At 43.5% G+C, this 288,358-nt stretch overlaps 7 protein-coding genes, 3 long non-coding RNA genes, 1 other non-coding gene and 1 pseudogene across 36 annotated transcripts in view; 6 read left to right on the forward strand and 6 right to left on the reverse strand.

Annotated features, from left to right (window-relative positions):
• IL1F10 (interleukin 1 family member 10) overlaps window positions 1-1,925 on the reverse strand; it is a 13,692-nt gene extending 11,767 nt beyond the window's left edge. The window contains exon 1 of one of the 2 annotated variants that reach the window (XM_019827568.3): window positions 1,796-1,925. Coding sequence is in view for 1 of the 2 variants with exons in the window: in XM_045054552.1 (XP_044910487.1) it covers window positions 687-1,111 (425 nt within the window). In the remaining variant the exon portion in view is untranslated. Of the gene's footprint in view, window positions 1-686; window positions 1,112-1,795 lie in introns of those variants that run through there. The other variant, XM_045054552.1, reaches the window with a different exon arrangement.
• LOC101097230 (interleukin-36 receptor antagonist protein) lies at window positions 617-4,992 on the reverse strand. 2 transcript variants are annotated; one of them, XM_006930293.4, is made up of 5 exons: window positions 4,822-4,992; window positions 4,390-4,445; window positions 2,960-3,045; window positions 1,796-1,923; window positions 617-1,593 (listed from the first exon to the last, which is right to left on the reverse strand). In XM_006930293.4, exons 2-5 carry the CDS (start codon window positions 4,416-4,418, stop codon window positions 1,369-1,371), a joined length of 468 nt encoding a protein of 155 aa, XP_006930355.1. In that variant the 5' UTR covers window positions 4,419-4,445; window positions 4,822-4,992; the 3' UTR covers window positions 617-1,368. The 2 variants fall into 2 exon arrangements, with proteins under 2 accessions (XP_006930355.1, XP_019683126.1); XM_019827567.3 differs by lacking the exon at window positions 4,822-4,992 and adding an exon at window positions 4,641-4,701.
• A 10,673-nt stretch (window positions 4,993-15,665) lies between these two features.
• On the reverse strand, window positions 15,666-201,141 carry IL36G (interleukin 36 gamma). 15 transcript variants are annotated; one of them, XR_006595733.1, is made up of 12 exons: window positions 201,020-201,100; window positions 126,349-126,502; window positions 79,504-79,647; window positions 77,568-77,677; window positions 76,057-76,119; window positions 44,952-45,056; window positions 44,203-44,342; window positions 30,546-30,633; window positions 29,882-29,989; window positions 27,129-27,268; window positions 26,047-26,335; window positions 15,674-16,313 (listed from the first exon to the last, which is right to left on the reverse strand). XR_006595733.1 is itself a non-coding variant. In XM_045054562.1 (11 exons), the coding sequence occupies exons 4-11, from the start codon at window positions 77,644-77,646 to the stop codon at window positions 16,203-16,205; spliced, it is 834 nt and encodes a 277-aa protein (XP_044910497.1). In that variant the 5' UTR covers window positions 77,647-77,677; window positions 79,504-79,647; window positions 126,349-126,502; window positions 201,020-201,100; the 3' UTR covers window positions 15,666-16,202. The 15 variants fall into 15 exon arrangements, 12 of the variants coding, with proteins under 12 accessions (XP_044910497.1, XP_019683132.2, XP_044910491.1 ...); XR_006595734.1 differs by lacking the exon at window positions 15,674-16,313 and adding an exon at window positions 22,115-22,165; XR_006595735.1 differs by lacking the exon at window positions 15,674-16,313 and adding an exon at window positions 22,221-22,432.
• On the forward strand, window positions 89,458-89,647 carry LOC123384689. The gene has a single exon (XR_006596150.1). It is a non-coding gene; the product is annotated as a U2 spliceosomal RNA (small nuclear RNA).
• On the forward strand, window positions 137,037-143,261 carry IL1B (interleukin 1 beta). The gene is given in 7 exon segments (NM_001077414.1): window positions 137,037-137,065; window positions 137,485-137,546; window positions 138,084-138,132; window positions 139,764-139,968; window positions 140,511-140,672; window positions 141,919-142,049; window positions 143,019-143,261. Coding segments are annotated over 6 exon segments (804 nt in total). The 5' UTR covers window positions 137,037-137,065; window positions 137,485-137,499; the 3' UTR covers window positions 143,229-143,261.
• Window positions 150,504-156,018, forward strand: LOC109498254. Of its 2 annotated transcripts, none has more exons than XR_006595737.1 (3): window positions 150,504-151,088; window positions 151,370-151,557; window positions 155,697-156,018. It is a non-coding gene; the product is annotated as an uncharacterized LOC109498254 (long non-coding RNA). The 2 variants fall into 2 exon arrangements; XR_002741205.2 differs by having other exon boundaries at window positions 150,546-150,603.
• On the forward strand, window positions 197,762-207,304 carry IL1A (interleukin 1 alpha). Of its 5 annotated transcripts, XM_006930270.5 has the most exons (8): window positions 197,776-198,439; window positions 198,572-198,648; window positions 199,063-199,117; window positions 200,083-200,131; window positions 200,919-201,141; window positions 202,927-203,100; window positions 204,463-204,584; window positions 206,798-207,304. In XM_006930270.5, exons 3-8 carry the CDS (start codon window positions 199,071-199,073, stop codon window positions 206,993-206,995), a joined length of 813 nt encoding a protein of 270 aa, XP_006930332.3. In that variant the 5' UTR covers window positions 197,776-198,439; window positions 198,572-198,648; window positions 199,063-199,070; the 3' UTR covers window positions 206,996-207,304.
• A 4,231-nt stretch (window positions 207,305-211,535) lies between these two features.
• On the forward strand, window positions 211,536-213,550 carry LOC101081626 (annotated as a pseudogene).
• A 10,595-nt stretch (window positions 213,551-224,145) lies between these two features.
• On the forward strand, window positions 224,146-254,404 carry CKAP2L (cytoskeleton associated protein 2 like). 4 transcript variants are annotated; one of them, XM_003984244.5, is made up of 9 exons: window positions 224,146-224,326; window positions 226,740-226,806; window positions 228,443-228,494; window positions 236,287-237,542; window positions 241,571-241,778; window positions 246,472-246,627; window positions 251,396-251,459; window positions 252,584-252,773; window positions 254,167-254,404. In XM_003984244.5, the coding sequence occupies exons 1-9, from the start codon at window positions 224,296-224,298 to the stop codon at window positions 254,390-254,392; spliced, it is 2,250 nt and encodes a 749-aa protein (XP_003984293.2). In that variant the 5' UTR covers window positions 224,146-224,295; the 3' UTR covers window positions 254,393-254,404. The 4 variants fall into 4 exon arrangements, with proteins under 4 accessions (XP_003984293.2, XP_044910489.1, XP_019683131.2 ...); XM_019827572.3 differs by lacking the exon at window positions 224,146-224,326 and adding an exon at window positions 224,381-224,397; XM_019827571.3 differs by lacking the exon at window positions 224,146-224,326 and adding an exon at window positions 224,423-224,501.
• On the reverse strand, window positions 252,452-256,774 carry LOC111559845. Of its 2 annotated transcripts, XR_006595736.1 has the most exons (4): window positions 255,684-256,774; window positions 254,150-254,302; window positions 253,100-253,201; window positions 252,452-252,675 (listed from the first exon to the last, which is right to left on the reverse strand). It is a non-coding gene; the product is annotated as an uncharacterized LOC111559845 (long non-coding RNA). The 2 variants fall into 2 exon arrangements; XR_002741204.2 differs by lacking the exon at window positions 253,100-253,201 and having other exon boundaries at window positions 255,684-256,768.
• A 1,014-nt stretch (window positions 256,775-257,788) lies between these two features.
• On the reverse strand, window positions 257,789-263,777 carry LOC111559847. Its single transcript, XR_006595738.1, has 5 exons — window positions 262,806-263,777; window positions 262,442-262,711; window positions 261,362-261,594; window positions 260,160-260,237; window positions 257,789-258,520 (listed from the first exon to the last, which is right to left on the reverse strand). It is a non-coding gene; the product is annotated as an uncharacterized LOC111559847 (long non-coding RNA).
• A 218-nt stretch (window positions 263,778-263,995) lies between these two features.
• Window positions 263,996-269,470, reverse strand: NT5DC4 (5'-nucleotidase domain containing 4; the record flags this gene model as incomplete). The annotated part of the gene is given in 12 exon segments (XM_045054565.1): window positions 263,996-264,381; window positions 264,508-264,574; window positions 264,800-264,925; window positions 265,658-265,690; window positions 266,296-266,333; window positions 266,336-266,378; window positions 266,617-266,670; window positions 266,958-267,051; window positions 267,387-267,444; window positions 267,554-267,660; window positions 267,882-268,337; window positions 268,863-269,470. Coding segments are annotated over 12 exon segments (1,563 nt in total), but the record flags the coding sequence as incomplete, so codon positions are not given.
• Between the last annotated feature and the right edge of the window lie 18,888 nt (window positions 269,471-288,358).

Genomic DNA, 288,358 nt, shown 5'->3' on the forward strand with positions numbered 1-288,358 from the left:
TCCTTTCTTCTTCTTGCAAGGATACCAGCCGTGTTGGATTTAGAGCCTGCCGCCCCCCTCCCCCAATACAACATGACCTCTTGACTAATTGCATCTGCAAAGAACCCATCTCCAAATAAGGTCATGGTCTAAGGTTCCCAGAAGGACACGAATCCGGGGGGGAACACTATTCAACCAGCACAGGTCCCTTTGGAGGCTGAAACCCACACCCTGAAATCTCAGGGAGTTGTGACCACTCCAGGTCCAGGATGGTTCTTTCTGTAAATTCCTTCTCCAGGAGATTCCAACCACACTAACTAACCCATCATATTCTTTTTCTTGGCAGCTCTGTTGAGGTCTGTTTTCTCATTCTCACTACTGCTGCTCAGAACAGCAGATCTTAATTCAACATGAATTTTACTCAAGGAAGTGGATGCGGAGGACCATCAGAAATACTGTCTGCTCTGTTTTCCTCAAGGCTAACTTACTTATTACACAAGGAATCCATCTTCATTGTAGAACAATTAGAAAATGCAAATAAATAAAAGAACAAAAAGAAAAACCACCTGTGATACCGCCACTCCGATGTTGCTAAAATCGAAGGAAACTCTTACAGACTTTTTTCCACGCAGAAATATATAGATAGGCATTTTTTTTAATTAAAATGAAATTATAGGATATGCGACTTTGTAATTTGCTCTCCTTACTTAATACGTCGTGAGAATCTTTCCGTGTGAGTGGACACCAGCATCTTGGATTTTAATGGTATCTCGGGTCTCGGGATGTATGACATGCCTGCCTGGCCATTCTTCAGTCTTCTGAGCTGGAGCCACTTCCTCACACACCACCACCCTCTCCTGCCACGGCTAGAGCACAAGGATGGGATGGAAAAAATAGCATACAATGGCAGCTGAGTTAAAGGGGAGAGGGAAGGGGCTGGGCCTTGTGCCCCTAACTCTATGACCTCCCTCTCCTGCACGGTGGTGCACGAAAGGACCTCATGTGGGCAGCTAGTGGCCCTAATAGGCTCAACTGGGATGGGCTGCCCTGTGGGCTCAGGGGTACTGGCTGAGTTACCATGAAGCATGAAGGATTTCTCCCTGCACCCTGCACCCGTAAGGAACCTTTTCATGTGACTCCCAGTTCATCTCATATGGTTTTTGCAAGGTGCTACGAGAGCAGCAGCACCCAACAGGGAAAGAAACTGTGGCCTAAGCCCCGAATCGCAAAAGAATTTACCCAAACTGAGAACCCAAAGGGAGAGTGGCCAAATGCGCAGCCAGAGGTGGGGTCCCTGAGAGCAGAGGGGGTGGCTGCCATCAGTGTCCTCTTCCACCTTCACCCCTGCCTGAGCTGGCTCTGCCCAGGGAGTTCTGGGGACACATTGCCCTAGTCACACTGCTGGAAGTAGAAGTCCGTGATGGGGCTGTCCCAGCTGGCATCCTCCGAGAGTTGGGTGAGTCTGAGAGGCTGGTCTGCTTCCGGCACAGTGCAGAGGAACCAGCCTGGGTAGGCAGCTGACTCAAAGCTGGAGGTGAGCCCTGTGTCTCGCCGGTAGAAAGTGAAGCTCTTGGATTCCTTGGCACCGAGGTAGAGCTCCATGATATTTACTGGCTGTGAGCAGAAGGGCATGGCAGGTGAGGGGAAAGGAGTGGGGGAGGCAGGAGAGCTGGGCCGGGAGCACGGAGAGGCCGGGCTGCAATCAACAGAACCCCACAAGGGAGAGGAGCTTGGGCCCCAGGACACCCAGCTCAGTGGCTTCAGCATCTGCTGGCTTTGTGAGATCAGATAGCAAGGATGTCCCAACAGGACTCACCTCTAGTTTCAGAGTCGGTTCCTGCCCCGTCCCACATGACAGGCACTGGCTCCCTCCCTGGACACCCAGGATGACTGGAGAGAGCTTGGCATCCAGAGACCGATTGGGGACAACACTGATCTCCTCGCCTAGAGAAAGGAAGTCAGATGCAGAGGACTTGACTGCCCTTCCCTCCCTCTCCCTGCATCATGGACTTTGGAGAGCAGGACCTGTGTGAGACCTCCTGTCCCCAGACTGAGAAGAAGGGAAGCCTGTTAGCAGCTGTCACCTAGGGAAGGGTGGTCTCCCGTCAGTTGGCCCAGTGACATCAAGGGACATAAGCACATTGTACCACCTCCCACCCCATGCCCACCCCCTGGTCCAGGCTCAAATTTTCAAGTCTTCTCTAGTCCCCAGGAAGATTTGACCACTTCCTTTAATGCCGCTTGACCCTCTGGCCTCTTTTTGGAAACTCGATTGGATAAGCCTCTCATCAGGGTTATTTGGACATGTTCTACCACCTGTGAGATTCCTGAGACCAGAAGAGGGTCTCCTTCTTCTCTGTACCATCCCCCACCACTCATACAAACACATGCACACATGCACTCACATATACATACATGCAAGCATGCACACGTGCACACACACGCACACAGCCTATACAAGTGTCCCAAGTGGCCAGGTATGTACTGTTCTAGAGAGAAGACCTGCCATAGTGTACGGGGCAGAAGGAGTAAGCCCACCAGCCACCTGGGTCCCACCACTCTGAGTGACCAGGAATCCCCAGAGAGCAGAGGGGACCCAGGGTAAAGGGGCAGAAAACCACTCCCACATGGGAATAAAGGCCTAGAGAGCCTGTTTTAGATCTCTCCTCAGCACTGGATCCCAGGAAAAGAAATGTTTGGTCTAAGTCCACCTCTGAGGGAAGGACAAAGCATTCATCTTGGAAATATTCCCCATCTCTGCATAGAGGCCTCAGGTGGCGTTGGGGCATGTGTCCTCACTTTGCTGGAAGATACTGTAGTTTATTTGTCCTTGTTCAGGGTCTGCTTTTATGATGCCCCATCCACTGTGTCAGGCCTGGGTTCTGTAGGTCTGTGCCAGTTTGCATGGCTGTTCCAAGCCCTCTTCAGGCCCCGTCCCCTCAGAGTGTCTAGGGAAGTGGTGTCGTGTTTTGCCACCAACCTTGGATGATGTTCCCTGCATGCAGCCTTCCAGCTAGAAGCTGGTTATCATGCAGATAAAGCACCTTCAATTCTGCATCCTTCATCCTGAAACATCAGGACAGGATGACACTTAGTTAGGGGAGGAGTGGGAGCTCCGGCTTGCTGGGCTCTACAGAGTCCCACTGTCTCCCTCTCCTCTGCCAGGAGCAACAGCCCAACCTTCTTCCCAGTCCTGCTGGGCTCATACCCTACCAATGGGACAACAACGGGACTCCAACAACAATGGGACTGCACCTGAGTCTTGGATTTGCTCCTCCACCCCATTCAGTCTTTGCTACACCAACCAATCTCCTCCATGGGTGATGTTGGAAAAGAAACTGGACTGTGAGTCAGAGTCCTGAGTGCTTGTCTGGCTCGCCACCATTATTTCCAGATCACAACAGACAAGTCACTTGACCACTCTGGGCCTGAGGCTCCCCACTGCTAAGTTAAGACAATGGGTTAGATAACGCCCAGGCCTTTCCCAGATGAAAATCTGATTCTTCAGTCATTATTGAAGACATCAAGGCACATTTACTTCCACTTATTAATTGTGGGGTATCTTTAAATTTGAAATGAAAGAGTTTCATTTTTGAAATGAAAGAATTTATTTTTCATCTCTGATCTCAGTTGATTTTCCAACATCCTATGAGGTGACAAGATACATCCCAAAGTGGGTTGCTTCAGATATTATATGGAAACAAGCACGCTGCGTGCAAACTGGTTCAGTGGTAGCTAAACATAAACAAATCTGTACTTCAGAGTTGCTAACATGCGGAATTACGCCATGGTTCTCTTATGCGGAGACGTAGAAAGCAATATTTCCCACATTTCTTGATCACGGGGCACCACTGTATCAAGCAGCTCATAGGACTGGGGTTCCACTGAACACACCTTGCAAAAAGCTATAGTAGACTCTCGATTCAGAGAGAGCAGGGACCATTTTTGCTCATTAGTGCAAAGTCCAGAACGCGGCAGACTGCCTGGCTCAGTACATGCCAGGAGACAGACAGACTGACTAGTTTTGCCCCAAAGGGCAGCAAGGATGTAGCAGAGCAGAGCCGCTGGATGGACATTAATATTCACCCCAGTGGGTGGTAACAGCTCCAAGCTGGGTCTCCCAACTTCCAACCTCATTATGGATACATGAAGCTGCAGCTCGACACAGAGTGATTCACTTGCTCCCCTTCTCATCAGGGAACCCCCATGAGGTGGCCAGCCTCAGCCTGACGAAGGCTGGAAAAACTTTCCTTAGGACAGTGAGGGGCTGTTCATAACTGCCCAGCTGCCCACCCACCTGCGCTCTGAGCAGCCACAGCCCCTCCCTACGCAGAAAGGATGGACAACAGGTCTACCTGGAGCTTAACTTCTCCCCAGAGGACACAGCCGATCAGAGGCTCAGATACTCACCGAAAGCACAGCGCCCCACTCAGGACCATCTTGAGTTTCACAGTGTGTAGACTCTCCTGTTTTGAAATAACACAAAATCTTAGGTGGAAATAGAGGTTGAGCTGGCAGGGGCCTGGGTAGCAAGCAGCGTTCTGACCCCACCCCCTCAGCATGGGAACATCCCCCCCCCAGAGCAGGGGATTCCAGGTCTGGGGTCAGGAGAGAGCCTCGGCCCTGCTGGGGAGAATGAAGCCCAGCTCCCCAAAGGACACCTCAGAATGCTCCTTTCTCCTGGCAGAGGCCGCGGTATCTGCCTACTCCTCCGGGGTGCCACAGCCCTTTTAATAATGCACTAGGGAGGAGCCCCTGAAACTGCCACAAGCTGAGGAGGAGCGGGGTTTCCCAGGTATTTCACACCACCCGAAGCCTCCAGAAACACATGCTGTTCCTTACCTCTCCCAGGGAAGGAAGGTTCTGGAGATAATCTTCTTTTAGCAATTCTGAGGAACTTTCCTGAAGCTTTCCAGCGCTTCCCAGCACTCAGCTCCTGGACTTCAAGTGCTTCCAGACCCAAAGACTGCAGTGCAGAGAGCCCCCCCAGGCAAGCAGACTTTAGAACAAACCTTTCCTTCCTTCCTTCCTTCCTTCCTTCCTTCCTTCCTTCCTTCCTTCCTTCCTTCCTTCCCTCCTCCCTTCCTGACTTGGCCAAGCCTATGGAAAATGCTGGAGGTGGGGTTTTCCTGTGTAGGCAATGTTTAGTCTACATGTTCACTGTAGAAAAACCTGAAAATCCAGATCAGGGGAAAAAAAAAAAGTGAATACTTGTGTTCTGTGAGTGTGCCACCGGAAAGCCAATGAAAACAGTTTTCCTCTGCATACATACACACGTAACTGTCAACAGTGTTTCACAGAAACCTACACTAGATTTGCAATTTGCTTTTTTCATATAGCAAATAGCAGAATATCTTTCCATACCAAATATGAATGATGCAACGTTGAATGGCTGAATACATTTCATTATATAGATGCAGCATCATTTATTTATAGCAATGAATTATTATTAGTTTATTATTATTTGCTTGAAAATCATGTTGTGACAATTTTTTTGCATCAACATCTTTGCTCATGCGTTTGATTATTTCCTCAGAAAGTAAAATCTAGCTCATGCCATCTGTGATTGACCTTTCTCCAGTACCTGACTGGCAAAATAAAATGTGATTGGATAACAATTCATGCAGTTTCAACACCTCCATACATTCTCTGTGATGGATCTGAATTAAAGGTAGAGGGCAGTGCATAATAACAATTTAATTATATCTTGAGTGCCATTGATAGCAATTTATTGTTCAGGTATCAATGTTAAAGAAATTGCATTCCAGCTGATAGACTAAAAAACCCTTACAGCATTCAGGAATAAATAAAATATCAAGTTATTCTAATGTGAAAAACACCTGCCAAAACATTTTAAAATCATTAAATGGATCAAATGGAAATGACACTGAAATCATTGCAAAAAAGAACAAAACCAAAAGGAAACTCCAGAAGGTGTTGTCCTATCAGCAAAATGGGTTTAAGCAGACAGGCTTTCATTTGTAAAGCGATTATAGAGAAGTACATACTGTTTCACCCAAAAAAGGAAAACACCAACCTCCCTGGGCTCTGATCCTCTAACCCCAGTGAATTGCACCCATGTGCCCACAGGACACGTGTGTGGGGCTTCAAAAGCTCTGTCCTCATTCTGACTAACATGAAATGATGCCAATGCATGGCTGTCCCCCTCCAGATGGGGCGACTTGCTGAGGGTGCAGGGGGATGTTTCTGCCAGCTGTGTTTGCTCCGCAATGTGTTTCACGGTGATGGGTACAGGACAAATGGATGGAGAGGTGAATGAATGAGCTAAGATGGTGAAAATATAAATAAATAAATAAATAAATAAATAAATAAATAAATAAATAAATAAATAAAATAAAATAAAATAAAATAAAATAAAATAAAATAAAATAAAAAACAAAACGAGCCCTCATTAAGGAAGTTAAGTTCTTGGGGCACCTGAATGGCTCAGTCGGTTAAATGTCTGACTTCGGCTCAGGTCATGATCTCTTGATTCGTGAGTTCCAGCTCCGTGGCAGGCTCTGTGCTGACAGCTCAGAGTCTGGAGCCTGCTTCAAATTCTGTGTCTCCCTCTGTCTCTGTTCATACTCTGTCTCTCTCTATCTCTCAAAAATGAGTAAACGCTAAAAAAAATTAGAAAAAAAAAGTTAAGTTCTTCAATCTTGAAAAAAGACAAAATGGTGACCACATGTGCTTTCAATGTTGCATTGGGACATCATAGAACAGGCTCCACCAGTGGTTACTCAATTCTCTAGGAAACGGATGCCTTGGCTTGACTTATGATGGTGGAGTAGATACCAGATTCTGCGAAGTTAGATGTGAACTAAGAAGAGAGAGATAAATTGCAAATCATTTCTGCCTGATAAAAAATATAGCATCCAAAGGGTGCAGTTTTATTGCCTTGCAATTGATTAAGCAGGGTTTTGTTTTTGTTTTTCTTAATCTAAGTCAGCCAACCCATTCCACCATTTCTTTCCTGACTGATCATACCTTTTGAATCAGTTTCATCGTCCTGCTGGTTCCTTCATTTATTAACAATGGTAAATCTTTGGCACATGCCCACTTTGTGTTTGTATGAGAGTTGTATTTTGGACTTGTTGAAAACTAAACTGTTAATACTTAAGACAATGTTATTTCGCCCCAAGTCACACATCACGTGTGGTGGTTTTAAAATCTGTCCACAAATTCTTTAATACTCTACCATTTAAGAGGTGGAGCTTAATTTTCCTTCAAGTGTGGGCTGGACTTAGTCCCTTGCTTCCAAAGAATCTACTACCTGGTAGAAGTGACTTGTCACATCTGAGGCTAGATCACAAAAGGTATTGTAGCTTCTTCCTGATCTTTCTTGGCTCTCACCCCTGGGGGGAGCCAGCTGCCAGGTGAGGAGGACACTCCAGCAGCCTGTGGAGAGGCCCACGTGGTGGAGAACTGAGGCCTCCTGACAACAGCTATGTGTGAGCAATCTTAGAAACAGGCCCCACATCTTCATTCCAGCCTTCGGATGAGGCAGCCCTGATGACATCTTGACTGCAGCTTCATGAGGAGCCCTGAGCCAGACCCAGATAATGCCACTCTTCTGATTCCGGATTCTGAGAACCTCTGTGGAATAATGCTTGCGTTTGAAGCCGCGGCTAAGGCTTGGAATACTTTGTTACACGGCAATAGGTAACGAATACACTTTGCCATCACTATGGGGCATTTCTGCTCCTGTTCTCTTTTCATTCTCCTCAGTCTTCAGTGGGTGTCTTCCCTTCTTAGGAAACATCTCAAGTCTTCATGGACTTTATATGGCCATGGAGGTTGTCCCAGAAGCTGTCCCAGTCTGCAGAGGGGTAATGCTTCCCCATGGTGATTCTCACCACCTTTGTAAGATTGGCAGTGCCCCGGAGTGGGGTATGGTTCCCGCTCTTGCTGTAGAGATGAGGAATCAAACAGCACAAGGGACACACCTGTATCAGTGTGTAAGCACACATTCACAAGCAGTTTAGTAAAACAGTAATTTTTTATTAGGAAGATACATTTCACAATAATTTAAAATGACCAGTATCCATTTGGTGTTCACTATGTCCCTAGAATTATGTGTAGTGGGTTTTTTTTTCTATTTCATGAGAACTTTCCCATTTTATGCTCATAACTGCCCTGTGTTGTAAATGCTATTATTATCTCTGTTTCATGGATGTGGAAACCAAGTACAGAAAGGTTAATTATGTTGCCTGATACGAAACCAATAATTAGTATTGGTCAGAACCAAATCCAGGAAAGCTAAATCTAAAGCTGTTGACCACAGGCTACAACACGGCAGTCAGAGGGAGACTTCCTCAGTCGGCCTCAGATCATGTAACTCTTCTGGTCCCTGAGTCTCTGAGAGTAAGAGGCAAGTCTCTGCCATGCTCCCAGGCCCCACAAAACCAGGCTGTCATTACCTCTTGACCACGTTCTTTGATCACACCATGCAGTAACTCAAGCCCATGGACCTCATGCTCTTTCTTGAACAAGCCAGGCACATTCCTGCCTCAGGGCCTTTCCACTGGCTATTGTCTCTTCCTGGGAACTTCAAGATATGAGCGTGGCTCACTCCCTTACATCCTTAAAGCCTTTGCTAAAATATCACCTTCTCCGTGAGACCAATACTCATCATCCTATTCTTTCCTTTCCTGCTATCACACTCCCCTTACCATGCTCTATTTCTTCCCAGCGCTCATCATCTGTTAATACATTGTATAATTCAGCTGTGTGTTATGGGTATTATTCATCAGTTCCCCCACCGAACCCTGCTGGAAGATAAGCTCATACAAGGGAGCTGTTTCCTGTCTATTCTGTTCATTAGTGTATTCCAAGCACTTTATGGGCCTGGTATACAGTATGCCTTAAAAAAAAATTTTTTTTTTTAACATTTACTCATTTTTGAGAGACAGAGGGAGACAGAGCATGAACAGGGGAGAGGCAGACAGAGAGGGAGACACAGAATCCGAAGCAGGCTCCAGGCTCTGAGCTGTCAGCACAGAGCCTGACACAGGGCTTGAACCCACGAACTGTGAGATCGTGACCTGAGCTGAAGTCAGACGCTTAACCAACTGAGTCACCCAGGTGCCCCACACAGTATGCCTTTAATAAATAATATTGCACTAACACTGAACAAGTTGTATGCTGTTTCACATTGAAAAGGCCAGACAATTGTCTCACGTTTTGCTCGCAATAATGATCTTTTTATTTCTCAGAGAACTTTGATGCTTCTGGGTCCTCATTCTCTTAACACAGCAGTTAAGACCATGGTAGACATACTTGGGCCAGTGGGCTAACATGGGCCCTCTGTTTGTTTTCTAAACAAAGCTTTATTGGAACACAGCCACGCTCATTTGTTTACAGTCTGTGGATCCTTCTACACCACAATGGCAGAGTTGAGTATCTGTGACAGAAACTGCATAGGGTGCAAAACGTAAGATGTTTACTGTGTGGCCCTTGATAGGAAAATGTTTGCCAAACTCTGGTCAAGACCATCTTGATTCCAGTCCTAAATCTGTCACTTATTAGCATATGTCTTTGGCCAAGTTGTTTAATCTTTCTGGGGTTTGGAGTTCTCATCTGCAAAATGGGGATAAAAAACAGTACTGGCTCAGGGGTGGTTGTTAAGATTAAAGGAGTTAATGTTTGTGCAGTGTTTAGAGCAGTGCCCGGCACAGGCAGGTGCTTAAATGTCAGCTGTATCATCCTCCTCCTCATCAGCCACGTGGCCTGGGGGAATTTGCCTCATCTCTCTGATTCCATGATTCATCTCACCTCATTTGCATTTTTTTGTAAAGAAAAGAGGAACAAACCACCTCACCGGGTTGTCATGAGGATGGATGAAACAGAGGCTGCGAAGAGCAAGGTCAGCACTTAGCACAAACCCACAGGCGCTTCCTTCCTACCCACCCACCCACCCCTGTTTCCCACCTCTCCGGCACCCCTCCCCAGGTATGTAAAGAAAACCCTGAGAACGTGGCAGAGGCCATGTTTACATTGACCTAAATGTGAGGCTAGTTCAAGACTAAACACTTCCTTGCCCGTGCGCAAATGCATCTTACTTGACCCAGAGAGGGAGAAGGCCCCACCTGAGCACATGCAAACCCCTTACAGGAAAGGTTAACATTTGCTGCACATTCACTGGGTCAAGCATTATCTCGAAAGCAATATAGGCATTGTGCCATCAGGCCTGTGAAGTGAGTGCAATTTTTATTCCCATTGAACTGTTAAGACAAAGTCAGGCATGGAGAGATTAAGTAACTAAAGCCAAGGTCACAAACTAGTAAGAGATGGACCTGGTGTTAGTACTCTGGCAATTCAATTTCATACTAACTCATCCCCATTCCCCACTGTGAACGAATAAACCATGTAATGCTTATAGATTCAAGCAATCAAGGAATGGAGGGCAGAGCTGGAGGCCAGAGGGGCTCCCTTCCAGGAGTCTTTTGCAGAAAGGACCAAGGGGCTTCTTGAGAAGAACAGAGGCTTCAAAAAAGTCAGAAGAAACCAATAGAGTTGGTCCAGAGACAAAGGGCTCCCACCAAGACAGAGTGTGGTACACATCAGGACAGAGGGAATTCTTCATTCCCTAGAGTGACTTTTCGTGGCTTAGAACAACCATGAAGGCCCTACCTGGCATAGGGGAGATGATGGTGATACATAGACACACAGCCTCCAGGGAGCTGTGAACAGAAGGTTACCTCCTACCACAGCCCAAGACCCCTACCCCAACTACAGCCACATCCTGTGGTCGCTGTGGGGAGCAACAGAAGGGAAGGTGCTACTTGGCTCACAGCATATTTGAGTTAACACTGGAAACCCTGTGAAATCACAGGGAAGTTTGTGGGTCATGTCACTGCAGCCAGAACGTGCTGAGCCAGAACGTGTTGCTTTGTTGTTTTTGCTTAGTCCCCTGGCATCTTCCAGGGTGGAGGGTCTAGGGAAGGGCCAGTTCTACAAGCTGGAACCGGGGAGTGTGTAGACAACGATGGGGTGAGACTCGTGTGTGTCACACCTACGGGCAGTTTCTCCTGACTGAGTCACCAAGGACAGAAGAGCCATTGGCAACCTCCTCACCTCAGATCATGGTGAGACCCTCCAAAGCAGGTCCAGGTGCTTTGCTCATCTGTACTTCTGAAGCCTCCAAGAGTCTGAGGACTCACCTCCCACAGATTGTGTGGCTTGGCCATTGCTGGACCTCTGTCCACAGAACAGCTAGGAGGTGAACCAGATTCTGTAGCTGAAAATTGGAAATAAGCCAATTGGGGAAAGGAAAAGCCAACAGGTCAGGAAGAGTACTGGTCTGGCCCCATCTTTGCTTTCTGGGCCATAGCCTCCTCTTGCCCAGCCAAAGCACAGGCTCTGGGTGCAAGGCTATGACCCCACAGAGAGGCCACTCTTGGCCAGGCTGGATTGGACAGTCTTTCCTCCGCGGGGTTTGTTTTTTTGTTTTTTGTCTCCTTCCACAGAGGACCTAGACCAGTGAGCATCCATAGCAGAATTAGACAAGGCCAGGCCAACTGCCTTGGGGCTCCCCCAGAGGAGGCCTCAAGCCTTCCTTGGCTCTGACTGTGACACTTAGCACCGATGGAGTAGAATCATCTCCTTTCACAAACGCCTCAAGAACCAGGGACTACTTCTTTTTTTAATATCTATATGCTGCTGTGGCCGAGGTCAAAGAGGTTGTTGCCTGTTTTCTCCTCTAGGATTTTGATGGTCTCCTGTCTCACATTATACACAGTATGTTAGCTAACTTGACGATAAATTATTTTTTAAAAAAGCAGAACTCTGGGGTGCCTGGGTGGCTCCGTTGGTTAAGCGGCTGACTTCGGCTCAGGTCGTGATCTCGCGGTCCGTGAGTTCGAGCCCCGCGTCGTCGGGCTCTGGGCTGACAGCTCGGAGCCTGGAGCCTGTTTCAGATTCTGTGTCTCCCTCTCTCTCTGTCCCTCCCCTGTTCATGCTCTGTCTCTCTCTGCCTTTCAAAAATGAATAAATGTTAAAAAAATTTTTAAAAAAAAGCAGAACTCTGTGTAGCTACATATGTAAATAAAAACAAAACGATAGGCAGAAAAAATATATAACAGTTATTATATAAGTGTTTACATATTTGTCTTTTCTAATTTATTATTATTATCGTTATATCTAACTGCGGTAAAATACACTTAACAAATTTATCATCTTGACCATTTTTAAGTTTACAGCCACGTATGGATCTTTTACATCTTTTGTTAAATCTCTCCTAAGTATTTTATTATAAATGGAATTGCTTTTTTATTTCATTTTCTAACAGCTTGCTGTCAACATATAAAAAAATACAGTTAGCTCAAGGATAATAAAAATAAACGTAGTAATATTTTGCAATCATCATAGTAATGACTGATTCAGGCAAAAAACATCAGCAAGAGTTAAAACCTTTAAGCAAATGTTTGATAAGCACAAGATGTACATTGCCTTAAAGAATCTCCTCACAGACTACCTATCAATTACAAAAGGAAAATTGGTGGGGCGCCTGGGTGGCTCAGTCGATTGAACGTCTGACTTCGGCTCAGGTCATGATCCCGCGGTTTGTGAGTTCGAGCCCCAGGTCGGGCTATGTGCTGATAGCTCAGAGCCTGGAGCCTGCTTCAGACTCTGTGTCTCCCTCTCTCTCTGTCCCTCCTCAGCTCACACTCTGTGTGTGTGTCTCTCTCTCAAAAAATAAATATTTTAGGGGTGCCTGGGTGGCTCAGTTGGTTAAGTATCCGACTTCAGCTCAGGTCACGATCTCACGGTCCGTGAGTTCGAGCCGCGCGTCAGGCTCTGTGCTGACTGCTCAGAGCCTGGAGCCTGTTTCAGATTCTGTGTCTCCCTCTCTCTCTGACCTTCCCCCGTTCATGCTCTGTCTCTCTCTGTCTCAAAAATAAATAAACGTTAAAAAAAAATTAAAAAAATATTTTAAAAAATGAATAAATAATTTTAAAAAATCTTTAAACAAAAGAAAAATTGGGAATTTTGCAGTGGAGAAACCTAGCCAACCTCACCTTAACCAAGTGGCCAAAATTTCATTTACCAGTAAGGGCACAAGCCAACACAAGGCATCTCCTTACAGATGATACACTGAGGAGGACACGTGATCTCTTCTGGAATGTTCCTGCCAACCGTGCATAAGCTGAATCTAATCATGAGGAAACGCCAGACGATCCCAACTTGAGGGACAGTCACAAACTAACAGCCCCTTATTCTTCAACGGTGAATGAACAATGACAACAGGGATGGAGAAAGAGTAGGTTGACTCAGAAAACATCTCAGAAGTACATCCTCTGAAGGGTCCTCTTCTATATGTAGCATGTGCTACCATGTATGTGGGAAAAGTACACATTCAGAGGCCTGTTTGTGTCCTAAATTTCTCTCCAAAGATAGTCTGCAAACTGGAAAAAGTCGATTAAATTATCTCCAGGCAAAAAAGAAAATGAGAAAATGGGTTGGGAGGCAGAACTGATTTTCACTCTGTTCTCTTCACCCTACCTGAAATTTTAAAAAAAATCATTCAAGTGTGTTATTTATTTAAAGTTTGCTTTTTTGCTTAACTTCAAAGGTGGTCCTCAAACATAATATTGCGAAAGAAACCAAGCACAAAAAGAAGGCATGCTGTATTGTTTCCTTTACATAATTCAAAACTGAGGCAAACCAATCCATGGTGTTGGACATCAGGCTAGGGGTCAGCCACACCCTGAGGTAGAAATAGTGGCTGCAAGGAGCAAGGGCTGCTTCTGGCTGCTTATGTGTGTAATCGGAAAATTCCGCAAACTATATCCTGATGAGCTGTGCAGTGTCCTCTGTGTATGTTATACTCCAATTTTTTAAAGAAAGTTTGTTATTTGTTTAAGAAATACCGTTAGGGGCTCCTGGGTGGCTCAGTGGATTACTCATCTGGCTCTTGGTTTCTGCTCAGGTCATTATTTCAGTGTTCGTGAGATTGAACCCCGCGTTGGGCTCTGCGCTGACAGCACGGAGCCTGCTTGGAATGTTTTCTCCCCCTCTCTCTCTCTGTCCCTTCCCCCCACTCAAAGTAAATAAATAAACATTTAAAAATGCAATTAGCTTTCCTATATTAACACTGTATCCTGCCACCTTACACTTATTAGTTCTGGTAGTTGTTCTGTAGATTTCTCAGGATTTTCCACACAATCATATCATCTGCAAATAGGGACAGCTTTCCTTATTTTCGGGTGTTCATTCCTTGGATATTTTAATTTAATTTATTTTTAATTTAAATGGCTAGGATCTCTGGTAAAATGTTGAATACAACCATCCTTGACTGATTACCGATCTCAGGAAAAAACATCCAGTCTCTCACCATTAAGTGTGAGCTGTAGATTTGTGTGTGTGTGTGTGTGTGTGTGTGTGTGTGTGTGTAGATGCCCTTTTAGATACTGAAAAAGTTTTTTCTGTTCCTGGTGGACTGAGAGGGTATATCATGAGTAGGGGTTAACTTTAACCTAATGTTTTCTCTGCAGCCATTGAAATAATCATATGGCATTTCTCCTTTATTCTGTTAAGATGGTTCTGTTTTACAATTCTTGCCCACTAATTCTGACATCTAGATCATTTCAGGGTTGGTCGTCATTGCCATAATTCTTGACACGGGAGCACACATTCTTTGTTCCTCGTAGGTTTGAATTGTTCCCTGGGCATTATAAACGTTATATTGCAGAGGCTCTATATCTGTTACACTCCTTTGAAGAAATTTATATTTCTGCTCTACCATGCAGTAACTTCATTAGACTCAAAATACAAACCCTGTCCCTCAAGTGGCAGGAAATATGTCAGATCAGTTCCTTTACCTTTAGCTGGGCTTCTAGGCATAGCTCGAGGGTCAGCCAGATATTTGGGCACTTTTCACACTGAATTTTGAGCTCTCCCTCACTGCCTCTCTCCTTTTTTTTTTTTTAAGTGTTTATTTATGTTTGAGAGAGAGAGATAGCACAAGCAGAGAAGGGGGCAGAGGAGGGGCAGAGAGAAAGAGGGGGACGCAATCTGAAGCAGGCTCCAGATTCTGAGCTGTCAGCACAGAGCCCAATGCAGGACTCAAACCCACAAGACATGAGATCATGACCTGAGCCGAAGTCGGATGCTTAACCTACTGAGCCACCCAGATGCCCCTGCCTCTCTCCTTCTAAGATTACCCCCTTACTTTCCAGTGCTGTGGTTGTCCCAAATCTGTCCCCTGGTTCTTCAAGGAGGACTTTAGGGTTTAGCTTTAGTTGTCTTATGCTGTGCGGCTTAAGCCTGCCATCAGAATGAAAATTGGACATATTTTTCCAAGTAGCTACTCCCCTGCAGAATGTGCTTGCATGTGTTTGCTTATGCTTGGTCACCAATGCATTCTGGGTCCCTCCCCATTTCCCACCAGGTCTTGTAGTTGGTTTTGTGAAAGTCTTGGTCCAATCAGAGCCTACTCAGTGACACTGAAAGAAACTCATGCCTTTTAGTTCTAAGGATGTCTCCTGTAATTAGCACATTGCAGTATTTCTTTTTCTAGTCTGTTAACCTTCTTTTAACTGGAAAGTTAATTTAAATTGACTAATTACTGAAATATGTCAATTTATTTCTACCATCCTTTTGTTTTCTTTCTTTCTCTTTCTTTCTTTCTTTCTTTCTTTCTTTCTTTCTTTCTTTCTTTCTCTCTCTCTCTCTTTCTCTTGTTTCTTTTTCTCCTTCATTTAGTGCCTTCATCTGGATGAGTGAGGTTTTGTTTGTTTCTCCTTTGTTCATCCTTCCCTCAACTTTGGAAGTTATATACTCTATGTTAATTTGATAGTTACTCCAGTTATTTTAAAAATCTTTCCTGACCCAACTAAATACAAAGCTACTCAGTGTTTTTAGCTGGAGAAACGTGCCATAGCGAGGATGCCCACAGGGTGAGGATGGTGACCACGTTTGGGGTTATCTGATTTTTCCTTCTTTCGTGTTCACTGAGTTTTGTAATGAGTGCACAGTGGGACTCTGTCATTCAGCTTGTCATGGTTAAGGGTCAAGAAAGAGCAGAACTCAAAGTTGGTGCCTGCCTCATCCTACAAAGCACACACTGACTACCTCCTTGGACACCAAGATGCCTGGAGTGAGTTTGGCATCCAAAGTCCAATCATCACTAGTTGATATCCAACTCAGAAACAAGAGGCCAGATGCAGAAATCTGAGACCACCCTTCCCTTTCTCTGTCCTCAGCCTTTAGACCCATGATTACTTGCCTTCAGTCTGGTGATAAAGGAAGTAGATCCCACGAGGACGTGCTTTGTCTGGTCTGCAATGCGAAGTTTCGCACTGAGTCAGTCTCCTTGCTGAGTTCGTCACCTGAAACACAGGCATAGGTGGAGATTGAGCAGTTGAGAGGAAGGCATGGGCTCTCCCAGCCTGTCTCTGAATCCATCTGAAGCTCAGTCTCTTGTCCTCATTTCTGTCTCTCTGCCTCCCTCTCCTACCACTGATCCTTGAAGTCATGAAGCTTATCTCTTCTCCCTGCATTCTGGGGTCATGACTTCCTAAAATAACCAATCCCATGGTCTCTCATCTGAGACTTAGTCTTCACTATCCTGTATCTTTCCCAACAATAGTCAGCCTCCTCAGCTTGTAGCCAGACTGGACTGAGACTCAGGGATGTCACCCACTACCATATATCTCACTCTGTATGAACTATCATAGTGATGCAACCAGAGGTCACAGCTGGGTTAAATATTTCCCATCAGGAAACTACCTTTCCTTTCTATAGGAATTGGACCTTCTAGAGAAGAAACATGGAGCAGAGATTTCCTGAAAACAAATGGGCACATTCAGAACCATTTGACTTCCCAGTAAGAAAGCTCCTCTATTTGCAAAGAAATAGAAGTACCACAGGACAGGATCTGGTACACAATGACCATGTTTTGGTTTTGGTTTTGGGTTTTTTGCAAGTGTCCATATTTACTTTATGCACACAACATATCATCACCTCTTGAGTCTCTGTTCAAGCAAGAGTCTGGCCAGGCCACCCCTATCAGGTCTCAAGACCATCCAACTGAGGACATTCCCTCAGGGGACACTCAGGTCTTGGCGGAGCTGGGCTTTTTGTTTTAATAATAAATAAAAACTCAACTCTAACAATATATATATCTTAACTGGGGAGAGATTAAATTTTCTAACAATGGAACTCAAAATTCCCAAATGGAAAATGTTCAGAGTGATCCAGCTACATCCCACCCCTGGGTCTGGCCTCAAAGAAGGCCATTCCTGGGCAGCTAGCCTTCTGGTCCCCTAGCTCTGAGCCCCTTCCCTCTCAACTGTTGCTGGCCCCAGATGGGAAAAGGGCAGAGTTTGGTTTTTGGTCAGAGGCCAAGAGTGACTGAAGTAAAGAAAATGAAGGACTGATATTAACTTGTTCTGCACAGAGGACCAGCAAAGGTGGCTCAGACGTAAATAGCATTTGGATTAAAACTACATCATTAGCTGAATAGATAAAAAAGATGTCACACACACACACACGCGCGCGCATACACACTCTGGAGTATTACTCGGCAATCAAAAAGAATGAAATCTTGCCATTTGCAACAATGTGGATGGAACTAGAGTGTATTATGCTAAGCGTAATAAGTCAGTCATAGAAAGATAAATATCACATGATTTCACTCATATGTGGAGTTTAAGAAACAAAACAGATGAACATAGGGGAAAGGAAGGAAAACAAGATAAAAAAGAGAGGGAGGCAAACTATAAGAGACTCTTAAATACAGAGAACAAACTGAGGGTTGTTGGAAGGGAGGGGAGCGGGGATGGGCTAAATGGGCGATGGGCATTAGGAGGGCACTGTAGGGATGAACACTGGATGTTAAATGTAAGTGATGAATCATTGGGTTCTACTCGTGAAACTATTATTACACTACATGTTAACTAACTTGGATTTAAATAAAATTTAAAAAAATACTATGCCATTAGCCAATTTAGTTCTCACATCTTTCACTCTCTTGGGCAGATCCCTGAGCCCAGCCAGCAATGAGAAGCCTTCTGGAGCTGGAATTGTGGATCTGGTCTGGATACTTTGTTCTCTAAAGCCTCCTCTCCACCATCTTATAGCAAGAAGGGGAAAAAAAAAAAGCATCTTTCCTGTTTGGAAGTGCAAAGCTCAGATCGCAAGCTGTTTCCTGGCCCAAGTTATCAATACAATCTGTCCTCTGGGGATATCTCAGCCCCACTTAGGGCTTTGTAGTGGAGGGGAAGAAGGTGCCCATCAAGCTATCATTTAACCTCAGAAGGAACAATACCACTGAACTTCAAATGTCAGCTTCAAAGGCTCACTGAAACTCCTGTTATTCATTCCTTCAAGGAGGGAAATGCCCAAGGAAATTCTCTCATTGCAGACCTACCCTAATTATGATGCATACACTAAATTAGACTAAGAAACACAAAATTATCCATGCAAATTTAGTAGTACCAAACATGCACTCCTTTAATTGAGCTGAGTCAATTGAAGAGTCAAATCAGCACATAAAATTTAGTATTCGATTTTGATGAGAATTTGCCTCTAAATCATATCTGGCAGTTACTAAGCCCAATTGCCTAAAGGGCACTTGAGTGTGTTTAAAACTAGACAAAATAAAAAGACAACAAAAAGGTTGCAGAAGAATCCCATTATTCATATAATGATTCGAAGAATGTACGAAAACAGAAATTATGGACCAGCTGGGTCTTCTATAGGAGCCAAGCCTTCCAAAAGAGCATATGGTTGCACTCTCTGGTCCTATTGAGAGAACCCACAAACAAGTCTCAAAGGAATTCAGAAACAGCAAAGCATTCTTGATGCTGGAACATCCGTGGCAGTTCATGGCAGAAAGAACCGGGACACGGTGATACACAGCTTCTATCTGCGGTCACAAATGCATGCAGACACCCGTGCGCACCATGGAGAGGGACAGAGAGGGATGCCACTTGTTTCTCAAGCACTGACAAACATACCTAAGGGTCAGAAGAAGGAATCTAGAGCCAGGGCTCCTCCCACTCTATAGATTCAGGTTTAGTTTAGCAATTATTTTGCCACAGTTACCGTGATTCGATTACACTCTCCAGACTGGAGACACTCAGGGAAGGGCAAATTGCCTACAGGTAGAATGCAGGCAGGGCAGTGCAGCCCTAGATTTCGTCTTGCCCAGACAGGGCCTCCTCTGACCGGCTGAATCACCAAGGCCGGTCTCCCATAGTATCCACCTTACTCTAAACCAGGAGAGGGACATCTCTGGGTTCCTTTCTTTGAGAAAGCAGGATGAGGCATTCTGGACAGGATCAAGTACTTACTCATTCATTGGCTCAAGGGCCTCTGAAGGCCCGAGAATGACCTGTCCAGGTGCCCTGAGCTATTTGGGCACCCACAGAAGGGTCAGGGGATGGAAGTTCTAGTTCATCATTGACTTGGTCACCAAGAAAGACAAGGATTGAGGCAGAAACTCCAACATCCAGGTGAAAATGAATGTGAAAAATGAGCTTGATGTGCTCAAGTGTATTCATCAGAGGTTTGGTTTTCCTCTCTGGAGAAAAGAGGAAAGATGCCATTTTTGTGATTTAGATAAACCCTCCTGGATTTCCTATATTTATCTCCTTAAAAGGGAATCAGTTCCCATTCCCAGTGAAAAAAGAAAGACATTTCCAGATGAGTAAAACAAGGGCACAGCATCATACAATTTTAATTCATTTTAATTTTTATCATTGTAATATACACATTATTTTTAAAAGGCAGATAGAGGGGTGCCTGGTGGCTCAGTCAGTTAAACATGCGACTCTTGATTTTGGCTCAGGTCATGATGCACAGTCACGGGATTGAGCCCCACTTTGGGAGCAGAACCGGCTTAGGATTCTCTGTCTCCCTCGCTCTCTGCCCCTCTGTGCCCCTCAAAATAAGTAAATAAACATTTCAAAAAGGCTAGATAGATTTTTCTAAATGCATAACTATAAACAACAGAATCTTGCCCCACACCGTCTTCCTTCTCTTAGCCCAATCTTCAGATCTTTTCAGGAAAGGTATTCTCTATGCCTTCGCAGGAATCCCCATGCCCCTCTCCAGGGCTAAGCCCCCATCCTATGACTCCTGGGTCTTTCTTCTCCTTGGTCTGTTTGCTTTTCAACCCATTTATAAGTGGCCATCTAATCATCTAGGTATAAATGTCAAAATATTTCATTTTTTTATTTTCCTTTAGAGCAGTCACTTCTTTAGATTTTGCAGTATTCACTCCACTTTCCCACCTGATTATCAGGCCCCCTAACAATACCCAGTCAAGGTGTCCTAACTTTCTCGTCATTTTTCTCAGAATGGTAGGGGAAGAGGGGATGATGTTTTGGTTTTGGAACCCTTTTACCAGGCTTAGGGCCAAAATGCTGCAAGCAAAGAGCAAAAATAGGAAAGGCACAGCCCCCTCTGTGGGGCACTGGCTTCGGATCTGCAGGGAAGGTGTTCCCACACTCTTGGGTGTAGTCTGGTTTCATCAGATTTCAGTAGGTGGGGTGTGTGTGGCTGTCGGGGAGGATATGACTATTGGTGTCACCCTGCCTCTACCCACTGTTAAGCACTGTCCGAAGGACTTAAGTAAGTAACTTCCAGGCTCAAACTCTTTTTGGGATTGAGCATCTCATCACTTGACCCACTGCTCCCTTAGAGAAAAATCTCACGGTTCCAAGCCTTCTGCCAACCCCATCTTCTTTACATGAGTCTTGAGGACGTCTGGGATTATCTTCCACCCTCCTATATATCCCAAAGTTCTGAGCTGGGGTGGGAGTTTACACCAACTGCTTCTGAAGAATATCACCCCACAGTCCCTTCAAGCTCTGCTGGCATAGGGAATGCTAGAAGAGTCTTCTGTCTTCACAGATGTCTAGAAAAGCCCACACTTTCCAGGCACTGGGGACTGAAAAGAGATTACTGGGAAAAGCTATAAGCTAGAGTCCCAGTCTTGGAGAAAGTGCCTCTGTCTTCTGGATTCCTAACAGAGGGATTTTCGATCTGTTTTTAAGGACCAGGATGCTCACAGGGGTGACCTTCCCTGGACTCTGAGAAGCTGGGGACCTGTCAGGTGGAGGGGCTCCTCACCAGAATTCCTTCATTCAGCCTGAGGAAGTATTCTCCCTGACACCAGGGAGCTTCCATGTTCAGATAGAACAGCGTCCAGGCACCTGGCGCAGGACAGTTCCACAAAATGTTTCTGTCATTTCACCTCTATAAGGATGCTTTCTTCAATTCAGTTGGTTCCCAGTGGAAAGTAGGCAAATAGCAACTGAGCCACACTATCCCTTTTTCTAATAAGTAGGGTGACCACATAATTTATCATAAAATATGGCACTTTTGAAAGGGAAAGGCAGTGGTACTGGCAATTACACCAGGACAGTAGGTGTGCACTAGGACGTATGGTCTTGCCTCCACTTGGGTAGAGAGAGGGAGGGAGGGAGGGAGAGCAGAGAACAGGTGTGTGATGGCAGGAGACATCAGGAGTGAGGAAGAACTGTTCTCCCTCTTTGGTGGATTATGTCAGAGGAGAAAGAGAGGTTAAAGAAGGCAACAGAAGTAGTATTCACAAAGCTGAAGGACTCTGGACACGGGAGCTCCTTTTTCCATGACGTTCCATGACGTAGGAACAGGAAGGTAGGTTTTATTCTAAATGAGGCCAATCTCACGAAGGAGGGCAGGCTGCCTGGGAAGGAAGGCAGGTCTTCAATCATTCATTCACTAATTAATTTATTAGCAATGTATTTATTCAACATATATTTATTAAACACAAACACTGTGCTAGGGACTGGGGATATAGTGGTAAACTAGACAAACGTTACTTCCCTGCAATCAAGGACTGCAATGTACATAAGGAGGAAGTAGAGATAAAGAAAGATAAAGAAATTGTGTGAAGGATAAACAGTCAAAAACGAGAGATAGAAAATTCAGGAGGTAGAAGAAGGGGCTTACTTCAGACATGGTGGTCAAGGAAGGCTTCTCTGAGAAGGTGACATATAAAGAAGTGACTTGGGGCGCCTGGGTGGTGCAGTCGGTTAAGCGTCCGACTTCAGCCCGGGTCACGATCTCGCGGTCCGTGAGTTCGAGCCCCGCGTCGGGCTCTGGGCTGATGGCTCGGAGCCTGGAGCCTGTTTCCGATTCTGTGTCTCCCTCTCTCTCTGCCCCTCCCCCGTTCATGCTCTGTCTCTCTCTGTCCCAAAAATAAATAAACGTTGAAAAAAAAATTAAAAAAAAAAATAATAAAGAAGTGACTTGAAGGAGCCAGAAAGGCAGAGAATCAGAGTAAAACGATACAGGTATAGGGATGTGCATGAGCACATCATATGCAAAGGTCCTGAGGCTGTAAAGAATTTGGCAGGTTCAAGGAACTGAAAGATTGGCATGACTGAGAATAGAGATGGAAAGAGAATTACCTGGAAGAGGGGTTGGACACGGGGGTCAGGCCATCCAGGCAACCCTGAAAATACGATAGGGAATTTGCATTTCCTTATAAGTGCAAATGGAAGCATTGAAGGGGTAAACATTGAAACTACATAGCTTAGATTTCCATTTATGGAGATAACCCTGTCCAGCTTGTGGAGACCAGACTGAATGGGCAGAGGGAGGAGCAGGCGGAACTCACGAGTCAGGAGTCTGATTTATAGCACCAGTGAGCTATCGCTGCTACTTGGTATGGAGTGGTGAGTGGCAGAGAAGTTGAAGAGAGATGGGTGTACTGGAGATGTCTTTTGAAGGTAGCCATCTTTGGAGACAGACTTCATGAATTAGAGGTAGGGTTCCAAGGAAGGGAGGAATCAAGGATGGCTCCTAGGTTTCTGTCTTGAGTAACTGAGAAGGAGAAGATGGGTGTGGGAATAGGCATGTCTGAGTCCTTCAAAATTCCTGTGGTGTAATCCTAATGCCCAGTGTGATCAGATTAAGAGGTGGGGCCTTTGGGAGGTGATTAGATCATGAGGGCAGCGCCCTCATGAATGAGACCAATAGCCATTTAAGAGAGGCCTAGGAGACCTTCCTCTCCCTTTCGACCATGTGCGGACACAATGAGAAGTCTGCAACCTGCCAAGGGCCCTCACCTGACTGTGCTGGCACCCTCATATCAGACTTCCAGCCTCCAGAGCTGCGAGACATCATGCTTGTTAAGCCTCCTAGTCTATGGAATTTTGTTACAGTAGCCCAAATAGACTAAAACCTCCCTGGAACTAAGAGAGCCAGTAAAATATCTGAGAACACCTCTTGGCTCCTTCTATGGTTCCTCCTCCTCCTCCCCTTCCTCTTCCTCTCCTCCCCCTCCTCTTCCTCCTCCTCCTCCTCCTCCCCCTCCTCCTCCTCCTCCTCCCCCTCCTCCTCCTTCTTCTTCTCCCCCTCCCCCTCCTCCTCCTTCACCACCACCACTTCCTCACCTCCTCTTTCAGAGAGAAGAGTGTAGGTGGGCTGGCCATCTACCCCCTGCTCATGTCCAGTGCTCTTGGGATTTCTGAGAAGCTAATATTTACAAGCACAGCCTAGGGTTACATTGTTTTTGGTTCATCACTATCTACTATTCTTTCTACACATTCAGCTACCTACAGAACTCACATTCCTCGCATTACCCTTCTCAGAAAACTTGCTTACTATATGTCCATTTCATTGCTGCCACAAGTCTCTCATAGTCATCCCTGGGGTCATCTGGTGCTGCGTCCTGACCTTGTCAGAGAAAAAAACCAAAACACTGGATTCCCCTGGTGTCCTTTTCCTGTGCCCCCAAATGGTTTATGAGTGCATGAATGTACGTTGGTGAGGGTTTGGACAGAATCCAAGAAGAAGATGCCAATGGGCATTGGCTGGAGGCTCTCTGGGAAGCTCTGGGCTGTGCTTTGTTTCTATATCCACCCTCTCCTGAGAGGATATCCTGACATCATTACAGTCCCCCAAGGTCAGACTGGCACAGGAGGAGGAAAAGTTGAGACAGGGAGGCTCCTAGTCAGCCTTTCTGTGCTGTCCTTCCCCACCTTCTCTGAGGAGCCCTGATGCTCCTCGTGCCCTTATTGCAGTTAGGGCTGTCTCTGCCTTGATCGGGCAAACTCCACTCTGACACACTTGAGTATCAATGGAAGACGTTAGTACATGCAGTGAGAATTCATTTGTTTCAACAACTGCCATGTAGGAGGCAAGATCTGGCACCCAAGGAGTATAGGGTTCTCAAAGATACAATCTCTGCCTTCTAATGTACCTAGAATTTGGTTGAAAAGAGAGAAAAGAGGCCAAGACAAGGAAAAAAACTCCAGCATGAGTCTAACGAAAGAAATGTCCCAGGATAAGGTAAAGTGCTATAGACCTCAGAGAAGAGAAGATGTTGTATTTCGTTGGGAGGATGAGGAGTGGCTTCTGAACACTTTAGACAGACGTAGGATGTTAGGAAGACATGAGGGGCGGATAAGATACACAGAGATGACAGTGTTTGAGATGTTTGCAAAAGCACGCGCAGAGGCACGGAGGGAAGAAATCCAATGCGTTGGGAGTAGCTGGTAGACGAATGAAGCTCGCCTTGACCGAATCTGCCTTACCCTGGGTTTACACCAGAAAGCAGCACCTGAGACAAGGGCTTGCATTCCGATAATGAGAAGTGACCCCAGGGAACAGGACTGGGGCCTGAAGAAACTGAAGCAGGGAAGTGAGGCAAGCCAATGCAAGGCTATGTTCTTGAGCTCAGCACTGCCGTGGGTGACAATGACTCAATCCCACTGGGACCCCCCGAGGTACTGTGCAGGTAGAATGCATCTCAGAATTGTACACTTGAATGGTCACAGCGAGTAGCATGTTCCCATCTACTCCCACCCCCTCCCCACGACGGTCAAGGGTTCCTCGTGGGGCTGCTCCCTCTTACTTCCGAGCGTGTACATGTGTGAGTGCCAAGTGGGCTCCTACAAGTCTTTCCCCATGGTGCCCTAGGAGCCTCCGAGCAGAGAGAGACAGATGCTTGGTGTAGCTGAGATAACATGCTGTCAGGTTATTTATACCTTCTCCGAGCTGGTTGCACAGCATTGACTGGAGTAAGAGGCATGTCACCCGGATGTAAGAGGGGATTCAAGGATTAGCTCAGAACCGTGGGCAGTTTGGTTTTTGGTTTTTGTTTGTTTGTTTGTCTTTGAGAGAAAGACGGAGAGCAAGCAGGGGAGACGCAGAGAGAGAGGGAGACAGCATCCCAAGCAGGCTCTGCACTGCTAGAGCATAGCCCGACACGGGGCTCGAACTCGTGAACTGCAAGATCATGACCCAAACCAAGAGTCAGACACTTAACCGAGCCACCCAGGCACCCTTGTTAAGTGATTCTTTGAAATACTGGTTGATTTAAATTCACTACGGCAAATAATTAATCTTAATCAAAGTATGTATTACATGTCAAATTATTAACTAATGATATTATGAATCTGTTATGATGATCAAGACATTTAAATTTTTTATTTCACCTTTATCTGTTTTCTTTTTAAAAGCGAACTTTTAATGGAAGCATACATACGTACACACAGAAAAGTGACTACATCATAAATGTACAGCTCACAGCTTCCCATTCATTTGTATTTCACATTTATCCTTAGATTCCTCTTTGGTGGGGGGCCTGGCTGGCTCAGTTTGAAGAGTACGAGACTCTTGATCTCAGGGTCATGAGTTCGAGTCCCACATGGGGAGTAAAGATTACTTAAATAGAAACTTTAGATTCATCTTTGGGAATACATATCAAAATACATGCAGAGAATTAACAAATAATACTCTTTTATTGATAGGGTTGTATGAACAAAAATGTTTCGAACTCACATCTCTAGGCCATAGGTTGTCAGAAGGAATAGGTATAGAGAGGGGTGTGCGTAAGAAGCATTTGGGATGTTGACTTAACTGGACTTGGCAACTAAGTGGATAGTGGGACAAGATCAGGAAAGAATAAAAAGTGATTCAGGTTTCATACTGGGGTGATGTTCATATGAGGAAACATGGTGCACAAATGGCCGTCTAGAGGAAAAGGTAGTTTTGGGTGACGAGAATGAGGTGGGGCTACGGATGGGCATCAGTGCATGTTAGTCTATGAAGATGACCTACCATGTCTCCGAATGGAAGATTCTCTGATTGCTTGATCCTCTTTCCTGGAATCAGTTACCCACAGCCCAGGCTGAATTTAGTCCTGAGGCTCTAGATAGAAGTTAGTGATGTAATCTTTGCCCCTCTCCTTGGTGAGAATGACAGGCTGTCCTGCTGTTTTGGAAGTCGCTATGAACCAGTCAGGGTAGGAGACGGACTGAAAAGTGGAGGTGGAGCCCTCCTTATTATGGAAAAAGAGAAAAGGCTTCTGTGCTTTCTTCTTGTTGTGTACATCCATGATATTTTTCTCCTAGGATTAGGAAAAAGGTTTATTAGAGAGGATTACTGAGAGAAGGGGTCTAAACTAACATAGCCCTTGAGAGTGACCGCTTTCCCCAAAGGGAGGGCCAGGGGCCAGGGACACAACCAGATGAAAGGACACAAGGTGTCAGAAGAGGCAACCCACTGGCTCCTAATAGCTTGGCTCTACCCCAGGATCCCCTGATACAAGGTGCTTCTGATTCTCTGAGACAGCACTGTCTTCCCTGAGAACAGAGAGAGGTTTAAATCTCTTTTGTGGGTGCTCTTGGTGGGCACCCACCCACAGGTGTGGGCGTCTCACAAGATTCCCAGCCTCTGAGTGTGTTTAGATCTTAAAGCTTTCATCATAACCAAAAAGATTTGCTTCATAACTATAAATGCTACCTTCAGGACAGGAACCATAGGCATATAATCCACAAAATCCAGACTAACAATCTCCCCCTTGTCTCCTCTGTCATACAGTGGCCTTTGTTTAAGTGCGAGCAGCCCAGCATCGTGGGGAATTTCTGGGAGGTAGTTAAAGAAAACTGAGAATGGAGAAACCACCATTCTTTGGCCTTTCTGAAGCATTCTCGTGGGCATATTCTCTGGTTTTTGGAGAATGTTTTCACATTAAAATGAGTGTTAACACCCACACCAAAAGCAGCATTTATTGACTTGGGGGACAGCCAAGAATTGAACAATCCAGGATTGAAAAAATGTTATTTTTGTTCAGTGATACGTTAAATGAAATAAAAAGTACATCTCACAGGGCTTCTCTCATTAGCTGTACAACCACTCACCTTAAGCTGTAAAGTTGGCTGGCCCTGAATTTCTCCACAGAAAAGACAAAGATGGTTGTTCTTGATTCCCAAGTAAACTGGATTGCCTTTTCCTGCATCATGGAATTCTTTGTCCATACATGTCATTAAGTCAAGACTGACTGGAAACACAAGGAAAAATGGAAACAGGTATCAGGCTCCAGGGAGCAGAAAGGACAGTCCTTCTGACCTGACATTACTCCTCCCAGTGAGGGGGACACTGAGCAGCCAGGACTCCCCCAGAAGCCTCTTCCTATTCCTTACGTAGCTGAGACCCTACATCATTATCTGAAGCCCATTTCTTTCACTTACTTAATATCAGAACCCCAGATGTTACCAGGGCACACTGCATCCCCAAAATAAAAATAAAATTCCCCACCACATTTGCAGCTAAATTTTCTCATATGCTGAACTTGTAGTCCACTAGATAAACATGGAAGTGTTGTGTGGGGCTTCTAAGAATGTTCTTTAAAAGGAGTTGACTCATCTGGGAGAAGCTCCTTTCTTACACGTTGTGTCTTCTTACTGCCTGCCTCAAATATGTGGATGATGGTTGAGGAGAACTTGAGCTTGGTAAAGCAGAAAGCTAGAATACTTGGACCATGGGAGCATCACGGTGCCACCATACCAACCTCAGCCTGCCTGCTCGGGCTTCTTTTTCATGAGAAAGAAATAAACTTTTTTTTTTTTAAAGTAAACTTCTTAGTTAAGTCCCAGTTATGTGGGTTTCCTGTCACTATCAGCTAAATTTAATTCCCAACTAATTTAGCCCAGGAGCCTGGGTGTTCTGCTTCTATCCTTCTGGGCAGCGGGCTGAGAATTCTCCAGTCAACACTCTTTATTGAATGCTGACTCGGGACAAGGATGCATGTGAGCACACAGAGATTTAGATGAGGATAAGAGAGACATTGTCATTCCCCCTATGGAAGATGAGACCAAAAGATGTAAGCAGAGAAATGACAGAACCACAATAAATTGCAAGATCTGCTTTGAGGGAAGAACCAAAGCCTGAGACAGTAGGAGACCAAATTTACATAGAAGAGTCAAGAAAGACCTCTCTGTAGAGGTAAAATGCAAACCAAGATCTGAAAGTTATGAGGAAACTAGTATATGAAGACATGGGAATAGGATGATGGAGGGGGTCTGGAGGGAGAGTGTTATGGAGAAAGGATGGGTAAAGGCCCCTGTGTAGCTCTGAAAGAAGACTGGTGTCCCTGAGGTGTCCCCACTAGCCCCCACTTCCCACCCCTAAAACACAAACACATAGGAAAGACACTGTTCAATTAACATAGTCCAAATGGTCACTCTTAATGCTTTGTAGAGAGTGGATGAGAGGCTACACAAATGAGGTGGGAAGGAGGGCAGTGAGGAGACAATGGCAGTGGTCCAGGTGAGACATGATATTATCTTAGAAATAAGTCATATTTTGCACACAGACTCATCAGTCTTTGCTGTTGGACTGGACAGAGATTGAATCACGGATGTCTCTTGCATTTCTCGCTGGAGGAAACAGGTAGTGGTAGTGCCACTAATGGAGATAGGGAAGACTGGGCTGATCAGCAGTTTTGAGAGGTCAGGTCCATAGTTCTGCTTGGGATAGATGAAGTTAGAGATGTTTGAGAGGATATCAAGAGGACATGGGTAAATTTTTCAGAGGGTCTTCTGGTTGGAAGCATAAATGCCAGAGTGATAGAGCCATTGGATCCATAAATCCAAGAGACCAGCTCCCAATCCCTTCAGTGGGGTTGCATAATGATTGCAGACTGAGATCTGAGGACCTCCAGTATTTGTAGATTGTACAGAAAAAGTCAAGTCAGAAAGGAGAATGCCAAAGAGAAGCCAGTGAACCACAAGGGAATGTTCCTACAGAAGGAGAAGATGGAGGGTGGTCAAGAAAGAAAGAATTACCAATTACGCTGACTGCAGCTGAGGAACCAAATAATGTGAGGACAGAGAGTGTATCTGGTGACCTTGGGAAGAGGAACTTGAGAGAACAGTTCGGAAGTCATGTTGTTTGATGCAAACATGAGCAGAAGGTGAAGTAGAGACAAGTTATGTAGCCAGCTCTTCCATGAAGTTTGGCTATGACTGTTACATAGAATTGTATTGAGACTAGCATATGGGAAAAAAAGAGTGGAAGTAGGAATGGAATGTGGGGATCAAGAGAAGGTGGAATTTCTATTAAACTTAGCAATATTATATTAGAGCACATATACCAGTGATGGAAAGGATCCAGTAGATAGACAAAGGTGGAATATACAGGGAAGAGAAGAATTAAATCAAACATTGAAGTCCTAGAAGAGGGAAAGAAGCTGAGATAGATTGACTTTTGATGGGAGGAAGGAATATCCCCAATATTAGAAGAGAGGACACCGAATTAGGAAAGTGTATAGTGGAAAGATGATCAAGTTTGATTCTGAGGACATAGGTAGCAATGGTTGAAATTTAAAGGAGAAAAACTCCAAAAGGTCAAATACTGTTTGAGTGGACAATCCCTCCTTATCTGAAGACATTTTCTCTTGGTAAGAAGGGCTGCCAACCCCTCATCCCCTCATTTCTAGGTGCAGGGTTTCCTCTGTGGAAGGGAACCATCTTGTCCTTGCTTGCCCTTCCTGTGGACATTGGTCCCAGAAGCAGGACAGGCCGAAGGCATGTAAGCTCATGCAAGCTCAGCCCCATCTCCAGTGGAACTGGTGCCCCTTTAAGAAGAAAAAGTGGCTTTGATTGTCACTCACCAGGACTGACATTGTTGTTAAAAGGAGTTGTTATTAAAGAATTTCCATTCAGGACCCACACCATCTGTAGAGAATCATGAACACCAAAGATTCTGGAATAGTCTACCGCTGCCAGAAGACAGAAAAGCACAAAACACATATAAGGTTATTATAAACTTCAGGACTCTAGCTGCATCCTGGTCATAATGACTTCTGAATCCTTAGGGGTAGGCTCACTGCTCGGAGAAAGAGTGGCTATAAGGAGAAAGGGAGGGGAAATAAGCCAGGAGCTGGTTTGTGGATCAAAGAATCTGTAAGACTCTACCTGCATTTATACTCCCCAAGAGATTTTCAAGGTTTGTCTTTTTTTCTAGGGATATCAGTGACTTGTCTGTTTCTAATTTATACTCTCTGGGTAGTAACAAAGCCAGAAATATTTAAATTTGTCATCAGTTTCTTGTTTTTTTTCTTTATGCTCTTTAACAAAGTAAATAAATGCCAAATATACATAATAAGAAAAGATCTAAATGCTCTGAGATTTTCAAATGCACGTTTTATGATCTGAGTATATTAGCAAGAGCAAGTGCATCTGTAGCTAAGTAAATGATAGGGGCCCTTGTACTGTATTATCTTTGGTGAGGCAGGATGGAGATATTTCCAAGCTGGTTTGTGATTCACCACTCACCTTGGGGGGTGGCCATGCTGGCTTCAGAGCTTCCTGTGAAGAAGACAAGGTAAATCAGACGATGGAGAGGAGGTTGCCAGCAGCAGGTCTTGTGGAAAAGGGAAGAAGAAAACATGTCATCCAGTTCTCTCCCCTTCCCAACCCCAGAATTTTGTGTAAAAAATCTTCTAAGAAAGCTGCCTCCAAGCTCCTGTCCCAGATGCACATCTGAGACTAAGGAGGGGGTTTTCCAAGGCCAGAAAACCCCAAATGGAAACTCCCATCTCTATCATGACTGGTAGTCCTGGTTCTTCAGACTACAGTGGCCTTGGGATGCCCTCCATCCATCACATCTGTGATTGTTAGGAGGTTCCAGAGCACCACCTCAGGCACTGTTCAGTGCACCAAGTCTCTGGATTTAAAGGAAGGGAGAGGAGAGTGTGCATCTATCTCCATTCTAGCCTCCCACATATCTAGTGAGTCACCACTTACCCTGTCTTCAAGTCACTTATCCTGGCTACTAAATAACTGTCAGAAAATCAGCCTCTCTGACCCCCATCTTCCCCCATTCTTCATCCAAAGAGGCATCCCTAAGGATCTTGCACACGGACATCCACAAGTTCCATTAGGCATTTTGATTGGCAGGAGTCATCTGTCCCTGGGCTTCTGGTTAGGGCACCAGGACAGTTCCCTAAGAAGGCCACAAGCTCCCCCACAGTGAGAGCCAGTTGTTCATATCCCTCCCTGCCTCAGGATCCTCAGTGCCCGATTCAATAGTTATCCATGGACAGGAAGTAAGCAAATCATCACCTGTACTCTTGGAAGTAGCCCTAGCTCCTCCAGTATCCTGTGCCTTCCACCAAGGTCCCCCAAGGCTCCCCAAGGACAGCAGTGAAAGAAGTCCATCATGGACTCTAGATCACTGCCCTAGATTAGTGGGGAGGGGAATCTACCTACCAGATGCTCCAGTACTCTGAGCTAGTAGATGCACATTAGGTCTTCCCCAAAGGAAAGCTTAGACACATGGCTTCTGAGCTCAAATTACCTTTGTCCAAGAGATGCTTTTTCCCCTGGATCCAAAGTAAAGGTTCTAGCTGCATCCAAGGGCTCTGGAAAGCTGTCTAGGACTCCCCAGAAGCAAGAGGAAGATCAAAGATCAGCAGGTTTCATGGCTTCAGACTACACCTGTAATCTGTTATTATGGACTATGGCTTCTTCCAGACTTAGGTGCTCTGACTGAATCCAACAGGTTCCAAGCTTTTTATACACACAGGGAAGGAAGGAGGTTCTACCTCACTTGGGTTGGGACTGCCTGACGATGAATATTTTCTGGTTCCTGGTGCAGAGATTCAGTGAGTCTTTATGTAAATGTCAACCAAGTATGACTGTGACTTGCCCATTCACCCTGAAAAAGTAGGGCATGCTAAGTAAGCTCTTAAGAGCAACAACCAGGAAATATAGTCATCAACACTGAGTTTGAGGGAAGAAACATTATGGGACTGCCCCAGGGCTGATGACTGGATTCTTTTGCCACAAAATGACACACTGGAATGTTATTCCTAGGAGTGGAAGCCCCCAGTAGGTTCAAGGTAGGAAGTAGACTAAGGAAGGAATAGGTCCCCTAAGACCTGTGTAGCTTGCAACTACTCCTGGTTCACAATCACCATATTCTCTACCAATCTCAGACCAGGTAAAAACACCCCAGTGTATGCTTCTCTAGCTTTTCAGAGCCTGTATGCATGCTGCTTCTCCACTCAAGGGAGCCTCCCCTGGGCAAGGCCAGCTCCTGGGCACCCTGCCCATCATGGACTACAGGTCACTGACCTAGATTAGTGGGGCAGGGAGTATGCCTCCCAGATGCTCCAGTGCTCTAATCTAGAAAACACACATTAGGAACACACGTTAGGTTTTCCCTGAAGGAAAGCTTAGACAATGCTGTAGATACCCTGCCCCAATCCCTTCAGCCCAACTGAGTTCACCATCACTGTGGCAGTTTCTAGCACCTGTCTGCTTCACACCTCAAGGGTATTCATTTCAATAGCAACCTCAACCAATGGGGGAAGGGACTGGTGGGTTAATATCTTAGCCTCCCTAGCTTCTGAAACAATGCTAGGGTTTCTCAGGGAGAAACCAGACTAAGACAGTAGTTTAGTATTCAAGAGCCAGAGACTCGTATTCAAAAGATGTATGTTCACAATTAGGCTTTGCAACTTTTGGACTTGTGTCCTTGGCACAATCCTTTCACATCTCTGATCCCAAGATGACTGTTATATGAATGCATTGTACCTTGCTGGATTATTGTGTTGGTTAAAGAAGAGTATGCAAAGTCCCCAGTACATGACACCTTCCTGTAGCAACTGGCCTATTGAGTCTCCTATGTCTGTCACTAGACCCCAGATCAGCCTATTTGTCTCTAGCAGCCTTTTTGCTTTGACTACCAGTAGATCATCCTAGCTCTTGACATTTGTGCTACCTTATCAGCCTACCTAACACATAAAGACACTCTCAAGTTCACACTATATAGTCTTCCAAGGGATTCTCACTGCACAGTGGGATATAAAGGTCGTTATGATCTTGTCCTGAGTAGCTCCATAGCCATTCCCTCAAGAGTGTGGAATCATGAAGCACTCATACTCAAATGTGCAGTAGGTATGTCTGAGTCAAAACTAGGATTCAAAATCGATCTGTGGCTATGAAGAGGAGTTTCCCCAGGTATCCATTAGCATGAGTTGATTTCCATGCTCGAAGAAGAAAGTCCAGAGCCTATGACATCACCCCCATGCTCCTTATATAGGACTGGACCCACTTGGAAATCTTGAGGAGAGGATCTCAATGTCCTGCCATAAGGTACAAAGAAGCAAACATTCGGGACACATTGATATGGATGCTGCATATACTAATGCAAATTCATTCAGGACCACAGCTAATAAGATGTGGAGCCTTTCAGATTCATTATTTCATCCTATAAATACATGGAGCTCCGTGTAGCCTAGGCACTTAGTCCACAGTGCCATTAGTTGAGGTGATGGGGGCTTTGGTGACACCAGATAACACAAGACCTCAACTTATGTCTCCCTAGAATGGAGGTGCATCCTTTACCACCGAGGTGGTGGGTGATCCTGAGAAGGGCCCCTGGGTCAAAATATGTGAAGGAAACCTCTTTCTCTGTAAAAAAAAAAAAAAGAACTCCATATGAATAAAATCTAGAGATATAGCCTTTCTTCTCTCTTCAAGTAGCCCGAACTGGATCTGAATTAGGATTTCATTCCCTTGTCCATCCATATCTATCCTTCACTAGTCAGGTCATGGTCTAACATAGTCCCCTCGGTTCTATAAATCTCTCCCAATTTATATAGCACAATTCCTATCACTCAGTTTGACTATTGTTCACATATTGCCAAGTTATTAAATGAAAGAGTCCTTGATCTATACATCCTTGATGTTCAAAGTATGATCTGTGGACCAGCAGCACTGGCATCATCTGGCAGCTTGTCAGAAATGCAGAATCTCAGGCTTTATCCCAGACATATAGAATCAGGATCTGAAATAAAGGAGCCTTAAAGACACGATATGTTCTGTGCTGCTATAGCATGCACCCATGCCATACTCTAGTCACACCAGCATGAGAGAGAGAGAGAGAGAGAGAGAGAGATCAGGACTCAGGGGCTGCCTAGGACTAGGCAAGCAAACCAGATCTAGATTCACCCAATCTCTGGAACCCATGAAGTAGATGGTCTTGGCACTGAACAAAGTAGGTGAAGGAAAGATATAAAGAAAAGAAGTAATTCCTGGAAGGCTGTGGCCATGAACATGCCCTCCTGAGGATTTTCACTTTGAGTGCTCACAGTTTGATTGAGCCAGGAACTCTCAAACTGCATTTGGTTTAATGTAGGCCAAATGCTTTCCACCAGAAACAAAAAGAGAAAACCCATCTAGAGGAGGGCAGAGCCACTTAAATAATTTTACAAAGGCAACAAGCCACAAAGAGTTGAAGATCACCAGGCATATAAGTAAACAAGATCACAAGAACAAGAACCAAAAAAATAGACAAAGCAAGATAGTAGAAACATACACAGACATCTGGTTTTATAATTATTATACACAGAGCTTAAAACAACTATCCTAACCATATTTAAGAAGCAAATGACAAACATGGATGTTTTCCTAGAGTAGCAAACTATGAAAAGTGTCAGATTTGGAAGCATTAAACAGCATCTCTAGAACAATATAATACAACAAATAAAATTAAAATAAACCAAAATTTGTATTTGGCAACAGACAACACATAGCAGAGGAGAGAATTAGAGAGTAAAGCAAGCTGATGGTATAGGAATTTCTAGCACTCTTTGCCTCTCAGAAACATCAATTTGAACAATTATCCATACACAAAAATACCTTCACAAGAGTTAAGAATTTCAGGTGAGGGATGACAGCATCTGGGTGGAGCACAGAAATAAGAAAAGATACATTGAAAAAAGGGTAGGAAATATAATTTCATATTACTGCCATCACCCATCCCCCAAGCCAGAGTATCCCAGCATGGAGAGAGACATCCAGTTCACAGGAGAAGAGTGAAGTAAGGAACTGACTTCACAGCAGACTCCACCACCAGCCCACACCAGCACCAGACTGACTTCTGTGGCCTGAGGCTCTTGGCCTACTCTGGTACCAGGCCAAGTTACCATGCCCCAGATTTCTGGTGGGCTCCAACAAACCCAGGCTACCTGTCCACTCCAGCACTGGAAAGACCCCCCACAAACCCAGGCTCCAGGCAACTTCCTGCAAATCCAGACTCCTGGCCCTCCCTAGTATCAGGCTCACTCTCATGGACCCAGGCTACCAGCCTGCCTCAGCACCCAGGCCAGCCTTCACAGACCTAGACCCCAAATAAGTTCCCATGGAAGGAGGGTCCTGGCCTGCCCCTGTGCCACGCTGCTACCATTGGCCAAGGTCCAGGCAGTCTCCTGTGGATCCAGGCCACCTGTTCACCCTAGCACCAGGCCAGCCCCATTGCCTCAGGCTTTAGACAGGCTCCCCCCCATAAACCTACGCTCCACATGGGCTCCCATGGATGCAAGATCCCAGCCCACTCCAGCACCAGGTTGGTCCCTAGAGCTCCAGTCTCCAGACATTTCCCTGGGCCCTAGCCTCCAAGCCAGCCCCCATGGGTTCGAGTGGTCCTTCATGGCCCCTGCAGCTACAGGCTACAGGCTGATTCCCATGGCTCAAGGCTCAGGCTTGCCCAACTGCTAGGGTGGCCTCCATGTCTCAGCTTCCAGGCCAGCTCCTATGGACCCAGACACCAGGCCCATCCACACAGACCCGGGTCCCAGGCCCACCACCACAGACAGGCACTGGGCCTGTCCCAGTGAACCCAGACACCAGACCGGCCCCTATGGACCCAAGCACCAGGTCTGCCCACCTGCTGATCCAGGCACCAGACCTGCCTGTCTGAGGACTTCAGAACAAGCCCACGCAGAATCTTTGGACAAGCTGCCTGGTATAGGGCTTTCCCTTCCAAAGCCAGCCTGCCAAGACCGAAAGAAGTGCCTACTTCCTTAAATGCACAGACACCAATAAAGGCCACAAGGATCACAAATAGTCAAGGAAACATGATATCGCCAAGGAAAGTTAATATAGTTCCAATGACTGACCCTAAAGAAATGGAGAAAAATGGTCTGACAAAGAACTCTGAATAACCCTCTTAAAGAAATTCAGTGAACTGCAAGAACACACAAGTAGACGACAAAACAAAATACAAAATGTCCCCAAACAACGAAACAAAAAAACAATGTCCCAAAAGGACAATACACATAGATTCTTGGGCTGTGGTCAATGCCTGCTCACTGATCAGAAGACTAAAAGATAAAGAGATATGGAGTAAAGACATGTGGATGGACATATGGGAATGCACACAAAATGCGAAGATGTTTGTATTTTTTTGTTAATGTCCACCAGAAGGCATCAACCACAGAAGAGTCACTGGCTACCCAAGCAAATAAAATCACTCTGCTAGTTGACCTTAGCCAGGCTTTGTCTTCAGCTGCCCTGTGGGCATGTGAACAGTGGGAGTGCATTCTATTCCCTAAGGTCATTAGTAAAATATTGATTCTTCAGCCCTGCTCTAAACCTACTAAGTAGGAATTATGCAGGGAATAGGTTTTAATTTACTGGGTCCAGAGTGAGCCCAAACACCTGAGCTTGTAGTTCAGACCCCAGATGATTCTGATATTACTTCAAGTTTGAGAAATATAGATACACAATATATTTCAGCACTTACACCATTACATAACAATGTTTAGGTGGCCAGGAATGTTCCACCCTGGGTGGGTCATCTGCTGACACCCTGCTAGACAGCCCCAATGATGGGAACAAGGGGGATCATACTTTATTCTGCTGTCTTGCTTTGGGTAATTGTTGCTAATTTCTCAAAGAGTGCTTCATAACACCCCAACACCAGGAGATGGAAATTGAAATCAAGAGTATCACATTTCCAAACCTACTACGAATGGCCACTGCAAGTCACTTCCACTCCATGTATCTCCCCCGGCATTCCTTACCCCTAAAAAGAAAAGGCTGAAGGAAAATGATATCATTCAGAGAAGTTATCCAAATTCTGAAAAAGGCGAAAGGATTATTGTGTGCCTTTCCAATGTCATACCAGAGCACTGTCTAACAGGACCACCCAAAGTTTATCTAACTCTCTATAAATATATTTTGTTTGACTTACTACTTCTATTAACTTTAGCAAATAGATAAAGAGCACATGATTTTTGTATAGTAGGGATGCAAATGCCACCTGCCTGGTAAAAAAGATAATGTCTCAGGCACCTGGGTGGCTCAGTCAGTTGAGCATCCGTTTTTGGCTCAGGTTATGATCTCTCAGTTCGTGGGTTCAAACCCTGCGTCAGGCTCTGTGCTGAGAGCTCAGAGCCTGGAGCCTGCTTCAGATTCTGTGTCTCCCTCTCTCTCTCTGCTCTTCTCCCACTTGTGCTCACTCTCTCTCTCTCATAATTAAATAAAATCTTTTTTTAAAAAAAGAAAAGATAATGTCTAAAGTTGGTAATTCAAGAAATAGGAGTAAAACATATACCTAGACACATGGAGGAAAAAGAGCTGAAAAAGACTTAGCAGTTGCCTCATGGAAATATGATCGGGGCAGGATATTGCTTTCAATCATAGACATGTATTGCTTTGGTAAGAATCTTCTTTTAAACAACTCTTTAAAGGCTGAGAAATAAAAAGTAATGTTTTATTGACATGAGGATTATTAATTACAGCCACTGTTCTCAGTGTCCCGGGGACAGCATCTTTAGTCCCTGTGCCCAATCATTTGTGAGTTCAGGGACAGTATCTTCAAGTCCAGCTTCAGGAAGTGGTCTTTGCCCTTCAGCCATCCTGGTGCCGGAAGATACAAGCCCCAAAGCAGCTCAGCAGAAAAACATCCCACTCAACTGTTTTCACTGCGATTGTGATTTTGGTGGCAAGGTTCTAAATTCCTTCCTGGAATCCAAAATCCCCTCTCTCAGTGTAATCTCTTAGATTACACCTTCTCAGGAGCTTCCCAGTGTAATCTGAAACCAGTCCTCATATGGGTAGGTCAGGATTGAGACCAAAGAAAGAAATAATTCACCCCAGATCTGTAGGTGGCAAGTTTAATAAGCAAGGGAATTTATATATGATGCTTGTTTGGGGGCAGCTGTAAGATCAATACATTTCCATACCCACCCACTAGAATATTAAAAATTTATATAGAAGCTTTAACTGGGTTCAGCCACAGGTACCGTCCAGATGTCTCAACATCACATCACTACACTGCCTCAAGGCTATGTCCTTGGGGCAGCTTCTGGGAGCTAGGAAGGCACCCAGAGCACACATTGCAAGGACAGGAGAGGGGGTGAGGAGCCTCCAGCTGTCAGGGTCCAGCTCATGGATCAGCTGGTGGTCACATCCTCTCAATGACCTCCCCCAACACAGGGCATCAAGCCCTTCATACCAAAGATGCAAAAGAACCAAATCCTTCAGTGAGTGTTGGCCTGGAGCTCACGGAACCCAGATGCAAGAGCATTGGATATTCAGATGTGTGAAAAACAGGTGTTCACCTGAAAATGAGGACGTTGCTACTCATAGGGTCCTTTCTATGATTTCATATGCTGTGGTCTTTCACAAACGTGATGGCTAAGCGGGGTGGGGGGGGGGGGGTCTCTGGAGGTCTGCTCTCCAGGCTCCACAAGCTAGAGATTACTATGTTTTCATTTTGATTACACTCTAAATATGTTATCAGAACCTCTTTTGGACCATCAGGATAACCAGTTACATGACACCAGGACTCATATTTGAGCTTTTGTTTGAGCTCAAATCTGTGCTAAGTGACAATCCAAAGTGTCACAGCACCTGCATGCAGTTTTCGTGGTAAAGAGATGGGACAATGGAATCACCACACAGCCTGTAGGAGGATGGAGGTGCTGTCACACTCAGACCATAATCACGTCACAAGCAAATGTGTTATTGGATCCCAACTGGCAGATGTAACAACTGACAGTGTAACAATGTAAATGGTCAGATATAAGAAGCTATCACCATTTATGAGCAGTGAGTATAGTAGTAAATATTCAATAACCAATTCTCCTATTTAATATCCCAGAACTAATTACCTCAGTGTCCATTTTAATGCTGTTTTTTAATAAAACTGCAATGCTAAAACTGTATTTAATTGAGGAAGAAAACTTCGAAGAATCAAGAGACGTTGCATTAAATCGGGGCTTACTGATTGTTTACTGGCCTGCTTAGTAGAGTATGTGGTCTGATTGTCCAAAAGTAGGAAGAAAAAAAAAAAAAAAGTAAGTGACTGGGGCTATTTTGGAAATTGTATAGAACTTCCTGTGTCTGTAGTATCAGAGTCAAAATAAGAAATCTGTTATATACAGAACCAGATGTAGCTACATCTTTCTACAATTATACCCACAGTGATTTAATTTCATCAGAATACATCATCTGAAGCATGACCGGTGGGAAAGCTAGGCTCTCTGTTCCAAGAAAAGGCACCTTTGATGAAGTTTTGGGGTGATGGTGGGGTTCGTGGGGTTCGTAGCTGACGGCCAAGAAAGAATTCTTGAAGACGTCTTTGGTGCAAAAAGGTGATATTAAAGCAGGCGGACAGGACCTGTGGGCAGGAAGAGCTGCACTGTGGTTGTGAACAGTTACTGGTTATACACAATGGCACTGGGGGAGGTAAAGACAAAAGGAAGGCCTCCAGAGGGACTTTGATATGCTAAAGAGGACTCCTAAGATACCTGAGGCCTTGCTATTATCAAGCTAAGGTTGGTTTTCCTCTAGTAAGGCATTAACATTAGGACGGTAGGGGGTTCCTGGAGAACCTTGGTACACTGTATTTGCCTCAAGCATTTGTCAATGGGCCGCAGGTTATACGGGCACTTAATTTTACCTGCCATTTCCTTCTTGCCTTTGTTCCCTATATCACTATGGAAGGGTGACGTTGGGGCTCCAGCAAACTGATTCTACAGGTTTCTGGAGATTAGGCTATTTGATAAGATTGACTTTTTCTTGAAATTTACTAAGATATTTGCGAACTGAGGGAGACTCTGGTCCTGCATGACTGTGATCTCTATCAGTTAGCTACTTGTTTATTTCCTCTCCTTTGTCCCTGGGCAGCCAGCAGTGCCTGAGGAATGTCCCACATAGGCCACCTGGGGGAGTGGGGGCAGTGTGCTAGCTTGTAGTTTGCCCTGCCTGAGGCTCTGTCATCACCTTTACTGTTATTTTTAAAGAGATCTTGTGGATGCCTAAAAGGAAAAGTCTAGAAGAGGCAAAGAAATCAAGGCTGTGAGACTGTACAGAAAATAGTCATATAGTAGTGTTCTTTTACATGCATTATCTCCACCCTGGACTGTCACCACTGATAGGGGTCCTTCTTTCCCCAGTGAAACCCCAGTGAGCTATCCTCATTCAATTACTCTCTCTAATTTCAGTTTACTACGTTTTCTACTTCATTTTACAGCTTAGTTTTAGCTTTTCTGTTGTGTAAACACATGAAGTTTATATTTGGCTTTATGTTTACATATTAGAATTAGGAAAAAAATAGTTTAACTATTGTTAAGAATTATTTACCTTTAAACATTCCTTAACCCTTAAAAGGATACATTATGCAACGTGAAATATACTGGCAACATACAAAGCATATGGAAAATGTAATCTAAATAGGAAAGAAAACAAAGCGAATCAGTTCCACACTAGTCACCAGATCATGAGCTCTGACGCTTCTCTGTATCCACCCACAGAGAAGGCACTAATGGCTTGGGGTCCAGACACCCTCGTACAGATGGCTGTGGGATGGACACCTTCAGCTTGAGAGGAGAACTTTACATGACCCCTTCCCCCGTGTCTGAGCTCACATTCTATGCCTCGGCTGCCCTGAAGTCATTCACAAAGCGTGATGATAACAAGGTCCTGCCCACCTCTCAGCACTGACGTGAAATGACACGGAGAGAATATAAATGAAAGCATGCTGGGAACTAGGAAATTTAACAAAGACCTCTGACCAAGCTGCCCCCTCCAGGCTGAGGTCAAGCATTGATACTCAAATTGAAGTTAACATTGTTCTTTCCCCCCAGGTCTGAAGTGAGGAAGAGGGGATGGCGGATCTCAGAGGAGGCGATGAACCAGCCAGGGAACGCCACGGACTCGAAGGTGGAGGTCCTGCCATCTTTCGAGTGGTAGAAGAGGAAGGGCTCCACGGGCGCGACTTCGTTGTACAGATCCAGTATCTCCTCCTCCTGAAACGTGACAGAGAACGCCCAGCAGGAGAAGCAGAGGCTGTTAGCGGTTCAGAGTTACTTGTGCACAATCAATAAATGTTCCGAAGTTAGAGAAAGCCTTATCCCTCTGTTAAAACACATTTCAAAGGAGCAGCAGAGTGAGCATGGAATCTCACCTTCTCGGTCCCTTTCCTCAAATCCAGAGATGGAGTAGGAATGGCACAAAGAAAGGTTAATGAACAAGTGGGCACACTCCAACGATGCATTGGAACTCATCTCACACAAGAGGCTGATGGGGGGAAAAGAAGGAGCTGCAGATCTGCAGCAATAAACCAAGGACCTCCCCTACCAAAGCCGCAACAGTTGAGGGCCGCCACCTTGCAAAACCAGTCTTCTAACAAAAGTTCCAGTATCAGCCTCTGACCAGCTGCCAACACTCGAGGAACGGCAGTGCCACAAAAAAGACACAAGAGGGTCTAACAAACCAAAGGATTTGCATTTAAATAAACAAACCAAGTAAATAGAGCAATCAGAAAATGCTTTCTATATCATATGTAGAAGTACATTTTGTGTATTTATATACTGTGCATTGAAGTATTTTTAACAAAATTATGCACACACAAGATCTCCAGAGAGACACTACACAGGGATGGTCCATAATTTGTCCACATTTGGACCTCCTCCCTATCTCATTACCATCTGAACTTAGAATATCCATCAATCATATAATTATTGCTAGACTTGTTCATCACTGTACATCCCAACACACAGAAATTCAATAGAGATGTGTTGGCTGTTTAATAAATAAAAAGGCACTTGCTCATTTCAAACTCTGACACCACCTCCTCCATCCTCCTTTTCAACCTCCCGCCTGGGAAGGACTGGGCGGCAAGTCCCCAGCTGCCCTCCCCAGCTTACTGCTGTTCCTCTTCCGGCCATTCATGTTTGCGTTCTCTCCCTCATTTCCATTAGCATATTCGCTGCCATTCTACCATCTCAAACAATGATCTCGCTTGCCCACCACCTTTCCCAACTCCCCCTTTGCAGAAAACTCTCTGTAACAGTTGTCTATATAGGCTGTCTCTAGGTTCTCTCCTCCTGTCCCACTCTTAAACCCCTCGGTCTGGGCGTTCACCTCCAGCACTGCAGCAACACTGCTGGCACCAGGGTCCCTAAGGACCCACATGTGGCAGAATGAAACGGTCAATTCTCAATCCATCGAAAACCACAGTAGACAAAATCGCAATAGAAGGGTGGCTTAGCAGACAGGACATAGGTGAAAATGTAATTCTCAGTCCTCTTTCATCACACCCAGCATTCACTGTCAGCAAGTCCTCTTGCCTCAATTTAAATAAAATATTTTCAGAGTCTGACTGGCTTCTGCCTACCTCCACTGCTACCCACTTGTCCACGTCCATCAAATCTCCCCTAGATCACCTCGAAGTCCCCCCACAGGACTTCGCCCCCCCCCCACAGTCTGCTTTCAACTGGCAGCCAAAATAATTCTTTTCAAACCTATGTTCATGCATGGGACTCTTCTACTCAAAACATTCTAATAATGCCCCATCTTACTCAGATGGAAAGGCAAAGTCCTTACAAATGTCGGCAAGGCCCTTTGTGTCCTGCCTTTTTATCTCTCTGAACTCCTCCCCACTTAGTTCACTCCTGTCACACTGTTCTCTCCGCTAATTCTTGAACTTGCTCCCACTCACACCTGTTGGCTAACTCTCTTCTTGCCTTCTACTGTCTGCTAAGATCTGATGATGCCGACTGCACTATTTTCTACGGCAGCCCAACTCCACCTGGGCTGGCACTGCCAGTCTCTTTAGCCTGTTCTAACTGTGCTTTCCCACAGGACATAACACCCTTAAAGACACCACAGACTTACCCATTACACTTACTGTCTACCACTTCTCTCCTCCTGCTAGAATCCACGCCCTCTGAGGGCAGGGCTCTGTGCCATTCTGGGCACCAATATATCTCAAATGGCCACAATGGTGCTGTGCCACTAAAAACCTACACATTTACTGAGCTAACTGGACTGGATGAAATGAAATTGAGTCGAACTAAACTGAAGTTTAAGGAACAAGAGGAAAGATTGAAATCTCAGAAAACTGAATAGGAGAATGAGGAAGCAGACAGGACAAACTTAAAATGTAATCATGACCTGGAAGATTAAACCAAGATATTCTCCCAGGGTGCAACAAGAAAAAAACAAAACAGTGAAAGGATAGAAAGTATGGAAAATAAGATGAGATACTGAAGAGAGATCTAGATGTTCCAATGACTAAGGAATAGGCATTCCAAGAGGAAGGAAAGAGAAGCCAGAATGAAGGAGAGAATATACTTGAAACAATGGTAGACAATATCTTAAAATACAAGAAAGACAAAGATCCTCAACTAGTGATGTTCAGGATAACGCAACTGCATGCAGATGACTCAAAAATATCTAGGAATAAATATGTTTAAGAACAGAGAATATTTCTTTTTTTACTTCTAAAACTAGATTATCTACCAAATAAATATCTCATAAAAGAAACTGGCCTTTTGGGGCACCTGGGTGGCTCAGTTGGTTGAACATCCGGTCTGACTCTTGATTTTGGCTTAGGTCATGATCTCATGGCTCATGAGGTGGAGAGCCCCAAGTCAGGCTCCTCACTGCAGCACGGAGCATGCTTGGGATTCTCTCTCCCTCTCTCTCTGCCCTTCCCTGCTCTCTCTGAAAGAAAGAAAGAAAGAAAGAAAGAAAGAAAGAAAGAAAAGAAAGAAAGAAAGAAAGAAAGAAAGAAAGAAGGAAAAAGGAAGGAAGGAAGGAAGGAAGGAAGGAAGGAAGGAAGGAAGGAAGGAAGGAAGGAAGGAAGAAACTGGTATATTTTTTTAATAACATTATTTTTCTTACTCACCTTCAGTTGCAATGTGGGCTGCCCTCCTATGTCCTCACAAGACAGACACATTTCTGGATTCTCTATTCCCATATAAATGGGAATCCCTCTGCCTTGCTCAAGATACTCTGGATACTTGCATGGGACAACAGTGACAGTGACTAAGAAGGACAAAAGGGAAGATAGTGTCAGTTTCCTCTTGAAATCAGGACGAGGCCAGCATCACCCGGGTGGGGCAGGAAGAAACCTTGAGTGCAATCCCTGCTACCCCAGGCCCACCAAAACGCCAGCCACCACATTTGTTCGTTCATTCATTCACTCACACCATGCACCAGTCACTGCCCTAGGAAATGGAGCAAACACGAAGAGCTAAACAGATGGCAGCCCCTGCTGGACCACCTGGAGGTGGGAAACTCCAACCGCAAGCAGCCCCTCTGCTCCTTGAAGACTTCTGTCCACTAGCAAGTTTGGCCTCATGTGATGTCGAAACCTGCCTTCCCATGGTTACCCACCCATTGAGTCCTCTTAGGATACCCAGAAGTCAGGCAGAATAAGATACTTCTCTTCCATGTAACAGGCCATCAGGTCACTGAAAGCAGCTCTCCGGCTTCCCAGGACACCCCTTCCCAGGCAGGTGGGGGAGTCACCCCCCTCCACGTGGACCCTTTTGTAAAGCTGCCTTTGAACACAAGGCCAGTGCCAGCATCCCATGTGTGCTAACATGACGCCTCCCTTGCCTCCGAGGCAGCAGCCACAGGATGACCACTCACCTGGAGTCACACTGTCAGTCCGTGGAACTGTCACAATGGTCTGATCCTGCAGGATCCACACCTGCTGATTCAAGTCAGAGACCTCCCCGGTCTGAGGTTTATTCACTACGGTTCAAATAGAAAAGAATAATGAGGAAACATTCTAATTAGGCCGCTTTACTAGACGCTAGGCCCTTCGGGAAGGAAGGCTCAGGGTTTACACACCAAAACTGGCAGCGATCTCGTGACCCTCAGCCCAGCCCTTCTTTCCAGGAAAGCTACAGGTGGTGGTGAGGAGGGCCAGGGCTGAAGCTGGTCTAAGAGGATAACCTGTCCCACAGTACAGTCAAGGCCCACGTACTCCTTCTGATGCCTACTCTGTGCTTGGCTCGGTGCTGGGTCTGGAGCTAGAGCAGAGAATAAGCACCACTCCCCACCCCGTGGAAGCCCACCATCCAGTGGAAGATGGACAGCACCGGGTGGGAAGGGCCATGCACAAAGAGGGGCAGAGAATGCTGGGGCATCCAGAAGAGACAGGTGTGGGCACAGGCGTGGGTACAGAGCCCCATCTTGACATCACCTGCTGTATAGGGTTCTCCACAGAAAGGGACTCCTCGAATGCATGTCATAATGGGATTGTCTCCACACCTGCGGGGACAGCAATAGGAGACAGAAGGGTCAGGAGACATTCCTAAGACCTTTCCAGGACACTAGTTACTGAGGTCCCCATTCTGGATAGGGAGCTGGCCTGGAAGCCTGGCCTGACACAAAGCCCTAGTCAGAAAATCTGAGCCACCTCCTGAGACAAAACTTCAAGGTGGTGTCAGGGAGGGGGACGTGGCGCAGAGTTTACTCCACCCAAAGATCCAGCCAGTGACAGAATCTCTCCCTAGAAGTCCTGAGCCAGGCGTGACTTTTGACCTTAAAAAGCCACCGCCACCGGATGCCCGCATCCCTCCTCCTTCCTCCCATCGGCAACTGCTTCTGCCTGGGAGCAGGTGGGGGGGGGGGTGGCCCCAGGCCAGGGCATCTCTGCCAAGATCCTAGTAACTCCCGGAAACCACTGACCCCGCGCTGGACTGAGCCCGGCATGGCCGCATCTCTTCCCTGAGCCCTAAAGCACAAAGAAGAGCTGGAGGACTTGCCAGCTATCAGCGGGCAAGGAAGGACCTTTATCGAAAGTGCAGGGGACTGAATCACAGCTCCAATAGCTCCCAAGAGCAGTGACCGAGACTGTCATTTATTTGGGAAGTACGGGGAGGTCCCACCTGGCTGGGTGGGGTGTGGCAATCATGCCAGAAGATCCTGTGAGACTCAGATGAAGAAATCACAGCATCAGCATGAGTGTGACCAGCCTGAGCTCCTTGAGAAGGAGGCACCGAGCCACACCTACGGGGAAATAGAGTTGATGACAGACCCCAGGCTGCTCAGCAAGGGGAGACTGCGGGACTTCCCCGGAGCTCAATTCTCCTGCCTTGTCACTTGGGCTCCACCTGGAATGCCAGGCCCTCCACAAGGCAAGTCCACCTGCTGGGGCAATCAAGCTTGCCCTTTACAGTTCCACTAAGGGAGTCTTGTGATTGCAAAATTAGCTGTGTGCTTTAGGCAGGGTTCCCACATGGCATTCCCACTCATCCAACCATGCCTGAACCACCTCAGGCCACCCCTGAAAGAAAGGTTAAGCTGAAAGCCTTCTATACTCTTTCAGCCCCTCAGAGATGCACCTCATCCCCTTGGGAAGCCACAGGTACTGAGTGGTGCACCCATAACTGATGCAAACCTGGTCTCTGGTGCCCCCAAAATGCAGTGGACCCAGAACTGCCTAAGGACTAAAATGGTTGGCACTGATTTCTCTAACAACAGAGCCCCAGAACCCAACTTCTCTCCCACCCTCTCTGTTCTAGTAATGCAGGACATTTGTAGGTTCTCAACTAATGGTAACAGTTACTATTATTATTTTTTTTTTGTATCATGTTTTTTTATGCCTCCACTCCCACCTCCACACCCCATCTGCTGAGATCAAGCATGAAAACCTTCTGAGGCACAAGGTAACTTGACTGAGGTGAATTTCAAAAGACAGACTGGAATCAACTTCATATTTAACTGCCTAGCTACAGGGAGGTTGGGGGAAGGGCTAAAATAGAACCTTCTAGGCAAGCACTTCCATGAGCCCCTTTTCCCAACCCTGAAAGGAATCTTCTTGCTCAACCTCTCATACTTTTCACCCCCATCTCCCTGTTAGCCTTGGATGAACATGGTCCTTTCCTGTGAAGACATCAATCCCATCATTCTTGGCTTCCAGTTTATCTGTCACCCCAGGAGACAGTGTGAAAATGAATTCAGGCACACTGGTGTTCAAAGCCAGGCTCAGCCAGGGTCACCTCTCTTGGGTCCCCTCTGTCCAATTGAAGAGCCTCTCCATTACGCATCAGTCAACATACCTTTCTTGGGAGGCTCACCATAAAATGGCATCTAAATAGTCCTATCATCTGGCCCCCAAATTCTTTAGGCTTCTGTTTCAATCAGGATCTAGTGTGGAAAGCAGAACCCACACCAGGAATTTCAAACAAAGGGAATTGTTTAGAAAATGTGTCAGAAGGCTAAAGAGTAACAAGGAGGTACTAAGGGATCCCAGATAGTTAATTGCAGGAAAGAAACCAGAGAGAACAAAAAAGCCTAGGAGCTCAAAGGAAGGAACTTGTAGGACGGATGCCCAGACCTCAGGAGGAGACCTTCTGCCAAACTGATGCTCAGACCTCTGAAAAGAGAGTATAATCGGTTGGGTGCATGAACCACAAATGTGGAGAGGAGGCATGAGCCCAAGAGATGCTCAGAGGTCCCAAGCGACACCACCCAGAAAGCTGTATTTTCAGTGATTCAAAAGCCATTGGATCTAGCTTGAATTTTCCATGCCCAGAAGGAGGGTGTAAAAATCTATGTTTTATGATGGCATGTGTCCTCTTTATTCCACTTGATCCTGACCTTTCCCTCACTTCCCAATATTCAGAGAATCCAGTACTTTCCAGAGTTCCCAGCAATCAGTATCCATTCTGAAGTTCCCCGTTTAAACTTTAGTGTGAATGAGTATAAGAGAAATTAGAATAGGAGTGATGGTGATAATAGGGAAGAACTGAACCACTGGGGTACATAATTGAGGAGCAGACAGCCCATCTACTGAAGAAATGGACCAGAACTTTTGTCTTAGGGGGATGGATAATAAAATTACATGTTATCCTAGCTGTATTTGAGAGGACTATCAATATTTATGCTGGTTATAAAAAGTAAAGAATGTGATTCTGCTATGTAAACAAAACCCAGCTTGCCAGGTTCTTTCTATTAATGTTTTGTTGTCACTTACAACAATGAAATATGCACACCATTAAGCGTGGCTTGAATTGAATTCAAGTAAGTACTCGTAAAGCCAAAGATCCTAGACATGGAAATAATTTTATGAGCTCACTAAGTCCAGATTCCAATTTTTAAGCTCTAAGATATTATCATCCACGCTTGTTTGCTAACAAGCCCCACTAGTTTGCTCACTTAACATGCCCATGATCTTTTTTGTATCTTAAATTTCACATATGGTAAAGTTATATGATATTTGTCTTTCTCTAATTTTGCTTAGCACAATATACTCTAGTTCTATCCACGTTGTTGCAAATGGCAATATTTCATTCTTTTTGATTGCTGAGTAATATCCCAGTGTGTGTGTGTGTGTGTGTGTGTGTGTGTGTGTGTGTGTGTATGTCTGTGTATATATATATACACACATACCACATCTTTGTTGTTAACTTTATTTTTTATTTTTTAAAATTTATATCCAAATTAGCATATAGTGAAGCAATGATTTCAGTAGATTCCTTAGTGCCCCTTACCTATTTAGCCCATCCCCCCTCCCACAACCCCTCCAGCAACCCTCTGTTTGTTCTCCATATTTATGAGTCTCTTCTGATTTGTCCCCCGCCCTGTTTTTATATTATTTTTATTTCCCTTCCCTTATGTTCATCTGTTTTAAAGTCCTCATATGAGTGAAGTCATATGACATGTCTTTCTCTGACTAATTTCACTTAGCATAATACCCTCTAGTTCCATCCACGTAGTTGCAAATGGCAAGATTTCATTCTTTTTGATTGCTGAGTAAGACTCCATTGTATATATGTATACTACATCTTCTTTATCCATTCATCCATCGAGAGACATTTGGGCTCTTTCCATACTTTAGCTATTGTTGATAGTGCTGCTATAAACATGGAGGTGCATGTGTCCCTTCGAAACAGCACACCTGTATTCCGTGGATAAATGCCTAGTAGTGCCATTGCTGGGTCGTAGGGTAGTTCTATTTTTAGTTTTTTGAGGACCCTCCATACTGTTTTCCAAAGTGGCTGCACCAGCTTGCATTGCCACCAACAATGCAGAGAGATCCTCTTTCTCCGCATCTTTGCCAACATCTATTGTTGCCTGAGTTGTTAATGTTAGCCATTCTGACAGGTGTAAAGTGGTATCTCATTGTGGTTTTGATTTGTATTTCCCTGATGATGAATGATGTTGAGGATTTTTTCATGTGTCGGTTGGCCATCTGGATGTCTACTTTGGAGAAGTGTCTATTCATATCTTTTGCCCATTTCTTCATTGGATTATTTGGTTTTGGGGTGTTGAGTTTGATAAGTTCTTTGTAGATTTTGGATACTAACCCTTTATCTGATATGTCATTTGCAAATATCTTCTCCCATTCTGTCCGTTTCCTTTTAGCTTTGCTGATTATTTCCTTCACTGTGCAGAAGCTTTTTATTTTGATGAGGTCCCAGTGCTTCATTTTTGTTTTTATTTCCCTTGCCTCCAGAGACATGTTGAGTAAGAAGTTGCTGTGGGCAAGATCAGAGAGGTTTTTGCCTGCTTTCTCCTTGAGGATTTTGATGGCTTCCTGTCTTACATTGAGGTCTTTCATCCATTTTGAGTTTATTTTTGTGTATGGTGTAAGAAAGTGGTCCAGGTTCATTCTTCTGCATGTCGCTGTCCAGTTTTCCCAGCATCACTTGCTGAAGAGACTGCCTTTATTCCATTGGATATTCTTTCCTGCTTTGTCAAAGATTAGTTGGCCATACGTTTGTGGGTCCATTTCTGGGTTCTCTATTCTATTCCACTGATCTGAGTGTCTGTTCTTGTGCCAGTACCATACTGTCTTGATGATTACAGCTTTGTAGTATAGCTTGAAGTCTGGGATTGTGATGCCTCCTGCTTTGGTTTTCTTTTTCAAGATTGCTTTGGCTATTCGGTGTCTTTTCTGGTTCCATACAAATTTTAGGATTATTTGTTCTAGCTCTGTGAAGAATGCTGGTGTTACTTGATAGGGATTGCATTGAATATGTAGATTGCTTTGGGTAGTATCAACATTTTAACAATATTTGTTCTTCCTATCCAGGAGCATGGAATCTTTTTCCATTTCTTTGTGTCTTCTTTAATTTCTTTCATAAGCTTTCTATAGTTTTCAGTGTATAGATTTTTCACCTCTTTGGTTAGATTTATTCCTAGGTATTTTATGGTTTTTGGTGCAACTGTAAATGGGATTGAGTCCTTGATTTCTCTTTCTGTCACTTCATTGTTGGTGTATAGCAATGCAACTGATTTCTGTGCATTGATTTTATATCCTGCAACTTTGCTGAATTCATGAATCAGTTCTAGCAGTTTTTTGGTGGAATCGTTTGGGTTTCCCATATAGAGTATCATGTCATCTGTGAAGAGTGAAAGTTTGACCTCCTCCCACATCTTCTTTATCCATTCATCCATCAATGGGCATTTGGGCTCTTTCCATACTTTGGCTATTGTCAATAGCACTGCTATTGGGTGCATGTGCCCCTTTGAAACAGCACACCTGTATCCTTTGGACAAGTACCTAGGAGTGCAATTGCTGGGTTCTAGGATAGTTATATTTTTAATTTTTTGAGGAACCTCCATACTGTTTTCCAGAGTGGCTGCACCAGCTTGCATTCCCACCAGCAGTGCAAAAGTGTTACTCTTTCTCCACATCCTCGCCAACATCTGTTGTTGCCTGAGTTATTAATGTTAACCATTCTGACAGGTATGAGGTGGTATCTCATTGTGGTTTTGATTTGTATTTCCCTGATGCTGTGTGATGTTCAGCATCTTTTCATGTGTCTGTTAGGCATCTGGATGTCTTCTTTGTAAAAGTGTGTATTCATGTCTTTTACCCATTTCTTTACAGGATTATTTGTTTTTGGTGTGTTGAGTTTGATAAGTTCTTTATAGATTTTGGATACTAACCCTTTATCTGATATGTCATTTGCAAATATCTTCTCCCATTCCAATGGTTTCCTCTTAGTTTTGCTGATTGTCTCCTTCACTGTGCAGAAGCTTTTTATCTTGATGAGGTCCCAATAGTTCATTGCTGCTTTTGTTTCCCTTGCCTCCGGAGACGTGTTGAGTAAGAAGTTGCTGCAGCCAAGGTCAAAGAGATTTCTGCATGCTTTCTCCTCTAGGATTTTGATGTCTCACATTTTGAATTTATTTTTGTATATGGTATAAGAAAGTGGTCCAGTTCTGCATGTTGCTGTCCAGTTATCCCAACACCATTTGCTGAAGAGACTGTCTTTATTCCATTGGCTATTCCTTCCTCCTTTGTCAAAGATTAGTTGGCCATATGTTTGTGGGTTCATTTCTGGGTTCCCTATTCTTTTTTTTTTTTTTTCAAAAACATTTATTTATTTTTGGGACAGAGAGAGACAGTGCATGAACGGGGGAGGGGCAGAGAGAGAGGGAGACACAGAATCGGAAACAGGCTCCAGGCTCTGAGCCATCAGCCCAGAGCCCGACGCGGGGCTCGAACTCCTGGACCGCGAGATCGTGACCTGGTTGAAGTCGGACGCTTAACCGACTGCGCCACCCAGGCGCCTCCTGGGTTCCCTATTCTGTTCCATTGATCTGAGTGTCTGTTTTTGTGCTAGTACCATACTGTCTTGATGATTATAGCTTCGTAATACATCTTGTAATACATCTTGTGATGCCTCCAGTCTTGGTTCTCTTTTTCAGGATTGCTTTGGCTATTCAGGGTCTTTTATGGTTCCATGCAAATTTTAGGATTGTTTGTTCTAGCTCTGTGAAGAATGTTGGTGTTATTTTGATAGGATTGCATTTAATATGTAGATTGCTTTGGGTAGTATAGATATTTTAACAATATTTGTTCTTCCAATCTATGAGCATGAAATCTTTTTCCATTTTTTTGTGTGTCTTCTTCAACTTCTTTCATAAGCTTTCTATAGTTTTCAGTATACAGATTTTTCACCTCTTTGGTTAGGTTTATTCCTAGGTATTTTATGGTTTTTGGTGCAATTGTAAATGGGATCAATTCCTTGATTTCTCTTTCTGCTGCTTCCTTATTGGTGTATAGAAATGCAACCGATTTTTGTGCACTGATTTTATATCCTGCGGCTTTGCTGATCAGTTCTAGCAGTTTTTTGGTGGAATTTAAGATACAAAACAGATGAACAATGGGAAGGGAAGCAAAAATAATATAAAAACAGGGAGGGGAACAAAACATAAGAGACTCTTAAATACAGAAAAAAAACTGAGGGTTGTTGGAGGGGTTTTGGGTGGGGAGGTAGGCTAAATGGGCAAGGGACATTAAGGAGGACACTTGTTGGGATCAGCACCGGGTGTTATATGTAGGGGATGAATCACTGGAATCTACTCCTGAAATCATTATTGCATTATATGCTAAATAACTTGGATGTAAATTTATAAACAAACAAACAAACATGCCCATGATCTTGATAAGTGGAGGGAACATCAATGGACACCATGTAGGGTGAGAGAGCTTGGTCATTCAACGTCACTAGAATCTCTATAATCTGTTCATAGATGCACAATCTCCATAAAAACTTATTCACGTAGCCAAGCTAACATTCACAATGAATAAAGCAGAAGGAACCAAGAAGTGGTAGAAAGTAGAGGTTACCTGGCCCCCACAGTTGACAAATACACAGAATCAAATTAGTAGTAGAACTGGGCTTGGAATCTATAACTCCCAACTCCTCAATGCAGGGCTTCCTGCTGCCATGCTCATCAGTTCCCTTGAGACTCCTGAAAAGACTAGGGCCACTGTAGCTTACATCCCATCAAGGGCTACTAACAAGCAAGCTTGGCAGTCTGGTTTGGGCCCTGCTACTGGAAAAGAACTGGCACTAACCTTGGTCAAACTAATGGGGCAACATGATGTGTACCATGCACCACAGAGAACAGCACAGGCCATTTGTACTTGAGTAGATTTAGGAAAATGGGAAAATGCCAAGGAAATTCCCAGGGCGACCTCTGCAGTACAGCTTTTACCAAACGTGGGTGGGATGATATAGTTGAATTTGCCCAAACCTCTGCTCCTCTAAGCAGCCCAAGCCCATTGTCTAAGACTTACTTCCCTGTGGGCTAATCCATCATCACACCTTCCTGAAGCTGGGTCCTCTGTGAAAACCCAGACTTTATAGGTTGTGGGTCAACAGTTTCCTCTCCTTCGTGTGAAAATGAAAGACAAATTAGCAAAAATTACCTCCACACGCCTCACCAAATAATAAATAGAAATAAATAGAAATATTAAAGGCATCAAGACAAAAGAGCCCAACTCTAAAGGACCAACATCAAGGTATATTTCTCTGAATTTAAAACATCTATTGATCAAATTGTACATTCATGTGCAACCACAAAATAAGAAACAAACACCTAAAGCCTCATCAGGCAGCTTGCGGTAAAACATTGAAGGAAAAGTTTAGGTTAAATGCCTAAAGTTTGAAATTCCTGGACAAAGAGCCAAGTGACAGAGAACTTTTAGCCCAATGATCCACATCACACAAAATGCAACAGTCTTGAAACAAAAGATGGTAAATTGAACATCACCAAAATTTTAGAATTTTGGACAAACCTGACAAAACACATAGGTGAAAGTTAAAAGAAAAAGTATGTGGGAGAAAATATGTGCAATGCATCCAATAAGCTAATACCTTATATTCAAAGTTTTTAAATAGTTCCTACTAACCAATTTTAAAATGCAAGTAATTTTATAGGAAAATAAACTACAGATGTAAAAAGCATTTCACTGAGAAGAAAATATAAATATCCAACAAATAAACGTAATTATAGTTAACCATACTAGTAATTAGCAAAATGAGAATCAAAGCAACAATGAGATTCCATTTCCACCCAACAGGAAGGCACAAATTAAAAAGGTGGTAGGTGGGGCACGAGGGTGGCTCAGAGTTAAGCGTCTGATTGTTGATTTTGGCTCAGGTAATGATCTCATGGTTGGTGGGATCGAGCCTCGCATCAGGCTCTGGACTGACGGCACAGAGCCTGCTTGGAATTCTCTCTCTGTCTCTATCTCTGACTCTTTCCTACTCACACATGTGCACTCTGTCTCTCCTCTCTCTCTCTCTCTCTCTCTCTCTCTCTCTCTCTTTCTCTCTCTTTCAGGAGAAATAAACTTTTTTTTTTTTTTTTTAAAGATGGCAATGGCGGTGAAGAAACAGATTCACTCACTGTATGGATGAATGTGAGAATTAACAGCCTTTTTGGAAGGCAATTTTGCAGGAGCTATGAAAAAAATTAATGTGTGTACCCCTTGACTCCTCAATTCTACTCACAAGAACCAATCAGTTAAATTTACTTTCAGCTTTGGGGCGCCTGGGTGGCGCAGTCGGTTAAGCGTCCGACTTCAGCCAGGTCACGATCTCGCGGTCCAGGAGTTCGAGCCCCGCGTCGGGCTCTGGGCTGATGGCTCAGAGCCTGGAGCCTGTTTCCGATTCTGTGTCTCCCTCTCTCTCTGCCCCTCCCCTGTTCATGCTCTGTCTCTCTCTGTCCCAAAAATAAATAAACGTTGAAAAAAAAAATAAATTTACTTTCAGCTTCAAAAGCTGGAAAAATCCAATTCAAAGTGATCAAAATATTTACTCAATCCCGTCATTGGCAGTCTAGAAGTAGTACAGGATCAGAATGGCTGATACGATAATTCCACAATGTCAGCAAGGATCAGCATGTATTTAGTTCTCTCTGAACTGACGTTCATTACTAAGGCCAGGTTCCCTCATGTCTGTAAGGTAATTTTCTGTGAGAATCAGAACTGTATGCTCAGTCATTTACATCTTTTCAAGAGAGAGAACGTCTCTCCCACATCAAAGTCTTTCAAGTCCGCTTGGGCGAACTTGGGAGGCATGCTGTGCCAATCAGGTCCTAACAAGAAACATATGACACATTCAGAATTTGGCAATTTGAGTTAAATGTAATAAAGGAGCTATTTGTAAAGATATGGGCAGAGTATAGGGAAATCCCAAGGCATAGCACCCAACCCCAGGGCTAGTAACGATAGGATACACCCCTTCCTACCCATTGGCCTGAATGGACAAGAGGAGGAAAAGGTTACCAGAACCCACAGAGAGAGCTTTGTGGAAATGACAACGTAATAGGAGCCATGACCCTCCTCAAGAAAAATAGACTGGGGTGACCCCAGAGAGAAGGAATCAGGAATACCCTGACCTCACTCTCTTCCCACCCTCCAATTTCTTTCCAGTGGATCTTGAAGGGTCACTGGAAGTCATCCAGCATAGTCTAAGCCTTTTGCCCCTCAGGTCCATGCTCTTCCTCCATGGGTGAGAACTCTCTGTTCCCTATCCCAAGAAAAATATAAAAAAATATTAGCTTCTGAATGATCACAAGTTAGGTCAATGTGGTCATAATCCCAACTGAAACTTTTTACTCACGTGCGGTGGTTGGAGGAAAAGGCAGGAGTGAGGAGGAAACAATTAAGCAGTTAATTGAGAGACTACTTGATTCTATAGCTCCTCACAAGGTCTCTAGTTTGATAACCATGGCTGCCTTCTTCCACTAACTATCACATGTTCCCCTTGTCTCTACGGGTACCTCAGCCTGATGCTCTTCTTCTTCACCTGGAGTGGGAATCACATCTTTGCTTCTGTGGACTCTGAGTCCTTGGTGCTTTTCTTTATTGGGTGCTACAGTTTTCAATTGTCCGAAACTACTGGGCAGAGAAGTAATAAGACCTGCTCTAGGGAATCCCTTGGGTTCCAGACACAGTCCTATTTACCTCCACTGAGTAGCAACAACCTAGTTTTCCCTGAATAGGCAGCATCAATCACCCCGAGCAGTAAGATCCCTCCTTTCTACCTGTTTATTCACTGACATGAGGGGCCAGATGGCTATCAGGCATCCCAACCTCCAATTCCTCAGATCCTGACTATATTCCCTAAGGGAAGCATTTCTTTCATTCCTGGGCATTAGAACCTCCTTTCCATGGAGGCTTAGGTCCCAGAAGAAGAAGAAAAAGCTCCTACAGTATGTCATTTGGTTTAACAGTAAGAGGAGCTCTCTCCCCCATTACACCCTTTGGTTCTTGAACCTCTGCATTTCCGTCATGAGGAAGATAGCAACATTTACAAACCAGTGGCTTAAGGAATACACTGCTTGCAGCAAGACAGAACTCTCAGAGTGTTGTATTTTAGCCGGCACCACATTTGACTCTTCAAAAGACCATCCCACTATTCTATCAAGAGAGCTGCACATGGCAAAGCTAATGAATTATTATTACCTGAGTGTGAGTTGTTGCCATAATTTCTTTACTGAAAAATGTAACTCCTAGTCAGAAGTGATGCTGTATGGGACATAGATAAAGTCATTCAGTAAGTCTACAAATGGCGTTCCTGGCAAAAGTACTATGAGTTGAGAAGACAAACCAGTACACAAAATGTATAGGTATCCAAGAAGAAAGCTTTGACTTCATAATGGAAGAGTCCAGTATAAACAATCTGCCAATAGGGAACTGGGTGGTTTCACCAGGAAATGGCACCATACCAGGGGTTTTCTGTTGATCTATGCTGATGGTGGTTTGGGCACTGTGCAGTGGCAATAACCAAATCAAACTTGTTGAAAGGAAATCAACCTGCTGAGTCCAGGCATAACCTCCATATCTGCCACCATGGTCACTTTGTACATGGACCCACTGAGTAGGCAAGTGCCTGGGGGAAGATTGACATCCACAGGGTGGGACATCTTGACCTCTGATTTATTGACAGCATCCTCTCCAGTAGATTCCTTTTGGTAGGCCCTTATTTGGAACACAAATATCTTCACATTCCATGTCCATTCTGAGAAGTTCATCTGCATGGCACTCTCCAAACCTCCTTGCAGTCAGTTTTCTAATCGTTTTCTTTCCAAGTCCCTGCCCAGCTAGCCAACTCATTAGCCCACAGATTGATGTAGATCTGTATCATAGATCTCCTCCGACATGAAATGAATAACCAAATATGCCATCTCAATTTCTGCCCAGTGGGAGGATTTCCCTTCATCATTATTTTTCAGGGCAACTTGAAGGGGCTATCGTGAAATGACAATAGCCCCCTATTTCTGGCTGGGGCCAGCATACTATGCAGACCCATACATACATCCAATCAGGCCTACACTTTTTCTCCTTGATGTTTAGATCTCACCCACAAGATTCTGCTGTGAACTAAGAAATAGTTGGAAAAGCTGTAGGAGCAAATACTGTGGGAGTCTGAGCTACCAGTTTATGAAGTTTACTTCTGCCTTTCAGATATGCTTGGGCCTGGTCTCCTATGTACTATTGTTCTTTAAATAGAATATCCCTGTGCCTGTCCAATTTTATGGTTTGGCCGATCAGGTCATTCCAAGCTCATGGTGGGCAGTTAAGTTGGATAGTCATTTCATGTCTCAGTTAGGAATTCAGACTCTGTAATGAACAAACAGCAATTCAGGAGCTGATTTTCAGCAAAGCAGAAGAGGACTTGGCCTTACTCTAAAACCCCAGGGATGTTCCCTGTAATCCTTGAGCCTGGGGCTTGTAAGAGCTCCATGCAGCACCTGTATCTGCCACAAACACTTCTAAAACCAGTGGGTCTGTTCTTTTTTAGGCTTATTTTACTTATTTGGGGGGGGGGGGGTGGAGAAAGAACGCACAGGAGGGACAGAGGGAAAGGGATAGAGAGAGGACAATACCAAGCAGGTTCCACACTGTCAGTGCAGAGCCCAATGGGGGGCTCAAACCGTGAACCATGAGATCATGACCTGAGCCAAAATCAAGAGTTGGATGTGTATCCAACTGAGCCACCCAGGCGCCCCTGGGCTTTTTTAATTCTTAAGGCCCAAGGGGCAAATAAACTTGCATCCAAGCCTAGACGTTCGGCATAATCTTTTCTGGCTCTAGGACCCATTAAAACTAGCAGCTTTATGAGTTACTTGGTATGTGGACTGAAACAACATGCCCAGACAAGGAATGTGTTAACCCTAAAATCCAAAGAGGCCCATTAAGCATTTGGGGTTTTGTCTGTTCGTTTGTTTTCACGCTGGGAAATACAAGGTCCAACAACTTGTCTATAACTTTCTAGGGGACATTCTGAGATGTCTTAGACTACTGGACCCCTGGAAATTTCATCAGTATAGCAGACCTCTGACTGCATTTCACTAGCATGCATTTACCTTTCTAAGGCATCTAGTGTGTTTGCTATTTCTAGCTTACCAGATACACTTAATGTCATCAATATAATGGACCAGCACCAGGTCCCCAGGTCTTACTATGATAAGGAATTAGAGAGTTGGTACAGACGTGAGGCAATACAGTCTTGCATGTAAAGGCAAACTGCTTCTGGTCATTGTTGCTCTTAGCTATGGGGTTTAAAAAACATTTTCCAGGTCACTAGCTGTATACTAGATCTCAGGGGCTGTGTTTATTTGCTCCAGTAAGGACATTACGTGCCGATCTGCAGCTTCAATTGGCTTTACAAGCCGGTTAAGTTTATGATGATCTACTGGCATTCTCTGCAACCTGTGCAGTATTTGTATCAGCCAAAAAGGCAAGTTAAATGGGGATGCGAAATTAATACCCTTGCAACTTTCAAGTCTTTGATGATGGCACTGATTCTAGTAATTCCACCAGGTATGTAGTATTGCTTTGGGGTTTTTAGTTTATTATCTTGGCAGGGGTGAGAAAGAATCCTCAGGCTTCCCCTTTGCATTTTCTTCATAGTAACCTTCACTCTATGAGAAGGAACCCAAAATGGGCCTGCTGCCAATCACTACATTTATTGATTTAAATTAGATAAATTCTAAGCCTGAGAAAATAATCTAAGGCTGGGTCTTCAGACAGACATAGATCCAAAGTCCATCTGTCTCCTGGCCTTTATAATCTTCTATGTGGCTTGACGGACCACAGCAGCGTTTTGCATCTCTGGGGATCAGCATCCGTATGGAGCCAATATTTGAAACCCCTGGAAAGTCCTTCTGTGTTCCCAGCGCACAGTCCTCTGATAAATGGCCACAAGTGTCTCTGGGGAAGGCTTAGGGGAAGGAAGAGTCCTACTTGTTTACCTGTCACCTTGTATCAGTCTGCTTGGGCTGCCGTAACAAAATACCACACAGTAGGCGGCTCAAAAACAAAAATTTGTTTCTCACAGTTCCGGAGGCTGGAAGTCCAAGATCAAGGTTGGGGCAGCTTTGGTTTCTCCTGGGGCTTCTTTCCTTCTGGCTTGTGACCCCTCATGGCCTTGCCTCTGTGCATTCGCATCCCTGGTGCCTCTTCCTTTTCTTACAAGGACAGCAGTCATACTTAGATTAGGGCCCCACTAGTAATGACTTCATTTAACCTTAATCACTCCTTTAAAAGCCCTATCTCCAAAAATAGTCACTTTGAGAGTTAGAGATTCAACATATGAATGGGGGTGGGATGGGAACTACTCGGTCTACAACACACCCTGCAAAATTCTTCTTCAAAGGGACCTGGCCTTTGCCTCAAAGGGCTTCAGGTGTGTGATCTTCCTTAAATCTGGAAAGTGGGTAAGAATGAATCCTCACTATAAGCAATTCAGGTTAGGTTTTCCGCCTGCCACACCTAGATATTTTTTCTCGTATATGTGAAGCAGCACCTCAGAAGGATCTCCAACTATTTCATTTCTAGAAACCCTAAGGTGAATTAGTCATTGCCCCAGTGTGCTGATGTTCTACATACATATGAAGCTCAGGTGGAGCCGCTGCTGTACCAGAGGCTCAGGGACATGCTGGGGATGTTGGAACACATCTATTGTGTTTAACCTAGCTAGCTGCCCATTAATCACCCCCGCCCCCAAGGATGACCTGAGGGACCAATAGCCAATGTGTTGGCGAGGGGCTTCTAGTCTCTTGAAGAACTCACGGGTAGCTACCCTGGCTAGGCTGACAATGATGGTTATTTAAATTGCTGCCATTAGAGGAAGCTAGATGAATGGAATGTGTAAATTCCCTGCACATTTTTTCAACTTTTTCTATTATTATTTCTAATAAAAAGTTAAAGAGAAGAGTACAATGCATGTATTATGGTAAACTCGTAGGGTAGTTGATTCTTTGATAATTTTTCCATGCAAATAAGGTGTTTAGACTAATGAAAAGGAAAATTACCAGGTTGGGCAAATCCAAACTGAGGTGTTCTCTAGCATACAGCCTAATCGGTGATTTAAACATAGTTTCTTGTTTGCTTTTCCCCAAACAAAACAAACATTTGTCTTGTCAATATGAGACTTTTCAGTTTTAATTAAAATTATCTATTATGCTGTCCAGAAAACAAATCTCTGTAAAGTATTACTCTATTTATATATAAATACATAAAGGCCTTCTGGCTCCAGAGAATTAATTTTTCAAACTTTAGGTTACCTTTATGTTTAGGGATGTTTCAAAACAAATAATGTGAAATACTTAATAAATTAAAATTTTGGTAACGGGGTGCCTGGGTGGCTCAGTCGGTTAAGCATTCCACTCTTGATTTCAGCTCAGGGCATGATCTCTCGGTTCATGAGATCCAGCATAGAGCTTGCTTGGGATTCTCTCTCTCTCCCTCTCTCTCTCTCTCTCTGCCCCTCTCCCCCTCAAAATAAATAAATAAACTTAAAAAAATGGTAACAAATTTATTTTCTTAAACAATTGAATTTCTAAAATGTTCACAAGGTATAAATACAACATCTTGGATGATATTGGTGGGAGGGGGTGGGGGGGGTGGGAGGGATATGATATTCTGAAACCCTAAAAACTACTATAAACATTCATGTGTAAATTTTGTGTAGAATGCAATTGCTGGATCATATGGTCAGACTCTGCATTTAGCTTTGTAGAAAAAGAAAACAAGACAGAACAAAGAGCAAACTGCCAGACTGTCTTCCAAAGAGGCTGTACCATTGTGTACTCCCACCAGCAATGATTCCTGCTGTTCCACATCCCCACCAGCATTTGGTGTTGTCAGTGTTCCAGATCCTGGCCATTTCCATAGGTGCGGAATAATCTCTGTTGTTTTAATATGCAATCCCCTAATGACATATGATGGTGGAATATCTTTTCATATACCTATTTGCCACCCGTATGTCTTCTTTGTGAGGTGTCTGTTCAGATTTTTGGCCTGTTTTTAATTGGGTTGTTTCCGCTCACATTATTGAATGTTAGGAGATCTTTGCATATTTTGAGTTTCACCTATGTCTTTTTACTTTTGTTAACATGGCTGCTAGAAAATTTTTAATTCCATGTGTGGCCATATTTGTGGCTCACCATTCAGTATGTTCTGGTTGGACACTAGTCTAAAGATGCAGCTTGGGTGCCAGAAAGACTGAGGTACCACATCAGTGGAGGGGCGGCCACTTGGTCCAGCCTGCGTGGAAGGGGCAGGGGCTGAGAGCCAAGGCAAAGCACAACATCTTATTGTAACACTTTTGACATACTCATTTTTTCAACCCTAAAAACCCCAACCTTAAATGTACAGGTTTTTGAAGTTAATTACCAAATAATATGTGCAACTGGCATAATCATCTAATGCCTCAGCTTCCCTCTCCTGTTCCCTGACCCAACCACGTCGGGCTCGGGGGCTCGGTTTACTTGCGTCAAACCTCGCCGATTGGGCGGTCCTGCTCACTTCAGATTCTCCCCAGTACACCTCTGCTCTTGCTACTGTCCTCTCTAAAACCTTCAATGACTCCCCACTGCCTGAACAATAAAGTTCAAACTCTCTGGCATGGCTCAGGACCTGGCAAGGGATAGAAGTACACTCAGAAGTTGTACACTGGGGAGAACATAAGCAAGGGAGTATTTACAAGAGTGCAGGCAGGTTTAGAGAAAGCAACAGGAGATGGTGAATCACAGGAGGGGGGAGCTGCCAACAGCTGGAATCCCCTATCCCCATGCCCCCAGGAGGAGAAGGGGCAGGGGGACCTGCCAGTGACTGGTACACCCAGAGCTGAAGCTGTGGCTTCTCTATCAGAATGGAAAGCAGGGAGGGAAAGCAAATGTCAGGGAGGGGTGTACTCTAACTAAACTCTCCTCCTCCGTCTGATTTCCCATTGCCTCAGCCTAAGCAGGAGACAGAGGACAAGAGACCACTGAAGCAGCCCACGAGATCAGTCTCACAGACAGAACAGTCTCCTGTGAAGACACAGGACACACCCCCCTGGGTTCCTGGCTCAGCCCATAACTGCCCACCTACTTCCAGGCACTCCCACTCCAGGCTGTCCACCTCACTTTGGTCAAGAAATCTCTCGGGGGGGCCTGGGGGGCTCAGTTGGTGAAGCGCCTGACTTCGACTCAGGTCATGATCTATCTCATGGTTCCTGGGTTCAAGCCCCACATGGGGCTCTCTGGTGTCAGCATGGAGCCTTCTTTGGAATCTCTGTCTCCCTCTCTCTCTCTCTCTCTCTCTCTCTCTCTCAAAAATAAATAAACATTAAAAAATGCATAAATAAAATGTTAAAAAAAAAAAAAAGAAATCTCTCTAAAACTCAGACCCGATCACACAGCTCCCCCTAGGAAAACCTTCTTCAATATCCACCCAGCAAGTCCAAGCTTCGTAGTGAGACCCTACGACCTGTTATGAGCTGACTCAGTTCACCACCTCGCTCACCATAACTTTATGAATGCAAGTGTTTGGTTCATCACAAACCCCTTCAAGTGACATCCTCTGTCCCTGGATGCTGCCACAGAGAGGGCCTGGCTGCCAAGGAATCCACCGTTTTCAGCTTTCAAAGACTTGGAGCTAGGCTCTGGTTGAGTGGTCAGCTGTGCCTCCTGGGACCAGCAGAGGGCACCCTGACATTGAATGCCATCGAATGGCCAAGCCTCTGGAGACCACATCCCGGGAGGCGGGCTGCTGGAGCTCTGAATTCAGCGTGGCGCCTGAAGGCAAGAACTTTGCAGAAAGCTTAGAATCCTGCTTTCAAACTTCTTTTTTACTGCAGGCCGTTTGGAAATCCATTTTACCTTGCAACCCAGTTCACACATACATGTAAATTTATTGTCCACTTGCATTGCTAATTTACCAAATTCTGACTGATGGAATTTCATAATGAAATGAATTTTCAAAAAATAAAAAATAATTTAACAACATTAAATTTAGTTAATCAAAGTGGACCTTTGTTGTTTATACCTTCCAGCAAATTAGTGTTTTAAATAGTTTGCTTTTATATAACTGAAGCCTTTTTTGGCAAAATATTCAGATCTTTAGTTACCGAATACATGACACTCTTTAAAATGTAGGTAACAGAGGCACCTGGGTGGCTCAGTTGGTCAAGCTTACGACTCGTGATTTCGGCTCAGGTAATGATCTCACAGTTCATGGGTTCAAGCCCTGCACTGGGCTCTGCACTGACAGTGTGGAGCCTGCTTGGGATTCTCTCTCTCTGCCCCTCCCCTGCTTGTGTTCTCTCTCTCTCTCTCTCTCTCTCCCTCTCCACCCCCCCACCCCGGCCAAATCAATAAATACACTTTTTTAAGATGTAGGGTAACAAAATATTATGACAATTTGACTGTGTAAGGTCATAAAGGCCTACAGCCTCCTTAAAATGAAACACCTGATTTTCATGAGTTACTTATTTTCTCAGGGAAAGGGTGTGTGAAATTTTAATGAAAACTAGAAGGGTATCTGATTCACAAGTCACTCAGATCAAAATGACTGTAGGGATTTGTAGGGATAAAACTGCCATCAAATCTACAACATGTTAAAAGATAAACTGAGAATTTATTTGAGCAGAAATTACTTCAAATCAAACAGCATCCAATCCCGCAGATAGAAAGGGGCTCTGAGGAGCTGTGCAAAATGAAAGACTTTCATGGGCAGAAGGGAGTGGAAACAGGGAAATCAAAGTTGGCAGAAAATCAGGTTGGTTATTGATTGCTGCAAGGTTACTTTCCCAGAGGGGACCGTGGGGGTCTCAGGCGGATTAGCTAGCCACTGCTGATCAGGTGACTCCCGACTGACTGGGTTTTTTTCACCCCTGGTTTCAGATTCCATTTCAGGGAGAGTTGAGACTGTAATTGAGCCTCAGTTTGGTGACCTGGGGCTTAGAATGAACAACTCCGGTTTGGGCCCGGTACCTTGTTTTATAGGAGACACAGTAACAATGATCTCATATTTGGATTCATGCTCCAAATAATTATCTTCCTTAGTGTGCATGAAAGAGATACCACCAAGAGCAGGAAACAAACTATGGGGACGCCTTGCAAGTGAATGGAGATTCCCAAAGTGTCTACAAATGCAAAATAAGAAACAATGATTTTGTGAGCTTGGCAACAACTGGAGCTAGTCACAAAATGATGCAGTTAACAGTTAAAGGCAAATCCCTCACACAGCCTGTGTGAAAACTGTTACTGTTTGAGACCAATGGAGCCAAATGAAAAGCTTCCATTCTCAAATAATAACTACCAATAGAATATTAACTTCAATTTATCATTTCAGACTGGGGTGCCTAGGTAGCTCAGTCGGTTAAGCATCCGACTTCAGCTCAGGTCATGACCTCGTGGTTCGGGAGTTCGAGCCCCAAGTCGGGCTCTGTGCTGACAGCTCCAGAGCCTGGAGCCTGCTTTGGATTCTGTGTCTCCCTCTCTCTCTGCCCCTCCCCCACTCGCACTCTGTCTCTCTCTGTCGTTCAAAAACAGGTCTAGATACAGACATGACTTACTGGGAGGTTTCTCCCAATCTGAAGACCTGTGAACTAAAGAGACAAGTTATCTGTCCACACTGACCCAACATGCAATGGTGAATAGGCATAGAGTGGCCACATGAGATCTTCCTGTTAAAAGGAGACCGTCTAGACATATATAGCATTCCCTGGTTCATAGCAGTTCGGAAGTCCAGCTGGGAACATATCACCAATTCCTTGACTAGGGACCCGCCCTGTGCCCCAGGAGCAGGTTCTAGCCCTAGACTATCAGTTCTACCCTCTGAGTCATCTTTCCTTTTCCGTATGGAACAGCCCATGTTTGCAGCAGAGCAGTTTTCTCAGCCTGCTTCCTTCCTGTCCATTGACAGCTGGAGGTCTGTGTTAGTTTCCTATCACTGCTGTAAAAGAAGCACCACAAACTTCACAACTTAAACAACTCAAACATGATCTTACAGTTCTGGAGGTCAGAGGTGGAAAACAGGTCCCACTGGGCCAAAATCAAGATGTTGGCATGCTCTCTCTGGAGGCTCTAGGGGAGAATCGTTGCCTTGCCTTTTCCAGCTTCTAGGAGTCACCTGTGTTCCATGTCTCCCTTCCACCTTCAAAGACAGCAACAGCTAGTTGAGTCTTTTTATTTTTTTAAGTGTATTTATTTTGAGAGAGAAAGCAAGTTGGGGAAGGGCAGAGAGAGGGAGAGACAGAATCCCAAACAGGCTCCGCACTGTCAGTGCAGAGCCCGACACAGGGCTTGAACTCACAAACTGTAAGATCATGACCTGAGCCAAGAGTCAGACGTTTAACCCACTGAGCCACCCTTAACCTAATCACACCTGCAGACCCTTTTTGCCACGTAAAGTAACATATTCACAAATTCTGGGATTAGGATGTAATCTTTGGGGCCATTATTTTTATTGTATTTATATATATTATTATATTATATATAATTTATATATTATTTATTATATTTATATATTATATTATATATTTAGTATATAGATATATAGATATAACATTTATATAACATTTTATATGTTAAGGCCCCTCTTTATTTTTTACTTCTCTGTCCCTTTCAGTCCAATCTACTTTAATTCTTTTAAAAATGTTTTGCATTCTCAATTTAGAATCAATTCCATTAGGGGAAAAACACACCTACATTTCTTTTCAAGACAGTTTTCTCTACCTTGTGTTACCTGTGAGGCTTCTGGTTCTTAAAGGACGTTTCAGGCATGCCCGAAATCTCTCTGAGGTCTTACAATTTCCCACTGGTGTGCAAGAATACATATTTTAGGAAACATGACGTAAAAGCTACCAGTCCTCTTTTATCAAAAAGACGGGAGATAACAAGTTAGTGTGAATGTGGAGAAAAGGGAACACTTTTACACTATTGTTGGGAATGTAAAATGGCACAGCCATTATGGAAAACAGTATGGTGGTTCCTTAAAAAAAGTAAAAACCAAATCCCACTCCTGGGTATGTATCTGAAGGAACTGAAATCAGGATCTTGAAGAGACACACCCATGTTCATTGCAGCATTATTCACAATGGCTAAGATATGGAAGTAACCTGAATGCCTGTAAATGGATGAGTGAATTAAGAAGATGTGGTATACATATACAATGGAATAGTATTCAACCATGAGAAAGATGGAAAACTTGCCATTTGCAACAACATGGATGGACACTGAGGGCATTATGCTAAGTGAGATAAGTCAGACAGAACAAATACTATATGATATCTCTTGCATGTAGAATCTGAAAAACCAAAAACCTGAACTTGCAAAAACAAAGAGTAGAATGGTTACCAGTGGGGAAACTGGGGAGATGTTATTTAAGGGGACAAATTTGCAACTCATAGATAATCAAGTTCTAGAAACTTGTACAACATAGTGATTATAATCAACAATACTATATTATAAACTTGAAAGTTGCTAACAGACCAGATCCTAACTGCTCCCAATATAAAAAAAAGAAATTATGATTATGTGATATGATAAAGGAGTGTTAGCTAAATACTGCAGTAATTATACTATAAAATATAAATGTATCAAACACATTGTACATTTACACGGTATTATGTATCAATTATATCTCAATTAAAAAAAAAAGTTGCCCATCCTTAAGACCTGGGAGTGGCCAGGAATGGCAAAATTCTACTTCATTCTAGTAAATATTGGTTAAGCAATCACAGAGCCCACCCAGAGTCAAGGGGAGGAAACACTGACCATCCCTCTCATGGAGAAGAACGTCAAATAATTTGCAATATATTTAATCTGCTCTACCAAGGAGCTATGGACTAATTGTTACTTTCATTATTTCACATCAATCCACTCCCATTTTATTGCTCTTGATGAGGCAATAGTAAGAATGGCAGCGGGGTTCCAAGATCTAGATCAAGTATCCTGACCTCCAGAAGAGTGGAAGAACTGTGGAAGTTGCTGGTCTTTGAAGGCCTGGACTCAGAAACTGGCAGTCCTTCATTTCTGTCATATTCTATTGATCAATCACAGAACCTGCACTGACTCAAGAAGAGTGCACATAAATGCCATCTTTCAGTGAGGGAAATGTCAAGGAATTTGCATTTATTTTTAATCTGTCATAGTCTGCCTTATTTCTCTTCCTCACTTATGCAAAATACACATATACCCACCCAAGGGCTCCCAAAGTCTCATCCAGTTAAGGCATCAGCTTGATGTCCAGGACCCCATCATCTAAATCAGGGAAACTATGGCCTGCCCACGCATTTACACATTGTGTATGGCTGCATTTGTGCTACAGAGGCACAGCTGAGTAGTCACGGCAGGGGCCATATGGCCTGTGAAACAGGAAAGATTTACTGTCTGGCCCTTTACAGAACAAGTTACGCATCCCTGGTCTAAATCATCTCCCAGTGGGATTTCCAAAGGACTCTGGAGTCAGAATAGTCAAAGAAAAAAACAAGGTCAGGAAAGTAGTTCTCCTGCTGATACAAACTTGTAAACATGACTCATCTTGTATCAGAAAATCTAGGAGGGGAGCTTAACTGCTATCAGAATCTGTATTGCCTGATGGTGCAAACTGTTTCCAATTAGGAGCCCAACCCTATAGCACAATGACTCTTCATCCTGGCCATACGTTAAAATCACTTGGGAGCTTTCAAAAAATACCAATGCCTGGGCACCCGCCAAACCAATTGAGGCAGTCACTGGGGATGGGACCCAGATCCGTAATTTTAAGGCTCCTCAGGTGACCTAAAGTCAGTAGGTGACACGAAGAGTGTACAAACCATAGATCCATGCTAAAGGTGTCATGTTTATGGAGTCAGAAACAAGGCTATGTTTGTTTATGTTTATATATAATTATATAGTATAAGTGCTAATCCACAAGATAATCCTACCACATCAATCACATTTTATATGTGTTGCTCGAAGTAGACTCAATCATCAGTCCTATATGTGGGCTCATACCCTCTCCCGTGCAAAACCTGAATTCAACCACTGATGTTTGGTCATCTTCCCTATCAGAGGTGGCACAGGGACAAGTCCCTTGTCTAGAACTGTCCCTCACCCCCATTTCCCATAGGCTGGCTGGCCAACTGAATCCCTAAACCCCCTATAGTCAGGCAGATCCTTGGTCACTGCTGCAGTTCGCCCTTCTCACTCAGACAGGCTCCACAGAGGTGGGCACAACCCCTTTGAATTTTCCTCAAGACTCCTGCCATCTCCATACCCTTCCTGACACAAAGCTGCTGCTCCTGGGTGCTTCCTGCCTCACCCCATCATCAGCACCCTTTCACTGTCCTCACCATTGGCCCAGCTGGTGCCCAACACAGCAGAGATCCATGCCACCTGGGCATTGCTGATGTCATGGGCCCACCAGTGAAAGGGTGCAGAAGAGATGGTTATCAATACTAATACTACTACTACTACTAATGAACTTTCATTGAATCCCTTCTTATTCCTCATATCAATCCTATGTAAGATAACTTTTATGATCCCCATTTTACTGGTGGGCAAAATGAAATTGGAGAAGTTTAGTAACTTGTTCAGATTGCAAACAACTGAACAGAAATTTGGCCCCAATGGAGTCTGACCCCAGAGTGGTGTGGTTAGTTATCAATGTTCCCTTACGAATGGGTCAATGAGTTGGAGTGAAAAACTAATGAGAGAAATACATATTGCTTGAGCCCAATGGGCAAAGTGGGGATTCAAGGCTGGTGAACTGAGGTATGTTCACTACTCACAATCTCTGGTACTGTTTTTCAGGAATAAAAATCAAATCCATAACCTTAGATATGCATACTATTCGAGACCCGAACCAGTAAATTCTGGTTCTAGAAGGCAGGGTGCTCAAAGCAGTTCCAGACAAAAGCACCACAATCCCAGGTGACTCTCCACCTTGCTTTATTCAGCAGAAATGGTTCTTGTTCTCTCTCACTTCCCACCTGGCCTGTATAAAGCCCCTCTCCCCATGTAGCCCTCAGCCACTCTCTTCTCTGGGGTGGGCAAAGGACTGCCGCCTGGGGAACAGCCTCGAAGACCAGCTAGTGGTGGGCAACAGTGGATGGCCCCAAAGGGGTTCTGGATCTAAAAGAAGCTTACGTGGAAGGGTTGGAAGGAAGAAGGAGCCAGAGGAAGAAGGAAATTCCAAGAATCGGAATGTTCTTGGCTTCTGGGCCAACTCAGGTGTAAGAATTTGATGACGGTGCTAAAGGAAAGAGGGTGTTGTACCAGAAATGTCAAGAGAAACAAAAAGATCATTTTTCTACGACTATGGCTGACCCAGTTTTCTGACTTTTTCCACAGACCTTTTATATATCAACTTCACACTCAGAAAAGCTCATACCAAGAAAGATCACTGTTTTTTTCATTGTCTCTAAAGGAGAGCCCTGTCCTTCCTGTGATAGAGTCAAAGAGCCAAAGCATCTCTCATTGCAAAGGAAGGTAAGAGATGTGGGAAAGAAATGTCCCCTGTCCTCCCAATTCAGAGAAGTGGGAAGCCTGACCGCTAAGGCTGAAAACCCAAACTTTAGCAAAGATTGCCTCATCTTTCCTTTTTTCCTTCACAAAGTAGCCTGGCTACCAAATAAATTCTCCTTTGTATTTCAGAAAAAGAACATCAAAGAACTGAACTCACTGAACAATGAGGATCCCTTCACCTTCCTTAAGGAACAGTTTGGTTCCTGTTTCACTTTGGAGTCAGCTGTGCATCCCAGATACTTTGTCTATACTTCCAACATACACACCGACAACCTGTGGGAGTGAGGAAAGATCTAGGGAAAGAAAAAAAACACTCAATTCAAATTTGAAAACACCGATGTGAATCTCAATACAGGAGGAGACTGAATACGCAAACATCTGAGACAACAGAACTCAAACCCTCAGCTTCTATAGCAATGGGCCCAGAGTCAGAAGTGTTCAATGGCTGCCAGCTTTTCTATTTTTGTCCTCACTTCCAACTCAGGACCAACCAGAGAAAGCCGACTATGCTCTTCAAACCAAGCACCTAGGATGCCCCAGCTCCAGCGTCCCAGACCAACAACTCCAGTCAATAGGCACCTTTTTCACCATAAAGCTTACCCACTCCTCTGTCTGCCTTTGAATCACTGCCAAATGCAAGTGATGGAGGCTTGACTCCTTTGCTACAGCAAACTCTGAATAAATAGCTGCTGTGTGTTCTTTGAGTAGTCTTCATGATGAGACCTTCTCTAAAGTCCTGATATAGAAGGGAAGCCATTTTAGATTTCTAAGTCAGCATGACTGTACATAAACTTTGTTCCAACCAAAAGCCTGATTTATGGCCCATCAAATACACATTGTACACCTGCCTTGTAAATGCACAGCCTAAGGGAAACCACCTTGCCCTTAAGATCTCTATCTCCCTGCATTCCTTGACATTAAAACCTGTGATTCCTGCCTATATGTTAACCTGTTATCTTTTGGGCTTTTGCAAGCTGTAAAAAAGAATATAGCCCTGTAAAAACGGTTCATTCTCCAGAGCACGTTTTTCCCTGCGAAGAGGGTGTTTCCCAGGCAACTGTCCTAACTTAGGCTCAAATAAAACTCTCTTTCTTTAGAGATTCTAAAAGGTTTGTTCATTTTGTGTCAACATTTATCTCTATAGACAATAGCAAATAATAACATAGCTTCCCCCCCATAACATGCTGTCTTCACCCAGCAAGCATGTGGGCTTTGCTTTCAGTGTCATTTGTCCCTTTATTTTTTTTAATGTATTTATTTAAAATCAAGTGAGTTATCATACAGCGTAGCATTGATTTCAGGAATAAAACCCAGTGATTCATGACTTACATATGACACCCAGTGCTCATCCCAACAAGTGCCCTCCTCAATGCCCATCACCCATTAGGTCCATCCCCCCTCCCAACGCCCCTCCAGCAACCCTCAGTTTGTTCTCTGTATTTAAGAGTCACTGGTGGTTTGCCTCCCTCTCTGTTTTTATCTTATTTTTTCCTTTCCTTCCCTTATGTTCATCTATTTTGTTTCTTAAATTCCACAGATGAGTGAAAGCACATGGTATTTGTCTTTCTCTGACTTATTTCACTTAGCATAATACACTCTAGTTCCATACATATTGTTGCCAATGGCAAGATTTCATTCTTTTTGGTCATTGAGTGATATTCCATTATATATATATTATATATATTATATATAATATATATATATATAGTAAAATACATATACCATACCATACTATACATACCATACCATACATACACCATATCTTCTTTATCCATTCATCAGTTGATGGGCATTTGGGCTCTTTCCATACTTTGGTTATCGTTGATAGTGCTGCTATAAATTTTGGGGTGCACACAACCCTTTGAATCAGCATTTTTGTAAAGTGTATGTCATTTGGGCTATAAAAAGTAGAGTGTGGTTAATTACAAAGTTCTAGGTGAAATAAATTTCTGGGAAGTGATGATCTCAGTGCCTGTGGGTTTGCTGCCTTCCTAAACATGCCCAACCTCACCCAGGTGCTTCTGTTTTTTGAGATATAGCCAGGCTCTACTGGTTATCTCCTCCAGGAGGCCAGCCTGGACAATGCAAGCTCTGTAATAAGTGATCGTGTAGATGCTGGATGAATTCTAGGAAAGTTGGTCCAGCTGCAGGTGCATTGAGAGAGGTCCAGTGGGGCCCAGGGTCCAAGGGGTATGGCAAGGTACTGTCTTTGAGTCCCCCGTGGGGGAGGATGGGGCAGTGGGTGTGAACAGGTGGGAGGAACCAATAACAAAGAACCTGGAGAAGCTGCTTCTGGGAAACCTGAAGGCAGGCACAGGTCCCTCGTGACTCATCAGGGTTTAGGTTCAAAGCAAGGCAAAGTCCAGATGCTAAAGTGGGGTTAGGCTGCCAGGCAGGCAATCAGGATAGGAACTCAGGAGGCAGGTACAAATTTGGGGGCAGGGGAGGTTGGAGGCTTATATGGGTTTGGTTTTTCCCTAGGCTGCATGTAACAGATCTAATGGTTAAAGTCTGGGTGATCCCTACCTGCTCAAAAATTGTGATCTGCACTGGGAAAACCTAGTGAAAATGTGGAGTCTGGAGGTTGGTGCCTCCTTTTGTTCTGTTGTTGATCTTTCCTCTTGTATACTTTTTTTTTTTTTAATTTTTATTAAAAAAATTTTTTTAACATTTATTTATTTTTGAGAGACAGAGAAAGAGCATGAGCAAAGGAGGGGCAGAGAGAGAAGGAGACACAGAACTTGAAGCAGGCTCCAAGCTATCAGCACAGAGACATGGGGCTCGAACTCATAAACCACGAGATCATGACCTGAGCCGAAGTCGGATGCTTAACCGACTGAGCCACCCAGGTGCCCCTCCACTCGTATCCTTTGGAAAGGCAAACCTTATTTGTATCATCTTAAGACCAAAGCCACCAGGTTACTGAAACACTATGCCTTTCCTTTAGAATTCAGTGAGCTATGCTATTACTTTCTAACTGAAAATCTTGATACACAATTAGCTTACTCATTTGATTTATCTGCTGATACAGAGTCCAAAACAACATGACTAATATCTAAAAATCAAAGTGACTTGATGAATAGCCAGATTTAACAATTCAATTGCCTTTTTCTTTGACTACAACCCGAAGAGAATGTATAATCAACATTACTTTGTAGTTACAATATTTTCAAGAATTCTCCACTTTGTATGGTAGCATAAGTACTTAACTAATATTTAATGTGTTTTGTTTGTGTTTATTTTCATTTTGGGAGTTCTAGCGACTGACACCTCTTGTTTGACAGTGGCATCGAGCCACCGATGTGTGTTGTGAGAGGTCCTTCAATTTCATTATGCACCCTTGAGATAATTCGGAATGGGCTCAGATGAGGTCATAAATATCCTTAGTCTGATATTGGCTGGAAGATGGAGCAGACCTAACTCTGAAGGGACCATGCCTGATACACTGGAATAAATATACTTATATATTTATTCTTGAAGGACCATGCTTCATAAAGATGTGGGGCCCCACATCTTATCTACTATGAAAGCAGCCACTTTGTAGCTTCTATGGCCCATGCATTAATAGTTGGCTTTCTCAGCCCTGCGGAGCTCCAATAAATAAATAAATAAATAAATAAATAAATAAATAAATAAAATTTTAAAAAAGAAAGAAAAAAAGGAGGGGGCGTGATTTGCAGTGAACTTAGATTGCAGGCGGCAGACCAGCCCCCTTCCTTAGCAAAGCAGTGTTTTCCCTCCATCTTGTTTGCTATCTGGTGAGTGCTGGTCTAAGTCCGTCTTTCTCTTAAAGGATTTTGCTGACTGAGACAGGAAGTAATTAGCACATTCTAACATTATGAAATTCGCCTTGCTTTTCCTCTCCTTGGCAGTCTTTGGTAATATGTAGGCTACGGCTACAGTTCCAGAAAGCAGATCAGGGGCCAGGATCTGCTTTGGGGCTGTGTAAAGAATACAGCAGTTTCTCTTCCCAGATTTCCAAGGAAGAGCTCCCTCCCACTCCCACCCATCCCCAGAGAACTGGTTGTCAAACATTTGCCAGCGCATCGCTAGGTGTGTGTCTGCTGGGATGGGGGTGGGGCGTGGCAGTTGGGCGAGCCAGACAATCCACTGGAATGTGGGAAGAAACCACTAAATGTCAGTTCCTATTTTGTTTAGTCTTTGTGAACTTTCTACTTTTGTGTAAGTTTCATAATGGACTAATGCCCATATTTCAAAACGGAGTGCCCTCAGTTTTGTTTCATTGATTGGGGTAACTAGGATCCAAAATGCTTGGAGGGCACCACTCCTAAGGCTATTATCTCTGTGCAATTAACTCATTGCCAAGCAGAGTACAGGATGGACAAGGGTCTTCTCCTTCTATTCCCAAGACACCTTCCTCTTGCCCTCACCTGCCTCACCTTACCCCAGGATCTTGGATGGGGCCAGGAGGAGTGACCAGCTATGAAAGGAACCTCTGATTAGGGTGCTTCTGTTCTTGCTACAGATTAAATTCCCTGAGATTGCCCTTTTACAGGCAATCCTTTCTAGCCCACATGCAAGGGTCTCAGCCCTAGCCCTCTACCTTCCTATGGCCTCAAACATCACAGCCCACTCAAAATTTCTCCCACTCCAAGTCTTTCTGCCTTATAAGCAATTTAGCATGTAAACACTACGGGTTTAAACCCGATGTAAACACATGGGTTATCCATTTTCACAGATAGGTTCAATCCAAATTCCGATCACTTAACTACTTTAGGACCCAGGAAAAGTAACTGTATCTCTCTAAACTTCCTCATCTGTGAGAAGGGGGTAATAATATCACCTCCCTGGAGGGGGTATTGGGAAGATTAAAATGTTCATTCAAGCGAGTAGCACTTAGCCAGGTATCTGAGCCATATAAAAGACTCAGAACATGTTGATCTTTATTCTTCTTAACCCTCTTTCCTGCAGCCTGTCACTGGGGCCATCATGCTGTCAGCAAAGCCTTGTCTAAGGACAGATCCTTAGAGGGCCAGGGGAAGAGTGGGGTGGGCGAGAAACTAGGTAGGAAGTACCTAGGAGCCTACACAGGAAATCATCTGATGGGTGACATTTTAGGACCATGGACGCCTGGTCCCCGCTGCCCTGAGATTCCGGTTGGTCTGGGGAGACACCCACACATGCTCTGTACGTTGCATGTCCAGCACTAGCTTTGGGCTGTCTTCCTCTTAAATATTTCCAAAACCTGTCCTTCTTTTACTTCTCTTTCCCTCCCATCGCACCCTGAGTCGCGCCCCCCATCATCTCACACTGAGGCTTGTGCCGGATCCTCGTTAACTGGTGTTCTCGCACATCATTCCTGGCCTGACCTGCGTTCTTCAGACTCCCTTCTCAAGGCCACATCAGAGGTGTCCGTGTTTTACTGTGCTAGTAATGATCTCCTCTGGGGAGTCCGTTCTCAAACAACAGCGGGAGCAACAGCAGCAGCGGGAGCGGCAATAGTGCCTGACACAACGCAACCTCCCTCGCAGAGTCGCGGGGGGGCTGGCCGTGCGCCTGTGTGCGCTCACCTCCGGTTTACCAGCGAGGAGGGTCACCCGCACTAGACCTGGGACTCAGGCTGGGGCCTCCCGACTCTGCCTGTGCAGAGGATGGTGACGGGGAGCCTTAAACCTGACTTGGGCAGACAGCGGTCACAGTACCTTTAAATTCCAGCATCTGTCACCAATACTTCCTGTGTCACCTGGGCAGGCAGCCTCCCTCACGCCTTTGGTTTCTGCCCTTGAATTTTCTTAAGGTTATTGTGAGGTTCACGCAGTAGCCTGTGATCTAGATCTGTGAGGGCAGCCAAGGCACACTCCGCGGTGAGGGTTTCGCGTGCGCCCTCTGCTGGTCAAGTTTCTGTTTTTCGTAAATTCTTTGAGGAGGTCCGGCTTGCCAGCCTCATGGCAAAGGTCAGAAGAAGGACATGAAGAGTCCTAGGCTCAAAACCTTTCTTCTCCTGGGCCACTCAGTGATATGTGCTCCGTGCACCTCTCTGGAAAGCCCGAGGCCCATCCAGGGTTCATCTTTCTTACTGACCCTCCTGAGATTTGTTTCCACAAAGGAAAAGCCTCTGGCCTCACCCCAGCACCCTTAGGTACCCCCAGCCTCTGATCCTCCGACGCCCCTACGAGAACATCGTGGCACCAGCCTCGTGCCCACCCTCATCTGTCGCCACCCTCATTGGTTCATCCAGGGGCCTTACTTGAATAGGGAGAGCTTTGTGAGGTGAGGCTCATGTCTGGCTCCAGGGGGCTTCTGTCCAAGTCTGGAATCAGAGACAGTGAGGTTAGCACATGACAATTGGGATTTTCCAGGGATTCAAGAATATCAGGGGCCATTTAATGCTTTACTTATTGTTGTATGTTTTGAGAAACGCTAAAGCAAAGAGACAGTAATGACAAAAAATAGCCTTCCTGGTCAAAAATGGTAGAAATGGAGATGAAATAAAACGAACTCAGTTTCTGGATGCAGAACTCTGTAGAAGCCGTAGTTATTAAAAACACATGTGTTGCATTAATTCAGGGGGTATAGGATACATTGCCCACAGTACTCGGAGAGTAATCTGGAAGCTTCTAGCTGATAAAACATTAAGTTTGAGAAATGCCTGAATGAAATCCCTGGTCACAATCCAAACAACCTTTGCACATGGAGAGCACATAGCACCTAGGGAAGAAGAAAACCCAAATGCTGTGTTCTGGTATGAAGACAGTCTTGGCCGTGCCCATTGCTTGGCTGTAGTGACTTGCCTTATAGTGTACGTGACTGCCTCTCACCGCTCTGAGCCTTCCCTTCCTTGTCTGTCCCTCCAGCTCTGACAGTCGATGCTTCTAAGAAGCAGGAAGACTGCACCTTGGTGAGGAAAGATGGCAGAAGGTGGAGCTGCCCCAGACTCAGTTCAGACAGAGACTCTCAAGGATTGTGTTGGAAGTCAGAGGAAGCCTTTACTGCTTCCACACATGCCACAAACAACGGCAGAGTTAGGAGTCGATACCACCATTTGGAGTTCCCCAAGGTTGCATAATTATAGTATCTGGTGCTTGGACCTTCCTGGTGTCCACTCCTGCTGCCTAAGGGACAGGAGGTGCACGGTGGCCACCACATGGCCTGTGTTCCAAGAGCAGGAGCAGTGCTTTCCAAACCTCTCTGTGGGCAGATCCATATTTGTCGGACAAATGTCTTACTTTTAGTTTGGGAATTCTGATTTCCACGCGTGAGTTGAAGGCCCCTGTTACGTGCCCCCCCTTCACACTTCATGCACTTGACAGTCATTTGGGTCAAAAGCCTCCTCTTTTCACATGCCTTGAGCCAACACCAACACCAGAGTGCCTTCTTCCATGGGATGATCGAAAGTCCTGAGCCAGGGTACTTTTCCCACCCGAGACCCAGACAACTCCTTCTACTGCAGGGCCTTCTCCTCTGCCTGGGCAGGCTGGGGGAGGATTCAGAACCATCCAGCTGGTTCACTTCAAAGCCCCAGATCTCCGGGTGAAGGTGATCTGTTTATCTATCACCTTATGCACCTAGGCACCCATGACAGAGCTTCATTTTCCCTTCAAGGACTTCTCTGGTCTAATGCATTTGCCAGAGAAGTTCTCAAAGGTCACTTACCATGCAAGGTCAACAGGGAGGAACCGGTCTGTGCACAGACCTACAAGGTCCTGCTTTAGGAGTTATGTTTTGGTCCTTGTATGGATGCTTTTGCAAGAATCTTACCTTCTGAGCAGCACTGGGGCTCGTCTCCTTCCTGGTCTTCAGACTCCATTTTCACACTTGAGTCCTCCAAAAATGACATTTTTAACACAATGAAATGACTCAACAGGAACCTGGGATTAAAGGCAGGAAGGAGGTCAGTTATGACACTTCCGAACCCAGGAAACCTTGCTGGGCACCACAAGTGCTTAGTAGGCCATCAGCCTTGCTCTCTGCTCAGAAATGTTTGCTGTGTCCAGGAAGGCCTTGTAAGAATGGACCGTGCTTCTCCTATCATTCCTTCTTTGATTTTTGGACAGCAATGCTTTCTAAACAGTGGGTCACAATATCATTTTCATGGATCCTGACAACACTCGATAAAAATGAAACAGAAAGCTCAAAGTGTATTGCTCTAGTCCTGGGATTACCAAACTAACTACAGACCACAGGACAAATCTGTCCCACCGCCTTTTTTTTTTTTTAAGTAAAGTTTTATTGAACACAGCCATGTCCTTTTTTACATGTTGTCTACGGCTGCTTTCTGGCTTCAGCAGCAGAGGTGAGTATTTGAAAGACAGATCATCTGGTCAGCAAAGCCTAAAATGCTGCTGTCCCAACATTTACAGAAGAAGTTTGCCAACCCTCTGCTGTAGTCTGATCTTTGCAAAGAAAGGCAGGTTTTATTTGTTTGTTTGTTTGTTTGTTTGTTTGTTTTTGTAGCCTCTTGTCATAGAAACTGAGCCTCCAAAAGGTCCCAGGAGGCTCAGCTCCTAATGTCTTGGGGAAGGGATGACACAGGAGCTCTTCACTGGGAGGACTGGGAGGAGAGAGATTTCTAAACACCCCTCAATTCTGCAAGTCACATTTCACTCACTTCATAAAGAACTTTCCCCAACATTAGTTCAGAGAAGGAAGTGAGGCAATAATTGTTATCTCCATTATATAGATGAAAAACCCAAAGGTAGTAAATTCTCAAGGGTCACACCACTTTTAGTTTGCAGAGATGGGCAGTTTGTGTGGAAACCCAATCCCTTGAGAAGGGCTTAGGAGCGGGACAAAGGGGGCTACATAGTTTTGCAAAAATAAAAAATGGCAAGGAAAGGCTCCGGGGCTTGGCAGCAAGGACAGTGAATGATAGGATGGCCACAGTGAAGGATGGCCACTGGGTGGCTCTAGGGGGTGGGGACACCCGACAGATCTTTAAGGGCATGGGGAGTCACCACTTGAGTTTAAGTTATTTGCTATTTGGCTGCATTCCCCACATCTACAAAGTACAAATCTCTTTGCAGTTTGGGGCTAGATCAAGGAACACAGGGAATTGGTGGCACTGGAGAAGTCAGAGAAATTGGCAGTCACATGACATTAGACAAAGAAATGTCTGGCAGAAACGTAGGTACTAAAATACACGAAGACAGTGGTGGTCCTGGTGGGGGACAGAATGATGCCCACAGGCTGAAGTACTTGGGAGATCCCTGTGAGCCACTTCTGGAATTTCCCACCTGTATCAAAATAAATGCAGGTGGTTTCCCCAGAGCTCCCTAGAGAAGCAGGGCATTCAGCCATCTGAGATCCATGTCTTTTCACCTACGAACACTCAAAATATTTAGGGTCCCCAAATCTCTTTTCTGAAGACCAGTACTTTCTAGATTCTTCTTCTCTAGCCGCTGAAAGCAGAGAAAGCTAGCATTAGCAGGGCTGGCAAGTTTCCTAAGCTCAGCGTCTGCCTGGCCCTCCAGCAATGCCCCACTTATCGGCAGAAGCCCCCCTGGAAGACACTCAGGCTGCTCATGGGGCTGAGAGCAAGGTGGTCTGGGCAGGTGTCAGAGATATCACTTAGAAAGTCAAGAAAGCCACAGAAGGGCATGCTTCTAATGGGAAAAAAAGCAAGGCAGGTCCAGATGCTGTTCTGCTTCCCCATCTATGTCAACTGGTCTCTTGAACCCGCATCAGTACCACCTACCTGCGGCAAGGGTCCCCACGCTCTGTGGCTCCTGGAGCTCTGCGTGTCTTCTCCCTTCAGGATCTCTGATGTGGAGGGGCCAGGTCTGGTCCTCGTTTTGAAGAATCGGTTTGGGAGTGTGTATGCAAATGTAGCAGCACATTCCTTTATCCAATAATAAGCAGCATCTTAGGTATCAGTCATTACTCATTGCCTGCCATTTTCCACCCCAAAGGAATAAACAAATTCCTGTGGAGTAGTGTCACTCTGCCAAGGACTGTGCCACATCCACTCAACACGTTTCAAGGCACTTGAGACAGGCTGTGTGGCTGCCGGTCCAGTGCAACAGCAAAGATGTAGGAAAGAGACACGAACGAAAGGAAAGGGGAGATGCAGTGTCCAGGCCGGACACTGAGCCTGGGAGGTGTGAGCAAGTCCTTGTCCTCATGGTGGTTCTTTACCCCAGTCCCAGAGTTCAGCCAGGTGGGGCCCCACGTCCCAGAGAAAAACACTGTCTTTTCACCTCTCCTTAAAGAGCACTCCAGGACATCACTGACACCCCCATCCACATCTCCTGTGTTCACTTTTCTTCAATGGGGACATGCAACACATCCCCAGCGGACCTTCCTTGATCAAGCCCACCAAGAACTGGCTTCTTCCTACAGCCTGTTGGCTATTTACTTACCTTGGTTTTGTTTTTTTTGTTTTTTTTTTGGTTTTTTTTTTGGCATTGCATTGCATTGCATTGCATTTGCTCTTGTCAGTTAATAAGTATGGTTGTGTTTTACAATGCTAAAAACAGCTGGTGCACTCAGAGGAAAATCCACGTGACCAAGCAAGGTCATAGCCACTGGGTCACCAGCAACAGCACAATAGCACAGGGGCAACAGTAACAGCCACCGCGGTCCTCTGTGTGTTCTCAGTAATCCAGGGCATTCTTTATGTCCCCTGCATTCCTTATGTCCCCAAGTCCTGTGCTGATCCTGGGGCTGGGGCTGTCCTCCCAGCTTCCACTGTAAAAGCCAGAGCAGTCTACCGAGGTTAAGCAATTTCCCTGAGATCACGAACCGAGTTCCAGGCAGCCTAGGCTTTTCTGAGAACGTCGCAGCTCTGTCTTTTAAATGTGGGCACAGACTAGGGTCTTATCTTCAAACCTTCTTCCATGCTCACATCTACATAACACGCAATGACAGGAATGTGTCTTGACAAATTATTTTCCTTCCCTATTTACAATGCATCCTGCCTTTCCTAGTCAAGATGATATCTCAAATAGTATTTCATCTCATCAGTACTTTTCTACATTATTTTTAATTGTCACAGGGTATTTCATTATTGGTCTAAAGATCTGAAAAATGTGATTCCCTTGATAGCTGGAATAGAAATCTCTAATTTGTCTATTAAATGCCTAATATAGAGAGATCTTCGGAGAATTTCTTGATAAGCCTTTGGGATAGGGATGAGACTGTGAAGGAAAATATGAAGTTAAAAAATGGGAAACCCAACTGAGTATAAATTCTGTCATCCAACAGTCAAAGAATTAGAATGTTACTGAAATCGGTTTGATTCCTGCATCCTGCATCACCATAGGATGCCGGCACTTCTCATGATTTGTCCAGGCACGAACAGCAGGAGAGGCAGCAAGGTGAATTCCCTGCCGTAGACCTAGCCAGGCCTGAGGAACTGGACAGTGCTTGAGGAACAGAGACAGATGCAGACGCCCACAGGAGACATGCAGCCTGCAGTCCAGAACATAGTGGCCAAGGAAGCGTGGGAATGCTCTGTGAGCATTTAGTGGGGGAAGGTGGGAAGTGGCTCCCACACAGGTAGCACCAGGTCCCAACGGACGGGAGGGCTCAGCAATAAGGAATCCGGGTCAGGTGGTAGCCACATATCCAGCAGACCATCCAACCAGCATCTGAGAGGCCCAGAAGCAAGGCCTCATCATTGGCATGAGGTTCAGGAGACTGGCAACTTTCAAGAGTCCATAGTGTTAAGTAGTGAGTAGGAGCGAATCCAGAAGAGAAAACAGAGTAAGAAAGCAGAGAAAATTATGTAAGTTCATGTTTGCCATAGGAAAGCTTTTGGAAGTCAGTAAAGGGATGGCTGCAATCCCCATTATTAGTGTTGCTATTAGCTAAAATCTCCTGACTGCCAGGCTGCTCCCTTTCTTTAAAAAAAAAAAAAATATTTATTTTGAGAGAGTGAGAGAGAGATAGGGAGGGGTAGAGAGAGAATCCCAAGCAGGCTTCCCACTGTCAGTGCAGGGCCCGATGAGGGACTCAATCCCACAAACCTCGAGATCATGACCTGAGCCAAAATCAGGAGTCGGACGCTTAACAACTCAGCCACCCACCCGCCCCCAGTCTGCTCCTTTCAACCTTACATTTTTTCCACCAACGTCTGCATGTAAATGTTTGACATGTATTCTGTAGTTGTTATGTACGGTATTTTATACATGACCATGAAGTCAGATGTATTAATTCTATTGAGCAGATCCTCTCTATCCTCACTGTTATCTTTTATTCTATCAATTATGTAAGGGGGATATTAAGATCTCCTACTATGCTGTAGATTTATAGATTTATTTTGATCTTGATTTCGGCATTTTGAAGCCATGTTAATTAGGTGCATATAAATTTATAATTTTTATATCTCTCTGGTGATCTGAGACTTTTATCTCTAAGGAGAAATCCTCTTTATCTCTACGAATGCTTATTGTCTTAAAGTCTACTTTGTCAGATACAGAAGACTTTTCATTAGTATTTGTGTGGTATATCTTTTCTCATCCTTTTCCTTTCAATGTCCTCCACCCTTATGCTTTAGATGTATCTAAAGCAAACAGCATATAATTCAGTTCTTTTTGCTTTGCGTAATCAACATTATCATAGAAACCACTTACAACAACTCTAAAACATCATGGATTATAAGATACACCAAAGTTGTATAGATCAATAAGAAAGAGAAATGCCACCAATTAAACCATGACATAAGATCTCAACAACAGCCCTATCAAATGCACAGATCAATCATACCAGCTTCTCCATGCGGCAAATTTTCTTTCATCAATTCCAAGGAATTTGGCAATTTCTCTTGTTTTACATTGCACATATCTCAGAAACAAAGTATAAAGAGCTTCATCTACTTGTGGGTAGTCTCTTTTTTGGGTCTCTGAAAGTTGTTGGTATTTGGCAAAAAAAAAAAAAAGCTTCATTAAAATTACCTGTTTACCCCACTACTCAGTTTCCATGCCAAGTCAGAGGGCATGTTTTTGAAACATTTTCAGCAGAAATTAAACTCAACACATGTAATAACAATAATCCACAAAACTCAACTGAGGACCAAGAAAAAAAATCTCTGACACGTTAGCACACCCTGACAGGATTCATATGATGCCATAGCCTGTCATGTGTTTCCCAATTTCAGAAATATAAAGATACAAGTAAATGTGTCTTTTTTTTTAATGTTTATTTATTTATTTACGAAAAAAATTTTTAATATTTATTTTTGAGAGAGACAGACAAAGCATGAGCAGAAGAGGGCAGAGAGAGAGGGAGACACAGAATTCGAAGCAGGCTCCAGGCTCTGAGATGTCAGCACAGAGCCCGATGTAGGGCTCAAACTCACCAGGTCACGAGATAATGACCTGAGCAAAAGCCGGACACTTAACCGACTGAGCCACCCAGGCCCCCCTAATGCTTATTTATTTTTGAGGGAGAGAGAGAGACAGAGCACAAGCGGGGGAGGGACAGAAAGAGAGGGAGACACAGAATCTGAAGCAGGCTCCAGGCTCTGAGCTGTCAGCACAGAGCCTGACGTGGGGCTTGAACTTGTGAATCGCAAGATTTGAGAACTCGTGAGCCGAAGTAGATGCTCAAGTGACTGAGCTGCCCAGGCACTCCTTGTGTGTCTTAAAATCAATGAAATAGAGCATTTGGGTTTAAAAACCTACCGCTGTTATGGTATTTTTTTTCATTACTCCTATTCTGTTTCTCCTCCCCCTTCTTGCTTTCTTTTGGTTTGAATATTTTTTATCATTCCATTTCTCTCCCTACTAGTCTGAAATGTATATACCTCTATATTTATTTTCAACTCTTTTGGTGCTTATCCTAGAAGTACCCCATGTATCCTTAAGATTCATGCTAATGAAGAACTTTATTCTCCTCTCAGACAATTCAAGGATGACAGAACACCTTCATCTACCTCAACTTTGCCCAATTAAAAAATTTTTAAGTTTATTTATTTATATTGAGAGAGACAGAGACAGCACATGAGTAGGGGAAGGGCAGAGAGAGACAGGGGGAGAGAGAGAGAATCCCAAGCAGGCTCCATGCTGTCAGCACAGAGCCTGACATAGGGCTCGAACTCATGAACTGTGAGACAATGACCTGAGCAGAAGTCAAGAGTCGGATGCTAAACCAACTGAAACACCCAGGTGCCCCAACTTTGTCCAATTTCTATGCTTCTACTGTCACATGTTTTAATTCCATATACTTTCAAAACTATGTATTTTATCATCATCATCATCATCATCATCATCATTATTTCATAGCATGAGAGTTAATTTCCTTTTGCCCACATATTTAGTAATCTTCTTGGTTCTTCATTTCTTCTTATATCTATATCTTCCATCTGGGATCATTTTCTTTATACCTGAATTACATACTTTAGAATCGCATTGTCTAACATGGTAGCCACTAGCCACATGTGGCTATTTAAATGTAAAGTAAGTAAAACTGAATAAAATTTAAAATTCAGTTCCTTGGCCTCATTAGAGGCACATTTCAAGTGCTCAGTAGCCACAAGTGGCTAATGGCTACTGCACAACAAACATAGAGAACATTTTCGTCATGTCTGAAAGTTGTACTGATAGCGCTTAGCTCCAGCTTCCTTTCTGGAAGGCCTTACAGCAGTGAACACCCTCTGTTTTCGTTTAGCAGAATATACCCTTAATTCTCCTTCATTCCCGAATTGCCAAGTTCATCATTACCACTGGGAAGCTCCTGTGGGTTCTCCGCCCGTATCAAGATACTTCTGCAGGTCCCGCTGTCCTACCATTTGCCTCAAGGAACATCCAGTCCCTGTCAAAAGGCAATCTTAAAAAACTCACGTGGAATCTGGATTTTTTTTCCCCCAGGGAAGACGTCTTCTCCATGGGGTTGGAGATTAGTAAAATGTCACTATTGCAGCTGGGAATAAATAAAAAAGGAACTGAGTGGGATTTTGTGGATGAGACTGGGAAGCCAATCATCACTTACTACATTTTTTTTTTCCTATCAGAAAATGCATCTTACATTCCAAACTCACTCACATATGAGCTTTTGGAAACTTCAGGGAGCCTGTGGCCCTTGTCTCCCAAGAGGGGCCCACACACACAGCAGGTAGATGGTGAGAAACTGTTAGAATTTCTAATTATACAACAGTATGAAAATACCAAATATATACAACTTTTTAAAAAAGCAAGCATTGGGGCGCCTGGGTGGCGCAGTCGGTTAAGCATCCGACTTCAGCCAGGTCACGATCTCGCGGTCCGTGAGTTCGAGACCCACGTCAGGCTCTGGGCCGATGGCTCGGAGCCTGGAGCCTGTTTCGGATTCTGTGTCTCCCTCTCTCTCTGCCCCTCCCCCGTTCACGCTCTGTCTCTCTCTGTCCCAAAAATAAATAAACGTTGAAAAAAAAATTTTTTTAAAAAGCAAGCATTAAAAAAATGTGTGCTTGAAAATTTCACTGTTTGAGTGACGATTTCAAAACTGTAGGTCTTTTTATATTTGGGGGCGTGGGTTAAAATATAAAATTAAATAAACATAAAATTAAATTTATCAAATATAAAATTTAAGTACAAAAGTATTTAAATTAATTGAATTTATTTTATTTACTTCCCTTTATTTTTTAAATCCCAGGCTGGAATGCACACTGTAGCAAAAAGAATCTAAGTGTATTAGGAAGGTATGAAATAACATCACTGAAGGGAGTGGTTGAGAAAGGTGCTGACCCAAAGCAACTCTGGAAATGAGCGACATGTGTGAGACGAAAGGCAAAGACACTGTACATAAGCCCTGCACACAGATGGTAAAATTGTAGCCCATGGAGTATGGAGCACAAGTGGACAGCTTTGAAACCAGTATACATGGGTTCTGGAATCGGACAGTTAAGCAAGTGAATGGTGGATGGTAGCAGACAGGTTTCTCACTATTACAGTGAGAACTTACAGACAAGCATGGGGAAAAGGCTAATGTGATCCATGTGGTGATGGCTTAGAGTTAGGGACATCAGTATGAACTCAGGGTTAGCTTAATATAGTATAGATGGCTACAAATAGAAATATTTATAAATATGTATATAGGCCTAAGTTGGTAGACACATGTATGCTTCCTTGCTCGGTCAGCTGAGAGAGCCTAGAAGCAATGATTCCCCAGGACAGTAAGCATAGCTAGTGCCCCGTTGATAGTTTTTAATACAATTCTCTAACAAAAAGAATTAAGGCTCCTTGGGAAAATGTCTGAAATTCTAGGGCTGGATCGGGAAATGTGCAAGATGAGCCTAGAGTGCCACTGGGAGTTCCAGAAAGGAAAGGGGGCAGGGGGAGAGGCAATAATTGGGTATGTCAAAGGGACACCGGAGCCAGCTGAAGGGTTTCCAGTGGCCAAAGCTGGAACAATTTGAGCAATAAAATAAGTAACATAGCATTGGATTAGAACTGAAAGTATAAAATAAATATCCGTGAGTCCATACTGATGTAAATAAATAATTGAATAAATAAATAAATGGGGAAAGCAGACAAATCTCTCTGCAGAGGAAACCCAAATAATTTATGTATATACTTTCTCCCTTAAAGAGGTGGAACATTAGGGGCACCTGGGTGGCTCAGTCGGTTAAGCGTCTGACTTCAGCTCAGGTCATGATGTCATGTCTCATGGGTTCGTCCCCCGCTCATTCTCTGTCTCTCTGTCTCTCAAAAAAATAAACCTTAAAAAAAAAAAGAAGAGGTGGAACATAACTCCCCACATCTCGGGTGTGCACTGACCTATATTGACTCCCTTCCAAGGAATACAGTGTTAAGGGGGTGGGGGGTCGTAATATAACAGCGGAGGAATTGGAGAGACTCTTCCTCAGTCAGCTGATCAAGGCTAAGGTCAACACTGATAAGTCATGTTGATAACATGTAGTTTTGATATGATGTCATAAGACTGGTACTTTACCTCTATGGTCTTCCTCTCAAAAGCCGGTAACTCCAGTTTAATCATAAGAAAAATATGAGGCAAACCCCAACTGAAGGAAAATCTACAAAATACCTCAAACTGTCAAAGTCATTAAAACACAAAGGTCTGAGAAACTGTTACAGTCAAGAGGGACCTAAGAAGATAGGATGACTAATTATAATGTGGATGGGATCCTAGAATGGTAAAAGGACTTTAGATAAAAACTAATAAAATCTGAATAAAGTATGTATTTTAGTTAATAAAAATGTATCAATATTATTTGTTCATTCATCATGACAAATTGCCCCTAATAATGTAAAATGTTAACAATAGAGGAAATTGAGTGTGGGATAAATGAGTATTCTCTGTACTATCTTCAAAACTTTTCTATAAACCTAAAACTATGCTAAAATAAAATGTATATTAATTTTTTTAAACATTTAATCTTTTGCTAAAATCCATATGACTTTTTATACTTTGGGGTTTGGAATCATGTGGCACGTATCCACTTTTTTAAAGATAATAACAATAAATGCAAATTCTCACCTCCTTACACCCTGAGCTTCTGATATAGCAGGCCCAGGGGTAAGCCCAGAAATAGACTTTCTTACAAAGCTCCCAAAGTGATCCCGGTGCAGGTGGTTCAGGTCATATTTTGCAAAACAAAATATGTTTTATTTAAAGGTGTGATAAAGTGGGGTGCCTGGGTGGCTCAGTTGGTTGAGCATCCGACTTCAGCTCAGGTCACGAACTCGCGGTTTGTGGGTTTGAGACCTGCATCAGGCTCTGTGCTGACAGCTTGGAGCCTGGAGCCTGCTTTGGATTCTGTGTCTCCCTCTCTCTCTCTGCCCCTCCCCTGCTCATGCTCTGTCTCTCTCTGTCTCTCAAAAATAAATAAATGTTAAAAAAAATTTTTTTTAAGTGTGATAAGGTGTATGACAGAGCTGAGAGCTATTTGGGGGGTAATTGGGACCTAGCAATCTGCATGAAGTGTTTGGTCTAGCCTCAAATACAGACCATTATCAGCATCCTACTACAATAAAGAAAAAAAAATGTGACATGACTCTGAGAACAACAGTATCAGAGAGGAATCCAATACTTTAAAAACAAAACCAAACAACAACGACAAACTGTAGTTGCATTTTCAGCACTGCTAAACTCATTCATTCACACATTCATTCATTTCATTTTCAAAAACTTATTTGCATGAGGCATGGTGCTAAATGCTAGAAATAAAGATGGTGAGCAAATGCAGACACCATCCCTACCCTTGAAGGAATTGTAGTCTAGTGGGAGATACAAACGTCAAAGTTCCACCCAGGCAAATGAAAAACAACTCCTAAGACAAGTGCTGTGAGAAAGAAGAGCCCAGCTTCTCATAGGGATTTGGGGCCAGGGGAGAGAGAGGCTTCTCTCAGCAGTGACTCTTGAACTGAGATCTAAAGAGGATCCAGGGTTTAACTAGCCCAAGAGGGGAGGTCGTAGCTCTCTGGAGGATCATAATGTTTGTTATTAGAATAAGCATTAGCATAAGCAAAAGCAGCGCAAAGACAGAGCAATGAGGACTCCGTGAGAATCGCTACATCTCTGTATCTGGCAGGTTAGCATGTCTTACAGATACCTCATCTGTGTGCCTTTAATCACCAGGCTCTCCTTCCACATAGAGGAAAAGGATCGCTGCCCCAGAAACAAAGAGCTCATGGCACCTACTTTTCTTCCTCCCCCCGCTCCGCCCTCTGGCACCCATAAAGCCAATTCCCTGACAAAAACTAAAATAAATTGTCCGTGAAGATCTACTTGCAAGATAAGGCTTTGGGCACACCCAGGGCATTCTACTGCTCAGAATTCAGCAAAAAGCATAAGGTGTCCTATTCCTTCCTTCATCTGCTCATGAGCTGTGCTCAGCTTGAGGTCCATCGAGGTAAGAGCTGTGAGGTGGGGGTGTCATGATACTGAGAAGAGTATTTCAAAATGTCAGGAAAAAATACATATTTAACCACACGAAGGCCTTCCAAGTTCACCCAGAGATCAGGTCTCTCTCCTTTTAGGTGGAATTCTGTCAGCTCTTGTGCGGTGTGGTCTGATGATCTTGTACTAAGCAGAAGTCATGACTGACCATTGCATGGTTTTAACACATGGTTTAAAACATAAGCTAATTATTGCTTCATAGTCAGTTTTGTTTATAAAAATCTATCAAAATACACTGTGGAGTTGGAGGAATAAAAGCATAATTCAACAAGTTTCAGTAGTGCAAAGACAGGGAACGCTGACAAAGCAGAGAGAACTGGCTTCGAATCCTGGCTTCTGCGCCAGCTCTGTGACCTTATTCACCTCAGCTTTTCCAACCCAAACTTCTCCTGTTGTAAAGTAAGATCATGTTGGCCTCTCTGGGCAACTGTAACGATCAGAGGTACAGCACATAGCACAGGGCCCGAGCAGTGGTGGGCAGGTCACAGGTGGCGTGACAGTGATACTGATGATGATGATGACGACAATGATGCTGAAGATGATGATGATCACGATGACAACGATGATGACGATGGTGATGGAAATACTAATGATGATGATGGTGGCGGTGGAAATAGTGATGATGATGATGATGATGATGGGGATGGTAATGGTAATAGTAATGATGATGATGATGGGGATGGGGGTGGGGGTGGGGATGGCAATAATGATGACTTCCCATCTACAGAGATTCTGGACCGATAGGTTTAGGATGAGGTTCAGGCAACCTAATTAAAGTACTAATTTAAAGCTAATTTAAAGCACGAATTTAATCACTTCTCGGCCCTTTGACTAAGATCAAGTGTACTATCTGGTCTTACCAGTTTAAAGTACTAATTTAAAGCTCCCCTGGGGCGCCTGGGTGGCGCAGTCGGTTAAGCGTCCGACTTCAGCCAGGTCACGATCTCGCGGTCCGTGAGTTCGAGCCCCGCGTCAGGCTCTGGGCTGATGGCTCAGAGCCTGGAGTCTGTTTCCGATTCTGTGTCTCCCTCTCTCTCTGCCCCTCCCCCGTTCATGCTCTGTCTCTCTCTGTCCCAAAAAAATTAAATAAACGTTGAAAAAAAAAATTTAAAAAAATAAAAAATAAAAAATAAAGCTCCCCAGATGACTCTAATACAGAGCCAGTGTTGACAACCACTGCCCTAGACCAGCAGTCCTTAAACTCTTTGATCTCAAGACCTCGTTTTACTCTCACATATTATTAAAATCACAAAGAAGTTTGTTTTAAAACAGAATTCAAAACACAAAAACATACATATATGTCTTTCATTAGCCATCAGAGCAATGACATCATCATATGTCATAGATAGAGCCTCTGGAACACTCCCCTGGACACACATTTAAAAATGAGAGGGAGAAAGGGTAATAATGCCTTAAATTGTTATAAGAATAGTTTTGACCTCATGGGCCTCCTGATGCTGCCTCAGACTAAGCTTTTTATACCTAAGTATTGCCCTCTGCAGCCCCCTTTCCCCAACATTGCATGTGCACACGCATGCACGCGTGCACACGCGCGCACACACACACACACACACACCCTGTCAGCCTCCATCCCTGGCTCTCCACCACACCTAGAAAAGGAATCACACCCATTGGCTCTCAGTCAATAGAAGACCATCAAATTCCACAGAGTCTGATAGACTGATCATTAGAAAGAGAATGTGCTAAAGCTTTCCTCAGCTCTGGCTGCTTAAAAAAAAACATGAAAGATTTGCAAAGTAAATGAACAGTGTAAACAAGATTGCAAGATCTGCATGGGCAAATAAACTGTTTTTATGCACCCTCGGACTCTTTGGAAACAGACTAGACACTGAGCACATAATTGCTTGAACAATCACACATTACCTTCATGGCTGGCAATACAAACAAAACATTGTCGGCTGACTCAGATAAGTAGCAAAGGTTGCAAATTGGCCACCCTTGGGAAAGATTAGAGTCACAGACAAGTTCATCTGGCCCACCCAGTGTTATTTCAAAATACTGATTAGTTCCCACATTAAAAACAAAGAGAGCTCACATTTTTAAAAATCTAGAGTTTTGGCTATTTTTTAAAAATCTGGTAATACTAAGGCTGTGTTTCCACAGAGGGCTGGAGCAGAGTGGTAATTTCCCCCTTCAGATGGTGCTTGGGTTTCTTTCTTATCCCAACCCACGTCTTTCAATTATATCACCTGTCATGCCCACCAGGTACTATATTTGGGGTTATACATTCTTGGAACAAATACTACAGCCCTTGTTTGGAAAGCTCATGGATCCTGAAGGCCTCTCTTTTTGTTTAAGCTATTGTAGTAAGGTTAAACTCACTCCATTTACACACAGATCAGGATTACTATAACTTCGACTATCCAGAAGATCCTCTGAGATTTGATAGGCATGAAGGAGGCCTCCAAGAAGCCAAGAGAGTGGACATAAAGTCCATGCAACTTCCTCCAGGTAAAGGTGTCACCTTTGGCCAATTTTCTTCTATTTCACACACACAGTTCTATAAGCTTTGTTCCAATCATATTTTCTAGTTCAGGGATGAAAATAATTTGTAGAAAAAAAAATAGTTTGTGAACATAAGAATGGCATCCCCCAAACCTCCCCTGACCAAAAACAAAACACACATTCCGAGGAATTTTTTTTAAAATCACGATTAATGGTAGAAATAGGAGGAAATATTCTTCCCAATGTTAAAGCCATTATAATGCCACAGTGATTAAGACAATGTGGTATTGGTAGAGGAACAGACATATAGATAAATGGAACAGAATAGAGAACTCAGAAATGGACCCACACAAGTACGTGCAATTAATTTTTGACAAAGTAGCAAAAGTAATTCAGTGGAGAAAATATACCCTTTTCAATAAACAATGCTGGACAATTAGACATCCATAGGCAAAAAATTAACCTCAACCTCAACCTCAACCTCAACCTCAACCATATATAAAAATTAACACGGCGCCTGGGTGACTCCGTTGCTGAAGTGTCCAACTTTGGCTCAGGTCATGATCTTGAGTTTTGCAAGTTCAAGCCCCACATCGGGCTCTATGCTGACAGCTCAGAGCCTGGAGCCTGCTTCAGATTCTGTGTCTCCCTCTCTCTCTGCCCCTCCCCTGCTCATGCTCTGCCTCCCTCTGTCCCCAAAATAAATAAACATTAAAATTTTTTTAAATTAACTCAAAATGGATCATGGACTTAAAGAGAAAATACAAAACTATAAAACTTCTAGAAAAAAAATGGAGAACATCTTTGGTACCTAGGACTACACAAAGAATTCTTAGACTTGACACCAAGAACATGATCCATAAAGGGAAAAACTGATGATTTGGAACTCATCAAAATTAAAATATTTTCTCTGCAAATGATCCTGTTAAAAGGGTGAAAAAGCAAATTACAGCCTGGGAAAAATATTTGCAAATCACATATCTGACAAAGAACTAGTATCTGGAATATACCAAAAAACTCTCAAAGATCACCATTTAAAACATAAACCATACAATTAGAAATTGGGCAATAGGGGTGCCTGGTGGCTCAGTTGGTTAAGCTTCCAACTCTTGATTTAGGCTCAGATCATGATCTTGCAGTTTGTGGGTTCAAGCCCTGCTTTGGGCTCCATGCTGACAGCACGGAGCCTGCTTGGGAGTCTCTCTCTCTGCCCTTCCCCCATTCACATGCATGCACATGCGTGCTCTCTCTCTCTCTTAAAATAAATATATAAACTTGAAAGAAAGAAAAAAATGGGCAAAAGACATGAACAGACATTTCACCAAAAATAACATGCAGATGACAAGTTAACACACGAAAATATATTCGACATCATTAGCCATTAGAAAAATATGAATTGAAACCCCTCTGAGACATCACTCCATACTTGTCACACCGGCTAGAATGAAAACACAATGAGAACACCAAATGCTAGCAAAGATGTGGAGAAACTAGACCACGTATATATTGTGATAGAAATATAAAACGGCACAGCCGCTCTGGAAAATTGTTCAGCAGCTCCTTTTAAAATAAAAATGAACACCTACCATATGACCCAGCAATTGTACTCTTGGGCATACACCCCAGAGAAATAAAGATTTAAGTTCACACAAAAACCTATGCACTGATGATTTATGGTTGCTTTATTCATAATGGCCCCAAACTGGAAACTATCCAAATGTCCTTCAAGAGGTGACTGGTTAAACAAACTGTGGCACACCCATGCCTTGGAAGATACTCAGCAGTGAAAGGGTAAGAACGCTTGATATACCCAACAACTTGAATGAACCTCAAGGAAATTATGCTGAGTAAAGAAAAGCCAATTTCAACAGGATACTTACTTCATGGTTCCATTTATGTAACATCCATTAAATAACAAAAGTACAGAGATGGAGAACAGATTGATTGGTAGAAGCCAGGGCTTAGGGATGAGGGGAACAAGGTGAGTATGTCTATAAAGAGGGAGACGTGAGGTGGTACAGTCCTTATCTTGATTGTGGTGCTTACATGGAGCTACACATGTAGCACTGCATACAGCTGCAGACACACACAAATGAGTGTGCATGTGTTACTAGTGAAATCTGAACAAACTCTGTGGATTGTACCAAGGGCAGTTTCCCGGTTTTGCCATTATACTGTAAGAGTGCAAGATGTGATGGGGCGCCTGGGTGGCTCAGTCGGTTAAGTGTCTGACTTTGGCTCATGTCATGATCTCACAGTTTGTGAGTTTGAGCCCCGCGTTGGGCTCTGTGCTGACAGCTCAGAGCCTGGAGCCTGCTTCTGATTCTGTGTCTCCCTCTTTCTCTGCTCCTCCCCTGCTTGCATGCACTCTCTGTCTCTGTCTCTGTCTCTCTCTCTCTCAAAAATAAATAAACATTAAAAAAAAAAGTGCAAGATGTCAATAGTGGGAGAAGCTGGCTGAAGTGTGCTCAGAACCTCCCTGTATACTCCTTTACACCTTCCTGCCAATCTGTAATTGTTTCTAAATGAAACATTTTCTTAAAAGGCTACATCATTTAATTTTAGAAGGCCCCTTTTGCTATTGGAACTCCCAATTTTTCTATAATGATCAAGATACAGCACTAGTGGTCCCCAGCCTCCCGGAGCTCACAGTTTCTGCTGATTTGTTTTGTAACCCCGGCCAAGCCACTTCTCCTCCCTGGACCTCAATTTCCCATCTTCAAAATGAAAACTGAATGACTGTTCAAAATTCCTGCGGTTCTTGAGATGAAAGGCCTCAGATGGACTGAAGAGGCTGCATTGCAATATCAATGTGGGTTTTTTACGCAGTCAACTGTATGAGCCCGAGGGCAAAACCCTGGGCATGACAACCAATGAGACGTGTAAACGGGGACCATTAGATGTCTGCCCTGGGCCCTGCAGCTAGACTGGTGTGGCCAGCTGGCAGGGTATGAAGACAATGGGGGCTTCTAGAAAAGATGCGAGTGGAGCTACAGAGGGAGAAATGAGAAAGAAGAGGGAGCAGTGCCAGTGCCCACCTGACTCAGCCACACCTACCTTGTGGGTATGAAAGACTCCACCTGCAAGCCAGACCCCACCCTGTCCTCTTCAGCCCCTACTAGGTGGCAGGATTTGGTCATTGTCTTACTGCCTAAGCTGGTGTCCAGGCACCAGCAAGCTTAAAGCATCTCATCCAGTTCCATGGCTTCAAATCTCTTAGCCAATGATGTCCATGTTTACATCGTAGCCCTCACCTCTCCCATAGACTCCAGGCTTGTTTATTTAACTGCCAATCTGACACTGATATTTGGTATCTCAAATGGTTTGGCCAAAACCAAACTCTTGCCTCCCTGTCACCCAAAGCTTCTTCTTCCCAATCTTCCCCCTTAGGAATTGGCACCCCCGGTCTGCCGTTCCTCTATGGTCTATTACCGACTCCTGGTAACTCCACCTTCCAAGATATATTCCAACTGTGTCCACTTCCCTCTCACCCCACTGCTACTGCCCTACCCCCCCCAACGGTGAGGTTTTCTTTTCTCCTCTGGACCTGAGTCCCTGCTTTACCCCAGCCTTAATAAGATGATCCTTATCATTGTAAATTAGATCATGTGACTCCCCAGCTTAAACGCTCCAGTAGTTTCCTGCTCACTTAAAATAAAATCCTAATTCCTCGCCCTGATTTAATAAGGTCCATCTACCTTTCTGACCGCTTCACCCTCCCCTCCCTCACTCCTGTGCTACATGGGCCTCCTTCAGTTCTTCCGATAATGGCACAGCTTTTGCACTGACTGTTGCCTCTGCCCCAAGTAGGGGCTCCTCCTCAGATCTTCTCATGCCTGACTCTTTCTCATGGGCACCACTCAGAGAACTTCCTTGACCAACTCTCTCGGCTTACATACCTGCTGCCCTCATCACTTGTTTCATTTTCTTTGCAGAGTATTTCACTATCTGGACATTTTCTTCATTTATGATTCATAATTGGTCCCTTGCCTGTCTCCACCATGGGACATAAGCTTTATGTGAACAGGCCACCTTGTCTACCTCGTCACTCCAGTGGCCATAACATAACCTGTTACACAGCAGATGTTCAGTAATATTTGTTAAATGAATGACTTACTAGAGGCCCCCTGTACTTCCCTGGCCATGTAAATATGTTTGTCCTGGTTTTCTAACAGATGACAGTTCTCCCACTATGACTGCAGCCCTGCCTTGATTTATTGGACTGAAACCTAGTCCCCAAGCGCACTCCTAGTTTCTTACTCTTGGAAGCTGAATCCTGGCCCCTAAACCTCCAGCCAATGGCTGAGACCCAGCTTCCAACCAGATGGCCTAAAATGAGTCCTCAGGACCACCCTGCCATGGTCTGGGGGGGCCCTGAAGATCTCCCAGCCCTCTGCAGCTTGTCATTCAGGTCCCAGCTCACATGTTGGTTTTCAAAGAAGGCTGTCCTCATTATGCCCCTACAGGGTCCCTCCCTGAAGAAAGAACGTGCTCAGCACCCATGACATCCCTGCATCCCCCACCCCAGAGAGGAGAAGTTGCTAATTGGATGCGCTGACATCCACTGGGGTGCCTTCAACCAGGGAGTGAGCTAATAGTCCATGGCTGTGCTCATGTCCACTCATTCCCTGAACAGACAGAGTAGGCCACCTTGCCTTTGTGAGGAAGGCCATGGTTCCTATGACAGATTCTGGCCATACTCTCCCTCAAGAGAGAAGGTCCAGCCATCCTCCTTTCTTCTTTCTGTTTCCTCTCCCAGTTAGTAAATATACCTGGTCAGAGACTTCTAGAAGGAAGCCCAGCTGTCCATCACGCTTTCTCCATAACAACTCTCATCCGGGTGGCTGGCTTGTATTATTTCACCCACTGAACCACCTAGATTCAGAGGGGAGGAAACTTGAGTGAGGCTCTTCTCCAGCCTTGAGCCAATCCACGGGCCCCTCCAACACAGATACAAGAGCCCTATATCGAGTTCCATAGGATGCTTGTCCCATCATTTACAGATTTAGTCCCTTGTTCTCTGTTGAACCATTATAATTTGCACATATAGATTCCTTTACAGGGAACACAAGAGGAAAGGGGAGACATGCAGTAGGGTTCAGCCACCAAATCCTACCCCCAAAAACTTCACTAAATAAAGTGTGTAGTACATGGTAGTTACTCAACACATATCCACTGATTGGTTGAGTTCAAGTAGAGAGGACAACATAACCTAAGATCCTAGAGGTAGGAAGATTCCAGGCTTGGGTGGGGAGACCAGAATTGGGCTGCATGGCTGAGAAAGTCCCACCCAGCACCCTAGTGATAAAGAAAGTCACCCCCAAAATGTACACATTTCTAGAGGTTGTTGTTTCATTACACTCTCCTGCAGGCTGACCCTGCCTCCTCCACATGCTGTTATGAAGAGCTTTCTCTCCTCCCCCCACATGTGTGAGAACCCCAGCTACAATCAGTGTACAGGAGATTTACCTTCATCTCCCCCCAGTAGTCTAGGTGTATGGCTAGTATGAGCACACCCAAAGTTTGCTTGTCTGCTAACTCGCCTTTTGGGTTCACTTGGGAAACGTGACCCCATCTCTGGCCTTTTTCCAAACATCAGCTTCCTCATTTTCCTTCATCCCTTATGAGTTACAGCCCCTCTTCTCAGTAACTTGCCACAAGGCCCAAATCCAGTGGCAATAAAAATGATTCTTTTGTAAATTTTCAATCTTTAAGTTCTTATTTCACAATCCTCTTTAGCAGGAGCACCTCAATAAAGATTATTTTCATCTAAGAAAGATTAAAACTCAAAGACATGACCGTGGTCTGAAGATTCCTGTTAAAATGGCTAGAAGGAAGAAGTAATACAACAGTCTATAAAATATATTAACAGTGATTGCTTTTGAAATATGGGGTTATGATGATTTTCTTCCATTTTTCCATATTTTCCAATTCTCTGCAAAGATGTTATATTACTTTGATAGCCAGGATCAAATCCAAATACTTAAAAAGACCAACACTCACAAACATGGAAATCAGGGCAGAAAAGAAACTTTTAGAGCATTAAAAAAAATTGTTTTTAACGTTTCTTTTTTTGAGAGAGAGAAAGACAGAGCGTGAGTCGGGGAGGGGTGGAGAGCTAGGGAGACACAGAATCGGGAGCAGGCTCCAGGCTCTGAGCTGTCAGCACAGAGCCCAACGCGGGGCTCAAACTCACAAACCATGAGACCATGACCTGAGCCAAAGTTGGACACTTAACTCACTGGCCACTCAGGTGCCCCAGAAAAGAAACTTTTAAAAGACCAGAAATTATATTTAAGTAAGAAGACAGTGGGAGTCTGGGGGAGGGGGATGGACAGTTTTTCCCTCTATGCTGTTTCCAAATTTTCTCAGTGAGCCTTATTGCTCTTGAGAATAAAGAAACAAACATTACATTTATGAGAAATCAGATTCATGAAGAGGGGAGAAGGTCTTCAAGGTATCTTGCTAGATGTTTCACTTCCATGAATTCATGTTAAAAGAAGATGGTGTCATAAGACCAGCAAAACACACAATTGTTGCAAAATCAGGGAAACCCACTTCACATCACTCCTTGGCTTCCAAGGCCAGTGTCATAACCAAAAACACACATCGTGGTTGATCGTGTGTCACAAATTAGAATGACATGGCAAGAAAAGACAAACAAAAACCCTCTGATTAACTAATAGCAGCCAACTCTTGGTGGGAATGCAAACTGGTGCAGCTGCTCTGGAAAGCAGTGTGGAGGTTCCTCAAAAAATTAAAAACAGATCTACCCTATGACCCGGCAATAGCACTCCTAGGAATTTACCCAAGGGATACAGGAGTGCTGATGCATAGGGGAACATGGACCCCAATATTTATAGCAGCACTTTCAACCATAGACAAATTATGGAAAGAGCCTAAATGTCTATCAACTGATGAGCGGATAAAGAAGATGTGGTTTATGTATACAATGGAATACTACTTGGCAATGAGAAAGAATGAAATCTGGCCATTTGCAGCAACATAGATGGAACTGGAGGGTATTATACTAAGTGAAATAAGTCAGGTAGAGAACGACAGATACCATATGTTTTCACTCATATGTGGATCCTCAGAAACTTAACAGAAGACCATGGGGGAGGGGAACGGGGGGGAAAAGGTACAGAGAGCGAGGGAGACGAACCATAAGAGACTCTTAAATAATGAGAACAAACTGAGGGTTGATGGGGGGTGGGGGAGAGGGGAAAGTGGGTGATGGGCATTGAGGAGGGCACCTGTTGGGATGAGCTCTGGGTGTTGGATGGAAACCAATTTGACAATAAATTATATTTAATTAAAAATTTTTTTTAAATAAAAGAAAATAAAAATCATAAAAAAAACAAAAAACTTAATAGCGGCCAACACAGGCGGCCTGGGTGGCTCCACAGTGGTGGTCTATAAAAAGCAAGAAGCAGCTTCTGTGACCACAACAGGAAGGATCTTATGGCCCTAATGAATAATATATGAATTATGTTCCCCCATTTGCAGGCCATTTTCCTGCTCATTATCTTATCTGACCAGTCCTATGAAGTGGCAAGACACATGATATTACTATATTTGACAAAAGACTTGTATACAAAATAGATAAAGAATAAAAAATAAATACAGAACTCTTTTGTGATGATTCTAAGACCCAGTGTAATTCTCCACCAAGCAATATCCACCAAGCAATTCTCTGCAACACAAGCTGAGTGTCCTACAGTTCAATTCAATTCTAACACATCCCCCAGGAGATAATGTCGGATTCCACAGGTTAAGGGCTCAGATCCACAAGACTGCTCCCCTCAGATGCCTGTCACAAATAGTAGGTGCCCAGGTTACCCACAACTTCTATCTGACTTGGCTACAAGTCAGGGGTTCCCATGACCCCTCCTTCAGTTTGATTAATTTGAAAGAATGGCTCACAGAACTCAGGAAAACACTTACTCATGTTTACCAATTTACTAAAGGATATAATAAAGGATACAGATGAACATCCAGATAAAGAGATACATAGGACAGGGTCTGGGAAGGTCCCAAGTGCAGAAGCTTCTGTCCCCAAGGAGTTGGGGTATATCGCCCTCCCAGTGTGGATGTATTCACCCATCTGGAAGCTCTCTGAACCTTGAGCAACTGCGCTTTTATGAAGGCTTCCTCATGTAGGCATATCAGTTATGAACTCTGTTTCCAGTCCCTCTTCCTTCTCTCATGACAAGCCTTTCTAGTGACCAGTCCTCATTTAGGAATCCATCCAGAGTAGCCTCAATAGAACAAAAGATGCTCCTAGTACTCTTATTTAAAAGGAATTTATAAGGGCTTTAGGAGCTCTGTACCAGGAATCAGGGGCAGAGACCAATATAAATATTTTTTATCACCTCACATTTTCCAACACAATAAGACAAACCACCAAATTTTTTTTTTAATTTTTTTTCAACGTTTTTATTTATTTTTGGGACAGAGAGAGACAGAGCATGAACGGGGGAGGGGCAGAGAGAGAGGGAGACACAGAATCGGAAGCAGGCTCCAGGCTCCGAGCCATCAGCCCAGAGCCTGACGCGGGGCTCGAACTCACGGACCACGAGATCGTGACCTGGCTGAAGTCGGATGCTTAACCGACTGCGCCACCCAGGCGCCCCAACCACGAAATTTTTTAAATAGGTAAAAGATCTGAAAAGAAACTTCAAAAAAGATATGTGAATGTCCAATAAGCACATGAAACGATGCACTACATTGTTAGTCATCAGAGAGAAGAAAATTAGAACCACAATGAGATGTCTCTATATGCTGAATTAGATATCCAGCATTAAATAAAATAAAAAGGATTGGCAAAGATATGGAGCAACTGGAACTCTCACACATCACTGGAGGGAATACAACATTGTACAGCAGGTACAAAGAACTCTTGGGCAGTTTTTCACCAAATTAAACATATACTTACTATATGACCCAGGAATTCTGGTCCTAGCTATTGAACCAAGAGAAATGAACACATCAATCCACACAAAGACTTGTACATGAATTTTCATTACAGCTCTATTCATAATTGTTAAAAGCTGGAAACAAACCAAATGCCCATCAATAGTTGAGTGAACATGCAAATTATGGTACATCTGTAAAATGAAAAACTACTCATCAATAGAAAGAAATGAACTATTTTATTTTTTTAATGTTTATTTTTGAGAGAGAGAGAGAGAGACAGAGTGCGAGTGGGGGGGGGGGGGAGGGCAGAGAGAGGGAGACACAGAATCCGAAGCCGGCTCCAGGCTCTAAGCTGTCAGCACACAGCCAGACCCAGGGCTCGAACTTGCGAACCATGAGATCATGACCTGAGCCGACACTGGATGCTCAACCGACTAAGCCACCCAGGTGTCCCAGAAAGAAATTAACTATTGACAAACAAACAAACAAAAACACAGCCACATCTCAGAAACAACCAGAGCAAAAGAAGCCAGACACAAAAGACCACACGATATATGGTTTCGTTTTCGTGAAACTGTAGAAGAGACCAACTGAAACCTGCAGTGGCCAAGTAGACAAATGGCTGCCTGGGGATGGGGTGGGAGGCTGGCCGGAAAGGGGCATTAGGGAACTTCAGGGGGTGATGGAAATATTCTATGACTTGGCTAAGGTATTAGTTTCACAAGTTTTTCATTTGTCAAAAATCACCAAGCTGTACATTTAAAAATGGGTGTTGTCAGGGCATCTGAGTGACTTAGTCGGTTGAGCGTCCGACTGTTGAGTTCAGCTCAGGTCATGATCCCAGGGTCGTGGGATCCAGTCCCGTGTTGGGTGTGGAGCCTTCTTAAGGCTCTCTTTCTCTCTCTCTCTCTCTCTCTCTCTTGCTCTGCTCTCTCCCTCCCCCTTCAAAAATTAAATTAAAAATAAATTTAAAAATAAATAAAATTGTATATAAATTATACCTCAAAAAAGTTTATTTTTCAGGGAAAATAATATGGTTAAGTATGACCTCATCTAGGCAAAAACATAAATAAACAGTATATGTTTATGATGGATACACGCAAAAGAAAGGGCTTAACCTAGAAGGATCCCAACCAGCTGACACAGTTATCCTGGCATCAGGGCGTTCATTTGGGAGTGAGGATGTGTAAAAGGGACTTGGAGATTCTCTTTTGCAAATTCTGTGTTTCATTTGAATTTTGTGAAAAAAAAAAAAACAAAAAACAAAAACACTTAGAGGAAGGAGGCGGAGGAGAAGACGGAACTTAAGTGATTTGCTCAGGGAACACCAGAGGCAGATGGGATTGAAGTTGAAGCTTTCTAACTGCATGTGGGGGAACAACCCAAGTCCCAGGAGGGGGCTTAAAAGGAAGATGTTCTCCGTCACCTGTTGCTCACTCTAACAACATGCAAAACCATGTCCAAATGCCACTTAGAAAACTCCCAAACATGAAAAACACTGCCAAACTTCGGTGGGAACACATTAATGCTGTGGTTTCTGATTGCAACTGTTAGATGTGTATTTATGCCATTTTTATCATTAACTTCTTCTCAGGAATAGGAAGAGCTATCTGTCAGCCTCCTCGGCCACAGCTGTCGCTTTGGCATGGACAGCGCTCACAGACTCATCTGTCTTAATGTTCTCCCTGGAATCCACCGGGCTGAGGCGGCTGCTCAGCCCTTCTTCGCCCCATCAGGAATGGTTCTCTGAGCATTCTAGAATGCTACAACCTAGCCCTCAAAAAATCCCTCATCTTACCCCCAAAAATATGCATCCTAGCAAATTTCATATCAACTATCTTTTCGTGCCCACAGACTGGGCACAACTAAAAATCTATTTTCTGTTTTAGAATAGTGCTTGGCACATATAATAAGCACTATTGATGTAAGCAATAATTTGACATAAAGCTTGACACATAAAGAAACACAAACAAATGCCAATTTTTTCTTAAAATACTTTTGAGGTGGGGTGTGTGTGTGTGTGTGTGTGTGTGTGTGTGTGTGTGTGTTTCCCATTTCTTTACTGAGTTAAGCTTTTCTTTACTAAGGTCCCTAACACCCTGGGCGGATGAACTCACTGAGGTATGCCCTGAGTGGCACATGGAATGTGGGCACATGGCCACTAGGTGGCGGAAGAGAGTCTCCTGCGGGGAGAGTGAACTCCGCTTTGCCCGCTAGTGAGGTGATTCAGGCCTTTCAACAAACCTAGAATCTGCTCGCTAAATCCTCCAGAACATGCCTATTTAATGATGAAAAGGCCACACTTCAGAAGAAAATCTTTAAAACAATTGTTTTTTTAATGTTTGCTTATTTTTGAGAGAGAGAGACAGAGCGAGAGCAGGGAAGGGGCAGAGAGACAGGGAGACACAGAATCTGAGGCAGCCTCCAGGCACAGAGCCGGACGCAGGGCCTGAACCCACGGACTGCAAGATCATGCCCTGGGCCGAAGTCGGATGCTTAAGTGACTGTGCCACCCAGGTGTCCACAGAAGAAAATCTTTAAGGCCAGTTCATTTTCAAAGATGTTTCCAACTTAAGGTCCTGAACGCAGACACTTCCCAGCAGAGTAGTCATTTATCAGCCCTGGGGACCTTGTGCTGCTTTTTAAAGCAGACTAGGGACAAGACAACATCTAGCTCACCCTTTAACCACTGTATTAATACGAAGGATTTGTCTCTGTCACTGCTTCCTTTGGTTTACCTCTCTAAAGGGAGGAGGAGTTGATAAAATGGCAATTAGTCCAAATCTGGGAACGGGGAGCCAGAAAGCCTTGGTGGCAAGGTAAAACTTGAGAAGTTAACTAGGGATTGTCTCTACATACATCTGCTTATCTTCTTTTGCCCTTCCTCAACCACTCTCTACAACACCCTCCTCCCAAAACTGCCCCAAGAAAACTGGTTTGTGGACTTAAGGACAGCCAGGTGACAGTCTCCCTGTGATAACGACCTCAGGGATTTCCAAGAGCAACTGTGATTCCATGCGAGGGCTGCCTTACCCCCAAACTATACCCTTCAAAGCTGCAACCCTAGGTGCAACAGCCAGACAACCCTGCCCACTAGACTAAAATAGGCTTCCCTGATGTGGAGAGGGGAGGCTGTGGGAGGAAGAGGGTATCTAAGGGAACACAAGGAAGCTGCAAGCCTAACAGAAACTAGAAATAACAAAAACAGTAGCAAGAAAGGTCTGGACAGAAGCACAGAAACATGCAATTTCCTGTGGCCTCAGGAAAGTTCAAAAAAACTTCCAAAAGCTGCCCTTATTTCGTATCTCAGCAGTGAGAGAGGCCTGTGGGCCCGAAAGCTGGTGGTTGAGAACAAGGAGGCCACAGAGTACCCTGCAATGGGAATGCTGGGGAGCAAGGCCAATGGCCAGAGGCCAGTCAGAGCCAGACTAAGCTCAGCAGTTCCCAAGAACCACCACAGACCCGCTGGCCCCTCCCCGCCAACAACCCTGTGCTGTGGAGACCCCCACCACATCTCGAACACCCCCACGGGAGAGAGGGGGGAGGGAGAACCCTGACCTGGCAGAGTTTAAACCTAAAAAAAACTGCGAAATTACTGAAGTGCCTGAGTTTATCTGAGAGAAACGAATGCCAAAGGCTTCAATCAGACATGAAGGGGAATTATAGAACATTATAGAAAAATGAGGGGAGTGCCACTTGTGCTCCCCTGAATAGGTGGCCTGTGAAATGTGCTCACTATCTGGAAAATGGCCAAAATCCGAGTTCTGGCCAGAGAGACACAGGCTGACTTCTGTTTCTGGACCTTGAACAAAAGGCAGGGAAATCACTGTTTCAGGAAATGGGCTGTGAAGTTTGCAGAGAAGGAAGTGAGCCCCAGAAACAAGGGCAATGAGACAACATTTTCTACGCCGACATCTCCGGGAGGCAGAAGGTATGATCCCCATTTTGCAAATGAGGCAGCTGAGGCTCAGAGCGGTTGAATGGCCTCTCCAAAGTTGCTTGGCTGGTGGGGAACGGAGCCCAAACATGAACCCGTCAGCACTACCCCTCAGACCCGCTCTCTTCTCACTGCATCTCGCTCCTACCGCAGTATGTGGCGTGTGCTACTTTCTTAAATCAAAAAATAATAATAGGAATAATTTAAGCACAACAATGGCTGTCTCGCCTTACTTCTTGCCGATATTTTCAATACCCAACGCCTTAAGAGTCAGCCACGGCATTGACATTCAACAACCATCCTTCCAGACATAGTTTTCCTTTTCTGTGTTTGCACACCTACCTGCACTGTCCATTAGAGCGGCCACATGCCACATGAGGCTATTGAGCACCTGAAATGTAAAGTATAAAACACACACCAAATTTCAAAGATGTGGCACAAAATTAAGAATAATACCTCAGGGGCGCCTGGGTGCCTCAGTCAGTTAAGTGTCCAACTTCAGCTCAGGTCATGATCTCATGGTTTGTGAGTTTGAGCCCCACGTCGGGCTTGCTGCTGTCAGCACAGAGCCCACTTTGGATCCTCTGTCTCCCTCTCTCTCTGCCCCTCCTCTGCTCCTACCCTGTCTTTCTCTTTTTCTCTCTCCCTTAAAAATAAACATTAAAAAAAAGAATGATATCTCATTGATAACTTTTACATTATGTGTTCAAATGATAATATTTGGAATATATTGTATTAAAATATATTAAAATTAATTTTACTGGGGCACCTGGGTGGCTCAGTCGGTTAAGCGTCTGACTCTTGATTTCAGCTCGGGTCATGATCTCATGATTCACGAGTTCAAGCCCTGCATCTGGTTCCACACTCACAGCATGGAGCCTGCTTGAGATTCTCTCTCTCTCTTCCTCTCCCTGCCACCCCAAACTCATGCTCTCCCTCTCTCAGAATAAATAAACTTAAAAATTTTTAATTTTACCTATTTCTTCTTACTTTTTTAATAGGGATATTACAACATTTTAAATTACACGTACAGCTTAGCCGCTGACAATTCTGCCAGACAGTGCTGCTCCACAAAATTAACTTGATGTCTCCTTGTATGTGGTCCCTCATTGATTATATTCCAAGGTCAGTGACTCAACTGAAACAACAGAAGTTTCCTAATACCAAGGTTCTGTTTAAGTTTATGTTTGCTTGTGGTATTTTTTTTTTCCTTATGCTTTCATGTTGATGTGTTCCTGTGGCTGTGAGGAATACCAAAAGTCAAATCTTGAGAAGGCGACGTGGTGCAAAACTTTTAAAGACACAAATCCTGCCCCTACCACTTCCTACCTATGGGCACTGGGGCAAGTTATTAAACCTGGTTTTTTACCCCTGCAAAGAGGAAAGGATAATAATAGCTGATGCTTACTGATGTTGTAAGGATAAAATGAAATAATAAATATAAGGTGGCTGGTAGCCACTTTTTGTCTTACATAAAGCCCTGTCGGACTCCCTCACTGCCGTCATCTCATTTCGAGTTCACTCCTTGCACTGTACTTAAAATTCACTTTGCAAAGGCAGTCGGCGTATGTGGAGAAATGTGAAATGTAATGAAACTGTCAAAAAGTACAAAATTGTGGATAGAGAAGGGAAATTCTACCTGATTTAGGAAAGCATAATAATTTGTTTCGGGTGCCTCGATTTCCCCAAGTGTGAAAGAAGGAGAAAGTTATGTGGCAGTAACATTTGGAGGCCTTAGGGGTGAGGCCAGGTGGAGACACAGAGGAGGTAGGGCTATCCTGCTTGATCCACCATAGAACCAGCAGATGGACATCACTGGGCTCTGATGGGGACTGGGTCCATGATGTGGTGGTCACTTTAACTTGGGTTTCTCCTGTTCTTTTCCTTCCTTTTCAGTTTCTGCAAGAACAGCCTTCAGCCCTTGGGTTTCCAGTGTGCACCCTGCTGACACCCCCCCCCCCTTGTCACACAGAAGATGTTCAATCTGTGGTTGCCATTATTGTCTGGTTCACTTTAGAAGCAACAATTCAGGGGCGCCTAGGTGGCTCAGTAGGTTAGGTGTCTGACATTGGCTCAGGTTATGATCTCATGGTTTGTGGGTTCGAGCCCCGCGTCGGACTCTGTGCCGACAGCTCAGAAGAGCCTGCTTCGGATTCTGGGTCTCCCTCTCTCTCTACCCCTCCCCTGCTCATGCTCATGCTCTGTCTGTCTGTCTGTCTCTCTCTCTCAAAAAATAAATAATAAAACATTAAAGAATTTTTTTTAAAAAGAAGCAACAATTCAGGGAGACCCTTACTGTGCCTGGCGTAGCAATCAATATTGGAGGGAGTTGTGTGTTAGGTAAAGGCTAAGTGAAAAGACTCATTGGAATCGAGTAGAATGTTTGTAACATTTTAAGGAGGCTTTAATGGCAAGTTATCGACAGCTACAAAATGCTTACATCAAAAGAGATAATGCATGTGTAAGACTGTAAGCAGGAAGGCACTGAACAGAGTGGGCATTGTGGCTAGTGGTGGTGACAAATCTGGACCCCAGCTTCCTTCGGTCACTGGCTGAGTAGTTCCCGGTAGATCAGTCCATCTCTCAGATGCCCTTCCTCATCCTCAGGGATTGGCTACCTGAGGCCCCTTCCAACACTGAAATCCTTTATTTCTGCCACTTCAGAAATACCTACACGTTTTGTAATTAAAACAATCAAATAATTCTTCTTTCCTGATGTTCAAGATGAGCTACAAAACTAGTCCCCCAAATACCTAACTAAATCAAATCGATAAAAATATTTGTATGTTTCGACTGTTGAAACTCCTATCTTAAAAACATATAAAAATAGCAAACCACACGCCTCTGTTTTTCTGCAGATAAGCAAGCCTTCCTATGTGGCCGTGCAAATCACAATGGATACGCTTTTCAATTTGCCAGCTGCAGCTGCTCAGGGGGGCCGCCCTTGCACTGCAGTCCACCTTCTCATCCATGATTTTCTGGATGCCTGGCATCTTCCCACTGCAGCTCTGATGTGGAAACAAGACCGAAAAAGCCTCCGACCCCAAGAAACCATTGGAGGCAATGGCCGCAGGCCCCACGACCTCAGACTCAGGCAGCAGGAGAGCCCAGCCCTGACCTTTTCTCCAGCAACAAAACAGGAGGTTTGGGTGGTGGCTTTGTTCTGGACACGTTCAGCGGTTTCTCTTAAGTCGTCCTCTGGTCAGTGCTGCCCCTTCATGGCACCCCAACATCCATGGCCCCTACCTGCTTACTGCTTGGGGCCCTACCTCCATTATTCTTGCATTTCTGACTCGGAAAGGTCACTGGTCTTTGTTAAAAGTGGCCTGTGTTAGGCAATTCTTGGGGTGCAGGTGGGTGCGTGTGTGACCTCTCTCCTTCAACAGGACACAAGTTCGCTGGAGTCGAACGGCATACTTCCACTCCCCTCTCTCCATGCCTTCCAGGCCACGCTGCACCTGGCGTACCTGGTGCACCTGATACACCTGCACATGGGCTGCTTCAATGTGGAGGCGGTGATAACAAGAAGAGAAACTGCTCCTGGGAAATGCTCCCCATCAGGAGACTAAGGGCTCTGCCCTCAGCTATAGAAATAAACCCCAGCCCTAGGGGTGGCGCTTCTCCCCTAGGCTGGGCTGCAGGATCCAGTCCCAACTCTGGTGGCAGCTCCGGTCACTCCTCCTGGGCCATCAGCACAAACTCCTCACTTCCTCCCGTTTGATTTGCATAAACTGAAAGTAACTAGCCCTATCTCCTTCTGTCACAGAAAGGGGTTTTGATGAGATGAAACAGAGCTGAGTCAACACAAGGATCTAAAACGTAAGCTGTGAGTCACGCTGGGTTTTTCTCTGGTCAGGCCCGGTGATGGGGCCTCGTTGCACGGCTCCTTCTTGGATGTCCGCTCAGAACCTCCCTCCTCCATGGTATGTCTTTGGGAACAAGGTCTGATGATGGGGATGGGTCAGATGACTTGAAGGCCCCTCCCCATCTCAAGGGAAATATCATTTGGGTAACTTTTTTTTTTTTTTTTTTTTTTTGATTCGCCTTTTCCATTAGTTGCTCAAACAGCCACTGCTCCTGGCCAGGGCCTGGGGCCTCCACTTGCTACAAGAGAGAGGCAGCCTTTCATCAGCTGGAGGGTGTCACAGGTGGGCAAAAGACCACAAATCTGCCCTGAGACCCAGCCTTGGAAGAGCAGAATCTGTCAATATCTGTGGGCTGGGCCCAGGGTCTCAGGATAGCCGGGCTCCCCAAAAGTCCTTTATCTTTATGTACTGAGCACAACCTGTTTTTCCACAGGACGGCATCATCCCAGCCTAGACACAGCCCCGGTAGTGAAAGGGGAAGTGACAGCATGCCTGCCTGTGTGTGCTTGCACACTCACATTCCTCCGAGAGCGTGTCGTAGCTTTGCAACACGTCTCTCCGACCAGCTCACCCTTTACCAACCGGGCTCAGATCCAGCTACAGAGATGATCCAGGCCCTGGATGACACACTGCCTATGACCCTTAGTCTCTATGTGGGTCTGACTCACAGGTGGCTTCCATTCCTCTCTCATTTAATCAATCATCGAGGGCTCTCTGGCTGGGAGTCCTCGAAAAAAACAAACGTAATGGAGTAGCCACCTACATGTCTCCTGTCAGCCAATCTGTCCGTCTGCTGCTGCTGCTGTTGCTGCTGCTACCAGGTTTCCTCCCGACAGGACTCAGACTAGCCTTGTGTTGCCCAGTATAGCAACTGCAAAGTTCTCACAACATGGAGATGACCGAGGCCCAAGCTGCCTGGTCAGCTGGAGAGACCGAAATGCATCAAGAAAGCAAAGAAACATGGTCAGGTCACTGGCAGCCCACGAGTTCGTGAGTTCGTAGTCCTGTATTGATCCCCACCCTCAGCCCCCACCATTGCCACCGGGATGACCACTCCCACCTTTGCTGCCCAGCCCCCCTGATGGGTACCCATGAGCATTCCTATACCCCATCAACTTCCTGGTCTCTGGCCTCTGCCTTGCTCTCTTCTCCAGCACTCAGCCCAACAGCTCATGGGCACATCCCATCCAGTTTGGCAAATGGGCGCATGGCCCAAAACTAAACCATTCCTCCCCTAAACTCTGGATCTAGAAAACCCTAAATGGACAAGCATCCTTCCTGCCTAAGAGCCTCCGGTGGCCTGGTTTCCTTGGCAGACCCTTCCGGGTAGCCTAGGATGACATTAAGTGGGCTCCTGACAACTCCATGCCAGCGTGCTCCCCACAGCTGACCACCACTGCAGGCTATTCTGAGCCAAACTTGGGCAGAGAAGGAAAAGGGGACAAGCGGCTGATGAGCCCCAGGGGAAATCTCCCCGCTGTATGTCTACCTTTGTGAGACCGCCAATGATTTTCTGAGACCCACCCTCGTGTCAAGCCTCCTGAGCTATGTACTCGGTGAAACTATCAAAATAGGGGGAAAAAAATCACGATGGATGGAAGCAACATCTGGGCTGCAGTATCTGTTTCTGAGCAGAGACAGAGCATTCTACTTTCCACAGTGAGCTCTTCTGCACTGCTTGATTGCTTCCTCTAAGCTCATATACTTTAAAATTTTTTTAATTTAAGAAAATTCTAGGAATTTCAAAACTACAGTATCCGATTTATATATCCTGAAATCCATATACATATATAATACAGACATGATGCAATAGCCAATATGAATCTGAGGGCATTTTCTCACTCGCCCACCACACACTCAGCTCTGTGCTGAGGGGATACTGAAGCAGCATTAGGGCCCAGGTTCTGTCTCTCAAGAGCTCACTGGGTACCTAGGGATGCAAAACATATACAAATGCCACCACTGCCCACCCAGCAGCAGGCCATTCCACCTCAGTCTCTTACATGAGCCCTGCCTTTTCTCTCCACTCCCCCTTGGGTCTGTCCTTTTCCCCCTAACCACCAACTCTATACCTATCCATCCCCACAGCTCCAACACCACGTGCAGCATCCCTCATTCCTCATGTCTTTCCACACCCCTTATCATCCCACTTGGATCCATCTGCTATCCGTCCAGGACCTCACCAGTTCCTGTCCATGATGGAGATGAAAGAGGATGTTTTGCTTTCCGAAGGCCAGTCCAGACAAAGTGGCCATGCCCTGATTCCAGGGCTAAGAAGAAAAAAATGGAGAAAGGAAAGTGGAGACCACCCCCGGCCCCAGATGGCCCAATTTATTACCAGCATGAAAGGACCCTGGTTGAAGACACCCTGGACATACTTAGAGCAGCCCTGTCCATCAACAGCACCTATCTTGTGTACTTGAATTTAATTGCACCAGAACCCTCAGAAACAATAAATTAAATTCCGAGGTTTAGAACCAACTGCCTTTTCACCTCAAAGCCCCACTGCACCCTTAGGCCAAACACACCACCACTACCCCATTTACCGCTAGTAACCTTGGAGGTTTACTAGCCAGAGTTCCTTAATGCAGATTGCCGTGGGAATTAAAGACAGGTGATCTAGGAATTCCTAGGCTTCCGCAGGTATGACTACCCTACTAGTCCAAGGTTTCCTGGATGGCTCAAGTCTCAAGGATTGGGTATCCTCTCTGAGAATATCTCCCAGCTTATCTCAGAGAAAAATTTACATATACTACAATACCTTTCCACTCCCACCTCCACCTGGGAGATCCTTGGACCTGCTGAACAGTTACTTTGTCTAGCTCTTTAAATTCTTCAAGTAGAGCTATTTCGAGGAAAGTAAAACTCCAAGAAGCTTTTAAAAAATGTCACACTCCAGCCTCACATGCCCAGAGCAGGCATCAAGCAGGTACCAGGGGCATCTTCCATTACTTTATCCTGTAGTCCCCAGGCTGGTCCTCAGAACGTGACCCAACAAGCTAGAGCCATTTTAAAAGGATCTAAGTGAGAAGCCACAGTTGGAAACCCAGGCCCAGTGTTAGCCACCTCCAACTCACTGCTAATGTCATCTTTTTATATAATTCTGGAATTGTGGAAATGCCAATCTTTTCACAGAATTTCTCTCCAGGCTAGGAGAGTTTTAAATGTTCCCAAAGCATGCTGTCACCGGGACCTCACTTGCACTCCCATACATCAGGCCCCTCTGTCATTTAGAAATGTTAGAAACTTCCAGGACTGGAATCACTCAGTGGGACACTCTGAACCTGAAAGGCTATCAGAAGAGACAAAGCCCCGGAAAGACAAATATAGAAGAGCGTGGGCCAGGAGATTGAAGAAGCTGCCATAATCATGGGTAGCAACTATCTATGAGCATTCTCTTCCTCAAACCAGGCTTGGGGTAAGATAATGATACCTTGCGGAGCAATATGATTTTTAATACAATCTCTTAAGACTCTGGCTTCCTTACATTGTTCCAGGAACTGAGGGGCTATGACTATGTGGGGATGACCCTGGTACTAGTGGCTTGGGGAGGATCCTCTAGATGGTACAAGGGAAGGAGGGCAAACTGTGCTGATGCAAGGGTTTGTTAGATGGGCTCACAGAGCTTCCTCAGATGGCCTCCCTCAACTCTCTCCCCCTGCTTTCCTCAGTTAACAAAACTCTTGTTGAAATCCCCAGAAACACCCCTATCCTCACCTTAAAAAAAATTATAATCTAATAAAAATTTTTTAAAAATAAAAATAACTAAATAAAATTACAGTCTGAGTCTTGGTGGATCCTTATGACTGCATAGCTTAGAGCACATTCAATCTAATTGCTATGCCGTCTTTGATCCTTCATGGTCCTGCCCCAGGTCGTACTGGGGCCCCTGGGCTCCAAGGCCCTCAGCCATCTCTCTGTAGTATTCATTCAGACCTGGCCTCTGGGGTTCTACCTGTCAATGATCTTAAAGGCGACAGGGTTTGTTGGTTTGTTTTTAATTTGTTCTCAAAGTCCCCCCAGAGGCATCTTCAGGGAACAAATTACAAATATTTATCAAACACTTATCAAGTGCTTAATACATGCTAGGCTCTATACAAAGTATCTTAAGTAGTTTATCACATTTACTCCTAACAACATATTCTATTTGGCTGAAGTTCTTATTTTCATTTCACAGAGAGACTTGCACCAGTTGCGGGGTGCCACATTCCAGGTATATCCGTCTAATCAAGCTTGTTATTTCCTTACTGACATGGATCTGCACTATCGATTAATAAGAGATGTGTATTAAATTTCCCACTATATTGGTGGCTCTGTCAGTGGCTCCTTGTGGATCTGTCATTTTTTTTTTGCTTTAGCATTTTTGTACATTATTAGTGCATACATGTTTAAAATTGCATACCTTTGTAGGGCTTTTTAATCAATATAAGTGAACCTATTTATCTCTAGTAATGCTATTTGTCTTAATGCTTATTTCTTTTGTTATTAATCAATAGCTTTATCTTGTTTAAAACTAGCTTAACATATATTCTTTTCACCATTTTGTTTTCAGACTTTTTGTATCTTTCTGTCATATATGTATATTGCTATGTATTGTTATGTTGTATCTTCATGGGTTCTGTGATAAAACACAGCTCTACTTTCTTATATCCAGTCTGATAATCTTTGCCTTTTAACTAATACGTTTAGTTCACTTATTTTGATGGTGATTTTACATATATATTAATTCCTTCTACTGTCTTATTTTGTGCTACTTGTCCCCTTTTTCTGTTTCTTGTTTTTCTCTTTCCTTAGATGGTAGGAGTTGCTTCACTCTGTTTTTCTTACACCATTAGTATTTTGTTTACTGGTTTGGAAATTATATATTTTATCTTTATTATTTTGGTGCTTACCTCCAAGAACTTTTAACATCACATCCAACGTAACAAAATCAAGAATTTCAATATTTTCCCTCTCCTTTAGAACAAAAAAGAACCACAGAATGCTTTAACCCCAATCTCTCCCCTCTCCAAAACTACTGTAGCCCAGAATTATAGTTCCCTCACAAATTAGACATTATTACCATTTTAAACAGTTGATATTTGTTTAGCTTTATCCAAACTTTGACCATTTTCTTGGCCTACCATCCCTTTTTACATCCCAGGCCTTCCTAGTGGGGTCATTTTCCCCACCTTGTAGTACCACCCTTCAAAGTTGCCTTAATAAGGTTCTTTGGTATGAATCCTCTCATCACCATTATCTTTGCATAGGTTCTTGTTCCTGAAAGATAGGTTCACTGGGTACTCAACCATGAGTTGATAGGGCCTACTCACAATACTATGAAAATATCGCACTGTTTTCTGGCTTTACTATCATTGTTGAAGAGTCTGCCATCATTCTGAGTATTGTTCCTCTGTAATAAACCAATTCCCCTTTGCCAACTCTAGTGTTTACCCTCGGCTGTAGAATAATCTTCCCATTGTAACTCACATCAAGTTGTTTCTCTCATCAGCTCAGTCATGCTTTTAAAACTATTTAAGTTAAAACTAGCTTATCCAGCTTTTTCAGATCTCTTTTACTAGGAGAAACTGCTCTGTATAACTAGTCATCCATATTGCTAGAAATGAAACTCCTTTTTTATTGTTTAATCCACTTTAACTGGCTCTACCAGTTCTGGCTCTACCACTCCATTAAAACTACTTTTGTGAAGGTCTCCTAATTGCCAAACCTAATGGATTCAATCCTTGTTTTGCCTGACTTCTGCAGCATTGGGCACCATTGGCCACTTCTACTTCCTTTTCCCTTTGGCTTCTGAGTCACCTGGTTTTTCTTCTGGCCTCTGGCTCCTCAGTCTCCTTTACTGACAATTCTTGCACTACCTGCCCACAGATGGTGGTTGTCCAGGATATATTCCTTTTGAACCCCCAGATCCTGTATCACCCTTCTCCATCCTGCTCTGCTCCCTAGGACGCTGACCCTTATGGGACTATATCCACTGGGCTCCCCTGCTGTCTGTCTTTCAGTTGGGTTTAGCCAGCAGGAGGAACTGAGAGGAAGTCAGAAGGCAGAGGTATGATGTCAGAATCGCTAACATTAACAACTCAGGTAACAACAGATGTTGGCGAGGATGAAGAAAAAGAGGATCTCTTTTGCACTGCTGGTAGCAATGCAAACTGGCGTAGGCACTCTGGACAACAGTATGGAATGTTCCTCAAAAAATTAAAAATAGAACTACCCTACGACCCAGCAATTGCACTACTAGGTATTTATCCAAGGGATATAGGTATGCTGTTTTGAAGGGGCACATGAACCCCACTGTTTATAGTGGTACTATCAACAATAGCCAAAGTATGGAAAGAGCCCAAATGTCCATCGACGAATGAATGGATAAAGAATAAACACACACACACACACACACACACACACACACAAATGGAGTATTACTCAGCAATCAAAAAGAATGAAATCTTGCCATTTGCAACTACGTGGATGGAACTAGAGAGTATTATGCTAAGCAAAATTAGTCAGTCAGACAAAGACAAATATCATGACTTCATTCATATGAGGACTTTAAGATACAAAACACATGACCATAAAGGAAGGGAAGCAAAAATAATATAAAAACAGAGAGGGGACAAAACATAAGAGATTCTTAAATATGGAGAACAAACAGAGGGTTACTGGAGGGGTTAGGGGAGGGGGGAGGGGCTAAATGGGGAAGGGGCACTGAAGAATCTACTCCTGAAATCACTGTTGCATTATATGCTAACTAACTTGAATGTAAATTTAAAAAATAAATTAAAATAAAGAAAAAAGGAGAATTTATGGAGGTTCCACTGGGAATCTGAAATAACATAGAAACAAAAATCACACACAAAAAAAGAAAAGAAAAGAAAAAGAAGAAGAAAGCAGAGGTGTGAGAGATGAGAGCATTTACTCCCCTAGCTCCACACCCAGCTCCTTCAGGGTTGCCCTCTCCATTCAGCTACCGTCTCTAAGTTCTGAGAAATACAATGACCACTTCCAACTGTGTATCACCGGCCAAACTGTTCTTATTTCCTCATCCCAGACAGACATATTCAACTGCCATTTGGGGAGATTTACCCATAAATCCCAAAGCCATACCGAATTCACGTATCCCAACTTTAAAACAGTAACTCCTTATATATCACTCCCCCCCAAAGCAAACAAACAAAGTTGATCATCCCCCCGGCTTCCAGGTGGTGTTAGATAATGCCACTTTACTAGGTCAACCTAGAAGTCTCAGAGTTATCCTCAGATTTTGCTTCCTGAACCGCACGCATATCCAATTGGTCACTAAGTCCATTCTGATTTTACTTTGGAAAAAAACCTCAATTCTATCTCTTCCACTCTCTCCTTACCACTGCTGCCTTGTTTCAGGGCCTCATCACTTCCCCCAGACTTTCTGTCTCCCTGCTTCAAGTCTGGCCCAGCTCCAGCTTTTTCTACGTTATAGTGTGAAAATGAACTTGCTGAAATGCAAAACTGACTGTGTCACTCAGATCACCTTTGCCTCCCTACAATGAGACTCTTCTTAATCTGGTCCCTGCCTACTTTCTAGTCTCATTTTTCATCACTTCCTGCAGAGACCCTACCTGAAATCTCTTTGCCTGACATTCCCCACCCCTCTCGTGTTCTATTCTTCTTTTGAGACTCAGTACCAGTAGCTGCTCAGGAACGTGCTCTCCCATTGTGCTTGGGACTCAATCAACCAGCCCTTCTCTTGATCTCTTGCACACAACTCCATCAGAGCATTTATAACATTAAATATTTTTATTAAATATTTTGATCTGTCTCCCCCCAAATCTGTCAGCCTCTTAAGATCAGAGACCAATTCTTACTCCGCTTCATTTTTCCAGGGCTTATCATAGTGACTTTCATGTAGCGTGATCAATAAATGCACACCCTTCTTCCCGGAGGTCCGTTGGCCCAGTCTTTCCAGTGTTGTAGATCAACTAGATCACACATAGCTCAGCACCTACTTTTAATTGTTACTCCTCTTATCCTTCCTGTCTATATCTGAGCAGCCAGTTAGGACAGAGGTAGATGTCAGTAGTGTCCATCTCTAAACTTGTTCAAATTATTTCTCAGGCCTACTCTCTCAGATGAGTAGTTCAGTACTTCTCAGCATTATACAAGCCAACTTTTTGTTGTTGTTGTTGTTGTTGCTGCTGTTTTTAATTTTTTTATGTTTATTTACTTTTGAGAGAGAGAGACTGAGACAGAGCACGAGCGGGGGAGGGGCAGAGAAAGCCAGAGAGACAGAATCCAAAGCAGGCTCCAGGCTCTGAGCTGTCAGCACAGAGCCCATGGCAGGGCTGGAACTCATGAGCTGTGAGATCATGGCCTGAGCCGAAGTCAGCCACTCAACTGACTGACTCACCGAGGCGCCCCAAGCCAACTTTTTTTTAAAGAGAATCCAGACTATTTCACAACAAAAGTAGGTATAACTTTGAAATAAGTCAAACCACTAAGGGCAACAACCAATTCCCCCCCAAATTATAGATCTATCAGCTTACCCAACCAATAATCCATCTAAAACATGCTGAAGTTTGTTTTTTTTTTAATGCAAATTGATGCTGTTAACTCTTATTTTTATCTGTTCACAAGAGTTGTTTGTGGTCAAACAGCCTCCTGATGGATATGTGATTTCCAACAGAGTAAATAAAACAGAGATTGTTTGGTCCCTCCCATTTTCTTAGTACACTGCAGTTTACTCACCTGATTTAGTTTTGGGGACAAGCTAAGTTTATACATGCCTACAGAGGACAAAAGGATAAGCATTTTTCGACATAGCGATGATATAGTTTTACTATCACAATAGAAGATAGGCCTTAAGAAACACATGACCATGCTGTTTAAGTATTGCCAGAAATAATAACTTTTCTAAAAACCAAAGCCATCATTACGAGAATATCCCAAACATTTCATCAGGTTTCACAACTAAGTTAAACCACCCATTCAAGTAAATGTTTAAAAAAATGCAAAACAATTCTTCAAAAACTTCATGACAATTCTCTGACTATTGGCTTCCCTACAGGAGTGTGCATCAACAATATTCCTGTCCTCAGTTCCTCACATGGGACAAATCCACATCTGGGTAAACGCGGTCATAAAACATCAGCAACAACTTCTCAGCAAGATAACACCTAAGTGTGACAAGTGTCACATGTTTTACATTTCTAAAAGTGGAAGGTTTTGTTTTTTGGCACCTTCCCATCCTGTTTTTTAGCAGTGAGGGAGAAGGTTCTATGCACTTCTACCTGGCGTAGCCCTGCCTTTGATATGGTTCCCCATCCCTGGTTACGCTAGAAAAGAATGCACTGATCCAGGAGCCAATTAGATGTGCAACATATCCATTTAAATAAAATTTTATTTAAATCATTAACCATTTAAATAAAATTTATGTATTAAGCACTCTCTGTACTCTGGGGAACAAGTAAATAAGAAGGAAATGATCTAAACCTCTAGGAACACTCAGGATCTAGAAAAGAGGAAAGGCAGATGCAAAGTGGAAAAACTGTGGCACAGAACAGATGTGATAAATAATACGATAGAGATGGGAAAAAAAGATAATCTAGGCATATGGGATAGGGAGAAAGGAGAACCCCCATTGGGCATTGCCTTGGAGTAGATGGGGTACTAAGGCAGGAATTCAGTAAGAGAATATGTGGAACATTCTTGTATTCTGCCCCCTTGATCCCCACAGCCACCCTGCTTTGACTCTCCTCCTAAAAATCAGTCACTGTTCTGGTCTGGGAATGAAGGGAGAGACAGAGACAGAGACAGAGAATCCAGAATTCTTGCTCACTTAGGGCTAGGCTGGAGATTTGTTGAAGACGATAGCGCCCATAGGAATCTCTGAGAAGCCATACCCTTGGCACCTGGTCATCACCCATCTCCTCTGGCAGATTCCCCACTTCTCTCTTTCTTGCACTGTCTGCCAGTGCTAACTGGCCCGCTCACTCTCCCCCAGCATGTCTTCTCCTCACGCCCTTGAATCATTACATTCCTTCCACCTGAATGGCCCTTCTCTCTCAATCTCCATATGCTTACGTTTCATGCAGGCATCAAGGTCTGGCTCAAATGTCATCTCCTCTGTGAAAAATATAACTTATACATACATACATACTACAAATTATTAAGAACACACTTCATTCTGGGAACACATTTATCTCCTCTCACTCTCATAACCACCATGGCAGGCAGGTGTTATTACACCCATTTTGTAGGCAAAGAAAGCAGGTTCAAAAGTGTAAGAGCACACAGCCAGTCAGTGACAAGGCTGGAATTCAAGCCCAAGTCTACTAAGCCCAGCTTCTGTTCCCTTGACCACAGCACTATTTTACCTCAAAATCCAGTGCTTTCCGCCCTGATCCCATATTAGGATTACCTGATGCCCAGATCATGCCTCAGACCCATCACAAAGAATCTCTGGGGTAAAACTGTCTACATTTTAATGCTCCCCCAGGAAACTCTAGTGTAAACCCAGGATTGAGAACCACCAACTTACTTTATCTCCTTCACCTGCTCAAAGGTACCTCTTGCCCCCTCTGAATTCCCACACCACTCTGTTCCTACCTTCAATTATTCAATCATTCATTCAATCACTGATCCCTTACTGGGTACCAGTCACTACACAGAGCTCTGGGGATCAGCATGAAACAAGACCATACCTCCTGTCCTTGTGCAGCTGCTCTCCAGCCGAGGAGGCACTCCGTTAAATGTAAGAACGGCAAAATGTGAAAAGCAAAACTTTAAAACCTTTGTGATTTGGGGGCAGGGAGTGATTTCTTAAACCAGACACTAAAGGCATAAACCATAAATGGGAAACTGAACACTTCGACCTCATTTTGAATGTTAAACTTTTTTCATTAAGAGATACCATTAAAAAGTGGAAAGGCAAGCCACAAACCGGGGTATAAAATTTGCAACATATACATTTCGCCAAAGATTAGTATTCAGAATATAAAGAACTCCTACAAATACTTTTTTTTTAAATCCAGCAAGAAAAAGCAGATGCATTTCATAGAAAAGTAAATATAAATGACTAGAAACATTTGAAAAGATGATCCATCTCATTAAAAATTAGAGAAATGGGGGGGGTGCGCCTCGGTGGGTCAGTAGGTTGAGTGTCCGACTCTTGATTTCAGCTCAAGTCATGATCCCAGGGTCATGGGATCAAGCTCTGTGGGGAGCCTGCTTAAGATTCTCTCTCTCTCCCCCTCTGACACTCCCCTGCTCAGGCTCACATTCTCTCTTTCTCTCTCTCTCTCTCTCTCCCTCTCTCTCTCTCTCTCTCCCTCTCTCTAAAACAAACAAAAAAAATTTAATAGAGAAATGGAAGTTAAAGCATAGTAAGATACCACTTTACACCAAATAGACTGTCAAAATTCTTAAAGTTTGGCTATACCAAGTGCTGCCAAAAATGTGGAGTGATGGGGATGTTGAGATACTGCTAGTGGGTATGTAAATCATAATGCAAACAACTGCAATGCAATGTAATAAGTATATATTAGGTGGAGCAGGAAGTGACTAGGACATATGGCAGGTGGGGCAGGAAAAAGCCTGTGAAGGCTGGGATGTAAGGGATGAATAACAGTTACCCAGCCAAAGGAAGGGAAGGGTGTTCCAAATAGAAGAAGGGTGAGCATAATACATTCACGGCCAAAAAGAGGGATGGGCAAGAGCCAAGTCAAGAGGGCTAGAAACTGTGTCCAGGAGCTTGGACTCTAAGAGCCATGGGAAATTCGTGAAGGGTCTTAAAGAAGGACATAACATTCATTCCTTCATTCAACAAAAAGTCACTGGTACTTGCCAAAGGGCAGGTCCCACATAGGCTCTGGCTCCACATGACTGCATCTGTTCTAGAAATATCACTCTGGCTGTAGGAGAACAGGTTGGAGGGTCACAAAACTAGAAGCAGGGAGACTACTGAGGAAGTGAGCTGGAGGTTGTCATCTGGACTGGGGAGCAACAGAAGCAGAGGATGTAAATGCATGGAGACATGAGTACTTGGGAAGTAAAAGGAACCAAGCATGGTGGTTATTAGACATGAGGTTGGAGTGGTGAAGAAAATAAAGGGCTCAAGGTGATGCTCTAGGTATCTGGGGGGATGGTGAGACTTTCACAGGCTAGGAACCAAACAGGAGGGTAGGAAGGGGACAATAGTTGCAGTTTGGCATAGTTAAGGGGTTAACAGAAGAAGACTAGATAGGAGACCGGGAAAGGAGTGGCCAAAGGAAACCATAGTGGTATTGCAGAAACTGGGGCAGGAGGGGATTGTGGCTTAAGAAGAAAATGATCAGTAGTGTGAAATGATGCTGCCAGTCAAGGTTTGTTTTTTTTTTTTTTGGTTTTTGGTTTGTTTGTTTGTTTGTTTGTTTTTTAGGGGGAAAAAAAGGCTCAAAGTGATCAATGACTGTGGGGACAAGGATGGCCTTCATCAGAGAAGTTTTGATCCAGTGGAGGGAGGAAGCAAATGTGTTGAGGGCTGAGGAGTAGGAGGAAAAACAAGTGAAGGCACTTTTTGAAGAGAAACAAAGCAGTTTTGTTTTGTTTTGTTTTGTTTTGTTTTGATTTGATTTAAATAAGCAAGGCATGAGAGGCTCTGGTGAGAAGGAACCAGTAGAGAGTAAAAGGTTGAACATGAGGGAGAGAGAGATCCCAAAACAGCAAGATCCTTGAGAAGACGGGTATTCCATTTCAACCCTAATTGGGTGTACTTCAATTCAATTCTAGCAATAACCAGCCAGAGTTAGTGCAGACTCCACAAGTTAGAGGACATGGTCCCCAGTAAGACTGTCCTGACCTCAGGTGCCAGTGGCACTTCAAGGGCCCCCAGGGCACACATACTCCCGACTGACTGGCTATAAATTCAGAAGATCCCTGGGGCGCCTGGGTGGCGCAGTCGGTTAAGCGTCCGACTTCAGCCAGGTCACGATCTCGCGGTCCGTGAGTTCGAGCCCCGCGTCGGGCTCTGGGCTGATGGCTCGGAGCCTGGAGCCTGTTTCCGATTCTGTGTCTCCCTCTCTCTCTGCCCCTCCCCCGTTCATGCTCTGTCTCTCTCTGTCCCAAAAATAAATAAAAAACGTTGAAAAAAAAATTAAAAAAAAAATTCAGAAGATCCCAAGACCCCCTTGGGTTTTATAATTCGTTAGAAAGAGTTACAGAATTCAGGAAAGTGCTGTTATCATTACTATTTTATTACATAGGATACAAATCAGGGGGACCAGCCAAATGCCAAGACACAGAGGGAAAGGTCTGGGAGGGAACAGAGAGCTTCCCTGCCCTCTCCATGTGGAGTCAGGATGCATCAGACTCCCAGCACATGGTTGTGTTCAACAACAAGGAGGCTTCTCCTAGCTCAGCATCTAGAGTTTTTCTGGGATTTCATTATGGAAGCATGTTTGATTAAATCATTGGCCACATGACTGAAGTCGATCTTCAGTCCCCCTCTCCTGCCCTCCCAGGAGGCTGGGAGGAAGAGTTGACCGGTATCATCGTGTGGCTCAAAGCCCCAATCTTCTAGTCACGTGATTGATATTTCTGGACACTAGCTTCCATCCTGACGTTATCTAGGGGCTCTGCCAAGAGTCAGAAACTTCAAGGGTTTCAAAAATTCCTTAACAGGTATCTAGGGAAAAAACAAGATAAACTCTTTATCATACAACAGTGGGTCAGGAGGTTCCAGGCCTGGGTGGAAGGATAAAAAACCTCTCCCACTCCAGTAATAAGAGAACAGATTTCTGGGTTGGGTGGGATGCAGGCTGGAAGCATGATAGGAAATGCTGGAGGAGCTCTCCTGGGGGTGTCTATTTTCAAGGACTAAATGTGAGGGGGAGAGGTGGGATCAGGATTTGAGGTCAATGGTGAGAATTTGAAATCATTGCTGTGAGAGCTTTGTAGGACTGACAGACGTTGTGAGAGCCCATGCATCCAGGTGGCAGTCATCCGTGAGGCTAGGTGGTTGTCTTCAACAGCCTCCAGCAGCCCCAATAGAGATGCAGAAGAAACAGACCATCAATACAACTAGGCCTGGGGTTTTGCCTAGGAAGTATTAGGGAAGAAAAAGGGAAAGGCTGCTGAGAAGACCAGCAAGAAAATGGTTGAACAGCTGGAGCACAGAAACTAAACTGGCTGAATAAGGAAGCAAAAGCAGAAAGACAGAGAGGGAGGATATCTGTGGTCTAGTGGTCCTGATAAGGGTGAATAATTGGCACTTTGAGAGTATGGGAGTGAGAAACAGGAAGGCTGTGGTCAGAAAGAAGGATGTCTGTGTGCATGATTGCCTACATGGAGTCTTTCCAAGAGGTGCACAGCCTTGGGGGTGGCAAAAAGGGGTGCCTCTTCTCAGCACCTCCTATTAATTTCTTGTACTCAAGATAAGTTCCCTGAAGAGAGGTACCTATATTTAATTCATCTTTGTATTCCTAGTAATACTGAAAATACTATATGGAAGGCAATTATACTTTTTTGGGAACAGAGGATGCTGGAAAATTCATGGTGAGCTCACTGCAGGGGGCTCCATTTGGACAGCAGCCTCAAGGAACTAATGAAACAAAGAGACAGTGATGCTGACTGGGGAACAAGATTCCCCCTCCCTACTACAACCCCAGACCAAGTGAGCTCTTTATGAATGAATGTTGCCAGTTAACACTTTCCAGTCTTAATGCACACGTACACACACATAACCAGTGATCCCTGTTGGATTATCACTACTATCAGAGATTTGATGTCAACAGTGAAAAGGAGGCCACTCTCATTAGGAAGAGAAGAAAGAAGGAGGAAGGGAGGCAAACTAGTATTTCCTGTGTGTTGACCATGGTCCCTCTCTGTTAGATGCTTTCACATACGGGACCGTGTTTATCTTTATAACAACCCTGAGAGATAGGTCTTCATTTTAAACATAAGGACATCAGGCCAGGAAGATGAATGACTTTCAGTGATAAGGCTATGAGGGCAGAAGCTAATTCTCTTTGGTCTTTTTGACTCACCCACTGACTATCTCCTAGAACCCAACATTCAGTGACAATTCCACCCATTAGCTGAGTGCTCATCACAAGCAAGGTGTCATAGGAGGAGAGGGAGTTGATTTTGTCATGGCTCTCTAGGAGCTTAAAGACCAGAGGGGAAGGTCACATGTGTTGTTTGCTTATTTTCAGGATTGCTTTCTTTTGACTAGCACTTAGAAGAAGTAAGAGCAGGGGAGCCTGGGTGGCTCAATTGACTAAGAGCCCGACTTTGGCTCAGGTCATGACCTCATGGTTCATGGGCTCAAGCCCCTCATTGGGCTCCCTGCTGTCAGTGCAGAGCCCACTTTGGATCCTCTGTCTCCCTCTCTCTGACTCTCCCCTACATGTTCTCTCTCTCTAAAATAAGTACACATTAAAAGAAGAAGAAGAAGAAGAAGAAGAAGGGCAAATTTCCCTGTCCAGCAAACAAAGAGAGACTGAGGTGAATCCTACAGTAGGAGAAAATAGTGTCTCCTGGGGAGCCTGGGTGGCTCAGTCGGTTAAGGATCCGATTTCGGCTCAGGTCATGATCTCACAGTCCGTGAGTTCGAGCCCCGTGTCGGGTTCTGTGCTGACAGCTCAGAGCCTGGAGCCTGCTTCGGATTCTGTGTCTCCTTCTCTCTAACCCTCTCCCATTCATGCTCTTTCTCTATCTCAAAAATAAATAAATAAATATTTTAAAATTTAAATAAATAAATAAAATAGTGTCTCCTAAGAAATCAATCTCAGGAAAGAGGGAGTCCAGGAACTTACCAAAGTTCACAAAATCTGGCTGATTCCTGAGATCTGGTTGTCCACAAGATAATGTAAGAGCTAAGTGATCTGACAGTCAAACAATCTGCGTTAAAGCCAGAAAGACTGCTGTGGGTTCAGAGAAAACATTGTGGTCTTATTCCCCTTTCCCTTCATCTCCACTCATACCGACCTAGTCCCCTTGTCCACGGAGCCATTTGTAGTAAGATAATCAGGCAGGGGCCGACTCCCACTGTCAGGACTAGTTGAGCAAGTTCCTGAAGAATGAGGCCCTTGGCTGAGATTTCAGTCCTGGGCTTCCCCAGGAGCACAGTGTAACATCCTGCCCTCTCTCTTACTGAACACCCCTGTGGGGAAAACTCCAGGCGGAAATTGGGCACCTACATGGGAGTCTGCAACTTCCCCAATCTGTGGCTTGACCCTCGGCTAGACTCATTCCTCATCTACAAACTGACTTCGGTAGCTCAATAGGAGAGATCCGAGCAAGAGTTCTTGGGTGCCTTAAGACCACATGGAGTAGAACCCTGTTGGGCAAGGTCATTCTCTGAACTGAACAAGCAATTTCAGATGGAACTCCCAAGAGGAAGTAAGAAGTGAGAAAGGGCAGGGAACCTACCCACTCAGCCAGAGCAGGCAAATCCACCAGGCAGGAGCCAGGGACACAAACCGCCCACCCAAAGGCACTGAACTGAATGACTCTAATATTTCAGGGCCTGCATCCTTTGGAAAATCTGGGGTGAAACCTAAGACAGGAGCCAGCTGGCTCATTTGACCAATCTCCACTCAAAAGTTCTTAATCCTCCACCCTGGCCTGGGACACAAGAGGAACAAGGCAGCAGGGGTATGCTCCAATTGTGGCCACAGGCTAGTGGAGCAGTCTGCCAGCAAACAACAGATGAGAGATCATTTCAGACAGCAAGAAGCAAATACACAGGAGTAATGTGCTAATGAGTAGCTAGAACTTTTTATTTTGGTGTAGAGTCCCATTCGTTTATTTTTGGTTTTGTTTCCCTTAACTGAGGAGACATATCCATAAATATACTGCTGAAGCCCATAGCTAAGAGACCACTACCTGTTTCCTTTGAGGAGCTTTATGGCTTTGGGTCCCACATTTAGGTCTTTAATCCATGTTGAGTTCATTTTTGTGTATGGTGTAATAAAATGGTCCAGCTTCATTCTTTTGCATGTAGCCACCCAGTTTTATAAAAAATATGGTACCTATTATATATATTTAAAATATCATAAATGTATATGTTTATTATATGTAATATACATGATGAAATATTACTCAGCCATAAAAAAGAATGAGATCTTGCCATTTGCAACAACAAGGATTGACACAGAGGATACTATGCTAAGTGAAATAAGAAAGAGAAAGACGAATTCTATATGATGTCATTTATGTTCATATGTGGAATCTAAAAAATAAAACAAACAAAAAATGGAAACAGACTTGTAAATACAGAGAACTCACTGGCTGCCAGAAGGAAAGGGGTTGTGGGGCTGGGTGAAATAGATGAAGGGGATTGAGAGGTATAAACTTCCAGGTATAAAATAAGTTAAGTCACCCATGGGGGAAGGGAAGGGGAAAAAAACAGTTACAAACAGAGAGGGAGAGAGGCAAACCATAAGAGACTCTTCACTTGATCTTAGCCAAAAGGCCGAGAAGCGATATAAGAGACTCTTAAATACAGAAAACAAACTGAGGGTTGATGTGGGGGAGCCGGGGAGAGGGGAAAATGGGTGGTGGGCATTGAGGAGGGCACTTGCTGGAATGAGCACTGGGTGTTATACGTGAGCGATTAATCACGGGAATCTACTCCCAAAACCAAGAGCACACTCTATACACTGTACGTTAGCCAATTTGACAATAAATTATATTCTAAAAATATTAAATAGATAGATAGATAGATAGATAGATAGATAGATAGATAGATAGATAGATAAAGTCACAAGGATGGAAAAGTACAGCATAGGGTTCATGGTAATATTAAAAAACATTGTATGGTGATAGGTGGTAACTACACTTACCACCGTGAGCATTACATAATGTATAGAATTGTCAGATCACTGTGTCGTATCCCTGAAACTAATAACATTGTATGCTGCCTATACATACCATCGTAATTAAAAAAAAAAAAAAAAAAAAAAAAAAAAGATGGCTGGAACTGGAGACAGAGGATGAGACTTGGGGGTCAAAGGAGATCTTGATGAGAAAAACATAAACCAACTTGCCCTCAGTTAGGGGCAAGACTGACAAGTCAAGAAACAGACAGAAAGCCTGTGTGCCAGGTGTGGTAAGCAAGAGGAAGAGGGCTGAGAGATTAAAGAAAGTGCTATCAGGGCTGGCTGTGTGAGCCTCGGAAGGGCCTCAGAGAAGGAGACCCCACCTAAACTAACTAATGTCGTCGCAATGGGGCATGCTGAGGTCATGGACTTCTGCCCCAAACTCGGAGACATGGGGGTAGCCTATCCCCTAAAGAGGGGCACCTAGGGTCCATCACAAACATAGCTATGAACCCCATGCTCCCTAGTCCACAAGCATCCTGCAACCAGAGACGTGGACAGGCCCCAGCAGGAGGCAAACAATACCAGCCACCTGGACTAGCCAAGAGTGAACCATCTAGGCCCTCAAAGCCCTCCCATTATTCCCCAATGCACTCACAGAACCACTCCTCTTCAGATCACGTCTGGATGTGGAGACCCCAGTAACCATTTCCTTAGGCCTCCCTTTGCCCAGTACAAACCTGCCAGATGCCCTGCTGAAGCAGACATCCAGGGAGAGGGAAGGTGAAGTTGGGCTCCTGGATGGGGGAAGGCCAGTGGTGAGGATTCTGTACGGGCAGACAAAATTTCCCTTCTTCTCTTCTAGGTTTGTTAGCTGGTCTAATAATTAAATTGCTGTAAGACAGATTAACAGGAGAAAAGCAAATTTAATTTCATTTGCATAGAGGCCCCATAAAAATATGAGACCCAAAGCAGTCAAGCAATGGAGCCATTCTGAGCTAGGGAAAAGGCTAGGGGCCTGGGGCTTCAGAGGGAAGGAGGACAATTCGCAGGCAGATAAGATGAGTGGTAATCAGATGTTTGTCCTCTGAAGCAGAAAAGTCTTACAGATAAAACTTATCTCTGGTGTAATAGCCCTCTTTCTGGTACAGGCCCCTTATCTAAATTATTTTAGGTAGTTTAGGTATTTTAGGGAGAGGTAATAAACTGGGTTTTGAGTCTGATTGCCTTCAGCTCAAAATAATCCACATGCCAAAGTAGTACATTTTGAATAACACATTCTATTTCAATTCATTAACCACTTAAAACATGCCCAGGTTTCACAGGGGTCAAATATGCCTTATGCCTAATTATGAGGACAGAAATGCATCCCCAGTGATCACCTTCTAAGAGTCCCAAGGACACTGTCTCAGAATATCCCTCCGACCTCCACCTCAGTTTGCCACACTCACACTGCTGCTGGTGACATTCACTCATTCATTCATTCATTCAAGTCAATCAAATTGTACTGAGCACCGGCTACCTGCTAGGTGCTGCTCTAGTGTCTGGGGATACTACAGTGAGCAAAGGCACCCAGCCCCTGACCTTGGGGACCATTCATGAGGTGGCTGCACTGCTGGGCACACAATGCCTCCTAACTGCTCCTGTCCTATCAGCTCTGGAGAAGGTATATTGCCCTCCCCTAAATCTCTGAGACCACCTTCCTGCCTTCAATGAGGCTTTTCTGAAGGCTTGAGGATGAAAGAAGGGGAGTAAAGTTGCCACACGCAGTGTGGCTACCCCCAGGCCCACAGTCCAGGGCCTCTTTCCTTGCCTCACTCTTAGAGTCTCTCAGTGTGGTAGGAACCAGCTCACCCCCACTTCCCCTGCCCCTACCTCCCACGATGGGTTCCAGGCAGGTCCAAGGCTCAGAGTCCTCGCCCCAGCTGCCAGATGCCTAAGATTGACCCCATACGCACCAGGGCCCTCCTCCTGCCCCAGCTTGCCTTCTCCCCAGGATGTCTGACAGTAGGTATCCATTTCTTTCAGGGCTCCAAGCCAGAGAGCAACAATGACCACATGGAGACCCCAGTCCACAGCCCAGTTTGCCAAGGTCAGCCCACTTCTTTCTTACAGTCCCTGGTCCAAAGTGAGGAGACACTCACCACTCACCTCATGCCTTTCCTGGTGCTTTCAGGTCCTCACTTTGCTCTGCAGTGAACAATCCCTCCAACATGAACCCACAATTTCCCAAACACCATCTCAGTGTGCAGCCCAGAGCACTCTCAGTTCACCGAGAGCCAAACCATGTTTCTCCCCCTCCTCTGACCTGGCCATGTCCCTAAGCGCACGTAGAGGAAAGGGCAGATGACCCCTCCATGGCAGCTTATACACCTCACAACACCTGCCATATTCTGCCTTAAATCGTAGGCATTTGCAAAAATTCCTTGAGGACAAGTACCATGGCTTGTATAGTTTTGTTCTCCTTCCTCTGTGCACCCATGGCACACATGCACCACAAACACAACTTACATGGTGCTTGGTGGGATGAATGATGGAAGTCATTCCAAAAGCTACTTACCCTGACTTGTCATCACCTCTGATTTCATCTTTCTGGATCTCCCACATTCCCAGAGTAATTGGGAAAAGTCCTCAAAAACACCTGAAAATTGCCTTTTGGGTAAAACGGGAGTGTCTCTCCAGAAATGTACCTCCCAGGCATTTGTGATGAAACATGGAACAGAACACCATCTCTTCCTGGTAATAGTGACAGCTCCTGTCACCTCCCTGTCCCAGAAGACTTCATAAAGAGCTCAGGATTCCCCAGAAAAGTAGATGGACACCGTTCAGACTCAAGCCAGGGTAGCAAGGTGTTCACTGTGCCTTTGCAGAAGGAACTAAACTTTTCCAGGAGGACAACATCCCTGATCAGGCCGACCTGCTGTCTCTGCTTATCAACGAGGCTGCTGACTGAGGAGTTCATTCTGAGCTGAACATTGTGCTTCTGGTGAGTCTCTGTTTTTAATCCAGGATATTCTTTTCTAAGGAAGTACTTTCTTGTCAGAGGAAGCTAGCTCAAGATGGAAGCCATGAGAGTGGCAGCATGATCACTCCTGGCTTTCATTCATTTGGTCAGCCAACATTCGGGAAGCACTGTCATGTGCAAGGCATGGAAATGAGAGCTATAATCCAAGCCCTGCAACAGGTATGTTAATAGTAAGGGAGATGAGCAAATAAAGCATGATGACGGAGGTTTGCGGAGGGTGTTAGAGGCTCACGGCACAGAGGAAGGACACCCACCATTTAGCTTGGGAAGGGGCATGTTATGGAGGAGGTAAAGTATGAACTGAGTCTTGAAGGATTAGACGATGGACAAACTACAAAGAGGAGACGGAGGTTCCAGGTTGTGCGAAAGCACAGAGGCTAGAAAGAATATTGCATTCAAGGGACTACAAATAGTTTGGGAAGGTTAAAGTGTGGGGTAGGAGAGGAGAGCAGAGGATTCCATGGTGGACCTTGCTTGGCATGCTCTGGTGCTTGGACTCATTCACAAAGGAGATAGGGAGCCAGTGATGAAATGTGAGCAAGGGCTTGATGTCACCAGATTTGCTTTGTGGAGATATATGTCCCTGTGGCTGGTGTACAAGGAATGAATGAATGGATGGAGCTTCCATGGCAGCAATCAAACCAATTAGGAGATGATTTAAATGCCCTAGGTAAGAAGGGAGAAGGGTTTGAATTGACAATGGAGTATGAAGATGGGAGAAATCTACAGATCCCAAGCAGTCAGGAAGTGCTCAAAAAAAAGACCTATTCAAACAGCTGATGGTGGTTGATGAATGAATGGATGGGTGAGTCCTTGGGTTGCAGTGACTGGGATACTTTCTGGTGAAATGGTTCATCCAATGAGAAAGGCAGTGGGGCAGGGGGGTAGTGAAGGGCTTCTCCTTTGTACTTTAAATGTTTGTATTATTTGAAACTCTGAAAATGAGCATGTATATTAACAAAAAGCCTGAGAAGGATGTTTTGTAAATCACTACTAGTTCTAACATACAACTTTCTGCTTGCACGTCATCAGTTAACTTTGACAGATCATTTCTAGAACTATCATATCAAACATCCTCCCTTGTGAAAATCTACTTTGAAAAATGAGTCATGTGAGGCAGCCTCATAGACTCATTACTACATGCTGGAAGATTTTCCAACCCTCTAATGCCACGGAGAAAGAGGAAACCCAAGTCAGAGGTTGGTGAATTCTGGAATACCTATCCATTATATTGGAGTTTGGGCAGAATGTTTATAATACCTTTATACAATCAGACTTCCTCATTCCACATTGCTTAGTAATTAGGGGAGATCAACCACCTAGAATCTGGGCCCCAGACTGGACCATTGAACCCAACAAATCCTGAGTAGCTTGACTAGGAACTTCCTATTTCCAGAAGATAGAAAACTCAGTTACAGCCAACAAGAAGGAAGTGATTGGAGAAGCGAAATTAACTGAATCCTGGAAGGAAATGGCCAAATCACCTTCAATTATGTAATAACCAGCAAGTAGAATACACACACCCCAGGCAGTTTAGGAGAGAAGAATTTCATCATAATTTTAGGAGCAAAGTATTTGTAAGCATTATTTTTTTTTAAGCTGATGATTCCAAGGGTAGTAATCCTAAAGGGATTTTTTTTTTTTTTTGAGAGTGCTATAACAAAGTCTTGAGGAGATAGGAAAGGACAAAAGAAATCAAACAACAGAGCTGACAGGAGCAGGTGAGAAAGTGAAAAGGAATAAGGAAGAAACTCAGAAAAGGGAAGAGAGAGAAATAAACACCCAGTTTGCAAAGTCCCAGGGCGACCCTGAGAGAAGGAGAAAGAAGATAATTCACATAACATGTCACAGCCAGGTGGGATAAGGAGGGAGGACAAGGGAACAGAGTTTACCCTAATCCTAAAAGGACAGTGTGGAAACATTTATGGGCAGAGTTGCCAAGATTCATGAATCTGCCAAGCCAATGTCATTTAGAAGATAATTGGATCATTGAGAAAGAGGAGAAAGAGGTCTGTGCAGTGTGGACAGCACAAGATGGGATTAAAAAAAAAATGTGTGTAACAATTAACACAGTGATTTGGCTCAGTGATTTAAAAAAAAAAAAAAAGAATCTGGTTTAGGTTCAACTAAACCATGTTTGAGTCATGGTTCCAGCATTTACTAGTTGTGTGATCTTAGATATCTAAGTTATCTCTGTCAGCCTCAGTTTTCACATAGGTGAAATGGGTCATACTATCTGCCTTAAAGTTTATTATAAAGACTAAATAAGACAATGAAAAGAAGCACCTGGTACGTAATAGTTGCTCAATAAAGGACAGGTGGTTTTTTTAAAAGTATTATTTCTAAGTTTACATCTGAGAAAAATGATTTAATACAGTGTTATAAGACAGGGGCTTGCATCCTATGACCTGAAAGATAAATCCAGTTAAGCTCATTCATTTATATGTTTTCTATGGCTGCTTTCTCACAATAATGGGAGACTTAAGTAGTTGCAACAGAGACCCTAAGACCCACAAAACCTAAAATATTTACTAACTGGCTCTTTATAGACAATGTTTCCAGACTCCTAGTATAAGCAGCACTAGAGCCCGGTGTTTGGGGCTGACTGTCTTACACCCATTATGTGCAATAAAAGATATAGAGTAGAAATGCCTGGCATCCACCTTACCTACCAAAAGGGCTTTTGCTACTGAATCCAAAGGAAAGACAAGTTTCCATTGGCCTCTCAGAGGTGGAATAATGACTCAGTCAACAGGGAGAAGCCTCTGCAGACCATATACCTCACCAGACCCAGTGGCCTGCTTATATATTTGAGTCCTCCTTGTTCTAGACCAAGCAGGGAAATGGCCCATCCCTGGAATCTGCCTGTCTGCCCTGAGTACCTGGATCCAAGAGTGGGGCAGGCCTAATGGAGATGATGCTATACAAGGAAGAGCAGAGGTCTCAAAACTAAAATCACACTCTCCCAATCTGAAATAATCACTGAAACAGAAAGAAAAGGAGAGAAGTATCCATGGAGACTGGCATGGCTACACAGGACACTGTAAATACTTTCAGACACCAGAAAGACCCATGGAAATGGTGGAAAGAAATGACAGACTCTTTTTTTTTTAATGTTTATTTATTTTTGAGAGGGGGGAGGGACAGAGAGAGAGGGAGACAGAGGATCCAAAGCAGGCTCTGCGCTGACGGCATACCATGAGATCATGGCCTGAGCCGAAGTTGGACGCTCAACTGACTGAGCCACTCAGGTGCCCCCAAAATGACAGATTCTTAAGAATATTGGAAGTCAATGCCAAGGATGAGATGAGACTTGGCAAAAATGGTGGGGACAGTCATGCCTTAATGCTGTTCTGCACAGAGAGTCAATAAGAAATGGCCCATAGCAGAGAGTAGATACTACAATTAAACATGATAATGTAAGAACTAACCCATGATTATTTGGGTTGTCTTCCTGTTCAAAATGATGAAAGACCATTGGGTGAGGCCAGGCTTGATAAGAGAGGCGAGAGGCTTAATATCAGACATAAGGTAGCACCAAAGCACCCGCTCTGACTAAATGCCAGTCTCCTGTCTTGGAAAGATGACCAGCACAGAGGGCAACGTGCAGTTGGTAAGGGCTTGAATGACTCAAGAGATGAATCTTCCCACTACATCCTGGCACTGCCAACTCCCCACTTCTGCTTGTTCCATTTTCGTGGGCCTGCATTGCCATCTACACCACCGTCACTCTTCTAGGTCCTCCCCCAGTGCAACTATTTCTGTAGTAAGAAGTTTTCCGTTTATTAGGGACTTGAAGGAAGTTCTGTGGCCTGACTAGTCTTCTTGGAGAGACAGGGTTTGATACACGTATTGTGCAATATGCCTGCCTGACACAATAAGAGGTTTCACTTCCTAAGATGGTCAGGATGCTGCCAGGTTTGGGGTCCAGGCTATGGGGCTGGGATGAGACATGGCAGAACTGTAGAAACTACTACGTCAAGGGGCATTGCCCCATGGCTCCAAAAATTTCCCTTGAGCAAAAAAGAATGGGAACTCATGCAACCTGGATGCTAGAAGATAGAGAAGTAGATTTGAGACTCCCGACCTCAATCTCAAGTCCTTAGAAATAGAATGGTTTAACTCACAAATGACGCTTGAGTCTCTTGCAGACCTCCCTTTCTGTCACTGGCTTTCACCCTCCTTCACTCAGCTTCTACTCACATCAACAGGCTGAAGGCATCTCTGTGTTCTCTGTCAAGAGAGCCCACAGAGCTATCAGACCACCAGGTCCTGCTGACCCTAGCATAAAGACTCTGAGGAAGGTAGTAATTCCTTCAGTGAAGTTTGGGGACCAGCATTAATTTGTAGAGTGAAGACTGTGGAAGCAAAACAGGAATGTCCATCAGGTTCCCTAGACAGGACCTCTAGCGTGTCTGCAAAAACAGCCATTCAATTTTATGAGGGTTCAGAGTTGAGAACTGACTATTGCTTACCAAACTCACAAGAAATTGATGCACTGAACAGGAGGCAGCTTTTAGATTCCCTGTGGAACATACAACTGACCAAGGACGGCATTCTTGTGACCACCTTCCTGATATCAAGGTATTAGGAGCCTAATTAAGATTCAGAAGGCTGCTCGGTGAGCCAGTTTGCTGAGCGATCCTTGCCCCACAGTAAGGTCTATTTCCCTCCTACCTGGAAAAGTCAGGAACTCTCTCCTATGGACAACATAGAGCAAGCACAGTACCTGGCACATAGCAGGCACGTACTTATTTGAGGGAAAACTGTCAAATTCCTGCGCACCCATGCAGGCAGCAAATTTTCCTGTCTCAGTTTGCATGCTAGGCACTGTGCTAGACCCAGCTTTAAGAGTTCACAGCTTCCTGGGGCACCTGGGTGGCTCGGTCGGTTGAGTGTCTGACTTCGGCTCAGGTCAGGATCTCATAGTTTGCGAGTTTGAGCCCCGCGTCAGGCTCTGTGCTGACAGCTCAGAGCCTGCAGCCTGCTTTGAATTCTGTGTCTCCTTCTTTCTCTGTCTCTCCCCGCTCACACTCTGTCTCTCTGTCGCTCTCCCAAAAGTAAATAAACCTTAAAAAAAATTAAAATTAAAAAAATTTAAAAAAAAAGAGTTCACAGTTTCCTAAGGGAACCACATAAGCCAGCAAGGTTTCAATTCAGTGCCAAAAGAAGTGGGGAAGGCCCCATTCCTAGATTCCATGCATAGTTTATGACCTGTCATTCAATCATTCTACAAATGTGAGGGCTACCCTGGGCAGGCATTCTGCTGGTCTCTGAGTTAAACAAAGTTTGATAAAGAAAAAAGAATCCTATTCACAACAGTATCAAAAACAATAAAATAAATAGGAATAATTTAACCAAGAAGGTGAAAGATCTGTACACTGACAACTTGAGACATTGATGAAAGAAACTGAAGAAAACCCAAATAAGTGGAAAGATAGCCCATGTTTGTGAATTGGAATAATTAATACATTAAAATGTCCATACTACTTAAAGCTATCTATATATTCAATGCAGCAACTATTAAAAATCTAGTGGCATATTTTACAGAAATGGAAAAAAAAATCCTAAAATCTATAGAGAACCACAAAAGATCCTGAATAGCCAAATCAACCTTGAAAAAGAACAAAGCTGGAGGCATCACACTTCCCAATTTCAAACTAAACTACAAAGCCATAGTAGCCAAAACAGTATGGTACTGGCATAAAAAGATACATAGAACAAAGGAATAGAATTGAGAGTCCAGACATGAGGCCATGCATACGTGGTCAGCTAATATTTAACAAGGGAGTCAAGAATACTCAGTGTAAAAAAGATAGTCTTTCTAATACATGGTGTTGGGAAAACTGGATATTCACATGCAAAAGAATGAAATTAGAGGCCCCTAACTTGCACCATTTACAAAAATTAACTCAAAATAGATTAAAGACTTAAAAATAAGACCTGAAACTGTAAAGCTCCTACAAGAAAACATAGGGGGAAAGCTCCTTGGCACTATTCTTGACAATGGTTTTGTGGATGTGACACCAAGAACACAAGCAACAAAAGCAAAAACAAACAAGGGGGACCATGTCACACTGAGAAGCTTTTGCACAGCAAAAGAAACAATCAAAACAAAAAAGCAACCTCCAGAATAGGAGAAGGTATCTTCCATATTACAGGTAAGGGATTAATATCCAAAATTTATAAGGAACACCTATAACTCAATAGCAAAAATAAACAAATAAATAATCCAATTAAAAAATGGGCAGAGGACCTCAATAGACATTTTTCCAACAAAGAAATTCAAATGGCCAACAGCTACATGAAAAGATGCCTAACACCACTAATCATCAGGGAAATTCAAATCAAAAGCAGAAGAGATACCACTGAGGATGTAGAGAAAAGGGAACCCTATAGCATTGTTGGTGGGAATGTAAATTGGTACAGCCACTGTGGAAAACAATATAGAGGTTACTCAAAAAATTAAAGATAGAACTACCACATGATCCAGGATTTCCACTTCTAGGTATATAGCTAAATGAAATGAAATCACTATCTCACGCATCTGCGCTCACAAATTCATTGCAGCTTTATTCACAACAGCCAAGACACGGAAACAACATACGTGTCAACCAACATATGAATGGGTCAAAGATATTTTATATAACACACACACACACACACACACACACACACACACACACACACACACAGAGAGGAATATTATTCAGCCATAAAAAAGAAGGAAATCCTGCCAATTGTGACCATATGGATGGACCATATGGATTTAACACTAAGTTAAATAAGACAGAAAAAGACAAATACTTTATTATTCCCCCTATATGTGGAATCTTGAAGGAAGAGGAGAAAAAGAATAAGGAGGAGGAGGAGGAGGAAGTAGAGGAGGAGGAGAAGAAGGCAAACTCATAGAAAAAGAGAAAAGAATGGGGAGAGTGTGTTTGGTCAAAGGATGCAAACTTCAAGTTATAAGATGAATAAGTTCTAGGAATCTAATATACAACATGGTGACTATTGTTAACTATTCCATATCATATACCTGTACTTGAAAATTGCTCTCAGGGTAGATCTTAAATGTCCTCACCAAAAAGGATATATACACATAATTATATGAGGTGATGGATGTGTTGATTAACCTTAGTGGTAATCTTTTTGCAACATATATGTATAGCGAACTGTTGTGTTGTACGTCTTAAACTTACACAGTGTTATTTTTGAATTATATCTCAATACATCTAGGGGGAAAAACAGTCTAATAACTCTTGGAGATACCAAGACATATAGTTGCAGCTAGATAGTCTTATAAAAACAATAGTCCAAGGGCACCTGGGTGGCTCAGTCGGTTAAGCGTCTGACTTCCACTCAGGTCATGATCTCGGGTTTGTGAGCTCGAGCCCCACATCAGGCTGTCTGCTGTCAGCACAGAGCCCACTTCGGATCCTCTGTCTGTCTCTCTCTGTGCCCCTCCCCTCCTCATTCTCATTCTCTCTCTCTCCCCAAATAAATAAATAAATAAATAAATAAATAAATAAATAAACTTTAAAAAAATAGTCCACATTTCAGAGTTAACAGAAAAATTATTTTAAGCAGAAAACATCTTATCTGCATTTTAAGGAGGAATTGTGCTCCTGAAAGCTTGACTTATTCACAATCTTTTCAAATACATTCTCAATCCAGGCTCATGCACTGTTCATCAAGCATTGATACTGATTACATTTGTAACTGGCTAGGGTACCAGCACCTGTTTTGAAAGGGTTGCATGAGCTTGTCTCCAAGGTTCCCCCAGCCCCATCAGGAGCCTAACCCCTGCATAAATATATTTTTTCTGCCCCATCCTAGGAGGTCAACTGTCTCCCCAGAGGCTCCTATAATGGACCCTGAGCTCCCAAAGTAGAAAACAGCACCCTCAATACAGACTGGGAGGGTTACTGTCATTTCTTTTTACCCCTTAATCCATCTCCAAGTGGGAAGCCTCCTAAATTTAAGTACAATGCATGAGTGAGGAAGCATGTTTGCGTATGTATCTCTATGTCCTCCACTTTGCCCCCAGAGATCCCAAATTAAAACATTATTCTAACCTAGGAAAATCCTGTATTTTAATATTGACACCATTCATGTAATTGTTATCAGGAAAACAATATATATTTGCATAATGACACATTTGCAAAGATGTGTCATCATTTGCTACCATTTTCCCTTCCATGGCCTAGAGGATTATTTCATTTTATCTTCTCCCAGAAGTTCCCATCAATTCTTTTTTTAAAAACACTTGATTGTGAAATTAGTTAACCAAAGGGGAAATTTCTCAGCTCTCTACTTCTGCTTTTAAAGAATATATAAGAATGAGATTGAAATTGGCAGAGAGCAGATCTCTCGAGGCACAGCAGCCCACTCCGGGATTCTATTCTCTCCAGTCAGTCTTCATTACTCAGGTACAACTTGAACTAACTCTTCTTTATGACTCGATTCTAATCAAGTCTCTCTGTCCCTCTCTCCCTTCCTCTCTGCCTAAGGGCTGGGTTTTCTATAAAGATGCCACATGTATTACTATGGTTATGATTTGTGAAATATTCTGGGAATGGGCACTGCTTATGTAGCAGCTGACATCTGAGAGATCAGTGTCAAAGCCTCTGCTCCAGATCTAACAAATACGCTCCTGGTTTGGGTTTGGGTTAGCAACTGTTTCCTCTGGACCCAAAGGAAGGCTCTTTCACACATTCACTCATTCATTCAAAGGCTGTTTCTCTGCATGCCTGCCATGTTGCAGGTGCTAAGGGAAATTCACATAAGAAGGCGGCCCTCGTGGGGACTGGCTTGGCAAGAAGTTACTCATTTTCTCCTCTTTACCCAGGTTTCTGAAGTGGCCATGGCAGCAGTACCTGAACTCACCAGTGAAATGATGGCTTACTACAGGTCAGTGGGGAGACTGAGACTAGCAATGTGAGCAGGGTTCCTCTTTCAAGAGTGGAATGTTTTCTGTGCTTGGAGACCAGATTTGTCCCCCAAACTGCCTCTTCCAGTGGCAAGTGGGGTTCCAAGTGAACCTGGTTTAATGACATATTTCCCACTACAAGTCCAGCCTTGGGGCCGCATAGGGCATTCAGATGTTGTTGCTACAGGGGCTTCCTGCAGATGACAAACAGGAAAAAAAGATTCCAAGTGCACAATACAGGGGACTCCTTGGCAAAGTTTGGCTTGATGGAGAGGAAAAGTTCAGATGTTAACTGGGCTGGAAGTTAGGTCTCAGGCTCCAACAGAGAGTACAAAGGATATCTGCCCCGCCTCCCATGCTGCCCGTGTATATTAGCATAAAACTTGCCAACAGCTTTCAGTAGCTTTAAGAGACATGCTATTTGCAGTTTCCTATTCACAGTGGAGACTGTTTGCAGGGAAGGGAAAACAAAACGTGTCTGGGAGACTAACTGAGCAATCTCTCTGTTTTTATTACAGTGATGAGAATGACCTGTTCTTTGAGGCTGATGGCCCCGAAAAGATGAAGGTGAGACCGTGGGCCAAGCTCACAACTCCTGGAGGGACTCAGACATGAGAAAGGCTCCAGGAAAAGGGTTCTGGGCCACCTTGTTCCTGTGGCATTTTGTGATGGAAGGACTTTCACCTCTTCCAGTGAGGCAGATGCAGATGGCACGATATCGCTCCCACAGTCACTCACTGAGGCTTGGCGATGGTGGCCATGTTCATGGAGGGCGAGGAGGAATGGCTGTGGGGATCAAGTTTGCTATCTCTTGTTTGGAAGGCGGCCCAGGCTCCAGTGCAAATTTAATTCTCCTTTTAAGAGAGGGTTCAGCCTACATTAGTCACTGAAGTCCTTGGGAGTTCATGTACATCTGCCCCCTTTAAAGGTAGAATAGCTTTTTGCTCCCTGGGATAGAGCTGATGGCAATAAGATGTGGATGATGTAAACAAAAAGATGAATTGGGGGTTGAAAGAAAATCATTCACTTGCTATTTGACCTTAAAGAAGCCATTTCACCCCCTGGACCTCTGAAATATAAGGGGCATGCACTAGATGATCTCTTAGCTGTTGGCCTCCTGTAACCTTCAGTTCTGAAATACTGTCAGTGATAGCTAAGTTTATCCCAGGAAATGGGTGTTTCTCTGACTCTCACCTTTACTGAGAGCCATTTTGACGTTCAGGATGTCCCTTCTTTTCTGTATGAGGCCTAATAACTTTCCAAGGCGCCATCAACCCAGCCAGGTCAGTTGCACAGATTAGCAAGCAGCCACTTTTCTCTGACTTTTTTTTTTTTCTTCTTCAGTTCATGGCAGCTTCCTCTAGCCTCATAAGTCAGTCCCTATTGCTGTTCAAAGCCCATTTCTCTAAATGCTTTGAAACCAGTAACTGGTGTACTCCAGCCCTGAGGGGAGGTGGCGGGGGGCGGGGTGCTTCTCTGTCTGGCTCTTTCCCTGCTGTTCCTTCCACAGCCTGTCTCTCCCTCTGCCTCATCTGGAGCCTCAGCTCTGAGCAGGAACTTCTCTCACTCAGCTTTCCTCTGTGCTGTTAGAGGCCTCTTTAACTGTTGAGCATCCAAACCATTATCAGCCACCAGGGCAACCTCACTTAAGCCCTCATGCAGTTTTGCGGTTTCTCTGAATAACGGGAAAGTGGGAACGTATTTCACACATAGTAACCACTTGTAAAGTATTTGTAGAATGCTTATAAAACGGTGTTTAGAAAAAAAGAAAGAACTTGTATAGAATAATTAAAAACCTGTTGAATGAACATAGATGAATAGAAAATGTTATGATCACCATTGCCATGAAAAATTAAATATACAGTGTTAGAGCATTAGGGACCCAAGAGGACGCAGTTGAAGAAGGTATAAATTTATGGCCAGGTGGAGTAGTTTGTGAAGAAGATAAATGAGGTAGACATGGGTTTTATTCTAAAAGAATACCATCTAGGCCATCAGAAAGCCCACAGTTCTGGTTTGGGTTCTGTCTCTAACTCACCATGGGTAAACCACTTAACCTCTATATGCTTCAGAGAGAAGAGAGTTTATCATTAGAAGCTCAGTTCTCTCTAAGGCCCCTTCTTCTTCTCTGATGTCAAAATGGGAGCTCTCTGGCCCAACCACCTTAATTAACATACTCTTCCTGGGTCTCTCCACAGGGCAGCCTCCAAAACCTGAGCCACAGTTTTCTGGGAGATGAGGGCATCCAGTTGCAAATCTCCCACCAGCCCGACAACAAGAGTCTTAGGCATGCCGTGTCGGTCATTGTGGCCATGGAGAAACTGAAGAAGATATCTTTTCCCTGCTCACAACCCCTCCAGGATGAGGACCTGAAGAGCCTCTTTTGCTGCATCTTTGAAGAAGGTACTTAATGAGAACCAAGGGCAGACAGGAGATCTCTGGTCATGTCCTTTTCAGAGTCCATAACGCAACAGACAACGCACCTACCCTAAAGCTAAAGTCCTTCAAATGTAGAAGGGCCAGCAGTGAGAGAAAAACAGAGAAGCCTAGAAACTAAATGAATTTAGTTGAAACTATTCTTAACACAAAAGCGCCATAGCTATTCACATTTGCCAGTTACTCTCCCATTCTCAGAGGTTTTCATCTGCACTACCTCCTGCAAGTCTCACACTGTCCCTGTTGGGCTAGTGTTATGGCCGTTGCCATTTTACGTGAGTAGCTCTATTGTTAGTCTGCAGCCGGCAATGGAACTGCAGCCCAAATCTACATCTCATGATGCCAAGTCCAGAGTTCTCGCACACCCCAACTTCCTCCCCACCAGTTATAATCGAAGTCCAGCTACACATGCTCAGATGTCCTCCAAAACACCAAATTCTGCTGCCTTACATCATCTGGCCTGCCTTTCCAATTTTCCTCCTAAACAGCATATATGCTCCATATTTCAGAACCCATCATCTGTGACACGTGGGATGACGGTTTTGTGTGTGATGCGGCCATACAATCACAGGACTACACGTTCCGAGACATAAGCCAAAAGAGCCTGGTGCTGTCTGGCTCATACGAGCTTCGGGCTCTCCACCTCAATGGACAGAATATGAACCAACAAGGTAACTGGGGACGTTTTGATTCTTTTCTTGGCCTCCTGACCCTGTGCTAACTCTCCACATTTTTAACATAGTAGTACAATAAGGCAAATTATGACCTAAGTGGAAAAATGTATAATGTATAACAGGTAAACATTTGTGTTTTGGTCCTAGCAAGGACACCAGATTGATTCCCTTAGCATGTTCATTTTTTAGCAAGAGATGAGACTCTGAGAAATTAGAATGCTCAAGCACACCCAGGGCCATTGTCCAGCCAAGTCTTTGAATGATAGTGTAATGTCAATGCTTCCATTAGAAAGGGGTCATTTGATGGACACGACCTAACTGCCTGTGGGTTCCTTTTTCCTGTCGTTGAGGTTGAAACTAGGATGGTGAAGAGATACTGTGTCCATCCGCATTCCCAACCCTGCCCCCTTAACCCAAACATCCTTCCCGCCCAATACCAGATGGTTCCTTGTAGGGAAATTTTACTGGCAAGCAGGAGCTTATCTCTCTCTACTATAGCCAGCAAATGTTTCAAGTCTGGAGAGCCCATTAGTTGTGGGAATCCGCCTGGCACCTCACCACTGTGGCTGAACCCTGTATGCGAGAGGGCAGCCAAGGGAGCAGCTGAAAAGAGCAGGCTGTTCCCTTCCAAGGCTGCTGACCTTGGAGAGAGGCATCCCAGCCAGGCCAGGACGAACCTGTTTCTTCAGAACTGGGTTGTGAGCATGACCTCAAGGCCCCCAAATGAGATGGTGGTGACTAAGAAAGACTAAAATGAATGTCTCTCTGGAGCCACTTTTCCCAGCTAAGCCTCACCTCTCCCAAGTTCTTCCCACTTGTTGCTCCATGTTCCTGAAACAGATCTGTGTCTGATTTCTTTCGGGATCCCTGATCTACCTCTTTTCTTGCCTTGCACATTGATCAAATTGTTCTGCCCATACGGATGGGCACACCACTGGCCAGTCACAAAATGGCTTCCTTCTTTCAGCATTTAAAAATCAGACCCCCTAATTCTTCATTGCCACTGTGATGAGGCTCTAAGAAACCCCTGCAGACCTTCTTTCTAGAAAATATGAAATCAGGCAACTAACCCTGCTACCGTCTGTGACAAGCCAAGTTATCCTGTCTGTTAGGCCATAAGAATCTTAGTGTGGGTTCCCACAGAAGATGTTAATTGTATGAGTCCTGGGCTCGAGGTCCAGCTGTTGGGCCAGCCCTGCATGGCTGTGCGTTCCTGACCACAAGGCCCCTTTCCGTTCTCTAGTGGTGTTCCGCATGAGCTTTGTGCACGGGGAGGAAAATAGTAAGAAGATACCAGTAGTGTTGTGCATCAAGAAAAATAACCTGTACCTGTCCTGTGTGATGAAAGATGGGAAACCCACCCTACAGCTGGAGGTGAGTACCAGGGGCTGAAGGCTTCCTAGGCTTCACTGAAGCACATTTAGCCCTCATTTATTTCCAAAACAACCACCTTTTTTGCTCAGAAAATATGGGAGCATACCTACTTGGTAATTTTGCATAAATGTAAATACATTTAATGTAACTACCAAATGCATGAAACTTTCACTCCCACCACGGAAAATTAAGTCATTTTGCTGATGTTATTATGTCCTGCCATTGTGACCACCCAACAGATTATACAGTGTTAGGGTTAGAAGGCTTATAACATTGTTAGGGCTACTTCATTTGATAAATGACACCTCAGGAAATTAATCAATTCAAGGGAGCTGTCACCTGTCATCTCCTCCACTCTCAAAATCACCTGCCACCCCACCCCCCTAACCAGCTTTGCCAGCAAAAGTTTCAATTCTAAGTTGAAGTCATTCTAACCAGGGCCATAGAGAAAAATACAGCAAAAGTCCCTGGAAATTAGGTAGTCCTACAAGTTTTCACCTAATGTTCACTTTTTAATAAAATTCTCACTTATAGGGGCGCCTGGGTGGCTCAGTCGGTTAAGCGTCCGACCGGCTCAGGTCATGATCTCACAGCTCATGAGTTCAAGCCCCACGTCAGGCTGTGTGCTGACAGCTCAGAGCCTGCTTCAGATTCTGTGTCTCCCTCTCTCTCTAGCCCTCCTCCACTCATGCTCTCTCTCTGTGTCTCAAAAATAAATACACATTAAAAAAATTGTTTTTTTTAATTCTCACTTATATTATGCTCCCTACCATTTGATATTAAGTTTCAGAAAAGAGAAAAAGCTCTTTTAGTCACTACACAGAAAGTTGGTATCACAAAGATAAATCAGGAGTCTGGATCCTGGTCCTATGACTCATCAGTTTCCTCTCTAGCTGAACAAGAGAATAACTTTACCTGAGTGTCTTTGTCCCTTCCCTCATAAAAATTCTTATTTCTGTTTTGCTGCAGATGTTAGACCCCAAAGTTTACCCAAAGAAGAAGATGGAAAAGCGATTTGTCTTCAACAAGACAGAAATCAAGGGCAATGTGGAATTTGAGTCTTCCCAGTTCCCCAACTGGTACATCAGCACCTCTCAAGCAGAAGAAATGCCTGTCTTCCTAGGAAATACCAAAGGTGGTCAGGATATAACTGACTTCATCATGGAAAGCGCTTCCTAAAGAGACCTGTACCCTAAAGAGAGTCCAAATGTGCTGAATAACCCCTGCTGGCTGGCGGAAGGGGAATAGAAGGGCTTAAACATGGCCTCAGGCTGAACTTCACTATTATCTAATCAACGCACAGCTGTCTTCCTTAAATCACTGCTAAGAAGATCTGTCCGCCAGCCAGGAGGAATAACCCCTTCTTCCCAGGGCCAATCCTCAGGTCCCCTCTACTGAGCCAGGTTACCTTTATCTCTTCTACTCACTCAAAGCCACCCTGGCAGAAACCATTACACTTTAGGTTCAAAGAAACCCTCTGTCCTTTGTGCCCAGCCTCTGATGAACAACCTCTTAACTATTTATTTATTTATTTATTGGTGGGTTAGTCTATTTAAGTCAAGAGGGCCAAGAAGTATCAGTGTCTGTGATTAATTTAATTTGCACTAGTGTGCCATCTTTATACCAAGCCCTTTCACCAAGGCTGAAAAATGTATAAGCTCAGGTTGTTTACATAGGAATATTTATGAATGATTAAGTATGATCACTCTGCTTCAATGATTCTGAAATAAATTTCACTGAAAAAATATTTTTTTTTCTATGTGGTAATTGCCTTTTCTGGGATCTGATCCAGAAGAGTAAAGATAAATGGGGCCATGAGAGTTCTCCTTGGGAAGCTGTAAGCCCAATCCTCGTCTCTGAGTGTGGCAAAATACCTAGGAACATCACCGGCCAGCAAAGACAAGCCTCCCTATCTATCCCTCCCCTTCATTTCCATTTTTCAAGAAAAGGATATTTGGTACACAAGTTTCATCTGAAGAACAGGATCAGCTGAAGTAAGGGAGGAAGGGTTGGTGGTAACAGCCACCAACAATTTCTCTACTCATTTATTCAACAAACATGTATTAGGGAGATGCTATGTACTAAGAGCTACAGAAACAAGACAGGTAAGGCATTTCTAGTTAGATAGGAGAGGCAGAGATATACAAGCAAAAATAAGGCAACCTGGCAAAGAGAGGTAAGCTAAAGTATGAAAGGAGCAGCCAGGAGGAGTGACAACATCCGCTGTGAAGGACAGAGGGTCAAGGAGGGCCGACCTATGAGTCAAGCCTAAAAGAATGAGCAGGATTCCTTGTACAGAAAAGAAGGGAAAGGGTACTCTCAGTAGTGGGACCAGTATCACCAAAAGCATGGAGTGAAGAATAAAGAATGAATGATGCAAAGAGTAAACTTTCAGAATTGCAGAAGTCACCAGAAGCAAAGTCAAAACACCAAAACAACCTAGGGAAAAAAATACTTGTAACTGTATCTCACACAAAGGGATAATTTGTTTAATATATAAAGAGTTCCCTCAGAAGCATTAGAAAAAACATGAACATAAATCCAACAAAACAATAGGCAAAAAATCTAACAAAACAATGTATTAACAGGCAGTCCACAGAAAAGGAAATACTATTAGATCTTGGACAGAGTAAAACATGCTCAACATAACTTATAAGAAAATTGAATTAACAGTACTTTGAGATAACAGTGTTATCCTATCAGATTACCAAAAATCAAAGTTTAACAAGATACCCTGTTGGGAAGACTGGGGAAACCCCCACTCTAAGATACTACAGGTGGGAGTATAAATTGGTACAACTCATATAGAGGAAAATTTGATAATAACTATGAAAATTACAAATAAACAACCCCTTTGGCCCAGCAATTTCATTCATGGGGATTTATCCTACAGGTGGAAATATACCCATGTGAAATGATACATGATCAAAATTACTCATTTCACATCACTTGTAAAAGCAAAAGATTGGAAATAACCCAAGTGTCTATCAATGGGAGCCTGGCTAAATGAATTGTGAGACATCGATACAATAGGATGCCATTCTATATGCATTCTATAATGCAGCTATAAAAGAATCACAAAGCATTCCACACCAATATGTTGACTACAGTATAGCATTAATAAACGCTTGTCATATATTGTACTTAATGTAACTGGCAATAAAGCAGCAGAGGAAAGGGTCTATACCTGCAGGCAGCCTGACCTAGAATGAAGCAAAGCCTTCCTAAGCTCACTCTTGGATGGAAAAGCAAAGGACTGTCGTCCAGAGGTGCTTTGAAGGGACAAAAAATACACTAGTGCCAGCTGTGGGCACCTTCCAACGTTCTGAAAAATCACTGATTTCTGCCAAACACCACAGCCTGAGACTGAGCATCTGAGCATGGGAGACAATCATCCACAATCCCTCAGTGAGAGAGAGAGAGAGAGAGAATGAGAAGAATCATTGGCTCAGTTGTGATCATGTGATGTTCGGCATCACATACTACTCGTATTGCAAGACATTGCTCGTTTATCAAGATAAAATTTATTAGAAATGTTTGCTCATCTTCAGAATACTCGCAGAACAAGCTAGGGCACAGGAGCTAGATGGAGGCCCTATGACCTGGCAAGAGCTCCTTCTCCCAACTCTGTCTGCCTCCTAACTGCAGCGCAAAGGATGGGAAGGTACCCAAGTGGTGCTCATTCCCCAGTACATGATAGAGCTGGTGGGAGGCTGGTGGCCAGTTCAGGGAAGAAAGCAGAAGTACCCCTGGGATCCCCAGCAGTGATACTGTCCCCTTTCCTTGGTTGATTGATACAATCCCACCCACCTCTCTCAGGTCCAAAGGGAGAACATGCCAGAAAGAATGACAAACTTGAAGCCATTGAACCTCATAGGAAGCCAGATTCCAAATCAACTATATGAGTGCAAATTGGTACAGCCATTTGGGAAAGAAACTTGGCCATGTCTAATTTATTTTTTTAATATTTATTTATTTATTTTGAGAGAGAGAGAGAGAGAGAGAGTAGGGGAGGGGCAGAGAGAGGGAGAGAGAATTCCAAGGCCACTCTGCACTGCCAGTGCAGAGCCCCATGCAGAGCTGGCACTCACAAACGCTGAGACCATGACCTGAGCCAAAATCAAGAGTCACTCCCTTAACCGACTGAGCCACCCAGGCGCCCCATGTCTAATTTATTTTTAACATGACTTATGACTCAGCAATTCCACTGTTTGGTGCCTTCCCCAAACAATTTCAAGGATGTTTATTTTAGAATTGTTTATAAAAAGTTCAACAAAGTAAACTGGAAACAACCTAAACGCCCACTGGTAAGGAAAAGGTTAAATAAACCATGCTAAGTTTAAAAAAACTTTTAATAGTGCTGAAATGGAAAGAGATTCAGACAAGTCATCAAGAGGAAAAGTCAAACTGCAAAACTGTTAGCACAGGATGATACTATTTACATAAAAAAGCACTACACATCCAAAATGCATGGCCATGTGCTTCTAAGAGTATGTAAGGCAGAGAACTCTAGAAGGGTACTGACTAGACTAAAAATAGTGGTTACTTGGGGTAGGGTAAGGTGGGGGTGGAGCAGGAGGGGAGGTCGTTAACAGGAACTTTAGCTTCATGCTTGAATTTTTTACAAGAAGAATGTATTTGTGAATTACTTACATAATTTTTTTCAATCCTCTGCATTAAAATGTTCAAAAGACATGGGTTTCAATTCTCGGAACTGAGCCAAAGACTAAAATTGACCCTCCAAGGGCTATTCTATTCCTGGTTTGGAGCCAAGTTCTTTCCCTGATAAGAGCTCTCCCTTTCTCTGCACTAGGTGTTCTTATCCTGGAAAAGAAAAATAACCTATTTCTAACTCTTAATTCTTTTTAACATTTATTTATTTATTTTTGAGAGAGAGAGAGAGAGAGAGAGAGCCAGCATGCACGCACTGTATGCAAGCATGCAAGCAAGGGAGGGACAAAGACAGAGAGGAAGAGAGAGAATCCCAAGCAGGCTGCAAGCTGTCAGCACAGAGCCCACCACAGGGCTCGATTCCAGAAACTGTAAGATCATGACCTCAGTCGAAATCAAGAGCCGGATGGATGCTCAACCCACTAAGCCACCAAGGAGCCCCGAAATAGCCTGCTTCTAAGTGGAAAGGATCAGATGATTTGATCTGATCCCTCCCCAGAACCAGAACCCTCCCCCCACTCTACCAACCACATGCAATATAACGGAAGTAGGTAGTCTTTACAATGAGCTGGAAGTCGATTTGTCTGCACCTCCAGCAGGTAACACACCACACCTACCAGCTACCAGCTTTCAAGGGGATCCCATGTACCCAGACAGTAGGAGGCAAGTGCTTATAAATTTGAGTCCACACGGTTAGGGTGTGGCGTATCCTATATGCTTGGGCTGGAGTAAGCAAGTATCTGGTGGGGGGAAGGTAAGTGATGCAGTGGTGTGTGGGAGCCTATCTAGGTTGGGGGTGGGTGGTTGCTACAATGTCCTTCCAGTGAAGGAAGGATAAGTCAGCCTGCCTTCTGTGCAGACCTGCTCCCTGCCACATTCCTCATCCCCCTGGACAGCCTTGCTGAATTTTCCACAAACATCTGATTCAACTGGAAGCCAGGGTGAGAATGACTTAGAGAACTGGTGTGATGCCCACTCAGGGATGCAGAACCAAAGTCAGAGCCTCCTCCCAGTTCTTATCACATCTCACCCAGATCCTGACTTCTAAATTGGCACTTTGGAGCAAGCCAAGTGAACAGATTTTCCCCCTGGGAAGTCCCAAAGCAGTATGTTTCTTATTTGTACAAGTATGATTGTTTGCTTCCACAAATAATCATGAAAATTCAAATCCTTCTTGGAAAGCAAATCAGAAAACCATGAAACAAGGCACATGGACCAGGAAAGGTAGACAAGGAGGGTGCCAGGGGCCTGGGCTACTCTCTCAAATCAGGGGTCTTCCTGTCTCTGAGAACATCTCACCTTCTGGCAAATAAGGCAGCTGCAGTTAGAGGGATCCAGGTGAAGCCTGTGCTTGGGCAAGCCTGTGCTTGGGTCCCTCAGGGGACCAAGGTGTCAGTTGTTACTGGTATTCAGCCACCCTCTTCCTGGCCCTGAGCTTCCACACAGGCTGTTTGAAGGGGCCAATGCTTCTCTTTCTCTCCAGCCCCTCACCTCCATCCCAGCACCCAAACCCATCAGCCCTCAGAGACAGAAAAGGTATGACATCCTTTATATGCCAGGGATCAGAAGTGTGAGATGAGGGAGTCCTAGCCACCACCTGAGCAGCCTGACACTGCAAGTCAACCTGAAGAATCACCTAGCCAGACAGTCCACATGGTTTGCGTGTGATGGCTCAGTTTGGATGAGTCCCTGGAGCAGAGGGATGTGTGGAATCCAGATACATACAGGAGCATCTACACACTGTATTTGGCTTTAAAATACAATATATCATTGGGCTGCCTGGATGGCTCAGTAGGTGGAGTGTCTGACTCTTGATTTCGGCTCAGGTCATGATCCCAGGGTCCTGGGATGAAGCTCCACATCGGGCTCTGTGCTGAGGGTAGAGCCTGCTTAGGATTCTCTCTCTCTCTCTCTCTCTCTCTCTCTCTCTCTCTCTCTCTCTCTCTTTCTGTCCCTCTACCCCACTCGTTCTCTCTCTGAAACAAAAAATAAAGTAAAATAAAATACAACACATCAGGAACACCTGGAAGAGATGTCAAGTAGAGGAACTAAGCCTCAGTGCCCTCCTAGCCTTGGGGATGAGACCCTTGTCCCAAGTATGTAATGTACTCGATGCACCATCCATCATGGGCCTCACTTCTAGAGCAGTGAGTCCAATTCCTTCCCCAAAAGGCCCTTCCAGGGCCCTAATCCTTGTAAGATATTGGTCTTCTGATATTTTAGCATACAAACCACCTACAAGAATTCTGAAAAACTATGACTTCACCCCTTTGCCAACATACATGTTTTAGGTTAAAATCTAAAATTTTTTGTGATTTTAAATAGTTAATTACAAAGGTTATCGTTTCTGGAATACTGTAAATTTGACATAAAAAGAAAACTGCTACATCACTTATAAACATATCCAACAAAATCCTAATACCTCAGTGACTGATTCTTACTGTCATCCATCTAAAAATTACGTTATACATCTAAAAATTCCACTTTAAAGGGAGAAAATTAACAACATGCCTTTTTTTCTTGAACTGATATATCCATTCATTTCTCCCATGAAATTTTAATATAATGTAACACATATCATGCCTAAAAACATTTTACTGATCATTCTATGATACTTCTTTGTAATAATAAAAATGTGTTCAATCAAAACTTAACTTTAAAAATACTTATTTTTTTACGTAAATATAGGACGTTAAATTAAAAAAATTCTTCTAGATTGAGTCATAATTACAATTATTGTTAGCATACAATTGATCAAAATAACATAAATATATAAACATATTATGAATATTGATTATTAGTGGGGCGCCTTCGGTTCAGGTCATGATCTGACCTGGGGTCATGATCTGGGGTTCGTGAGTTCGAGCCCCACGTCGGGCTCTGTGCTGACGGCTCAGAGCCTGGAGCCTGCTTCGTTCGGATTCTGTGTCTCCCTCTCTCTCTCTGCCCCTCCTTGATCATGCTGTGTCTGTCTCTCTCTCCCAAAAATAAATAGTAAAACATTTAAAAAAAAAAAAAGGAGACTGACTGATATTCTTTATTTAAAAAAATGCATATTGATTACTTGTGATATATCTTGATGAGACCAAGCTTTTTAAAAAGTTATTTCATACATTTATATATTACTCATAATTAGAATGATCCTACTCAACATTGATCCTATAGGTAGTGGGAAAACACGTACATATAAATAATACATAGACAGGAATGAAAGGAATTTTATTGTAGCTACGTCACACAATTCTTTGAAATCTTTCTAAGTTACTTGCCAAAATCACATAGTCAGTCATCTATCATCAAAAATTATGTTTAATGACTTATTATTCAACAACTTATTTAGGTCCTTCTTCAGTTTTGTTGGAAGTTAAGAAATGGAAATCACCCTAAGCCGCGAAAGTCCTTGGAGTCCTTCACTGGGGACTGAGACATTCCCTGTGTTTAGTGCCCCAGGGGTCCCGATTCCCCAGAGCAATGTAACTTCCTGAGAGGAGCAATGTGTGGGAAGACTGGCGTTCTCTTCTTTCTTGAAGGGTAGAAGAGCAAATATACAATGGGAAGTGAAGGTAAGCCTGCCTCCTTTCTGCTATTCACATGGCTGCCTGCCCTGATGCTGTTTATTGGACTGGATGAATGCCAGGAGTGACCACAGCTGATGTCAGGGCATCAGGTGACTACACAGCACCTAACTGAGCTCTACTTCGTGGTGAGGGGTTAAAGGCTGGAGTGAGAGGCTTGGGCCCACTCTGAACTCTGACCTTTTTTCTTCCTCTGTAACAATGCAGGGTGGGGGCAACGTCAGGTATCAGCTGTAGCATCTGTGGATCAGTTCATCATCAGTGATAGGAAAATAACCAAACACAGCAACAGGATGGAGAATAACTGGGTGGGTTAGCAATGAAAGACGTTATTTTTATTTTATTTTAGGTAGGGTGGTCAGGAAATGTCCCTCTGAGAAAGTAGCTTAAGTAGAGTACTGAATATAGATAAGGTATCAATCTTGCTAAGATCTAGGGGAACAGTGTGCCAAAAGAAGGGAACTTCTAGACGTGAAGTCCCCAAGGTCAGAAGTGGGCTTGACATAAATAAGGCACAGTAAGAAGGCCCATGTGGCTGAGGCAGGGTGAGCACAGGAGAGAGGGACAAGGGCCAGGTCTCTATGCAAGAAGGGTGGACCTAGTGTGTCATGCAAAACCATTGGAGGTTCTTAAACACGGAAGAGATAATCTCTTGCATTCTTTATCGTCTTGCTGTTGTGTGAAGAATGGAGCCTGGGGACAGGAAGAAAGGATGACAAAAGTGGAAGCAGAGAAACCAGTTCGGAGACTGTGGCAATGGACTATGCAGGAAATAATAGTATCTTGGACCAGGGTAATAAGTGGTGGGGGATCTATTCTGGGCATAGAAACAACAGAACTGGCTGATGGAGTAAATGTAGCAGATGAGAGAAAGAGAGAAATCAAAGGGGACTCAGGTTTAAGAGCTGAGTAGCTGGCTAAATTGGGGTATTTAAAGAAATAGGGCAGCCTCGGGAAGCAGCAGATATCATGTTCTTTTGGGGAGAAAGAGGTGGACCAAAAGTTCTGTTTTAACCAAGCTATATTTGAGATACCTATTAGCCACCAGAATATAAAATCCAAATCTCCCTTTAGATTCAGATTCAGGAGTATCTGGCATGTAGAAAGTGTATGATGCCATGGGTCACCTGATACTACCTAACAAGAGTGAGTTGCTGGAAAAGAAAGAATGGCTGAAGACTGAGCCCTGGGAACAACAACATAGAGAGGTCGAAAGGAAGAAATAGACCATCAAAGGAGATTGAGGAGGAGTAACCAGTGAGGTGAGTGAAAAACCAGGAGAAGGGAGAGGACAACAGGAGAAAGCGGGTAAAGGAGAAGGAGGTCCAGCACGTCCAACAATACGGAGAGGTCATGTACATGAGGACCTGGCCATTGACTCTGGTGAAAAAGAGGTTATGGGTGGCCATAACAAGAGGACAGAGCTTAAGGACAAAGCCCTTCTAGGAATTGATTCAGGAGAGAATGAAAGGCAAGCAAATGGAGCCAGTGAGTAGCCAAGACTCCTTTGCCTAGTTTTGCTGTAAAAGAAAAGGGGGAGCAAGAGGGATAGAGAAACACAGTGGTAGCTGGAGAGGGCTGTAAAATCAAATAGGATTTTTATGTTTAAGATGGGAGTTGTTACAGCACATCAGTAGGTTTGGTAGACTCGTATAAATCAATCGGTAGGAGGGAGAGAAATGATACAGGAGAGGAAAAGGAGGATCACAGGAGGCAAAGACTAGAGTAGTCCTGAGGGAAGGTGAGGAAGGGAGGTGATGTACATGGATAGATACAAGTCGGTCAGTAATTCCTGGGGGAGAAATACAAGGCAACTCTTCTCCTGACCATGCCTGTCTTCTGAATGAGATCCACAGAGTGCTCAGTCACACTAGCTACTCAGGTCCCTGTGGGTGTTATTCCTGCACAGACTGAGTTCTCCTCTCCTGGCTCTGTAAGCAGGACCATTTTCACTGCCCAGATCTTACTCTCAAACCAAACAGGTTGGGCTGCCTTGGCCACTGGCACATTCTCTTGGAGTCATCCTCTGCCAAACTCCAAATGTTGTTGTGCTTTCCTTCAACCCGTTTTAAGGTCCTACTGGATTCTAGAAAAGTCTCAGAGGCATCTCCCTCCTACTCATTATCATATGGCAGCTGTGAGCAGTGGCTATCACAGGTAATAAATGCATAAGAATTTATGCCATCACAGGCACTAAATACATAAGAATGCTGAGATTTTAAAGCACTCGTTAATCATTATAGTGAGTGCAGAATTGTAGTCTTCAGCAAATGTTGAAAAAAATCAGATACTAAAAAATTTGGAAATTAGCTAATAAAGCAATAAAAGATAATAACTAAGTACCAAATAAGGGGAAAGATCTCATCTTTCTGTATCAGATGGAAAAAGTTGAAAGCAGTTAAGATAAAAATTGGGCAATGGTAACATTTGAAAGGTGTCTATGGGGCTTAGTTGTGAGACCATTTCACAGCTAAGGCTTCCCACTGACTTACCAGCCTGGCCCCAACTCTAAGAATTGACTCTAGGAATTACAGGTGGTTTGCATCAAGTTACCCAAAAAGAGACCAATGACACTGTCTCAAATTCTCAAACCTATAGCTCAAAACAAGTTCCTGAATCTGACCCAGGAACCTCAGGGTCAGAATCTTTGGCTTAGGAACCATCTCAGATGGTTAATTGGTGATCTGGACCCCTGTATTAAATGGCTTTACAACTCCAAGAAAATGTTTAAGAAAAAAAAAAAAAAGCATAGAGCTGATGATGTAAATGAAACCCACAGCTGTAACACTTTTATGTTTAGAAATAAGTTTTAAGATTGTCCCGGTAATCTGTCTTTGTTACTCAATGAGTTTGAAACAATTAAAGAAACTGAAACATTAAAGAATCTGAAATTTATCTTTGTAATTTCAATTTGAAATGCGTAATTGATATTAGACTTCTGGTTTTAATTTGAAGGGTAGAAAACAATTTGCTTATGTTTGTAAAAATTGTTTCAATTTTTATAGCCTGATTTATTACTTTGGTTTTCATTTGCTTTTTTTTTTTTTTTTTTGAAGTTACAGGAAATTACTCAGATGCTTGGAAATATTTTGTTTATTAGGTTTTTAAGTCTGCCTTGGCAGGCATTTGAAGTATTTGAAAGAATTATATATTAAATTTGCAGATACATTAAATTTGTAGTTTAAAGTATTTAAGGGACCTCAATTAACTGTGGTAGAAAAGAAAGGTAAATATTTAGGGGGACTTAATACATTAAGCAATAAAATAACTGAGCAGGAACTTAAAAAGTGAAAACGGTTTTTCTCATTGTTATATCAAAAAGTGGCATTATAAATAGAATAGCAATATTTTTAATGTTTATTTTGAGAGCGGGGGAGGGGTAGAAACAGAGGGAGAGAAAAAGAACCCCAAACAGGCTCTGAACTGTCAGTATGGAGCCCAACATGGGGCTTGATCCCACAAACTGTGAGATCATGACCTGAGCCTAAATCAAGAGTCAGACGCTTAACTAAGTCACGCAGGTGTCCCTAGAACAGCAAGAGTTTTAAGTTGAACTTAACATGTTAAGAAATTTTGGCTTTTTGAAATTTATAATTGTTAAAAAATTAATTATGTAAATTTAGGCTCCAATAATTGTAAATGTCTTTTCCATGTATACATGCAACATTTAAACACTGAACCAACCCCCCCCCCACCCAAAAAATTTGACATTAAGGAAGTCAGCCTCCTTCACAGAACTCAATTCAGAAGACCACAGAGGGAGGACCCTCCCCGAGTGGTCTTTATGAAGCTGTGCCTGTCCTACCCCTTCCCAGTGCATTACCAGTCCCTTTGAATCCCTGATGATGAGCAACTATGCTGCTGAGTCTCAGCACTGAGTCCCAGAAGGACAAACATCCATCCATTATCCTGCCACCCGCTGCCCATCCCCCACCCCACACACTCTTTGGCAACAAAAAGCAATTTGAATTTAAATTTTCATGAACCCCATGAAAAGTATACATAGCCCCAGCCACATTTTTTGGAATTTTCTTTTTCTTTCATCCATTGCCACACAGCTGTCTCCACTCTTTCTCTTCCAAATTGTTAGAATCCTTATGCCATGCCCTAGACTCCCTGCTCTTTACACATTTGGCATCACTAAAGTCTAAATAACTAGACTGGCTACGATAGAACTGCCTCTTTGAGGTCAGAAATAAGAGGGAAAGGGCTAAAATATTGTATTAAGAAAGGTTATCCAGAATGTGGGGAAAAGACAAAAAGACTATTTGTGCCTTTTCACTGTCTAACGAACCCACCTAAAAAGCATCCAATGCTGTAGGGCAGGGGTCCACAAAACATTTTCTGTAAGAGGCCAGATAGTAAATCTTCTAGGCCTGAGGACCATAAGGTTTTCTGGCACAACTATTCAACACTGCTGTTATATCTTAAAAACAGCTAGTGACAATCTATAACAAACGGATATGGCTGTGTTCCAATATATTTTTATTACAAAACAGGCAGAAGGCCAGATTGAGCCCACAAACCAGTTTGCTGACCCCTTCTCTAGAGGAAAGTATCTTTTTGTTTGATTTACTGTTTACTCATGATCAAGGCCCAGACACTATAGAGTTAGACATTAACTTGCAGAAGATTGAGGGGTTGAGTCATTTTTGTCCAGTAAAATAGCAAAGTAGTTCTGTTCAAAAAAATGGTAACTCAGCTGCTATGATATTATTACCCTGGTTTATATCTAACCTTGCCATCTTACCCCAGCATTCTTTATTCCACTGACTTTATGTGTATGTATATATATATGCACACACACACGCACACATATATGTGTGTGTGTATGTGTGTGTGTGTATATATATATATATATGTATATATATATATGTATCTATATCTATGTATGGAGATTATATAGATACGGATAGAGATAGAAAGATATAGATATATATATATACATAGATTAGATATATAGATGATATAGAGACAGAGAGAGAGAGAGCTGTCCCTTATCTCCTCCTTTGACTAGCTTTGCCATACTTTTGGTAGCCTTAATATGGAGTTAAATAAAGTTTTGACACATTTCCTATATATTTGTGAGAGAGTTATATTTTTTAATTTTTTTTTTTTTTTACTGTTTATTTACTTTTGAGAGAGAGAGACAGAGTGCGAGTGGGGGAAGTGCAGAGAGAGAAGGAAACACAGAATCTGAAACAGGCTCCAGGCTCTGAGTTGTCAGCACAGAGCCCGATGCAGGGCTGGAACTCACAGACCACAAGATAATGACCTGAACCGAAGTCAGACGCTTAACCAACTGAGACACCCAGGCGTCCCATGAGAGTTATATTTTTAACACCTTAAAACTTATACTTTGACAACTTCTGTGTCAATCCTTTTTCTCCTGTCTCCTTAGAATCACTTGGGTTACCCTGGACCAGACTGGCGCCACCATTCCCCAGGCCATGGAAGCTTTGCAGCCCCTCCTCCAACCCTGACCCACCCTCAGTGCTTAAGCTCCTGGAGTTAAAAGACACTTGGACAGTAAGACTGGGCTGGGTGGATTAAAAAGAAATGCAGGAAGCAGGATCTCCCAGGGCAAGCTCTACCTGTCCAGACTCTCTAACCTCACCCAAGGAGGTCTGTGGGGACAGGGAGGGGACCGCTGTCTCCACCTCCTCCTCTGCTCCCCAAACTGTGAGTCACGCTGAATGCAATAAACCTTGAATAGAAGAGTACAAAGGCAATAAGTATCTGAAATCTTCAAAATGCCTCTCCTTTGGCCCAGAAATTCTACTTATAGGAAAAAAGCAGGGATATGTAGCAAATTTTATGTATTTTATTGCTGTTTACTAGTATTATTCAAACTAACTTTTAAAAAGTTGGAAAAAACCTGATCACCCAACAATTGAAAACCAGTTAAATAACTTTTGGTATATCCACATGATAGAATATTTTGCAGCCATTGGAGATCACATTTAAGTAGGCTATCTTATGGCAAGGATAAATGTTCATTATATGGTGCTGCATTAAAATAAAAGTAAATTACAAAATAAGCAATTTTATTCAAAAATTAATGAGTACATATAATGATATATGCATATTATATATATATATACACAGAACATGTAACATTTTATATATACATATATGTATACACATATATAATATATAGCATGATATATGTGTTACATGTAATTTATATTATATATAATACAATATAATACACATTATATGCACATACTATATATCTAATATCTGCTCTAGAGAGCAGAAAGATTAGACAAATATGGTAGTGAAGGTGGGCTATATCTATCCTCCTGCTTAGCCTGGGGGACTGGTTTTGAGCCCTCAGGTTAGGACCAGAGAGCAATGCAACAATTTTTTTGAGAGTCTGTGTCTCCTGCTGTTTGCAGGGAACCAAATGACAGCATAACTGTTGAAGACCCCTCCCCACTCATTCTACAGGCTGTGGAGCAGCTTTCTGGGACTCCCAGAACTTAAGGAAGTCAACTGTAGAAGAGAGGAAGCAAAGATGTGCATGGACTTGCCCCTGAACTTGTGGGCTGCACCACAACTGTGGAAAATTCCTGAAACAGTGGGGAGACTTGGGGAGAAGGCAGAGGCCCTGCATCAGCAAGTCCAGGCTACAGTCCACACACCATAGTTGTTTATCTCTCTGGCTGATAAAGTCTCAGAATCTTTGGTCCCAACATTAAGTACCACAAGAGACATACTAACCCGGTCCCATGACCACAAAAGGAAATAAACATAGACTCTGGCTTGGGCAGGGAAGGTGTAGGGAAGAACAGGGATGAAGTTCAAGACAGCTTTCATAAAAGCTGAAGTTCAAGACAGCTTTCATAAAAGCTAGACCCCCCAAAATGAGAACTTCTATTAACGGACATGGGGCAGATGAAACAGAAGCAAAGAAGATAAAGGGAGGGAAGTGCAGAGGGCGGAGTCAGATGTGACCAGAGGGAGGGTGGGACATGGTTAGTATAGAAGGAGGCAAGGCTGGTGTTTAGAAGAAACAGAATGCCACAGGACAGTTTGGATTTAATTCTGTGGGCAAATTTAATTCTGTGGGTAAACTGGTCACCCCAACCCTGTGACCTAGCTCCAAGATAACAGGGGTTTGTTGAATGTGTGCTTCCACCCCACCATTCCCTCCCTCTTCAGAAGAAAAAGAAGACGGAGGCACAGAGGAGGGCAGTGACTTGTTCCAATGGCACCATGATTTGGCACAAAACAAGGACCAAACCTCATATCCAAGTATGCTGACTCAGGCTCCCTTCATCACTAACATAATCTATTTTAGCCACCATAGACTGTCTGTGATATTGTTCACCATATCACCATATCACCATATCACCATAGACTGTGATATTGTTCATGGCCAATGTTAGCCATCAGGTGCAGAAGAAGAAGAAGAGTGAAAGGCTGGGATTCCAGCTTTTACACAAACTTGATTGACCTATAATCATACTTAACTTCTCTGCTCTATCTTCCCACTTATAAAATGGATTCCTTTGGACCAGATGTTATCTAAGGTCCTTTCCAGTTATAAAAACAAATGGTACTAGTGCCCAATTTTTGTGTCTAACTTTGCTATTTTACAAAAGTAATTGTAAATTGTAAATTGCCAATTCCCTTCCTATCTCTGCTTCCTCCGGCCCTTTTCCTAGAAAAACAACAGTATTGACCTTTATTCCTCTCTTAAGAAAGTGCTTTATCTCCTCAGTTATTGAGATGATAAGAAGTATCCAAATGGCAATTCTGGAATGGCCTGGAGGCAATAAAAACCAAGTGAAATAGGTCCATTATAATAACCACCAACACCATAAATTCCTTTTTATTACATAAGAAAGATACTCTTACTGAAGAGAAATTAAAAAATAAATCCCCTGTAATGCCCACAGTCATTGAATAACCATATTTGTACAGCACTTTACTGTTATTTTTACAAACTTCACATTTTATCCTGCAGAACAATCATGCGGGTGAGTTTAATTTTCAGTCCAACATCTGGCACAGTGCTCAGGACAAGAGCTTAACAAATGTTCAATGAAAAAAAAATCCCACTTTTTGTGTGTGTGCCCTTTTGTCCCATCCTTACTGAGACAGAATTGAAATACCATATTGTGTAAGTTTAAGGTGTACAATGTGATGATTTGATAACTGTATATATTGTGAAATGTTGACTACAATAAGGTTAGTTAACACATCCTTAATCTAACATAACTGCCATTTTGTTGTTGTTATTATGATGAGAACTTTAAAGCTCTAGTCTCGCAGCAACTTTCAAGTATACAATACAGTATTTTCAGCTATGGTTGCCATGCTGTGCCTTAGATCCCTGAAACTTACTCATCTTAGAGCTGAGTGTTTGTACCCTCTGACCAACATCTCCCCATTTCCCCCACCCCCAGCCCCTGGTAACCACCATTCTACTTCTGTTTGTATGAGTTCAATGTTTTTAGATTCCACATGTAAGTGAGATCACATGGCATTTGTCTTTCTCTGACTTACTCACTTAGCATAATACCCTCAAGGTCCATCTGCATTATTGCAAATGGCAGGATTTCCTTTTTATGGCTGAATAATATTCCATTATATCTGTGTGTGTATATATGTAATATATGTATTACATGTATATAATGTTTTCTTTATCCATTCATCCATAGATGGACACATATCATTTCCACGTCTTGGCTATTTGTGAATAAAGATGCAATGTATATGGGAGTGCCAAAATCTCTTTGAGATAGTGACTCTATTTCCTTTGGACATATACCTAGAAGTGGAATTGCTGGATATTATGACAGTTCTATTTTTAATTTTTTAAGGAAACTCCATACTGTTTTCCATAATGCTGCACCAATTTACATTCCTACAACAGTGCACCAGGGTTCCCTTTCCTCCAAATCCTTGCCAGCATTTACTTGTCTCTTATCTTGTTGATAATACTCTAACAGGTATGAGGTGATATCTCCTGTGGTTTTCATTTGTATTTTCCCTGATGTTGATTGAGCACTTTTCATGTATTTGTTGACTTGTATGTCTTCTTTGGGGAAATATCTATTCAACTCAAGTCCTTTGCCCATTTTTAAACTGAATATTTCTTTTGCTATTGAGGTATATGAGTTCCCTATACATTTTGAATATTAACCCCTCACCAGATAAATGGTTTGCAAATATTTTCTCCCATTCCATAGGTTGCCTTTTCCTCCAAGTGCAGGGGCACGCAGATGCCTGTGCAGTGGCAGGTGCCAATTGCAGCTACTCATGTAGTAGTGGCAGCCAAAGCCAGCAGCAATGGCCTGGGCCAACTGCGGGCGTACTAGCAGCTGCGGGGCCCTGACTATGGACGTGCGTTCTCTCCACAGGTGCATGGTAGTGGATGCCAGTGATGGGGGCCGGGGCCAGGGGGTTCAAGTGCAGAGCTTTAGGAGGAGCTAGCTGCAGGTGAGCGGCACAGGCCCAAGCCCACAAGCAGCTGTCAGGGCCTTGGCTGTCAGCATGAATTTCCGTGGCTATAGGATTTCACCATGGGTGTACACACAGCAGTAGGGGCTGGTGGTGAGAGGCCGGCCAGTGGCCCCCAAGTGCACAACTGGAAGGGGTCGCCACAAGCAGGCATGAATGGCAGTAGGGGGTCAGCTTCTGAGGTCCAGGCTGGCATTTCATACCCACACGGCCACAGGGGACTGGGATGGCTGCTGGTTGCAGGTCCCAGGTTCTGATGGAGGAATGCGGGATGAAGTAGGGAGAGATTCAGGCGGCTGGAGGCTGGGAATAGGAATACCTGTGGGACAAAACACAGTGCCATCTGCGGAAGGTCCATGGCAGCTGTGCTGGCTGTTGGTTTCTTTAGTGGCAGAAGTTGCTGGGGTCCTCTGCAGAGCAGGTCACTCGGAACCCTGGTCACTCCCACTGCATGGCTCATACTTGGTAGCCCCTGTTCTTCCCTGCTCCTAGTTGTCCCTATATATCTAGCTTTGCTGGTCTCTGGGGTAAAACCAAAGAGCATCCTTCATGCAGTGCCGCCAAAGGGCTGGGGAAGCCAGTTGCTGACCCTGCTTTTCCCTTTCTAGGGAGAACTCGGTCCAGCTGGCGAGTTCCCTCATGGTTGCTGAACAACACTGGTTTGGGGGGAAGGGATGATACAAAAGCCAAATGAAGCTGTTCTTCCTTCCCTTTTTGTGCAGCTCTTTGTAGGTTTTGTGTTCTACTGTATCGCTGCACTTTCTTTCGTGGACTCCAGAGTCCTCCCAGAGCTGCTTTGGTTCATGGACAGCTGTCTAATTGTTGATCTTTGTAGGGGGACAGAGGCTGGAGTCTTCTACTTTACCATCTTGGTGACATCACTTCAATGATCCCGTTTTTAGATGAGGAAATTGAGGCCCAGAAACTATAAACCATATTAACAAAGTTCATTTATTCATTCAGTAATGTTTAGTGAGCACCAACCACGTGGCAGACCCTGTTCTAGGTGCCAGAAACACAGAAGGGAATATTTTAATACGGGGAGACAAAGAATAAACAAGTAAGAAAATAATTTACTTCAGTTAGAGGCAAATGCCATGATGGCAATAAGACAGAGTGATGTGATAGAATTGAAAATGGGGTTCTTGAATAAGCTCAAGGAAGGACTTTCCTAGGAAATGACTCTGAACTAAGACCTAAATGGTAAGAAGGCCCCAAACATGGAAAGGAAGAACAACCCATCAGAGAGAACTGTAAGTATAAAGGCTTTCAGACAGCAACCACCTGGATGAGAACGCCCGTGAGGCTGGAGCATAGTGACAAAGGGGAGCATCAGTGCTGGGAGGTGTTCTAACCACTGGCCTTCTGAGAAACAAAACAAAAACTTCTGGTTTGTAGCACTTACCAGTTCCAAGGTATAAATGCTTCCACCTACCAAGCTACCAATGTGATTTCATGAAATACAAAATTGGAAACAGATGCACACAGCCAGCTCTCCCGAGTAGATAGCATAGCTTTGGCACACCACTGAGAGCGGTGGGATGAAACTGAGAGGCAGATAAAGGCCACCATCACTTGAGTGTTGCAAGCCATACTGAGGAATTTGGATCAAGATCATTGGGAAAACATGTAAGACTTTAGGCAAAACGTAACATTACCAAATTCGTGTTTTAAAAACACTTTCCTAACCACAGTGTGAAGAATGGACTATATGCACAGGATACAGATAAGGAGACTATTGCACCATCCAAGGGATGATGGTGGCTTAGACTATCGTGAGTCCAAGCTTCAATAATGGAAGATGAAGACAGAATAAAGAGATTTTGGATTCTAATTTAGAGGTAAAAGTAATGGTCTTCCCAGTGGATTGCATGTGGAAAAGAGAAAAAGAAATGAATCAAAGATAACTTCTTAGATTTTTTGTAAGAGTCACTGGGTAAAAATTAGTACCATTTGCTGAGGAAGACCAAGAAAGGATGATCAAAGGATGGGTAAAGGAGGTGGTGGGTCAAAGGTTCTGTCTTGGACATGTTTAGTCTGAGACACCAATTATATATTCAAGTGAAGATGTCAAGGAGTCAGCCAAATATACAAGTCTGAAGCTCAGAGATAATACGCAGGCTGGAGACACAAACTTAGGAATGGACAGCAAGCAGAGAAATGGATGGCAAATGAAGCCACAGGACTAAATTGGACTCCTGAAAAGAAGGAAGACCCACAACTGAGCCTGGGACATGCCGGCATTGAGAGGTCTGAGAAGAGGAGCCAGCAAAGGTGACTGAAAAGGGCAGCCAGGGCAAAGGAAAACCAGGGGAGCAGGTTGTCACACAAACCAAAGTAAGGAAGCTTTTCAAAAGGGAGGGAGTGATTACCTGTATCCAACTCTGCCAACAGGGTAAGATGAGGACAGAGAAGTGGCCACTAGATGGAGGCCAGTGGTGGCTTTGGCATGTGAGTCTCCAAGGAATGGTGGATACAGAAGACCCACCAGAATAGAAGGAAGAAAGAATTGTGTGATGTAGGCATGGAGACAACAAATAAAAAGTACAACTCTTTGGGAAGGAACACAAAAAAGTGGGGGGGGTGGCTGCAGAGGGACATAGGGTCAAGGGAGGACTTCTTCACAAGGGCAGACTCTTGGGCATGTTCATAGCTGTTGTCAACAACCTGAGAGAGAGGGAGGAGTGGTGTTGATGAGACAAAAGTCCTGAGCAGGCAGTGGGGCATAAACACCAGAGCTCAAGAGAACGGTTGTCCTCAGGGACACCTCTCCTGTCATGATAGAAAGGAAGGCAAGTGGATTCGGTCTTGTGGTTGGAAGATAAGAGTTCCTGCCCAACTGCCTTTGCTATTTCAATAAAGAACAAAGGGATTATCATCAGCGCAGGGTGGGTGAAGGTGAAAACACTTCTCCCTCCTCATCAGCCTTCTCCCTTCTCCCCACTAAATGCTGTTGTACTCAATGCCCAGAACTTCTCCCTCCTCTTTTTTGAGCTGGCTCTGCTCTGGCTCACAATGCTATCTCTCCTAAAGAAGATGTCTACATTTTTAAAACAAAGTATCTGGGAATAGCGCATCAGTCCGGGGGGGGGGGGGGGGGGGAGCCTCTCTCTCTAACAGAAGCATCTCAGATTGGTCTGGAAATGTTCCCTCAGAGATGGTAGGAAAGCCCTAAACTTAGATAACCACAGCTATTCACATGGACAAATGCTGAATGACATATGGGCATGTAACTCTCTGGAGTTCTGGTACGGCTGCATTACTCACATTTGACCACCAACCAACCCTCCACCTGCAGAAAGTGAGTTTGTGGCAATCGAAAAGAATGAAATCTTGCCATTTGCAACTATGTGGATGGAACTAGAGGGTTTTATGCTAAGCGAAATTAGTCAGAGAAAGACAAATACCAAATGACCTCACTCATATGAGGACTTTAAGAGACAAAACAGATGAACATAAGGGAAGAGAAGCAAAAATAATAAAACACAGGGAGGGGGACAAAAACATAAGAGACTCTTAAATATGGAGAACAAACAGAGGGTTACTGGAGGGCTTGTGGGAGGGGGGATGGGCTAAATGGGTAAGGGGCATTAAGGAATCTACTCCTGAAATCACTGTTGCACTATATGCTAACTAATTTGGATGTAAATTTTAAAAATAAATTAAATTAAAAAAAAATTTTTTTAAGTGAGCTTTGGATTATCTGCCCCAAAGAGGGGCAGGGCAGCCCCAAATCATTTACATTCCTTGCCAACTCACCGGAAGTGGTAGGACGGGATTGCCTATAGTCTGTAGAATGTCTACACACTTGGCATTCACCTCCGTTTATTGCTGTGAGTGGATGGAACCCACTCACAGTGTAGATGCCCACGCATTTCCCACTCCCAACAACATCCGGGACATTTGTATCTGCCACCCAAGAGAAAGGTAAGACAGGCCTCTAAGCAAACCACGGGTGGAGGCTCCTGTCTGAAAAATGAATTGTTTCACCCACAGCTATTTTTTTTTTCCTATCAGTAGAAATACTTAGAGATTGAGTTGGCAAATGCGAGCCTGACACACGTGCAGGGAAATTCTGGTCCCCGCTGCTGCTACTGCTGCTGCCACTGAGTAATCACTCTGAATTCACTGTCTCCACGAGAGCTCTGCCACCCCCTCCTTGGGAATTCCCCCAGAACGGGGAGTCTGCAATCCTCTTGATGTCTTGCTATTTCTAAGAGTGGCAATGGAATATTTGTGGAACTTCCTCCACAAGAGGAAATGGTGACCTTTAAACTTTCATCAAAAGAGAAGGAAGTGAATGCTAATAAGTTTCCTTCAATCAATGCCACCCAGCAAGGCTGAGAATCTCTTGTCTTCATAGTGACCTCAGCAGAGTCCCTGAGAGACAGTTGAGCAGTGACTCCATGGCTCTCCAGGACCTAAGCTCCAGTTACCCTTCCTCCTTCTATCTACCCTCCATCTCAGGGGGCCTTGGATTCCATTTCCTAAGATTAGGGATAAAAAAGACTCATCAATAAGAACTTGGCAGTTCCTACCTGAGTCTGTTTCCCAAACCTGTCCCAGGGACATGTCTCTCCATGTCCCCTCACTCATCTCCCACTTGGCCTCTCTGTGTGAGGAAGGAACTTTCTACCTGGTCACAGAAAAAGTCCTCCTTTGGACTCCAGGCTGCTCCTCATCAGCCGAGGTCCTGCAGGCTCAGGCCTCTAATAGTCTCTTCCTGACCACAGACACTGAAATCCCTATCCTTAGGAACTCATCCTTAACTCTCTTCCCATTCCCCCTCCCCTCTTCCCTGGCAGGAAGTCCCTGCCCTAACCAGCTAACTCCTGAGATATCTTCAGTGACCTTCACACTATCCTAAATTGAGCTGCCACAACTCTTTTATTCTTGCAAAATGTCTCCCTTACCTGTGGGCTGGCACATTCTCCTCCGAGAACAGAAATTTCCTGAGAAGTTTCCCCACAGCAGCTGCTGAAGTGGAAGGAGGAAAGGAGGGAAGAAGGGAGAGAAGGAGGGAGGAAAGGAGGGCAGGAGGAGAACCTACATTTTACTGAATACCAAATGTAACTAGTATATTTGGCAGTCTGAACTTAGTGAATTATAAACAAGAAATGACTTTATTTTCCTCCAGCAACTGCTTCACACATGCTCTGACATCTCCAGCCAGCACAGAACTTTCTAGTAAACCTTCCTGTATGAACAGTCTCAGCTTCCAGACAAAGGTGACAGATATGAACTCTTTCACCTAATTCTGTTCCTTTTTGCAAACACCATTCAATAACCTGAAAGGGATCTTAAAGGCACAAACCCACAAGCATGGAGCGAAGAGAAAAGGACACAGCAACAATGGCGGGGGTATGAATTGTTTTGATCGGGCAACTCCTGGGCATACACTTCATTGAGTTCACATTCACAACAAAAATTCAAAAGTTCCCCGTCCCACACAGGAGTTTTTTAAAGAAAAAAAAAAAAATTGAAAGCTGGAAAGAAGTTGGACAAGAGGAAATTGTTCCTAAGTCAGCAGTGGAAAAGCTGAGAACCAACCAACATCTAGTACATTTGAGACTGGAGGGGAAGGTAAAATAAGGAAGACTGTTCGGAAACCAGTTTAAAAAACGGTGCTTGGATGGCTCAGTTAAGCATCTGACTCTTGATTTCAGCTCAAGTCATGATCTCATGGTTTGTGAGTTCGAGCCCCACATCTGGCTCTGTGCTGACAGTACAGAGACTGCTTGGGTTTCTCTCTCTCCCTCTCTCTCTCTGCTCCTTGCCCACTTGCACACACTTACTCTCACTCTCTCTCTAAATAAATAAACTTAAAAAAATTAATGGTTACAAACCAAAGAAAAAGTACATTTGTAAATATGTATTATATGATTCTATTTACATAAAAGTCTAGAAAATGTAAACTATCTATAGTGACAGAAAATAGGTCAGTCTTTGCTTGGGAATAAAGAAGGGGAGAAGAAGGAATTGCAAAGAGTCCTGAGGAAACAGATAATAAATATGTTCACTATCTTGACTTGGGGATGGTTTAAAGGGGGTATGTTAAACATAAATTACACAGTTTAAATTACATGCGGTTTAGTATATGTCAGTTTTACCTCAATAACACTGTCTTTTAAAAGTACTGGCAGAACTGTGAGGAAATTCTCATTTGTTGCTGACTGGTTCAGTCTTTTTGAAGAAGAACATGATAATAATTTAACATCTGGTAATAACAAAAATGACATTAACAGGGGGGAAAAAACTAACAGTTATATCCACAGATCACCTTTCCCATACTAGTAGAAGACAGCAAGTTTATTCTGTAGAAAATGTAAAATAAAGGGGAATGGGAGACACCAGGCACATTTGAAGGTAGGAGAAAAATACTGAAAACAGGATGATTAATGAAAGCATGTGGCATGATGTTGAGAATCCCAGACCTTCTTCCCCACACCACTTACAGAAGGATCCTTACCAGGCATTTATCCTTTAGGCAGGAGACTAAAAGAGGCTTCCCTAGAGAATAAAGTCAATACTAATATTAGGGTTTCTCCAATACAGTGGCCCTGCCAAGTCATTAAAATGACAGCACTTACAGCCAACAGGCCTCACCCATATATTCAGAGCTTCCAATTGGCTTTAAAGTTGCCTAACCTTGAATATAAGCAGAAAAGCTACTAAACATCTGCAGAAAGTTTCTAGCAAGATGGATAAACCAACCAAACTCTGAAAACTATAAAACACTGATGAAAGAAATTGAAGATGACACAAACAAATGAAAAGATATTCCATTTCACATGGATTGGGAGAAGAAATATTGTTAAAATGTCCAGACTACCCAAAGCAATCTACAGACTTAATGCAATTTCTATCAAAATACCAATAGCATTTTCACAGAACTGGAATAAGCAATCCTAAAATTTATATGGAATCACAAAAGACTCCAAATAGCCAAAGCAATCTTAAAAAGGAAGAACAAAACTGGAGGTTTTGTTTAATTGATCACAATTCCAGATTTCAAGATATACTACAAAGCTGCAGTAATCAAAACAGTATGGTACTGACACAAAAATAGACACATAGAACAATGGTCCCAAATAGAGAGCCCAGATATAAACCCATGATTAAATGGTCAATTAATATTTGACAAAGGGGGTAAGAATATGCAATGGGAGAAAGACAGTCTCTTCAACAAATTGTGTTGGGAAAACTGGACGACTACATGCAAAAGATTAAAACTAGGCTACTTTCTTACCCCATACACAAAAATAAATTCAAAATGAATTAAAGAACTAAAAGCGAGGCATGAAACCATAAAAATCATAGAAGAGAGCCCAGGCAGTAATTTCTGGTATCAGCTGTAGCAACATTTTTTTTTTAGATATGTCTCCTGAAGCAAGGGAAATAAAAGTAAGAATAAACTATTGGGACTACATCAGAATAAAAGGCTTCTGCACAGCAAAGGAAACAATCAACAAAACTAAAAGACAGTATAGGGAATGGGAGAAGATATTTGCAAATGACATATGTGATAAGGGGTTACTATCAAAAGTATATAAAGAACTTATACAACTCAACACCAAGAAACAAATAATCCAATTAAAAAATGGGCAGAAAACATGAACAGACATTTCTCCAAAGAAGACACACAAATGGCCAACAGACACATGAAAAGATGCTCAACATCACTCATTGTCAGGAAAATGCAAATCAAAAGCACAGTGAGATATCACCTCACACCTGTCAGAATGACTAAAATCAAAAACACAAAAAAGAACAAGTGTTGGTGAGGATGTGGGAAAAAAGGAACCTTCGTGCACTGTTGGGTGGGAATGCAAACTGGTGCAGCCACTATGGAAAACACCGTGGCAGTTCCTCAAAAAATTAAAAATAGAATTACCATATGATCCAGTAATTCCACTACTGGGTATTTACTCAAAGAATATGAAAACAGTAATTCAAAAGGATATATGCACCCTTATGTTTATTGCAGCACTATTTACAATAGCCAAATTATGGAAGCAACCCGTGTCTATCTATATGAATGGACAAAGAAGATGTGAGGTATAAAGACGCAGACACACACACACACACACACACACACACACACACACACACACACACACGATTATTACTAAGCCATAAAAAGAATGAGATCTTGCTATTTGCAACAACGTGGATAGATCTAGAGGGTATAATGCTAAGTGAAATGTCAGTGAGAGAAAGGCAAATACAGTATGATTTCACTCATATATGGAATTTAATAAACGAAACAAATTAGCAAAGAAAAAAGAGACAAACCAAAAAATAGACTCTTAACTATAGAGAAAAAAAACTGGTGGTTACCAGAATGGAGGGTGGAGGGGAGATGAGTGAAATAGGTAAAGAATATTCAGAGTACACTCACCATGATGAGTATCAAATAATACATAGAATTGTTGAATCACCATATTGTACACCTGAAACTAACATAATACGGTATGTTAATTATATTGGATTTTTTTTAAAAAGCAGGAAGAAGAGGGGCGCCTGGGTGGCGCAGTCGGTTAAGCGTCCGACTTCAGCCAGGTCACGATCTCGCGGTCTGTGAGTTCGAGCCCCGCGTCGGGCTCTGGGCTGATGGCTCGGAGCCTGGAGCCTGTTTCCGATTCTGTGTCTCCCTCTCTCTCTGCCCCTCCCCCGTTCATGCTCTGTCTCTCTCTGTCCCAAAAATAAATAAACGTTGAAAAAAAATTAAAAAAAAAAAGCAGGAAGAAGAAAGAGACTATGCAAAGAGAAGGAAACCTAAAAAAAACTATTATGCATATCCTCAGAGTAGTAAGATAATAGGCCCATTGGTTGCATTTCTATACACCAAAAATGAAGCAGCAGGAAGAGAAATCAAGGAATTGATCCCATTTACAATTGCACCAAAACCCATAAAGTACCTAGGAATAAACCTAACCAAAGAGTTGAAACATCTGTACATTGAAAACTATACCAAGCTTGTGAAAGAAACTGAAGAAGATCCAAAAAAATGGAAAAACATTCCATGCTCATTGATTGGAAGAACAAATATTGTTAAATGTCTATACTACCCAAAGCAGTCTATACATGCAATGCAATCCTATCAAAATAACACCAGCATTTTCCACAGAGCTAGAACAAACAATCCTAAAACTTACATGAAACCAGAAAAGACCCTGAACAGCCAAAACAATCCTGAAAAAGAAAACCAAAGTTGGAGGTAACACAATTCCAGACTTCAAGCTGTACTACAAAGCTGTAATCATCAAGACAGTATGGTACTGGCACAAAAATAGACACATAAACCAATGGAACAGAACAGAGAACCTAGAAATGGACCCACAAACATATAGCCAACTAATCTTTGACAAAGCAGGAAATAATATCCAATGAAATAAAGACAGTCTCTTCAGCAAATGGTATTGGGAAAATTGTACAGCAACATACAGAAGAATGAACCGGGACCACTTTCTTACACCATACACAAAAATAAACTCAAAATGGATGAAAGACCTCAATGTAAGACAGGAAAGCCATCAAAATCTAGAGGAGAAAACAGACAACAACCTCTTTGACCTCAGCTGCAGCAACTTCTTATTTGGCATGTCTCCAGAGGCAGGGGAAACAAAAGCAACAATGAACAATTGGGACCTCATCAAGATAAAAAGCTTCTGCACAGTGAAGGAAACAATCAGCAAAACTAAAGGGTAACCAACAGAATAGGAGAAGATATTTGCAAATGACATATCAGATAAAGGGTTAGTATCCAAAATCTATAAAGAATTTATCAAAGTCAACAACCAAAAACCAAATAATCCAATGAAGAAATGGGCAAAAGACATGAATAGACACCTTTCCAAAAAAGACATCCAGATGGCCAACAGACACATGAAAAGATGCTCAACATCACTCATCATCAGGGAAATACAAATCAAAACCACAGTGAGATACCACCTCACACCTGTCAGAATAGCTAAAATTAACAACTCAGGCAACAACAGATGTTGGTGAGGATGCAGAGAAAGAGGAACCCTTTTGCACTGTTGGTGGGAATGCAAACTGGTGTAGCCACTCTGGAAAACAGTATGGAGGTTCCTAAAAAAAATTAAAAATTAGAACTACCCTATGACCCAGAAATTGCACTACTAGGTATTTATCCAAAGGGTAAAAAATGCTGATTCAAAGGGGCACACGCACCCCCATGTTTATAGCAACACTATCAACAATAGCCAAAGTATGGAAAGAGCCCAAATGTCCATCAACTGATGAATGGATAAAGAAGATGGGCTATAGGGGCGCCTGGGTGGCGCAGTCGGTTAAGCGTCCGACTTCAGCCAGGTCACGATCTCGCGGTCCATGAGTTCGAGCCCCGCATCAGGCTCTGGGCTGATGGCTCAGAGCCTGGAGCCTGTTTCCGATTCTGTGTCTCCCTCTCTCTCTGCCCCTCCCCCGTTCATGCTGTCTCTCTCTGTCCCAAAAATAAATAAACGTTGAAAAAAAAATTAAAAAAAAGAAAGGTGGGCTATATACACATACAATGTAATATTACTTGGCAATCAAAAAGAATGAAATCTTGCCATTTACAGCAACGTGGATAGAACTGGAGGGTGTTATGGTAAGTGAAACAAGTCAGTCAGAGAAAGATAAATATCATATGATTTCACTCATATGTGGAATTTAAGTTACAAAATAGATGAACATAAGGGAAAGGAAACAAAAATAATATAAAAACAGAGAGGGAGACAAACCATAAAAGACTTTTTTATGTTTATTTATTTTTGTTTATTTTTATTTTTTTTTCAATATATGAAATTTATTGTCAAATTGGTTTCCATACAACACCCAGTGCTCATCCCAAAGGTGCCCTCCTCAATACCCATCACCCACCCTCCCCTCCCTCCCACCCCCTATCATCCCTCAGTTTGTTCTCAGTTTTTAAGAGTCACTTATGCTTTGGCTCTCTCCCACTCTAACCTCTTTTTTTTTTTTCCTTCCCCTCCCCCATGGGTTTCTCTTAAGTTTCTCAGGATCCACATAAGAGTGAAAACATATGGTATCTGTCTTTCTCTGTATGGCTTTTTTCACTTAGCATAACACTCTCCAGTTCCATCCATGTTGCTACAAAGGGCCATATTTCCTTCTTTCTCATTGCCACGTAGTACTCCATTGTGTATATAAACCACAATTTCTTTATCCATTCATCAGTTGATGGACATTTAGTCTCTTTCCATAATTTGGCTATTGTTGAGAGTGCTGCTATAAACATTGGGGTACAAGTGCCCCTATGCATCAGTACTCCTGTATCCCTTGGGTAAATTCCTAGCAGTGCTATTGCTGGGTCATAGGGTAGGTCTATTTTTAATTTTCTGAGGAACCTCCACACTGCTTTCCAGAGTGGCTGCACCAATTTGCATTCCCAACAGTGCAAGAGGGTTCCCGTTTCTCCACATCCTCGCCAGCATCTATAGTCTCCTGATTTATTCATTTTGGCCACTCTGACTGGCGTGAGGTGATATCTGAGCGTGGTTTTGATTTGTATTTCCCTGATGAGGAGTGACATTGAGCATCTTTTCATGTGCCTGTTGGCCATCTGGATGTCTTCTTTAGAAGAGTGTCTATTCATGTTTTCTGCCCATTTCTTCACTGGGTTATTTGTTTTTCGGGTGTGGAGTTTGGTGAGCTCTTTATAGATTCTGGATACTAGCCCTTTGTCCGATATGTCATTTGCAAATATCTTTTCCCATTCTGTTGGTTGCCTTTTAGTTTTGTTGGTTGTTTCCTTTGCTGTGCAGAAGCTTTTTATCCTCATAAGGTCCCAGTAGTTCATTGTTGCTTTTAATTCCCTTGCCTTTCGGGATGTGTCAAGTAAGAGATTGCTATGACTGAGGTCAGAGAGGTCTTTTTCTGCTCTCTCCTCTAGGGTTTTGATGGTTTCCTGTCTCACATTCAGGTCCTTTATCCATTTTGAGTTTATTTTTGTGAATGGTGTGAGAAAGTGGTCTAGTTTCAATCTTCTGCATGCTGCTGTCCAGTTCTCCCAGCACCATTTGTGAAAGAGACTGTCTTCTTTCCATTGGATGTTCTTTCCTGCTTTGTCAAAGATGAGTTGGCCATACGTTTGTGGGTCTAGTTCTGGGGTTTCTATTCTATTCCATACGTCTATGTGTCTGTTTTTGTGCCAATACCATGCTGTCTTGATGATGACAGCTTTGTAGTAGAGGCTAAAGTCTGGGATTGTGATGCCTCCTGCTTTGGTCTTCTTCTTCAAAATTACTTTGGCTAATCGGGGCCTTTTGTGGTTCCATATGAATTTTAGGATTGCTTGTTCTAGTTTCGAGAAGAATGCTGGTACAATTTTGATTGGGATTGCATTGAATGTGTAGATAGCTTTGGGTAGTATTGACATTTTGACAATATTTATTCTTCCAATCCATGAGCAGGGAATGTTTTTCCATTTCTTTATATCTTCTTCAATTTCCTTCATAAGCTTTCTATAGTTTTCAGCATACAGATCTTTTACATCTTTGGTTAGATATATTCCTAGGTATTTTATGCTTCTTGGTGCAATTGTGAATGGGATCAGTTTCTTTCTTTGTCTTTCTGTTGCTTCATTGTTACTGTATAAGAATACAACTGATTTCTGTACATTGATTTTGTATCCTGCAACTTTGCTGAATTCATGTATCAGTTCTAGCAGACTTTTGGTGGAGTCTATCAGATTTTCCATGTATAATATCATGTCATCTGCAAAAAGTGAAAGCTTGACTTCATCTTTGCCAATTTTGATGCCTTTGATTTCCTTTTGTTGTCTGATTGCTGATGCTAGAACTTCCAACACTATGTTAAACAACAGCGGTGACAGTGGACATCCCTGTCATGTTCCTGATCTCAGGGAAAAAGCTCTCAGTTTTTCCCCATTGAGGATGATGTTAGCTGTGGGCTTTTCATAGATGGCTTTTATGATCTTTAAGTATGTTCCTTCTATCCCGACTTTCTCGAGGGTTTTTATTAAGAAAGGGTGCTGAATTTTGTCAAATACCTTTTCTGCATCGATTGACAGGATCATATGGTTCTTCTCTTTTCTTTTATTAATGTGATGTATCACGTTGATTGATTTGCGAATGTTGAACCAGCCCTGAATCCCAGGAATGAATCCTACTTGATCATGGTGAATAATTCTTTCTATATGCTGTTGAATTCGATCTGCTAGTATCTCATTGAGAATTTTTGCATCCATATTCATCAGGGATATTGGCCTGTAGTTCTCTTTTTTTAATGGGTCTCTGTCTGGTTTAGGAACCAAAGTAATACTGGCTTCATAGAATGAGTCTGGAAGTTTTCCTTCCCTTTCTATTTCTTGGAATAGCTTGAGAAGGATAGGTATTATTTCTGCTTTAAACATCTGGTAGAACTCCCCTGGGAAGCCATCTGGTCCTGGACTCTTATTTGTTGGGAGATTTTTGATAACCAATTCAATTTCTTTGCTGGTTATGGGTCTGTTCAAGCTTTCTATTTCCTTCTGATTGAGTTTTGGAAGCGTGTGGGTGTTTAGGAATTTGTCCATTTCTTCCAGGTTGTCCAGTTTGTTGGCATATAATTTTTCATAGTATTCCCTGATAATTGCTTATATCTCTGAGGGATTGGTTGTAATAATTCCACTTTCATTCATGATTTTATCTATTTGGGTCATCTCTGTTTTCTTTTTGAGAAGCCTGGCTAGAGGTTTATCAATTTTGTTTATTTTTTCAAAAAACCAACTCGTGGTTTCATTGATCTGCTCTACAGTTTTTTAGATTCTATATTGTTTATTTCTGCTCTGATCTTTATTATTTCTCTTCTTCTGCTGGGTTTAGGCTGTCTTTGCTGTTCTGCTTCTATTTCCTTTAGATGTGCTGTTAGATTTTGTATTTGGGATTTTTCTTGTTTCATGAGATAGGCCTGGATTGCAATGTATTTTCCTCTCAGGACTGCCTTCGCTGCGTCCCAAAGCGTTTGGATTGTTGTATTTTCATTTTCGTTTGTTTCCATATATTTTTTAATTTCTTCTCTAATTGCCTGGTTGACCCATTCATTCTTTAACCTCCATGCTTTTGGAGGTTTTCCAGACTTTTTCCTGTGGTTGATTTCAAGCTTCATAGCATTGTGGTCTGAAAGTATGCATGGTATGATTTCAATTCTTGTATACTTATGAAGGGCTGTTTTGTGACCCAGTATGTGATCTATCTTGGAGAAGGTTCCATGTGCACTCGAGAAGAAAGTATATTCTGTTGCTTTGGAATGCAGAGTTCTAAATATATCTGTCAAGACCATCTGATCCAATGTATCATTCAGGGCCCTTGTTTCTTTATTGACCGTGTGTCTAGATGATCTATCCATTTCTGTAAGTGGAGTGTTAAAGTCCCCTGCAATTACCACATTCTTATCAATAAGGTTGCTTATGTTTGTGAGTAATTGTTTTATATATTTGGGGGCTCCGGTGTTCAGCACATAGACATTTATAATTGTTAGCTCTTCCTGATGGATAGACCCTGTGATTATTATATAATGCCCTTGTTCATCTCTTGTTACAGCCTTTAATTTAAAGTCTAGTTTGTCTGATATAAGTATGGCTACTCCAGCTTTCTTTTGGCTTCCAGTAGCATGATAAATAGTTCTCCATCCCCTCACTCTCAATCTGAAGGTGTCCTCAGGTCTAAAATGAGTCTCTTGTAGACAGCAAATAGATGGGTCTTGTTTTTTTATCCATTCTGATACCCTATGTCTTTTGGTTGGTGCATTTAGTCCATTTACATTCAGTGTTATTATAGAAAGATATGGGTTTAGAGTCATTGTGATGTCTGTATGTTTCATGCTTGTAGCAATGTCTCTGGTACTTTGTCTCACAGGATCCCCCTTAGGTTCTCTTATAGGGCTGGCTTAGTGGTGACAAATTCCTTCAGTTTTTGTTTGTTTGGGAAGACCTTTATCTCTCCTTCTGACAGACTTGCTGGATAAAGGATTCTCAGCTGCATATTTTTCCTGTTCATCACATTGAAGATCTCCTGCCATTCCTTTCTGGCTGCCAAGTTTCAGAAGAGAGATCAGGCACGAGTCTTATAGGTCTCCCTTTATATGTGAGGGCACGTTTATCCCTTGCTGCTTTCAGAATTTTCTCTTTATCCTTGTATTTAGCCAGTTTCACTATATGTCGTGCAGAAGATCAATTCAAGTTACGTCTGAAGGGAGTTCTCTGTGCCTCTTGGATTTCAATGCCTTTTTCCTTCCCCAGATCAGGGAAGTTCTCAGCTATTATTTCTTCAAGTACACCTTCAGCACATTTCCCTCTCTCTTCCTCCTCTGGGATACCAATTATGCGTATATTATTTCTCTTTAGTGCATCACTTAGTTCTCTAATTTTCCCCTCATACTCCTGGATTTTTTTCTCTTTTTCTCAGCTTCTTCTTTTTCCATAATTTTATCTTCTAGTTCACCTATTCTCTCCTCTGCCTCTTCAAGCCGAACCGTGGTCGTTTCCATTTTATTTTGCAGCTCGTTTATCGCATTTTTTAGCTCCTCCTGACTATTCCTTAGTCCCTTGATCTCTGTAGCAATAGATTCTCTGCTGTCCTCTATACTGTTTTCAAGCCCAGCGATTAATTTTATGACTATTATTCTAAATTCACTTTCTGTTATATTGTTTAAATCCTTTTTGATCAGTTCATTAGCTGTTGTTACTTCCTGGAGATTCTTTTGAGGGGAATTCTTCTGTTTGGTCATTTTGGATAGTTCCTGGAGTGGTGTGGAACTGCAGGGCACTCCCCCTGTGCTTGAATAACTCGCATTGGTGGGTGGGGTCGCAGTCAGACCTGATGTCTGCCCCCAGCCCACCGCTGGGGCCACAGTCAGACTGGTGTGTGCCTTCTCTTTCCCTCTCCTAGGGGCGGGATTCACTGTGGGGTGGCGTGGCCTGTCTGGGCTACTTGCACACTGCCAGGCTTGTGGTGCTGGGGATCTGGCGTATTAGCTGGGATAGATTTGCAAGGTGCACGGGGGCGGGAGGGGCAGACTCAGCTCGCTTCTCCTTTGGTGGGTAATCTGCTTCGGGAGGGGCCCTGCGGCAGCGGGAGGGAGTCAGGCCCGCCGCCAGAGGTGTGGGTCCGCAGAAGCACAGCATTGGGTGTTTGCGCAGTGCCAGCAAGTTCCCTGGCAGGAACTGGTTCCCTTTGGGATTTTGGCTGGGGGGTGGGCGAGGGAGATGGCGCTGGCGAGCACCTTTGTTCCCCACCAAGCTGAGCTCTGTCATCTGGGGCTCAACAACTCTCCCTCCCGTTGTCCTCCAGCCTTCCCACTCTCTGAGCAGAGCTGTTAACTTATAACCTTCCAGATGTTAAGTCCCGCTTGCTGTCAGAACACACTCCATCCGGCCCCTCTGCTTTTGCAAGCCAGACTCGGGGGCTCTGCTTGGCCGGCGGGCTGCCCCTCCGCCCCGGCTCCCTCCTGCCAGCCGTGGAGCGCACACCGCCTCGCCGTCCTTCCTACCCTCTTCCATGGGCCTCTCATCTGCACTTGGCTCCGGAGACTCCGTTCTGCTAGTCTTCAGGCGGTTTTCTGGGTTATTTAGGCAGGTGTAGGTGAAATCTAAGTGATCAGTAGGATGCAGTGAGCCCAGCATCCTCCTAAGCCGCCATCTTCCCCCTCCTGTTTCAACCATAAGAGACTCTTAAATACAGAGAACAAACTGAGGGTTGCTGGAAGGGTGTTGGGGGAGGGATGGGCTAAATGGGCAATGGGCAGTAAGGAGGACACTTGTTGGGATAAGCACAGGGTGTTATATGTAAACAATGAATCACTAAATTCTATTCCTGAAATCATTATTACACTATAAGTTAACTTGAATTTAAATTTTCAAAAATAATAAATTTAAAAAATAATACTAAAAAAATAATAATAAGATAATAGGCCCAAGAAATAAGAGCAAAATACTATGGGGGAGAAAGGAGGGAGAATATTCAAAGAACAAGAAAATATGATAAGAGAAATGAAAACTTAATAAAAGAGTTGGAGATAATATTAAGCAAATCTCCCAGAAAGTAATCCAAAAGCATAAAAATAGGATAGAATCAATAAGAACATGAGAGGACATGTCCAGGAGAGTAAAAAGGTGAAAATAGAGATTCCAGAGAAAAGGAAAAGATGGAAAAAAAACTGAGAGAAAAGGCACTTAATCAAATAATTAACAAAGTTTTCAGAACTTGAAAAATAAGAGTTTTCAGATTGTAGTGAAATATAGTGAATAATGAATGAAAAAGTCCCACATCATGAGATTTCAGAACACTGGAGATATAAAATATTCCAGATAGAAACCAACAGTCACATGGAAATAATTGGGTATTTGAATGGCATCAGACTTCTCAGCAACAATATTGGAGGCTAGAAGAAAATGAAGCAATGCCTTCAAAATCATAAGGGAAAACTAACTTCAGCTTAGAATTCTTTTTTTTTTTTTAATGTTTACTTATTCTTGAGAGAGAGAGAGACACAGCGTGAGCAGGGAAGGGGCAGAGAGAGAGAGGGAGACCCAGAATCCAAAGCAGGCTCCAGGCTCTGAGCTGTCAGCACAGAGCCCAATGCAGGGCTCGAACTCACAGACCTGAGCCAAAGTTGGGCACTGAACCGACTGAGCCACCCAAGCCCCCAGCCTAGAATTCTTTGTCCAGCCAAACATTAGCCTGCCATGCACACACATGTGAAGCAAATGTGATAAAACATTGAGGACACTGGCTGAGGAAGATGAGTATGCAGATGTTCATTGTGCTATTCTTTAGACTTATCTGTGTGTTTGAAAATTTTCATGATAAAATGGATGAGGAGAGGGCAGAAGGAAGAAGAACACAATTTCACACTTAATTCAAAGTTTCTCACCTTCCCCTGCTCAGCCTGACCTATGGCTCTGGGAAGGGAAAAATGTCTATTCCTTCACTCTTTCCTCCTTCCCCTCCATCTTCTACCCTACCTCCCCTGACCCGGAATCTAGGAAGAGGCAGTGGGAAATGGAGAAAGCCTTCCATATCTGGGGCTTGCCAGAGAGACCAAGCCTCCTCAGGGGGTGGGAGTACCCTGCTGAGGTCTAAGTGGTACTGTTGCTTGGATACAACTTGTCCAAGCAGGTCAGACGAGTGGATGGGGCAAGCAGCAGGAAGTCACTCACTGGCATGAGCTGATCTGTATGCAGGGGTGGGAGAACTTGCAGAGGAATCAGCCATGAGAAAACAGTGTGGCATCCTTCTTTAGTAGATGCCCTTGTTGTGGTGCCTGGGTGGCTCAGTCAGTTAAGTGACCGACTCTTGTTTTCGCCTCAGGTCATGATCCCACGGTCACCGAACCCTGCATGGGGCTCTTCTGCACTAACAGCGCAGAGCCTGCTTGGGATTCCGTCTCCCTCTTTGCCCCTTCCCTGCTCTCTCTCGCTCTCTCTCTCAAAATAAATACTTTAAAAAAGCTAAATTTTAGGGGCACCTGGGTGGCTCAGTCAGTTAAGCATCAGACTCCAGCTCAGGTCATGATCTCACAGTTTGTGAGTTTGAGCCCCACATCAGGTGAGCTCAAGCCCTACTTTGGGTGAGCCTCACTTGTCTCTCTCTCTCTCTCCAACCTTCAAGGGTTTGCTCGCTCTCTCTCTCTCTCTCTCTCTGCCCCTTGCTCACTTGTGCCCTCTTAATTAATTAATTTTAGCAGATGTCTTTGCTCAGGCACAGGAAATCACGGAGAAAGGAGGCTTGTAGGAGTTATTTCACCAGAGACTCTGTGACCCATGGATGTAAGAGTACCCAGGACACAGAGGAAGGCAGTAGGGATGCGTTCTTTCCTCTTCAACACAAACGCAGAATAGCCTTGGTGCCAGTACACCTACACACAGCCCCTCTGGGAGACAGGCCTCTGGTGAAGACATCAGCCTTTTCGGTTGGTCCCTGCAGCAAAGCCAGTGTTGTGCCCAAAGCATCACAGGTAGCTCAAAGCAGCAACAAGGGTGGCACCATGTGAGTACCAGCTGCCAGACTGGTTTATATGTGAGACAGCCTCAGAGAACTCAGCGATAAGCCAGGTGAGATCTGCAGGATGAGCCTCCGAGGTCATGGTCATAAGGGAACAGGGGGCCAGGGAAGCTGGAGCGAATTGTTACTACACTTCCTTTACATCCACACAGTTGTGAGGCCCACAGAGTCTTGTTATTTTTCCAAGAATAGTCTTTTAGCAAAAACTGTACAAATTGAAATTGTACGATGTGATCATTGTGACAAAAGCATATGCCCATGAATGAACATATCCATTACCCCCAAAAGTTTCCTCATACCCCTGTACAACCTTCCCTCCCCATCCCTGCACCCCAACATCAGACAACTACTAGTGCTTTCTGTCCCATAGATGAGTTTGCATTTTCTAGAATTTCATATAAATGAAATCATACAGTGTGTACTCCTTCATGCCGGGTTTCTTTCAGCATAACTATTTTGAGATTCATCCATATTGTTGTATGTATCATTAGTCCATTCCTTTTTATTGCTGAACAGTATTCCATTGTATGAATGTACCATAGTTTGTTTGTTCATTCACTTGTTGATGACATTGAGTTGTTTCCTTTTTAGTAATGACACATAAAGTTGCCATGAATATTCCTGTAGGAATATTTGCATAAAAATATGCTTTTATTCCTTGCGGGTAAATAAAAACCTGGCAATGGAAGGGCTAGCCCGTATGGTAGCTATATGTTTAACTTTTTAAGAAACTAACAAAGTGGGGGTGCCTGGGTGGCTCAGTCAGTTGGGAGGTCGACTTTAGCTCAGGTCATGATCTCACGATTTGTGAGTTTGAGCCCTGCATCGAGCTCTGTGCTGCTGACAGCTTGGAGCCTGCTTCAGATTCTGTACCTCCCTCTCTCTCTGCCCCTCCCCCGCTCACACTCTTTGTCTGTCTCTCTCAAAAATAAATAAACATTAGAAAAAAATTGTCAAAAAAAGAGGGGCGCCTGGGGGGGGGCTCAGTCGGTTAAGCTTCTGACTTCGGCTCAGATCATGATCTCACAGTTTGTAAGTTCAAGCCCCATGTCAGGCTCTGTGCTGACAGCTCAGAGCCTAGACCGTGCTTCGGATTCTGTGTCTCGTTCTCTCTCTGCCCCTCTCCCACTTGTGCTCTGTCTCTCAAAAATAAATAAATGAAAAAAAAATTTTTTAATAAAAGAAAAGAAACTATCAAACTGTTTCCCAAAGTGTTTGTACCATTTTGCATTCCTATTAGCAGTGTATAAAAGTCCTAGATCTCTTCTATCCTCATCAACACTTGGTATGGTCAGTCTTTTTCATGACAGACACTCTTAGAGGTGTATAGGGAGGCCCAGAGAGTCTAGAGTTACATTGGTATCTTCTTCAGCATCCAGAACAGTGCCAATCATGGAGGAAAAACCTGTTTTTTGATTGATCAGAATTTTACAGTAAATGGAATCAGTTACAAGCTGGTTTGGCCGGGCCTTACCTCTGGAGACAAACTTGCTGAGGATTTAAAAGAAGAAAAATCTGGTTTAGACTCTCTAGTCTCCACTAGAGAGCCACTAAGGCCCGATCCATGAGAAGTAGAGGTCAGCCCACATTGTACTTTACACCCGAAGTATTTGCGAGTCCACTGTATTTCAGGAAGGCCCGGGGCTCACTGACCCTGCACTGCAGAGAGTGACTAGCTCAATGAGGGGTCTAAGAAGAAACAAATTGGGTGAGGAACAGGTAGAGAAGACTCAGGGGAGCACATAACAGACGTCTCACATTCCTGAGGGGCTCTCCTACAGTACCAGAACATCTTTGCAACTTTGAGGGCATACCTTGGATAAACAGATGGGACTCACAGAGTAACTCATAGCTTTTGGTCCACCAGAGGAAGAACATCAGCTCTCCAGCTGCAGAGTGGGCTGCTTCACAAAGTTACAAGACTCCCCTCTCTCAAATCAGCCTCATCTTTGCAGAAATGCAACCGAAGGTACTCACTCGTCCCCTGAGGAAGAGGTGGGACTAGGAAAATAGCTCCTAAATTCTAGAAAGTAGGTCAGGCTCATACTAGGAGTTTTCTAAAGTCTTCATTTAATGAAACTGAAGAGTTGGAACACAAAATGCTAAATTAGTCTTTAACAGAAATTGCATTAAGGCAACCCAAGTGGACGGCGATAAAGTTCTAGGGCCTGGCTCAATTATAGTGGTGACAGTTGGGTCAGAAGATTTCCCAGAATATTAAGTAATGCTGAGCATGAGGCCAGCTCAACTGGAGAGAGAAAACTGGAAGGACTTTATACAGGGGTCTACTACCCAACAGCCACGAAGGTATCCAATAAAAAGAGAAGCTCACTTCCCACCCTTGCCACCTTCAAGAGTCCAGAAGAGAATATTCCTAAGGCCAGAGGAAGCTCTCTTCATAAAAGTTTCACAGAAAATTGGGAAAGACATTTTTTTAAATGTTTTCAATGTTTTTTAAATGTTTGCAACATGTTTTAAATGTTTTGCTTATTGTGACAAAAATAATATATGTTTGTTGTAGACATTTTTTAAAATAAGGAAAATCACAAATAAGAAAATGAAAACATCTGGGATCCCACTACCATAATATTTCTGTTGTTGACATACTGGTGGATATAGAACCAGTCTTTTTTGTTTTTATAAAATGGAATCATAACACATATACTGCTCAGTAACTGAAATGCAGACCAAAGTGGGAAAAAAAAAATATTTACTTCATTTGTGTCAATTGGTTTACATTATTATTTTATGAAGACCTCTTAAAAGCTAACAATAAAAGTTGAACTCCTTTAATTAAAAAGGTAAAAGTCATTAACAGGAAATTAATGAAATGTTTTTTAGAGTGAAAATAGCCAGCACTGATGGAAGGGTGGAGAAGCAGGCACTTTCACACAATGCTGGTAGCAATGTAGAAAGACACAATCTTCCTGGAGGGCGATTTGGCAATAGGGTACCATAAACCTGGGACCCTCAATTCCCCTTTTAGAAATTCATCCTAAGGAAATTTATCCCCAGGATTAGATAAATTTGCTTTTATTTTCTTGTGTTAATTTTATTTCTTTTTTTTCCCCTATGTTTAAGCCTTTTATTTATTTGGAATTTAATTTGGTATGAAGAAGAAAATGTAATCTTTTAATTTTTTTTATTTTTCCAAACGGCTCACTCGTTCCCAAACACTACTTCTTAATCAATCCACACTTTCTGGTTTTACATAGCGGAGTTTGGCTTTAAAATGTAATCCACTTCCGGGGCGCCTGGGTGGCGCAGTCGGTTAAGCGTCCGACTTCAGCCAGGTCACGATCTCATGGTCTGTGAGTTCGAGCCCTGCGTCAGGCTCTGGGCTGATGGCTCAGAGCCTGGAGCCTGTTTCCGATTCTGTGTCTCCCTCTCTCTCTACCCCGCCCCCATTCATGCTCTGTCTCTTTCTGTCCCAAAAATAAATAAACGTTGAAAAAAAAATTAAAAAAAAAATGTAATCCACTTCCTCTCAGGCTACATTTGAGGAAATCCTGTTCCTTCCCTCAGACCTATGAGACAGTGAATATGTCACTTCCCCTTTTTTCACTTTGTTTCTACGAATTCCTTCTTTCCAAAGTCTGCAAGGCCACTAGTTCAGTTCTATAGAAATTTCCAGGGCCCGGACAAAGCAGAACTAACTAATATGGGGAAATCTGGGAAATGTTTACCTATTCAGTTAAGTCTATCCTATATGGTGACTCAAACTATCCACAGACTAAATCATCCTTTTCCTCCCCAAACCATTTCCTCCTCTAGATTTCTCTATTTCTATTGTCTCGATGTCAGCCTAGAGTCATCTTTCTGCTCTCCTGAGCACCCAGGACGTATCACATCAGTTCTTCCTTTCCTGTACGGGCCTCTCAGGTCCATTCCCTCTGTGGCACCCCATAGCTGCTTCCCTCAGCCCAGGCTCTCCTCAGAGTCTGTCACCAGGAGGAGCAGACCAATCTTCCAGATTCACTCATTTCCTGGACTAATCCATTAAGCTCACCACAGTGAGAATCTTTAGCATCACGTCAGTACTCTGCTCAAAACACTCAAGGTGTTCCTTGTTGCTCATAAATGAAAGTCTAGACATCACACACTAGGCGAGGCCCACTGCAATTTGATCCCACCCCACCTACCTCTCCAATCTTTTCCTATTCCAACATAGCGCTCCATCTCTTAAATATTACACTAAATGTTTCTTTCCTCTTCTATTTCTAGTCTGAACTGGGTTTAAGGATATTTATTCAAGTACTGAACAAAGTGCTATACTGCCTGATCTTAATTTTTAAAATTGTAAATCTCGTTGCACCTTAATGCCCACGCATTGGCTTTTCTCAGTGGGTCAGCAGTGCTCCTAAAAGCAAAATTCCCAGGCCCAAAGTAAAGCCATGCTTTTTTCCAAGCTCATCTTTTAAAAGACATAAATATCTGCAAGTTGCGCCATATTAAGTCCTGGAAATTTTGCATCAAAGATTTACCAGATCACTTTCCTCCAAGTCAAGAAGGATCTGGGGGCATAACAGGACACTGGGTGACTCAAAATAAAGTGCTGAAACAAGGTCAGAAGAAGCTGGAAGGAGCAACGAGGCGAGCCCCAAGTGAGCCAGCCACGTTCCTGGCTGCACTGGGAAGGGTGCACCACACCAACTGCATCTCCACATGGATGGACCAGCGCAGTCAGCTGTCTTGACTCCCAGGACACCACATTCCACATTTCCTCCCGACATGCCTGGCTTCTTCCCGGTCACCCTGACTGCCACTCCTGGGTGCCCACATGCTGACTGGTGGGTGTGCCTCACCTCCACACCCAGCCCTGGGCCTCTCACCAACTCCCAAGAGGTCCATGCCTCTTCCAAGCTCCAAATTCATGCATGTAGGTCCCATGGGATTTGCCTCATGGGATCCTCACAACCCACACCATTTTCTCCAATTCTGCCAGCATTTCCCTCAGAAAATTGTGTTTCAGTATTCCTCATTGCTGCTTCCAGGATACATAGAACTTAAATATCCATCTAAGGGGGTGCACTTTTCTTTGAGCCGTCTATATTCCTCATGCCCCACCTCTAACCAATCACCAAGTTGCGATGATTCCACACTTCTAATAATTCCCATGTATCCACTCCCCTCCATCTCCACTGCCACAAGTCCAAAGCCATCCTCATTTCTCACCCAGACAGTTCACTAGCCTTCTCCCCAGATTTGTTCTCTCCTCTTTAGAATCCAGACAGATCTTTTTATTTGTTTTAAGTTATCTATTTATTTATTTTTAGAGAGAGAAAGAGAGGGAGAGCACAAATGGGGGGAGGGAGAGAGAATCAGGAGAATGTTGGACATTTGGGGAGAAAGGAAACTAACACTAAACTAAACACTCTCACAAACACAACCTCATTTAATCCTTCCTAAACCCTATGAAGAATCATTAGTCCAGCTTTACAGATGAAGCAACCAAAGTTCTAAAAGCTAAGCAACTTGCCCAAGGCCACACAATAGGAGACACTGCCATGAAATGCTATGCCTTATGCCTTTACTCATCCTATTTCCTCAGCCTGGAATATCCATTCTCCACTATCTCTTCAAACCTACCTCTTCAAGTCACACCTAAAATGCAGTCTCCATGAATTCCTCCCTAATTCTCTGTGTTAGCTTTAGCCACTCGCTTCCCATCTGTCTGTTCTGCCTCTATTACAGGACTTTGCCCTACAGTCACCTGCACAGATCTTCCCCACAAGTTGAAAGCTTATTAAGGGCAAGTGAGGTTCTTTGCCACCTCCCTCCCACGGCTTCTGATACAACGCCTCACAGTGAAGCAGATTCCCAAGCTGGCTTCAGGAAGGTTTCATGCAACTCTGCTCTGTGGGAACTCCTGCTCTCCTCTGCCCCCCAGGTCCTGAGTCCAGGCCCTCTCAGTCTGCTCTTCCTCTCCCAAGGGAGCTACAGTGCCTTTGAGCAATGCTGAGGGGGATATGATGACCTACTGGGAACCGCACTAAGATCCCATGGAGGGCAGAGTGCAAAAACAAGAAAGTTAAGATCACATTTCCTCCTCGGATGTTCTTTTTTTTTTTTTTCATCAAAATACTCCAAAACTGGTCTAGCCTTTTGACTCAGAAACATAAACTTCCTTTTCTTAAAGGTAATCAAGGCCCCAGATGATCCTTTATCTACATCAAGCCTGAGTCATCTTCTGTATTAGAAATGGAACTTGTTTCTATTTATACTCAGAGTGACAAATCAAATTGGCCAGTGAAGTAATGAAAAAGCATGTACCCATTTGTAATGCAACTATACATGTGACAGAGAAAGACTCTACAAAAGAATAGTAAGGAATGAATCTAGGAAGGTCCTCATGTAACCAAACATAACACTTCAGGAGCACAGAGGTAGCATGAAGCAGACCATGGTCATGTTCGGGGTAGTCATGAAGTATGGAATGAACAGCAATAGCTGGAAAAATCCCAGTAGTCATCCAGTCCAACCTCTTCTTCTCTTTATAGACAAGGAAAGCTCTGAGACATGTAATAATGTCATAGGTCACACAACACGTGGTTAGGGTCAAAGCCAGATCCAAGTCTCTTGCTTTTCTTGCTTTTCCAACCACCCTGTGTGCCACACCTGCCATTTCCTGCCCCGTGCCACAGTTGCTCTAATTAGGGGCCCATCCTCCCAGCAGCCAGGAATTCATACCAAAAGGAGGGAGGAGAGAACCATGCATACGCTTTGCTATTGATTATTTGTATGCAAATAAGTCAGCTTCACATTATAATGATGTTTATATTGATGTTTATAAAAAAAATGCTTCAAAAAACTATAAAGCACCATATAAATGTTAGATGTTTAATGTAATTGTTATGAGATTTCTGTCGGGGATGTTAGCTCAACAGTTTATCACTGGCCATTTTATTTTCACAGCTAACATATCTTTCTATCTGGAATCAGAATTTGGCCAAAATGAAAGCACCTGATTAGGTTCTTGATTCACCTTATCTAAAAATTCATCTCCCAGAGAGTGGAGAATGTTATAAGAGGACTACCAATCCAGACACATTTCTGTACAAGAAGGAATCAATTATGTGAAAGAGGAATTTTGAGATAAAGTGCATGTCACCTTGGAGTCTGTAATAGAGAAGGGAAAGGTAGTTAGTCATAGTAGTAGTCACAATAGGTCAGGTTATACCACAGTAACAAATTCTGATATCTCAGTGACTTCACACAATTAAGGATTTGTTTCTCATTCATGCAAAGTCAAATGCAGGTTGTTCTAGTCTCTTGCATTTGCAACCACACCTCATCCATTTGTAGCCACACCGTCTGGGAGATGTGACTTCCAAAATTGCTGCATCAAAGGAAGTTGGAGATGACGGAAGCACTCACTGGCCCTTGATTGCATAAGCCTAGAAGTATAACACACCACGTAGCACTTCCTGCTCACAGTGCTTTGGCCAAAAAAATCACGTGTCCCTAATCCAACTGCAAGGGAGACTAGGAAATGAAGACATATATTTACCAAGTAATCCCACAAATGGATTTTTGGTAAGTAGAGCCTACCACATACATGTTCCCCAGATTTTAGCAAAGCAAGTACTGAAATGCTCAGAGTATCCCATTTGTATAAAAACAAGTGTATATATGCCTTGAAAAAAGAAAGAATGAAAGAAAATACACCAAAATGGTAATAGTGAATACCTCTGCTTATTTAATTATTTATGAGTTTTATTTTCTTTTTATATTCTTTATATTTTCCTAGAAATATTTAATAATCATGTTTTAGAATCCAAAAAAAGTAATCCAAGTTTTTTTTTTAATTGTGAAACAAGTTCAGACCAGAAACAATTATGACTCCATGAGGAAAATGACTCAAAAGAAAAGGGAATTTCTTTACAGTGCCCTTCTGATTAGACAATCACAGTTAGCCAGCAAGAAGAGTGAGACGGGCATGGACTTGACACAGGAAGCACTCTGATGAACTCTGATTTTAAAGTGTACCTGTGAAGGGGCACCTGGGTGGCTCAGTGGGTTAAGCGGCTGACTTCGGCTCAGGTCATGATCTCGCGGTCCGTGAGTTCGAGCCCCGCATCGGGCTCTGTGCTGACAGCTCAGAGCCTGGAGCCTGTTTCGGAGTCTGTGTCTCCCTCTCTCTGACCCTCCCCCGTTCATGCTCTGTCTCTCCCGTCTCAAAAATAAAACGTTAAAAAATAATAATAAATAAATCAAGTGCATCTGTGAAAGACCAAAAGAAGGGCACAGTGCCAACGGAGAAGGCAAAGAGGGGGCACAGCCCTATGGGCCACCATCCCAAGAGAAAAGAGAAAGGGAATTTAGAAACAACAACAACAAAAAAGCACATAAATTAGGGAACAAAACAGCTAAGGCAAAGAGAGGGAATCACAGCCTAATGGGGATTTGGCGGCTCAACATGAAGCTGTCCCTTCCTGCTGCAGGTTTGTGCCAACTTGAATTCCTCTATTACAGCCACAACCATCCTCTGCTCCCTGGGTTGCCAGAGCACTTGTCCAAAGTTTACCCAAAGTCGAATGGGTAAAGACCTTAGTGAGCTCGACACAGGACCCTGATTGTCTAGCTCTTACCGCCCGTCCCACCCTCATCTTGCCACTTCCACAGCCCCTGCCTCTCTGAGCTCCAGCCTCAAAGCTCTACTTTCACTTATTTGACCCCACAACCTTTGCTCAGCCTAGAATTTTCCCTCCTCCCTCCCCAATGAACTGCCCACTCCCAGTCTAAGACTAGCTTCTTTGTTCATGGCCTTACTAAACTTATCTCAGCTTATCTGCTTATTTAGGGGATTATTGTTGAATGCTTTCACTGGTTGTGTTCACTTGACTGAGGCTTCATTCTTTTTAACTCCTTTTTTTACTTTTAGGTGAGAAGTCATGGGAGACCTTGTTTCTTCATCTTTCCCCTCTTTACTGAGAAGCCAGTGTCACTAGGTAGTCTGGCATTTTGAACTAGAAATTACGAAATGGGAGTTTTCATCTTCATTCCCACACTCACACAAACTCTCCATGTGACCTTGCGACCCTGACACTTCCTCTCTCTCAGCCTGTTTCCACTTTTATAACGTAAGAGTTTAATCTAGATAGTGTCTCCGGTGCATCCCTCAATATATCTTTCTAGGTCCTTCAATAGACTAACAAGACAAGGCAGAAAAACTTAGAAATTAAAAAGAGCAAAGAAAAGGAAGACGTCACACTAAAAAAAAAGAGACAGCCCATAGTTGCTTGAGTCAAGGCTCTGAATCTCATTTCTGCAATTTGGTAACCTTGAAATCTTACACAGATTGGTTGGTTAATCTCCCTAGACTTTGACTTCCTCTTCTGTAAAATGTGATAAGAATACCTACCTCACAGGTTTGATGAGAGGATTAAATGAGATACTGTATTATAATACCAGAAGGCTATGTTATATGTTAGGTCCTTTCCTCCTGCTTACTAACTGTCATGGAATTTAAAAGCAGGTTATAATTAAATAGGCCATGAGTTAAGACAAAAGGCTCAATTGCTTCTGTACATAATGGTTTATGCATACTTTATTCCTCTGAAGAGGCTTTCTACAACCTAAAAACAAATCATTGCATCCCCTGAAAATTCACAGGGAAGAGTCATGCTTATTTTTTCATTCAAGCAATTCTGTCAGATGCAACTACCTGCAATGATTTTAAACTTGGTCCCAAAGATGTTTATAGATGTTTCTTATCGTCATGGTACAATGGCAAGAGCATGGCTAAAGTCCATATCCAGACTCCCCCATTGACCATATGCTCAACTATGTTGATCACTTTCACCGTTTTCCTATATGTCACAGAACCAAATACGTCTCATTGCAGGAGAAGGGGAGAGGGCCACGAGATATTTCAAACCATTTCTTTTTTCATCTTTTTTTTCTTTGAAACGAAAAAATCTTAGAACCGATAAGTTACAGGGTGTTTGAGGCTGGAAAGACCTTTGAAGATGATCTTTTTCAGCCCCATTGCTTGGTGTTTGGTGGAGGTAAGAGGGATGAGCACCTAAATGCCATGGAAAGAGAAGACTGGACTTGGAACAGAAAAGTGAGTTAGAGTGCTGGCTCTGCCTGTTTTGTGACCATAGGTTGGCCACTCAACCTTTTCAGGGCCCTCAACTGTGAAAAGGGACAGTAATCACTACATCTGTGGGTAAAGTGTGGGGCCAATGAGACAACGCAAGTGAGAGCTCTTTGTGAAGTATAAAACAGTTTTCAAATGAAAAGCACCACCATGACTCTTTGGACTCACAGACTCCAGGCTTCTAAAGCGTATCCACTCACCTGCCAAAAGATATTGTCTCATCTTGCATACTTAATTTGTGAATCTGAAAGAAAAATGCTGATGTCTAACAAAAACTGGCACAGAATAAGAACAGAATAAATTTCTTTTTTCTGAATGATGTAAGTGAAAATGACTAAAGAAGAGTTTTTGAAGCCTCCTCAGGGTCAAGAGATGGGTACTTAAAGCCCCAAGGTCCCCGTCACAGGACAGCCCCCCTAAACTCCCAGGCTCCCATAGAGCTCTACCTAGCAGGTTTCTCTCCCTAGGAGGAGATGATCTGGTGGTCAGACTTACTTACAAGTCAGTCTTGGTACACACAAACAGAAAAGTAAGTTCCCCCCAAAAAGTGAGGACTTCTTACTCTCTAAACCTCACCCACTTTGTTCTTCCTTTAAAAGCCAGTTTCCGGGGCGCCTGGGTGGCTCGGTCGGTTACGCATCCGACTTCAGCTCAGGTCATGATCTCGCGGTCCGTGAGTTTGAGCCCCGTGTCAGGCTCTGTGCTGACAATTCAGAGCCTGGAGCCTGTTTCAGATTCTGTGTCTCCCTCTCTCTCTGCCCCTCCCCTGTCCATGCTCTGTCTCCCTCTGTCTCAAAAATAAATAAACGTTTAAAAAAATTTTTTTTAATAAATAAATAAAAGCCAGTTTCCAAAAAAGGTCATAGGAAGGAAAAAGTTAAGTGAAACCTCAATCTGAATTGGCTGTCTAGAAACTGGGCCATTCTCATTGTCTACAACAGAGAGGGGCATAGGACAGGATGGGCGTTACCACTAATGGTAGAACCAAGGATGTTTTCCTGGATTACCAAACAAGTGCTATACGTTACTCCCAGAAACTAAATATCTGCAGGGTTTCAAGCGAGGTCTTCACCTGAAAATGTCCTCCCTGCTGAAGTTTTCAAGCCAATAATTTCATAAGAACTATATTTCCTTCAGTGAACTAAAGCGTTACAATGATGACTATACAGGTTCCCAAATGACAGAGCCATCATTAACATTGTTACTATTTTTGTTTAGTTGCATCTCCATAGCAGTCCACATTCACAGTGTGCTTTGCAATTGTTTCTTAGTAATAGTCCTCACAAGATCTCCAGGAGGCAGAGGGAATAACCAGGACTGTGTTGCCTGAAGGAGAACCACAGATGTAGAGAATTGGCTACCATCACCATTCAAAGAAGGATCCATCCTGAGACGCCCAAGATCTGCCCCAGTCTGGTCCTAAATTTACATTGCCTACATCCAGGACACATCAGTTCTGTGGCTCTTGTTTATAGCTATTGTGACACTGGGTCTATGACCAAGAGGATCTGGACAGGCAATAGAATCAGAATCAGAGATTTTGCACTTAGGATAGACCTTAATGATCATGTAAACCAACTCCATTACTTACCATGAAACGAGACCAGAGAAAACATTTTACCCAACTCACACAAGCCACTTTCCTCCCAGTTCTGAGCTGTTTTGCCTTTTCATGCCACGTTACTTGGCAGTGCCTCGTCTTTCTCTCTTTACCTTTTGCTCCCCTTCTCTACGCTCTTTTTCCATCTATTTTCTTTATTTAAAACTTACATGACTTGGGGCGCCTGGGTGGCTCAGTCGGTTGAGCGTCCGACTTCGGCTCAGGTCATGATCTTGCGGTCTGTGGGTTCGAGCCCAGCGTCGGCCTTTGTGCTGACAGCTCAGAGCCTGGAGCCTGCTTCGGATTCTGTGTCTCCCTCTCTCTCTGACCCTCCCCCGTTCGTGCTCTGTCTCTCTCTGTCTCAAAAATAAATAAACGTTTAAAAAACAAAACAAAACAAAATAAAACAAAACTTACATGGCTTAAGCTCCAACCAGGATACCTTCAACATTTATCTGCCAAGAATGTGGTGTTCTATCACCTGAACCGGGCCAGTCTCAGGATACCCAAAAAGTCTTTGATAATAACAGCCAGGCAACACTGATGTAGTGTCGTAGCTGAGTCCCCTCCCCTTCCCTCAACCTCCATTCTCAAATCCAGCCACCAGCTTTTGGCCGGGGCCTTGCCCATATTTCCTGAGTCATACTCCTTAGGTTAATTCTAGAAAAGATCAAACTTCTCTTTGGGCCCTGATGGAGGGGCACTTTGCTATAACATGGCCAGTGCAGAGAGTTCTCTCCTAAAGCTGTCACTTTGGTAGGAAATGGGTTAATGGTATTCAGAGGAGTAAGAGGATTAAGACTTCTGTGGGGATAGGAAGATGGTGGCGTAGGAGGACGCTGGGCTCACCGCGCGTCCTGCTGATCACTTAGATTCCACCTACACCTGCCTAAATAACCCAGAAAACCGCCAGAGGATTAGCAGAACGGAGTCTCCAGAGCCAAGCGCAGACGAGAGGCCCACGGAAGAGGGTAGGAAGGGCGGCGAGGCGGTGCGCGCTCCACGGACTGGCGGGAGGGAGCCGGGACGGAGGGGCAGCCTGCCAGCCAAGCAGAGCCCCCGAGTCTGGCTGGCAAAAGCGGAGGGGCCGGACAGAGTGTGTTCCAACAGCAAGCGCGACTTAGCGTCTGGGAGGTCATAAGTTAACAGCTCTGCTCGGAAAGCGGGAAGGCTGGAGGACAAAGGGAGGGAGAGCTGCTGAGCCCCCGGACGACAGAGCTCAGTTTGGTAGGGAACAAAGGCACTCGCCAGCGTGCCATCTCCCCCGCCCATCCCCCAGCCAAAATCCCAAAGGGAACCAGTTCCTGCCAGGGAACTTGCTCACCACGCAAACACCCAACTCTGTGTTTCTGCAGAGCCAAACCTCCGGCAGCGGATCTGACTCCCTCCTGCTGCCACAGGGCCCCTCCTGAAGAGGATCACCTAAGGAGAAGCGGGCTAAGCCTGCCCCTCCTGCCCCTGTGCACCTTGCCTACCCACCCCAGCTAATACGCCAGATCCCCAGCATCACAAGCCTGGCAGTGTGCAAGTAGCCCAGACGGGCCACACCACCCCACAGTGAATCCCGCCCCTAGGAGAGGGGAAGAGAAGGCACACACCAGTCTGACTGTGGCCCCAGAGGTGGGCTGGGGGCAGACATCAGGTCTGACTGTGGCCCCGCCCACCAACTCCAGTTATACACCACAGCACAGGGGAAGTGCCCTGCAGGTCCTCACCACGCCAGGGACTATCCAAAATGACCAAGCGGAAGAATTCCCCTCAGAAGAATCTCCAGGAAATAACAACAGCTAATGAGCTGATCAAAAAGGATTTAAATAATATAACAGAAAGTGAATTTAGAATAATAGTCATAAAATTAATCGCTGGGCTTGAAAACAGTATACAGGACAGCAGAGAATCTCTTGCTACAGAGATAAAGGGACTAAGGAACAGTCACGAGGAGCTGAAAAACGCTTTAAACGAAATGCATAACAAAATGGAAACCACGACGGCTCGGCTTGAAGAGGCAGAGGAGAGAATAGGTGAACTAGAAGATAAAGTTATGGAAAAAGAGGAAGGTGAGAAAAAGAGAGATGAAAAAATCCAGCAGTATGAGGGGGAAATTAGAGAACTAAGTGATACACTAAAAAGAAATAATATACACATAATTGGTATCCCAGAGGAGGAAGAGAGAGGGAAAGGTGCTGAAGGTGTGCTTGAAGAAATAATAGCTGAGAACTTCCCTGAACTGGGGAAGGAAAAAGGCATTGAAATCCAAGAGGCACAGAGAACTCCCTTCAGACATAACTTGAATCGATCTTCTGCACGACATATCATAGTGAAACTGGCAAAATACAAGGATAAAGAGAAAATTCTGAAAGCAGCAAGGGATAAACGTGCCCTCACATATAAAGGGAGACCTATAAGACTTGTGACTGATCTCTCTTTTGAAACTTGGCAGGCCAGAAAGAATTAGCACGAGATTTTCAGGGTGCTAGACAGAAAAAATATGCAGCCGAGAATCCTTTATCCAGCAAGTCTGTCATTTAGAATAGAAGGAGAGATAAAGGTCTTCCCAAACAAACAAGAACTGAAGGAATTTGTCACCACTAAACCAGCCCTACAAGAGATCCTAAGGGGATCCTGTGAGACAAAGTACCAGAGACATCACTCCAAGCATGAAACCTACAGACATCACAACAACTCTAAACCCACATCTTTCTATAATAACACTGAACATAAATAGACTAAATGCGCCAACGCAAAGACATAGGGTATCAGAATGGATAAAAAAACAAGACCCGGGGCACCTGGGTGGCTCAGTCGGTTAAGCGTCCGACTTCAGCTCAGGTCACGATCTCGCGGTCCGTGAGTTTGAGCCCCGCATCCGGCTCTGGGCTGATGGCTCGGAGCCTGGAGCCTGCTTCCGTTTCTGTGTCTCCCTCTCTCTCTGCCCCTCCCCTGTTCATGCTCTGTCTCTCTCTGTCTCAATAATAAATAAAATGTTAAAAAAAAATTAAAAAAAAAAAAAAAAAAAAAAAAACAAGACCCATCTATTTGCTGTCTACAAGAGACTCATTTTAGACCTGAGGACACCTTTAGATTGAGAGTGAGGGGATGGAGAACTATTTATCATGCTACTGGAAGCCAAAAGAAAGCTGGAGTAGCCATACTTATATCAGACAAACTAGACTTTAAATTAAAGGCTGTAACAAGAGATGAACAAGGGCATTATATAATAATCACAGGGTCTATCCATCAGGAAGAGCTAACAATTATAAATGTCTATGTGCCGAATACCGGAGCCCCCAAATATATAAAACAATTACTCACAAACATAAGCAACCTTATTGATAAGAATGTGGTAATTGCAGGGGACTTTAACACTCCTCTTACAGAAATGGATAGATCATCTAGACACACGGTCAATAAAGAAACAAGGGCCCTGAATGATACATTGGATCAGATGGACTTGACAGATATATTTAGAACTCTGCATCCCAAAGCAACAGAATATACTTTCTTCTCGAGTGCACATGGAACCTTCTCCAAGATAGATCACATACTGGGTCACAAAACAGCCCTTCATAAGTTTACAAGAATTGAAATTATACCATGCATACTTTCAGACCACAATGCTATGAAACTTGAAATCAACCACAGGAAAAAGTCTGGAAAACCTCCAAAAGCATGGAGGTTAAAGAACACCCTACTAAAGAATGAGTGGGTCAACCAGGCAATTAGAGAAGAAATTAAAAAATATATGGAAACAAACGAAAATGAAAATACAACAATCCAAACGCTTTGGGACGCAGCGAAGGCAGTCCTGAGAGGAAAATACATTGCAATCCAGGCCTATCTCAAGAACCAAGAAAAATCCCAAATACAAAATCTAACAGCACACCTAAAGGAAATAGAAGCAGAACAGCAAAGGCAGCCTAAATCCAGCAGAAGAAGAGAAATAATAAAGATCAGAGCAGAAATAAACAATATAGAATCTAAAAAAACTGTAGAGCAGATCAACGAAACCACGAGTTGGTTTTTTGAAAAAATAAACAAAATTGACAAACCTCTAGCCAGGCTTCTCAAAAAGAAAAGGGAGATGACCCAAATAGATACAATCATGAATGAAAATGGAATTATTACAACCAATCCCTCAGAGATACAAGCAATTATCAAGGAATACTATGAAAAATTATATGCCAACAAACTGGACAACCTGGAAGAAATGGACAAATTCCTAAACACCCACATGCTTCCAAAACTCAATCAGGAGGAAATAGAAAGCTTGAACAGACCCATAACCAGCGAAGAAATTGAATTGGTTATCAAAAATCTCCCAACAAATAAGAGTCCAGGACCAGATGGCTTCCCAGGGGAGTTCTACCAGACGTTTAAAGCAGAGATAATACCTATCCTTCTCAAGCTATTCCAAGAAATAGAAAGGGAAGGAAAACTTCCAGACTCATTCTATGAAGCCAGTATTACTTTGGTTCCTAAATCAGACAGAGACCCAGTAAAAAAAGAGAACTACAGGCCAATATCCCTGATGAATATGGATGCAAAAATTCTCAATAAGATACTAGCAGATCGAATTCAACAGCATATAGAATTATTCACCATGATCAAGTGGGATTCATTCCTGGGATGCAGGGCTGGTTCAACATTCACAAATCAATCAACGTGATACATCACATTAATAAAAAAAAAAGATAAGAACCATATGATCCTGTCAATCAATGCAGAAAAGGCCTTTGACAAAATTCAGCACCTTTCTTAATTAAAAACCCTTGAGAAAGTCGGGATAGAAGGAACATACTTAAAGATCATAAAAGCCATCTATGAAAAGCCCACAGCTAACATCATCCTCAATGGGGAAAAACTGAGAGCTTTTTCCCTGAGATCAGGAACACGACAGGGATGCCCACTCTCCCCGCTGTTGTTTAATATAGTGTTGGAAGTTCTAGCATCAGCAATCAGACAACAAAAGGAAATCAAAGGCATCAAAATTGGCAAAGATGAAGTCAAGCTTTCACTTTTTGCAGATGACATGATATTATACATGGAAAATCTGATAGACTCCACCAAAAGTCTGCTAGAACTGATACATGAATTCAGCAAAGTTGCAGGATACAAAATCAATGTACAGAAATCAGTTACATTCTTATACACTAACAATGAAGCAACAGAAAGACAAAGAAAGAAACTGATCCCATTCACAATTGCACCAAGAAGCATAAAATACCTAGGAATAAATCTAACCAAAGATGTAAAAGATCTGTATGCTGAAAACTATAGAAAGCTTATGAAGGTAATTGAAGAAGATATAAAGAAATGGAAAAACATTCCGTGGTCATGGATTGGAAGAATAAATATTGTCAAAATGTCAATACTACCCAAAGCTATCTACACATTCAATGCAATCCCAATCAAAATTGTACCAGCATTCTTCTCGAACTAGAACAAGCAATCCTAAAATTCATATGGAACCACAAAAGGCCCCGAATAGCCAAAGTAATTTTGAAGAAGAAGACCAAAGCAGGAGGCATCACAATCCCAGACTTTAGCCTCTACTACAAAGCTGTCATCATCAAGACAGCATGGTATTGGCACAAGAACAGACACATAGACCAATGGAATAGAATAGAAACCCCAGAACTAGACCCACAAATGTATGGCCAACTCATCTTTGACAAAGCAGGAAAGAACATCCAATGGAAAGAAGACAGTCTCTTTAACAAATGGTGCTGGGAGAACTGGACAGCAACATGCAGAAGATTGAAACTAGACCACTTTCTCACACCATTCACAAAAATACACTCAAAATGGATAAAGGACCTGAATGTGAGACAGGAAACCATCAAAACCCTAGAGGAGAAAGCAGGAAAAGACCTCTCTAACCTCAGCCGTAGCAATCTCTTACTCGACACATCCCCAAAGGCAAAGAAATTAAAAGCAAAAATTAATTACTGGGACCTTATGAAGATAAAAAGCTTCTGCACAGCAAAGGAAACAACCAACAAAATTAAAAGGCAACCAACGGAATGGGAAAAGATATTTGCAAATGACATATCGGACAAAGGGCTAGTATCCAAAATCTACAAAGAGCTCACCAAACTCCACACCCGAAAAACAAATAACCCAGTGAAGAAATGGGCAGAAAACATGAATAGACACTTCCCTAAAGAAGACATCTGGATGGCCAACAGGCACATGAAAAGATGTTCAACGTCGCTCCTCATCAGGGAAATACAAATCAAAACCACACTCAGATATCACCTCACGCCAGTCAGAGTGGCCAAAATGAACAAATCAGGAGACTATAGATGCTGGAGAGGATGTGGAGAAACGGGAGCCCTCTTGCACTGTTGGTGGGAATGCAAATTGGTGCAGCCACTCTGGAAAGCAGTGTGGAGGTTCCTCAGAAAATTAAAAATAGACCTACCCTATGACCCAGCAATAGCACTGCTAGGAATTTACCCAAGGGATACAGGAGTACTGATGCATAGGGGCACTTGTACCCCAATGTTTATAGCAGCACTCTCAACAATAGCCAAATTATGGAAAGAGACTAAATGTCCATCAACTGATGAATGGATAAAGAAATTGTGGTTTGTATTCACAATGGAATACTACGTGGCAATGAGAAAGAATGAAATATGGCCTTTTGTAGCAACGTGGATGGAACTGGAGAGTGTGATGCTAAGTGAAATAAGCCATACAGAGAAAGACAGATACCATATGGTTTCACTCTTATGTGGATCCTGAGAAACTTAACAGAAACCCATGGGGGAGGGGAAGGAAAAAAAAAAAGAGGTTAGAGTGGGAGAGAGGCAGAGCATAAAAGACTGTTAAAAACTGAGAACAGGGGCGCCTGGGTGGCTCAGTGGGTTGAGTGTCCGACTTCGGCTCAGGTCATGATCTCACAGTTCGTGGGTTCAAGCCCCGCATCAGGCTCTGTGCTGACCGCTTGCTCAGAGCCTGGAGCCTGCTTCAGATTCTGTGTCTCCTACTCTCTCTGCCCTCCCCCCACCCCTGTTCACGCTTTGTCTCACTCTGTTTCTCAAAAATAAATAAATGTAAAAAAAAAAATTTTTTTTAATAAAAAAAAATTAAAAAAAAAACTGAGAACAAACTGAGGGTTGATGGGGGTTGGGAGAGAGGGGAGGGTGGGTGATGGGTATTGAGGAGGGCACCTTTTGGGATGAGCACTGGGTGTTGTATGGAAACCAACTTGACAATAAATTTCATATATTGGAAAAAAAAAAAAAAAAGACTTCTGTGGGTATCATTTTTCTCTCCCGTACCCTGCCCCAACCAGGAGGCTGTCTCCTGACACTAAGAATGATTTATGCCTATTCAACCAAACCTCCCTCTCCAGAAGAGACAGATCATCTTCTCTCAGAGCCAACCCTCATCTTCCAGGGGCTGCCAAGCATTCCATCAATTCATACTCAGCCCTGAGGTACAAAAAAACAAATTTAGCTAAAACACAAGCCACAGCTCCCAAGCTCCTTTCCAACTCCAGCCATCTAGAAGTCTGATTTTAGGAGTTCTCCCCTCCTCCCCACCGTACGTTTTTACATTTCCTGCCCTTCTTCCCTTTTTCTAAGACCGCATGCTTACAACTGTTCAGAACAAAGCAATAAATAAATGAAACTTATTAGTTTCATTGAATTAGTTCAATAAATGAAACTTCTCTAACTTAAACCAAGTTGGAAACTCCTGGAATCTCTACAAGCAACACTACTATCAAGTATGCAGTGTGTCAGTATTTTGGCCAGTTTCCCGTTAAAGGAACAGAAAAACCATACAAGACAATTCTTCCCTGTAAATTCCCCGGTGACGCACACAGACCACGCCTACTTCAAGAAGACAAAAGGCCAAGAAGCCTGACAAGGGCTAAGTCTCCAGGCAGAGAGGGAGTCATTTCATTGGCGCTTGAATCAGCAAAGGTATTGTCCTTATCACATCTTTGACTTTTAAAATATATTTTGCTTTTCTTCTTGGCTGTTGTCTCTCAAACCGCCTTCTCTGAAGATTAAGCCTCTTCCTTCCTTTCTTCCCTGGTTTGGTGTGTGAGTTAGAATCACAGCCAGATTTCAGAGAAGAATTCTTCCTGCTGATGGGGAACTGAGGGAATTGGCTTCATATGAGGGCACTGGTGAGTACAGCTGAGCCTTCCTTTGGAGGGAATCTGGACTACCAAACTATTAGGAGAAAACTGGAAATTTCCAACTCTGTCTCTCTCTTGCATCTATGCAAGGCAAATACCTCATTCTTGTGGGGGTTTTTTTCTTTAATTTATCCAAGTTTTCATTGAATGCCTACTGTGTACAGTGTATTGGGTTGGGCACATAAAACTACTAAGTTTCTAAAAGAAGTTAATAATCTAGTAGAGGAGGCAGATACGTTTGCAAATAACTCAAGGGAGTGAAAAGAAGAATGGGGAAAATGCTGACTGTGGGCTAAGTCATTCATTAGGTTTCTCAAGAAGCACAAAGCACAGGTGGCTCCCTTTTCTGGCATTTGGTTCAGTGGCTGCTAGGCTGACGGCCACTGGTATTCTCTGTTGCAGAAGTCAAGATGGCCAAAGTTCCTGACCTCTTTGAAGACCTGAAGAACTGTTACAGGTAGGAAATCAATTCTATCTCTTATGATTTAATGAAGGGATCCAGGTACATGAGAATCCACCTCAGAGTTAACAGTAACTAGCATGGAGCCCGACTGGCAAAGGTATAGAGATGTGTCCTACTGCTGAAGTCAGGGCAGGTTCAGTGAAGATCCAGAAAGAGTAGGTACCCCACATGTTAAACTAAGATGGCCCTAACAGGGAGGCCACCTTTTCAGAAAAACTATTTTTACAGTCTGCTGTGTCTTCGTGAATTTCAACATCTACTTAGACACAGCCTCAGTCAAGTTCACATGCTCTGATACAGTATTGGGTTTTCATGGACTGCCAGAGAGAAAAACCATTCTCAGGAAAACTTCTGGATCTCAATCTGGAACAGGCAATGGCTAAACAGCAATTTTAGCATGTGAATGCACATACACAGTCTAACCTCATTCAGACAAAAGAGTAGGGTAAGTGAATAAAATTTAAAATTAAAGAATACTTTAAACAAACATGGTATTCCCATTACCTGTTAATATACACTAACACAAACTAGGCTATCAAAATGTGGCTATACTAGTTCCCAAGTATAAACTATTAAATTTATTTTAGGGAATACATGAAAGCAATGTGTAACACATGACCTATTTGGCTAAAATTAAAATAAGGTGCCTCCAAAGCATTTCTCTTTTGAGGAGGTTAACATTTTTCCCTGAAATTCAACTAGAACTCTTCAATTTGTTAGCCAAGGCCCATTTTTACAGACAAAGTTCAAGGCCTGTCCCGACGATTACTAATTCCAAATTAATGACTCACAAATTACTGTATACATGTACGTAAATGTATAGAAGTCCTTAATTTTCTTAGATGACAGTAATGACCAGGTGTCTGTTACCCAAAGCTAATGTGGTCATTAAAATACACTGCCCGGTGACTGCAGTGATGTAAAAGACAGAATTACATTCTCATTATCTTGTTTGGCAGTGAAAATGAAGAATACAGTTCTGAAATTGACCATCTCACTCTGAATCAGGTAAGCAAATGATGTAATTCTTATGGGATTGCTATTCTTTTTTTTTAAGTTTATTTATTTTTGTTTTGTGTGTGTGTGTGTGTGTGTGAGAGAGAGAGAGAGAGAGAGAGAGAGAGAGAGAGAGTGAGAGAGCAGGGGAGGAGCAGAGAGAGAGAGAAACCATCCCAGAAAATAAAAATAGATCATACTAAGAGTTTACCACTGCCACCACTATGGTATGTTCCTTAAAGTCTCTTCTAGGTACATACACACATCTGAACAATTATTAGGAATATATCATATATAATTTTATATACAGCTTTTTTCACTAGCAATACATCAAGGGCATTCCAGAGTACCGTGAACTATGAGATCACGACCTGAGTCAAAACCAAGAGCTGGAGGCTTAACCAGCTGAGCCACCCAGATGGCTCACAGGATTGCCATTCTTATGCAGTATTTTTTCTACCAGAAGAAAACAGCAATAACTTGAATCCTCGATGTTTTGGTTTCACCCTAACTAGAGGTTCAGAGACCTGCATCTCTCCCTCCTAAGTGAGATCAACTGCCTCTCTACACTGACAGTTGATGGCACTGTCCATTCTCAACAGACTTTCCTAGGGAAAGGTGGGAGGGAGGTAGAAAAAGAGGAGAGTTTGGGGAGGGAGGGAAGAAGAGAGGGAAGCGGGGAGAAGACTGATGAAATAGAGACCCTTCTCACCAAGTCTATTGAATACAACTTCTACTGAAAAGGATCTCATCCTATGACCATATGCAGCCCCTCAGTTTCCATGTTCCTTCCTCACAGAAATCCTTCTATGATGCAAGCTATGACCCACTTCATGAGGACTGTACAGATAAATTCATGTCTCCGAGTACTTCTGAAACCTCTAAGACACCCCAGCTTACCCTCAAGAAGAGTGTGGTGATGGTGGCAGCCAATGGGAAGATTCTGAAGAAGAGACGGTTGAGTTTAAATCAATTCCTCACTGCTGATGACCTGGAAGCCATTGCCAACGAAGTAGAAGAAGGTAAGAAGTCAAGTGCAAATGATATCTTTGCTTTCCATTTTTAAGAACCTGGAGACAACAGAGCACAGGAGAAAATAAAACCTAGAATCAGTAACAAGAGGGCAACCAGGCATTAGTCCGGTAACTACAAGGAAGGAGAAGATACTGTCATCCTTCTCCAGTAGGGAGGGAGCAGCAGTGGTCTGAGTCTATAGAATACTTCCTCATGGGCTTATAGATAAAGGTCATGTAGCTTTTATCCTTATGGCAGAAAGCTGTCATATACTGTTAGTAGGTGACTATTTACAAGCTACATTCCTCCAGATAATAACTCTGCCCCCATTGAGCAAGTCACTTAACCTTTCTGTGCTTCAGTTTCCTCTACTGTAAAATGGAGATGATCAGAGTCCCTACTTGTTAAAATTAAATGAGTCAATACTTGCAAGCTGCTGGACTAGAATAATGCCTGGCATGGAAATACCCACTAAATGTTAGGTATTGCCATTACCCCTACTCCTATTCCTCCTACTTACTACTACCTTTGTTAATACTACCAGTACTGCTAATTGGTTAATGGCTGCATTATCTCTACACTTTATGACAATCTTACATTCTCATTTGACAGATGAGGAAACTAAGCTCAGTTAGGTAAGTCACATAGTGTGTAAGCGGGAGAGCTTTAAACCAAATTCAGTTCTGATTATAACACTTAGGACTATTCTCCCATGCGTCTACTATACAAACCTCTACATGAAACATAAGCCCAATATTTTTCAGATGATAGCTTTTTAAGATAACAGGTAAACACTAATACACATTCAGCCAGAAAACTGGAAGATACAAGGAAATGTAAAACAGAAAATAAAAATAGCTCATGCTAAGACTTTACCACTGCCACCACTATGGTATGTTCCTTAAAGTCTCTTCTAGGTACATACACACATATGAACAATTATTAGGATTATATCATATACAATTCTATAGTCAGCTTTTTTCACTTAGCAATATATCAAGGGCATTCTAGAGTACCAATTTTTCAACATTGTAAGTAATATAACAATGAACATCCATATCAATAAATCGTCATTTTTTTTTTTTTACTTTTTTTAAAAAAGTTTATTTATTTATTTGGAGAGAGAGAGAGCAGGGGAGGGGCAGAGAGAGGGAGAAAGAGAGAATCCCAAGCAGGCTCTGTGCTGTCAGCACAGAACCCGACATGGGGCCCAAAGTCATGAACCATGAAACAATAACCTGAGCCGAAACAGTTGGATGCTTAACTGACTAAGCCACCCAGAAGCCCCAGTAAATCTTCATTTTTAACACTATTTATTTCCTTGGAATAGATTACTAGATGTAAACTTACTCAGAGCCATGAGGATTTGTGAAGCTACTGATATATCCACTATTCAGAAAGGGGGGTAGACATTTAGACCTGCATGTCCAGTGACATAGAATTCTTAACATATTCATTTTTTCTCAGAGTATATTCGTTTGAAAAATATAGATGGTGAATGTTAGCAGTCTTCCTGGTTTCTTAGAAACCTCCAAACAACCAAAATGAAAATACTTCACAAATGATCTCTTTAAAAAAAAAATACTGCCTAAGGAGTTGAAGTTTAAAAAGAAATAAGTAATCACAAAGATAATCCTAGAACCAACTCCGCTGACTGGGTGGCTTCACTTCTCTCTGTTTCTTCATCTGGATTAATGTCTCTTCCATAGCTACTTTTGATGCTTGTATTAGAGTAGAAATATCATCTGTGTTTGTACAAAGACATCAATCTGAGCTTGTGATAATGGTTTTAGAAATCATGAAGCCCAGATCAGTAGCACCCAACTTCTATAGCAGTGAAAAATACAACTATCAGAAGATCATCAAATCCCAATTCATCCTGAATGACAACCTCAGTCAAAGTGTAATTCGAAAAGCAGGGGGAAAATACCTCGCAGCCGCTGCATTACAGAATCTGGATGATGCAGGTAAGTGGACACAACTCTGTCCTCCTCCCCTCCTCTTATTTCTGTATTGCTTTCAAGCTTTGTACTTTCAAAATATAGACCTCTCTAGATTCCTGGCTTTGCACAATCCTTCTAGAATAGGATGAAGCACAACACCCAGCAGTAAAATCCTGGGCAAGGACGGAAGCTTCCGCCAAATCAGGAAGCTCCACAAAGAGAGAAGTTTCCTTTCTTTGGGAGCACTGAGTGGTAAGCTTTCTGATGTAGTATCTCCTTTGGTTCTCTTAGATAGTCTTCTCCTCAGTTTTAAAGATGAGGAAACTGACTCCCAGAAATATGAAATGACTTGCCCAAAGTTACCCAGAAGCCAATGAGGGGCAATCACTCTCCATTAGAAAGCCTGCTGATCAAACTTAGAAATAAGCACCAACTAAAAAGAATCATCATCTCTGATAACATAACTGTGAAGCGAAACATCCAATAAGCTGAGAATATTTTGGGGAGGATGAAACTTAGTGTCCAAGAAACTTAGCCACACAAATCCAATTTCCATGTTGTACATATTTTAGCTTCAGGACATGTCATCAGCGTACAAAATTATTTTCAGAGCTCCACACGGGCTACTTGGCAATAAACAAACGGGGCTCCTTCTAATTGGACATACTTCAGACAACATACTTTCCACTCAGACATTTACAAATTATTTTGTGTTCTATTTTCCTACTTAATATTATCTCATGTAATCTTCCCACATATTGAAATAGTATATATATTTGCCATTTTAATGGCACTAGAATATTCAATCATGTTGCTATGCTGGTCCCTTAGGTTTGCTCCAAGTAATTCTATTGCAAAGATTATTGTATATACAATTTTTCCCTAGGAGGTTATTTCTTTGGAGCATATCCCAAAAAAGGAACTCTCAGGTTCCTAGGAGTGAATAATTATCCAGCTCTTATTAAGCATTGTTCTCTGAGGAAAACAACTACTTTTCACTAGCACTAGTAACATGATCGTATCAGCTTCCTCAAACCCCTCCACTTTAGGTTATAATGAACTCATGGGCTCACAAGTTGAAAGGTCTTGTGCCACTAATGTAATTACAAGAGATTCAACAAATAGCCCCCAAGCATTCATTCAACATAGAAAATTCTGAAGACATCAACCAAGTATTTACCTGTCCAGTAAAAGCGGCAGACATTGTGAAGGATACAAAGATCTATGAAATTTCATTCTGGTGTTTACATCATAGCTGGGGACCTAACTACACACACACACACACACACACACACACACACACACACACACACACAATTTACATAACACGGGATTTTATTCAAGTACAATGGATTTACTTTCTTTTTTGGCTTTTTTCTTTGCCAGTGAAATTTGACATGGGGGCTTATACATCAAAAGAAGATTCTAAACTTCCTGTGACTCTCAGAATCTCAAAAACTCGACTGTTTGTGAGTGCCCAAAATGAAGATGAGCCTGTATTGCTAAAGGTCAGTCGTCCTCAGTCTCCAATTGACCTTCATTTACATCCCATACGTTTGTGACTGATTCCAATAGACAGACACCCCTAGCAGGGTGGCACAGTCCTCTTCTCTTCCTACCACAGTTTCCACCTGTCCACCTGCCCCTACCTGCTACTTCTCACCTATCCCCAGAGGCGCTTCTACGCAGGATCTATGAGAAAGTAAAAATGGCAAGAGTGAATAAAAGGGAAATTACCTTCTTCCTTCTTTGTCCTTACCCTACCTGATCCTAGTCACTTCCCATCCCAGGGCATCCATTTATTCTATCCATCTTGAACTCTACCATCTGAGCTATATGATGGTAGGCCTTAGGACAATGGGGCCTGCTTCTAAGAAACTCAAAAAAGCCAACTAGGAGCAGACAGTATGAATCACCTGCCATTGGGCACAAGCAAAAATCTGGGAGCCAAGACTGAAACCCTGGCCTTTGACTCTATGGCCTCTCTCTCTTCATTGGTGCCAGCATTATCCCTCATCCCAGCCCCATCTCCACTACCACCTTTCCCTCAAGCATACAGACACATACACACCCACGATAGCCTTTAGATGTTTTCTCCACTGATAAGAGGTGACTCTTATTTAGTAAATGTATAATGCAAACCCCCAACTCCAACCAGGATTTTTGTGGGTGCATGTATTTCTCCACGTGGGTTAAGGGAGGTAAAAATGATATCTACAGACGAGGGCAGTATCTTCCTTCATGAATTCATTCAACAGTCATCATTTATTGAGAGCCTTCTATTTTTCAAACATAGTGCCAACAGCTACGTAGACCGTGGTGAGCCAAAATCCCTAGCCTTATAGAAGTTGGTCTTCTGGGGGACACAGACAGTAGACAAGCCAAAAAAACAGCAAAAAGTAAAAGATGCTGTAAAGCAAATGAAAAGGGTGCTGAGATACAGAAAAATGGGAGAGTACTCTTTACATAGGGAGGCAAGAGCAGAGCTCCCTGTGAGATCTGATAGGAGCATGCCTTGCAAGGGGGCAGGTAAACATGGGCATTCTAAACAGAGGGATCTGAGTGCATCTGGGCTCTATACCTTCAAGAGTTTAAAGGCCACCTTCAGAGACCAGAAGGAACATTGTAGAACTGAGGCACTGTGAGAAGGAGGAAAGAAAAGCGGAGGCTAGTGTTTGTGGAGCCTTGCATTTGGGTTTCATTTGAGGTACAATGAAAAGTCATTAAAAGGTTTCAAACAGGGAAGTGTCCTGACCTCACTTATATTTTCTAAACTAGAGAATAGATCACCAAGAAGGCAATGAAGAAAGCACAAAGCTCAAATAGGAGGTAATAATAACAGTCATGGAACTGGGGGTGGTGAGGCAGATAAAAAGAAGTAGACAGAAATGGTTATGTTTCAGAGATAGAAGCAACAGGAGGTAGGAGAGAAAATACATTTGCTGAGATGGGGAAAAAGTAGGAGAGGAATAGGTTTGGGAAATAAATTCTTTGTTGGCATTGAAAACCCCAAGGAAACCTCAAAAGGATAATTGGTTGCTTTCGATTAAAAAGAGCACAGAAGAAGCATATCAAGTTGAAATTTGAATTTTACTTTCCCATGAAAGTATTGTCAGATTCTATCCATACTCGCAAGAATAGTACAGTCTAAAGAGATCGCAATTGTCATGGAGTTAGTTGCTGTTACACTTGGAAATGTGTGTGTGTGTGTGTGTGTGTGTGTGTGTGTTTTGGGTTTTTTAAACTTTTAATTGTTAGCTTAAATATGGAGATAAACATCTCTAATAATAAATTATTTTCCCAAAGATATGATCAGCACACTTAGAGGTCAAAATGTTTAGAGGTCTCAGAATTGCTAGTGCTCAGATTTTATGCAAAATGCCTTATGCTTATGTTGAAGGCAGAACAAGAACAATGTTCTACCCTACCTTCCAGGATACAGTAAGACACGACTGTCATTGGCAATCCTCAGGAATAATTTGGATTTCTCTCCAGTTACTTAAGGAAGTTAGCTATTATGTGTAGACTGGCCATACATCTAACAGGCATGTAATAGATGCTTGCTGAATGAACAAATGAATGAAGAACCTATATCATCACATTACAGAGTCACAGTCCTAAAGTGCTATATTTCTTACAAAGGCCAAATGTCAAGGGATTGCACTTCAGTTCTTTGTCTAGAATCTTGTTTTCTAACATATCTCTGTTCTCCTAATTACAGGAGATGCCTGAGACACCCAAAACCATCAGAGATGAGACCAACCTTCTCTTCTTCTGGGAACGTCATGGCAGTAAGAACTACTTCAAATCAGTTGCCCATCCAAAGTTGTTCATTGCCACACAGGAAGAAAAACTGGTGCACATGGCAAGAGGACTACCCTCTGTCACTGACTTTCAGATACTGGAAACCCAGTCTTGACTCTGGAGTCTACTTCCTTGTGAAGTGTTTACAGTCCATATGTACTATGTACATGGAGGAGTCAAATCTTTTACTCTTAGTCACCTGCTGAGCACGTGCTGAGCCTTTGTAATTCTAAATGAATGTTTACTCTCTTTGTAAGAGAGTGAGCAAGCTCTAATGGAACCAACATCAACATATAATGTTATTTGTTATTTAAAGAATACCCTATACTTGAAATACAAATCAAAACCACCATGAGATACCACCTGACACCTGTCAGAATGGCTAACATTAACAACTCAGGCAACTGACAGATGTTGGCGAGGATGCAGAGAAAGAGGATCTCTTTTGCATTGTTGGTGGGAATGCAATCTGGTGCAGCCACTCTGGAAAACAGTATGGAGGGTCCTCAAAAAACTAAAAATAGAACTACCCTATGACCCAGCAAGTGTACTACTAGGCATTTATCCAAGGGATACAGGTGTGCTGTTTAAAGGGACACATGCATCCCCATGTTTATAGCAGCACTATTGACAATAGCCAAAGTACGGAAAGCCCAAATGTCCATCGATGGATGAATGGATAAAGAAAATGTTGTGTGTATATATATATATACAATGGAGTATTATTCGGCAATCAAAAAAAATGAAACCTTGCCATTTGCAACTACGTGGATGGAACTGGAGGGTATTATGCTAAGTGAAATTAGTCAGTCAGAGAAGGAGAAAAATGATATGCTTTCACTCATATGAGGACTTTAAGAGACAAAGCAGATGAACATAAGGGAAGGGAAACAAAAAGAATATAAAAACAGGGAGGGGGACAAAACAGAAGAGACTCATAAATATGGAGAACAAACAGAGGGTTACTGGAGGGGTTGTGGGAAAGGGGATGGGCTAAATGGGTAAGGGGCACTAAGGAATCTACTCCTGAAATCATTGTTGCACTATATGCTAACTAATTTGGATGTAAATTAAAAAAAAAAAAAAAAAAAGAATACCCTATACTTTGCAAACCAAAAAGACTTTGCTACCAAAAAGACTCTACCCATATTACATATGGGTTAAGTAAGTGAGGCCTAAGAAATACCCACACAGCAGTTGGAATGAGAAGCCATTTGCCCAGGATTTCATTCCAACTGCTTGTCTTTAAGTTGCTGATGGACCCTTAATCAAATACTGTAAGTTTCTGGGACTTAGTTTGGTTATCTTCAAAATGGAGGGGATGATACTTATACCTTTCCTGCCTCAACAGTATTTTATGCCAATCAGTGAGATCAGTTTGGTAAAATGCTTTTTGAATGAAAATTTTGAGCCTCAAGAAGTCAAGTGTAAAGTATTTATTATTTATGTACATATATATTTATGAATATATTTTTAATATAATTATAACATGTTATTATATTTGTGGCAATTATTTGTATTCTTGGAGTATGACTGATCATCCTTAACAACAGTAAAGAATGTTTTTCAGGCTAAATAGTTTTATTGATTCACACTAAGGCACTTTGGTCTAAGTCTTGCTTTTTGTAGTACCTGGAAGCTCTATAATTATGATAATAAATTTATATTAACATCTTGTGCTGATCATTGACAATCTTTCAATCCTCTACTTTTAAACTTGCTTAGCATGCTTGTGTCATTCAATTTCACCTGCTATCAAGTCCTACTAGCTAAAGAGGGATAAACTTAACTTTGGTGACCACGAGACAACTGTTAATCTAAACTTTCTTTTCCGGAATGTAAGCAATGTTCCTTCAAGGTTCTACAAGTTGTGATCAAACTATAGTGTTAAATTTCTATCAAAAATAAGGACTGATACATTACTATAAATCATAATTGAATAAAACTTACAAAAACATAAGTCTGACACAATTATTTACTGTCTTAATCATTATTTTAATGCATGGTAATTAGGAACAAATGATAAAACTTCACATAAATAATTCTAATTAGCGTTACTTTATAAAACCAAACCAAGTTTTATGGTTTTTCTCTCCCCTTTGTTAGCTTGCCACTATGCACAAATGGTACTTAGAATGATAATATTCCCAGGGCGCGTGGGTGGCTCAGTCAGTTGAGCGTCTGACTTCGGCTCAGATCATGATCTCACTGCTCATGAGTTCAAGCCTCACATCAGGCTCTGTGCTGACAGCTTGGAGCCTGAAGCCTGCTTCAGATTCTGTCTCTGTCTTTCTGCCCCTCCCCTGCTTGCGCGCTCTCTCTCTGTCTCTCTCTCTCTCAAATATAAAATAAAACATTAAAAAAAATGATAATATTCCCATGTTTCATTTGAAGCTCACATTACACATATATAACATTTGTGCTCATATAGCTACACAAACTCACACATACAGAGCCACATTAAAAATTAATGGATCCATCTACAAAAGACTCATTTAAAAAAAATTTTTTTTTCAACGTTTATTTTTTGGGGGACAGAGAGAGACAGAGCATGAACGGGGGAGGGGCAGAGAGAGAGGGAGACACAGAATCAGAAACAGGCTCCAGGCTCTGAGCCATCAGCCCAGAGCCTGACGCGGGGCTCGAACTCACGGACCGCGAGATCCTGACCTGGCTGAAGTCGGACGCTTATCCGACTACGCCACCCAGGCGCCCCACAAAAGACTCATTTTAGACCTAAAGACACTGCAGACTGAGAGTGAGAAGATGGAGAACCATCTATCAGGCTAATGGACATCAAAAGAAAGCCAGAGTAGCCATACTTATATCAGATAAACTAGATTTTAAAACAAAGACTGTCATATGTAAGAGATGAATCACTGAGTTCTACTCCTGAAGCCAAGACTACACTAAATGCTAACTAACTTGAATTTAATTTTTATATAAACTTTTTTTTAAATGTTTATTTTTGAGAGAGAGGGAGGGAGAGAGAGTATCAGAAAAGGACTCTGCACTGACAGCAGAGAGCCTGACATAGGACTCAAACTTGCAAACCGTGAGATCACGACCTGAGCTGAAGTTGATCCCTTAACCGACTGAGTCACCCAGGCACCCTACTAACTTGAATTTAAATTTTAAAAAATAATAAAAATAAAACAAAGACTGTTACAAGAGATGAAGAAAGGCATTATATCATAATTAGGGGGTCTACCCACTAAGAAGATCTAGCGATTGTAAATATTTATGCCCGCTACTCAGACCACCCAAATATATACATAAATTAATCACAAACATAAAGAAATTCATTGATAATAATACCATTACAGTAGGGGACTTTAACACCCCACTTATAACAATGGACAGATCATCTAAGCAGAAAATCAACAAGGAAATAATGGGTTTGAATGACAAACTGGACCAGATGGACTTAATGGGTATATTCAGAATATTTCATCCTAAAACAGCATAATACACATTTTTCTCAAATGCATATGGGATATTCTCCAGAAGAGATCACATACTTGGTCACAAATCAGCCCTCAACAAGTACAAAAAGATCAAGATCATACCATGCATATTTTCAGACCAATATGCTATAGAACTTTAAAAAACTTTTTTAACATTCATTTTTGAGAGACAGAGACAGCATGAATGGGGGAGGGGCAGAGAGAGGGAGACACAGAATCCAAAGCTGGCCCCAGGCTCTGAGCTGTCAGCATAGAGCCCGACATGGGGCTTGAACTCACAGACGGCAAGATCATGACCTGAGCTGAAGTCAGATGCTTAACAGACTGAGCCACCCAGGTGCCCCAATGCTATGAAACTTGAAATCAAGTACAAATTTAGAAAGAACACAAATACTTGGAGATTAAAGAACATCCTATTAAAGAATGAATGGATTAACCAATAAATTAAAGAGGAAATTAAAAAGTACATGGAAGCCAATGAAAATGAAAACACAACAGTTCAAAACCTTTGGGATGCAGCAAATGCAGTCATAAGAGGGAAGTATATAGCAATCCAGGCCTTCCTAAAGAAGGAAGAAACCTTACACGTAAAGGAGCTGGAAAAAGAAAACCAATAAAGCCCCAAACCAGCAGAAGAAGGGAAATAATAAAGATTAGAGCAGAAATCAATGATATAAAAAAAAAAACAAAAACAAAAACAAAAACAAAGAACAGTAGAACAGATCAATGAAACCAGGAGCTGGTTCTTTGAAAGAATTAACAAAATTGATAAACCTCTAGCCAGATTGATTAAAAAAAAAAAAAAAAGGAAAGGACCCAAATAAATAAAATCACACATGAAAGAGGAGAGATCTCAACCAACACTGCAGAAATACAAACAATAATAGGATATTATGAGCAATTATACACCAATAAATTGGGCAATCTGGAAGAAATGGACAAAGTTCTAGAAACATATAAACTACCAAAACTGAAACAGGAAGAAATAGAAAATTTGAACAGACCCATAACCAGTAAAGAAATTGAATCAGTAATCAAATATCTCCCAACAAAAGCCCAGAGCCAATGGCTTCCCGGGGGAATTCTACCAAACATTTAAAGAAGAGTTAATACCTAGTCTTCTGAAGCTGTTCCAAAAAATAGAAATGGAGAGAAAACTTCCAAACTCATTCTATGAGGTCAGCATTACCTTGATTCCAAAACCAAAGATCCCACTAAAGAAGTACAGACCAATTTCCATGATGAACATGGATGCAAAAACTCTCAACAAGATACTAGCAAATTGAATCCAACATTACATTAAAAGAAGTATTCACCACAGGTGGGGGTCGAGCAGGGCCTTGCTCACTGCCCCCGGTGGCATTTTAGTGCCCAGCCCAAAACTGGTGGCAGGGGCCTGCCTTCCCAGACTGGGATCCCAGAGTCCTCTGTTTCCCTGCGGCTTGCTCCCTGGGTGCTGCATCCCCGCAGATGGGCATGGTGCGCCAATGGGCCATGGGGTTGGGGGCAGCAGCTGTGGGGGGCCTGGGCAGCCCGCTTGCCCGGTGCAGGCACCACTTGCAGGCCAGCCCCTCCAAGAAGGCCCAGGCCAGGCAGGAGAACCACTGCATGCCACCCTACTCGCCGCTGAGCCCCGAACAGTTGGTCTGCGTCCAGAGGAGCAAGGCTGCTGCCCTGCTCAGACTCACCATGCACAGCATGCCCTTGGATTTTGGTGAAGAGTTGGAAGAAGCACCTTAGCACAGAGTTTGGGAAACCATATTTTATAAAGCTCATGGTGTCTGTTGCAGAAAAAAGAAAACATTACACTATTTACCCACTCCCACATCAAATCTTCAGTTGGACCCAAATGTGTGACATAAGACATGTGAAGGTTGTCATCCTGGGACAAGACCAGTATCATGGACCCAATCAAGCACACAGGCTCTGCTTTGGTGTTCAAAGACCCATCCCACCGCCACCCAGTTTGGAAAACATATATAAAGAGCTGTCTACAGACATAGATGGTTTTGTTCATCCTGCTCACAGAGATTTATCCGGGTGGGCCAGACAAGGTGCTGTTCTCTTACTCTAAGCTGTCCTCACATTCTGGGCACATCAGGCTAATTCTCATAAAGAGAGAGGATGGGAGCAATTTACTGGTGTTTTGTGTCCTGGCTAAATCAGAACTCTGGAGGCTTGTCTTCCTGCTCTGGGGCTCTTAGGCTCAGAAGAGAGGCAGTGCCATCCATAGGAAAGGCCACCATGTGCTGCAGACTGCTCACCCCACACCGCTGTCGGTATACAGAGGGTTCTTTGGATATAGACATTTCTCTAAAACCAATGAGTTGCTGCAAAAGTCTGGCAAGGAGCCCATCAACTGGAAAAGTCTGTGACCCTGAACCACAAGGCTGTCTCCAGGTGGTTTTCTAGAAGCTGCTATTGAAACGTTTGCCAGGAGTAGCAGCTTTATCCAGCCAGAAGCAGCAAAGGCCATATGGCCCTGGGGCCATATGTCTGTTTTTGCAACATGGCTTTTGGCCTAAAACATGCCATCACAGTATTTGGGAGAGAGAGGAGGTCAAATACTCCAGATGACTCCTCTCTGTCACCTTTATGGGAAAGGGGGAAAGGGGACAGAAGCACCGTTGTGGTATAGCTAATTGCTACTTTTTTTTACCCGGCAGGTTAGACATTGGGTTGTAAGGTGTTGGGTGTGTTCATTTAGCAAGGCCCTCCTTTGCCCAGGTTGGCATTCCAGTTCTTGGCCAAGTACACTGTTTCCTGGATCCTTCCACGAGCCCTCCAGCACCTCCTTGAAAGAAGCAGGACAGTTTGCAAGTGCCCAGAAATTTAGGGATGAATATTCCTAAGAACTAATCCTCTGTGTGAGCCTTCACAGATAGGGAGCGGCAAGTGAGCTAGGTCTTGTTTTTGGTTATTTTCTGGGTGTTCTAGGAATAAATGGTAGAAGTTGAACTAGAAGAAAGACAAAGGGGAATTTTTTTTTAAGAGAAGAAATGCTTTTCTCCCAGGTGTATCCTGAGTTGGGGTTTTTAAGGCAGCACAGACTGTCAAATGCTGTTTTTTATGGACTGAAATCACATAGGGATTGTTAAGCGAAGTTAGTTATGTTAAGCGAAATTAGTCTGTCAAAGACAAGTATCATATGATTTCACTCACATGTGGAGTTTAAGAAACAAAACAGATGAGCATAGGGGAAAGGAAGGAAAAATAAAATAAAAAGAGAGAGGGAGGCAAACCATAAAAGACTATTAAATACAAAGAATAAACTGAGGGTTGCTGGAGGTGTGTTGGGTGGGGATGGGGACTAAATGAGTGACAGGCATTAAGGAGGGCACTTGTTAGGATGAGCACTGGGTATTATATGTAAGTGATGAATCACTGAATTCTACTCCTGAAACCATTATTGCACTATGTGTTAACTAACTTGGATTTAATAAAAAAGAACAAACAAACAAAGAACACACAAATATATAATATGTATATTATATATTTGTATTATATGTATTTATATATATACACATATATATTCAAACTTATAAACAATTGCTCTCACAATAAAGTTTATTTTCCAAGACTAAAAAAAAAAAAAATAAGAAGAATGGATCCATCTGGAAAGCATGCATACAAGATATGTTGAGTTGGAAAAAGCTAAAGTCAAGGGAACTTGAAGTTAAATGTAGGAAAAATGGGGAAGGAATAGCCCGAGATGACTCTCAGTTTCCTGGTACTATAGAATGAGTGAGTAGTGGTGTCTTAATCAATATATTTGGTAGAAATATGTAGTTCATCTCTCAGTTCCAGGATGCAGTGTGGTGAGTACCATTTTAGACATAATTTGAACTACTGGCATGATGCCCAACTGCAGGTGTACAACGGGCAGATGATAACGTTTCTGGAAGTCAGGAGAAGTTAGAACTAGATAATAGATTTTGAAGACATCAGTAGGTTTATAGCAAGTAAAGTTCTAAAGTGACATCAGAGAAAGATAAGCATATGGTGAACACTGCTGGTTGTTCATTCAACTGCCAAACCCCCATCTTCCTTACTAACAGAACCCTGATTTCATTCAGAAGGAAAAGTGTTGACCCAAAGAATGAATCCAGTTGATCTAAGCCAATCATGACCATTCTACCCTCACACGACTGAGTCATGCTGAGTTAGTCCTGACTAATGAAATGTCAATCTGCTGAGTGCAACTTCTGGGAAAGAATTACTGCCCGGACAAAAGATAGAAGACAGTCCCTTTCCTCCATCCTACCTACATGAGATATGGTCTATGAGAATGTGAAGTTTAGAATTATGGTAGTCAACTTGCAACCTTTGTGAAGACATGCTGAGGAAGATAGAATGACAGGAGAAAAAGAACCAGCATCTATGATGATGTTGTTGCACTAAGAACCTACTACCAGACTTTAAAAAAAGAAAGAAATTAAGAAATTAAGAAATTAAGGAAGGAAAGAAGGAAGGAAGGAAGGAAGGAAGGAAGGAAGGAAGGAAGGAAGGAAGGAAGGAAGGAAGAAGGAAGGAAGGAGGAAGGAAGGAAGGAAGGAATGAATGAATGAATGAATGAATGAATTATTGTGGTTTTAAGCCATTGTCATTCGGTTTCCTATTATTCACAGCCAAACTCAGTGTAACTGATACACAGCACCACAGAAAGAACAGAAAGAAAAGGAAAAAATCTGATGTTTGTTTCACTTGGTTCTTTCTAGCTGCCACAACTTTCCTGCAGTCTCCATACTAAGTCTGGCTACAGTAAGACTAGTATCTTGATATATTTTAAGAAATAGAAAAGTACATAACACTGAGCAAGCAATACCAATTCAAGAAAACTTTAAAAGTATAATAGGGGCTCAATCTTTGATAATGAAATACTGAATGGGAATGCAAACTGGTGCAGCCACTCTGAAAAACAGTATGGAGGATCCTCAAAAAACTAAAAATAGAACTACCCTACGACCCAGCAATTGCACTACTAGGCATTTATCCAAGGGATACAGGTGTGCTGTTTCGAAGGGACACGTTGCACCCCCATGTTTATAGCAGCACTATCGACAATAGCCAAAGTATGGAAAGAGCCCAAATGTCCATCGATGGGTGAATGGATAAAGAAGATGTGGTATATACATACAATGGAGTATTACTTGGCAATCAAAAAGAATGAAATCTTGCCATTTACAACTACGTGGATGGAACTGGAGGGTATTATGCTAAGTGAAATTAGTCAGAGAAAGACAAAAATCATACGACTTCACTCATATGAGGACTTTAAGGGACAAAACATATGAACATAAGGGAAGGGAAACAAAAAGAATATAAAAACAGGGAGAGGGGCAAAACAGAAGAGACTCATAAATATGGAGAACAAACAGAGGGTTACTGGAGGGGTTGTGGGAGGGGGGATGGGCTAAATGGGTAAGGGGCACTAAGGAATCTACTGAAATCATTGTTGCACTATATGCTAACTAATTTGGATGTAAATTTAAAAAAAATAAAAGTAAAATTAAAAAAAAACATGCTTGTATATCTTTATTTATTCCTTGTGTTTTATAACTGTATTCATTTGTCAAAATTATCTTCCTAAGTCTTGATAAATGTTGGTTTGTCAATACCTTTTGTAAAATTTGTTGCCAAGAATCGAGTATAGTACTCAAGATATGGTCAGACTAACACAGCCTGTAAGTGGGATCTTGTCCTTCCTATTTTAGATACCATGGTTTTGTTAAAAATTGACATTAGCTGTTGGAAAGCAAGTGACATTGTTGATTCAGTGTTTGTAGGCAATTCATACCTATAGGTCCTCAACCTAAATTCAAAACTTTAAATGTATCCCTGTTAAAATTATTCTTGTTAATTTAGCTTGTTCTTTCTAGATTGTTCCAGATTCTAATTTTTTTTAATATACTGGCACTTCCTCTTAGCTTTGTGACATTTGTAACAGACATTTGTGACATTTGGTGAGCAGATTTTTGTTTATAGTATATTGCGGAGTATAAAGAATAGGTTATAAACATTTTTACAGTGTGATCCTATTTTCATTTAAAATACCTACAATCTGTATTTAAATAATTATGGAAAGGTATACATCAATTTATATACACCACATTATATAAAATGTTTCGTTTATCCATTGATGGATATTTAGGTTGTTTCCATATCCTGGCTATTATAAATAATGCTGCAATAAATATGAAAGTGCAGATTATCTCTTTGATATCTTGTTTCATTTCCTTTAATTATATACCTAGAAATGGAAATCCTGGATCACATGGCAGTTTTATTTTTAGTTTTTTGAGGAACCTCTATATGGGTTTCTATAGCAGCTGAAGCAATTTATATTCCCAACAGCATGGCACAAGGGTTCCCTTTTCTCCATATCCTTGCCAACCCCTTGTTTTCTCTTGTCTTTTTTTTTTTAATGTTTATTTTTCAGTATCTGAGAGGGGAGGACGCAAGCAGGAGAGGGGCAGAGAGAGAGGGAGGGGTAGAGAGAGAGGGAGAGAGAGAATCCCAAGGAGGCTGAGTGCTGTCAGCACAGAGCTTGATCTTACAGAACTGTGAGACCATGACCTGAGCCAAAATCAACAGATACCTAACGAACAAGCCACCCAGATGCCCCTCTCTTATCTTTTTGATGACAGCCATGCTAACAGCTGTGAGGTTGATATCTCTTTATGGTTTTGATTTGCATTTCCCTGATGATTGGTGATGTTGAGCATCTTTTCACGTTCTGTTCACCATATGTATATCTTCTTTGGAAAAGTGTCTATTCAGTTCCTCTGCCCATTTAATTGGAATGTTTGGTTTTTTGCTATTGAATTATATGTGCTCTCTATATATTTTAAATATCAACCCTTTATCAGGTAGATGATTCACAAATATTTTCTCCCATTCTGTCAGCTGCCTTTTCATTTTATTGATGGTTTCTTTAGCTGTGCAGTTTTAGTTTGATGTAGTCTCACTTGTTTATTTTTGCTTTTGCTGCCTCTGCTTTAGTGTCATATCCAAAAAGTTATTTCCAACACTGATGCCAAAGAACTTACTTCCTGTTTTCCTGTTTTCTTTTAGGAGTGTTACAGCTACAGGTCTTAAATTTAAGTATTTAATTCATTTTGAGTTGATTTTCATTTATGGTATAGGATAGGGATCTAGTTTCCCAACACCAGGTATTAAAAAGACTGTCCTTTCCCCATTGTATATTCTTGGCTCCTTTCTCAAAAAGTAATTGGCCATATATGTATGGGTTTATTTCTGAGTTCTCAATTTTTTTGTATTGGTCTATATGTTTTTATACCACTACCATACTGTTTTGATTACTATAGCTTTGTATTGTAGTCTGAAATGAAAATGTGAAAATTTTACAATATTCTTCCAATTATGAATATGGGATATCTTTCTACTTATTTGTGTCTTCTTCAATTTCTTTTATCAATGTCTTACAGTTTTCAGTGTACAGATCTTTCACCGCCTTCGTTAAATTTATTCCTATTTTACTCCTTTTAAAAGAAAAAAGCAGGGGATTATTGGGGTGCCTGGGTGGCTCATTCAGTTGAGCATCCAACTTTGGCTCAGTTCATGATCTCATGGTTCATGGGTTCAAGCCCCGCATCGGGCTCTGTGCTTACAGCTCAGAGCCTGGATCCTGCTTCAGGTTCTGTGTCTCCTTCTCTCTCTGCCCCTCCCCTGTTCATGCTCTGTTTCTCTCTGTCTCTGGAAAAATGAATAAACATTAAAAAAAATTTTTTTAAGGGTTCATTTATTCTTTTTGAGAGAGGAAGAGATATCAGAGTAAGGTCAAAGAGAGAGGGAGACAGACAATCCCAAGCAGGCTCTGCACTGTCAGCACAGAGCCCAACGCAAGGCTCACACTCACAAATTGTGATAACATGATCTGAGCCAAAATCAAAAATTGGACACTTAACCAACTGAGTCACCCTGGCACCCCATTGATGCTATTGTAAATGGAACTGTTTTCTTAATTTATCTTTCTGATAGTTCATTGTTAGTATATAGAAATGCAAACGATTTATGTATATTGATTTTTATGCTGTAAATTTACTGAATTCATCTATTGTTTCTAACAGTTTTCTTGGTAGAGTCTTTAGAGTTTTCTATATATAATATCATGTCATCTGCAAATAGAGACCATTTTATTTCTTCCTTTCTGACATGGATGCCTTTTATTTATGCTTCATTGTTCTGGCTAGGGCTTCTGATACTATGTTGAATAAAAATGAGAGTGGGCATCCTTGTCTTGTTCCTGATCTTAGAGGGAAAGCTTTCAGCTTTTCATCACTGAGTATGATGTTATACTTGTATGATTTGGGCTTGTCATTTATTATGTTGAGATACACTTCTATACCCAGTTTGTTGAGATTTTTTAGCATGAATGAATATTGAAGTTTGTCAAATGCTTTTTCTGCATCTATCGAGATGATCATATGAGTTTTATACTTTTTGTTACTGTGGTATATCACATTAGTTGATTTGAAGATGTTGAACCATCCTTGCATCCCTGGAATAAATCCTACTTGATCATGGCTTATGATCCTTTTAATGTACTGTTGAAATCAGTTTGCTAATATTTTGTCGAGGATTTTTGTATCTATGTTCATCAGGGATATTGGCCTGTAATTTTATTTTCTTCTAGTGCCCTTGTCTGGTTTTGGTATCAGGGTAATGCTGGCCTCATAAAATGAGTTTGGAAGTGTTCCATCCTCTTGTATCTTCCAGAAGAGTCTGAGAAGGATTGGTATTAATTCTTCTTTAAATGTTTAGTAGAATTCACCAGTGAAGCCATCTAGTCTTAGACTTTTCTTTTTTTTGGTGTTGGGCAGGGGGGAGGCAGATTTAATTATTGATTTAATCTCCTCACTAGTAATTGATCTGTTCAGAATTTCTATTTCTCATGATTCAGTCTTGATATATTGTCTATTTTCTAGGAATCTATCCATTTCTCTTATTTGCTCAATTTATTGGCATGTAATTGTTCATAGCAATCCCTTATGATCTTTTGTATTTCTGCCGTATAAGTTATAATGTCTCCTCTTCACTTCTTAATAATTTTTTTTTTTTTGAGGGAGAGAAAGAGCATGTGCAAAGGGGGCAGAGGGTGGACAGAGGGAGAGAGAGAATCATAAGCAGACTCCATGCCCAGCACAGACCCTGACAGGGGGCTCAATCTCACAATGATAAGATCATGACCTGAGCCAAAATCAAGAGTCAGACACTTGGGGCGCCTGGGTGGCGCAGTCGGTTAAGCGTCCGACTTCAGCCAGGTCACGATCTCGCGGTCCGTGAGTTCGAGCCCCGCGTAGGGCTCTGGGCTGATGGCTCAGAGCCTGGAGCCTGTTTCCGATTCTGTGTCTCCCTCTCTCTCTGCCTCTCCCCCGTTCATGCTCTGTCTCTCTCTGTCCCAAAAATAGATAAACGTTGAAAAATAAAATAAAAAATTTCTAAAAAAAAAAAAAAAAAGAGTCAGACGCTTAACTGATTGAGCCACCAAGGAGCCCCTCCTCTTCACTTATATTTTCATTTATTTGAGTTCTCTCTCTCTCTCTCTCTCTCTCTCTCTCTCTCTCTCTTCAGTAAGCCTAGCTAATAGTTTTTCTATTTCATTTATCTCAGTATGTATGATTTAAAAACATGAACTATACATAAAATGTATTTTGATATATGCAAATTATGCCTTAATAAAAAGGCTTGCTTTATTTTTCATTTACAAAAGGAAAAAGTATCCCTATTCCATTTCTTCTTTTGTACAAGCAAAGTATCTTATTTTTGGTACCCTCTCTCAACCCTGGCCTTGACATGTTCACTTATTTGAAATTGTTCTATAAGGTTATTTATCTTTCTTGTGGATAAATTTCTTGCCTCCCTCCCCATTCCCCCAGCTACTTCTACATAGTATGGTTACTATACTGAAAGTCTTTTCTTTTTAAGTAATCTCTACCCCCAACATGGGGCTCAAACTCATTACCCCAAGATCAAGGGTCCCATGCCCTACCAACTGAACCAGCCAGGCACCCCTGTATTGAAAGACTTTAAAGGGAGAAAGCTCTATTCATTCAATAGATAATTATTTAGTTCCTATTTGGTGCCAGGCACAATAGCTATAATGGTCTGCTCTCATAAAACTTACACACTAGCAGGGAGAAAGATAAACAAATAATCAAGCTAATTACCAAGGGAACCTCAGGAAAACTTCCTTGAAAAAGGTATGTCTTGCCTGAGACTAAAGGATGGTAAAGAGTTAACTAAAAGAGAATAAAAAGACAAATGACCCAATTGAAAAATGCACAAAGATCTAAATAGACATTTCTCCAAAGAAGATATACAAAAGGCCAATAAGCACATGAAAAGATGTTCAACATCAATAAGCCATCAGGGAAATAGAAATAAAAACCACAATAAGATGCCACTTCACATCCACTAGGATGGTTACAATCAAACAGATGGACAGTAACTAGTTAGTTAGGATGTGAAGAAACTGGAACCCTTATACACTGCTTGTGGGAGTGTAAAATGGTGCAGCTGCTTTTGGAAAACAAGTCTGGCAGTCCCTCAAATGGTTAAACATAGAGTTACCATATGACCTAGCAATTGCACTGCTAAGGCATATACCCAAGAGTATTGAAAATATATGTCCACAATATAAACATGGATGTTCATAGCAGCATCATTCTTTTTTTTTTAATGTTTACTCATTTTTGAAAGAGAGAGAGAGCAGGGGAGAGGCAGAGACAAGAGGACCCAAAGCAGGCTCTTCGCTCACAGCAGATTCCAACGTGGAACCCGAACCCATGAGCCACAAGATCAAGACCTGAGCCCAAGTCGGACACTTAACGGACTGAGCCACCCAGGTGCCCTGCAGCAGCATTATTCTTAATAGCCGAAAAGTGGTATATTATTCATACAGTGGAATGTTATCCAGTCATAAAAAAGAATGAAGTACTGACACATGCTACAACATGGATGAGCCTTTAAAATATTACACTAAGTGGGGCGCCTGGGTGACGCAGTCGGTTAAGCGTCCGACTTCAGCCAGGTCACGATCTCGCGGTCCGGGAGTTCGAGCCCCGCGTCAGGCTCTGGGCTGATGGCTCGGAGCCTGGAGCCTGTTTCCGATTCTGTGTCTCCCTCTCTCTCTGCCCCTCCCCCGTTCATGCTCTGTCTCTCTCTGTCCCAAAAATAAATAAAAATATATATATATATATTACACTAAGTGAAAGAAGCCCATCATAGACCAGATACAGTATAATTTCATGTATATGAAATGTCCAGAACAGGCAAATCTATAGAGATAAGAAGTAGACTAGCATTTTCCAGGCACCAGGAAGAGGGAAGAATGATGGGAAGTGATGGGAAGTGACTGCTAATTGTTACGGGGCTTCTTTAGGGGGTGATGAAAATGTTCTAAAATTGAATTGTATACTCTAAGTGGATGAATCATATGGTATGTGAATATCCCAACAAAGCTGTTATGGTAACAGTAATAAGAAGAAGAAACCAGGGGAAAATGGGAGGAAGAGTTCAGCTCCCAGACAGGAAAATATGGAAAGGAAATGAAGGGGAAAAAAGCAGTGTGACCGAACTACAGTGAGCAAGGAGAGAGCAGTATGAATTGAAACTGAAGAAGTAGACAAAGGCCAGGCCCTTCGGGAGCTTGTAGGACTTTAGTGTGAGAGCAATGAGAAGCCATTAAAGCCACAAGGAGAACTACAGTGGATATAATGCCTGATAAATTGAAAATTGTTAAACCTATTTAGCTTTCTTTCCACACTTTGTGTTCCACCAAATATTCCCTCAACTGTCCAAAGAATGTAGAAAAGGGTGCAGAACTGGCCTATGTTGCTCCAAAGAACTAGGACCGATGAGCAAGAGGCTTACTTGAGTTCATTTTATAATTATATTTTTTTAATATTTCTTTATTTTGAGAGAGAGAGAGCACACAAGCAGGGGAGCAGCAGAGAGAGAGAGGGAGAGAGAGAATCCCAAGCAGGCTCTGCACTCTAAGCACAGAGCCTGACACAGGGCTCGAACTCACAAACCATGAGATCAGGACCTGAGCCCAAATCAAGAGTCAGACGCTTAACCAACTGAGCCACTCAGGCGCCCCCTGAGCCCATTTTAAAGAAAGTTTCATAATAATCAGGGCTTTCCAATAACGTAAGGCGGCTCCCTGACACCAGCAGGGTTCCTGCAAAGATGCAATACCTACATGGGATCTGTAGGATACTCTAGCACTGAGTAGAGGTCAGTCAAGATAACAGGAGCCCCTTTCTTACTCATTAACCACAAACGCTCTTGCCCAGCTGCTAGAGTTAACCATTAGGTGGACTCATGGTCCTAGACAAAGAGTCCAGAATTTTCACTAAAATAATTGATAGGTGTCCTATTTTAAGCATATTTGTATACAAGTAATATAAATGTAAAAATGCATAAATCCAGGAACCCCAGTATGGCTCCCTGCTAAACTCCCCATTTGGGGTCAAAGAACTGCTGCAATCGCTTCATGCCCAGCTGAGTACCCAACCGGTGAAGCAAACATGGCAAACAGAGGCCCAGACATAGCTGTCTCTCTTTACCCATAGCTGGCCCAGAACATTTCACCAGCATCCAGGAAAGAGGAACCCTGACATGCAGAATGTCAGAAACATTCCCCAGACTGCTTCATGAAACCAGGGAAGAGTCAAAACAGGGGGCAGGCTTTGAAAGAAAATGTTTTAGGGCTGAAATAAGAATGAGGTATGTCTAATGACTCAGGAAGACTGGGCCTGCCCCCCTCATCCCTTTCTCGGTTAGGCATATACCCAGCTGATGAGGTCAAATAAAAAATATATAATAAAAAGCAGCCACCTTGAAAGCAGTGTGGCACTTCCCCCAAAGTTAAAAATAGAATTACCATATAATCCAACAATATTGCTTCTAGATATATCTACCCCCAGAGAACTGAAAGCAGAAATTTCCACAGGCAGCTGCACCCCCATGTTCACAGCAGCGATATTCACAACAGCTAAGGGGTGGAAGCAACCCACAGATGAACGGATAAACGAAACTTGGTACACGCAACACATACAATGGAATATTATCCAGCCTTAGAAGGGAAAGAATTTGGGGAGGAATTCTTGCCACATGCTACAACATGGATGAACCTTGAGGATTTAATGCTAAGTGAAATAAGCCACAGAAACACAAGTACCGGACGATTCCACTTAAATGGGGTTCCTAGAGTAACCAGAATCACACATAGACAGTGAAATGGTACTTGCCAGGGCCTGAGGGGAGGAGGCAAGGGGGAGTTCCCATTTCATGGGTATTGTGCTTCTATTTGGGAGGATGACCAACTTCAGGACGTGGACGGTGGTGAGGGTTGTACAACATTGTGAATGTACTTAATGCCATCGGACTGTACACTTAGAAAGGGTTAAAATGGTAACTTCTGTGACGGATATTTTACCAGTTAAAAACAGCAGCCACCCTGTAGTACTAAGAACTTAGGGCTTTTAGATGCATGAGAACTTTCACACGTAGAGCTAATATACTGGTGTGGACCCCCGAATTCATCAGATTTGGGGTTTACCTTGTTTTTTCAGAGCTCCTGTGAACCTTAGGGTCTGAGAGGAGTAGGGCGGTCCTGTCTACGCGGGCCAAGCAGGTTTCCGTGACCGACTCCACAACCGCCCCTCCCACCGCTCCTCTGAAAGGCCCAGCCAGTGTGTCGCAGGTCCCACCAGCCGTCTTTTATGCCCCGGGAGCTGCACTTTCTTCCAATCAAAGGGCAGAGCCAACCGCAAGGCGTCTATTTCCTTTTGTCCCGCCCTTCCCTGCTTCCGACTGGCGGGTTTCAAACCCACGGGAGCCAATGAGAGCGAGCGGACGCGCTGTGTTCCAGCCGTAGCTACAGGCGCGGGTTTTGAAGAAAAACTGTCGCGGAGGAGTCATGGTGCCACCGCGACCGTCCGCAGCTGCCGGTGAGTATGACCGTGGACCCTCGCGTCTCCCAGGCGCTCAAGCAAGGGCGGGGAAGAAAGGAGGCCACCAAGTGAGTTATTTTCGCGGATGGAAACACTCGCCTGTCTGCCTCGGTCTCCGCCTGGGTGTTTCCAGTCCAGGGAGAGCTGACGGGAGCCCCGGCCCTGGCCCAGGGTGAGACATCTGGCCGGGGCTAGAGGAGAGTGGATGCGGGGCCAGATGCCTCAGAGGCATCTTGCCAGTAATTCCTGTAGCAGCTCTGCAAGGAGATGTCATTGTCACCTCGTTTAGGTAGAGAACCTGAGGCCCCTTTGCCGGGTCGCACTTCCAGAAGGAAGCCAACCGCTCCTGCCGCGATCCAGATTTGGATCCAGAGCCTGGGCGTGGTCCTCTGTGCTGCGTCCTGAGCTTTGACAGCTACCAAGAGGCTGGGTCTGACCCTAACAGGAGGCACTGGGAGTTGATGGTTAAATTTGCACTGAGAGCTGAGGGTCCTGGGTTCCCTGATCTCTTAAATGTACCTAGAGGCCTTAGCTATCTTTCCAAATACTACTCAGACACCACCTGCTCCCCAGTGCAGACAGTGTTTTGATAGTTTCAGTAATAATACCTGTTGACTGTCTGCTAGGTCCTGGGCACTGACTTAGGTGCTTTACATAATAGCTCTTAAAGTTGGGCATTTCTGTCTCCATTTTTATAGGTCCAGAGGCAGCAAGGTTTGCTAACTTGCTAGAAGTCACAGAGCTGGGTTTCCAACCTGGTCTGTCAGTCCCTGCTCTCTACACTGCCTGGCATGGCGTAAAATGCTTAATTCTCAAAGCTGTCTCCTAGGGAATCATCAGAGCCACAGCACCGCAGTTTAGATCAAATTAAGAGTAATTTTGCACCCTTATAGCCTTTTTTTTGCCATTATTTTTTTTAATTTCTTTTTAACGTTTATTTATTTTTTTTTAAATTTTTTTTTTCAACGTTTATTTTTTATTTTTGGGACAGAGAGAGACAGAGCATGAACGGGGGAGGGGCAGAGAGAGAGGGAGACACAGAATCAGAAACAGGCTCCAGGCTCTGAGCCATCAGCCCAGAGCCTGACGCGGGGCTCGAACTCACGGACCGCGAGATCGTGACCTGGCTGAAGTCGGATGCTTAACCGACTGCGCCACCCAGGCGCCCCTAACGTTTATTTATTTTTGAAGGAGAGAAAGATAGTGTGAGCAGGGGAGGGAGACACAGAATCCGAGGCAGGCTCCAGGCTCTGAGCTGTCAGCACAGAGCCCAACACCGGCCCAAACCCGCAAGCCTTGAGATCATGCATGACCTGAGCCCAAGTTGGAAACTTAAACAACTGAGCCACCCAGGCACCCCTTCTTTTTGCCATTATTAAATTTTAGCCTTTTCCAACCACCTATTCCCCTCACTCAGTCCCTGCCTCTGAAATCCCATAATTCTTTCTTTGACACTTTCTTATGGTACCTAGTTTTTGCCTTACATTGTAATTATTGTTGTGTTTATTTTATCCCCACTACTACATTGAAACTTCTTCAAGACAGAAATACTGAATTTTCATCCCCTCACAAATGCGTTGCTTATTAGAAAGTCAGCCACACAATAGATGTTTTCCATGAACCCCCTAACCTGGCCTATTTTGGCCTGAGGCCCAAAGGAAACCACGTAAGGGCTTGTGGGCAAAATTCATCATCCCTGTCAGAAAAAACATAATTAATAAGACCAAGCCTGGTTCACCAGCTCAGGTGAGCCAGTAATAGATTTCTTCATGTAAAGCATAATATGTTGTAGCTGGAACAGTGGCCGTGAGCAAGGGCTCTGACACTGGATAAACCTAGTTTCAGATCCTAGCTTTGCTACATACTGGCTGGGTAACTTTGGGCATATCATTTACCCTCTTTAGATTTCAGACTGCAAAATACCTAAGAAAATTGTTGTGCAGATTAAAGAAAGCAATGTAAGTGTGAAGAGCTCAGTGTAGGACGCAGCATACAAATGATGTTGTTGATGTGGACATTAACTTGGAGGCAAACTTATGGGATGAGGGACTTTATCATATATGATCCAAAGCCAAAAGCAGTATAGAAAAGTACCATCTCGGGGCGCCTGGGTGGCGCAGTCGGTTAAGCGTCCGACTTCAGCCAGGTCACGATCTCGCGGTCCGTGAGTTCGAGCCCCGCGTCAGGCTCTGGGCTGATGGCTCAGAGCCTGGAGCCTGTTTCCGATTCTGTGTCTCCCTCTCTCTCTGACCCTCCCCCGTTCATGCTCTGTCTCTCTCTGTCCCAAAAATAAATAAACGTTGAAAAAAAAAATTTTTTTTTAAAAAAAGTACCATCTTTTAGAAGATAGATGACCTGGTTAAAATCTCCAGCTAAAGTTCTGTTGTTTGTTGGCTTGCCTGTTTTGCAGAAGAGCGGCAGAGAAAGCTCCAGGAGTACCTAGCAGCCAAGGGAAAACTGAAGTGCCAAAACACCAAGTGAGTGTGTCTCACCCAGTTATGCAAGTTTTGTTGCCCTGGTTGCTCATAGCAATTTAAAGCCTTTCAAAACATTGCCCTTTTGTGTGTAGTCTACTCAGACTGCACTGAGATCCTGTGATAACTCAGGAAAGGGTATGTTGGTCCAGACATGACAAAAACGCTGGCCAGTATCTAGTACACTGGCAAGACTAAAGCACTATTATTGTGGCAGTCTCTAAAGGGAAGAGGAGAAGGTCCACAGTATTACCTACAGTACTTTTTCTGTCCTTTCCCTGCTTTTTTTTTCCCCCCTGGGAAAGTGGTTCTCATGAAGGCTAGAAAAGGTCGAAGAGTTGCGTGACCGTGGTTCTGTTGTTCCTTGCTAAAGCAGGAAAGCCAGTTATAATCAGTCCTCCATAGCTGCACACCAGCATCCTCCAGCCTGACCTCTGTGGTCATTCTCTTAGCACTTACTCTTGAGGTGGACAGAATAGGACTGTTCACTTTTGTCTTTTGTCAATATCTTGCTACTGTAGTGGTGTTACTAGTCCCTCTTGCTTAGCATTGATATATTCTCCCCCTGGCGTGTTGCTAAATTTCTATTTGGAAATGAATCTTTACAAAGCTAGCTTGGACCCTATATTTTAGTTTCCTTTTACTTTAGGGTTTTAACTCTGTTTCCTCGATTAAATAAATCTGATTCATTTATTCAACAAATACTTATTTAATACCTGTAATGTATCAGTCACTCTTGGTTCTGGAGATCTGGTGCTTAACAAAACAAAGAGGCCCCTGCATCTCCAGGGTTTATGTTTAAGATGGGGGAAACTAACAGCAAGTCATGATCAAAGTCCCTGTTAGTGTGAATTATTTTTGATCCATGCAGATTGAATCATTCTAAATGCTCCTCTATTTTCCTATGCCTTTTTACATTTTCTGTCTCACTGGCTAGATTTCATATGTGCTCCTGTGTTTTTAGTTGTATCTCTTTTTTCACTTCTGAATATTCATTATCTGAAGACACTTAAACTTTTTAAAGAAGCTGTTAATTACCTTATTTGACATTGTATCTCTAGTGCCTGGCACATTGCACTTGTTCAAGGATTGTAGTTCGAATGAACAAGACTATGCAAATATGAAGAAAACACCTACATTTCATTAATCTAGTTAGAATGCTATATTTATGCGTGGGACATCTCTGAAAATGATTACCAAAACATGGGTAAGACTGGTGTAGTCTGAGGAATAGAATAGTGGGACTAACGAAGGGATAATGAGACTATTGGATATAATTTTGAAATATTTTACTATCTACAGAAATTCCAATGATTTAAAATTCTAATCATAATAAATTAAAAAAAAATTTTTTTAATGTTTATTTTTGAGACAGAGAGACAGAGCATAAACAGGGGAGGGTCAGAGAGAGAGGGAGACACAGAATCCAAAGCAGGCTCCAGGCTCTGAGCTGTCAGCACAGAGCCCGACGCAGGGCTTGAACTCACAGACCATGAGATCATGACCTGAGCCGAAGTCGGACGCTTAACCGACCGAGCCACCCAGGCGCCCCATAATCATAATAAATTTTAATTACTATACTTCCCAAGCATTGCTGATCCTTCAGGACTAAGAATTAATCTTATTTTGTCTTTTACAGGCCTTACCTAAAAGCCAAGAATAATTGTCTGAATCCTCCACCTTCTAAATCTGTAAGTAGAAATTCGTCTTTTAAATAATAATCATTTTGGATGATTAATAATAAAAATAACAAAGATGTTTGCAACCTAAAGACTATGTTATGCAAAGATATTTCTCATAAATAAAAGATCAATTTGGTTTAGTAAGAGACAGAACCACTTTTTGAAAAGTACAGCATATTATAGTTCGGCTTTGTTAATCAAAAAAATTCTCAAGTGCACATTGGTCCTCTTAATAACTAACATTAATGGAATATTTACTATGCATCTAGCATTACATTAACTCATTGAGTCCTTACAACCTTATGAGGTAGGTACTTAGTAGCCCCATATTACAGATGAGGGAACTGAGTCACAGAAAGGTTGAGTAACTCCCCAAGGTCACATAGTTATTACATGGCAGAGTGAGAGCCTGTGATCTTAACCACTTTGGTATGCTGCCATGAAGTTAAATGGCTCTGTAGTTATTAAAAGGGACCATCTTATTGTATCTTCCAAGCTACTTAACAAGATATGCTTCCCAAACGGTTCAATGCAGCTAGATTATGGATAGAATAGTAAAGTATTCTCAAATTTCCAAGGTTTAAATGGGAGAATTTAGCCTTCTGAAAGGCTGCGTATAACATCATTAGACCCTGTGAAGGAAAGAAAATGTAAGGCAAAATTGGTACATCATGATGTGAACAGTTGGGAGTCACTGGGTTAGACTTCTACTTTATGCAGATTGAGTTAGTGTAGCATGCAAATCTTAAAGGAAAAACAAAACAAAACAAAAAACCTCATTCAGAGTTCCCAGAGGCTTCTCTAGAAGCTGACAATACTATATACCTAACTATCTTTTTTACCCGGTTGTGAAGATAAAAATTAAGTGGGAAAGGCAATTATGAAATAGGAGAAGCTAAAAGGATTAGGCAAATAATAGTCATCATGACAATTGTATAATGCCTTACAATTTATAAAACATGTTTATACCTAATTGTAATAGCTAACATTTGAGTGCTTATTATCCAGATACTGGGCAAGATACTTTATACACAACATCATAATTAATAATCAAAACAACCCTATAAGAAAGGTGGCCTTATGATTTAATGTCCGTTTACCTTTGAGAGTAAAAGGAGGTACTGCTATGTTGGGCCAACAGCCATAAATAAAAACTATCTTGTGAAAAACAGGACGTTGTGACACCCTTCCCAGAAGATACATATCATTATTGTTATTCTCATTTTACAAATGAGAGGACTGAGGCTCAAGGAGATTGAGTACTTTGCCAAAATTATATAACCGGTGAGAGTCAGACTTGGACTTGAACAAAGTTTTTCCGGCACACTCTTACTGCAGTGCTTCTACTTAAAGAAACACACAAGGTTTTTCATTTTCTGTTCGTCTCTGGCAGTTCTAACATATTGAACCAAGATTTGAAAGGATTCCTTGGAGCCATGCTCTTAAATTTACTGAGAAATAGTAATGTATAATTGTTAAAAACTGCCTAGGTCCAAATGCTAGCTCCTTCATTTTCCAGCTAAATGACCTTGGGCAAATTATTGAACTTTATCTGTAAAATGGAAATAATAGGAGATATCTCATAGAGTTGTTTGAAGAGATTGAGTTAGTATACATTGAAATACATTTAGAAATGTCTACAGACTGGGATATATGTTCCTCTGGAAGTACATAAAGTATCTCCAATGGGTTCACAGTTTAACAGAATCAGCTTCCCGGTCCTCAACTTCCACATACACCTTTGCCTAAAATTGATTTGTAGAATGTGCCTCACATACAGTTTCTCCTTTCCCACCTCCCTTGTCAATATCATCCTTCTACCATTTTTCAGTTCTTTCTTTCTCTGCTGTTTTAGACAAACCACTCACCCTTCATCCCTAATTCCATATGATGCTTTGCCCTGAGATGGGAATGCCTGCAGAATACAACGTCAAGGGACAATAGTGAAATAATGGTGTCGATGTTGAGAAAGTCTTTTTCAATTCAGGTGGCTTCCAGTTTTTTGTACTCAACATTGTCATCTAGTAAAACATTAAAAATAATTTTTTGCTGAGAGATCACTGTGATTTTTAGCATATGCCTCTAGATGAGTTCAAAGAATTGACTACTACTTACTGGCTGTGACAAAACATCTTCTATTCTCATGAACTTATTTTTTAAATTTTAATTCCAGTATAGTTAATATACAGTGTTAAATTAGTTTCAGGTATGCAATATAGTGATTCAGCCATTCTGTATATTACTCAGTGCTCATTAAGCCAAGTGTACTCTTAATCTTCACCTATTTCACCCATTCCTTCCTTACACCGTCCTCCCTTCATTAACCATCTGTTTGCTGTCTGTAGTTAAGAGTCTGGTTTTTTTGGTTTGTCTTTTTTTTCCTTTGTTTTGTTTCTTAAATTCCACATATGAGTGAAATCAGATGGCATTTGTCTTTCTCTGACTGACTTATTTTGCTTAGCATTATACTCTCTAGATCCATCCACGTTGCAAATGGCAAGATCTCTTTCTTTTTTATGGCTGCATTATATTTATATATACTTCTTTATCCATTCATCTATTGATGGACACTGGACTGCTTCCATAATTTGGCTTTGGAATTTATGCTGCAATAAACATAGGGGTGCATATATCCTATTGAATTAGTGGTTTCATATTCTTTGAGTAAATACCCAGTTGTGTGATTACTGGATCATATGGTAATTCTATTTTTAATTTTTTGAGGAACCTCCGTACTGACTTCCACAGTGGCTGCACCAGTTTGCATTCCCACCAACAGTGTATGAAGTTTCCTTTCTTTCCACGTCCTCACCAACACTTGTTGTTTATTGTGTTTTGTTTTGTTTTGTTTTGTTTTATGTTAGCCATTCTGACAGGTTGAGATGATATCTCACTGTGGCTTTGATTTGCATTTCCCTGATGATGAGTGATATTAAACATCTTTTCATGTGTCTGTTGGCCATGTGTCTTCTTTGGAAAATGTCTGTTCATACCTTCTGCCCATTTTTTTTAATTGGAATATTTGTTTTTTGATGTTGAGTTGTAAATGTTCTTTATGTATTCTGGATACTAACCCATCTACTTAGTAATGTGAACAAATTTTCTCAATGTTTTTATTTAAAAAGAAAAAGGAATAAAATTGATGCAGACCTCTGTCTCGTTCCAGCAACAAATGTCTCCCAATGAATACATAAACTAATTATAGGGATGGGAGCTCCAACCAACTCATTAAGAGATACATTTCTATTTCTTTATGAAAAATATTTTCCTTTTCATGTTTAATGATTAGTGATCAGGGTGCCTGGGTGAGTCAGTTGAGGGTCTGACTCTTGGTTTCAGCTCACGTCGTGATCTCATGGTTGTGAGTTCAAGCCCCACATTGGACTCTGTGCTGACAGCATGAAGCTTGCTTGGGATTCTCCATCTCCCTCTCTCTCTCTGCCCCTCCCTGACACACGCTCTCTCTCTCTTTCTCTCTTAAATAAACTTTTAAAAAATAATAATAATAATTAGTGGTCAAAATCAGTAACATTTATCTTCTTTTGCTGAATTATTTCTAGTTATGGCAAATACAAATAAGATAAATTTATAAACATATGCATATTTGTTGAGAAGTATGATAGGGTAATGAACTATAATGAACTATATACTGCCAAGCACAAAAATCTAGGAAAGAAATTTTGTGGTGAACTGGAATGAAAATATACCAAGAGAATAAAGGAAACGTGTCACATTTTCCATTTTAAAGAAGTATGTTTGTACAATTTTTTAAAGGGATTATAGTATCAAATTTCATTTTATCTTAAGATGTCAATATTGACAGTGTGCCTGAAATTGCATCTTTTGCAACTATTTAAACTAACAATGAAAAACTTTAGATGTTAACTCTAAAAAGTACGAAAGGGTACAGAGTTTGTCAAAATTATTTTGGGGGGTACCTGGGTGGCTCGATCGGTTGGGCGTCCGACTTCGGCTCAGGTCACGATCTCATGGTCAGTGAGTTCGAGCCCCACGTCGGGCTCGGTGCTGACAGCTCAGAGCCTGGAGCCTGTTTCCGATTCTGTGTCTCCCTCTCTCTCTGCCCCTCCCCTGTTCATGCTCTGTCTCTCTCTGTCTCAAAAATAAATAAACATTAAAAAAAAAATTTTTTTTAATTATTTTGGGCATGTATGAACAAAAATGCTTGAAAAACACTGATGAGATAAGCTCTACGATTTCTCCCAGCCCTACGATAGCCCTTATTTCATCATATCATCATTTTTTGTGCGTGTATCTTTTCTATTAGCACTCCTCAGGGACAGGTGTCTTCTCTTCTCATCTTTGCATCCCCTTAGAGTCTGGCACTGTGCCTAGTATACATTCATAAGTCTGTCTTGATTTAAACCCCTGTCATATATTGTATATTGTATATTTTCTCCCTCCCCTGGCTTCATATGTCCAGAATAAAGTGACCAAATTCAATTTGAATCGATTGTTCCTTCTTATACATTCTTTAATTTTTTTATCATTTTGATCCATCAATTCTGAGGTAAGTTGTCAGAGACCAGGAGTTCAGAGACTGAAGTTCTAGCTCCAGCACTGCCTCTAACACCCTGCCTGACCTTGGGCAACTCACTTTCCCTCTCAAGTGAAGGGGCTCAACTTAATGATCTCTAAAACCTTGGGGGCACCTGGCTGGCTCAGTTGGTAGAACATGATACTCTTGATGTCAGGGTTATAGGTTCAAGCCTCATAGTGGGTGCGGAGATGACCTAAAAATAAAATCTTAAAAATAATAATAATAAAGTAAAATTCTGACCTTAATGGTCTGTATTTGCATACTGATTGCTGGCTCTTCTGTCAGCCAGATGACTCTTCTAAGCCTAGGTTTTCTCTCAATGTAGTACTTAAAACTGCAGACCAGTTCTACCACTTACAATAAATTAGCAAGGCCAAACTAATCTAAAATAAAGATATAAAAACTGAACAAAAGAGAAAATACTTGCAAGTCATATATATGATAAGGACCTACTATCCAGGATATATAACAAACTCTTGCAGCTCAACAATTAAAAAACAACCCAACTTTGAAATGGACAAAGGAGGGGCGCCTGGGTGGCGCAGTCGGTTAAGCGTCCGACTTCAGCCAGGTCACGATCTCGCGGTCTGTGAGTTCGAGCCCCGCGTCAGGCTCTGGGCTGATGGCTCGGACCCTGGAGCCTGCTTCCGATTCTGTGTCTCCCTCTCTCTCTGCCCCTCCCCCGTTCATGCTCTCTCTCTCTCTCTCTCTCTCTCTCTGTCCCAAAAATAAATAAAAGTTGAAAAAAAAATTTTTTTTAAATGGACAAAGGATAATCATAATAATAATAACATGGACAAAAGATCCGAATGTCATTTCTCCAAAGAAGATATACAAATGGCCAATAAGGACATGAAAAGATGCTCCATATCATTACCATGAGGGAAATGCAAATAAAAACCACAATGAAATACCACTGCATACTTACTAGGATGGGCATAAATCAAAAAAGGCATAACAAGGATTAGGGAGGATGTGGAGACATTAGAACCCTTATACAATGTTAGTGGAATGTAAAATGCGACAGCCACTTTGGAAAACAGCTTAGAAGTTCCTCGGAAGTTAAACACAGGAGTTACCATAGGACCCAGCAATTTCATTCCTAGGTATATACCCAAGAGAATTGAAAACACATGTTCACACAAAAGCTTATAACAAATGTTGATAGCAACATAAATAAACTGTAAAAAAGAAAAAAGATTTTAAAAAATAAATAATAAAGTTTATTATTGAAAAATAAAGTGGCAAAGACTGATACATCCTACAATATGGGTAAGTCCCAAAAACATTATGCTAAGCGAAAGAAGCCACAAACAAAAGGCCACATGTTGTATGATCCCATTACACGAAATGTCCAAAATAGGCAAATCTATAGAAACAGAAAGGAGGTTTTAGTGTTTGCCACAGTTTGTAGGGAGAGGGAAATGAGGAGTGACTTTTAACAGGCATAGGATTTCTTTCTGGGGTAATGAAAATATTCTGGAACTAGACAGTGATGATGGTTATACAGCCTGGTGAATATACTAAAACCCACTGAATTATACACTTTAAAATGGTGAATTCTAGGATCACCTGGGTGGCTCAGTCAATCGAGTGTCCCACTCTCAATTTCAGCTCAGGTTATGATCCCAGTATCATGGAATCAAGCCCCACATCAGGCTCCGTGCTGAGCATGGAGCCTGCTTAAGATCCTCTCTCTCTCCCTCTGCTCTTTTTCCCCTCGCTTGCTCTCTCAAACAAATGAATGAATGAATGAATGAATGAATGAATGAATAAATAAAAATGATGAATTCTAGGGGATGCAAATTATATCTCAATTAAAAAAAGGAGAACAACTAAGGAATAGCATATGTTTGGAAACATTGATACCATATCCCTGCCTCTTCAGTCAGCAATAATGGAGAGATCAGGGGTGGATGTAATTGTTGGGGCTCAAGGAGTAACCCAGCTATAGCCATGTGCATATACCATCCATCTCTCTGGCTCCCACTTCCAGCCCTCCCCTATTTCACCCCAGCAACACTGCCCTACACATACCATTCTAGAGTGAACATCTCTTTGCCCTTAATGCCACATGGTTCTGGTTACAGACTTTCTTTACACACTCACAAAGTTCACATAGTAATTCTCAACAATATTACCAAATCAAAAATAAAGAGTGGTAACTCTATCACTCCCATATCTTCCCCTAGAGAAGTATAATCTACAAATCTCTGCCAAATTCTCCTCTCTGAATACTTGTTTTCAATGCAAATGCTCTAGAATCCACAGTGGCTTGCTCCTATTATCTATCATATCAATTCTTTAATTTTTTTTTTTTACATTCATTTAGTTTTGAGAGACAGAGAGAGACAGAGCACAAGTGGGAGAGGAGCAGAGAGAGAATGAGAAACAAAATCCAAAGCAGGCTCCAGACTCTGAGCTGTTAGCACAGAGCCCAGAGTGAGGCTCGAACTTACAAACCATGAGATCATGACCTGAGCCGAAGTCGGAAGCTTAACCAACTAAGCCACCCAGGCGCCCCTACCATATCAATTCTAAACTCCCCTCCCTTGTTTTTGAAGTTCTCTATAACCTATCCCTGCCTTTCTTATCCAAGATTAAATCACATGGCTGAAACATTTACTTGTTAATAATGTAGAATCTAACCTTAAAACCCTGTCCTGACTTTACAAATATGACTTTCTACTGAGATATTAGATTTAATTGAAAACTGTTCCAAAGTGTCTCCGGCCTCCCAGCATCTACCACTTACCTATCCTTGCCACTGATATCCAGGGACAAAACAAAGGTTCTTGAGTTACACTGTGACCTTTACAAAGGCAATGTTGTGTAAAAAAAAAAAAAAAAAAAAGTATAGCAGTACACTCTACTACTAGGAGGAAGTTGAGAGACACCCTAACATAAGTTTATTATGTATGTATTTTTCCAGAGTCCCTAGAAGGACACTTCATTTGAGACATAATGAGCATCCAGCAAGTACTTGTTCAATTGAGGCAAATTTGTTTTTTAAACAGCAATTTTTGTATGTTCACTGCATCTCTGCTTAATTCTATCAAGCTAAAATATTCTGATATATTTCTAATAGTTCAAATTATAAAGATCATCTATTAGCAAGACTTTATTTCCCAGATTCGGCTTTCTTCAATGAAATTCTAAGTAAAATAACTATTTTTTTTATTTTAAAAGCAATGAACTATTGTTATAAAATTTACTTTTTGATATTTTTCTTTGTCTTTTTAGACTACTGTACCCAAAAAGAATGTTACCAATTATGTTGCTTTGCCTGTCAAAGCTACAAGACCCATCAGCACTGAACTCCAGCCCCGACCTCCCAAAGGCCCAGGATCCCAGAAGCCAAAGTTGGAGCCACCAAAACTTCTGGGCAAAAGGCTGACTTCAGGATGTATTTCTTCTAACTTAAACTCTAAGCCTTCCAGCAATCGTCAACAACACCATGAAGAGGGATCATCCACTACTGGCGAATTGCCTACAGAAACTATGGGGTCACTTAATATACAGGAACTGAAAACTGCAAAGCAGCAGGTAGCAGATCAAGGAAATACTAAGTGTGCAGACTCTGTGGACTGTAACCATGTTGAAAATGAATCCTTAGATAGCTTTCTAAAAGAGATAAACAAAGAAAACTTGCCCCAAACCTTACTAGACTCTGAAAGGAAGTCAAATCCTGAATTATGGACAATATGTAAGCCAAAGACTAATTCTTATAATCAAACCAAGAGCAGTTTGGCTCCTAAACAAGCCTTGGGCAAAAGTTCTGGGAATAGTGCTTTTCTGAAAGACCGAGTTAATAAACAATTTGTTGGAAAAACACAAATTAGGATTCCACCAGTAAAGTCACAGCAACTCTCTAGAGGAACAAACCTTGCAAGACCAGGAGAAAAACTCCCAAAGACGGCTCCCTATCACTACGTTCAGACCCTTAGTAGGACTCAAGCATCAAGGAAACCAGTGGTCAAGGACATAAAGGATATAAAGGTTAATAGGGGTAAATACGAAAGACCAAATGAAACTAAGGTACAGTCACACACTGTTACTGAACAGAAAGTAAAACACACCAAACCCCGGACATGCCCTAGTGTGCTTCCGGGAGGCTGTAACAACAGACATCCAAACACTAGGCAAGATCAGAAATCCACTCAACCTTGTTGTAGACCTCGGACATCATGTGCACTACAAAAATCAAAAGCCATAAGCCAAAGGCCTAATTTGATAGTTGGCACTTTCAATTCAGTCGTTCCAAGCACCCCTAACATAACAGCAAATGGAACCAATGGGAATAGATGCAGCAACAGCTGTCAACAAAAAGCACAGATTTTGGACACCAAGTTGAAAAAGACTCTTCCCCAGAACCATTTTCTCAATAAGACAGCTCCCAAAACTCAAGCTGGTAACAAAACCATACATGGAGGAAGAGTCCCAAATGGGACCCAAACTAATCCAAATATTAAGAAGAAGATCACAGCAGAGGACCGAAGGTACTTTGCTTTATGTCCGTGATTTTGCAGTTTTAGATGATTAAGCATATTGACCATCAGGAATACTCAGTCAGGACATAGGCCATAAATAATGGCTTCTGAGTAATTTTTAGCTACAACCCTATAAAAAAGATTAGAAGCAAATACAACAAGTACTAAGACTTGGTAGAGCTGGGTGGTATATACAGGTGTTATAAATTATTCTCTGTAATTTTTTGGATACTTGAAAATAATTTATTTTTTTAAAAGATATTGAAACAAAATGGTTGAATAAGAAATAGGAGTTGCAGGGGCACCTGGGTGGCTCAGATGGTTAAACCTCCAACTTCAGCTCAGGTCAGGATCTGATGGTCCATGGGTTCAAGCCCCGCATCAGGCTCTGTGCTGACAGCTCAGAGCCTGGAGCCTGCTTTGGATTCTGTGTCTCCCTCTCTCTCTCTGCCCCTCCCCCATCACACTCTGTCTCTCAAAAATAAACATTTTTTTTTTAATTTTTTTAACTTTATTTTTTTGACAGAGAGAGACAGAGCATGAATGGAGGAGGGTCAGAGAGAGGAAGACACAGAATCCGAAACAGGCTCCAGGCTCTGAGCTATCAGCACAGAGCCCGACACGGGGCTCGAACTCACAGACCACGAGATCATGACCTGAGCCGAAGTCAGCCGCTTAACCGACTGAGCCACCCAGGCGCCCCAAAAATAAACATTAAAAAATTTAAAATTTTTTTAAAAAAAAGAAAGAAAGAAAGAAATAGGAATTGCAGATGTAGCCTACTCAACAAGTAGCCTGCAGGGACTGAACAACAATAGAAGAGGGCAAAATAGGAGGAGCCTGAGTAGTGAGTTTACATAGCTAGGAAGTGGGGAGTTGGTAGTCCCTTCTGAAGCAGACCAGTGGTTAAATCCAGAAAAGTTATCAGGGAAGAAGGAACAGGAAACTTCCATGAGTGTGAGCAGGCCAAGTTTTGGAAAGTAAGCTAAGACAAAGAAGAAAATCAGTTCACATACAGAAATCAGTATCTCTGGGTGCTGGGGGTTAACATCAACATGCATGATGCTTGAAACCAAGCCAAAGGATTTCACACTTCCTGCCCAGGACCAGACATAGTCTCATAATGTGGTGACCCTCCCAGGAGAAGCACCTATGTATTGGAGTAGACTTCAACGTGGTTGGAGTAGAAAATAGGGAGATTCCTGACTGACAAGGGTGAAAAGAACATGTAAAATTAGATGGTAGTCAAAGAGTACAGCAGGGTAAAGTGAGGGCAGGATCTGTTCTCTGAATACAGCCCTGAACACCACCAACAAGCTGTCTGCCCTCCTGAAGAGACAGAAAATAAACAGCTTAATTTAGGATGATGCGATTGAGAGAGTGAGACTGGGCTGACTTCTTTAGATAGAAGAGAAGGGTTAAGGAGGTACTTTGCAACAATGACGTCTGGTCTAGGAAAAGGATAGTGACAAAAAGAAGAAGGATGACCCGGGGCGCCTGGGTGGCGCAGTCGGTTAAGCGTCCGACTTCAGCCAGGTCACGATCTCGCAGTCCGTGAGTTCGAGCCCCGCGTTGGGATCTGGGCTGATGGCTCAGAGCCTGGAGCCTGTTTCTGATTCTGTGTCTCCCTCTCTCTCTGCCCCTCCCCCGTTCATGCTCTGTCTCTCTCTGTCCCAAAAATAAATAAACGTTGAAAAAAAAAAAAAAAAAAAGAAGAAGAAGGAGGATGACCCTTCTAAGCAAAAAGAAAACAGTACAAAGACCCCAAGCTGGTGAATGAGGAAGTCAGGGTCCCTCCCATTCAGCTCGTAGTCTAGACCAGACAATAGATGATGGGTCTTAAGACAGTGTGTGGAATGCTGACCACATTTGATTATACAAGAGGAATCTGTGGAGAGCGATAGATCACTCACTCACTGCTGGAGTGTTCCTTGAGCACCTACCATGTGCTGGGCATTGGGAGATACAGTGGTGACCACACAGTCACAAGTCTACCTTAATGGAGCTTTTTCTCTGATGTATCTATGGAAAGTGCTAGAATAATAAAATCATAGCATTGAGGTCCTGGGAATAAGTTGACTTTAGAAAAGGTAAGTTCCCTGTTCATTCATGATTGGGAGGAAGGCTGAGATCGGAAGAATGCCAGGAGCATAAGGGAAGCACATGCCAAACATCTCAGCTTCTGTCATTAAGTAGGTGGTTCGCATGTAGGTGAAGCGGGGCAGTTGGAGCTGAAACAAGCACTATGAATTGTGCTCTGGAGTCAAGGAAACAAGAAGGTTAATTAGTTATTGACATTTGGGAAAAACAAAACCATAAGGTCAGAAAACAGATCGGTGATTACCAGGAGCTGGGCATGAAGAGCAGGGTGGACTACCAAGGAGCATGAGGACATTTTTGAAGGTATTATATCTTCATTGTTGCTATGTTTACATGACCATGTGCATTTCTCAGAACTCGCAGAACTGTACATTTAAAAAGGTGAATTTTACTGTATGTTACTGGACACTTGTGTGTTCTAGACATTGCACTAGGCACTGGGACATCCAAGGTTTCTGCCTTCATGGAACTTGCATTCTAGTGGAGAAGACAGAAAATCAACACATTGATGAAACAGACAGAATAATTAGAGATAATTGCCTCTTCAAGAAGCTGTCATTTGAGCAAAGGACTGAATAAAAATGATACTACAAGACCTTGAGGCAGGCATGAGCATGGGTCAGGTAACTGAAGGGTTACCAGAGCTCCTGGAGGGGAAGAGTAAGAGGGAAAGTGGTATGACATGAGTTTGGAGAGGCACGGGAAAGCATGTTTAATTTTATTCCAAGAGGCATAGGAAGTTCCTGGCTGTGACTCAGTCTGCTCACACTTTCAAGATCACTCTGGCTACTGTGCACACAATGTATTTGATAAGGGTCAGAGTGGAAGCAAGGACATGAGTTAAGGAGGCTTCTATAGCCTTTCAGGCAAAAGGTTAAAGTGATATGAACTAGGATGATAGTAGTAGAGCTAGAAGCCTGTACCATGATGTGTCAGGTGTGGGGAAGAAAGGACCACTCAAAGACCACTCCTAGTTTTAGGTCCTAGCAACTGGGCAGATTGGGGCACTATTTATCAATGTAGAAAAGACTGTTCAGGAATAGGTTTGGAGATGACAATCAAGAGCTTTGTTTTGGACAGCAATAAATTTGTGCCAGACATCAAATACAGAATAGCAACTAGGCACTGGGTTTTACAAAGCTTGGGGCTCTTTGTAAACATCTGGGCTGAAATGTACATCTGTGAGTTATAAACATGTAGTAATGTAAAGAAGCTGAAGAGCCTACATTCAAATGCTTAAGTCTAAGGTCTTGGTGCCTCCCCCAACAGCAGTCTGTTGGCTGCTTAGAAGCAGGAGCAGAGAATGTGGAGAGTGAAGGAGAGCAAGGATTCAGACATGGCACCATCGGAGACTAGCTACTTAAGAGTCCTGAAATTAGTGATCTTGTTTGGGAACAAAGGGGGTCATGTGCGGTAGGAGAGGGCTAAGGAACTGGGCAAAGTGGGTCACTCTGGCCAAGACCCTACTGAGGGCAGAGTGCAGGTTTGGCGGGTCAGGTTGACTGGCTGATAGAGAGGTTATGGTAAGAGAAATGGAGTGCTGAGTTCATCATCTCAGAGCTAGAGGGATGTCTTAGTGCCAGAGGTAATATACAGGAGAAATGAAAATTTCTAGAGAAAACTAATGAAAATGAAAGAAAAGAAAAAGAATGAAGAATAATCATGAAGTTGAGGAATTTGAAGACTGAGATACTAGCCACCAGTAATCCTAGTAATCCCTCTGCAGTCCGCCTTCTGAAGGGTAGGAGCAACCAATGCTGCCATTACCCCTTTGTAAATTGTTTTTAATTCCATTCTCCTGACTCTGTATGTGTTGAAGGTATGTAGTGGTACTCCATTCATGCATACCTTATACTCTGGAAGTGTGACTATATACAAAAAGAAACCTAAAGCATTTTCCCACTCCACTCCACCCCACCCCTTTAATTTTATGACAGGAAACAACTGGAAGAATGGCAGAAATCTAAGGGGAAAATCTATAAACGGCCTCCTATGGAACTTAAAACAAAAAGAAAAATAATAGAGGAAATGAATATTTCATTCTGGAAGAGTATGGAAAAAGAAGATGAAGAAAAGAAAGCACAACTTGAACTGTCCAATAAAATTAACAACACTCTGACAGAATGTCTGCAGTTCATTGAAAGGGTGAGTATAAGTAAGCTCCCAAAGCTTTGGCCCGCAGTCTTAGAGTTTTTAAACATTTTTCTTAAATACGGTGTAAGAGAGATAACCTCCGTCTAAGTAGAAATTCAGCTGCTCTTTTTATAAAGAAGAATAGCACTAATAATAATGGCATGCATTTAAACAATAGCTCTTGTATGCCGGGCACTGTTCTAACACTTTACTTATATTATCTCATACAATTATCATAATAACTATTACCATGCCCACTTTACAAATGAAACTGAGGCACAAAGAAACTAACCCAAGCAGTCTGCCTCTGGAGGGATCCAAAGGAGTTTTGCCTTTTTTCGCCATCAAGGTCAAAAAAGTAAATATTTGACATTTGGATATGAAGCTGAAGACAAAGTCAAGGTCATGTGTAAAATTAGATTATCCTAAAGACTGGGTGGCTATAAATGGCATTGAAATTGTATCTTGGATTCTGCAGATAAGGATAAAGGAGATGGTAAGCAAAGGGTATGATCCTCAGGAGATGCCTTGAAGGAAAATTATATTAATAAAAAATAATTGGATAGACATCTACACTAAGGTCCTTGCCTGAAGCAAACCCAATTCTGTGCTTTGGCTGGTGGTGTTGGACAGAAACATAAAAAGGAAACCTTCAGTTTAGGTCCACTCCAGGCAATTTTCTCACAAAATTCACTTAAACGTTAATTATTTCTCCTTTATGGAATTAAAGTTCCATTCTTTTGTTGTCCTTGCTCTTTCTTGTATTTTCATTGTATTAAAGAAAATGCATGAATACATTCTTATTATTAAAAACATTACTGGACGCCTGGGTGGCTCAGTCAGTTAAACGCCTGACTTTGGCTCAGGTCATGATCTCATGGTTTGTGAGTTCAAGCCCCGCATCTGGCTCTGTGCTGACAGCTCAGAGCCTGGAGCCTGCTATGAATTTTATGTCTCCCTCTCTCTCTGTTCATCCCCCTCTCACACTTTGTGTGTGTGTCTCTCTCTCAAAAATAATTAAACATGTCTTAAAAAATTAAATTAAATTAAAGAATAAAAACCTTTCAAACACTGTAGAAAATGACCAGTGTTCCCCACTGACCATGCCCGCACACACACCAACAGGGACACACACACAGTTAGGCATCCCAGGCTTCTCCCAAAAGATGCCCACTATTGCCAGTTATCCATCCGGACAGCTTTTATGTATGTACATACCATGTAGATACATAGAGAAATGAAGTATATAGTGTTGTGAGTTGCAATTATTTTATTCCAGATTTTTACGTATGTTCTTTGGTTGTCTTTTCTTGTGTTTTCCTAATATTAGTATCATGTTGGCTTTGCCAAATAGTTGGGTATTTTCCTTTTTTCCTGTACTCTAAAAATAGTTTATACAACATGAGAGTTACTTTTTTCTTTGAAGGTGTGGTGGGTTATCTGGACTATGGGATAATTTGGGGTATATCTTTTCCATTTTTTCTGTGATCATTGATCTATTTAGGTTTTGTATTTCTTGAGCTAATTCTAGTAATTTAATGCCTTTTATTTAAAGATTTCTTTATTAATCTTTTTAAAAGGTCATCTTGGGGTTTTATTGATTTTTTTTTTCTCTTGCATCAATGTCTGCACCTATTTTTATGTTTACTGGTTTTTATTAGCCTTTTTAGTTGAAGGCTGAAATCATTTATGTCAGTCTTCCTTATTTTCTTAAAAATACATTTAATGCTATAAATTTGGGGCACCTGGGTGGCTCAGTCAGTTAAGCATCAGACTTTGCCTCAGGTCATGATCTCGTAGTCCATGAATTCGAGCCCCAAATTGGGCTCTGTGCCGACAGCTCAGAGCCTGGAGCCTACTTCAGATTCTGTGTCTCCATCTGCCCCTCTCTCTGCCCCTCCCCCCACAGACATTCTATCTCTCTCTCTCAAAAATAAACATTTAAAAACAAATTTTTTTAAGCTACAAATTTGCCTCTGAATTTAGCTTTGGTCATATCCTTTATGTTTGACTAGGTCTTGTTCTGTATTAGTCAGAGTCAAGTCAGAAAAACAGAAACTGCACCAGGTATCTTAATAGAAAGAATGTAATGTAAAGGTTGGTTTCACAGTGTCTTATGTGAGTTCCCTAGAAGCAAATCTAAGAGGAGAATTTGTGTGAAAGTAATTTATTAGGAAGAGGATCCCAGGGAAAACTGGGAGGGGAGTGGGGATGTGGGGCTAGGAAGGGCAGGAGGCCAAGTAGGATGTGGTATCAAGCAAAATCCAATGACTATAACTGGCAAAATCCCACAGGGGAGCTCTGGAGACTATGGACCAGACCTCTCAGAGTCATCCTGATCAGGGGCAAAGAAGCTATAGTAGTAATACCTCCATGGTCATTGACTAATGGGGGGAGCGGGCGGGGAAGGGGCGGACAAAAATTCCCAGGCACTTTGACTCTCTGGACACATACAAAGAGGAGCAGATGCTGGCTGTTGGACTTGAAAGCACTTTCTGAGCCTGTGTGCACAAAAATGGTAAAGGGACCATCAGGAGAGGTATGGGTACTACACACAGGGCTGACTGCAAAAGAGAACCTGAGGTAACAGTGGCAATAACTTCAGGAAGCAGCTAGCACCCACTGGATCTAGGGGAACAAAGAGAGGTTGAGGGTGTCCAAACCTAGAAGTTAGGAGAGACAAACTCCAACTCTCAAGGAGGGCATACTACCCAGCAGATGTTGGGACCACAGGAACTGGAGGAGGCGCCCAGCAGGGCTGGATCTCAGACCTTGAGGAAAGGATGCTACCCAATTGGTGCTCTTGCCTCTGAAAGAGCGCAGTGAGGCAGGATCTGTAAATGCCAGAAAAAAATGGTTGAGGCTAGAATCAACTATTGCTGCCAGAGTGAAGGACCATTGCTGGGGTGACGAAAGCAAATGGGAAAGAGGAAGTCCCTCTCTTCTCCATCCCCGCCATCTCCCTCTAGCCCCACATACTGGCAGAGTCCAGCATAGAGCTGCTGTGAAAACAGTGATTTACAGAATTCCAGCCCCAGTGTCACAGCAGAGGATACAAGGTGGGTTTGGAGCTAGGAGACCATAGCTTAATAATTGACATAAGTTCTCATTGTTGTTCATTTCTAAATAGTTTGAGGTTTCCATTTTGAGTTGTTGAACCCAAAAGTTATCTTAGAAGAACATCTTTTAACTTCCAGATAGAGTTTTGTTTTGTTTTGCTTTGTTTTTTCCTGTCTTTCTTCCAGCTTTTAATTATACTGCATTGTGAATGTAGCCTGTATGTGTTCTGCTTGATAGAATATGTTGAAATTAATGTCTAATCAGTCTTGGTGAACATTCTATCTCTTAGATGGATATTGGAATTCCTGAGTAATAGATGTATCCTCCAGAACTCTTTTAAATTTTCTTTCATACTCTTCATTTCTTTGTTCTGTCTTAATTGATTCTGGGAGAATTCCACAGCCAAATTTTCAGCTGATTGATTTCCTCGTCAACTCCATTGAGGTTTATGCCTCTCTCGTGTAGTGTTGGTTTTCTCAAACACTGATGATTCTTGATTGTGAGGTTACCTTTGGGTCTCCCCCATCGCAGGAGGAGTAGGAGGTTCTGCTTGGCTGAGTGTGCCAAGACATGGTAGCTCCCCATATTCCTTCTGGTCCATGGCACCGCTCTGCTATGGGTACAGACCAGGAGACCAAATCAGTGAGGCAATTTTAAATTTACTTTTTGTGAGGGGCACCTGGGTGGCTCAGTCAGTTAAGCATTCAACTTCAGCTCAGGTCATGATCTTGCACTCCGTGAGTTCGAGCCCCACATTGGGCTCTGTGCTGACAGCTCAGAGCCTAGAGCCTGCTTCAGATTCTGTGTCTCCCTCTCTCTCTCTCTCTCTCTCTCTCTCTCTCTGCCTCTCTCCCACTTGTGCTCTGTCTCTCTCTCTCTCTCAAAAATAAATAAACATTAAAATATTTTTTTAAATATAAATAAATAGGGGCACCTGGGTGGCTCAGTCGGTTGAGCGTCCAACTTCGGCTCAGGTCATGGTCTCACGGTTTGTAAGTTCGAGTCCCGTGTTGGGCTCTGTGCTGACAGCTCAGAGCCTGGAGCCTGCTTCAGATTCTGTGTCCCCCTCTCTCTCCACCCCACCCCTGCTTGTGCTGTCTCTCTCTGCTTTCAAAAATGATTAAACATTTAAAAAAAAATTTTTAATATAAATCAATAAATAAAGTTACTTTTTGTGAGATTTAGCCCTTTTTATATACACCTGCATGGGTCCTCAACACACACACGTATATACACCCCTATGACCCTTGCTTACCTGTGCCATTCTTCATAGTTCCATTAGAGATATATGGAAATTATTATGCATATATGAGAAGTATATGAATGTTGATTAGAGTTTCTTTTGGTTTTGGGTTTGGTTTTGCATAAAAATGTAAAGATATTCCTTACCTTCAGCTCTGATAAACATTTTCCTATTTGGTCTCATGTAACTCTTAAAACTTAATGACTAGTGTCAAAATGCATTGAAATATACTGTTTAAATGGATGCCTCTTATTATACATAAATTATACCGTAGTAAAATTGAAATTTTTTAAAATTAAGAAAAAATGATCAGACTGATTTCTGCCAAACTTCTCTGATAAATATTAGATGTGAGAATAACAGCAAGATGGTAATAATTACCTCTGGCTTTTTTTTTTACAGGGTATACTTTCTAATGAAGTATTTACCATATTGTCCAGTATTCCTGAGGCCAAAAAATTTGCTAAATTCTGGATCTGCAAAGCAAAGTTATTGGCCAGTAAAGGTACCTTTGATGTCATTGGGCTGTATGAAGAGGCCATTCGAAATGGGGCAACAGTGAGTATCTGTCTCGGGTGGGTGATTTCCTGAAAATTCTCTCGTGTGAGTTCTCTGTTGTTTGCAATATGGCAGTTATACAACGCCATGTGAAACTTCTAATTCACATCATAAAGTTATGCACAGAATATGAAACACAGCATGTCCTTTATGTACATTTAATTAAAATTTTATTTGGTAGAAAATAGTGTTACATGTAAACCAACAGAATCTCTGTTCTTGTCAAGTGATTGTGTCTCACTTTACACTCACTGTAGAAATATGCACTTATGGAAAGTTATAACATCGATATGCAGTGCTTACAAAGTCATACCTCAGCATGAAGAACCAAAAAATACCTTAAGCCCACTACATCAATATTCACATGGCAACAATTCAGAGCCAGTGCCTGAAAAATAAATTTAATTCTAAAACCTAGTAAAACCATCATTTCTCTATAACTTTTTTTTAAACAAAGACTGCATCCAGCAGTTTTATAACTCTTTTCACTTAAATGTCACTTACCAGCGTCATTTTATATTTCTCTGTACCTCTTCCCATGAGAGTTCAAAGTCAGAGTTGTACATGCACATAAATAGTCAAAAGAGTTCAATAAGGTTCTTTCCCTGAGGGCTCTGTGCCCCTCCTCTCCCATTTCCCACCTCCTGGAGCAAACTGGTTATTTTCATATTTACCTTGAATAGTTTCACATAGTGTGCTTGTTTTTCTGTTTCTTGATTTTTCAGTTTTAGACATGACTTGTAGACTTCCAGCTGTGCAGGATGAGGATTTCACCCCCTTTCTCACACACGCCTGCATGGATCCCCAAGAGACACATGCCTGCAGACTTTTGCCATCCTCCATATTTCCATTAGAGTCCTATGGAAATCCTGGTTACTAGTGTTATGAATAATCCTGTGTTTACACTGTTATGAATATATAAGAAATACATGACTGCTCTGAGCCATGTGGTGTATACTATGATTATTTTGCCTTTCATGCACAACTTTCTACTTTTCCTGAAGTTAATTTTTTTTTTTAATGTTTATTTTTGAGAGAGGGAGAGACAGAGTATGAGTGGGAGAAGGGCAGGGAGAGAGAGAGGGAGACACAGAATCTGAAACAGGCTCCAGACCCTGAGCTGTCAGCACAGAGCCCAACACGGGGCTTGAACTCACAAACTGCGAGATCATGACCTGAGCCGAAGACAGACACTCAACCAACTAAGCCACCCAGGCGCCCCCTTTTTTTTTTTTTAATTTTTTTAATGTTTATTTCTGAAGTTAATTATTGTCTTGTTTTCCCCTTGCTTTCCTGAGTATTTATTACTATAAAATTAATTCCCAAACTCATTTCTAATTGTCTAAATTTCTCACTACTTTCAAAACATCAGATATCCTATCGATTTCTTTTTCGAGACCCTTCTCCCAGGCCCTTCTGACATGTTCCAAGCTCATCAGGTTTCTCTTTAACCTGTCTCTGCTGCCTGTCATCCTGGGACCTTTCACCATTATCCTCAGATTCTCTTCTCTTCCTACATTGTCTGTTTTTCCTCTCTATCTTTTATTATTGTTGTTGGTTGTGATAGTGGTGGCCTTATTTTGTTTTGTTCTCTATTCATTAAAAGCTTTATTCAGGGGCGCCTGGGTGGCGCAGTCGGTTAAGCGTCTGACTTCAGCCAGGTCACGATCTGGCGGTCCGTGAGTTCGAGCCCCGCGTGGGGCTCTGGGCTGATGGCTCAGAGCCTGGAGCCTGTTTCCGATTCTGTGTCTCCCTCTCTCTCTGACCCTCCCCCGTTCATGCTCTGTCTCTCTCTGTCCCAAAAATAAATAAACGTTGAAAAAAAAAATTTTTTTTAAATAAAAAAAAAAAAAAAGCTTTATTCAGATGTCAGTAAAACTGGGCTGTTTACCAAGAGGTGGGTTTGAAAAAGCTTAGTAAAAGCTCTAGACAGGGGCACCTGGGTGGCTTAGTTGGTTAAGCAAGTTAAACATCCAACTCTTGATTTCAGCTCAGGTCATGATCTCATGGTCGTGAGACTGAGCCCTGAGTTAGGCTCTGCACTGATCATGGAGCCTGCTTAAGATTCTCTCTGTCCCTCTCTCTCTGCCCCTCTCCCACTCTTGCTTTTTTTTTTTCTCTCTCAATAAGTAAATAAATAAACATTTAAAAAAAAGTTCTAGACACATGGATGAGGTTTTACCATAAGGTGATCTGGCTGAGTAGATTGGTTGAAGAACCCTCAATATCAGCGTCTTCAGGTCTTTCCTCTAAAACTGGTCATATTCTCCGGCACCTGGCTGGTTCAGTCATTAAGATCCAACTCGATTTCAGCTCAGGTCATGATCTCATGGCCATGAGATCGAGCCCTGAGTTAGGCTCTGCACTGAGCATGGAGCCTGCTTAAGATTCTCTCTGTCCCTCTTTCTCTCTCTCTCTCTCTCTCTCTGTCCCTCCCCTGCTCACGCTTTTTTTTCCCTCTCTCTCAAATAAATAAATAAACATTTTTTAAAAAGTTCTGAAAACATGGATGAGGTTTTACCATAGGGTGATCTGGCTGAGCAGATTGGTTAAAGAACCCTCAATATCAGTGTCTTCAGGTCTTTCCTCTAAAATTGGTCATATTCTTGGGCACCTGGGTGGCTCAGTCAGTTAAGCATCTGACTCTTGATTTCAGCTCAAGTCATGATCTTAGGGTCATGAAATCAAGCCCCTCATCAGACTCCACACTGGGTGTGGAGCCTACTTAAGATTCTGTCTCTTTCCCTTTCTCTCTTAAAAAATAGATGGATGGATAGATGATAGATAGATAGATAAAACTGATCATATTCTCTAAAGAAGGATCTTCCAATCTCTTCCTGGGAGCTGGAAACCAGGCTACCGGTGTTGTGAGGGAGAAGAGATCTGGGAGTCTCAACCTTCAGCATGGAAACTTTCATTTATCCCTGTTTTTCAGTCTCAGTCATGCATGATATTCCGCAGAGACTTGGAAAATACATCCCCAGTTTTCTGTTAGGATAAAGAGTTGGAGGTCTGACTGCTGGACAGATGCTCAAGAGTCCTCTTGATTTGGACCTGACCATTCATTCCTGAGCCTTTAAAGGCCCTGGGGTTGAATCATGTTGTTTCTCAGCTACATTGCCAGTTTAGGATCTGGCTCTTTCAAGTTGGTTAAGTTGGTTATCTCTTCCTTCTATTTTCTAGCTTCCAAATCTTGTTGCCATTTCTATTCTTTGCCGTCATTGCTTCCTTTAATCCCATTACCAGTTCAGTAGAGTTTCAACAGGGATTAGAAATAAAAATATATTCAGGGACACCTGGGTGACTCAGTCCCTTAAGTGTCTGACTTCGGCTCAGGTCATGATCTCACAGTTTGTGAGTTGGAACCCCTCGTCGGTCTCTCTGCTGTCAGCACAGAGCCTGCTTTGGATGCTCTGTCCCCCTCTCCCTGTCCCTCCCCACCTCTCTCTCGCGCATGCACACTCTCTCTCTTTCAAAAATAAATAAACATTTAAGAAATAAATGTATATTCAGTCTATCATTTTTAACTGGAAGCCTGTAAAAATGTAAAATACAATTGATAAATTTTTTATATAATTTAGACTTTTTGCAATATGTTCTGTACATTTATTCCCATTCCCTTAAGCTTAAAGCACATTAGACTTTATGAAAATTGTATAAATAGCTTTGCTTTTATGCTCTATTGTTAGTTGATATCTATTATTTATTTGATACAGAATCCCAGATCAGAAAGACCAATGTTCAAATAGAATATTCCTATGAGAAACAACAGTTCATTTATGATGTTATGGCTCATGGCATGGTTTACATACTTTGAAAAAGGAAGGCTATCTCAGATAATTTTACCAGAAAATTACTTTTCTGGAATGGTTTTTTCCTAATGTTATGTTTTTTATGCTATGTTTAATATTATGTTTTAGATGTTATATTTAATGTTATGTTTTTTATGTTATGTTACTAAATAAGAGAAGAAAGAAAGGAAATGCTGGAGAAAATTTCCCAAAATGCTAACTAACAGCTATATTTGGGTGATGGGATTATGGGTGATTTCCCTTTTTAAGTTTGACTATTGTTCAATTTTTCTGTAATGAGGTATATGCCTTTTATGATTAAAAACAAAAATTCAGGGGGCGCCTGGATGGCTCAATCGGTTGAGCATCCGGCTTCGGCTCAGGTCATGATCTCACAGTTTGTGAGTTCGAGCCCCACGTCGGGCTCTGTGCAGACAGCTCGGAGCCTGGAGCCTGTTTCGGATTCTGTGTCTCCCTCTCTCTCTGCTCCTTCTCCCGCTCGTGTTCTCTGTCTCTCTCTCTCTGTCTCTCTCTCTCAAAAATAAACATTAAAAAAAAATTTAAAAAAAAAATTCAGTTAAGAGAACACTAAAAACGCATGCTGCATTTTCTGTATAGCTAACTTTACATCTTTGGGCCAGAATCTTTATGTGGGAACGCATCTTTAGTGGGATTATATGAGACAATAAGAAAATTAATTAATTTAGAGAAATGTCATTATAGACAACTTTCCATAAGCACATCTCTTCTTTAAAGTCAAGCATGCTAGCATTTAACCAACATTTTCTTTGTTCCTTCATTTTTCACCTAAAGCTATAAATCTGAAATTTTTTAAATATTATTTATTGTTAGACAAGAGATTAAAAAAGGAAACATTTTTATTATAAAAATAAGTTCATTTGATGTTAAGCAAAGTTGCTTGGATCATTTTCCCCATGCAAGTTTTTAATACCGTTTATGTATTTTCTTCCTTCCAGCCAATACAAGAGTTGCGTGAAGTTGTTCTTAATATTTTGCAAGACACAAACAGAACCACAGAAGGTATTGGTATTTTTTGCATTTAAATGCACTCCGTCCAGCCACTCATGCAAAAGTCATTGAGGAACACATAGAGAAAAAAGAAATGAATTAAAAGTCCCCTGAAATGCCTCTCACTTCTTGGTTTCCATGGCCTAGTTTTTTCAGCCATCATCATCGGCTGATCTATTTCTATTATTACAAGTAAATGTACTGCTCAACACCAAACAAAGGTTGTTTTCACAAGAGCAGCCTAGAGGAGGGTGTCTTGCTTCCCTGGATTTCTAGGTGGGAGAAGACGAGCGGCTCTTTCTCAGACAAGACTGAGGCAGAAGGGAGAGATGCCTCGGAGTGAGTTCCATGTTTCGTCATAACAACCCCCCAGCACTTACACACCCAAATTCACATTATCACCTGTAACAATGGCCAGAGCAGGCATCTTTTTACTTAGTTAACCACTGGTCAGAACATTCAGAGAACTCTTCTATGAAAAATACTGTGCCAAATACAGTGAGTGGCCCACTATAATTGCTTACGTTTGTTATATGAGTAGAAACAAAAAACAAGCTACCTTGAGAAAATAAAATAGATTATTTTTATGATCTTGGAAGGTGACCAAATATTTTTCCTTTAAGACAGATTGAACTTTGAGAAACAATCAAGTCATGTGGAATGATAGCTAACTAACCCATTACTTTGGGGATTAAGGTCTGAGTAATAGTATCTCATCCCAGGGTAGGAGGGGATGTTAACCCTAGTGAGTCAAGAAAATTGACCCAAGATATGGTATAAGGGTAAAAGGCCAATGATTATCCCTAAGGGAACTTCTCTCAAGAGAGAATAAGAGACGGGGGGGGGGGGGGGGGGGGGGGTATGTGTTCAGAATGTTGAAAAGGTATCAAGGATCCATCTCAAGTGGCCAGAAGGCCCAAAGACTGCCTGGAGGGCAGGTTAGAAAGATGGCCTGATGTAGCAGGGCATTGCTAGAGGGCTGAGCAGGAAAAACTAGTTCTATGTCCCATTTCAAATCAGTTCCTCTTTATTTTAATTGAGAAATCATTGTATATATTGATTTGTCATTTTATTGACTTTTAGTTTCAGTATTAACTTGCTAAACCTCACTTTCCTTCTTGACCTTGCATACACAGGAGTTACCTCTGACTCTTCAGTTGCTGAGATGAATATAACGTCAATAGAAGAGCTGGCCAATAAAACGGAATCTGAAAAGTCTTGTCTTTCTCTAAAAGAGAGAGAACAGGTTACAGGAACACCCCAAATAACCAAGGCAGAGCAGGATAACCATCCTGGTATCAAATTACAGGTGGCCCCCATCCCTCGGTAAGCTGACTCTACAGCGGGCTTTGTGTCCACGGGCCTAGTTCAAGCCCTGTTCTCAGTTTGACTTGCACAGACCCAGAGTACCAGCCGTCTTTGGAGACCCTCTGCCTCATGTGAGGACCAGGCGGTCTAAGCCATCTTTGGCATTAAGGGAAGGAGCTGAGGAGGGGAGGGGCCACTGACAGGAAGATCTGTGTGCTTTCTGTGCACACACACCATCCCCCTCACACTCTCCCAGGGAGACCTGACCTGCCCTGAGGAAGGTGCTGCAGGAGTCTGGAGACTGTTGGAATGGATTCCCCCCTCCCTCCTGGATCCCGTCCTACCTCTTCACCCTCATCTGTCCTGCACTTACAGATCCGACGTCCCTTTCCTCCCAGCCCCACGGGGAGGGGACACCGAGTGCCAAGCAGGGGCAACCTCCCTAGCTGTGGGAGAGAAGGGACAGCAAATCCCCTGTAAGAACAGGGAGCGCAGTCGAGGACGTACTAGACAGAAGTTGCTCATTTTATTGAGAGTGTGTAAGTTTAAGTTTAAGGTAGAATCCATAGGAACTGTGTCAGGGTACGAATGTCATTTTCTAAAACATTAATATAACATCAGTCTCTGTTCATGATCTTAAAAGCGAATCCCAAACAAAAGTACCAGGACCACACAGTTCTGCGTTGTCGGTCCCTGCCGGCCTCTCTCGGCCCCGGCATTACACTTGGCTCATGGACAGATGGAGGCAAGCAGTTGATCTGAAAACCACCTTTTGCTGAATCTGGAATTTATTAGGAGAGTTTTTAGCAGACTGATAGGCTAGTTTTGCTTAGGCTGACATCATCGGTGGGTCTGTGAGGTGTAGACCAGATTTGCTGCGCAGAAAGCTCTCTGCAACCTAGCCTCTGGGCTCCTTTTTATGGGAATGCATTAAAGCTTACGAGGAAGGTGCCCAATTTGTTCCAGTTTCAAATCGTGGTTTCGTCCACCATCTTAAAAGGTGTTTTTTGAATAATTTTGTCAGAGCTAGAAAGAATCTTAGAATTCACTAGTCCAACCCCATTTGGTGTAAGGCCCAATTTCCTCAAAACCTGTCAACTCTTTGAAAGTTTGTGGGATAAACAAACACCAACTGCCACGTATTTGACTTCAAGTAAAAACCACACTTAACAGTTCGTTCAGGAAATCCTTATGCTTCTACTCTCCAGGAGCAGACGGACACCACCCCGTTCATTCTGACAATCAGGGAAAAGCCATCTTGGTACGAGAGCTGCTGTACACATCCTCTTACATCAGCTTTCATTGAAATGTCTACCGTGCCTTATCAGGGAATAAGAAAAAAATTAAGAATGATAAGTAGAACTCCAAAAGACATAATAAGACTTGGAATGCACCTCTTTCTGTCTCACAGGATAAGTGGAATAGCAGAAGTGCATGACATGAAGCTGATCACTCCTGTGCGCCGGTCGGCGAGGATTGAGCGAGCGGTGTCCCGCTACCCGGAAATGCTGCAGGAACACGATTTGGTGGTGGCTTCTCTTAACGAGCTGTTAGAAGTGGAAGAAACAGAGTGTTTTATATTCCGTAAAAATGAGGCTTTGCCTGTCACATTAGGGTTTAAAATCCTTGAGTCATAATTTCTTAATGCCTTAAAAAAAAAAAAAAAAAAAAAAAAAAGATGTTTCAGATCCTCCATGAAAGAAGAAACAACCCTTCTCTGGGTGACCTGGAAAAAACTGTATAACAGACAGGCAGATTATGGGCTCTCAGAATTTAATAATTCGCCGGGCTTACTCTCCAATTTAATATCCCCATGGGACTGTTTGTTTTACTGCTCTAAGACTATAGTTTGCCACAGTTTTCTAGCATAAACTTTAAACTATTTAATATTAATTTACCCCCCAAGTATGGTAAAATTTTTCACTTTTTTGAGCTACTTTACTCTCAACTTAGTTCTTTTGTATGTCAGAAGGTTGGTGCCACAGTATGATAGATTTTCCTTCCTGCAGCCGCCTTAGCAGAGGGAGAGACCTCCCAGGCCTGGTGAGCTGAGCTGAGATGCTCACCTTCCGACTGGAGGCCCTCATTCTGGAGCTGGTGCTTAGTTGTGCCTTCGCTCAGAGATCTTAAATGACTTTCATGTGCGACTTTGATTTTGGTCACATGGTCCCTGTAGGTGAAGGGCAGTTCCTGAGCTTGCCAGGGCTCCTCCGGTGAAACACAACTCTGAACTGGGGGCGTTACCTAGCTGTTTATATTCTAATCTCATTTTGCATTTGTTATTCAGAAATGCTTCAAATAAAGACAAGGAGGGGGGAGGGGGAGGGACACTTGTTTCTTCAATTCTTCGTTCTGCTAAGGGACACCTGGCCTGAGCAGACTGTACGAGCCCCAAGAGACTATTCTAGGCTGCCTGTCCTTCCTCCTGGGCAACTGTTCTTGGGAAGGTAAAATCAGAATCATTATTTAAATATAATGTATAGAAAAACCTAGCCAACATACTTTGAATTTTTTAATTTTAGCTTTCTCAATATTTAAGTATTATCTAAAACAAAAAATAAATTTTGTTCATTCCTGCTTATTCATTTATTTTCTTTATTATAAAAAAAGTGATGATGGCTTGGCCTAGAGAACTAGGGCTTTGTCCAGGGAAACACTGATAGACTATCTCAAGAGGCCTCATAGGGAACATTCATTACCATGGAGAACTCACCTTGATCAAGAGTCTGACCATCAGCCTCACCCAAGAACTAGATTTTATCACAATGAGGGAAGCACCATCTCTCTAGGTCAGGTTTATAATAACAGGGTTTATAAAACCATAAAGTTAATACACTAAGTTTCAATACGAATAGATGGTCACCACCACCACGATGCAGGAGTCCAAACAGCCAGCCCTTTCCTTCCCTTTGGATGGACTCACTTTACCTGCAAAGCCCAATAGTGCCCAGGATGCTGCTTAGAGATCACAAAACGTGAAAGCCAGCTTCAATTAGGTTTCTGTCGGTTGCTAGGGAAAAAGTCCTACACACAAACAATAGTGTAGGACTCTGATTTGGTGCTTCCTCTGGCCATGTTCTGTGCATCTTATCTCACTACATCTTCATAATGGCCTTATGACATAGGTATGGGGACAGTAGTCAGACAGTCAGTGACGGGGCTGAAGTTTCAAACTCAAGGTTGTCTGGCGCCAAGTCCAGAGCTTTTGATCCCTGCCTCTACTTGAAGTACGGAAATGAGGACTCGGATGGTGATGAGGAAAGAGCACTTCTTGAACTGTTCCCATTTACTAAACAGGAATCACTGTGACAGCCAAAGTACTGTCATTTGTTCTACAAATGAGGTGACTCGATCACATTTTTTACCACCAGGCCACTGACCCCGGGATGATGCTTCCAGCCCTTTCATTTCTGACTGCTCAGGGCTGGGTGTCGGAATTAGGGGATGGATTCAGAGTCTGTAACTAGTCCCAGAGGGAAACTTCTCTCTGATGTCAGCAGTCCAAGTGAAGCTGTCCAGTGTTTGGTGCCAGGCCCAGGCCACATCTGCCTCATGGCTCTGCCAGCCCCGGCCTGCAGCCTCATCCATATGGCCTGGGATAGCTGGAATTTCACATTCCAGCCAGAGGGACCGGCGAAGAGAGGAGCTGGAAGACACGCCCCTCTCCTTTTAAGGTTACAACCTGGAAGCTGGACACGTTATTTCTACTTAGGATGGCAGGGCCATTGGGCACATGCACTTATCTTCAAAGAAGGCTGGGAAATTTACTTTGGATGGCCACATGCCCAGCTAAAAATTCTTCCAGAAATGGGGTATGACTATCACTATCTATGGTATTCTTAGGAATAATGGAGTACATCCCCAGCTACAATGTAGGTAAATGATATAGAGGTAACATCAGACTTAAAAAACAGAACTTCAGGCGCCTGGGTGGCTCAGTCGGTTGAGCACCTGACTCTTGATTTCAGCTCAGGTCATGATCTCACAGTTCACGGGATCGAGTCCAACATCAGGCTCTGCACTGACAGCACTGAATCTGCTTGGGATTCTCTCTCTCCCTTCCTCTTTGCCCCTCCCCCACTCATATTCTCTCTCCCTCTCTCTCTCTCTCCCTTTCTCTCTCTCAAATAAATAAACTTAAAAAAAAAAAAAAAAAAAAAACTTCATTAAATGAACAGCTCCCAGATAGAAGTACCCTTCCATGCCCCAGCTGGGTTCCTAAGAGTTTAGAAGGGTTCTAATCCACGGTTTTCTAGCCTTTTCCCATGTCCTCTTACCTCACAATCCATCTTTTGCCCTGCCCTTTCCCCTGCAATGTAATAATAAAGCAGGTGATGTCATTCACTTGGTAAAACTACAGGACACTGTAGATGCCAGAGAAGCAGCAACGAGCCAAATGAGCTGACCACGGAGCCAAGAGTCCAGGAGGGACACAAGTGTGAAAGGGTCTGATCCAGTCAGAGAGGTGGGGAGACCCTTGGAGAGCTGAGGGAAAGAGCAGGTTTAAGGAGAAGAGTCAGGGGATGCTTCAGGCAGAAGGAAAAACGTGCGAAAGGCCCTCTGGCCACCTCTTTCCCCTCCCCCTCCCTCACTCTCTTCCTCAGACCCTTCTCGTTCTTCTGCGGGCTGTTCATCCCCCAGCCCTCTCTGCATTCTCGCTAGCCTAGAAGGGAATTCCAAGGGCCAATTTTTGTAGTATTGGTTACCATGCCATATTTCAGCATCTTTCCAGAAAAGTATGCGCCTAGGGTCTGAGCAATTTTCCTGACAAAACGCTACCCTCTAGCCCTTGAATAAGAATCTAGTGAAGACACAAGGCCAAGGACACCTGGTCTTTGCCTGGAGAAGCTGCCTTGCAGACTCAGGCCCACAAGTCAGCCCAGGAAGAAAAACAAAGGCCATAGCAATGTCAGACCCGGAAGCTTCTGAAACTCTCTGAGCACATGGCCTGTTGTCCCTTATGTATCCTCAGATATTCCAAATGTTTGCCTTGTTTCTCCACAGAAAGTGAAGCTAGTGAACTGTTCCACAGACCTGTTCCTTCAAGAGTTTATTTTGTCATTTCAGTTATGTAGATGTATATTCATTCTAAGCCTCTATATAATGCCAGATGATACCACTAACAGACAAAACACAAGCTGTAGGATTGACATCAGAACAATGTAGGACCCAGGCCCAGTACCACAGGGCAGGTCCTACCAAAATAAAGTACCAAGTTCTTAAATCATAAGTATGATTTCTTACATGTTTCAATGCATGTACACATCAAGCTCAAAGATGTTGGTGCTATCACATTTACTCATCAATCTTTCATAGTGACCTGGAAAGAAAGAACAGTTAATGAAATCACCTATGGCCTATCAGGTATTGTTACTCATAACAGAATCAAAAGTGCATGGAAATATTATTTTTCTTAAAAGAAATGTGTAGAAACAACATTGGATGTGCAGCATGATGCGGCTCAGGGGGACTGGGACTGGGTACAGCAATTCCACTTGTTCCATCCATTTCCAAATGGCCCAAAAGCCGTAGGGAATGTCTTCTAGGATGACAATACTCCCTCCTCCCTAAAAGATGTGTTCTTGGGCTCCAAATCTGTTACATTTGGGAGATTTCAATATGGATTGCTTTTTCTCTCTTCCACACTTTTCCATTTATCTGAAAAATATCTCAAGTAGAAGATGACCATGAAGCCAGCACATGTCCAGGATTCATTTGGCCTCCATGCAGCCCTCTTGGTCCTCAACTCTCTCCTTGCCCTCAGCCTTATAAGAAACAAAGAAATCTGGTTACGGAACCCGTCCTCCCAAGCTCACACAAGAGCGCCCAACCATGGGTAGACCATGTGTCCGAATACCTTAGTCTGGTCTGGGATGGAGATGAGGGGTAGAGAAGCCAAACCACACACATCCCCAGAGAACCCACAGTTCCTGATGGGAATGCGTCCAGCGCTCTGACGGGCTGGGATGGAAAAGTAGTTTCAAGACCACTGATAAAAGATCGTTAGTGTACTTGAATTCTGAGCTGCTCCCAGGCAGGAATTAGGTAGCTTACGACTCCATTTCTAAATTATTGGGTGTGCAGGAGGCACCAGGTAAACACTGGTTGAAAAAATGCACCCTGAGCCTGGAACCACCCAGCAAAAGGAAATCTATGGTATGGACATTTTAAAAATCAAGCTCCAGGGGTGCCTGGGTGGCGCAGTCGGTTAAGCGTCCGACTTCAGCCAGGTCACGATCTCGCGGTCCGGGAGTTCGAGCCCCGCGTCAGGCTCTGGGCTGATGGCTCGGAGCCTGGAGCCTGTTTCCGATTCTGTGTCTCCCTCTCTCTCTGCCCCTCCCCCGTTCATGCTCTGTCTCTCTCTGTCCCAAAAATAAATAAAAACGTTGAAAAAAAAATTTTTTTTAATAAAAAATAAAAATCAAGCTCCAGGAAAGCCAGGGTAGAAACGGGAATCCTCAGGCAGGGTTCAGGGATGAAAACTAGGGTGGGAGACACGTTTGCCACTCATGAAAGCTGGAGTCTCAGCTCAGAGGGGGACCAGGCAGCACAAAGTGACAAAGGAGCTGAGGTGGAGTCCCTTCTCACGGTGCTTATAAAGGCTGTCTGGAGAGGAATCCTAGCCTGGAAGAGCACGTGCTCTGCAACCTTCGCCAGAGTGGGAATGGATTTGTCAGATGAATCAGCCAGAAGTGGTCTGGAGAGGTGCAAGGCACCAGTAAGGTCAGCGAGCCTCTGCTCAACAAAACCTGTGAAACTGGGCTTAGAGCCAGCGCTTCCCAGCCCTACGGGACCTGATGCCCACTTTAAAAACAAACATTGGGGCGCCTGGGTGGCTCAATCAGTTGAGCTTCCGACTTCAGCTCAGGTCATGATCTCATGGTCTGTGAGTTCGAGCCCCGCATCGGGCTCTGTGCTGACAGCTCAGAGCCTGGAGCCTGTTTCAGATTCTGTGTCTCCCTCTCTCTCTGACCCTCCCCTGTTCATCCTCTGTCTCTCTCTGTCTCAAAAATAAATAAACATTAAAAAATAATAATAAATAAATAAAAACACTTTAATTTCCCCTTTTCTATCCTGAATTGAAATTCATAGATAGTATAATTATTGTCTCTACAATTTTCAAAATCAATGTACTACTGTAACATAGGAGAAAGAAAAAGGAAAGCAATTTGTGATAAAATAATATGTCTTTCTACATAAATACTCAGGAGTGATTACACTTGAAGACAAAAAAAGCTTCCACAAATCTTCAAAATGCCTCATTGGGTTGATACCATCCCATTGGGCCCTCCTGGTCTAGCCCATGGTAGCCCCAGGTTGCTAAGCCCCAGCCCCCCACCCTCCCCATCCTCCCCTACCCCCACCCCCCCACAGCCAGCAACCTGCCACCTCCTAGCAGCTCACCCTCAGGCTGTAGAAGACAGGGCAGGAGAGGGGATGCTGGTTAACCCGTTCCTGCTCCACAGCAGACTCATGGGGCATCTATAAGGACAAAGGCAGGTGGAGATGTAGTAGTTCCTCCAGTGGTAAGGCTTCCCAGAAGCCCCCGGGTTTTATAGACAACAACCCCACACACACATACTCCACTCTGCCCACAGCTGCCAGCTCCCTGCCCAATAATGCTATAGAAGAGGAAGCCCAGGAGGGTGAGCCGGAGAAGGAAGGTTCTGGTAGATAGACATCATTTTGTCAAAAATTCCTGGCCAGCACGGTTGGGTAAAGGTGAAGAACTACTTTGGGGGTGCCTGGGTGGCTCAGTCGATTAAGCGTCTGACTTCAGCTCAGGTCATGATCTCGCGGTTCGTGCATGAGTTCGAGCTCCACAACGGGTTCTGTGCTGACAGCTCAGAGCCTGGAGCCTGCTTCGGATTCTGTGTCTCCCTCTCTCTCTGCTCCTCCTCTGCTCACGCTTTGTCTCTCTCACTCTCAAAAACTGAATAAATGTTAAAAAAAAAAAACTTTTAAAAGAACAACTTTGGTAGGTTATACTAAGCATTAAGCAGAATCAGTTAAAAAAAAAAAAAAAAAAAAAGTCACACAGCCCAACACAGGAAACAGAGGAGACACTCCGAAGATGGTTTTCCCTCTCAAACATCTAGAAGGCAGCTAGCTGATCGTGGCAAGGAAAGCAGGAGGCAGGGAGCCCTGGAGAACTACTTTCAAGTCCCGATCCTTGACATGAGACTACATGTTATAAGATGGAAATAATGACATCCCGCTGGGAGAACCGACACACGGGCTCAGGGAAGCACTGCTCTGGTCGGCCTCACGGCTCCACTAACCCCGGGGGGCGTCACGACCACTGCCACTTCCCTGCTCTTGACCCAGGAGCACGTCCAGGTGTTCCAGAGGAAAACCAGCTGGAGCATTTACCGCATCGTCTGCGGCTTCGTCCATTCCTTCTGCAGTCACTGCGTGTTAACTGAGAGCAGAGGGACTATAGCTTTCCTCCCAGCAACTGGCATCCTTTCTATTAAGGAAATACTGAGTTAATGTGGCCTCCACTGAAAGCAGGTGTGAAGGTTGGGCATGAGGGAAACTTCCCCAGCAGAGGCAACTTATATCTGTAACTGCTCCCATGCATGTTTTCTGTTGCCCACAGTTACCTGCAAGGCTTTGAGCCACTTGTGCCTGGAGGTGGGAGATGGGGCCTGGTGACCTCAGAAGCTCTTGGCAGGGCTGGGGACCAGCGGCTCCTCCTGGGGCAGAGGGTCAGGGATAGCCAGAGAGGCTCTGCAGGGACCCACCAGCTCCAGGACCGCCAGATACAGCAAGCTGAGCGGGTGGTTCAGGAAGTTGAGGCAGGCAGCTGGTGTAGAGGTCTGCATAGCGCCATCAGCTGGTTGGAGAAAAGCGTCTGGCTGAAACGTCAGTGGAATAGGCTGCCCATCGCGCTGTAGCACAGGTCCAGCTCCCTGGTGACTCTCTGGCAGAGAAGAGATCCCCCCCATCGGGACCTGCATCACCCACAGACGAATCCCCCCCCCCCTTCTGGGGCCAGCTCTGCCCTCCCTGGGTCTGTCACCTGGAGACACCAGGGTGTCTGCCCCCAGTTGGGAAGGAGCTGTGTTCTTTAACCCCGGAGGTGGCACATGGAGCTTAGGGAGATGGGGCAGCTCTCCACTTTGCCACAGACCCCCCCTTCCTGCTTTCCTCAGTTACCTGCCTGGCCCTGGAGAGTGATCACCCGGACTAAACCCTCAGCTTAATGTAGCTTCTGATGCCCCGACAGAGGGCTTTGCAGAGGCCCACACACCTGGCCCCACCCACTCCTGCCCACCTAGCAGGTCTCCACCTCCTCACCAGGCCTTGCTTTTAGCATCTAGAGAACTGATCTGGACATTTACTCCAAAAGTGACCAAATCATGCAATTTCCTCTCTCCGAACCTGTTTCCCATCTGTCAGATAAAGGTAGCTGTCCCTGCCCAGCCCACCTCTCAGGGCTATGGAAGGATCAAATAGCAGGCAAGGGGTTTATACCCTGCAAAAGGCTCAGCAGGGATCCTTCATCATTGGTCCCAGCTGGCTCTGTGAATGCCAAATGGCCTGAATCTGTTGACACGGGCTATGGGACTCTCCCAGCTTTGGTGGCTGGTCGGTAGTGCCACAGGGCGTGTTTTCCTTCCTTCTTTTCCCAGGACCCGTCAGCTCACTGGCCCTAACCCCCATCTTCTGGGACCACTCACCTAGCTGCCCCCAGACGCTGATCACAGCTGGCTAGTCTGGCACGTTGAGGACCCGACCCAACAGGCAGGCATGTCTCAAGGAGGGTTCATGGAGATTAGGTTAACGGAGATTGAGGGTCTAGCCACGCTCCACAAATCACCCTGAACTCAGTCCTCCTGCAGCCGCACGGTGCTGTCATTTGGAGCATTGACCAGCAGAGGGCGCTGGCAGACAAGGACAAGTGGAGCTCTGCAGGGGTTGTGGAAAATCCTGTAACTGGGCTCAGGAACCTGGGACAGAGCAGATCAGGGCAGGCAGTCTGGAGGCACACCCCTGGCCCCCCAACCCTCACTAGGGGTCTCCTCACTCAGCTCCCACTCTTACCTGAATCTCCCTCTTGGTGGAGTTGATAACTTGCAGCCCATAACTGCTCCCATCCATGTGCCTGGTGCAAAAACAGCCACATGACCCAGGAGAAAAGGAACGGTGCCTCCAAGCTCCAGGCACAACCTCGCTAGACCCCATGGAGGTCAGAGGACACTCCACAGGCACCCGGTGGAGTTGCTGGGCTGGGTGTGCACACCTGTGTGAGAGGGCAGGCATCCTGAGTTCGTGCTGAGCGGGTAAGGAGGAAGGATCTAGAGGTCACAATGCAACCCAAGGGGGTCAGAGGGATCCCCAAATCCAGTTTCCTAGGGAAGCCCAGCCTGGAACAGATCTTGATTTCCTGACTACCCTGGCCAGGACCCTCCACCCCTCTGCTAGCAGGGAGCATGGGCCAGGGCTCTCTCACTGGTACAGGTCTGCCAAGTGCACGTTCAGCCTCTTCAGCTCCTCCGTCCACTCTGAAAAGTAGACAGAGGACAGCAGGGGATGAGGGACAGCCCTGCCTACCTTTGTCTGCCCCAGGCCCAGTTCCACTGGTGAGGTTGGACAGGTCACCAGGGGTCTACACATCCCCAGCTGTGTACATAACATCCCTCGCCCCTTCCTTACATCGATTGAGACTCAGCTCAGAGCAAAGCAGAGACAGCAAAGGTCCTGCGGGACAGGTGACGAAGCTAGTCAGGCAGTCAGGTGACTCACCCACGGTCACATGGTAATGAGTCAAACCCAGCTTTTAGAACAAACCCAAATTGTTTAGGCTCACAGCTACTCCTGACCCAGAGGATACTTCAAGTCATTCCCAGGTGTGGAACTGTACCTTCCTCTCTCTGAGAGTCCTCAGGTGAGTGGGGAGGGTACAGTCAGGTGAGGAAGGAACGCTCAGACTACAGAACCACCACAACACCCTGGAGTCAGGACACAGGTATTTGAGTCAGTTTGCCCTTTTCTGCCTGTGTGAATTTGGGCAAGTTTCCTTTTTTTTTTTTTTTTTTTTTTAGTGTTTTTTAATTTATTTTTGAGACAGAGACAGAGCAGGGGAGGGGCAGAGTGAGAGGGAGACACGGAATCCGAAGCGGGCTCCAGGCTCTGAGCTGTCAGCACAGAGCCCGACGCGGGGCTCGAACTCACAGACTGTGAGATCATGACCCGCGCCAAAGTCAGACACTTAACCGACTGAGCCACCCAGGCGCCCCGAATTTGGGCAAGTTTCTTAACCTCTCTGGATCTCTGTTTCCTCTGTGTAAAGTAGATCCACTCTCATAAACCACGGAGTGGACAGTATTATCGCAGTTACTACTAACCCCCAACAGGGAAGAGGACAAGATGATGAAGGGGCAGGCCTCTGCACTGGTGGCCGGTGCCCCCCCTACCTGGTCCTGAAGCCCCCACACACACAGCTCACCCTTCTCTTGGTCCCAGATGCCAAGCTCCCGGAACAGCTCAGGAACCACCAGGCAAGTTCGCCAGTCCTGCCACTTCTTGGACTTGAGGCTGTCTCCAAAGATGTGATCCCCAATGTACAGGATATCCTTCCCCCGTACCCCGAGCAGCTCACACACCGTGTCCGAAGAGCCTGCCCCACCATGGGAGGACAGGCTTGCTCAGAGCCCCTCCTGTCCTGGTGGGCAGGTTGCGGACATGGGTTCCTAGTCTGGGGAGGGTATCTGTGGAGACACGGGGACAAGGCGGGAGCTGGTACCTGCAGAGTAAACTACACAGTGCTGGTGGGGCCCCATGTAGGTGCCCACGCGGAGCTTGCCTGAATCCTAGAAGAGGAGGGGGCACCCTGGTCAGAGAGAGCAGAGCACTGGGAGTGGCCAGGATTACTATGGGGGCATGAGAGGAAGGAGGTGACAGAGAGTCCCAAAGGAGTCCCCTGGTTCCCGGCCTCCAGGGACAGAGTAGCAGAGAGGCAACTCCCAAGGGCAGGTCAAGCGCGAGGAGCAGGGTCCCTCCCCACCTTGTGGCCCATGGGTCAAGGTAGATGGGGCCTCAGCCCCTGCCATTACCCTGCTGACCTGTCTCAGCACCGTCCCCTCAGCAAAGAAGCAGGGCTTCTGTGTGTCCACCACAATCAGGTCGAAGTAGGACCTCCAGGGCCTGGCTGAGCCTTCAGCCTGTGGGGTTGTGAAGGGATGGGAGCGTGTGCAGACACACACATACACACACGGTCTGGAACATTGGACCCCGACACACCTCACAGCTCTTCCCTGGCCACCCACCAAGCTCTGGACTGGTGAAAGCTTGCCAAGCCCTCAAGTCACATGCCTATCCATGCGTCCTGGTCCTGACTCCTAGCCCTATACACCCCTGGATTCGAGAACCACATGGTCTGCCTCCCCAGCATCCTTGACCATGACCACTCTGGCACAAGGAAGTGCTCAAAAGGTATTTATGGAAGCTGGTGTTGGACACTGTGCAGGCTCTCCTGTCAGCGTCAGGATATGAGCACAGTTGCTGAGTTAGAGCCCTGCTCACCCGTTTGCCTGCCAGTGACACCTGGTCACACATGGTGCCACAGTGTATGTCACACACACCCCTCCCCTGGGCCTGCCACAACCTGATCTCACCCCCTTGCACCTCATTAAGCCCTTCCCCAAACAACCGACTGCCTCTTCATGGCTCTCTCCAAGGCCATCAGTGGCTTCCCTGACCCCTTGGCCTGGCTGAGGTCACTGCCTCCCACCCACTGCAGAGGCTCCAGCAAAGCCCATGCATGTGAAATGCCCCCTCCCACGCTTGGTTCTTCCTCAGGGGGAGGGCCAGACCTGGGAGAGGCCCTCAGCACCGTGGCCTGGCCTGGTCCTCCTCCTGGTACAGCCCACCCCAGCCCGGCACGTGGCACTCACCTCACTAATGCCAAACAGGTAGGTCACGATGGCCTGGCAGAGACAGGGCAAGGGTCAGAGCACCCAGGTGGGCTGGGCCAGGGGCTGCTGCCTGCCTGTGCCCTCACCCCACAGGATACGCTGGGGACCACAGGAGCAAGATGGGCAGAAATTTCTTAATCCACTGAGACCTTAAAAAAGGCCAAGAAATAGAGCCCCTGGGTGGCTCAGTCCACTGAGCATCCAACTTCAGCTCAGGTCATGATCTCACAGCTCGTGAGTTTGAGCCCCGTGTCAGGCTCTGTGCTGACAGCTCAGAGCCTGGAGCCTGACTTGGATTCTGTGTCCTCCTCTCTCTGCCCCTCCTTTGCTTGTCTTCTGTCTGTCTGTCTCTCTCTCTCTCTCTCTCTCTCTCTCTCTCTCTCTCTCTCTGTCTCTCTCTCTCAAAAATAAATAAACATTAAAAAAAATTTTTTTCAAGGCCAAGAAATGGAACCCCATACGCCAACCTGACCATGGGGGTACCACGGCCTTTGCTCTTTCCTACTCCTCACTGTTCCTACAGGGCCTCAGTTTCCTTCAGGGGCCAAGAAAGGCAGATTCCAATGTCCTCTGGGCTCTAATGGCTGAGGGTCCCACCCCTCCATCCACACACTCACATCCATGTAGTTGTAGCTGCTGTTTATAGCCAGAAATACTTTCCAACTTCCTTCATCTTACCCAGCAGGATGGGGATTCGCACCTGGAGCAGAGGCAGAGGTCAGTCACTTCCAGGGGTGGGGTCTCCCCCAGCTGCCCTGGGATCCCTTTCTCAGCTCTCAGCCTCCCAGGCACGGGGCTCCAGGCCAAGCAGGAAAGTTTGTGAGCAAGACAAGGCCACAGAGCTCTGCCCACATCTTGAGCGAGGGAGACAGGGACACAGCTCCACTGCCATGGGGAGGAGGGGGACAAAGGGACAGGCCTGGTCATGACCCACTCACATCCTTCTCCACGTATTTGTCCAAGTCTTCCAGGGTCTTCTCCTTCAGACAGCCCTGCAGGGGGGAGCAGAGGTGTGTGTGTGTGTGTGTGTGTGTGTGTGTGTGTGTGTGTGTGCATGTGCATGCATGTGTGTGTGTACGGGTGTGCACACATGCATGTGCATGCAGATGTGCGTGTGCATGCATGCCCACCTGCATGCATGCGTCCAAGGTGCAGGAGCCCAGACCATAGTCCCCAGCGGGAAGGAAAGAGGAAATTCTGTGGAGGTTGGAGCCATTGGGCCACACCCAGCAGAGCCAAAGGCAGACAGGTCAAGGGTCCTGGGGTCCTGGGCACTCACCGACTGGTGGACATTATCCATGGCATCACTCACATCCTGGAAGAGGCTTCGGAAGGACATGAAGAGGTTCCCATGCTGATAGCCAGTGTCACAGCTGGGGCAGGCCGAGAGAACAGGACAGGCTGATAAGGGGGCCTGAGGTGACCACTCAGCCCAGATCCTATACCAGAGTCACCCCTCAAACCACACTGAACTTATGTCCCAACCATGCTGGAAGGGGTATCACCCTGTGCTGAACGTCATCCCTTGGGAGGGCACCAGTTACAAGGTGTGGGGGGGCAGCCTGCAGTGAAAGCCTTCCCACTGAGTTCCTAGAGCCCCTCAGGAAGGGTCTCTGCTCCTTGGCAGGGACCCCACTTCAGCACTTGGGCTCTGGGCAGTGGCAGCGTCCTGTTGGTGACCCAGGGCTGGACAGTGCACAGGACTCACTTGGTGTATCGGGAGCAGCCAGAGAAGAAGTCCACCAGGCAGGCACATAGGTAGATTTCTGGGGTGGAGAGGCCAGTCAGTCGCTGGCGCAGGGATCCAGAGCAACTCACCCAGGCCAGAGCTGGGTCCCCGAGGACCACCTCCCACACCCCCTATCCAGCCCTCACCAGGCAGGTTGAAGAGCGTGTTGAGGATGTGGAACCTCTGCAGGTTGTCCCTCTGAACGAACTTGCTGGGGTAGAAGCTCCAGATCTCTGCCCTGGGGAGGGAGCAGGCTGGGTGAGGTCAATGCCTCCTCCCTAGTTCCTCCTAGCTGCGCACTCAAGCCCTGCACTCAAGCTGGTGCCTACCCCCTGCTCCTTCCCACCTCCGCCCACCCCTGCTGTCCCTCTTTTATCCAGCTGGCATTATTGAGCCTCTGCTGTGTCCTGAGTCTCTCCTCCCCCGCCTTCTTCTTTCCTCCATCATCCTTTCCCCCTTCCCTGGGTCCCTTACTCCGAGAGGAAGGTGAAGCCATGGGTGCCCAGCCACACGTTCCCATGGGTGTCCACCTTCAGCAGGTTCCCATAGAGCACATCAAACACCAGCCCCCGAGGGAGAGAGCGCAGAGGCTGTGGATGGGGGTTCCAGAGCTGACTACCGGCCACAGCCTCCCACCCCAGCAAGCTCCCGCACCTGGTGGGGAAGGCGGGGTCATAGGTGTAGCGCAGGATATGATGCGGCTACCCAATGCACACCAGACGCTCCAGTAGTAACTCAAAGACCAGTGCCTCATAGGCTGGGGACTTGTAGGCTGTGGGAACCAAGCAGAACCAGGCTGGCTGGTGCCTACCCCCTGCTCCCCGAGCCCCAAATACCCTGCTCCCTCCCTCCCTACCAGCCAGGGTGTAGTCCATGTCAAAGCCAAAGCAGCGAATCTTCCCCAGCACCAACCTGCAATTGACAAAAATCCTGGGGAGGGGAAGAAGAATGTTGGAATCAGCCCCTCAGCTCCCCAAGCTCCGTTGGGTCTGAGTGGGTCTGAGCGCATCTGAGCACACGCATGTGAGCATGTGTAAGTGTGGACAGGGAGCTTCCGAAGAGGAGCAGCTCACCATGCGGGAGTGTGCTGTGGGCATCCCTGTGGGTGTGCAATTATCATCTGGGGTGTCACTTTTTTGAGTGGGGTCACTGTGTCCAAGTTCAGAGATGTGTTTGTCACAAATGGGCAGCCCTGGTCACCATACGGGAGGGAAGTGGAGGGCACGCCCTCCCTGCCTGAGTGTATATTGTTGCTGTTTCCAGGTAACAGGTCACTGCCCACTTAGAGAGAAGGGGTCCCCATGCAAGCACAGGTGCTTGTCAGCGTTTTGAGTGTCACCATATCTGTGTATTTAAAGGAGTCACCCGTGCTGTGTAATGAGGAGTATGTCAGCAAATGGGGTGTTTACGGGCTGAGATGCCCCCAAACCCCACCCCAAGTGCCCATCTAGACACCGCTGGTGCCAGTCCTACTTCAGGACTTGAGAGGAGACCAGGCGCTGTGGCTCCCCTTGGGGCTCCCTTTGCTCTCCCCCATCCACGCTGGCCATCACCATGAAGAGTGAGCAGGAGGCAATGGTTCCTTCCCCAGCCACCTGCTCACTATCAGTGGGGAGCCAGCAGCTTCCTTATCCCTCAAACACTTCAGACACCACTGACCCAGCTGGCCCCACCCTGGGCCCCCATCTCCTCTTTTGGGGGAGGAGCAATCCATGTTAGCCTTTGGTATCCCCTCCTTTCTTCAAAAAGGAAAGCAGTTATGATCAAGGAAGAACAACCCATCGATATTATACCACCTCCATTTCTAGGGCTTATGCCTCCAAGGACTTCAACCACCTAGAGCCCTTCAACCCAGGATGAAGCAAACATAGGGGTTACAAAGGCAGGAGACTCATGTACTTCAAAAAATAAACAAGTCTTGGGGCACCTGGGGGGCTCAGTCGGTTAATCTCTGACTCTTGGTTTGGGCTCCAGACATGATCTTACGGTCTGCAAACTCAAGCCCGACTCAAACTCTTCATTGACAGTGTGGAGCCTGCTTGGGATTCTCTCTCTCTCCCCCTCTCTCTCTGCCACTTCCCTATTCATTCTCTCTCTCTCTCTCTCTCTCTCTTTCAAAATAAATGAATAAACTTTTAAAATAATAATAAAAGAGACTTTAATAAATACATAAAGAACTCAGGACTCTTGCTCTATGCACAACTCTCACACACTTGGCAATCAATTTCCCAGCCAATGCCACTTGAAGGAATAATTGCTTAAAAGCATGCCACGAGCTATAGGAAGTGGCAGATGACAAGAATCTCAGAAAAAATTACAAAAGTGAGAGCAGAGCGATTGAGACTATTTAGTGTGGAGCTGTAAACAGCTCTGAGGGCCCACAATGCTGATTTTACAAGAAAGCACTTACAAGAAAGTTCTCCATTTAGAACTTTGGTCTGGATTATCTAGAAAGACATATGATGTAGCATGTCCTCTTTTAAAAAAGAAGACAAGGGGTGCCTGGGTGACTCAGTCGGTTAGGCATCCAACTTTGACTCAGGTCATGATCTCACAGTTCATGGGTTTGAGCCCCACATCGGGCTCTGTGCTAATAGCTCAGAGCCTGGAGCCTGCTTCAGATTCTGTGTCTCCCTCTCTCTCTGCCCCTTCCCTGCTTGCACTCTCTCTCTCTCTCTCTCTCAAGCATAAATAAACATTTAAAAATTTTAAAAATATATAAAAATAAAAAGGAAGACAAGGGACACCTGGGTGGCTTAGTCAGTTGAACATCTGTCTGACTCTTGATTTCAGCTCAGGTCATGATCTCATGGTTTGTGAGATCAAGCCTTGAGTTGGACTCCAGACTGAGCATGGAGCCCGCTTGGGATTCTCTCTCTCTCCCCTCTCTTTCTGCCCCTCCTTCGCTCACTCTCTCTCTCTCTCTCTCTCTCTCTCTCTCAAAATAAATAAACTTTTAAAAATAAAAATAAACAAAAAGGAAGGAAAGTTTATGATGCACTTCAAATTCTCTCTAAAATGACTACACTTGGGGGGCCTGGGTGGTTCAATCGATTAAGCATCTGACTACTGATTTCAGCTCAGGTCATGATCTCACCATTCATGAGTTTAAGCCTGCTTGGGATTCATTCTCTCTCTCTCTCTCTCTCTCTCTCTCTCTCTCTCTCTCTCTCTCCCTCTACCCCCTTCATGTACTCTCTCTCTCAAAATAAATAAATAAATTTTTAAAAATAAATAAATAAAATGACTAAACTAAATGAAATAAGACACTCTTAAAGGGATAAAAATTATCTGGAAAAAACATATTTCAAAGGAGTAGTTCTTTCCTTTACAATGCCAGATGAACAACTATTAGAATGATAAAGCAAAAATATGGAGGTACAGGAGTTACATTCCTTCACTGAATGGATGGATGGGGTGGATGGATGGATGGATGGATGGATGGATGGATGGATGGAGCGAGGGAGGGAGGGAGGGAGGGATGGATGGATGGATGGGTAGATGGATGGATGGATGGATGGATGCATGCATGCATGCATGCATGCATGGATGGACAATTAGATGAGCAGACAGATGGACAGAAAGTGGGCCATAAATGGCAGGCTTTATTGAGAGTGTCAGAGGAAAATCAAGCTTTAGAAATCAGAAGAACTTCCAGAGTCCCCGTCACTCATAACCTTGTGCTTTCTGCTCATCTTAGGGGAACCTTTTAAAAAGTGCCTTTTCCCATATTGCATGGTCCTGTCTAGTCAGAAACAAAGGGAGGGCTACCTGGTTATAGGAAATCACTGGGAAGTTCCTAGCCCTCCCACTGGGAGTTAAGTTAACATGGCAAAACTCTTTTTTTCCTATAGCTGAACTTAGGGTTCCATCCCAAGCTTCCCTTTTACCTGAGGACAGGAAGGTCATCCAGTGATGTTTAGGTACACTCTGTCACCTCAGCACTTTCTTGGGCCACTTCTCCAAGTGCACTCTCAGCCATCTCCTAGGGCTGACTGAACATTGTGGGGTTTACGCCTGGCCGTGCTGCTAGTTGGTAGCTGGTGCTGTCCATCACTTCTCCGTGGGGCCTGGTGGCACCTGCAGTGGCACAGGTGGGGGCCTGCACCTCCTTGTGTTGCTCTCTGTTGAGGTGGTGAGTCTCTGCTCCCATCCCAGGACATGCAGAGCCCCTCGGCTAACTGTAGGTCCAGCTGGGGAGGGACGTTGGGGCTGTCACAGAGCCCTCTTGGCCATGATCCCTGTGCCACTGTCACACTTGTGACGTCTGCCGCATTTCAGAGCCCCTTCAGGAAGAGATTTGTCAGAATAACCGTAAAGAATCCCTGTGAGCCAGGCCTCATAATGACCCCATAAAACGGGCCTACTGCTATTCTGAATTTACAAGTGACCAAACCAAGGCACCAAGGAGTTTAGCATCTTGCCCAGGGTTACAAAACTAACAAGCAGCAGAGCAAGGACTGAACCCAGAGGCCAGGCACCAACATCGGTGCTCTGGTCCCCACAAATGTTCTTCCAACAGTGTGCTAGTCAGTGCTTCTCAAGCTGTGACATGCATGGGAACCATCTGGGGTCTGGTTAAATGCAGCTTCTGATTCAGCAGGTCTGGGGTGGTACCGGAGATTTTGCATTTCCAACAAGTACTCAGATCATCACCAGCATGATGCTGGCCTGCACCACATTTGAGTGGCAAGAGTAGAGGATTAGCCTGCACGTGCAAATCCCCTGAGGAGCTATAAACTTTCTGATGAGTGAGAATCAGCCAGGCAAATGCAGGTAGAGGGGCATTCGAGTCCAGGGTCACCACGGCTAGTGCTGAGTGACAGTGTGGCAGGTGGACCCCCTCCCTCTCTGAGATTTACATATATATAACTGGTCCAGAGATGGACCTAAGCACTGGGCATACTTTACCCCCTGGGTGAGTCTAATGTACAACAAAGTTTCAGGATCTTGCTTTAAAAAGACATTTAACAGGGGCACCTGGGTGGCTCAGTCGGCTAAGTGTCCGACTTCAGCTCAGGTCATGCTCTCACACTCTGTGAGTTCGAGCCCTGCGTCGAGCTCTGTGCTTACAGCTTGGAGCCTGGAGCCTGTTTCAGATTCTGTGTCTCCTTCTCTCTCTGCCCCTCCCCTGCTCATGCTCTGTCTCTCTCTGTCTCAAAAATAAATAAAAACATTAAAAAATGTTTTTAAAAAAAGACATTTAACAAATCAAGCCAACACTAGATATATGGGTACACATAAGAGGCTGAAGCCACCTTATCCTTGGGCCTTGGGAATCTTGTTCTTCATGGAAACACCCAGTATTTATTGAAAACTCTGTCTTTACACATGAAACGATGCTCAACATCACTCATCATCAGGCAAATCCAAATCAAAGCCACACTGGGATACCAACTCACACCGGTCAGAGTGGCTAAAATGACAGATCCCGGAAACTATAGATGCTGGCAAGGATGTGGAGAAATGGGAACCCTCTTGCACTGCTGGTGGGAATGCAAACTGGTGCAGCCGCTCTGGAAAACAGTGTGGAGGTTCCTCAAAAAATTAAAAATAGAACTACCCTATGACCCAGCAATAGCGCTGCTAGGCATTTACCCAAGGGATACAGGAGTGCCGACGCATAGGGACACTTGTACCCCTATGTTTATAGCAGCACTTTCAACAATAACCAAATTATGGAAAGAGCCTAAATGTCCATCAACTGATGAGTGGATAAAGAAGATGTGGTTTATATATACAATGGAATACTACTTGGCAATGAGAAAGAATGAAATCCTGCCATTTGCAGCAATGTGGATGGAACTGGAGGGTATTATGCTGAGTGAAATAAGTCATTCAGAGGAAGACAGATATCGTATGTTTTCACTCATCTGTGGATCCTGAGAAACTTAATAGAAGACCATGGGGGAAGGGAAGGGGGAAAAGTTACAAACAGAGAGGGAGGGAGGCAAACCATAAGAGACTCTTCAATACAGAGAACAAACTGAGAGTTTGAGGGGGTGGGGGAGAGGGGAAAGTGGGTGCTGGGCATTGAAGAAGGCAATGTTGGGATGGGCACTGGGTGTTGTATGGAAGCCAATTTGACAATAAATTATATTTTAAAAATAAAAATAAAAGCCTGACATTAAAAAAAGAAGAAGAAAGAAAGAAAACTGTGTCTTTAGTTTCTTTTCTCATTTGATTCTCACCTCAGCATTGTGCTGTGGATATTATTATGATTACCATCCTCTTCCCTTTCTAGAGATGGAAACTGGCCACACCAGGTTAGGGACGTGCTCTAGAAACCTCTGTCATTCCCTGAGCCTTCACTTTTCCCTTCACTGATCCTCCTCTTAAAGCCTGCTGCCACCACAGACAATACTACCACCATCTTTCTGGAAGTTTCCAGGGGAAACATCCCCTTCCTGCCACTTTCCCTGCACTCTGCCCTTGAGTCTCAGTCACCACCCCATCCCAGTTGGTGGGGACCATGGAGGGAGACAGTCACCTCCCTTCTGGGGTCATTGGTCCTTCTTCCACTTGGCCTAGTGGTGCGCAGGGGTGAGAATAGAAATCCCTACAGTTGCACTGGGCCAGGAGCAGCTCCAGGTAGAAAGCAGTGGAGGGCAGGAAGGGAGGGGTCAGCAGCCAGATGTTTTTGTTGGGCTCGTAAATCCTCTGCAAGCCTGGCCACTATCTCCTGTTGCATCACGTAGGACATGTATACAGCATGGGACCTGGGCCTGTCCCATGGTCCCATGGGACATTCCTAGAATGACAACCCCCTCTCCACACAGTGTTTGCAGTAAGCAATCACTGCCCCGAGGGACACCAGGTTTCATGCAGATCCAGTCACGAAAATGTCCATTTCCTTTGAATCCTCCAGTTCTGAGAAGCCATCCTTTACAAAGTCATATAGAAAGGAGAAAAGCCTAAATGTGAAAAGATGACTCATGAAGAGGCATAGGCCACTTCGGTGTGCAGCTCAAGAGCAAATCTGTTATTTTTAAATTGTTGAACAAACTTTACTAACTGTGGTTAAGAAGATGAACTCAAAAACTGCTGAAGACATAGCACCATCCGAGGAGAGAAAAAACAGAACACAAAACTGCATTTGCACTGGTGTGCCCACCATTTACACAATGCACGCACAAAAGCACTGGAGAAAATAACCCAAAACAAACAACGGCGTAATGTGCATATGAATCATCCAGGGCCTGGTTAAAATGTAGGATTATATTTATTTTTCTTAATGTTTATTTATTATTTTTGAGAGAGAGAGAAAGAGAGACAGAGCGTGAGCAGGGAGGGGCAGAGAGAGGGGGAGACACAGAATCCAAAGCAGGCTCCAGGCTCGGAACTGTCAGCACAGAGCCCGACGCGGGGCTCAAACTCACAAACCACGAGACCGTGACCCGAGCCGAAGTTGGATGCTCAACCGACTGAGCCACCCAGACACCCCAAAATGCAGGATTATATTTAATTTCTTGTCTTTACTATCTAAATTTTCTGATATGTGACTCGATAATACAAAATAAACTGCATAAAATGACATGGAAACTCAAGAAATGCTTAACGCCAAATGAAACCAGAATATAAATGTTATGTAATTACTATTTAATACTTTAAGTAATTTTTGTTTTTGTTTTTGTTTTTGCATTCCACGAGCACCTGTCCTGAGCCAGGCACTGAGCACTGAGGGATAAGCAACCCAACAGTACTGCCCACCGTATAAGCCAATATCTAGCACCCATATCCTGAGCACAACATGATGCTGCCCATGAGGTCCAGAGGCAGCCAGCCAGAGGGACAGGGGAACACCTCTGTTAGCGGGGAGGGCAGTTCCAAGAGAAGGTGACCCCCATCTCTTGAAAAGAACAAGAGCTCCCCAGGCAGACCACGTGAAGAATTCCCAGCAGAGCAACTACAGGAATGAAAGGAAGAAGGGGTGCAATGAGCCCACAACTGTTTCTGGGGGACCCAAAGACGTAGGACAGGGGAACAAGGCCAGATCAGGAAAGGTCCTATGTCCTACTAATGAACTTGACCTTGACCCTGTAGGTGGTGGGAAACCCTGGCAGCATTTTGAGCAGAATGAGGATATGATCCCCTATAGTTTAAAGCTGCCTCTGGTGGCAGTGCCAGCTAGGACAAGGGACAGCTACTGGCAAGTTACTGCAGTAGCCCAGGCAGGAGCTGTGGCATGCCTGAATTAATTGAGAGGGGAAGGCTGGCCAGAGAGTCACTGGGTTAGTCAGGGCCTGGGGACCGATTAACTGCGGGTGATCCTAAGGAAGGAAGAAGCTAGGATACTCAAGAGGCATCACAGTAGGGGCCACCAACCCAGAGACGGCAGCAGGAAATGAAGGGGCTTGTTGGGAGAGCATGAGGCAGGGAGAGAGCTCTGGGTCTACAAACCCTCACCTGAAGCCCATGGGGCCAGATACATTTCAGAATTCAGTATTTCCTGAGTTTAAGAAGGTAACACATGATTTACCGTATATATGCATGATTACACCCTTGATGGGTCTGAGACAACAGCCTGCAATCAAACGCATTGACATTCCTGCAGCCAACATATAAATATTCAGTCACATGAAGTGGGCATAAAAAGACAACAAACAAGTTCATGGCAGGGCCCAATCAAGGCTTACCACCGAATGAGTTTGGGAAACCCTTTCATGTTGGGGTCTAGGCATTGAAGAGGAAGGATGCCGCATCCGTATCTGTGGTCGCTAATGATCCAGGAGGGCCCTTCAGGAGAGACGAGAGCTGAGGACGGAGCCCCAGAAACAACCACACTGAGATGGAGACGAGAGAGGAGACAGCAAAGGAGGCTGAGAGGGAGCAGCCAGGTTTGTAGGACGGAAGTAGGAAGGGCTGTCCCAGAAACCACAAGAGGAAAGAGGGAGCCGGGAGCAGGGACAGTGACACAGAAAGGCCAAGTCAGAGAAGCCCCAAATGTCCCCCTACATAAGGCAAAGGTAGGTCATAGGAGACCTGGACCAGTGAGCCATGAGTGGCAAGATGACAGCAGCTAAGCGGGAGTAGAGGGCAGGGAAGCAGGAGCAGCGCGGGAGAGGCTCCCCTTTGCAGGAGTCTTTGCCACAGAAGAAATGAGCTTGGGCGCAGTGGCCAAACTGCCAAAGCCAGAAAACATGGCGGGCGTGCCAGACCGGGGTGTCAGTGAGCAAAAAGAGGGCGAACGAAGGAAAGCGGGTTATGGAGACGATGTGTGTCCACCAACAGACGTGGATGAGAATGTTCATGGCATCTTTATCCATAATAATCCCAATCTGGAAACAACCCAAATGCCCGTCAGCACCAGAACAGACAGGTCCACCTGTTGGAACTAGCAGTGAAGAGTAAACTGTGCCATCCACACTAGCAGGGCTGAATCTTACAGACACACGAAGCAGAAGAATTCATGTACTTTACTCTATGTACGCTGTACCTCAATTAAAAAAATTAGGGTTGATGGAATTTAAGGTTTCAGGGGTGGAGCAGTCAGGAGATGAGAAGGCCAAGTGTTGTCTTGCAGGCTGGAGCCAAAGTAGGTCCAAGGGAGCCTGACAGAGTTTGGGAGGGGAGGGAGCTCTGTGCTCCGAGGACACAGAAATCACTCGCTAGTTTACACAGATGATTGTAAAACAGGTCGGAGAACTATTCTTGCAAGTGGATTGGGCAGCAGTGGTTAACTCACGGGCTCCGCTCCACTGAGGCTGCCCCGCGTCCCTTCCCGGACTGTGCGCAGGCCTGACTCCCCATTTCCGCCGCAGCGTTCGCTGGGCAGTACTGTGGACACCGCAGCCACCACCACTTGCTCGCCGCCCCCCACCCGCACACCCTCACAAGGGCCAAACCTGGACACAGATGTGTTCGGGACACCATATGAGGAGAGCGGCCCTTGCCGACCCCGTTTACAGTCAGGCTGGTTGCAGGCTCCTTTTACCCTTGGCTTGAGCTCCCAAGGAGATTTCTGAGAATTCTCCCTCCTCCATCCACCCGCCAGCCAGCCGCTCCAGGGCCTGCATGCGGATGACACAGGACTCACCGAGAAGGCCTCAGGGAGCCACGAACCATAGGTGCCCAGCATAGCAGCCATTATCATTCCAAATAACTATCAACCAAAAATGCTTCCAGTGTTTCCTTCCTGAGTCTTACTTTTCTCTTCCACAAAATCGCGAGGTCTATGTTACTTTTTGGAGGGACACATTGGAGAGACATGAGGGTGGTCGCTCCGTCAGGGCAGGGTGACAGTTCACAAATTTGTCACATCCAGACTAAGCGAGGCACAGCAGCGTCCCACGAGGCCCAGGGCGGCAGCCCAGGTGCGTCTCTGGGGTTCTGGGCAGCACAAGCTAAGCTCTGTGCAAAGATTCTAGGTCGGCAGGAGACCGACCTAATTAAACACACAGGCTTATTCTTAGACAAGGAGCCCCAGTTAAGGCCCCAGGGCAGCCACGGCGCACAGGCACAGCCCTAGAGGTGACCGGAATAATTATTTTTTTTAAAGACCTGTTACTTACTTCTGACATTAAAAGTCATACATATTCATCATAGGACATGTGGAAAATACAGAAAGTGCAGAAAAGAAAACGCTATCCAGAGATAACCACTATTTTCGCTCATTTCCTCACAGTCTTGTCCTATACACATTTACATGCTTGACACTTGGCGGAAATGCTTACTCACGTAATGTAAGTGAAAAAATATGCCAAATTATCAAGAGCATGATCTCATATTTGTTACATAAATCAGGAATGTCACATGGATATAGTCTGTATCCTGTTGACTTCACTCTGTATCAAAATGCAGACATCTCCCCCATTCATTCAACATTCAGCTACTTGAGTTTTATGGCTGCAGAGTATCCATCATATAGAATAAAGTATAAACTACCACCCTGTGATGGGGCACTTAGGTGGTTTCCAACTTTTCAAATAACTCTATTATGAACCTCCCTGCACATCTCCGATTATTTTCTTGACCTAGATTTCCAGAAGACAAAGTATTTTAGGACTCTCATTATACCTTGCCAAACGGCTTTCTCAACATTTGAAGGAACCGGTACGGCCACTAGCACAGTGGGGGATATCGTACTGCTCGTGGCATATCTTGACTCCTGTAGTAACAACCAGAACTTCTTTATCACTTGGTGGGAAATCCAGATCAAACACAGAGGCCACTGTTAGCAGGTAACGAGCTCCTCAGAACCATCTTGGACTCTGACTAAGCACAGCCCTGCACTGTTTCCCCGCATATATCGGTTTTCACAAGGTGAGGCTGCGGTAACAAACAATCCTAGAGTTTTAGGGGCTTACAACAAGGAAGGCTTATTTCCCACCCACATGACTCATAAGATGTGGTTCGACTGCAGCTTTTTTCCAAATGTCTTCTTGTTCTGGGACCCAGGCTGACCGAACAACCCCCGTCTCCATTCTCATGTCCAAACACAAAGAGACTGAGCAGAAGTCCACCCTGGCTCTGATGGCCTTGATTTGGACATGGCAGGCATCAACCCCACTCACTTCCATTGGCCCAGGGAGGTAATGTGATCGAGCCTGATGCCAATGAAGTGAAGTGTCTACTCTTCCAACGGGGACGCACTGAAGGTGCGTTGGGGAGTACAGAATCCCCTACAGAGTGGACAGAAAATACCTGGGAACAAAATTACAATTGACCACAGCCATGAGCCCTCAGAAACAATGCTTAGTATGAGCCATCACCTCCTGGTACTGAAGCTGACATCAAGAACGTTCGGCAATCAGAATCCTTCGTCATACTGGAAATGCCCATACCCTAAAAGTTTCCCTGGTGGCTGATGGAGGGGGTCACCTAGGTTTGCCTTCTGTGCAAATACAAGAAAAAATACATATGTTTGTGTGTATTTGGGTCTACATATTTATAGGTAACTCCATTGGAAATAGTAAAGATACATTGTTAAATTTTTAAAAGGCAAAAGTGGGGTGCCTGAGTGGGTCAGCCTGTTAAGTGAAGGACTCTTGATTTTGGCTCAGGTCATGATCTTGCAGTTCAGGAGATTGAGCCCTATGTCTGGCTCTGTGCTACAGCCTGCTTGGGATTCTCTCTCTCCCCGCTTTCTCTCTGCCCCTACCCCACTCTCTCTCTCTGTCTCAAAAATAAATAAATAAACATTGAAAAAAATATAAAAAAAAAAAACAAAAGGTTAACAGAAGCCTTATGTAAAGAGGGCTACCATTTATTTTTAAAAGAGACAGAATACATAATACATATAATTTATGCTTATATATGCATTAGATATCTTTAAAACATTAATAAGAAGCTGGTAACAGTGGTTATTTTAGGAAAGCGAACCAAGGGACTGATGGCGGAGGGGAGAGACTTACTTTTCACTCTATATTCGTTTCTTTACCATTTGAATTGTTTTCCTTGCATCTGTATTGCCTTTAATTGCCCTTTTCCAATCCTTTCTCCTTCGCCCAGCACAGTGTCACTCCTCTTCCTCCAATTGCTCCCACGTTAGGATGCCCTGACTCCCACACCCTAGGGCCTCAGAAAGCAGAATTTCCAGAAAGCACTGGAAACCCCAAGAAAAACAAATAGCAACAGTTACAAAGCAAAAAAAAAAAAAAAGTTCAAGCTCCAACAGGCCAGGCCACCTCACATGGTTGTGCAGATCACGCTCGTGACTGCCTACCAGAGAAACCCCTTCCAGGAAGGTGAGATCAAAAGATAGAGCTGAACTGCTCTTGCATGAGTCAGGAGTCTTGCTCCCGAGAGACTCGGAAAGCAAAGGAGACAGAGGGAGAGCAGTAACATTTGCAGAGGAAGCCAGTAGTGCCCCCAAGATAGGGCAGTTTAAAGACGGGGCTGCCTAATGTGCCCCTAGCTGCCAAGACCCCTCCTCTGTCTTCCTCACATCCCCAGGTGTGCTCCAAATCTTCAGAAAAGCCTCCTGGACCCGACATGCTTGGTGTGAGCAGACCCCTTTGTAGAAATATAAAAGGCTAAAACAAAAAATAAAAAATAAAAAATAAAATAAAGGGCTGACATTTACCATCTGCATGCGTGGAACAGGGACAGAACCCATGGGGGCGGGAGCTGAAGTCAGAGATAACAGGAGAACATAATCCCCAGGGAAATGGTGAGGAGTCTGGAGAGTACTTCGGATTTCTAGAGGGCATGGGATGTGGAGTTCAAATCAAGCTGCCATCTAGACAAGCCTGGAGCCCACAGCAGTCGCTAGGTTTCACAAGCAAAGGTGCTTGGAATATCCTGCATTGAGTGGCTGTGGTGAGGGTGCTCTACACACCATCAGGAACCCATGACTGGGATTATCAGGGGAGGCTCACATTCTTGGAGGCCTTTTCCACACCCTGGAAAACCCCAAAGGCCAGCAGTGCTGTATTCACAGCACATTTGCATAGGACACTGTGTCGCTGATCTGGGACACTTTGCTTGATTACCTGCACGAGCTCTTGGTGCAGGGGCCACCTCCAGGTGGCCTGGCACAAGCTCCTGGGCCCCCTGGTGTGTCCCACAGAACCAGAGACCAACCGCATGTTATTAGGGCTCCATGACGCAAAGGTGATATAACTGAATAAATTTGGGAACCCCTGGAATAAACAGGATTTGTAATTGCAGGACCTGGAGGGAAGTTTGCTAATGAGAGAAGTCAGACAGAGAAAGAAAACACCATATAATTTCACTTATATGTGGAATCTAAAAATATATATATATTACAGGGCACCTGAGTGGCTCAGTTGGTTAAGCGTCCGACTCTTTGATTTCAGCTCAGGTCATGATCTCATGGGTTCATGAGATCAAGCCCCACATCAGGCTCTGCACTGACAGCGTGGAGCCTGCTTGGGATTCTCTCTCCTTCTCTCTCTGCTCCTCCCCTGCTTGTACACTCTCTCTCTCTCAAAACAAGTAAACATTAAACACACACACACACACACACACACACACACACACACAAACACACACACATATTAAGAAAATAAACTAAGCTCAGATACAGAGAACAAATTGGTGGTTGCCAGAGGTGGGGGGTAGGGATGGGAGAAACGGGCAAACTGTTTTTGTGGTTTTAATTTAAATAAATTAAATTTCTTAAAAAGTAGGCAAAAACTGCAGAAGGATATACTGTAAAAATTAAAAGTTCTCTCCCCATTCTCACTGGCCAGGGGTAAGCGCTGTTAAGTTCCATCTATCCTTCCAGACATTTTCCTATGTACAACTACACAGACACATGTATGCATATTATATTCACAGAATTATGGTAGGTGTATCACTCTTCAGTAACTTAAATCATTTGTTAACTGGGACATTCTTCTACATAAATACATAGAAATCCACCTCATTCTGCTTAGGCCCATGATTTTTAAAACCACATTAGAAATGCTTGTCATTTGTGGCTCAGTTGGTTAAGCTGACTGTGAAAAGTTTTGATTTTGACTCAGATCATGATCCCAGGGTCATGAGATCAAGCCCCTCAACGAGCTCTGTACTGAGCATGGAGCCTGCTTAAGATTTTCTCTCTCCCTCGCTCTCCGTCTCTCCCCCTTGTCTGCACGCGCAGTCTCTCTCTCAAAAAAAAAAACAAAGAGAAATACTTATCATTTGTTATAAAATTAATATATGCATACGGTACTAAAGAAATTTTTAAAATAAAACTGCAGATACCAGTTGTCACCTATCAGGTCGGCAAAAATCCAACACGTTGACAACCCAACCCGTTGGCGAGACTGTGGGGAAAGAGGAACTTACATACATTCTTTGTGATAGGATGAAGCGGTACAGCCGTTTGGGAAGGCCATTTGGCAGCGCCTGTCAAAATTAAGAGAAACCCTTTGACCCAGCAGCTCCACTGTTAGGCTGCAGATTGACTTGCAACGCTATCTGTAATAATGAAATAAATAGTCTTTACTCGCTGACAGAGGGCTGGTTAAATAAATAAGGTCTCTCCCATAATGGAATACTTTATATACGTGGAATTATGGAAAAGAATAATGAAGCTCTCTGTCTCCTAATAAGGAAAGATCTCCAAGGTATACCAATAACTAGGGAGGAAACAGAGGTTGCAGAACAATTAGTGCACCATATTCTGTGAAAAAAAAAAAAAAGAGGGAGATAAGAATCTATATTCGTATTTGCTTGTATTTTACAAAGAAACTCTGGAATAATATATGAGAAACTGAAAATAAGATTTTAGAGGAGAGAGAAGGTGGGAGGAATTAGAGATGGGAAATAAGAGAAAAAAAATTTTTCACAGTACATTGGCTCATATTTTTGGATGGTGAGCCATGTAAATTTCTTACTTATTCAAAAGATGAAATTAAAAACTACAGGGAAATGATCATAGAAAGAAAGTGTGATTACAACCAGATATAAAATTATACCCTGAGCACAAGTCATTATTAGAAGGAAAGATGTATTTTTAACTTAGTGGGGAGAAGACACATGCATAAGACCCACACTTTGCAAGATAATTTAAGCTGTATAAACATGCCAAACGCTAATGGAGTGTGGTAATATGACAAAGTAAAGTGATGAACACACCCAGCAGTCAGATGCCAGAGAGCCAGCTGAACCACCAAACTATGAGAAATTGTGATGTACATTTCATTTCTATTCCTGTTGTTACTATGGAAAAAGCCAAGTTTTTGCTTGTCTCTTAGGTATAAAGAAGGAAGGAAGGAAGGAAGGAAGGAAGGAAGGAAGGAAGGAAGGAAGGAAGGAAGGAAGGAAAGAAGCAAAGGAAGGGAGGAAGGAAGACTGAAAAGAAGAAAAGCAGGCAGGAAGGATGTCAGTCGGGAGGGAGGGAAGGAAGGAAGGAAGGAAGGAAGGAAGGAAGGAAGGAAGGAAGGAAAGAGGGAAGAAGGGGGGAAGGACCAATGAGCTCATTGGTAACATAAACTGGAACACCCTTTTCACAGGGCAATTTTACACTTAACACACATGTCCTTGACCTGGGAGTCCCTTTTCTGGGAATGTACCCAACAGATATATTCCCATGGCTATGTAAAAGGTAATTAATGTGGAATATAAAGATATGTAGTGCAGCACAGTTTATAGAGCAAAAAGCTGGAAGCTACCAAAATCAGCAGAAAAGTGGTTAAATTATGGAGTACAGTAAAACTTTGGATTGCAAGTAACTTGTTCTGCAAGTGTTCCACAAGACGAGCAAAATTTCTAATAAATTTTATTAGAAATAAAATTTAATTCTAATAAATTTTATTAGAAATAAAATTTAATTCTAATAAATTTTATTAGAAATAAAATTTAATTCTAATAAATTTTATTAGAAATAAAATTTAATAAAAATTCTAATAAATAACGTGCAGGTTAATTTGAGTAATACATGATGTGCAAAATCAGTACATGATGCTGAACGTCACACGATCACAACTGAGCCAATGGTTCTTTCTTCCCTCTCTCTCTCTCTCTCTCTGCAGGATTGTGGGTGATCATCTCCCATGCTCTGATGCTCCAACTCAGGCCACAGTGTTTGGCAGAAACCAGTGATTTTTCAGAACATTGCAAGGTGCCCACAACTGGCACTAGTGTATTTTTTGTCATTTCAAAGCACCTATAGACAGTCCTTTGCTTTTCCATCCAAGAGTGAGCTTAGGAATGCTTTGCTTCATTCTAGGTCATTGGATAGGTTCCTTGTTTAACAAAACAAGAAAAGAAAAAGATTCCATTGAGCCAATAGATAGCAGGGATTCCATTACTGGCAGTGAAAGTCATCCTACACAATAACCCTCCTCTCTCTTGTCTCCTTCACACCAGCCACAAAGGTTTTCAAAGGTACGTGCAGGTTAATTTGTTTATTTTGCTTTATATTTTGTATTTTCTTTATTATTTTGTATTATACTACAGTGTTGCAGTAATTTTTATATGAACATTTTGGAGTTGTGGAACGAATTACCTGAGTTTCCATTATTTCTTATGGGGAAATTTGCTTTGATATACAAGTGCCTTGGATTACAAGCATATTTCCGGAGCAAAATATGCTCACAAACCAAGGCTTTACTGTATTCTCAAATGCGACCCTCCACAGAATGATGGAGGTATGTCTATAGTGAAACCGAAACACAGCTGTGATCTTAGCAAGAAACAGGTTGTGGTATAGTGAACAGCATGATTCTCTGTCTATAAAGATAAAATGTATGAAGGACAAGCATGTCTACAGAAAACGTCTGGAAGGATCCACTGGCATCTGCTAACAACAGGTAACTCTGAGGAGTGAGACCAGGATTGGGGACTGGGGTGAGGGGATGGGGAAAACCAATACGAAAATATTTACTTTTTCGAATAAATTATGCTTACCATGTGCATATTTATTTTTATTTTACCTTGTTTATTTTTACTGTGGGAAAATACACATAATATAAAATGTATTGCTTTAACCATTTTTAAGCGTACAGTTCAGCAGCATCAAGGACATTCACATTGCTGTGCAATTATCCTCACCATCCATCTCCAGAATGTTTCATCTTCCCAAATTGAAACTCTGCACCCACTCAAAAATAATCCTCATTTCCTCCATCTCCCAGCCCCTGGGATCTTCTTTTTTCTGCCTTTATAAATTCACCTCTTCTAGGGGCTCCTGACTGGCTCAGTCAGTTGAGCACCGTACTCTTGATTTTGGCTCAGGTCATGATCTCACGGTTTGTGAGTTCAGGCCCCACGTCGGGCTCCCCGCTGACAGTGCGGAGCCTGCTTGGGATCCTTTCTCTCCCAGTCTCTCTACTCCTCCCCTGCTTCAGCTCACACTCTCTGGAAATAAATAAATTAGGGGCCCCTGGGTGGCTCCGTTGGTTAAGCATGCGACTTCAGCTCAGGTCATGATCTCACAGTCCGTGAGCTCGAGCCCCGCATCGGGCTCTGTGCTGACAGCTCAGAGCCTGGAGCCTGCCTCAGATTCTGCGTCCTCCTCTCTCTCTGCCCCTCCCCTGCTTGTGTTCTGTTTCTCACTCAAAAATAAATAAACATTAACATAAATACATAAGTAAATAAACAAACTAAAAATAATTATTAAAAAAAAATAATTTCATTCCTTTCTACTGCTGAATAGTCTCCCCTTGTGTGACTATATCACATTTTATCTATTCATCTGTTCATGGACATTTGGATGTTTCCACCTTTTGGCTACTGTGAGCAATGCTGCTCTCGTCATGAGTATACGCCAATCTGTCCAAGTGAGTCCTGCTTTCAATTCTTTTAACTGCATACTTCTTAGTGGAATTGCTGGATCATATGGTAATTGTACGTGTAATTTTTTGAGGAACCGCCATACTATCTTCCACAGCAGCTGAGCCATTTTACCTTCCCACCGGTGATACACAGGGTTCCCATTTCTCTGCCTTGCGTGTGTTACCTTTATAACTAAAAAGGTATTGAATTTTTTAAATCTCACTCTTTTGTTTTAATAAGGAAGTCTAGTATTTTTCTCTTCTTAAAACTATTGTTAGATTACAGATTCCTGGAGGACAGGGATCAATTTTTTAAATGTTTATTTATTTTTGAAAGAGAGAGAGAGAGAGAGAGCAGAGGAGAGGCAGAGAGAGGCAACAGAGGATCTGAAGTGAGCTCTTCACTGACAGCAGCCAGCTCAGTGCGTGGCTCGAACTCACAAACTGGTAGATCATGACCTGAGCCAAAGTCGGACACTTAACCTACTGAGTCACCCAGGCACCCCAGGGATCATTTTTTTTTTTTTTTAAGTATATGTGCTGCCTAATCGAGCACAAGATCAATTTTTTTTTTTTTTTTAATGCATTAACTGTTAAAAAACTATGCCATCAGGGGCGCCTGGGTGGCGCAGTCGGTTAAGCGTCCGACTTCAGCCAGGTCACGATCTCGCGGTCCGTGAGTTTGAGCCCCGCGTCAGGCTCTGGGCTGATGGCTCAGAGCCTGGAGCCTGTTTCCGATTCTGTGTCTCCCTCTCTCTCTGCCCCTCCCCCGTTCATGCTCTGTCTCTCTCTGTCCCAAAAATAAATAAACGTTGAAAAAAAAAATTTAAAAAAAAAAAAAACTATGCCATCAGTGGAGGCCTTCCTGGAGACGGAGGAAAGAAAGTTGCAGACAGCCTGGGAAGCATGGACTCCTGATCGAACAGCCTGGTGGCCACAGTCCCCACGCCAACCACAGTCAACACCCCAGGCGCCCAGGCTCCGTGGGCATTCCAGAACCCAAGACACCCCCTGGCTTGACAACTGCGGGGGACCCAAGGCCCAGCTGGCTCCCGGCGCGGCACTGGGATCTGCCACAGCAGCTCAGAGTGGGGCTCTGCTTGGGGCCCACCAGCAGCCCAGAGGATTTCCAAAGCCAACAACCAGATTTCTTACTAAATAGGACATCTTCTCAGCCCTTTTCGGTCACGTGAGTGTCCCAGAGGATGAGCAGATCTCTCCGGAGCCTACCTCATTTCACCTGTTCACCTGCTGCCTACTTTACCGCCAGGCTGGATATTCCGGGGAGGCGAGTGCTTTGCGAATTTACTGGGTCTCTGTTTAAACCATAACCACAAATACGTGGGAGTAAAAACCTAAAGCACCTGTGTTCAGGCCCAACACCTAATTTCCATGGAGACACAAGTGGGGGCTTTGAGGAGGGGCTCTTTGGGGACGGGGAGGTGAGTGAGGGGCTGCCTCCCCTCCCAGCTTCGTTTCTAGGTCACCAGGCACAACCGGTGTTTCTTTTACCTGCTTCCACCCATTCTCCAGGCACAGCTGGAGAGACCTCAGAACCCAGGGAAAAGCTTGTGGCTGCCGGCGTGCATCAAAGCCTCACCCCACAAGCAGGCTTCAAGTCCTCCATCTCGGGGACCTGCTGGCCTCTCCCACTTTGTCACCCCTTCTGCTCTGGCTCACGTTCCTCTAGCCACACCGGCCTCCTATTCCTTGAAACCACCAACTATTTCCTGTTTCAGGCCCAGGCTCTCCCTGACCCCTCCCAGATCTTGCATGGGCACTCTGCCACCACCTTGTCCCAAAAGAGATAGAGGCTTCCTCTCAGATAGCAGGCAGGCAAGGGTTTGTCTGGGGTGCAGATAAAATGGGAACAGAAGGGGCCTTTCTAGGTCCTTCTAATGTCAACATTGTGGACATCCCCCCACCTTTTTTTTTAACGTTTATTTATTTATGAGAGAGCAGGGGAGGGGCAGAGAAAGAGGGAGACACAGAATCTGAAGCAGGCTCCAGGCTCTGAGCTGTCAGCACAGAGCCCGACGTGGGGCTCGAACTCACGAACTGCGAGACCATGACCCGAGCCGAAGCCAGACGCTTAACCGACTGAGCCACCCAGGTGCCCCTGTCCCCCTCCCCTTTTTTAATGTTTATTTACTTTGAGAGAGAGAGAGAGAGAGAGAGAGCCTGAGCGGGGGAGGGACAGAGAGAAAGGAGAGAGGACAGAGAGAGAGACAGAGACAGAGAGAGAGACAGAGAGAATCCCAAGCAGGATCCATATTACCAGCACAGAGCCAAACTTGGGGCTTGAACACATGAACTGTGAGATCATGACCTGAGGTGAAATCGAGTCAGACACTTAACCGACTGAGCCACCCAGGTGCCCCTGGGCATTCCCCTTCTGGATCTCAGGGTCCATTCACAGGTTTTAAGCTTCAGAATGAACTTAAACTTAGAAACAGAGAAAACCAGAGAATCTGGAGAGCATCAAACAGACCCCCCCACCCACCCCTGCCCGGCTTCCGTGGCTTTGATCCTGGGATCACAGGAGTCACAGACTCCTGGTCTGAATCCAAACCCCAACTCTTTCTCAACCCTGTCTGAACAAGCCCACCCAGAAAAAGCCTTCCTCCACCTTTCTGCTCCCCCTACCAACCCAGCTATAAGCCCAAAGACCAGGACAATAGGGGGTGAGAGTCTACCCCCACCTGACTGGTAGCAGAGAGCTGTGTCTCTTCCCAGGAGGAAAGTAGCAGCAATGACTAACCTCCATCCACTGCTTTACTA

The sequence above is a fragment of the Felis catus genome, chromosome A3 (genome assembly GCF_018350175.1).
Source record: "Felis catus isolate Fca126 chromosome A3, F.catus_Fca126_mat1.0, whole genome shotgun sequence".
NCBI lineage: Eukaryota > Metazoa > Chordata > Mammalia > Carnivora > Felidae > Felis > Felis catus.

Bases quoted from the DNA above. Each gene is read 5' to 3' on its own strand.
- IL36G (XM_045054556.1), bottom strand. From the start codon at position 77,646: ATGTCATTTTTGGAGGACTCAAGTGTGAAAATGGAGTCTGAAGACCAG. The intron at 45,057-76,056 runs GTAAGGCCCCTG...TTTGAACCGTAG, and splicing joins ACAAAGCTCTCCCTATTCAA to TGAATAAACCTCAGACCGGG. The intron at 27,269-29,881 runs GTGAGTGACAAT...TTGTGTTTCCAG, and splicing joins TAACAACAATGTCAGTCCTG to TCAGTCTTGACTTAATGACA.
- LOC101097230 (XM_006930293.4), bottom strand. From the start codon at position 4,418: ATGGTCCTGAGTGGGGCGCTGTGCTTTCG. The intron at 3,046-4,389 runs GTGAGTATCTGA...CTGATGTTTCAG, and splicing joins AGTGGGGCGCTGTGCTTTCG to GATGAAGGATGCAGAATTGA. The intron at 1,594-1,795 runs GTGAGTCCTGTT...TTCTGCTCACAG, and splicing joins AACCGACTCTGAAACTAGAG to CCAGTAAATATCATGGAGCT.
- CKAP2L (XM_003984244.5), top strand. From the start codon at position 224,296: ATGGTGCCACCGCGACCGTCCGCAGCTGCCG. The intron at 237,543-241,570 runs GTACTTTGCTTT...ATTTTATGACAG, and splicing joins ATCACAGCAGAGGACCGAAG to GAAACAACTGGAAGAATGGC. The intron at 251,460-252,583 runs GTATTGGTATTT...TTGCATACACAG, and splicing joins CACAAACAGAACCACAGAAG to GAGTTACCTCTGACTCTTCA.
- IL1A (XM_006930270.5), top strand. From the start codon at position 199,071: ATGGCCAAAGTTCCTGACCTCTTTGAAGACCTGAAGAACTGTTACAG. The intron at 200,132-200,918 runs GTAAGCAAATGA...CCTTCCTCACAG, and splicing joins ACCATCTCACTCTGAATCAG to AAATCCTTCTATGATGCAAG. The intron at 204,585-206,797 runs GTCAGTCGTCCT...TCCTAATTACAG, and splicing joins ATGAGCCTGTATTGCTAAAG to GAGATGCCTGAGACACCCAA.